The sequence below is a fragment of the Halichoeres trimaculatus genome, unplaced genomic scaffold (assembly GCF_033239565.1).
Source record: "Halichoeres trimaculatus isolate MK-OKI-2021-1 unplaced genomic scaffold, fHalTri1.1 fHalTri1_scaffold_12, whole genome shotgun sequence".
Taxonomy (NCBI): Eukaryota; Metazoa; Chordata; class Actinopteri; order Labriformes; family Labridae; genus Halichoeres; species Halichoeres trimaculatus.
Window position 1 is genome coordinate 25251574 of NW_027437190.1, and position 287638 is coordinate 25539211.

The 287638-nt window shown below is 39.4% G+C and overlaps 13 protein-coding genes across 18 annotated transcripts; 4 read left to right on the forward strand and 9 right to left on the reverse strand.

Annotated features, from left to right (window-relative positions):
• The first annotated feature begins 3148 nt into the window (after nucleotides 1–3148).
• On the forward strand, nucleotides 3149–9456 carry cyp4t8 (cytochrome P450, family 4, subfamily T, polypeptide 8). The gene is made up of 12 exons (XM_074683320.1): nucleotides 3149–3433; nucleotides 4053–4194; nucleotides 4326–4370; nucleotides 4475–4602; nucleotides 4768–4892; nucleotides 5030–5184; nucleotides 5287–5393; nucleotides 6525–6715; nucleotides 6830–6963; nucleotides 7428–7492; nucleotides 7655–7737; nucleotides 9037–9456. The coding sequence occupies exons 1-12, from the start codon at nucleotides 3248–3250 to the stop codon at nucleotides 9212–9214; spliced, it is 1539 nt and encodes a 512-aa protein (XP_074539421.1). The 5' UTR covers nucleotides 3149–3247; the 3' UTR covers nucleotides 9215–9456.
• A 441-nt stretch (nucleotides 9457–9897) lies between these two features.
• ppp1r8b (protein phosphatase 1, regulatory subunit 8b) lies at nucleotides 9898–15177 on the reverse strand. Its single transcript, XM_074683322.1, has 7 exons — nucleotides 15086–15177; nucleotides 14515–14575; nucleotides 14030–14183; nucleotides 13455–13672; nucleotides 13138–13282; nucleotides 12009–12073; nucleotides 9898–11770 (listed from the first exon to the last, which is right to left on the reverse strand). Exons 1-7 carry the CDS (start codon nucleotides 15136–15138, stop codon nucleotides 11417–11419), a joined length of 1050 nt encoding a protein of 349 aa, XP_074539423.1. The 5' UTR covers nucleotides 15139–15177; the 3' UTR covers nucleotides 9898–11416.
• Nucleotides 15178–17053: 1876 nt separating this feature from the next.
• themis2 (thymocyte selection associated family member 2) lies at nucleotides 17054–24364 on the forward strand. Its single transcript, XM_074683807.1, has 6 exons — nucleotides 17054–17406; nucleotides 17733–17873; nucleotides 17969–18394; nucleotides 19852–21050; nucleotides 21308–21425; nucleotides 23345–24364. The coding sequence occupies exons 1-6, from the start codon at nucleotides 17304–17306 to the stop codon at nucleotides 23455–23457; spliced, it is 2100 nt and encodes a 699-aa protein (XP_074539908.1). The 5' UTR covers nucleotides 17054–17303; the 3' UTR covers nucleotides 23458–24364.
• A 357-nt stretch (nucleotides 24365–24721) lies between these two features.
• rpa2 (replication protein A2) lies at nucleotides 24722–29709 on the reverse strand. Its single transcript, XM_074682703.1, has 9 exons — nucleotides 29552–29709; nucleotides 29261–29358; nucleotides 28919–29020; nucleotides 28319–28432; nucleotides 27394–27468; nucleotides 27086–27202; nucleotides 26718–26843; nucleotides 26242–26336; nucleotides 24722–25217 (listed from the first exon to the last, which is right to left on the reverse strand). The coding sequence occupies exons 1-9, from the start codon at nucleotides 29562–29564 to the stop codon at nucleotides 25130–25132; spliced, it is 828 nt and encodes a 275-aa protein (XP_074538804.1). The 5' UTR covers nucleotides 29565–29709; the 3' UTR covers nucleotides 24722–25129.
• Nucleotides 29710–30297: 588 nt separating this feature from the next.
• smpdl3b (sphingomyelin phosphodiesterase acid like 3B) lies at nucleotides 30298–33275 on the forward strand. Of its 2 annotated transcripts, XM_074682700.1 has the most exons (9): nucleotides 30298–30380; nucleotides 30728–30850; nucleotides 30956–31169; nucleotides 31363–31460; nucleotides 31550–31693; nucleotides 31780–31949; nucleotides 32119–32296; nucleotides 32465–32598; nucleotides 32736–33275. In XM_074682700.1, exons 2-9 carry the CDS (start codon nucleotides 30790–30792, stop codon nucleotides 33096–33098), a joined length of 1362 nt encoding a protein of 453 aa, XP_074538801.1. In that variant the 5' UTR covers nucleotides 30298–30380; nucleotides 30728–30789; the 3' UTR covers nucleotides 33099–33275. The 2 variants fall into 2 exon arrangements, with proteins under 2 accessions (XP_074538801.1, XP_074538800.1); XM_074682699.1 differs by lacking the exon at nucleotides 30298–30380 and having other exon boundaries at nucleotides 30575–30850.
• mecr (mitochondrial trans-2-enoyl-CoA reductase) lies at nucleotides 33244–37322 on the reverse strand. The gene is made up of 10 exons (XM_074682702.1): nucleotides 37010–37322; nucleotides 36183–36280; nucleotides 35956–36087; nucleotides 35723–35866; nucleotides 34888–34990; nucleotides 34525–34627; nucleotides 34359–34432; nucleotides 34208–34268; nucleotides 34043–34115; nucleotides 33244–33951 (listed from the first exon to the last, which is right to left on the reverse strand). Exons 1-10 carry the CDS (start codon nucleotides 37204–37206, stop codon nucleotides 33788–33790), a joined length of 1149 nt encoding a protein of 382 aa, XP_074538803.1. The 5' UTR covers nucleotides 37207–37322; the 3' UTR covers nucleotides 33244–33787.
• Nucleotides 37323–41977: 4655 nt separating this feature from the next.
• Nucleotides 41978–49702, reverse strand: lin28aa (lin-28 homolog Aa). 2 transcript variants are annotated; one of them, XM_074682707.1, is made up of 4 exons: nucleotides 49640–49702; nucleotides 48638–48810; nucleotides 44602–44786; nucleotides 41978–42197 (listed from the first exon to the last, which is right to left on the reverse strand). In XM_074682707.1, the coding sequence occupies exons 1-4, from the start codon at nucleotides 49647–49649 to the stop codon at nucleotides 41978–41980; spliced, it is 588 nt and encodes a 195-aa protein (XP_074538808.1). In that variant the 5' UTR covers nucleotides 49650–49702. The 2 variants fall into 2 exon arrangements, with proteins under 2 accessions (XP_074538808.1, XP_074538807.1); XM_074682706.1 differs by lacking the exon at nucleotides 49640–49702 and adding an exon at nucleotides 49255–49460.
• A 3531-nt stretch (nucleotides 49703–53233) lies between these two features.
• Nucleotides 53234–70355, forward strand: LOC141800274 (glycoprotein endo-alpha-1,2-mannosidase-like protein). The gene is made up of 4 exons (XM_074682701.1): nucleotides 53234–54199; nucleotides 56750–56859; nucleotides 66788–66864; nucleotides 69101–70355. Exons 1-4 carry the CDS (start codon nucleotides 53686–53688, stop codon nucleotides 69735–69737), a joined length of 1338 nt encoding a protein of 445 aa, XP_074538802.1. The 5' UTR covers nucleotides 53234–53685; the 3' UTR covers nucleotides 69738–70355.
• A 1133-nt stretch (nucleotides 70356–71488) lies between these two features.
• yrdc (yrdC N(6)-threonylcarbamoyltransferase domain containing) lies at nucleotides 71489–76922 on the reverse strand. The gene is made up of 6 exons (XM_074682705.1): nucleotides 76594–76922; nucleotides 75280–75475; nucleotides 73430–73544; nucleotides 73215–73334; nucleotides 72901–73031; nucleotides 71489–71922 (listed from the first exon to the last, which is right to left on the reverse strand). The coding sequence occupies exons 1-6, from the start codon at nucleotides 76763–76765 to the stop codon at nucleotides 71853–71855; spliced, it is 804 nt and encodes a 267-aa protein (XP_074538806.1). The 5' UTR covers nucleotides 76766–76922; the 3' UTR covers nucleotides 71489–71852.
• Nucleotides 76923–77868: 946 nt separating this feature from the next.
• mtf1 (metal-regulatory transcription factor 1) lies at nucleotides 77869–91526 on the reverse strand. 2 transcript variants are annotated; one of them, XM_074682697.1, is made up of 11 exons: nucleotides 91413–91526; nucleotides 89674–90205; nucleotides 85687–85925; nucleotides 84974–85105; nucleotides 84016–84089; nucleotides 83639–83772; nucleotides 83268–83345; nucleotides 83046–83148; nucleotides 82307–82971; nucleotides 81743–81812; nucleotides 77869–81349 (listed from the first exon to the last, which is right to left on the reverse strand). In XM_074682697.1, exons 2-11 carry the CDS (start codon nucleotides 90139–90141, stop codon nucleotides 80844–80846), a joined length of 2469 nt encoding a protein of 822 aa, XP_074538798.1. In that variant the 5' UTR covers nucleotides 90142–90205; nucleotides 91413–91526; the 3' UTR covers nucleotides 77869–80843. The 2 variants fall into 2 exon arrangements, with proteins under 2 accessions (XP_074538798.1, XP_074538799.1); XM_074682698.1 differs by lacking the exon at nucleotides 91413–91526 and adding an exon at nucleotides 91136–91371.
• A 160-nt stretch (nucleotides 91527–91686) lies between these two features.
• On the reverse strand, nucleotides 91687–110793 carry inpp5b (inositol polyphosphate-5-phosphatase B). 3 transcript variants are annotated; one of them, XM_074682694.1, is made up of 23 exons: nucleotides 110515–110793; nucleotides 109592–109670; nucleotides 109187–109284; nucleotides 109017–109046; nucleotides 108783–108893; nucleotides 107471–107611; nucleotides 103290–103380; nucleotides 101279–101449; nucleotides 98335–98436; nucleotides 98019–98133; nucleotides 97098–97214; nucleotides 95949–96136; nucleotides 95673–95784; nucleotides 95469–95578; nucleotides 95115–95250; nucleotides 94836–94946; nucleotides 94502–94667; nucleotides 94001–94236; nucleotides 93782–93889; nucleotides 93041–93125; nucleotides 92657–92784; nucleotides 92461–92572; nucleotides 91687–92113 (listed from the first exon to the last, which is right to left on the reverse strand). In XM_074682694.1, the coding sequence occupies exons 1-23, from the start codon at nucleotides 110570–110572 to the stop codon at nucleotides 92004–92006; spliced, it is 2715 nt and encodes a 904-aa protein (XP_074538795.1). In that variant the 5' UTR covers nucleotides 110573–110793; the 3' UTR covers nucleotides 91687–92003. The 3 variants fall into 3 exon arrangements, with proteins under 3 accessions (XP_074538795.1, XP_074538796.1, XP_074538797.1); XM_074682695.1 differs by lacking the exons at nucleotides 108783–108893; nucleotides 109017–109046; nucleotides 109187–109284; nucleotides 109592–109670; nucleotides 110515–110793 and adding an exon at nucleotides 107836–107896 and having other exon boundaries at nucleotides 91691–92113; XM_074682696.1 differs by lacking the exons at nucleotides 107471–107611; nucleotides 108783–108893; nucleotides 109017–109046; ... (1 more) ...; nucleotides 109592–109670; nucleotides 110515–110793 and adding an exon at nucleotides 106101–106269 and having other exon boundaries at nucleotides 91695–92113.
• Nucleotides 110794–111891: 1098 nt separating this feature from the next.
• On the reverse strand, nucleotides 111892–119268 carry LOC141801139 (uncharacterized). Its single transcript, XM_074684082.1, has 9 exons — nucleotides 119154–119268; nucleotides 117592–117672; nucleotides 114762–115265; nucleotides 114599–114648; nucleotides 114405–114500; nucleotides 113701–113857; nucleotides 113420–113499; nucleotides 113121–113216; nucleotides 111892–112949 (listed from the first exon to the last, which is right to left on the reverse strand). Exons 2-9 carry the CDS (start codon nucleotides 117659–117661, stop codon nucleotides 112701–112703), a joined length of 1302 nt encoding a protein of 433 aa, XP_074540183.1. The 5' UTR covers nucleotides 117662–117672; nucleotides 119154–119268; the 3' UTR covers nucleotides 111892–112700.
• Nucleotides 119269–130358: 11090 nt separating this feature from the next.
• Nucleotides 130359–136963, reverse strand: zc3h12aa (zinc finger CCCH-type containing 12Aa). The gene is made up of 6 exons (XM_074683902.1): nucleotides 136815–136963; nucleotides 135439–135869; nucleotides 134768–134907; nucleotides 132407–132641; nucleotides 132192–132298; nucleotides 130359–132105 (listed from the first exon to the last, which is right to left on the reverse strand). The coding sequence occupies exons 2-6, from the start codon at nucleotides 135807–135809 to the stop codon at nucleotides 131075–131077; spliced, it is 1884 nt and encodes a 627-aa protein (XP_074540003.1). The 5' UTR covers nucleotides 135810–135869; nucleotides 136815–136963; the 3' UTR covers nucleotides 130359–131074.
• Nucleotides 136964–287638: the final 150675 nt, after the last annotated feature.

A 287638-nucleotide genomic window follows, 5' to 3' on the forward strand; every position in this document is an offset into this window, starting at 1 on the left:
AACCTACCTCCCCGCCGTCTTGGTTTGAAGTAGCAAATCAAAAGGGCTGTTAGAATTAAGCAAGCAAGGACTGCTGATGCTACATAAACAACAATTAGCCCAGGCTCAGTACCTGTCAAACAAAATCAGAAAGGTTGGTCAGTTTTTATTTGGGTTATGAGTTTCTCAAAGATACAGGGCAAAAACACCCACCTGTTTTGTTGTTATCAGCATTTGATAGTCCACTGGTGCTGTTAGCGTCTCTCAATACAACAGAAATTTGTGTGGTACTGTAGTTCAAAGACACATATGAAGCTACAAGCTCTGTTGTAATCCCCGCGCTTGTGTCCACATTTGTTGTTGTTTCGATGTTACCGGATTCTGTGTATGCACAGTTAACAAAGAGATACTTACTTTGATGCACAAACATGGTAGAATAATTATTAATTGTTTTGTTTCATCTTATCAGAGTGCATTGACGAGTATATGTGTGTGTAATCACACATAAATTAATAGTGAGAAACTGCTCCCAGTGTCCAGTATGTTTAATTACCAGAATTTTCTGTTTTGAAATTCACATTTCCAGAGACTTTTTGGAGATAATCAAATATGATTGACCTTGTAATGAGTTTTGATTCAATGTTTTAAAACTGGCTTTAAAAACCCATTTCAAACTTAGGAATTTACCTGGATGTGTACGGGTAAAACTCCCCCCTAATGCGATGTGTAACTTACCTTGAGTTTTGTTCTGAATTTCTGAAAGAAAAAGAATAAATCTGAAGACCAGTCTGCAGTTTGTGAATTCAGCATCGAAGATAGCAAATGATGAATATCTGAAAAGTGCTGACCTTTCTTCATACTGATGACTATGGGCGCTTCTTTCTGAGATTTACCTTGAGAACAAACTTCGCACCAGTAAAGGCCTTGATCCTCTTCTGTTAAACAGTCAATGACCAGGGAATAGTTTTCCAGGAGCTGTATTCTGGATCGTAACAGCTCATTATATCTCTTTACTCCTGCTTTATCTTGAGTTAATATTAGTGTCCCAGGATTAGTCCATTTGTGTTTCTTGTACAACCATGTCAAAGTGCTGGGGCCACTTTTTGAGTGATGACATGGTATCATCGCCCGTTGTCCCAGTTGGTACTGCAAGGTATCGAGAGCTGTTAAAAAAAAAAGGTTGTCTATTAAACTTCAAAAGTTTTAGTAAATAATGTAAACACTATCCTGAGACAACAAAAACTTTTGAAGATGATATTGTCAAAACAATTTAATTTCAAAAATGAATTTCAAAAACTTTCAAAAACTTAATTTCAATAACTTGGAAAGTTACTTACTGTTTCCTGAGAAAAAAAGAACACTCCAGAAAATCAGTAGAAAAATAAAACCTCTCTGCATCATGTGCTTGAAGAATTACTCCTCTACATAAAAAACAGTAGCACATAGAAACTCTTGCGTCGAAACACTTAAACTGCCCTGAAAACAGTGAATACTCTTCTGCACATCAGACACTTGACAGATTGAAAGTAAGATCAAAATTCAAAATGACGTTTCAAAAGTGGCCTGTCAGCTCATGCAGAGGAAGTTTATTGTGGTTTTCCCCCTCATTGTTCTTTGGTGGTGTCACAGTTACTCACCTTTTAATGTTTGCATAGATGTTAAGATACAGTGATGGCGACAAGGTTAATATCTCATGTAAAGGTGTCAAACACTGTCTTTTCTTTCAGTACTTTCTCGTGAGTCCTTTCTTTTGAGTACTTTTCATGAGTACTTTGAAGGTTCAGAGATCACTGTAGGTCACAAAAGCTGACACTGATAAATAGGGCATTGAGTGGAAAGTTCATAAATGGAAAAATTACACCAGGCCAGAGCAAAACAAATCAGAAATGATTCACAGAAGCAAAACAAGCTCACAGGTGCTTGAGACTTCATGACTTTATCATTGTTTCATTCTGAAATTTCTCTGAAATTTGTGATGTTGACCACTTAAACAAATCTTAACATGATACCCTGTTTTGTTAACATGTTGTTTGTAATTTATTACGTTTTTTTTTTTTTTTTTTTTTTCAGTTTTTTTTTTCACTTTAAGTGGTAAGGGAAGGATAATCTTTTTTGCCAACAGTAAAAAGTTTCCTTTTCACAAATACCACTGTTTTGTTAGGCAATGGTTCCAAAATGCTTTATTAGTTTAAGTAGACTCATTTGACAAAGCCCTGAAGCAGACCTTATGCATCCTTGCATTTGGACCATTGCAGCAGTAGAACTAATTAATATTCAAATGTATGGGTGAGCCTGAGTTCATCAGTTAGTTTCAAACTAACTCAAGCCTAAGGTTTAGCTTGTGTGCAGAAGTTACTTTAACATGTGCTGCAACTGATGCTTTTTATTATCAATCATAATCACCACAAGGACAACAAAGAACAGTACATTCCTCTACTTGAAAGCTTTGATTCAAAATGTAACTACTTTTAATTTATTTCTCTTGAATAATTGAACAATTTAACTATTTTAAATAACTTTTTTCTTTTTTAGAAGGCTTGCATGCCTCTCTTTAAGTGTCAGCCGCACAGGGTCATAGGGTCTTGGTCCTCATTTTGTGAACCTGTTGACCTATACTTATAACAGACAAAGTGTTTAATGAATATTGTATTTAAACTCAACTTAAACAAAAAAGGGGGGGAGTTACTGTGCCACCATGATAAACTATGTAGTTGCAATGAGGAAATGGGCTGTACACAAACAAATTTTATAGATATATAGAATTTGTTGTATTTCTATCATTCATGCTTTTTCATTTATTATTACTTCAATCATTGAATAAGCTATTAAAAATGTGTTGAGATTTTTTTTATTTTATTTTATTTTATGTTTGTATTATAGGCCCATACAAAAACAAAGGGACAAAATTTGATAATAGTTTTAAACGTTGTGTATACTGCTATTCAAGGATTACACAAAAAGCTGGACCCTCTTTTTTATTTTATTTTTTTACTTCATTTAAAAAATGCAAGTTAAGGTAGGTAGGTTTCGCAGAATAACCACAGGTTAAATAAATGTAATAGACTGTGTGATGATAAATGAGTAGATTAAATCTGATACTTCCGTCAACAGAAGCTTCACCAGATGCTCCACCTACCGCGCATCCATCGGCAACCACGTCACACCCATCATCACTCTTCCACTTGCGCAGTTGTTTGAAGAAGGTCACCCACTTTCTCTGTGGTCAGAGTGTTTCTCCAGTGCGTGGTTCACGAGCATCGCCAGCGGAATGGAGCTGACAGCAGCTTTCGTCAAGTTTCAGTTGGCTCACTTGCACCACTTGTTTGCTTTTGTTTGCATTGTTTTCGTCGCCTACAAGCTGAGCACGGCGTTTGCAAAGAGAGCGAAGTCGTTGCGAGCTGCTGAGGTTTTCCCCGGGCCTCCTCCACACTGGCTCTTTGGAAACTTATTGGAGGTAAGGCAGTGGCGCGCGCCCATAGTTACGTTGCAACGACTGCAGGTTTGTGTAACCTGACTTCTTCATGTCACGAGCCAGCAGCATGAATTATGAACACGTAAGCATCGGTAACTACTAACAAGACTCCAGGGACCATTTCGGAGTTCCTGAACCCTAATTACTGTATTACCGATTGTTACAGTTGACTAAATGCGTTTTTAGTGTTCTTTAATAATCCGACTACTTGTACCTAGGAGTAGTGTAAATGTGTGTCGTGCTTTTAAAACATGAAGTTCTCAAAGCATTGACTAACAAAGGTTAATTTAACCTCAACGTCAACGTGTATGCTTGATAAAACTCCCATGTGAACAGTAGTAACATCTTTGAATTTGAAAAACAGAACTATTTTTCACAATAACTTTTTTTTTTTTTTTTACATTGATTCAAAACTTAAATATCTTCAGTTTTTTTCTGAGCATCTTTTTCAAAGTATAAGTTTTGTCCAACCTTTTCCCCTCACATTTTAGACAAGCATCCCTGTAAATGTTTCATAAATTAGACACAAAAACTTTAAGATTTAATGGTATTTTTCTAATGATGTGTCTTTTATTTCTTTTTCATTATTATTTTCTTGCAGTTTCAAGAAGGGAAAGAGTTTGAAAATATTCTGAAATGGTCCAAAGAATACCCGTATATGTTCCCAGTGTGGTTCGGTCCTTTAGTCTGTACCTTCAGCATTAACCATCCAGATTATGTAAAAACCATTCTGGCATCATCAGGTCAGCATTTGACTTTTAACCTGCAATGACATTTTGTTCACTATATTACTTTATTTCATTTAATGATTGATTTTGTCTCAACAATCAAAAGCCAAAGTCATTAACTTTTCTTTTTTTTTTTCCTCTTACAGAGCCAAAGGATGATTTTGCATACAAATTTATTGAATCTTGGATTGGTAAGACGGCTATGTCTGTCTCTTACATAAAGTTTTTACAGGGTGCAGAGTTTGTTCAGCTGAATGGATCAGTCACACACTTGCTGTCTGTTTTTCTTTTTAAGGGGACGGGCTGTTGGTGTCAAAGGGACAGAAATGGTTTCGGCACAGAAGACTACTAACCCCAGGTTTCCATTATGATGTCCTTAAACCATATGTCAAACTGATGTCAGACTCTGCAAAGACTATGCTGGTGCGTAAATGTCAGTTAAGTGATGTAAACCACAATGCATAATCTTTTAATGGTGAAAAGTTGTGTACAGGCATATTTGAAGACATTTTTGGCAAAGTTGGTGGAAGCAGTGAGTGGGTTGAAGTTTCCATGTCCTGCAGAGACCTCACATCTGTTCTCTCACAGGACAAGTGGAAACGTTATGAAACCACCGATGAGGTATTTGAACTATACGAACATGTGAGCCTTATGACACTGGACAGCATTTTGAAGTGTGCCTTCAGTTTCAACAGCAACTGTCAGCTTGAGAGGTGACTAGAAATGTTTTCTTGCCATTTATGATATCAATTTGTTTTCAAGTTTTTCACTGCTTCAGCTGTCTGATCCACATAGAAAAGGCATATGTGGCCTTGATGTGCATGTAATATTGCATTTTTTTTCATTCCAGTGAGAAAAACGAATACATCAAAGCAGTATACGAGCTCAGCTTTCTTATAAACAAGCGTGCACGAACGTTCCCGTACCACAACAACCTGATTTTCTATTTGAGCCCACATGGCTACAGATACAGAAAAGCATGCAAGGTGGCTCATGACCACACAGGTAAGACATTATTCAGTAAATTTCAAACATATAAAGAGGTGTCACTTTTTATTAATACGACTGAATCCTGCAAGTACTCATCTATTATCCTGTCTTTTGAAGATAAAGTCATAAAAAGAAGGAAAGAAGCAATCAAAGATGAGAAGGACTTGGAGAGCAGAAAGAAGAAAAGACACCTGGATTTTCTGGATATCCTTCTTGAAGCAAGAGTATGTCATTTGCTTGCAAGTCTATGGGTTTATGAAATTTATCCTATACTGCAGTATACCCACTTTCATAACATTAGCATTAACCTAAAATGTATGACAACTCAAAAGGGAACAGACAGGTATGAAAAAATAAGAGCTATTAAGGCTATAAACAAGTGGAAAAATAATTTTGGGAACATAAGGTTAAAAAGAAGGCTTTTCTTCTAAACTTATTTCTGCAAACAACACGTGCAAGTGGCAAAACCCTGGTAAAACAAAAGGCTGCTGTTCAGGCGCAAATGTCCAGAATAGCAATGGCCAGTGATACAAAGACATCAGTCAGGCTTTTTGTCCCTCTGTGAAGCGACCTTCATCAGTGGCCTGGAAACAAATACTGTATGCTCTGTGCAGCACTGGTGAGACTTCCTAGGACTCCTGCTTGCTGTAATTACACCAGGTCTTAACCTGTTCAGGTTTATTGTTTGTCACCAGTCAACATCATTAATGTGTTATCAAATCTAGCATCTGATTTTTACTAGAAGGAAAAACATCACTCTTTTGCCTACCATCAGCTATAGCAACTCCATTGTGGTAAAGTTAAAGTTTTTTCCCGAACTTTTTCTGTGGTGGCAGAATATCAGTCCCATCTGAGGCCATTTATGTGTTGTGTAACACTCAAAAAAAATGCCAAAGGAAAAAAACTTATCCGTTAAACAGCTCTTAACTGCCATCAAGGTAGATGTTCTCAGTATTACACATTAATTATAGAAAAATCCCTTCTTTGTCATATGTTTTAAGCAGGGTGTATCGTGTTTGCTTTCTGGTTGAGCCCATTTTCACTTTTCACAGAAAGTTGGTTCTGTTGTTTGTGCTTAATTCACCTTTAAGAAAAGAGAAAAGCAAAGAAAAATGTGGGTTACTGGGTTACTTCTAATATAAAGTTGAAAATAGAATGCTTTTATCCTTTTTATGTGTATTAAATGCTCATTTATGAGGATTTTATAGTTAATAGCAGTGCCACCTTTTAAAGTAGCTTTGAATAAAATTCGTTGTAGTCGACTTTTTGAAGTTTATGTAATGTTTGTTTCAATGGAGGAAGAGGAATTTAAGAAAATAGTGTCTTAAAATAAATGACTCCTCTTTCTCCTATAGGATGAAAACAAGCAGGGTTTGTCTGATGAAAATATGCGAGCAGAGGTGGACACCTTCATGTTTGAGGGCCATGACACCACAGCCAGTGGCCTCTCTTTCATCCTCTACTGTCTGGCCTGCCACCCAGAGCACCAGCAGCTCTGCAGAGAGGAGGTTAATCAAGTCCTAGATGGCAAAGACAGCATGGAGTGGTAGGTTTGTGTGCTGAAATGAATGCCAAAATCATGACAAGTCACATTCCAGGGGGCTGAAAGCAGATATTTTAAACATCAACATCCAACATCTTTTGTCTGTCTCATTTTAAGGGAGGATCTCAGCAAACTTCCGTACACCACAATGTGCATAAAGGAATCTCTGCGTCTCTACCCTCCTGTTCCTGGGATGGCCAGACAAATCACCAAACCTATCACCTTCTTTGATGGGAGGACTCTGCCAGCAGGTCTGCCACAAAGATCTTATCTTGCTAAATCAGTGTTATAGTAAACAAAACAATAACCTTTCCTCCCCTGGAAATCGTTGGAATATTAACTTGTGGTAGCTATTCCCCCAATCAGCTTTCTTAAGTCTTGCACTTCGGTTATTGCGTTACTTGAAATACTTCACTTATTCTCCTTTAACGTACATATTACTGTTTTGTTTCCATGGATGTTGCTGAAAGATTAGAAACACATTTCAGTCTAAAACGTCTCTAGTTAATATTCCACTTCCTTGCATCTTGCCCTACATATTTTGAAGAGATCTTTGGCAGCATGGTGAAGAGTCGAAAAACAGGTTTCTGATATGCTAGGTGTTAACTTGAGGAAGCAAATATGTGTTTAACCCCTGGTAAACTGGGCAGGTTCATACTCATACACTATTGATAAGTGCTGTCACTGTGTAACACTAAATGTGATGTTCTGGTAGGGTCTCAAGTCGGAACCAGCGTGTTTGGGATTCACAGGAATCCAGCTGTCTGGGAAAACCCTGATGTAAGTTGATGTGATTTCATTCTTTATGGACTGAAAGTTGAACTTTGCCAGCTAACTTCTTTGTTTACATTTTGAATAATCAGTGACACAAGTAAAGGGTTTGAAACCCCTCCTCTCTAAGAATTAACACCATGCTTTTGTTCCCATCATGACTGGACACAGGTGTTCGACCCCCTGCGTTTCCTGCCAGAGAATGTTTCCAAGAGGTCGCCTCATGCATTCGTGCCTTTCTCTGCAGGGCCAAGGTTTGTCCTCTGCCGACACAATGTGACTGGGTCACTAAAACATCTGATAGTGGTTTACAGCTTGTCCTGCTGTTTACCCAGTTATCTGTCTAGGTCTACATTGTGTTGACAGTTCACTCAGATACAATAAAAACCTGGGATAGGTTTTATTAGTGGAAAAATATGTATAGTTTAACCAAGGACTTATTTAGTCATGATTTTTTTTCAGGTGCTTTGGCTCATTGAGGTTTTCAAAAGAGTATTTGAAATAAAAATCAAATTTAGTGGTATTTTATTAATACAACAGGAAGTGTGAAAACAGTATTTTTTAATCTGTCTAATTATTTTAAATTTGTTAAAGCAGTGTAGCTTGTCAGTTATTGAAACAACTCTTTTTGTAAGTTTAACAGGTCTTGACCTTCTAATATTCTAACTTCTAATATTATAGTATTTTCAAAGACCGACATTAAGACAAGAAAAGGAGCCTTATCTCTTTGGCTTTCTTTTAACAGACAGAAACTTCAGTAGACCTATGTTAGGCAGACATCAGTTAAGGCTGTGTCGGGGTTAGAGATAGGGATGTTTATTACCTACCAGCACTGTAAACTCATTCTCTTGCTTTAGAAACTGTAACATATAAAGTGCCAAACTTTTGCCCACTGTTTGGGTAATACTTAAGCATTGCGCAACAAAAACATAATTTTAAGGCAAAGGCCTTATTCATCAGTACTTTTTCTCCATTTGGACAAATCTTTCAAAGGTTTAAGTGAGTAAAGTCTTTTTCAGGTGTATGAGCTCTTATGGGTTAATGCATCTTTAGAAGAGGGTGACTATAGGCCATAATAAATAAGGAGTTCATTATTACAATGCACATAATCTGAAAGAAAATGCTATTTCTGGGTAGAAAATAAGACTTAAGAATATAAATGATAAGGATTGTTCTCTGGTGTAGCATTTTTATTGTCAGGTAATTAAAAGGCGTTTTAGGGTTTGTTTATCTTCTCTTCAGTTAAATTTGGTCCCTGTGTACTTTGGCCCTTATTTTGGAAAATGGTTCAAGTTACGTCATAAACTTTACAACACAAAATTTATTCAATAGGGAACAATTCCCAAAAGCTTATGCTAACATTAATTCATGTTAAAAACAAAAAACAAAAAGTGAAAGAGTCCAGATCACACAAAGTTTTACCACAGGGCAGTTTGAGATTACTTCAGTCCACATTCCAAACTGATAACGGCCTCACTGCATGCTGATTGGTACGCGTTTTTTACATTCATTATTATATCATTTTATAGTTTTGCGTACGTCTCCCTCCTCAGAAACTGCATCGGTCAGAACTTTGCAATGAACGAGATGAAAGTGGTCACAGCACTGACACTGAAGAAATACCATCTGATGGAGGACCCCTCTCAAAAACCCAAGCTCGCCCCCAGACTGGTGCTTCGCTCTCTCAACGGCATCTACATCAAGATCAAACCTGTAGAGCCAGAAGTGTAAAAGGGAAAATGAAAGATGCTGTGCACTTTTCAGAAAGGGAAAGTATGACAAGCTGCTGTGAAGTTTAATTTTGAATAAGCTTTCGTGTAGACATAAAATCAGTAAAAGGTAACAATAGGAATAAAAAGAGAAATACACCATGTAGCTGCTCTGACAATCATTTTCTCTTGTTGTAGCAGGTTTTGATGTAGGATTATGTTTTGAGTAAATTGCACTGATAACTTTCATTTGTGTTAAATTGTTCCACTGTTTTATTAATTGTCCTATTCTCTTAATAAAGACAGAAAAGCATTGGAATTAAATCAAATACAGAGTTCAATCCACTAAATTATGTTTCTACTTGTTGCTGACATAATTGAGTGTTTCTATGGCTGCTCATCAACTTTGTACAGACTTGTAAATGGGGAGGGTGCGTCAGTTGGAGTTTTGTCCTTATACCCATCCTCTCTACTTGAATATTAACAGGACATCATATGAGCCTGTGCTGCATGGGCACATTTTAACCAGGTCTTAAGTGCAGCTGGCCATAAAGCATTCAGAGGGCTCTGTTGTATGCATCACCTTTCATTAGGCTAAAAAGCTGGATTCATTTCAGAGGCTTTTGAGTCAAAAGTAAGTCATTTTTTATTTACAGTTATATGAATACAAATCCACATGCCCACAAGGACAAAAAGTCACCAGTACAGCTTGTAAAAGTAAAACATTAGTTCTGGATCTCACTTGTATAAAACAGACACTACCTGGGAACTGTTAGTGTGCACGGATGGTTTCTTATTGCACCAACTTGACACCTTGTGGTTTAATGACCCGCTTTCATTTCAAAGTTTATGTGTTGCTGCTGTGGTGACCTTGTGGTTCACCAACACCTCCTTAACCAGAGCCCTCACAATGTCCTACGAGATTCCACCTGAAGACCTTTGATCACTGACCCACTTACTCGGTTTGTCTTCTGTCTTCCTGGGCTCACCTCAGAACAGGTAAAGCACCCCTGACCCCTCCCTCAAATAAAAAAGAACAACCTCTACACCTGGGGAACAATCTTCTACCAGTTCATAAATCTTTGACATGACCCCCATGAGTTTGCTATTGTGCAATCAGTCTAAACTTATTACAAAAACATGAAAAGTTGAATGATGAAAGCTGATCTGTACTTTGCTGCAAGTGTATAAGCTAAGAGGCTACATAGCTATGAGAATACACCAAATTTAGTCCTTTTACACTTATTTTGCAAAAAGGTTAGTATTTGTGAATTTGCCATCATTGAAATCCTGCTTTATAGCTTCCAAATAAAAGCCCAGTTAACTCCCAACATAGAAAACTGTCAGATCATTTTATTTACAGAACACTGGTGCTGGGGAAAAGGGCGGCAACCAATTTAGAATCAAACGTAAATATTGGAGGAAAAATACAGTTACAGTTAAAAATACAGTCTTCGAGACAGGGAAAATGGCTTTTGCAGGAGACTCTGAACAATTATATTTTTATTCTACCAGTATTACTTTAACTGGTCTTAATGGATTTAACTTCTGATTCTTAAGCCTCCGTGAAAACTCTTTGAGCACAAGTCACCATCTAGTGGCCTGTAAGACAAAAGCAAGATGCTACTGTAAATGTCACATTGGTCTTATACATGTATGGAAATGTTTAAGGGAGTAAAACACTCACATTTCATCATCAGGTTTGAAAATAAAAGCAGCCCTGTGTCTTGATAGAAACTGACTTGATGTCTCAAAGTTTCCTGACTTCTCACAGTTAAATCTTTTATAAAAACTATGTTTTTGTCATATTTGACAGCATTATCAAAATACTGGAGTGACAAAAGCATCTGTTAAAACATGTCTAGTACAAAAAAAAAATCCATCTTTACACAGTTCACACAGTCAACGACATAACGGCCCATCTCATCCTCGTGGCCCATCCCTCACAGATATCAATGCATACAGAAGGTTTTCTTTTTTTTCCTGTTTATTTCAAAATCAATCAGATTACTCTGTCCTGTTTCACGTATGAAGCGAGACTTTTTCATATGGATATACCTGTCAATGAACCACAGTGAAGTGATGTGGTGCCTTTTTGCGTAGACAATGAGTAACAACAAATAAAAAATAACAAGAAACTGAGAAGCATTAACTCCGCCCCGCCAGGCCACAGTCCCTGATGAATCCGCTGGTAACCTGAGAGTCAGCGGCTTGAACAAACCGGTTAGATGAGTAGTGATGGGGTGGGCTTCTTTCCCGGCCAAGCTTCTTTGGCGTACTTCTTTTTGCGTGGTTCGTTGTGGGTCTCTGGTAGGTAAGGGGCAGTGACAGGGGTGGGGTTGAGGGTGACAGGGGGCTGGGGGGCCTCTGGGGCCAGGTCCACCTCTGGTGCTGGATTGGGGAAGGGCAGAGGGAGCCCTCCCTGCATCGCGGCACCTCCTGGGGCTCCTGTGGGCTGGTTCTCATGACTGGTGGGAGGCAAGTCACCATAGAGACCACCACCCAAGCTGTATCCATGGATCCGCTTCAAACTCATGTCATCCAGACCGAGACTGTTTTGGCCCTCTGATCTGCGTTTCTGCAGCATAGATCAACATGATTAACATGAGATATTGTGCATTTTGCTATAAACTCAAACACTATCAACTCTGCTGGTCACACACCCAAGTATTCACAGTACTTCTTTTAACTGCAACCAATCTGCACTGGGAATTATGTTACCATGACCTAACTGGCAAACACAGTCCTGCTTTGTAGCTACAACGTCTGCAAAAATGAAACAAGACTGATATTTGAAAGACTAAACCAAAGCTTACCTTTATTGGGATGACAGCTGTCTGCACCATGTTCCTAAAGCGCCCCACTGAGGGGTCTATGTCCTCTGTAAGTGTCACAAATACAGGTATCATAATTACATTCAGAGTGCAAAAATGGGCTTGGTAAATAGCAAAAAAGACAAGCAGAAAAAACAGAGTCCAGTAGCAGTAGAAACTTGAACTACACAAATAAATCACCCACAAAGCTCGAGTGTAATAAATGCATCCTGCTAATAAAGACTTTGTTTTTGCAAGAATGATTAAATAAAGCACAGACTGCAAAATGTGTTTTGAATGTTCTCAGCTGGGATATTCTTAACATAAATATGTTATCTGCTTATACATATATACACACACACACATACCCTCCTCATTTGTTCTTTTTGAACACAACTATATCAAGAACTTAATGTTTTATTTTATTTCATTTATCAATAAACTACAGTGTACACATGGCTTTTGAAAATAAAATATATTTGTAGTTCTGTCTCAAAAATTCAAATTCCCCAAGTTTCATTATTCAGGAATTAAAAATTCATAACTAATGTGCAGCCCTTAAGGCCATTCTAACAGTCAACCACCTTTGTAAAAGATGTAACTAAATATGGCGCCCATCTAAAAGTGTCCTCATACTTTTGCCGTTGAAATACATCTGAGAAATTCATCAGCTAATAAGCACAAAGAACCTTACTTTTAAAATCATAGATAAAAAAACACCTAACATACTCATGGATAAGTTAAAGTACTGCAGCTCAGCTTTCAGATCTTTAAACACCCAGTTCCAGATAAGGACTCCAGGACAATGGAATCTATGAGGATCACATCCCTATGAGTGCATTAACTCTCCTAAGAAGCACATATCTGGTGAATGAAATACATTTGTATCATATTTTACATATTGAATGTTTCCAAAGGTACAAACTGGGGGAATACTTGAAAGCTGGTGTCAACACAGTTGACAATGAGAGAAGACTTACAAAGTAGCTAAAGTGAGGACTTAGTATTTTTGATCAGCCACATCTTGTAAACAAGAAATTCTTTAATAACAACAAGCAGCAAATTGTTTTCAGCTGTATCGCACTTATTTTGTTGGTAAAAATGCTTCTTAGTATATCACTTTGTTTTGTACCTGGATTGATGATTGAGTCCTCCTCATTGAACGTAACCCTGGAGTTTCTCCGTTTCCTCTTAGGCCTCTGGATTTCCAGATTGCCCTCCTCAATGGTAAGCATGGAGATCCTCTTGTTGTGGGCTGTGTTGAACTCTGTCAAGTTCTGGCAGAAGACAAGAGGTAATGGTAAAAATATCATAATGTAGCAAAGATCGATGAGAGTATTAGTTGAAAATAACATATGGGAACGTAAAACGCAGGGCAAGAAATAAATACTGGATTAATTTTCTGACTTTCTCCATGCAGATATTATCTTATCATGGTACCACATGTACCTCAAGCTCTGTCTCTTCTTCAGGAAGTCCAAGCAGTCCTTTCAGCTCCTCATCATCGCCCGTCTTATTGTCCCCTGTTCCAGCTGTGCCTTGGGTTTGGGGTTTCTCTCTGATGGTGTAAGTCCGTGTTGAAGCCCCGAAGGACATTGTGGAGTCTATGGGAATCTGTTGGGGCTTGTGTGCCTCCAGACGGATGTGTCCAAGGAAGGTACCATGTGCTGAGAAGTTGTCAATAGAATTTGCATTCATTACTTTGTTGACAAAAATGTTCCCATGGCTTTATCCCCCAGAAAACACATCAAAACCGAGAGAAATTAATAAATCATTCCAAAAGACTCTTGATCACAGAGCTGCAATGAGATCTGTTAATTATTTTTGCTCAAAAATAAAAAAGCAGGCATCATTTTTAATCAAATGATCTAGTTATTTTTGGCCAATACTGACTTATTCATAAACTAATACTGCTATATAAAGCTAAAGTGTCTACTAGTTGTACATGATTGTGACAAGAGACAATATTTTTCTTGTTCTATGTTTTTTATATTTAAGTGAATATGTTTCAAATGATGCCTTACTGCTGTTGAGGTCTATAAGAAAGACCCTCTTCAGGTGTTTGTGGTAGACCAAGGCTGCGTGGACACGTGAGCATGACTGATGGTCGATGGTGAAGTCACACCAATCTGGATTTCTTCCAAACAGGTAATACTTCTTTTCATCTATAATCAGTTTCTGGAGCGAGAGAAAGTGTCAGTCAAATATCGTCATTGGAAAAGAGGAATGAATAATAGATGATCAGTTAATTAACAAAGTGTCTGTGCCTTTGAGCCATAACTTTACAGTGCTACTCCCCACTGAAAAGCTTAAATCTCAGGGCTGATGCTGTTCTTGCACCGTTTGAAGCCATGCAGCCATTGACAATCCCAGTGTTCAAAACACTGGGACAAAGTGGACTGTCAGGCTCGTATCTGGTGCTTTTAAACTGCCCCTAACATGTAGTTTTACAACCTTAAAATGCGTGATCAACAGAGGGAAAAAATAACCTTTAAAGGGTTTCAGTTACCTCGATTAGTTTGTCTCCCTTCATCACGTCTAGATGGAGCCCTGGGGGCGGCTTGCCTGCCCTGAAAAACAAGTTGTGAAGGTTTTGGTTGTTTGAACGATCCCCAATTCAGTTGGATACAAAACCCGCTAATTTAATACCCATGCGTTAGTGATGTTATTTGTAAAGCCTTCAACAGGAAACAAAACATCCTTTATTTAAGCTAGCTTATTAAAACGCTTATGGCGGTCGTCATCTTCTGCAGGACAAATGTAATTTATCACATGGAAATTTTGTGGTACCACATTTTATCATTTATTTTTCCCAATGGATGCCTTCTGTATTTAAAATACACTCTAAAACCAATATATACGATTTATCCGATTCGAAAACACCCTCGTTTATCCCTTTATGGGGGCGTTTGAGGGGTTAGCATACTAGCTCGCTTGGCTTCCAGTGTTAGCTGTGTTCGCCCCACGCGCCACCTTCAATACACATCTGTTATATGGATGCGTGCACGTTATTCTGCTCATGTGCAGTCAGTGATGCATTTCGAACATTTTGATCAACTTTAGCATGTGTATTTACTCACCATGATGGACAATCAAAGGGAGGAGGACCCTCTTTGCTAACTTTAGTCGCCATCTTGCCTCATTTTATCAACGCCGAGATGCATGTTGGGTAAGCGTCGCTTTGGGTTATTGGGAGTTGAAGTCCTATACACCATAGTTAAAAACAAAATTAAAGATGAATAAAGAAGAAATAATTAAATTAAAAGCGCATACTAAATTTTTGAATAAATAAGCATATTTATAACGTATTGGATTAATAACGTGAGGGTTATTTCAGTGACTGAAAAAACCTTTTGGTGGCCTAATTGAACACTAGAGGTTATCAGATACAAAACATCTAACTCAAAAAGTACATGTTGCAGAGAAAAAAAAATGTGGTTGAAATGTAACCTCTTTGGCTTTTGTTATTTTAGACATCTTAAGGTTTGATTTGTGTCGCCAGGGCCTTTCCCCTGAAGAGTGTTTGTGACTTGCTTAACATCAGCCGAAGTTATGTCCACCTGCTGAGGAGACCGAGGTCATTTGGAGTGTGCATGACTCTGCTCAGGATATTTTGTGATACTGTGGTAGCATCTGCACTTTTCTATGCAGTAGGACTAGAAGAGACTAGAGACAGGCCAGGAAAGCCAGGTTTGTCCTGGACTGCTCCTTGTACTCTCTTGAAGAGGTGGGTGAGACAGGAGGATGCCAGCAAAGCGTGCATACTTAATGAATGAGCCCTCTCACCTGCTGTAATAAGTTCATTCAGCCGCAGATTGAGATACCCTGCAAGATGGAGCTTTACTGTGGGTCTTTCTTCCAGTTTGTAATAAGACTTAACAACATCAGCATCTCTGTCTGATGCCAACATTACTGTACTCACACCACCATGCCTTTCATAACACTATTGCAGATATTTTTTCATACTCACTGGTGGTGCTACAGTTTTTCTTGTGTTTAATTTGTTGCAAATTTGTACATATTGTAAGTTTCTTCTTTTAGTTTTTAGTTTCTATGACTATCTCTTGTTCTATCATTGCATTCTGTTTGTTGTTTTAGTTTTTTTTCTTTTTAATTCTTTATGACCTTTATTTAATATTTCAGGATATAAAATACAAAAAAGCACCTTTCTAGCCCAGTACAGTACACCCACATAGCAAATTCACACAAAAGCCAGTGAAACAAACAGTACAGTGAGATATAAACAGTTCAAAGGTTTAACAGGTTCTAGAGCAGAGGACTTCTTCATCTATAGAGTTTTCTTGTCCTGAGCTCAGTAAGAATGTTTTTAAAAACTGTCATCTATGATCACAGACTGATGGATTACAGCATTTGCTAAGTATTGATGATGAAACAGAAAAGTCTTTCCTTTGTGTCTTGCCTGGTCCCCTAAGAATAGCACACTCCCACTTCCTCTATAGGCGTATCATATGTGATATACCAAGGTGACATCTGGTAAAAGGTTGAATTACGAAGGTAACAAGGGTCTTGGAAAAAGTGACTGAAACTATGGACCAGGTTGATAACTGATGGGGTTGTAGGGTTAACTTGTAAAGTGCTGTGGGTTTTGTTGTGAGCTGTGAGGGGGTTCCTCCTCGTGTCATAGAGGTGGGAGGATTCTTCACAGTTCTGACCGACAGAAGGAAGTGAGGGAGTTTGGTTTTTTTTTTTTTTCTTCAACTTGATGTAGTATCTCGTAGGTAGCATGAGAGAACAAAGGTAAAATATCTTACACAAGAACCACGTTTTAAGGGGCAGCATTTTCTCGGAAGTAAAGGAGGCCAGAGTCTCTTGGTGCTTGTCCTGGCCTAGCTGGGTGAAATGTCCATCTCTCCAGTCAATTTGACCTGTCAGCCCCTGTTGGGTAAAAGAGTGGAAGGGGCCTAAAGCCTTTATAAGAGGCTTTAGGTTTCTGAAAAATGATACATTTTATCTTTAATAGAGGAGTATTTCGGTCAGTAAGCAATACTATTTTTGATTTATTAAAGGTCTTAGATGTTTTTCTTTATGTGGTGATGAATCAAAGCCTTATACAGCAATCAATTAATTACTCATCATCCCTTCAGAGCTCAGCTGTAAAAGTTTCAGTCATATCACTAGGCCTCAGTCTGTGAATGCAAGCATTGTGCAAAGGCTCCTGTGACTTCCTTATTTGCTCTTGTGGTTTCTGACTGCGAACACATCACACTCTTTTTTTTTTAATGCTTTTCACTTGCCGTCTGCCTTCATCTTTGCTCACAGCACACCCAGGCAGCAGTGATGGCAGACATTTCTGCTTTGCCACTTCAGCAGCTCATTGCTTCATTGGACAACTCTTGTCTGCCAAAGATTCTACAAGTTTGCTCTGGCGTGTATTTTCAAGGTAGGCTTTAACTGTTTTATGGACTGGAAAAAAAGAGGAAGGGATAAAAGGTTTTTTTTTTAAAACAAGACTGATGTGATTTGCACTCGTCAGCGTTTCTGATTTGGCCCTATGCAGTCATCTGGCTTAAATAGTTCATATTTCCTCCTAATCCTCAAGAAATAGAGGTTCTTTAAGCAAGGCAGGAGAACACAGTGGTTTTAGTCAAAGGCAATTTAGTACTAACTTTGAAATGGACATAAAAAGTGACAAAGACATTTTTGCTTATGCTTCTTTCATTTGCTCATTTTGATGTTTGTTTCATACCTTCTTCCCTTTTGTTTTAGGGTCTATATACGAACTCTCTGGGAGTGAGGTGTGCTTTTCTACCGGGGATCTAATCAAGGTCCTCGACATTGAACTCATATCTGTGTGCTGTGAAGACGTGAGCAACAATGAGAAGTTTGAGCTCCCTATTAACCACAAAGGTCAGTCAGAACTGAATGTAAAATTCTCCTGAGAACAGGTCTTTTTTTTGTTGTTGTTTTGTAGCTGATCACTAACACTCGTTTCTGTCTCTCAGGCTTGTTCAAAGTTGTCCCGGAGGAGATGTCGTACAGTTCGATGGAGGAGATGATGAGCCTAAGGCCCGTGGGTCTTGAATCCTGCCTCCCCTTCACTTTCACCTGTAGCTCCAAGCTGACCATTGGAGACTTCACACTGGGTGCTGGTAAAGCTCTGACGGTGCTCTCTGTCGGGCAGCGTGAGGGTGAGGAGGATCAAGTGCGCTGCCATGTTCAAGGGCAACAGGAAGCCTCTGCAGAAGTGTGTATTCCCCTCTCCACTCAAGGAGAGTTCAGAGAGTGTGAGAGCGAGGAGCGCTTTACCCTCCAGGAGATCATGTCCTCCTCCTGCCTGCGCAGCCGTAGGTTCTGTTTCGTCAACACCACCATGTGTGAACGACCCCTCGTCCTCAGTCCTGTTTACGAGGTGCACGCCATCATGAACTGTAAGAACCATGTCTTAATTTTAGTTAGTATCCTTGGGTGATTTGAGTCGTCTGCACCTTACTTACAAACATTTCAAAATAAGACTCAGAAGTAGTTGACCTTATAAACAGAATTGATGTTTGTTTGGTTTTTTCTTCTACATGTAAACGACAGCAAAATGGGACATCCTATGTATTCACTTAGTACTGCACTTAACATTGTACTACCTAAACAGAGCTGAGTTTCTCTGTTGTATTTCTTGTTATCTAAAAACTTTTAGGAGGGAAACACTTCATTTCCAGGCAAACAACAGTCATATTCCTATTACTTTATTTCTATACATGAAACCTCCTGTGGGTATGTTTTTTTTTTTTTTTTTCTTGCTGATTTTGAAACAGACTGACCACAAACCTCTACTTGGCTTACAACAGCAAACAAAAGCACCAGCAAAATTATATTATTACTTTTTCTGTGTCACTGAATTAATACCTAAAACCTCCAACCATGGGGCAGGTGTCAGAATATATGACTAACCACACACAACAAGAAATAGCCTGAGACATTGACCAATAATACCATCAGTGAAAAACTATTTGTGATGCTTTTAAACTCGAAAACATTTAGCTGGTGATCCTGTTAATATATTTTTCCTTAAAGCTCCTCTGAGAGACTTTTCAGTTGGATAGTGTTGTACCTCTCTTTTCTTTACTAATATTGTCCTGCACTTATGTCGATCATGTTTCTATCCTGATAGTTATTAACAGCCAGATGAACCACTCAATGAGTGTTATTTATGGTGGAAAAAAATGTTAATCAAGACCTTTAAAGCCTGGTGTAATTCACAACTTCATCTGGTGCCTACCCTCTGGCTGAAACTTTAAAATCGGAAACACTTTATTGATCCCTGAGGAGAAATTACATTTCAGTTTCATCCCTTCCAAGAAACATTTCAGGTTATAATAACAAGCTATCTAACAACTCCTCACAGGAGCTTTAAGTAAGATTTCTGAGCAGAGAAAGTATTTCAGAAGTGGTCTTTCCTGTTGCATGGCTTCTTTTCAGAGTGGAAATTTCACATTTCCAGTGAAAGCAAAACGAAACACATTTGTTTCTGACATCTTCTGCTTTTACTGTGTACTTTCTGTCAGCACTGAATGATTTTAAGTACTTTTTGGAGTTTAGCACACCAGCTCTTTGTCTTATTAATGCTACAGTAAAAATTACTGTATCTTCTGTGCTGCTGTGGATCAGTGGTTAAGCTTGGAAGTTGAGGAATTCAATCCCAGGTCTTGCCGTCCACTCTACCACAAACCAACACTGATGCTGGCAGCAGTTAAAACTGATCAGCGCTTATCATAACAGCCTGAAAGCCAAATGTGATGTGACGTGGAAGTGCCTTGAGTGGTCAGAAGATATTGAGAGTGCTATATAAAGAGCCACTTTGCGCTTCTATAACTGTTTCTTCTTTTTCTTGCAGTGAGAAAGAACATATTGAAATTTCCCTCCAGCTTAGAGGTGGATGTGGTTGACGTAACTGAGCTGTGTAAGAATGTGGACTTCGTAACCCCTCTCAGTCTGACAGAAGTCCAATCCCAGCCAGAAGGAGCTTTCCCAGCAGTTGTGGAGATATTGGAAAGCCCAGATAACCGCTCTCTGTTCAAGTGCAGCTGGCTGCCAGAAGTCAGCAAGGGCAAGCAGCTGATTTTCCACAAGCCAGGAACCTCAGCTATGGCTTTGTTGTCCAGTATGAAGAGCAAGAAGTTGCAGCAGTTCTTCCTGGTGTCGCAGCAATATGGGGGCCGATTGCGGAGGCGGCCCAGGGAGTTTAACTCAGCATACCAGCTTTATGTCGCCTCGATCCAGACGCCGGGGTTAAAGGTCAGTGTAACGAGGAATATTGAAGAGGTCGAGGAGGAGGGTCTGCCTGCTCTCAGTGTGGGGGAACAGTTGGAGGTCATACGGTGTGACAGGATGGAGTTGCCTTGTGACAGCAGCAACAGAGCGAAGCAGTCAGTCGAGGCTCTGTTGTGTCAGCGCCTCCAAGAACCAGATGATGGGGACGAGGATGATGAAGAAGAGCCGGAGGAGCAGGAAAGAGAGGAGATTTTCCTGCCTCTCTACATGCAAGGTCACTTTATCGAGGTGCTTGGCGACAACAAGAAGTACAGACTCAAAGACCTGGGGAAGGAGTATAGTTTGCCGCTGGATGTTAAAGTTGTGAGCCGTGATACTGAGCTTGAGACTGATCCCTTAGCTGGGTTTGCATGTCTCAGAATAGAGGCTGCTATGTTAGAGCCCATCATCCAGGCCAGCTTCTTACACACTCCAGACCGTTGTTTCGAGATTCCAATCAGGTGGCTTTCTATGTCAGTGACTTTCACCAAAGACACCCTGCCATGGCCCAAGAGCCAACCACTTGAGTGTCACGTGGAAAAAGTTACAGAGGTGACGGACTCTTTCTTTTATGAACTACAAAAACAGGGGGACTCAGGCGAGGCACCTCCACCGCGACCACCAAAGCGGAATCTATCTTCAGAGACGTCAAAAAAATCATCAAAAACCTCAAAGAAGAAGGAAGAGAAGTCTAAACATCGCTCAAACAAGAGCACCCCAACCAAAGAGATGGCTGATCTGACTTTGAACTGCAAAAAACGACCCCCAGCTCCCCTACCTCCAGTAAGTCTGCCTCCTGTATGTTCCACTCCCACAGGACAACTCAGAATCTAACTGTGGTTTGTCCTTATCATGTCTTCCATACATCATGCACCTCTTGTTTCTGTGACACACAACAAAAAATATGTACATTTCTCGCTGTCTGACTTGCAGGAAATCTGAAACGGTCAAATTCAGACAATACAAAGCTGAACGATTACTGTTTTCTAGTGGCAAAATAAGACCTAAAAAAAAACCTGACCCTCTCTTTTCCATTACAGGTTGACACAGATGATCAGCCTCCTCCAATTTTACCAAGGAAGCACTCAGGATTTGATGTGCAAACAGGAAAGGCTCTGCCAAACACTTACGTGCAAAGAGAGGAGTCAAAGAAAAAAGGTGAGACTGCACACTGGCAACATATATGAGGCATTGAAGACATTTTTTAATTCTAGTTTTTTGTAATTTTGTCATGAAAAGACCAGTGAAAGAAAAACGTCCCAAATTCTGTGCATTCACACTCGGCCAAAGGATGAAATCAATCCATTTAGCTTCATTTAAATGGCAAATTTCATACAAATCAAATGCAACTCGAAGTTCTTTACAGCACTCAGGGCGTAATGGCTGAAAGCAACACTACTTTTGATCTGCTCTTTGGAACAGCTAAAAGAGAGAAGCTAAAAGAACTGACGGGCCCTCTTGATTCATACAGAAAAGCAGAAAAGCTGAGATGTTGTCTGGTGCAATGACATGCAGTGTCATGGAAACTAATAAAACAATTAAAAACAATATGAAAACAAACAGGCAGGAATTGTAGCGAGAGTTACCGTACACTCTCCTTCTGGTTTTTATAAGAACTTCTGCCTTTTCATGAAATACTGCGGTGGCCCTGAAGGGCAATGAGAATAAATATTTCAAAAGAAGAAAATACATTTCAGAAGCACTAATACATTTTACAAACCAGTTATATTTTAAAAAAGACAAATACCTTTTACAAACCAGTTATATTCAAAAAAAGACAAACACACTTTACAGAACGTAAATAGATTTCATAGAACAAAAATATATATTTCAAAAAACAAAAATACATTTCATGGTGAAATTTATTTTGGGATTTGTGAGATTTATTTTGTGACTGGTGAAATTTATTTTGTGATCGGTAACTTTTAATTTGTGAACCGTGATTTTTATTTGCATTCTGTGAAATGTATTTGTCTTTTTTTTAAATATATTTCTGGTTTATGAAATGCATTAGTGCTTCTGAAATTTATTTTTCACTTTTGAGATATTTATCCTCATTGCCCTTCAGGGCCACCATAAAATACAGCTGGTTTGTTGTGCTCATGGCAGATCAGACAGGGAGCATTAATGCAGTATAGCTTGCTAATCTTAAAGCTTGCACTGGACTCTCTTTGTTGCTGAGAGAGAGATTGCCTCACTTTGCAAATGTCCTTAAATAATCAACACATTGCTGGTTTCTGACAAGCATCCATGTGGCTTAAAGTTAAAAGAAGAACAGATGAAACACATTGATTTCTTGCTCGTTGGGTTAAATCTGAGTACATTTAGCATGGATGCTAGCTTCTGTCTCTGCAACCGCTGAAACATATTTCTGTCTTGTCCTGTTTGAACTGTAAAAGTTTTAAGACATCCAGGTTTAAGTATCTAAAATATAGTTTAAAATTGAGTCACATTGCCTGTTTTCTGGGGATACTGTCACATAGAGGCGAGTGTCATCAGCATAGCTGTGGAAAGTGATGCTTTGTCACCTGATGACACTGCCTAGGGTTGGTATGCAAAAACTGAACGTCCTAGAATTGATTCTTGCTGTGATATTGTGATGGAATGATTATTGCATTACATGCTTAGAAGAAACTGAACTTCACAAATAAAAGACAAAACCATGTCCAAAACTGTTAAAATAAATGTTAAAATGAAAAAAAAAAGTTTGAACAAAGGAGAAATTTAAATGTTCACAAATTTTTTTTAGAAAAAAACAGCCATTTTTTTTGTTTTAAGTTCACCTAGCAAAAGGGCTATACTAGCTGTGTTGAATGCTCTACTGTGATACATCATCTCTTATTTTTGATACAGTGGAGTGGAGTACAGTGGAGTTTGACACGTTTCTTCTCAGCTGATGCAACAAACTAATACATAAAAAACTGTTTATCAGAAAAAGTTTTTGACACGAGACACCTTAATCAGGGTTCATCTCCCAGCAGTCTGAAACATGTATTGAATTCTGCTCTTTAAAACAAATTGATGACTGATAAAAATTCAGTTATTACTAACATGAAAACCTGTACCCCTCCCCACAGTGTCACTGCCTGAAGTGGAAGCAGACGTGGACAGTGATCACGACTACGAAACAGTGGACGAGACTTTGATGGACATGATGAAGACAGCACAGGAGAGTGTCATTTTTTACTAACAGAAGCCAAACATCACATCAGGACAGAATCCAAGGACCACTAAAGGGAAATGTTGTTTTCACTTTCTTTTACAGTCCCTCATGCGTTAAGTAATTTTGTGTGATGTACCAAGACATTTTCTCATTTTGTGAGACTTTAAAGGCACACCAAGCTAACTTTTCATATTATTCAAAATACTTTGGTGGATTTTTTTAAGAACTATATTTATGCCTGCAATTAATAGTCAAGGATGCACTTTGATATCTGAGATGACATTTTCAGCACAAACTGCCGACCGTGTTCTGCTTCTGTGCGCACCTTAAAGGTATTCTTAGTGAGGCTGTGCTGTGTACACTGATGGAGCTGATAGTTCCTTTGCTCTATTTGTATTATGGTAAAGTTCTTGTTTTAATTCAAACTATTCTGCAGGAAGTGGATCAAGCGTTGTGGTAGTTTTGGTGGCTGTAATATGTTGCTATGTAGTGAAATCTTTTTATTATACATGGGAGCCTAAAAAGCTAAATTTGAACCACTTCCTTGTTTTATTTCAAACTCACAGTAGGTATACAAACTCTAGAAGAGAGGGCTTCAATAAGGTTTTTCTGAAATGCAACAGCTCTCACCACAAAGACGACAAAACCACCAGTTCTCAAAATGAAATGGACCCTAATGCAGAAGTTCTCTCTGCTGTCAAGACAAACTGATGAACTGAGAATACACAAACTGCAGCACATTGTATCAGATCCTGTTTTTCATTTTTATTTTTTTACTCTGAGAAAGAATGCGCTGGACACCAGCAAGAATTTACTGATAAAATAAACGAAGGTATTAGAGCTTTTTGTGAATGATTGGTTGTTTTATTTTAGGACTGAACTTCAGAGGTGGTGGATGTATTGGTTTAATTCCATGTTTCAGTTTTTGGCTAGTTTGTTACCATTATTTAATAGAAAAGAGAAAAATAAAGATTGTTTTGGTATTAAAGTAGTTTCATTTAGTTTGTTCTTGTAAATGGCGTCACTCCAAGTAACACCTGTTTATTTTTTACAAGTCAAGACAAATGTGACAGACTTAACTTGCAATCTTCTGTTTGTGGTTTTACTGCAGGAGGCAAAAATGTCACTGATAAACAGCTGTTAATATCTTCATAAGCTTGCACACAATACTTTCCTCTTACTGGAAATATGACTGTTATGGGCATCTGAAACACATGTTTACTGAATTTATAAACCTTAGAAGGCCTGATTTTTTGAAAACTCAGTGTGACGACTGAAACGCTGAGGTCTGGTTTGAACATTTTCAACATCTTTTAATTCTGGCAGTATTAGTTACAAAGACAATAATACAGTGAGTGCTTCAGTTCCAAATCTTTAAAATTACAAATTGTTTTTGAAAGGAAAAGGTGGAAATAAAGAGTCATAGTTTTAACTACTTACAAAGTATTCTTCAACAGCAACACCTTAGGGACTTGCAAAGTAGCAGAAGCAGCATCAGGAATACAGGATGTGTAGCAGAATTAGTCGCACCAAACCTCAACCATGTGTTCTTCAAATAAACATCAACCACAGAACTTCAACCGTGACGGCTCGCAGGATTTCACACAGCATGAACATGTTCGGAGAGGTTTTGAAGTAACTGACAGCTCTGTGCCATTTAACCTGTTCTATTCAATAAAAATGGGACAGATGAAGTTTTTTAGTCGTCATTGTCAGTTGATTTGAAGTGGTCTTCATCGATGGTGGAAAAGATGTGTCCCTCGTTGCTGAGGAACTCCACTGCTTGCCTATAAGAGAGCAAAAGCATCCTGTGAGCATGTTTGAGTTCACATTTCTGATACAAATTCACTCTATAGAGTCGTAAATTCATGAAATCAGGGTGAAAGCATTATTGAAGTACTACCTAGAATTCATTTTCTTTTGCCTTGCCATTGTTAAGATTTGTTTATCTTGAAGTGCCTCATCACAAACGGATGTTAACATGTGAGCAACCGTGAGAACAGGCTAAGAGGAAGTTTGGTATTGAAATGTTTCAACTACTGATAATAAACTCTTCATTTAATCTTTCTAACTGTTATCATGAGCTGCACCTAATGAAGGTCTTTTCTTTCTTTCTTTTTTTTCATACAAAGAATATACCAATGAATTCCCCTTTTGTTCATCAGCGCATACTTAGAATTATAAAATCAAGAAAACTGATTAAATTTACATGAAATTTAGAGAAAGTAAAGCTATGACACTACAATGTAACAAATAAAACAAGAACATAAAATAATAATAAACCAAAAAAATATACAATAATTTGATGTTTCTGAAGACATTGAACCATACACACAGATTGGTTGCCTCACATAAGGTCAGTTTTAAGTCTGATCCACTCCTAAAACCTTTCCAGGAAATTACTCTGTTGCTCTCCTGTGAAACTATTTTCCACTCACAAATTCCAAAATCAACAGCAAAGCTTCTCTTTCCTATAACAGGTTAATAATAAGTCAAGTGTTTGGTGCCACTGGTTGAATAGAAACCTAGTGTTTTCACACAGAGAACTGTGATGGTGTGGAAAAGCTTCCTCATGCTATCTGTGGTCAAACTAGTGTATGACTCAAAGGTGACTAAGAGTCACATGTAAAATAAATGAAAGTGTGGTTAGAGTTTAACTTCTAAATAAGTTATCTGATAGATAAATTAAGTGAATTCAATGCTCCTCTATCCGGTGTAGAAAGAGGGTTTCATGCAGTGACTGACTCAACTGTTCAAATTAAACCATGACAAGAGTTCATCTTATTTTCCTTTTATCATCATTCAGCTTACTTGATGACAGGGAGACTTATGCCACTCAGTCTCTGCTTCAGCTCCTGGATGCTGATACCCTGTGCGTCCGGACAGCTCTTTATCAAACTCAGCACCTAGTGAGAGGAACAGAGGTTGACATGTTTCTCACAGATCACAAGATACTGCAAATACAGGATCAGCTTTTGACCAGAGGTGCCACCATCTAAAAGTTTCCTCTTCTTCTATGAAAGTTATTTTCCTGTAAATCTGAGTTCTAATTAAGGAGGTAGGAAGGAAGAAAACTTCTGCGAAAAATGTATCAGCTCTGCACGTGAGGGCTGTTGAAAATTATCGTTTTTCCAATGCATGCAATGCAGACACAATGATTCTTCTTCTTTTAAAAAGTGCAAAATAAAAAAAAAAATGCACAAGCAGGAACTGAGTTTGACAGCAAAGATTGGATTCAGGAGTGTAAGGTCAGTATCTACAGTATCTGATGATCACATGTACTTTACCTGGTTCTGGTTTGCACTTAACCCATTATTAATCATATCCATAGCGCCTGAATAGCTCCCTCCCATGTTTCCTGTGTTTGGCCGTGACATGGGTGTGACATCGCTGCTCATTCCTCCTGCAGAAGACTGAAAGACAAACAATAAAATGATGTTGCAACAAGTTTTATAGTTGCATCCTGAGAACAAATTCTCTAAGAAGTGTCACTTTAACCATCAGACCCAAATGTGTGAATGTGTGAATTTGAGGACGCTGACTACATGTACACTTTGTGTAGTGTGTCGACCAACTTATTGATGTTGTTCAAAAAATGCTTCTTGTTGTAACACCCTTGTACTAAAAGACGCATCGTATAACTGAAGGTTCTCACCATTGACTGGGATTTGTTGAGCACCATGTGAGCTTGAACGACTTCCAGCATATGCGAGGTGATTTCATTCATGTCCTCCAAGGGCCTGACGCTGAACGCCACAACAGATCTGTGGTTCTGTGAAGACAAGACGTCAAAGATATTATTTGACAATCAATTACAGAAATACAGCATATAAATAAATGTGAAACAATCTAATGTCTGACAAAAATTCAATTTTCAAAGTGACTAATGGCCTTTAATTAACATACAGCAAAGTTCTTTTTGCTTTTAGTACAGAAAAGAGGATAGGCACAAAAGTAACTTACCTGAAAAGAGCGAAGGTTTCCAGAGACTTTGACATATGTGCCTGGAGGCAGGACAGTGCTGTCTACACCTGGGTCCTTAACAAAAAAGAAAACAGTGTTACCAAGGTAGTGGATTTGTGCTACTCCATGGTGTCAAAAGACTGATATGTCTACATTTTTAAAAAGGGGTTACTAAAGCCTGGTCAAGTGTTTTTTTTTTTTTTAACGAGTAAAAATTGATATAGGGGCTGCACAATAGTGTAACAGTTAGCACTGCTGCCTCACAGCAAGAAGGTCACCGGTTCCCAGCTTGACCGGTGGGCCATTCTATGTAGAGTTTGCATATTCTCCCCATGCATGCGTGGGTTCTCTTCAGGTACCCTGGCTTCCTCCCACAGTCCAAAAACATGCCTCTCAGGTTAATTGAACACTCTAAATTGTCCATAGGTGTGAGTGTGTGTGTGAAACATTGTCTGTCTGTGTCAGCCCTGTGATTGACTGGCAACCAGTCCAGGGTGTACCCCGCCTCTCGTGCAATTACATCTGGGATAGGCTCCAGCCACCAGCGACCCTGAACAGGATAAGCCGTTCGGACAATGTATGAATGAATGAGTGAATGAGTGAATGAATGAAAATTGCTATCGATGCAAGTACTTAGTTGGAATCTCAAGTCACATGCAGACTCAATTACATAATCACACTTATTCCAGTGTTCTTATCATCAATTAACGGCAATGCGATGCATATTGGATGTTTGCCTATCATAACTTCTACAACTGATTTCTGATGTATGTGTGAGCTAAAACTACTAAGAAAGATGTGATTGACATTGGCCATAAAAGCAGGAGCTATGGGTAAATTTTGAAGAACCACACCCCTCATCTAATGATGAAAGGAAAAACTTTAACAAAATGAGTGGACAAGAGTTTGAAGCATCCTCACTGACCTCTGTGTCCACCCACTGCTTCACATCCATGGGAGCACCCGTCATGTCATCCACCTTGTACTGGATATTGGTCATGGATTTGTCTGTACTTCTGATGACACCAACAATTGTCACCTATGTCATAAAAAATAACAGTTTACACACAGTGAAATCAGCAAAGTTAGATGTCAACACATTGATTATCCCACAGTAAATATATTTTGGTGCCACAAAAGTGGTTAAGTTAAACAGCTAAATAACTAATATTGCATGGCAAAATGACACAAAGCAAAATAAAGGCTTAGCTTTAGCTTTAGGAAAAGAAGTGATAAATCACAGCAAAATAGATGATCACATGTAGTTAACTATCACTCAGTAGGGTTTCCACCAACATTTTGAGGCTGTGCTATTTATTGCTGCAAGTTTTTTTTCGATCAAATATCTCACATTTTATCATTTAAGCTCTTATTTTGCGATTTGATGCAACTTGTTGAGTTTTACAGTGTGGCAAACATTGTTGTAATGCTTTGTCAATAGATCTATCATTTGATAAGGCATATTTTTATTTGAGGCATTTTAAGCAAAATGACACAATCTATTCTCTGCTTTACTGTAACTCACCTGAGCAACTTCTACTTCTCCAACTCTGAAGGCCTCATCAGCCTGAGATGCAGACATCAGCTGAGACACAGTGCAGGGGATGATCTGGTTGGCACGAGCTCTCTGCAAAACAAATAGAAAACATGTTCCTTTCTCTCTGGTTCAGGGCCATAAAAGTTTACACAAGACAGGGCTAAATTCATGATACACTGAAACTATATCTTTTCAAATGGAAGGTGGAATTTAAGGCACGATATTCTTTATTGTTAAATGATAAGAACAATTTTCTAATCATACATTTGAACAACTTGTTGTTAAATAATTAAGATCATGTGTTGTAACGTTTTGAACTGTAACACAAACCCCTTTCTTCTCTCCTCCCTGGGAAAGGGAAGGTGATGCGAACCCTCCTGGGGACTGGGTGTACCCTCCTCCGACTGTACTCGTTGCACTGTATCCTCCTGAACGAATAAGAGAGAACAGAAAGCCTACATGAGGAAGGTCTTTTCTAAAAAGCGGTGTTAGAAAATTGGCGACACAGTACCAAGGAGGCAGTCAAACTCAGCGTTCAAGCTAACGTTAGCACCTGCCAGACAATGTAAACAAGAGGATATATCTACGTATTTAGTTAAGCAGTGTTTACATTGCACTTACCCTGATTCCACATGGTATGACCTTGCAAATAGGTTTCTAAAAACAACTTGAAACGTTTCTGTTAATGTGATAGAAGGATAGCAGCTTCCCCTAACTGTGTTGAATCTTCCTTGGATAGTCCCGCGCGCCAACTCAATGTACGACGCATGCGCGTAACAGAAGTCCCGCGAAACCCCACATGGACGCCATAATCGATATTTCTGCCCTGTTTTTTGCTTGCCAGGCAGACTAATTCTATGTCTCTGTCTCTCAGTGCGATTAGTACCCTCTGTTTTGTTGATATCTTACACTTGAACACTCATTTCCTCATTTTTTTCACTTGAGCAGAGAATTGTGGGATGTGCATTATTTTGGAAGACCGTAAAAAGTGGTAAGGAGATAGCTGAGCCTGTCAGGTAGTACTCCGGACAATCACATACACAGTGTTCAAGACGTTGCTGCCTTCGTAACCTGTTGGAAATATTAGACGTACACAAACCGTTAACGATGTTATGTGATAACGTAGGTCCATATAACACAAAAATATGACTTTTAATATTTAAATGAAGACCAATTAAGGCTTTTATTGATTAATGGCAGACATTATTTTCCCAGATAATCCAAAATTTCAAGCCACATTTTAACCTAGTTGACACATTAATGTTAACGGTCACTGTAATGGCATGAAATTCCCAGAACATTTTAGGGTTATCGCCTCTCTACAGTAATGCCTTTACTTTGGAAAACACCTAGCTTTGGAAAATACGAGCATCACCCAAAGGCAACATACGCACCTCGAATCGGGATCCCGACTTTCATCTCTCAATACATGGGGAAATATCACAACTATGTAAATAAAATTGTGCTCGATTTGTGAATGGACTTGTACAGAAAATAAATAAACTTGAACTGCAATGAAGAGAGACTCACTTTAGCCCATGCACGTAATTATAGTTAGGAAGTATTTTTGCACTGAAGCACCCGGATCAGTATTTGAGTTGTCTTAAATACACTGTCAGATTTATTGATAGAGCTGCTAGTTCTCGTTTTGCACTGATATTGAACTTTTTAATGAAGTTTATCCAATGCAGGAAAATTAACAGAAGTCGGAATATGGATTATTATCTACATAACGGACCACCTTCAGCCCCACAACGCGTCATCAAATGCTATCTTATCTTGCTTCACTCCTTATAGTCTCACCTCTCGATCCCGGACGTGATTTTTGTCGGAAGTTTGCCTTCTTCCAAGACTTTGACATGTCCACTGTTTTTCTTCTCTTGAGTTGTCTGCTGTTCAAAAATGTCTTTGCGCTGCCAGGTAAGTGAGGAAAAGTGTTTTAATCTTATTGTATATTTTACAAATAACTGAAACAAATACATAATCAGGAATTTCATGTGCGCATTTTTGCATCGCTTTATCCAGGGAGCTTCTGGCACATCACGGACCAGCACTGGGACCCAACATACAAGCTGACAGATGATCCTAACCTCGTGTGCGCATCAAGCAGCCAAAGACCAGCTGCCACTGCGGGACTGTTTGGAGACTATGTTTGTGACTCGCCATGGCATCTTATCAACTCGTCTGTGTATGCCATGAAGAATATTCTACCAGACCCGGACTTCATCTTATGGACAGGGTTTGTCACTGACTTAAATACTTTTTTAAGCATCCTGCTGCATAGGATCCTGTAAAGTCATATTTACGCAAATGTTATGTAACAGACAATATTTTGAACTGCTTGGTAACACTGACACCAGTATAACTCATGATCCAAAATTACTCATTGAACTGCCTCCAAATGTAAACCATCATTTGTTGTGTCATGTCAGAGATGACACCCCGCACGTACCAAATGAGGACCTGGGAGAAGAAGCAGTGCTTAGCATCATAGGAAATCTCACTCACATCCTAAAGCAGGTGTTTCCAAGTAAGTGTGGCACTAATGTGGAGGTGTGAAGTAACAGATATGTAAGACAAAAAAATAACAAAATAATACCGCATAACTGTTCCCCCCAGAGACTAAAGTGTATTCTGCTCTGGGTAATCATGACTACCACCCTAAGAACCAACTCCCTGGAGGCCCAAACAACATGTATGACCAAATAGCAGAAATGTGGAAGGATTGGCTGGATCCAGAGTCCCAAAGAACTTTCAAAAAAGGTTGACAGAGACTCTTACTTCTTCAAGATGTGTCCTTTTTCATAACCTGCTTTATGCAATTTACTTGTGTATTTTTCTTCCCAAAGGTGGATATTATACAGAGAAGCTTCTGAACCGAGTAGGTTTCAGGATGCTGGTCCTCAACACTAATCTTTATTATAGACAGAATGAGCTGACAACAAACATAGATGACCCAGCTGAGCAGTTTAGCTGGGCGGACAGGGTCCTTACAGAAGCCGCTAAGAACAAAGAAAAGGTAAAGCACCCTGTCTTTACATGTCTGAATTAACACACTGATGAGACGGGGAATCAGTGTCATGGAGAATATTTTAACCACCATAAGTCAACACTTCCTGAATCTGCATCCTGCCTTACTGAAAACATGAAGTGCCTGTTTGCTACATTTATACTCACATCTCTTCCAGGTGTACATCATTGGCCACATTCCCCCAGGTTTATTTGAAAAGAAGAGAAGTACAACCTGGTTCACACCTAAATTCAACAAGATGTATGTGGATCTGATTCAGAAGCATCATTCAGTCGTTCTTGGACAGTTCTTTGGCCATCATCACACTGATAGCTTCAGGATGTTCTACTCAAATGGTACTGTGAGACTTTTCAGATTGCACCCCTTCAACAAATACCTAACATTATGATCGAGTTCTCAGATTTTAACCTGTGACTACACTGCGCAATAACGCTCAAAATAAGAGTCCAGATAAATTTTGGAACATGAGGCATTTTAAGGAAATGACCCTTCTGTTTCTGCAGGCTCTCCCATAAGTGCAATGTTCCTCAGCCCAGGTGTCACACCTTGGAAAACAACACTACCTGGAGTCGTGGATGGCGCCAACAACCCTGGGATTCGTGTCTTTGAATATGACACTCAAACTCTTCTGGTCAAAGTGAGTTAAAGTGAGAATCTGCAAACTTCATATACATTTTTAAGGAACATTGTGCAAAATAATGTGTAGTCTCTAAAATAATGAGTCTAACTTTTATATTTTGGTTTCTGTTTTGAAACACATTTTTATATGCTCAGGATGTGGTCACATATTATCTGAACCTGACCCACGCCAATGCAGTCAGTGAACGCTGGGAGAAGGAGTACCGCCTCACAGAGAGCTTCAGAGTCCCAGATGCTTCCCCTTCCTCCATGCATCAGATTCTGGAGCTCATTGCCAAAGACCCCTGCTACCTACAGAAGTACTATGACTTCAACTCTGTCAGCTATGACTTGACTGAGTGTGACAGTGATTGTCGTGTCGATCACGTGTGTGCAGCGAGAGAAGTAGACTTTATGAGCTATGAAGAGTGTGTGGTAAAAGAAGGAGCGACTGCCATTTATGCTGGATTCCTGCCTCTGCTCTCTGTGGCTCTAAGTCTAATGTTGGCCAATCGATGATGAACAATGAGTTAACAGTTTGATTGCAAGTTTCTTAACCAAAACACCCCAGGAAGAAAATGGGAAGAAATATTTCATTTCTAGACAAATATGCAGCGCAAGTTTTGTCTTTTCTAATAGTGAAGTAAAAAAACAATGTTTGGCCTAAGAAATCTTTAAAATGGTCTCCTCACTTTTACCAGCTGATGATTATATGACTATGTATTTCATTTCAAGTATTTATGGTTAAGTATTTATCATTTCACTCTGATAGTTGGGACCCAGCCCAGCTAATTTACTGCACCTCTTTGATAAATAAATAAAATCAGATTTCAATAAGCCTCTTTAATTGGTTTACAAGTAGTTATTGTCACAGGAGTCAACATGATATCAAATATGTCACTATCACATCTGTGCATCTTTATAAATCCTTGAAGTGATGCAATAAGTTCTGAAAATATCAGATAAAGCTAAATGATCTGGGTTATCTGGCACTTGCAGTTACCCAACCCTTTATAAAAGTTTTATGAGTTTGCAACAACAGTCTGGGGTGCAAAAAAAATGAAATGATGTTGACTGGACTTTGAGCCCAGGAAGGACACATTTATTGAGCGTGTGTTTTAGCAGTGTATGTGGTAAAGAGAAAATCCTGCGGTAACCAGTCAGTTCACACACCTTGGTCAGGCAGGGTAGTGCTCACTTCAGCAAGTTCACATGATCAGGACCTGTTTAGCTGAAGTGAAAGGCTGCATAGCTGCATTCAAAGCCTTGCTGTAGTCTTGGAAGCCCACCTCTGTGCAGACAGGAGCTCTCAGTTTTCCCTGCACAATGAGGCTGCACAGTTCATCCAGCATGGCTCGAAATGCACTTTCATCTGCAGCAGAGAATTTTAATTATTTCCTGTTAATAAAAACCTTTAAGACTTGAGTTATCTTTTTCTGTAAAGAAATCTTATGCCAGCTTACCTTTCGAGTGATCCCTCTTCCACTGAGTGACCCAAAACCCCCGGACTTTCACATCCTTAAAAATAAGTGCGCTCTGGAAAGAAGAAGTGAAGTGGTAGTCAAACTGAAAGCAAAGTGTGAATGTGGAAATAGTTGTACCTGAGAGCATTAGAGATCTTATCTCACCACAGGGACAGTAACTGGCTGTTTGGCCATTCCTCCATATGTCACCATAGATCCTCCTAATCTAAAATATGCACAACACATTTATGTTATTGTCAGACATTTCTTTAGAGTAAGTGTTTGGTTATGTAAACACTGGATTCAGTGTCCTCACTTTAAGTGACGGAGAAGTTCTGTGGCGCTTTTTCCACCAACTCCATTCAGTGCCAGTTTAGGCCTTGGGCAGCTCTATTTATCAGATAATAACAACATAATGACTCAGAGTCCATGTTTATTAACAGACAGCCTTATCAGTGCTTTTAACTTCCCTACCCACAGACCTTGAAAAGCTCCTTAATCTCAGGACGCCTTAGTGCTTCTTCTCTGATCACATGAGTCGCTCCTATGGCCTTCAGCCTATCGCTGAGCTGTGTGAACTCTGGCCTTTGAAAAGGAGAAACACAAGTAGGAAATTTAATGCAGCAATATATTCAACACCACATAAAAAACTCTGTTACCTTCAGTCAAAATAACTCACTATTAAAATGCAAAGTGGTACATAGAGGACACAGTGATAACCTGAGCTGATTCAGAACACCTATATATGTAGATATAATTGGAAGGAAACAAAATGAAATATAACTACTGACTCAAGAACACTTTGCAAGGAAAAAAAAAACATTATCTGATATGACTGGGCTTACCTGTCCCTGATAACATTGATAGTATTTATTCCCTTCGCAGCAGCTATTTGTATTACAGCCTGTCCAACTCCACTGTTAGCTGCATTCTGAATCACAGAATCACCTGTAAGAGGCAGAATGAGAGAGAGGGGCTTTTACAGCTTGAACAGAGTGCAAAAATTACATAATGATGTTGAGTATATCTTCAAATAGAAACCATTTTGTATTGTTTTTCATAAGTTTAGTATCTATGTTGCGGCTTCCAACATTTTACCTTAGCCGCCAGAGAGTGTGAGGTTGGATCCTTAGATTCATATTTGCATGACGCGCTATAGGTTATGGTCACACATAACGCTGAGATCCAAAATGCTTTTTAGGGCATTTATTGTATAAAAAACATCAGGCTATCACAGCGCTACAAGTTGGATATATGGAAGGCACGGAAAACCAGGGGATTTAACTGAAAAAAGGGGTGATGAGTGAGTGAATGAAAATGGCAAAGCGGTCAACAAAAAGTACGGCTGCCAACCCTGACTCTCTGTCTCTCATCTGGGCCACCCGGTGAAAGCGCACTTTTACGCACACACACACACCCGCCTACTCCCGTGAGAACCACCCCCAACTCACATACACTCAAACACTGTGATCCTCAGCCTCTATCTATATGTCTCTTACAATCTATGTATGCTAACAGTTCATTGTTAATGAACTACTGCTATTCCTTTCAAGCAGGTTGCTAACCAAACAAAAAAAGCCAACTTTCTTAAAAATCAAATCACTCTTTCAATGTCAAGTCTTAAAAGGGAACACAGTTTGGAGTGCTGTATAAAAAAAAAACTCACAGCTTTTAAATTACCTGGCTTCAGATCTTCAAAGTCAGACAGCATCCTGAAGGCAGTGCAAGGGTTGACCCCCAGTGTAGCAGCAGACAACAAGGGGATGGTATTAGGTAGTGAGATGACATCATCCTCAGCTAACACTGCCTCGGTCCTCCACGTGCCTGCACAAACAAAAGAGACCAAACTCGTGAAATACACTCATAGGAACCAAATAACTTAGACTCATATTGTAAAATAAGCTGTGGCTTACCCAGACCAGCATCTTTTGGTATTACCCAGTCTCCTGTTTTAAGGGACTTCACTTGACTGCCCACTTCTACCACTTGTGCCACTCCCTCATTGCCTCCAACAGCTGGGAGGTCAGGAAGTATAGCATAAGTGCCTAAAAAACACCACAACATGATTATGACTTATGTTTAAGAAGGCCCATGCTGTGTAATACTTATTTTGTCTGATGTGGGGGGATTAAAAACTTACCTTGGATCATGTTGATGTCAGATGGGTTAATTGGAGCTGCCAGAATTTTTACCTGGACATCCTTTGCACCTAAAGCAGGCATATTTATGTCTTCCAACCTGGCAACCAAAAAGTATGTGTTATCTGTGTGTTTGATAGAGAGGTATAAAAATCTAAAGTCACGTCTGTTCATGCTACATCCTCTTTTATTTTGTGAATCTGAGCTAATTCAATCTTTGTTTATGCTGTGCCAAACCACAAAAAGTGTTATATCAAGATGCTTTCCAAAAACAGTGAAGGGTCTAGACCTGCTAACATTACAAATTCTAATTAGTCCTAAAATTATAGTAAAATATAAAGAATCTATTTCCACAATTTTCCCCTCATTTTCTGACTCTGAGCGCATTATGTCAAATTAAACCAAATTTAGATTCCTGACACACAGTTACTTGGCTGGTAACAGAGAAAACGCAATAATAATGCGCATATTATTGTGTTTTCGCTGTTAGATGGAGTAAGAATGGAATACATTTAGGGCACTAGTCCAGATGAGGACCTGAAGGGGAACATATTAACTATGTTTCTGTACCCCGAAACCAGGGGGCAGCACATTGCTCTTGTGGCTTGGTGTTCCAAAACAAAGCGAGGAAGAAACTACTTGACAACATGCTTGGTTAAGCATCACATAGGTAAGCTTGATACTTTGAGGAATAACTTCCGAATGCAACGTTTTTGTTCCGGACGACGTTCAGGTTTGTTGACAATTCCAACACAGTACAAGGTAACAGTCGTTTCACGTACAACGGGGATTGTGCATTGATTTTGTAACACTTAAACAGCACTCTTACTGAACAACTTGAGAAGGGTCTCCGTGTTTTCTGTAAAGAAGAGCCTTGCATGTTTGTGTTGCAAGTCCAGCAGACTGTGTGAAAAGAGGAACGTTGACATTACCCCTGCGCCTTGAACATTTCAAAATAGCAAAGGCGTTACTTCTTCTGCAGAATGACCTGCTTCCTGAACAGGCTGTTTGAAGTGGCAGCCACATTGCGACGCAGGAATCTTCTTAAAAACACAAATACAACAAAACTATTCCGTTATATTTTCCATTTGTAGTGAGGGGTTTGCTTAGCGTTGGTCCTACTGTGCGGCCATATTGAACTGTAAGAGTGAGGTTGTGTCATTGGAACTTCAAATAGAGAACAGCGCCCCTTGTGTAAAGATACGGTAAGACATCGCTGTGAGATAGAACTGTATAACACCACAGCAGACCTTGGCATTTATTGGGTTATTGGGTCGAGAAACAGAGGAACTCATTGTGTTAAACGGTGGCTCTGAAGCGCAAAGCACAACAGCAGAGGAAAAAAAGAAGAAACAAAACAGAAATACAGAAGAGAAAATGCAAACACTAAAGAAGAAACACAAACAAAAAGGAGAAGACAGAAAAGGTAAGGTACCTAAATTAATAGAGCATCATCTTCTGGTTTAATAGACTGACAGGTACATTCATCCAATCAGCAACTATCCCTTTCAGCACAGGTGCCTACCTTTCCTTTTTATTTTATTGTTTTCTATTTATTTGTGTTTTTTTTCTCCTTTTTTTGTTGTCCATATTCACTTGGGAAACTTATTAAATCTTTCTTCATTAAGTTTAAGCTGGGTGGCCTGAGTATTCATACACAGTTATGTGTATTGCATGGTGTAGTGAATCTTAAATGTGGCAAATTTGTTGATCCACTGTCTTACTGGCAGAAATTAAATGACAGTAACTAACTGCAGTGTTAACTATTGTTATATCTTGGGAGAAGGAAAAAAAAAACGATACAGTATATAGACAGTTTTTGATTAACTCTTCTTTAACACATTTGTCTCCCATCATTGCGAAGTATCAGTAAAAAAAATAGCTGTACCCTCTTAACACGAAACTGCTCTGCATGGTGAGCAACTTACCATCTGGTTTAATGGTATTCGTTATACAACATGGTACATGCGTATAATGCAAAAAAAAAAAAAAAAAAAAAGAAGACATTTTGTAATTGCTTTTTATCATTGTGTGAATATTTTTGTTAATAAAATAATGCAATTAAAGACACATTAATTTTGAAATATTTACTAGGAAATGGAGCAGATCTTTACATATAGAAACATAATCACAGTAATATTTTGAAAAGCCTACATGCTGCTCATCATTGATAAACTAGCCCATAAAATCAAGATAGGAAAGATCGAGATAGTTATAGTTTCTGGTAGTAAACATTGATACATTCATCAGTAATAAATGCACATTCTTTAGGAAGTGTTTAGCCATATGTCTTGGGAGATACTGCACCATGAAAAATGGCCGATGGTCTAAAACAAGAAGTATCATACGAAGCACAGATAAATCAAACTGTGATACAGAATTCTTTGATGTGCTTCAAATGCTACCCAGAGCACTTACACGTCCTTGGATTTTCAAGGAATACCTAACCCATCTAACACCCGACAAGCATATCACAATAACACATCACTGAGGGGTCCAACTGGGTTGTTTCAATTAGAATGTCTTACATGGACTCAAGTTTTCAAGTAATACTCTGAAAACATTTATAGTATCAGCAGAATATTGCAGTAAATTTCAATACAACACTTAAATCCAATCTTTATCTAAAGAGTGGGTGTCACAATCCGATACAGAATTTATTAGATTAGTAAATGACTTCAGGTGAATTAAACATTTGTCAGTAAGATTGAAAACTTTGGTTTCTTTTTAGATTAGAAAAAAGAAATTGTTCAAGCTAAGGGATTGGTGAAACTGCTGGAATATCGAACTCAAAATGAATACCACAGATATGTAAAGAGTTGTATCTAACCGGAGCACAACATTCTTTTCATCATTTCATATCCTGAGTTTAATCCACACAACAATGTTTTCTGGTGCATCTGTCAAACTTGAAACACTAACACAGACACCACCTAAAAGCATCCAATGATATGGAAGTGTGAACTTATCCAAGACACATTCTTTTTGTCACAAGCATTGATAGTCTGAAACACCAAGTATCAGCCATGTGTTGAGAAGAGACAACCCCATATTATTCTACTAGCCCCAATCCCTTTAATAATATTCAACTACATCCCCATCTACAACAATCAAAGAGGAAAAAATACATTTATAGTGGAACATTTCTTCACATCATATCACATCATGGCAAGTTATTTAAAGAAGAGGTAAATAGCAGAATCACCATCACACTGTTTGTATGATGACAACGTCTAAGAGTTGAGGTAGCTTATAAATCTCAAACTCAACTGTTTACAATCATTTGAATCTTTTTTTTGGCAATAAAAAATGCTTCCCATCCTTCAGATGAGTATTAAGTCCTTGCTTTGTCTTAGGTAAAGACTCCTTGACTCCAACCAATCAATCTGAAGCATTCCCTGAGTTTTCAGATTGGACATTCCTGAGATGAGCCTTAGAGTAATGGAAGTTTTTGTTGTCTATCAGCAACCAAGTATATGTGGCACACAAAAATATAAAAAAAATAATATACAATATGGAACATATACTCAAAAGAGGAATAACTGAATATGAAAAAAGCTAATTAATGCATCTTACACATGATTAGTGCAGAGTAACGTTGCATTGTTTTTTGGCATAGATAGAAATAATGTGACTCTCTTCTGAGAGACTCGAACAAAACTAAAGATAAAAAAAAGAAGTCAACGAAAAAAAAAAGTCACAGTTAACAACAGTCCTCATTATACCATACACCTCTACAGTATGTGTTGTTTGTAAGCTGTGTGTTGAGATATTACTGTTACACTGTCTTCATACTGCATTCAGTTACTATTGAGGACATGACAATGATTTATCAAGCACATATGTTAAAAAAAGAAAATGGCAAGTACCTTGATGATAAAAGTGTTTTCTGTGATTTTTGTAGCTTTGAATGATATTTGACAGTTTTATGATGTCTACTAGAACTTAGGTTGCAGAGAAGCTTCAACATTAGCAGGAGAAGCTGCAGCACACTTGGATGAAAAATAAATACGTAGTATGATTCTTAAAAAAGGCTTTAGAATAATTTTACATATATATTAATGGATATATAAATGGATGTCAGTCTCCTCAGCTTCTCCTGTAAAACGGGAGTAAAAAGCTGATTAGCTAGCTAGTTCTACATACTCCTCCATGCAGGCATGGTGTTCCTGAACTATTACCCTACTAAGGGTCATAGGGAGGTAATGTCTTAAATAACTACCTAGATATGGTTCACAGTGGATACAAACAAAACACCAGCCTTCCCACTGGCAACATAAAACAGATTCTGCCTCATTTTATTCAAGTATGAAGAAGAGAGCTAGCTTGACCCTCAGTAACTCAGTCCAGGTCAAGTATCTTTGTTGTAGTAATGAGGTTCTTAGTTGGGTTTGGTCTCATGCTTGGGATTCTATCAAATCAAGGTTGAGGTAAATGTTTAGCAGCAGCAGCAGTATTTTAAACAGCAGCCAATAGAATGAAAAAAACTATCTAAGAAGTTGAAGGCTAAGTTATGAGTTGTGCTGCAATCTCTGCGTGAGACTTAGCCTGGCATCCCTAGACAGATTTTCTTGATGGGAATACGTTTGCAATTTCTTAATTGGGCAATATCATGAGCCACAATGCTATAAGTGGCATTAACTGATCATAAAGTAACAACACAGTTAGACATGAGCTGGAAGCCATTTGGATTGACTTTGCCGCCACCTAGCTTTGCAGATGTTCCACTGATACCTGGTATATATTAAGAACATTGCACGTTTTTTTTTGGCACATATGGGAACTGGGATGTACTGTTCCAATGGTACCACCATATATCATATGCTGAGGCTCTACAGACCAGATTACTGAAGCAGTTTTGCTTGGTGATATCAGACCTTCATTAGGTTTGAACCTCAGACCACATCAATGATTTGTTGGCAATGTTTTGTAAATACTGTAGTGCAAAGAGAATTTGATCGAATCCCAATTCTGATCTCAATCTCCTATATTGTATTCGAGGACTTCAGGTTCATCATCCGCAGTTAGATCGATGGTTTGAATAGCAGAGCAAACATGCATCAATGAGGTAGACAGCCAGCCAAAAGCTGGATAAGGGTAATGAAATTCAGCGGAAAAATAACTGACCAAAAGCTGGAAACTACTTCTGGTCGGACATTCATTTGGCCCCAGGATTACTGGATGGTCAATTGTCATATTGGCAGGTGCCAATATATAGCCTGTAGCTATACCTTACACCCATTCCATGTGTTGGTATGACCCCCCCCCCCCCCCCCATGTGATACACAGTCTAACATTCATTGCAGAGGTTCTAATTGATACCCTCTGTCAGGTCGCAATGTGAGGTAAACAGTCTGATAGGAGACACTATGGTAAGGCAGCAAAAGTGTAACTCTATTCTTAGCAAACTGAGTGTTCTGCAATAAAAAAAGCAGTACAATGCCCATGAGAGGGTCAAAGTGGTGCATAAAAAACACAAAGATTTTAAGAAAACTCATCAAGACAATTGGTTGTATGGTATAACTAACTACAATCTCAATCCCCTGAAAAGAACAGTGGTGATTCAAACATTTAGAAAGCGTCCTGAGTGCAATAATACAGCAGTATTCCTGAGTATAACACCAAATGAAAAACAAAAATAAACAAAAAACTTTCAGCAACATTCTTCATCAGCATTTTTTTAACCTGAGGTAGTTCCAAAAGCAGCTTTGACAGGTAGATGTGGACCATCCCTCCTATGCAAGCAATCTGATTGGCCTCTGTGCTTCCCCGGCATCAATGATGCCCAACTTCTTGTTTAATCAGATGTTTCAGGAGCTGATGGCATGTGGCTGTGCTCTTCCTCCTCTTCTTTTGAGGGGGATGGTTTTCCCTGAGAACCCGGTGAGGATTGTTGTGCTTTTAGTGCGCAGTTGGCAACCATGTGGTCAATACTCTGGCAGAAATGGCACTTCTTGGGCTGCGGTGGTAACTTGCACTCTTTGGCATGGTGGTCCAGGCCTCCACAGTTGTAACATCTGAAAGAGTCCATTAAAATTAGAACCAGTGTATTTTGAGTGCAATTTGCTGCGTTTTAAAAGAAAATAGTGCAATGGTGTAAATGGCAAGAAAAATACAATGGCCTGCAAAGCGCAAAGAGAAATCTACTCTTAAACTTTTTTTTTTGTGGAAGTTCATTATCCACCTTATCTCTGTGGTATTTTGCTTAGTAAAGATATTACCTCCAAAGTACCAAAAATCCAAGGCTTTTGCCCTAGTTGACCACTAGATGGCAACACTTTCCCACGGTTTACTCAGAAGTCACTGTTGCCATCAATTTTGAAGGGCATTCCAGGTCACACCATCTTGGTGCGCGTTCGGTTAAAACATCTCAGTGCTTCAAAAATTTTCAGAGACACTATAAATCTACAACTTTAATATGTGAAATCTTCTCCTAGGCAACTCCTCTCTGACCAGTTTTTATCTTCCAATGTGTATTACTGAAATGCAGGGCCCTTGGTCCCATGGATCTGTTATGGCTACTATGGCTTATTTTTTTTCAAAGTATCCTGAACAGCTTGTCCTATTTGTCATTTGGTCACTGCCAAAAACTACCTATTTGACTCACTGGGCCCTATTGTATCAGAGCAAGACATCCGTTTCTTCAGCATTGAACTTTAGAAATGAACACCATGCCAGGGTCAAGCAGGAGCCATCAGGGGTTCCTTCATCCACCACTGTTTGGACACAATCTATAGAATGGCCACGCGTGCAGGGGCGTAAGACAGATGGATTGTGGGCGTTCAGAGCTTGGCAGTACCACAGCAGACCTCCTGCCACTATAGAAGCAGCAGAGGTTTGGTCAGGGTTGCTGCCTGGAGGTCAGTGTGGCTTTGTAGTAGTGGCCGTTGGGGTGGTGTCAAGGTCTATACCACCATATCACTGCACCTCCCTCCATCAGCACCCATCAGGAGGCAAAAGGAGGGAAGGGGAAGTGGTTCTTTTGTCTAAAAAAGCTGCAGTAATGACCTCTGAACCTTGCCCCTTCGACCCACCCCACCCTTCCCTTCGACCCCCAAGCCCATCCCAGCCCCCAGCCCACTTGCATTTACTCATGCATTGTAACCATGACAACAGTGACCTTTCACCTCCTTGCTCAAGCTCTTACATCTGTTATCAATTAAATGGACAGGATCTTTTCCTCTACCTTCGAGTCAGATACACACTCACATACTTACAAAGGTGGTCTATAAAAAGTAAAGCTGGAAACAGCTGGTGGTGAAACACAACCCTGTAACTAAGAGCTTCCTGACTGTTGGTTATAAATATGATCAATCAATCATCCATAAACTAATGGAACACCAACCAGTGCTGCATAATGAAATGTGCTAGAGGGGAACGATACCTTATCAATGGATCAGTGTGGTCCACAGAGAGTTATTGAACCACAGTGGGCCTCCCAGGACTCTTTGAGGCAGTAATGATCTCTGTTCTCACACTGACTACTCTCTGGCTCTAATCACAAGTGACAGGAGGGAGAAGTTGATACACTTCTAACCCCTTTCTATATTCAGAGAAAAACACCCAAATCAAGGCCTCCCTTGGCTTTCTTCCTTTCTTTCTTTCTTTCATTCAGAGGAACATTGATGCCTCACATGAAACACTGAGATCTAAAGACAGGCTGCAGTACTTCTGTAACCAAAACCAAGCCCAACAAAAGCATCACACTTTTAATGTCGACTGAATCAAACAGCATTTTCGAATTTACTGTACAGCAATAAAGACTGTCATGCTTAATGCTTCAGCTATCACACAGCTTTGACTTCACTGGATCCATCTGGAATATTTCACCCATTTTTGTTACAAGAGTCAGCAGCAGGATAAACTGCAGATTCCAGATTAACACTCGTTTTTAATCTACTTTTTAATGCTTGATTCTTGAATTAGCAATACCACTGGTTTTTGGAGAGAGGAAGAATCTGTGTAAATTCACCAGGGGCCAGCAGATTTAAACAGTTATTGATCCAGGTCACACGTCAAGCCTGCTGGTGTGACCCTTGCGGGGACTAGAGCTGGGGGTTGGAGAGGAGGAAGTGGAAGGAAAATGGGGACTAACACCCTTGTATGTATGGTCCAAATTACATAGAACAATGACTGTTTGTGGACTGCTGAAAAATTTAAGATCAAGGATTATCAAGTTGTCACATTTTAAAAGTAATTGAGACTATTAGAAACAGTGTTTTGTCACTGCAGTGCACAAGCTTTTACACAATACATAACCTTGTCTTGATCAACTTTTAAGCTACAAAGCTAGATTTAAATTTTCTTGTTTGATAGTGACTAGATTTGAAAGTGATTTTTAAAAATCACTGAAAGATGTTGAGCGCCCACTTCACAAAGATGAAATATTTCTCTGTTTATCCCCAGTGTATTCCTACTTACCTATCTCCTTTTGACCGTCGCTTCTGGACCTTCTTGCCTTTGGGTCTCCGTTCACTACCAACACAGTGGATGCCACCTGGTCCAGTCACTCGCTGGGACTCGAAGCCCTTTGAAGACTTCTTGAAGGTAAACTCGACTGCCTCACCTTCCTTCAGGCTGCGGAAGCCTTCCATGTGCAACTTGCTCTGAAAGGTAGCATAGGGAGAAATTCAGCTTCAGAATTACATTTTTTGGTGCAAGGAACTCATTGATTTTGTTTTCAAAAAAGAGTCTTAAATCATACAACAGGGAGAGCCCTACCACAAAGGGGTGAAGGAATTTAAGTAGTGTCAATTCAGTTTCTCAGACCTGCTTTATTCCTCAACCTGGTTCAAACCCCTTCTATTATGACCCAGTGGATACTTTGACCCTAACCTGTCTTCACATTTGATTTCATCAGAGCCAGATAGCACTTTTTAGGCATCTGCTTTTTAAGGTGATCATAATGTCTCACCTTATAAACAAGCGCCAGAGAAATCAGAGTTTCACTCTACCAATCACTCTGTAGACATTTTTCCTTCACCTTTACCTCTATTCAATCTCATCTTTTTGCTGTGTTTGAGTGGTTAATCTGATGAGAATAACCTTCAACCCATCCCCCCTCCAGAGGAACAGCATTCCACACTGCTTCCCCCACTCCAACCCTCTTCCCACCCACATCACAAAGCCCCACTAACACACTGACCACCACCACTAACCCTAAACTGCAAGATGCAGGGGTTAGTGCTACGGTTGGGGGTGGGGTGAGAAGGCAGTGGTGCTTCTTTGGGAGGTTGGGGGTCAGAGGGACATTCCTTGGATAGTTGTTTGGCAGAAAGAGGTGGAAGATAAAAGTTGAGGGAAAGCACCAATGATTGATATCTCCCTTTAATATCAGTACTTCAATAGTGACATCTTTCTTTGTCAGAGAAACATGGTGACTTAATTTGGTATTGTGCGTGAGGAAGAGAAAGATTAGAGACGCGTGTTGGCTAAAGGTATCAATAAAGGAGGGACAATGAGAGGAAAAACTGATTCAGCCACATGTGTAGCCACACATTCTGCTTACCTGATGTCACTTTCAGTAGTGGTGGATAATAGTGTTTCATGCAATACAAATCTGATTTCAGGGTAATGTATAAATTTAGAGATGAAGAAGAAGAGGATAGGGTGTGGTTTTAAGGATAAACTTATCATGGGAAACCCCTCTATAAATCCTGGGTGGAAGTGAGAGATCAACTTGTCACATCTATGGCAGACATAGGAAGAGGGATTTTTAATGTAGAACGTTTGTTATGACATACACTAATCCTTATTCTTTAATTTATTTTTCAATAAAGTCACATCTGTCTCTTAATTATAAACAACAGTAGGAAATCTGCAACTGCTAAAACCACAGGAATCAGACTGAGCTCACAAAAGCACAGTACTTTAAGCCAGACAGGAGAACCATTTCAAGCTATCATAAAGGATACAATTAGTGATGGGTTTGGGGAGAGCACCAAAGAAAGACTCATCAATAAATCACTGAAAATTTCAGTTGGATTTTTTACAGTCATTGTTACAATCTGCTGCAAACAAGTGAAAAACATAAACAAAGGCACCATCTTCTCTAAATCTGAAGTAGTTAGTCACAGCTGAGCATCTGCTGCAAAGTCCTGAGCTTACTGATTGGAGGGCCATGATGTTAGTGTGACAACATGGATGTTCACAGAGCACAACCCATCAGGCCTCACTCTAGCCTGGTGACCGTTAACCCATTTCCTCTCTCATGTGTGACCTCCCCCAAACCCCCACAACGGACCTTCATGGACCACATGCCCTTCACCAGATCCTCCACATTCATATATCCACTCAGGTATGGGCCATGATGGCGTCTTTCAGAGCCTGGCGTTAAAGTGTTAACTATTGTCAGGATCTACCATAAACTTTGTCCAGAATGTGTCTGAAAGCTGAATGAGGCAGAGAGAGACATCAGAGCAGCGAGGGACAAAAGCAGGACTGCTGCTGAGACAAAGAGGGGCTCGGTCACGGCCGAGGGGTGCTTCATTCGGATGCATGGCTCTATTGTCCACCTGCACAAAGGCCAGTGGACCCTGGGAGTTAATTTTCCTTGACACGCGGCCACTAATTTTAGGGCTGAGGCCTCTTGCGTTGCCATAACCTCTTTACATCCATCATTGACACGCGTGTGTCTAACTTTTCTTGTGACAGAGAGGGAAGTAGGTCACGAGTTACGTGAATTACAAACTCCCTCTGTCAGATTGAAATTAATTTGTAGTATCTCGTAAATGAACAACTTTTCTTTAACTTAAAGCGACACCGAGTTCATGATCACCATGCTGGATTTCTTGAAAATCTGCCTGGATCACTGCTTGTGTTGTACTTTTTACTTTAAACTGTTGCAGGGAACAAAAACAGCAGAATTCTCTATCTCTGCGTGTTTTTTCTTGTTTGCAATGTGATTAATCAGGGTATAGCTTTGACTCTGTTATCATACAATGTTTAAGTCATAAAAACCCACTCTTGAGGTATGCATTCTCATTACCAGGAAAAAAGAAAGTCCAAAAACAGACCAATTTAGGGAGATGAAAATGTTTAGAGACATGCTGATGGTAGGACCTCTGGTATGATTTTTTATGAAAAAACTCCTGCAATCTGTCTCTAGTTTGACGCTTGGTGAGTTGTAACAAGGGAAATTTAGCTTTTAGCTGAAAAAGTAATCCCTGAGGGCTCCTCTATAAAACTAGTAGAGTAACACACACACACACACACACACACACACACACACACACACACACACACACACACTAAGGGGGTAGAGCAGACAGCAAAGAGCCTTTAATCACTTTATGACAGGAACCTTGAGGTGAATGAGCAGCTAGTGGGGACTCCTCTCATTCACATGCTAAGCCTTTATCTTATCAGACAGCAATGGAGGCGCTCACTCACACGAGAAGTGGGAGGGAAACGCACCCCCGCCTCCCATCTCACCACTAGTTGTATCTGAAAAGGTGAATGGGGACTCTGGGCTAAACCTGTATGAACTCAGTTCTTTCATACCTCATGCCAGTACAAACAATATCAACCAAACAACACAACTTTGAGCAGAGGTAATGACTCATTGGATAACTCCAGAGTTACATTTATGCAAGAGTAATCACATTTTTTATAGCCGCTTGATAGAAGTACTCAAGGTGGTCTTTCATGCCAAGTGATTGTGCTGTTCAAAAACCAGTGAAAGCTAAGTACAAAAGGAAAAGCTGGCACAGCCTTTATATTTTGATAAATAAATGTTTTGAAAGGTTTTCCAATTTAAAAGGGCCTAATATATGTCCCCAAACTTTACAAATTATATCCAAAATATCATTCAAGGCAGCAAATGCACTATGATTCTTCAAGTGCTACATCCACTTATCACTTTCCACTCACAAACCAAATAGTTGTCTGTTGAGAAGCTGCAGAGAGGAATCAATCACGTTGTCTTCCTCCTTAAAAAACAGCTTCCATGCAGCTCGCACAGCACTCACTGTGATCTATTACTATTTTAAAAGCATTGTGATGTCAGACTATTAATTAAAGTGTGTGAGCTTGAACCAAACGTTGATCCAAGTGTCAAGAGAAAACCACGAGGGAGGCCCGCGCGAGACTCCTCGGGCTGCAACACGTGTTTCCCTGAAGGAGAAACACCCACCACACCGCAGCGAACAGGCATGCCAACGTAATGAATACTTTCAGTTTTCTCTCAACATAAACAGGGCATTAAAAAATGTCTGTTGATGTAGTGTTTAGGGTTAATGTAGATTTCTAAACTGTTTTGAGACGTAGCTGCCTTTCCACAAAGATGGCTGAAAAAAACTGAATTAATCAAGCTGTATTAGAAACAGGTGGTCTGACCTCGCTCCAGCGGGGTAGAGATTTCACAAGCTTGAGTGTTACAGGCGTTACTTTGAGACCGTTTCATTTGCTTTTTGTTCCATGCTTTGGTGGCTTCACTTTTAATAAACGGTCGCCCTACCTGATGGACAAAAACATCAACCGGTTCGTCCAGTGGCACTCCCTCCCGGTTGGTCATGGACAGGAACCCGAAGCCCATGCGGACGTTGAACCATTTACAAACGCCAACCCCGTGTAAAGACTGCGAGTCCTCCTCGGTGCTTGGTCCATCATCCTCCTCGGTCTTGCACACCCCTATATAGAAATAAATGTTTCATTTTTTAATCACATAAAAGTTTTTTTTGTTGCATATAAAGCCAAGGAGCAAACTTGCTACAAAGTTTAGAACCGTTCTCTCGCGTTGTATCATCATCAATCAATCAATCAATCAATCGATACAACCCAACAAACCTCGCATGCATTTTTGTCGTATATGACCGAAAGTGTCGCAAAAGTAGCCAAAGAAAATAAAGTGTTATTTTTTTTTGCGGAGCATGAACGATTTTCTGTGAATGAAAAGTGATGTCGAAGATCAGAAATTCAAAGCGCAATCGCTTCATTAAAGCCCAGGGATCACATCACGTGTTTGAACAATGCACTACATGTACTACTCCAATTTAGCACAATCCCCCCTTTAGAAAACTTTATCATGTGGGCTATTGCAAATAAAATTTAATGCAATTTTTTCTGTTACTCAACCTGGGAATTCCTGGTTAGAAACGGAGCCCATGTCTTCACTTCTGCCTTGAGTCAAAATTAGCACCCACGCTACAGTATCTTCTTTATTTTAGCCCTCAATCTGGGTAATCCTCACAGATCGCCACTTTCATGCAAAATGCTGTGAAAAGCAGAAACTGCGCAGCGAGAGGGAAAGCGGGAGAGGGAGGTAAACAAAAGGGGGCTGGCAACCTATTCCCCTAAACAATGAGGGGAGGGGGTGGGGGTCAGCGGGCAGATTTTTTTTTTTTTCCTGAAGACCCCCCTCCTTTAAAAAAAAAGTCCTTAAAACAATGCAAGGACACTCAGCCCCTCCAGAAAGCACTTTAACCATTCCTAGAGATAAGTAAGACGCATCCCAGCATACCTTCTGCCATGTTTGAGGGCCAGTTTAGTCCTGATGCTGCTGCTGCTGCAGTGTGAGTCTCTCCTGCTGTGGTCAGCTGTGTTGGTCAACACTAAATGACCATTTCTCATTCAACAATCCCCCCACACACTCTCGGTCATGTCCACGTGACTTACAATTTTATTCCCTGAGGATTGATTGCAAATGGTGTTATGGAGGAGACGAGAAGTGGAAGTGACCAATCACGTTCAACATAAATAAAGAATCCAAATAAAATTTTAGACTTCCATCCAAGCCTCTGTTGTACACCACATTTCTCTCATTACAAACCATCTTGCGTTCAAATTTATGAATTCTTACGGAGCATTTTAACCTTTTTGTAACCGTTTATTTTTATTAAACTAAGTATTTTTTCTTTCTTTTTTTTGTTTTGAATTATCTTTACCCCCTGATATCTATTGTGCATTCATAACTGAACTAAATAGGGGATGGTACAGTAGCAGAACAAAACAAGGTGTGCTCTTTACTCCCCTGTTTGAATGTCATTTAATCAATTTAGGCTCCTTTAGTTATCATTTCAATACAAATTATTCTCATCAACTTCTTAAAAGACCATTCAGTCTGCATGCATGTCTTGCAGCAGGGAGTTGGTTAGCTGCCGCCTCGACATGCCAAAGAAAAATGATTGTAATGTTAATCCAGACGAGGCATGAGGGGGAAGTGTCTGCTCATGAAGCGATCGAGTCGAAAAGAAAAAGAGTTGTGATGTAAAACCAGAGCAGACTTGGACTTAAAAGGACACAGAATAGTTGCAAGGGGAAAAAACAGATAGTGGCAGCGGGGAAACAAGCAGCGAGTTTCTCTAGAGATGGTCAAACGAATTCATGGATCGATAGTGATTGATCACATCATGCAAAGATGTTGACTCGTGTCCTTGTGGAGTGATAGATTGATCAAAGACAGAGGAAAGTGATCTTCAACAATGCAAATAGAGAAATCACTAACAACCGAAAAATAAACGGCAAAAATTGCACAATTTTTAAAATTAAGAATCAAAGAGAACTAGCAACTTTCAGCACTAAGTTTCAATGAAGTAGATGGCATGAAGATTCAGCTTCATGTAGCATCAAATTCAGTCGTTGATTATACAAAATATCGAGGTAAAAGAGAAAGGCTCGAAAACAACCGTTTTTGATAACACGAAGAATTTCAGGAGCCGTTTTTAATATCAAACTTTTAAATTAACAGTTACGCTAGTTTAAACGAGAAAGTTTCATTTTTTGTGTTTTTAAAAAATAATCCGTGCAGAATAACGTGAACCTTCGCAGAGGTATAAACTGATAAATGGATTACAGTTTTTTCTATTTGCAACAGGCCTGATGGTGAGCCTACCTGTCCTTTTAGCTATAACTACCACAACGACCCCTTGTGGACCCACAAACATACCCACCCCCGCTCTTCCATTGCATAACCAACAACATTTAGTAGGCTATTTCAAACTATCATATCACATACCATATCATTGATCACATTAGTAGTAATTTCTAGAGAAATTAACATTGTGACACCAAACCATTTGATTCAAATCGTGGAGGGGATTTTATTTTCATTTGAAACAGCATGAAAGAGAGACAGAAACCCTATTATCAATGTTTTTTAGATATAGGCCTATTCATTTGTGTAATATGAGGATTTTACAGAGGTAAGAAATTATCTTGATACTTCTACATTCCTCTTTAACAGCCTGTGTATACTAGTAACAATATTTTACATTTAAAATTGATCTTAAAAAAGTAGAACTCTGAATATTGGAAAGTCAAAAAGGGAAAGAAAGAAAGAAAGAAAGAAAGAAAGAAAGAAAGAAAGAAAGAAAGAAAGAAAGAATAATGGAAAATAGAAGGAAATATGGATAAAGATTGAGGGTAAAGGTGAGTTAAAAGAAAAAAAAAAGAATGAAAGAAGGAGAAGTGGAATTAAAGAACAAAATAAGGAACAAGGAAGAAAAGAAGAAATACAGGATGCAAGATAAATAAATAAATAAATGAATTGGAAATAAATGATAGCAAGGAAAAGGCAAGAACAGAAAGAAAGAAAGAAAGAAAGAAAAAAAGAAAGAAAGAAATGTGCTTTCCTGACTTCTACCAGCTTTAAGAGACCTTACCTCAAATCCCTGCCTTATTTAAGACTAGAAACGTGTACATAAAAGAGCAGCTCCCAAGACTAATTCATCAGAACATCCTTACACAAATATTAGACTAATTTTACAGTCCATTTGGCTCTGGCAGCATCTTTCCTCTGCTTGAAAACATTAGTAAGAAATCTCTGAAGATGTCGAAAAAAAACTATTAATCGTAGCCTTCTTCGGTTAAGAAACAAATAAATTCAAAGATGTAAATGCTTATGTCTAGACAAATGGCTTATACAAAGTAAAGTACCTAATGAAGTGTCAGCAAGTAAAATCATCTCCAGGGGAGAGTGTGTTGGCAGTAAGCCAAAGCGTCTGGACTCTGGCCAAAGCTGATACTAGCTAATTGACTGCATAAAGTCACGTCATTGTTGCTTAAAAATGATTGATTGAAATAAAATTGTGATCAATGATATCACTCTTAATATTAAAGATGAATAAATACAATAAACAAACATTATCCAGCTCTCTTCAGAGGCTGTGTCCATACTCGTGTAAATGAGGTGGTTTAAATGAGTACTGACCAAAATATGTGTGCACACACAAGAATGAGTAGCATTTCCCCTCTAAATGAATAGCTTTCACTATCTACTTAAACAACTACGATTTGGGTATTAAGTCATTATGCCACCCTGTATCTTTTTACCTTTATTTATTTATTTATTTTTAAAAAAGGGGGGAAAGACAAGCTGGTTAGTCTTGCAGGTGGAGTACATGCCCTATATGTGAAGAGGCTATAGTTCTGATTGTACCAGTTGCTGGTTCAACTCCCAGTCATGACCCTTTGCTGCAAGTTTTATCATGCCCCTTTTTCTTTTGCACCTACAACTATTATTATTATTATTATTATTATTATTATTATTATTATTATTATTATTATCAACAAATGCCAGCCTGTACTCTGTACTTTGCGGTTTTGGACTACTAATCAAAACATTTTGTCATGGATGTTTTATTTTCAGCAGTACCTGATGAATATGGCATGATGAAGTGCGCTTGTGTTATAATATATGACCACTAGATGTCACTGTAACTCTTGGCGCAAGGCAAGCCACTTTGTCAAACTGTTACTGATGATCATCGTAATGATAACTACTTTCGTTCTCAATGTCTTCAGATGTGTGATTAGATTTATGAGCGATTCTTAGGTTCTGTCTGTGACAGTGGCAACACTATTACCTGCCAAAGTCATTGGTCTTTTAACTTATAAATGATGTAGCCAAATATTCCTTTCAAGACACATTTTTTGTCTGCATGAGGTCCAGTGATTCACAAATTAGTTTAACAGCCCAGAAAACGCCAAATAATCCATGAGAAGAAGAATCCAACCAATCACAAATGCAGGGAACCCCCGAAAACCATCGCCAGAGAGCATTACGCTGCGTCATGTGTCCGGTGTCAGGTGCACAGATCAGATTATGGGCGGGACACGGCAGCCAGCTGGAGGAGTGATCCACTCAGGGAGAGAGACAGTAAAGGAGCGACTTGATTGGAATCACTCCGGGATTATCCATCCTGTAACAGCATTAAGACGAATTCTCCAGCACAAAGGTTACTTTCTTATACCTAGAACAAGAGACTTTGTTTTCTGAGTCCTTACATGCTCTATTGCGAGGCTCATCAGAATGCAGGAAGCTGGGGATGCGGGAAAAGTTAAGATCCTCATCGCTACTCGTGCCATATAATCTGCATGGTTGCTGGACTTTAATCATGTAGCCAATTTATAGTTTTAAAATCAGTTGGATATTCTCTCGATGACATGCGGGGCACTTTGAAATTTTGCTCTTAGCCAGCGAGAAGTCTGAGGAACAGGACACAGACAGGTTTATTTCGGTCCTTGTCCCGTCTGAGCCCTCTGTAGCCTCTGCTTATCCGGACGAACATGGCAAGACTTCGGAGGAAAGCTTGCATAGTTCTGCTCCTCTTCACCATATTCGTCTTCGGGACTATGATGGGACTGAGGACCCTAAAGCCCACTGACGGCTTTTCGGATCTGGCTCCAGGCTTGGAGCTTCTGCCGATGATAGGAGGGAAAATGGACCGGCGCTCCGTGTCCCGGGACATCACCTCACCCCCGGTTCAAGTCCAAGAGCCTGCCGGCAGCAACACCAAAGCAGTTTTGTCTAACTCCGGTCCCGAGGGTACTATATTTTATGATGTTCATATTTTTTACCACATTTGGTATGGTAACCCTCACATGGACGGCAAATACATTCATTGGGACCACATCCTTGTTCCACACTGGGACCCCAAAATAGCATCCAGCTACCCCAGAGGGAGACACATGCCCCCCGAAGACATCGGCTCTAGCTTTTACCCCGAGCTTGGTCCATACAGCTCCAGAGACCCAGACGTGTTGGAGTCCCACATGGAGCAGATCGGAGCGTCTGCCGCAGGTACAGTTCAGACGTGTCGCGAGAAAATAGCTCGATGCTAGTTGGGGTATCTGAAGCAGGAATCTGTCCTATCTAAGCTCAAAGCTGCCCCGTTTGTTGCCGCGCTCAACATTTTCAGCACCACTCATCCACTGGACAGCTCCCTGAAAGCTCGGCTCAGTGCTGAATTTCTTTTCTACAGCGCAGACACAAACTTGAGAGATTTGAAAACTACATTTATGTACTAAAGACAAACTTATCAGGCCTAAAGTAAGGGTATACTTTTATGAGTATCTCAATTTGAAAATTAGTTGAAAATTAAAAGTTTAACATGGTGTAATAAGCTTGTAAACACTTTTTATAGTTTAGGAAAAACAGTCTGTAGTGTCAGTATTCATAATTATCATATTTCAAAATGACATAGGCTTCATTTAAACAACAGCCGGTTTAATGAAGTTAATTGTCCCACTTGTAGACTTTTCATTGAACATTCAAAACTCCAATAGCTAAATGTGTTGGTTTTAGTTATTTATTAATTTTGTAAGCATAAATAGAGTAACATTTTCACATCATCACGAGACCACATATACCAGAGTAACATGTTGCACGGTGCACCACAATAAGGAGGTTACTAGTTCATTTCCTGGCTAAGACCCTTCTGTGTAGTTTGCATGATCTTCCCATACATGTATGAGTATCTTGCAGGTGCTTTAGCTTTTTCCCAATGTCCAAAAACCCCAAGCCAGTAACAAATGCTTGCAATAAAAACAATGAACAAAGGTTGGGTTAGGTTGTGCTCTGTGGTTTAAAATTTGAAAACTTAAATAAGTTTGCTGATTAAAAAAAAATTCTAGCAAGCTAGATAATGGCCATTTTATAAATTCTGAGGACTTAAGACTTGCAACAGTTTTTAAAGGTGTCCATTTGTGCATTGAAAGATATATTGTCGGCCTTTTACAGCCCAGTTTTACCTTTCTAAAAGACAGCAGACTCTTGTAGCCTGATATCAAATAACAGCTTGGTGAGTCCAGCTATCAGCAGCCAACACATGATAGGCCCTGATGTTTCTGCCCTGCAGCTCAGTAGGTTATTGTACACCAACCGGAATGATGACCAGACAGCACGCCCTGTCTGCACATGGCAGCGACAGATGGATCATGGGAGCGCAGGCTCTCAATCCCTAACTAAAACAATCCATTAAATTAGAGAACACAGCCAGCACAACTCCAAACAGTTCCACTTGGCTTGATGACTGATTCCCCTCCACTTTACGAGGCTCATAAATAAAATGAAGAGCTGCGGCCATATTCTTAATACACACAGTGATGGTTAGGTACTGTAATATAATAGTCCCACACAGCTCCACAGCAAGCAGCATTGAGTTTAATGAATTACCTTCAAGTGCCAGGATCCTCTGGTGCCAGGAGCTGCTGTGGCTTACATGAAGTTATCTCTCAACAAGCATTAGAGCATGAGGCTGCATTTTGCTGCTGAATTTATGAGCTGTTACGCTTCATGCTTTACAGAAAGAGAGACACTGCCACTAAAACAGGATATAAGTAATGATCCAAGGATGACATGCATATACATCAGTCAGGTGCAGGGTATGTGAGCAGGAAGGTTTTAGGATACAAAAAGGAAACTGGCCAGTGTACAGCTCTGGATGGAATAATGAGCTGGTCTATCATACACATACCCAAGGGCCCAAGGAGTCAGAGGTTATCTGGGGCACAGATGAAAGAAAGCATTTCTTCTTGACAAGAAAGTACAACAAAGAGAGATAAGCAGTGCACAAAAGGACAGAGGGACAATCTGATAGAGACCAGGAGCACAAAAAAAACTCAAAACAAATTTGTAACAACAACAGAAAGACTACAAAGTGATGCAAAAAGGATAAAACTGCTACAAAGGAATGGGAAAACTCACTAAATTACTACCTCGCCACCACAAACAGCTGCAAAACATCAAAACCCAAAGCAATTCTACTTAAAAGAGATGCAAACAGATTTAGAAAAATTAAAAAAAACAGCACAGTAATTACAAGGAGACACAAACCAACCACAAAGGTTTAAAACCAAAGAAAGACAAAAATAACTAACTTTTGTTTATGTTGGTGTGTCCACTGAGGCTTATTTCCTAGAATGCATTGTCTCATTATCCGTCCATGCATCCAACACCTTGCAACGAACCTGTCTGCCATCTGCCTGTGTTTTGTTCAACATGTGCAGTAATTACCCTAATGGATTTCCAGAACAGATACTTCAAGTGTGTTCAATGAAAGTGCAACTGGCAGTGTTCACTGGATGGTCTCAAATGAGTTTGTAAAAGTGTGTGAAGAGCTGCGTGGAAACCTTCACGGTTGATTTATGAAAGCTAAAGTTTTCAGATCAGATTCTTCCCACAGGATTGTCAGCATTTCTTACGTCCAGCATGTAATCCATAATGTGTAAGAAAGCAGTCTCAGAGGTTATATGAACTCCAGACATTTTCCTCTGTAGATGTTTTCTGAGGTGTTGAACAATGTGTTTGTCCAGGATGGATGATCAGACTCATGAGCTTTTGCCTCCCCAGGGGTTCTGGTCCTGTCCTGGTATCCTCCTGGCCTGGCTGATGATAACGGGGAACCTGCTGAGGATTTAGTACCAGTTATACTGGATACTGCTTACAGGCACAACCTCAAGGTAAGAGACACAGCACACTTTTAATTTTTGTGACACTGATACAAGAGGAAAAGACACAATTAAAAATCAAAGCACTTCTCAGAGAGTTTCGATATTGTCTTCATCAAGAGACATCAGTTTGATTTCTATTTCCAGCAGAAACAAGATGAGTTCCCTTGCCACCCTTGTTCATATAGAGGACAGAAGATATATGTCTTGTGGTCTGAGATAACCTTTGCTAGATGAGCTTGTATTCTCCAAGAATTGCTTTGAAATAAAATATAACAGTGATGCTAGCCATGGACAGATGTTGCTTGCTCGTTCGGACTCATCAAAGAAATGTTGTGGTTGCATACAGCAAAGACTAAAGGGCTGTTGTGTACAAGATTACCATTTTTGTCTCAAAAGCCTGATTAAATTGAACTTTTTAAATTTTTTTGACAATAGATATATCTGCTATGCATCCTAAAATAAAAGCTGAAACTTAAACATTTTCTTGTTTAACATTACTGAAGCCAAATAATCGTATCTTTGCAACTGTAAGATGAGTTAAAGTTTTTCCTGAGCTGTAACAATATCCTCATGCTTGGGCTCTGTTGCAGAGCATCTGAAATCCAGTTTGACAGAGTTTTCATTATAGCACGTATTTAAAAACATATTGTACAACATTATCTCCTGCACAGTGATAAGTATAAAATGAGTTTCATGCAGGCATCAGTTTATGCTTTATTTAATGAGAAATTGAAAGAGGACCAAGCACAGAGCCTCAGGGTGCTCCAGTAATTAGCCAGACTTTCATACACTACAAACCACTTAAACAAAACAGACAAGCTCAAACTGATAAGACAAAATTCTCCCTTGCTGTATTTAAGAAGGGCATTTGATCAAAACATTAATCTTCTTTAAGTTAAGTTTCCACCTTCAGAGAGAAAGACATTCTTTCTTTCTGAATAGCTGTCAGAAAGAGGCAGAAACATTCCTGTTTTTTTCTGTCTAGTCATTTCACTTAAACCGCAGTTATACAAGAGCAAGAAAAGGCTTACTGATGCTTCACAGAGCTGAGGCAGAGAGCTTAATACTTCTCAGAATAGTAATCTCAAACAAAGCCAGTGTGCTGTGGTGAGTCTAACAGAGAAGTGGCAGTTTCTTTTTGTCACAGGGGAAAAAGATTGAATGCTGTAGAAGTCGCTCCGCTGCTTCCTCTAAAGCCGTCTTTGCTGCTCAGGGATTTGACTCCAGATGTTTACAGCTGCAGTGACATCTCCAGCATCAGAGCAAAAACAGGTCAAAGAACTGCTGTTGCTGCGACTGAATCAGTTGTTCAGTGAGGCCTGAATGAGCTCGGGAGCATATCGGCAGAGTGGAGGAGTGGGGGGCTAGAAGAGTCACATGACCAATTGCCAATTAGGTTGGAAAATGGCACGTTGTTGGAAATTAACTACAGTCCATGTTGGTTTCCTTCTGGCTGTCACTGAATCAAGAGCTTAGTAATCTTTAACAGGGGAAGCACACATGTAATATGATACCATTCACCTTCAGTTGTTCTCCATATATAGAAATAACAGGGATTGATAATTCTTGAAACATCTGTCACTTTTACATCAACTCATTAACAGTGATAAGAGTGAAAAGTGTAAAATGAGCATGAGAGAAACATGCACTTTAAAGCCATTTAAAAGATAAAGTGAGCCTGCTTTCTATATGAATTTAAAATGACATGTAAGAGGGACAGGTGTGTAAGAGTTTTTTTATGTTATGGTAGGCACCATTAATAATGCACCAACAGCATTTGTGCAACACACTACATGTTTAAGTGTAAAATAAAGCAAGCTGACATTTGAGGAGTGCAGTTGCAAGAAAAAAGCATTAGCGTTGCTGTATGGTTTTGTTTGAATTCCTCTGTGTTTAGAACTGGATGGTTGGCTGAAAAAAGGATAGATATGAGTTTTTAGTTTGTAGAACATTTGAAGCAGAAATTGTGAAAGCTGTGTCCTTGAAGTAGCCTCTTAAGTGTGGAGATAAATGCTTTTTTATAATTTTTTTGTCAAACTTACTTTTATGCACTGATTTTGACTGTTTGCCAAAGAAAAGCATACTGAGATGTCACCTGCAAAGCACACTTAATTTACTTTTCATCATAAACTTCATTATTATTAATGAAAAAAATCAGACATTGTAAAATAATATTTTCATTCCACTTATGTTAAAATGGTTTGTGAAAATGTCCCAGCAGAGATGTGTTTACCTTGAGGCTTTTAAGGGCAACCTGTAAAAATGAACCCACATTTGTAATCTCTGCTGTTTAGCTGCAGGCAAAGAAATAATGCATCTCAGTGAGGTCAGAGGAAGCAAGGCTAAGATTTTATACACCATGCTTAGCTGTTGAGGTTTTACACATTATGGTATGAGGAGAAAAGCTCATACAGGGATGTAGTGCCATGTTTTATTATCACTGGTGACTCAACACGCAAGACACTTTCATCAAAAGGTTGGGGGACGCAAGTGTCACAACAGGCCGTGTTGTTGTCTATAAATCACCCTAACATGTTTCAATGAATGGAAGCTCTTATCTTTTAAAAAGCACAAGCACAATCTTTTGCAATCACAATCAAAGCAAATAACACTTTTGAATAAAATGTTTCTGTTATGCAGAATTCTAAGTGTAGTATTTCCCAGCATCCTCTTCCAGATTTGTTTTCTTCCAGGTTTTCTGTCTTTTGATGAACTCCTCCCACTCCCCTAGCACAGGAGGACATTTATCTTTGGAGTGCTTCATCTTGCATAATTTCAGTAAAGTGCTGACGACGTAAAGAGCTTTGGCTCTGATCGTTTTGGAACTCTAATGCAAATTTTCTCAAGCAAGAATCATGAAAAATGCCTTTGCTCTTTTCTACTGGGAGGAAAGAGGGACATCCAAGTGAGGAGGACAGACGGTCCCACAGGAGAAAAGGGAACAGCCAGAAAAAATGTCAGAGCTGGTCAATCTGTAATGTACTTTAGGGGCCAGTTTAAGAAATGCTTTTGAAAATTAAAAAGCAGATTTGTTTTAAAAATTACTTCCTTGTCACCCTCTGAACCAATCAGCTGACATTTAATGATGATAAATGCCTCTGTAGATAATCATTTCTTGGTTTATTAAATTGCTTAGAGTGGTGCCTATCCATCTGTTTCTGATGAGTCTCAGCTTCACTGTTGATAGTAAATTACACAGTGTTTTCAATGGCTTCCTTTGAAACCTGAACAAAGAAGCTTTTTATGATCACTTTTTAATAAACAGGCATACAGTTTCTCAAATAATGCAATTTGCTCAAGACTTTTCAAAGTAGAGTGCAAGCTATGGGAGGTTATTACAGTAGTTTGGGTTCTGCCTGCTTCTCCTTTCCGTACTGACAGTTTTTCTTGTATTTTCAGTACTACCTGACCTACACATGTACTGCAAATGGGAACAAGGACACTTCTCAGGCTGAAATCCAGCCCTCGCCCACAGATGCTCCATTATCACGTAGGATCTGAAAATGGAGATAGGCCCTCAGAGAGACCATTCTGTATGACTCCTTTAAAGTAGTGTTATAATGCTGGGGCCCAATGTTACAAAGAACAAAGACAGAAACATCTGGAAGCGTAGAATCAAAGTCTTTCAAATGATTCAAATGTATTGTTTTACTTCTCTTAATGTATTTTTTCTCAACTGTTTTTTGCCTCTCGTTCTGTTTTCTATTCCAGTCGTCACAGCAGCCTCTCCTCCTCCTCCACCCTGAGGTCGAGCACTGCAAGTTGCCCGACAGATTAAAATGAAATAGAATATGCAAATGAGTCTTTAGATTGTTTTGTGAAGCTCAATGGAGCATGAATATGGCATTAACCTCCTTAAGATTCATGGACAGATAAAACTATTAGAGGACTCTAGGGTAAAACTTTACTGTTGAACCTCATCTCAAGTAGATCTATCTAAAAAGACACCCAAATGTTACAGACAAGCAGCACAAAACTTTCCCTGCCCCCCTCTTCTAATATCTAAGGTATTTTTTTGCCTAATTGCTCATCCAAAAATTTCAAAAGCAATTAGGCAAAAAATGAGTTTGACTAAAAGCAAAAGGTATTTATCAGTAGTATTAAACTGTGAAAGTGGGGTCCCATCTTTCTTTTTTAGGTATTACTTGTCCCTTTGGTACCCTGTAATAGCTTCACGTGATTTACAGCTCCATATATTCCTACTGTCCTCTTACTGGTGTTTTAGAAAACTTGTATTTCAGCTTCTGTCTAAAATTCTTTGATTTAGCTGCTGTCTCTTTAAGGCTCCTTGTCCACAAAACCCCATCCCTCTGATTGGTCAGCCCCCTAGAGGCCTGTTTAAACTATGTGCAGACTTAGGTGTTTCAGGTCCACCTCTCTGACATAGTACAAATCAGTTAGGAGGTCCTCACATGATGACCCCATCATTTAAACAAGACGTTGTTAAGATCTCATAAAGATTTTGACTATTTTTTACATTGTTATTTTATAACTATGTGAAAATATGTAAATTATTATCTATTTTTCCCTATTTAAGGAATGTTGAGTAGAAGAAACCTTTGTACAGAAGGTTGTAAGTGCAGAAAAGTGCAAGATGAGGCTGAGTGCAACAACCCATAAATTAGATCTAGTATACAGTGCAATAGTCATAACTTGACTCCAGTTCATGTTAATATAATACAACTAGAAAAGCACTCAGAGAGCGCAGACCTCCGCCAAGCATATTGTGATTGTCATGCAACACTTCAGTCCTACTTTAATGCTATACTCCCTTTCAGCAGACTGTCTGCTACAATTGGTGTTAGTTGCAGGTTTGTACAATAATTTTTTACCTGAAAGTGTTGAAAATTATGATGACCCAGTACACATTTCATGTTCCGGATCTTAGTATCCAGAATTTTGCCAGGATCTGGATTGTAGAAATTATGGTGACCTTGCTTTGTATTGTTTTGCAAAGCAATCCAGCCATTTATCATGGAGTTGTATACACATATGGTGAAAAAGGCCCTATCTCACAATGATAAAGAATCCTGGATTCAATCAAAAAAAGTCCTGGATCCAGACGGCGATTCGGATCACCTCCAAAATGTAATCACTTCTTCCCTATCCCATTTTGAACATTTCCTGATCTCGTCATGATCCGTTTGTTGTTCACAGGCAGACAGACAGACAGACAGACAGACAGACAGACCAACTCCCAAAAACATAACCTCCTTGGTGGGGATAATAAATCTGATCAAGGAGCTCAATATCTCTGTAATGTTTGGTGTCTGTGTGTATGATTGAGGGTTTTCGTCAGGGGAAATGGTGTGGAATTTTGGTCCTGATGGGCTGAAGCCTTTTGCCTTTTGTGGGAAGAGTTTCACAGAGTTTGTCTCCAGAGTCAACGTGGTAGACCATGATCTCATCTCTTGAGAGACAACAGATAGCAGCCAATCAAATCTACTCAATGACAAACCAATCATTGCAGCTCTGCTGTTATGAAGCAAAAGTAAGTGCCTCTGTCTCCAGTAACATGCTGAACCACACTTCAGTTTCATGCGTTCCATCATCTTCTCTAAAGTTATTGGACTCTTATTTTCACAGCTCCCTCAAAAGCGGGTATAGCTGAGTGACTACAGCACGATTTTAAGTTGTTGTGAGTCATGAAGGTGTAGAGGTCTGTTGGCCTCCACCAACACTTTATTTACTCACTTTTTTTATCTGGAGGAGGATGAAAGGAAATCTTCCTTAGAATCACGCTTATTTGGAAAAGGAGCATCTCTTTGAATAGAGTGAAAGAGGTGCATGATGTTGCTTTGACAGCTGCTTCATTCCTTTGGAGGAGTATGTCTGGGATTTTGTTCAACTAATGCACAGAGTGAGTCTTCGGAAACATGAAAGATATTTCGCTGCAAGAAAATATCTTGAGGTACAACAAGAAACAAATGAGAAAATAACAAAGAGGGAAGAAAAGTGTCAATTTTAACACCAATCCCTTCTAAGTTACAGTTTGAATAGGAAGCACGCTCTTCAGTGCATGCTCACAAACCTACAATAAGATGAATGTGATAGTGAGCAGAGGTGGCTCAGCAGAAACAAATCCAACTCTCAAACTAACAATCCCACACCACACAGCTAAAAACACACTGACCCCTCTTTGGGTTAAGGTGTACAAGAAAAGCTATGTACTCTTTATTATATAAGTTGAACAGTATTTCAGCAGCGCCCACACATGGCTTGTGTATTTTGTATTTTTGTACGGCAGAGTTGGAGAGCAGATCACATGGAGCCTCCACAGCAGTGCTGCTGCTGCCGCTGCTCGACCTCAGCTTGGAGAGGAGCTGAAACAGTCCTTCTGCCCTAGGGAGGGTGGGGGATGTTTGATGGGGGAAGGGTGTGTGGGGGGGGTATTGGAAGCTGGGAGGAGAGGAGACGAAATGTGCATCATGGGTGCCATGACTCAGTTTGCCTCCCTAAACAATCAGCACCCTGAGGGGCTGTGAAAGTTCTGTCAAGCAAGGAGGCTGTGAAGCAGGATGTACACAGGGGGAATAAGACCCAGAGGTGCATCATGAGTGTCTTGTTTCTAAAGCATCACATGGCTACTTTTCCACACTTACATGATCCTGTGTTGTTTTTCCACCCAGATTCGATGCCAAAACTCCTGCACAAGAAAAATCCTCAACTTTGTTAAAATTGATCTCTTTGTTATAAAGGTCTGGACCTTTTCTCGATGCGTTGGCTCATTGTCCTCCTCTTCGTTCTGCATGACATGGCACTAAATTCCAGTCTGCTCAGCATAAATCATGCTGGAGTTGTTCCAGCCTCTCGCCGTCGATGTTTATGAGCTATTAAAATGCGTCAACTCTGTCTCATTTACCTCTAAATTACCACAGAGTAATGGGCCGGTGTGTTTGCAAAATGAGCTGAGTTTTCTGGTGGCCCGTGATCTGCTGCAGTGAGCAGGAGACAATAACAGCTTTTATTCCTCTCTATGCTTGACAAGTATTTTGCTTCATCCTCTAACACAGCCTTGGTAATTCAGGAAAGGTTCATATTGGATTTCACATAACCGGGCGAGAGTCTAGAGAGTTATTGCATCATAAACAGTTTTCAGGCCATGATATGCTTTGACTGCCAGGATATTCCTCTTTTTATCTTTCTTCCTGTTGCTGTTTTGCCAGCAATAGGCCTCTAACGCCGTCACAGTGTGTGTATTGTTGCACATAAAAGCACTCAACATAGCCATTAGTTTCACAAGTAGTGCTGTTTTTCCTGTCTTTGGTCCGGCAGCCCCTCTGTAGACATGCTCAGTTTAAAACAAATTTTCAGATTTTACTGTATTCCAAGCACCACTTGCATCCATTAGTGCACTTATAGTCAATGTCACAGTGACACTCAGTGCTGCCAAAAGTACCTTTTCCATTAAGAAAATCAAGTGTGCTGATCACCATGTGCATTTCAATGCAGCGTTCCTATTTTAAACATCATTCACACGTATCATTCATGAGATCTTATTCAGGATAGCCTTAGAGTTCTCTCTGCCAGCGATTCTTCCCTTTAGCCATGCCAACTTTAATCCTTTAGGAATGGCAAACATTTGTCTACCTGTCAACTACGTGGGTCCAGAGGGAAATCTGTGCCATGGTACCAAATGGCTGCATCCTTATTACTTAGATGATTCAATTATGTTAACTCTACTGTCACCAAAGAATAAATCTGAGGAATATAAATGGTAGACTTACGATTGATCAAAGCTGAACAACATGACACAAGGTACCAGACTGAGCTAGATAGCAAGTAGGCCTACAACTAATGAACATTTTAATGTTGGCTCATGTATTGATACTTTTTTTCGACTGGTCGATTAATCACAATTTTTGGCAAACTGTTTTGGATCCCTTTTTTGCCTGTTTCTGTATGCATGTTTCTGGTGCATTGTAGCCAATTTTGTTTTTTGATAAAATGTTCCCAAACTTTTGAAGCCCTGGGTTGGCTTTTTCAAGCATCTTCCATGCGCTCTGCCATAATTCATGTGAACTTCTTCCTCCATTTCTGAGTAATCATTGGGAGCGATACTGCCCCCACCACATCCTGTAGTGAACTGCAGGGACAGATGAGTTTTTTTACACGCTGGTATCTAATTTACCATTATCAAAAAACATTATAATATGATGCTTTAATTCCCATGTCAACAAATTTTTACAACTATCGTTTTCAGTCATGTCAACTAATAGTTGCAGCCCTAACATCAAGCTGGTTAAATATTTACTGAATGCTGTTAGAAATCCAACACAAGATTCAACCCAGGTACATACTTATACACATTAGTTCTCTTGCTGGTCAAAACCAGAATTAATAGTTGGTTACATAAATTTTGATTGGTTGAAAATGTTGTCCTGAAATACCGAACGTTGTGTTTAGCTGTAGCACATAGCGACCACGAGCTCAGCTGTAGCCCTGCAGTGTTGTTAGAATACCCTACTACCCGGATGTAAACATGCAAAGAAGTGCGGTGAAGAGTAAACAACGCATGCATGAGGACATTAACCAGCACGGGGCCATAAGGCTGGTGGTGCTAGCTCTGCTAGTGTTAGTCACAGTTGGAATTTGATTTTTTATGATTACCAGCAGATTGTGTCATCACAAAATTAGCTGCATTAAACAAATTTGGACTATCTTCAAATGTTGTTTTGTTTTTACCTTTCAACCAGTCATTTAGCTGGAATTTAAATTTCTATTTAAACAAGGACAGTAAATAACATCACTACTTCAAGTGTTTCATCCTCTCCATAAAAAACAAACAAACACATTATTTCTTTTTGCACAGAATAAATCCAAACTAACTTGAGTTACAGAGCAAATTTAACAACGCTAAAGAGCCATCAGCTCAAAAACTGTAAAATCCATGGAACATAACAGCAAAAAGACCTTGTCTACCAATAGTGTCTGATCATCATCCAGTGCAATCACCTGGTTCACATCTGATTGATCAGATACTTTTTTATGGTTTACTTTATACATTTAAACTGATGTTATTCATATAAGCTTCATCTCAGTTTTGTTCTTGGTCCTTTTTGTCCTTTGATGAATCAATATGGTAAACATAAGAAACGTTAAACCTAATTGACACTAACTCCCAATTTGTTTTGTGGCTTTGCATAAATCATCTCTACCATGGTCTCTAAAATGTTCTATAAGTTTTTGCATTACAACAGGAATTTGTATGCTAAGTCAGCCCTCTGCAGCTCACTCTGAGACATCTCACATCCATTAATTTACTGTTGACCTCCATCATATTAAAAAAAGCTCTTTTCCTCCACATTGTTTCCCTTGAGTATCTGCTGCCTGAGATGGAAAGTGTTTCTCTTTGATCATACATAATTCAAAGTTGCTGAAGTCCCTGGCCATGCCTTAAAATATTCAACTTAAGCACTTTTTGTGTACATGTCACTTCAGGTCTCTGGTTCCTCTGTGACTGTTTTCTATCAAGTGCAAATATATGTTTCAAACTGAGCTGTGGCTATGCTTGAAGATCTCTGAGACTGTATGTTACAGTCACATCCAGTACAGAGGAATCTGTTGTGACCAAAGTCAGTGTTACACTCTTTTATTCATCGCTTTTTAAAGAACTTGTACCACATTCAGGTAACTTTACTTGTTTACAAGTGTAGAGAAAAGAGAGGCCCGATGTCATGCAATCTTTCAGGCCACATGAGGTCAAAGCAGTGAGTGACAGCTGACTGGCTTGTTTTTCATAATTCTAACAACACAACTTTTAAATATGTATCATATTGAGCTGTTTTCTGTCTGAGAGGTCTCCTCTTGATTTGAAAGTTTGCTCTGGGTCAATACTTGCTATCTGTAAGTGCTCAGTGTGCTATCTTTTTTGTATTAGCAGTAACATAATCAATAAAAACTTATAGCTTGAGTATTTTTCCGTGTGTTTTCGCAGGTTGCATTTCATCTCCAGCCATATAGAGGAAGAAATGACCAGACCGTGCATGAAAACATCAAATACATCATAGACAGGTAAACAAACTTCCAGCCCTCACTCACTCACTCTAAGAGAGAGGCATTAAAATTTCATGAAGTGCTAACCTAATATTCTTTCACAGAAAAACTTTTTTGTTATATTTTTGGAATATAATGCTTTTACCCTGAGGATAGAACTGTTGATAGAGCAGGGAACAAGGAGATGGAGTGAGGAATGACATGCAGGTGAAAGTCACAGGTTAGAATCTATGTGAGGACTCTCACCTCTTTCTATGGAGTGTGCAACTTAAGCACTTGGCCAAAGCGGCACCTCTCAGAAGTTCTGATTATATAAGTCTGGTTTCCTGACTTATTAAAAAGCTTTTAAGAACGGAAACTAGCTCATGTCATGCACAAGTATATACAAACACTGGAAAACTTCTCAGAAAAAGAAAAGGTGACCTTTTGAACCATTTTGTCTACTTTGTTCTCAGTCATGCCAAAAAACTTGCACCCAAAGTGTTCAGTCATCTACAAAAGCATAGTGCAATGAGAAAAGAAAATGTGTTAAAGTTTTCATTTTTTTTCCTGAACTAACAACAGATCTCACTTACAGCAACTGTGTCTTGAATCATGCTTTAGCTGCTCTACTGATCTTGGAAAAAATGCTGCAACATTAGACAGATGATAACGCTTCAAGATGATACAACTGCAACGTCTTAAGGTGCCTGTGCAAAGCTGGCAAACGAGAATAATACCTGTTAAAGCTGGTTTAAGCAGAACAACCAGGGCCTATTTGCTTCTTTCTATAACTGTTGTTGGAATTTTATAGTCGTGGTATTTCATTAATACAGAAAAACAAGGGAGATTAACTCTCTATTTGAGATATTCAGAAACACACAGAAGTTTTTTTCGTCATGTGAGTGCAATACACTTCCATAGATTGCCAACACATGAAGCGTCTGCTACCCTGAGACTGTGTCATTAGAAACTTAACTTAGCACAAAAAGTGGGAAAATTTGTATTTGGTAAATTATCTCTTTGTCGTAAAAATACTTCTTGGAAAAAAATCTTATGCTTGTTTATTTCCGCTTTACATGGTACCACATTTGCCAGCACCAAACAGCTTACTCTGCAGTTGCTATTGACTGTTGTTTTGAGCTTCTGGCACCAAAAGGTGCTCCCACTCAGGTGCCTGATTAATATATTATTTGGTAGCACCTGTGAGCAAGGGACCAGCTCTAATGAATCAGCAAATTAATCTACTGAACATGAATTTCCTTGCTAATTGTGCTAAGCATATGTGTGCTTATAGCTTTTTTTGCGACATCATCCATTAAAATTCCTCCTCAGAGTACTGCTTAGGGTTTCAAATTGAACATTATTTTGTAGCTGTTTCTTCTTTATCATTGTAAACTGACAGCACCAAAGTGGCTTAAATGAAATGTTCACTTCCAATAAGTTTGACCTCCTTCATTACACTCCATGGCTTGCTATTCTTGCTGTATAAAATATGGGTCTAGAGACGTGATCTCAATAATAATTTGAACATTTAATGGTTGTTTCTTTAAGGTGATAAATGACATCTAGTGTAAAATATTCCCCTATTTCAAATTTTGGAAATTAAGAATTGAATTAGCCTGAGTTTTGCTCCTCAAGTTCAAAACTTTGTAGCATTTTCTTTTGGTTTCTCTATCTGTCATCACATTGAAATGCAAGAATTAGGGATGCATGATATATTGGTATTGGCCGATATTTACTCAATGGCTACTAGCCATTTTCAGAGCATCTTGAATGATTTTTTAAGACCCAAATAAAGTTGTTTTCTATGACTTTATAAACACCAAAACTACCCTAGAAGAGTGCACTCTCATCTCTTATGTCCCTCTTTCTGTTTTTGATCCAAAAAGCAAAAAAAAAGTACTTTTTTGATCACATTCATCTGGGGCGCTCCATCCTTTGATCCTCTCCATGGTTGTCTTTTCTCATGATCATGCCACTCTTTCTCTCAGAACTACCTCAACACATCATCTCAGATTGTTTTTTTTTTCAGCCAATATTGATATCAGTATATATCAGTTATTGGCCGTAACAGCAATAATAATATCAGATATCGGCTAAAATTTCCATATCTGTGCACCCCTAACAAGAATAATGTATGGGCCCAGAGAAAAGTTTTAATAGGTTTAGAGCCTCTTTATCACTACTAAGGTTTACAACATCCTCCCCATGATGCATGTTGCTATGGTGATCTATGCAGCCTCTTGAATCTGATCTTGTATTCCTCCTAAAGGTACGCAGACCATGGAGCCTTCTACAAGTTTACCACCAGCACAGGCAAAAGTCTTCCTCTCTTCTACATCTATGACTCTTACCTGACTCCACCAGAGTCCTGGTCAGAGTTCTTGACTCCCACTGGCTCCCACAGCGTGCGCGGCTCGGCTTACGACTCCATCTTCATCGCCCTGATAGTGGAGGAGCGCCACAAGCATGACATCCTCGCAGGTGGCTTCGATGGCATGTACTCTTACTTCGCCTCCAACGGTTTTTCCTTCGGCTCCTCTCACCAGAACTGGAAAGCCATCAAAGCTTTCTGTGATGGCAACAATCTGCTCTTTATCCCCAGCGTCGGCCCGGGTTACATCGACACCAGCATCCGGCCGTGGAACAACCACAACATGAGGAACAGGGTGAATGGTCGGTACTATGAGACGGCTCTGCAGGCGGCGCTGAACGTGAGGCCGGACATGGTCACCATCACGTCATTTAATGAGTGGCACGAGGGGACCCAGATAGAGAGGGCAGTGCCTAAGAAAACTGTGACCCGGGTTTACCTGGACTATCAGCCTCACGGACCAGATCACTACCTGGAACTGACCCGGCAATGGGCCGAGCAGTTCAACAAGGAAAAGGAGCAGTGGCTCATGTGAGTGCTCCCTGACCTGAAGTCGCATGTTGTAGTGCATCAGAGAGAGAAGAGTGAATGTAGAGACTGATCAGGATGGATGGAGTGTGTATGTACATGATTTTACCTTTTACTGACTTGACAAAGTAAGAGTTTCTGCAGGTGTATGAATCCACAAAAAGAATATGCCATGGTGTGGGTGTGACTTTGTTTCCAAATACGGCAGAAATAAAGGAAAATTCAGCCCAATTTGGACATTTTTATTGACAGGCGAAAAGTCTTAGGGGCTCAGAGGGCCTGGTTCTGATCTCTGTTCTCTAAATGAAACTTAATAAACTATTGTCTTAAAGTTCCTGTTTGACGTGTTAATAAAAACGTGTCAAGAGGAAAGGCTCTCATTTCTGTCTGTGAGCGGAAATTATAGAAATTACAACATCAATGATGAGCTGTTAGGGGTTACTTTTATGCACAACAGAGTAGAGCTCACTTTTCCTCTACTCTGGCACAGGAAGCTTCTACAACTGGTGAATATATTTTCAAAGTAACAAAGGCATGCAAGTGAAGGGATTGTGGAAAAATCAACATTATGATAAAACCAAAGGAAAAGAAGCATTCATCAGTGAAATAAAGAACTACAACCTGACAGCTTTGCATTAAAGCAGCTTCATTGAACTACTTTTTTTTGCCATTTTGCTTTATCCTTTTTCCAAAACTGAAACTTTATGATTAAACAGACAAAAACAACAGTGACAGTCCAAGAAAGAAAAAAGTAGATGTCCTTATTCTGCTGATGGGGTATGAAAAACTATTTTCCTAAGCTGTCTTGAAATATAAATAATATTTTAATAAAAGAAACTAAATTAGTACTTATAGATTTTTTTGTTACACTTTCAGGCATCATCCTTCATATCTTTTGATATCTTTAAATACGAAGTTTCTGGACACATCATGTGAATGTGGCTCATATTTAGTCAAAAAAGAAAATACAAAAAATAAGACATTAACATTTGATGAGATCAACGTTTTTGCAGTTTCGGTACACTGATATTAAATTTAGTTGTGCAAAGATTAAAGACAAAATCAGCCTCACTTCTTTACATTATGATAAACTTGATTCATGATTTATCTTAATGTTGGGGTGATTGCCTTCATGGAGAAAAGCTGTGCACACAGTGACCCTACCTCTTTTTTTTTTTTTAACAAAAAATAAACAAAAACAGGCTGAATCAGAGGATGATTCTGTTTTCAGAATTTTGTTCTTTATCATTTTGATTTGAAGAAATTCTGTTGTCAACTTAAGTCAAATTTAGTTACTGAGACATTTAAGACTTCAAGTGTGCTCTGATATTGATGTGGGTGTGAAGGGAGCTTCCAAATGATTTCTACTTCTTTTAAAATGCTCATTGAAGAAATCAATAATGAATAAAAACCAGATATCTAGAAATACACAAGTATTTTTTAAATGAAATCTTATTCCTTAAAAAAAACCCAACTCATCATACTGAGAAATAAAACATTTAATTATGTTTCTCTCTTTCTTAAAACAGATTTACATCAGAAGAGAAGGAATTTAAAAAATGAATTGGTTTTAAGTTGAAATTTAGCTGGTACTTTATTCATACATGTATTTCCCATCCTGTAAATATAATGCACCGGAGTTTGTGTGGCAAGAGACTATGTTAATGTGACAAAAAAAATAAATACAAGGGATTCATAATTGAATAAAACCTAGTTCTGGCTTTAATATCTATACCCACACCGTTTAATCCCATCCCTTATAATCCCAACACAATACTTCCAAATGCAAACTCCAACCGTTGTACACACAGGTAAGGTATTTAGCTCTGATGATACAAAAAATACAGTTTATGCAAAATAAACCTCATATTTAATAGCTCTGTCTAAATGTCCAGGAGAGCTGATAGTTCAAAAACCCTGTGACAGTCAAGACATTCAGAAAGAAAAAGGAAGAGAGCTTCCAACCTTGAATCAATGACCATCCACCATCAGCTGTTAAAAGCCTCAGATGTTTCCAGAGCTCCAGTTTTTCCCTGGAAAGACTCTTGCAGGAAAAAGAAGTCCTCTTTTCTGAAGCTGCTTGTGCGTCTCAGCATGTTGTGGAGTGAGCAGAGTTCAAAGGTCACGCCTCCCCCGGGTCCTCTGACAGTCCATATTTGCGCTCCAGCACTTCAACCGTAGAGGAAAGGGCGCTGAAAAAGAATTACAGTCATTTCATGTTTAATGTAGCGCAGCTCCTGCAGAGTTAGATACAGCCGTTTGTAGTGAGAAAGTGACTTTAACTGTCACTGTGTTTTAGCTCACTAATCACCGTAAACGGCCCTTATTACGCTCTACGATCATAATATTTGAATAATACGTCGGCTGTGCTTAGTCTCAGCAGGCTCTGCAGATGGATCGTCCTGAAGGTGATGGATGGCTTTTTAATGACACAGCAGAAAGCAAAAACACTGGCAGGTGCTGGATGCAGGTGGATCCTTCTAAGAAATTAACCTTTGCTGAATAAATTTCCGCCTTTCTGAGTCATGCTCTAAACAGGAAAGCTGGACAGAGAGAGAGCACTTCTGTCCTGGATGTATTTGCTTCTCCTGGATTTAGTTCATTTAAAGTCTGATGGCTGTGCAAGACTGCTGACTTTGTTCCTGAGTAATCTGGGAGCTGACCCTGTGCAAGCTCTGTTTTCTTACACTATGGGCCACATTTTTCCACCTTGTAAATTAATGAGATTAAAACTGCATTCATGAGAAAGAAGTTTCAAATTTAGGAGGATAACTAACGGCTAAAGTGCTTTTGATGTTTTCTCTTCATTATTAGGCTTGTTTATTTTCCTTAATGCATCTGTCAATTCTCCCATAAAAAAACTACTGTTCAGAATCAGTATTTATAGGGTACAAATATTTCAAACTGCAGATGTGACTTTCTACCCCAGATACAATCAGTACAACAAACATGTAACACAGATCACTCTACTCAATATTCATTGATTATTGACATCTGAACCATCACATCCTGTCAGAGTTAGGAATGCGGAGTTATTTTGTTGTATATGACCCACTTTAGTTTAAAATGTGATGAAAATGATCAAAAAGGGCCTAAATAGCAGATATTTCTCAGTGATGGTGGTGGTGATGGTGGTGGTGTGATTAAATGGATGTAGTGTCGGGACTCACCAGCCAGGTCTGATGATGCGGTATTTGCCGAGAACTGAGAGGTCGACCACTGTTGACCCGAGGCGGCTCTGGTCTTCTATTGGTCCTCCATCCACCACTACTGCTAGCTTCGACCAGAGCTCCTGAAACTCCTGCAGAGAAAAACACAGCAGCAATACAATTTGGATTACTTTAACCTTCACAGACAAATGCATCAAACCCCTCTCATTTGGAGAAAGAAGGTGGGAATGATATTGAATAACATTTTTGAACATAATGAATGTTAGACATTTATAAAAAAACTTCTCCTGTATTATTTCTCTCCACACACTTACATGTACAGCCACAGTGCTGGTGTGTGAGCTGATGTTGGCGCTGGTGAGAGCAAGTGGTTCTCCACACATCTGGCAGAGGCGTCTCATGAACGAGTGATTGGGGATACGGACGCCGACAAGCTGAAGAGCACAGAGCCGTGTAAAGAACAGATCATTTGTTTCATTCTGTCATAAAACTACGAGTTTATGTTTGATGCTTTAAGGACTGGACTCACTGAAGTGAAGGGGTTGAGATCTGTGTTCAGAGCTTCAGATCTGTCAAACACCAGAGTGACAGGACCAGGGAGCAGGTCGGCTAACAGTGGTGCCTTCACTGTCACCTTACAGTACCTGTTCCAGAAAACAAAATGTGTACTTTTAGCAGATTCTGATTTGCATGTTATTATGTGAAGATTTCAGATTCTAACATTCTATTATAACATGCAAAATAATAAAAAAAAATGTGATGCAAGTATTTTTTTATTCTTACTGGTTCAGCTCCTATTAATTTGTACTTTACTTACAGATGCCTTTATAAAGCTTGAGCTGTGACTATAAGTCAATGCTTCTTAAATGCCAGGTTTTGCTTCCTTTCTTTGTAATTTAGGTATTACATTAAAGTTCTTTTGATGTATGAATTTTATACAATGTAAGGAGGATCTGTTTTAAGTAGACTACAGCGCCACCTTTTGGCCTGGAGTCTCACACTGTTGTGAAGACATTACTCTTGACAAGGCGTGTGTTTGTTTTCGAAAAGAATGGAGATTAGATCATGGTTTTTTTTAACCAACTTTTCTTTGTTCAAGACAACTTTTAACCAGACACAACCCAATGAGGTAAGGGATTTATCAATAGTTTGGTAGTGCTGTTGCTTGAAACATGACGACAAGCAAACACTGTGAGTTTGTACCGTAGTTTAGTAGCCAGTTATGTGTAGCGCTACTGGCAGCCCAGTGCTCCAAGACATGTCCATAATGTGTGAATGTTGGTGAATCCTTGTTATTTCCTGCCAGTCATCTATCAAGCAGAGCTACCTCACTTTTCATTTTATTGAAAGACTCTCAAATTTCAACAGACCACTGCTGTGTAACTGCTGCATGTGGGTTAGAAGGAACATTATCACAGCTTAGCTTGTGTTTCAGCCTTTAGCTCATGCTCTATCACTCCCTCGTTCAGCTTTCTGCTGCTCTTCTATCCTTTTTCTTTGTCTGATAGGCCCCTGTCCACAATCACTGCAAAATGAATCACAGAAATGGTTTTCTGCATAGAAAAACACAGATCTATCTTCTCACTTGTAAACTTTGTCAGCCTGCTTGGTGTTGAGAAACATAGATGTGCCATAAATCAATCTGGTCCTGCTTTACCCAATCGGGAAGCTAAGAAGCAGCGTTTTGAAATAGCCTACAATGGTGCTGATAATCTCATTTTGAAGTAAGGATTACAATTAGGTTTATATCTAGATGGGAACCTTTTTCAAGATCACTTACAAAGACCCTTGAAGCAATTGTAAATTCAACTATGACTTTAAAAAAGGTAACTCTGACACACAGTCTAATGTGCAAAAATGCATATTTCTGTAGCAACATATCCTAACATGTCCATATGAAGATTTGGGACTGGAATGTTGCTAATAAATGCATTTTTTTTTTTTGCCAGTTTGATAGCCCGCATACCTTTGCATGCCTTTAGCATGTGTAAAATGTTTTAAAGATAAGATATCCTGCTGAAATAAAAGCAGAGTGATCTCTCATAAACCTATGTGTTAGCTGTCATTTAAAGCACAGTTACAAAACTAAGTAATTCATGCATACGGGGGAATATCTGTGACAGCAGCTGAGCTGTCACTCAAAATGTAGAATGTGTCTGATGGTGTGAAAACAGGAAATCAGCCTCTCCTCTGTACATGACTCCTCTGTGTATGACTAAGAGGTTTGTGCAGCATGATGGGTCTTTAGAAAATAAATCTCACTTCTGAGGGACTGACACCTGCACTAGTATTTTGCTCTGTTAAAAAAAGGAGTTTTTCCAGGTCAATGTTCAAACAATGGAAAAGAATCCAACAGCAGACGCCAACGCATGTGCATACTTATAGATATCCTCAATCTCTCCCACACAGATGGCCAGGGGCTTGTGTCCATTTCTGCCTTTGATTTCGTAGATTTTTTTGATTGCGTCGGAGTTCTGGGCCAGACAGGCTACGCCGTAGATGGTGTCAGTAGGGACAGCGACAACATGACCCTCCTTCAGCGCTTTTACCGTGCAACTCAGGACTTCAGCAGCATCTGTAGTTCAGAAACACAGATGATCAATCAGGCATCATGCACCACTGGATGGACATAAAGAGGAGACATTAGGCAAAAGAGCACAGACAGTCTGCCTTTTAATGAGCTGATGGAGAGGTTTGGAGTGGGAGGGTTGACAGAGGGAAACTAGCACAGTGTATGCCAAAGTTGCATACTTGGATCCGTCACAGCTCATCAAAGTCTACTAATTGGTTTTGCATTTACACTCTCCTTTTTTGTGCTACTGGTTTAGGGAAATCAACCATCCTCAGTAACTCTGAAGTCTCATTTTCATAACTTAGAGAACTTAGAGGCACAAGCTATGGTGGACTACCAAATGGCATTATATGATGACATTAATAAGAATATGGTATCTGTTGAGATTGGCATGGTACAATTTTCTTTCTTTTTAAATTTATCTGATCTAAAGGAACAAAATTGTATCATTTTCTATCCAACTTAAGTACGTAATTGTAAGGGCATGCATTTTGTTTCCTTTAAGGGATTTGGACAATCTGCACTTTGAATTTTTTTCCTCACCCCTTTGTTCTTCTTTTAGAAAGTCTACCCTTTCTTTGCCATGTTTTCTCTTATCACTCAACCAATCTTAAGTGTACTGTCTTTCATGGAAAAAAATGATGAGGGTTAAACTACAAATAGCAATCGTTTCTATTACCCGACACTACACTTCAAGTAGTTACACTGAAAAAATGCCCAAAAGATGTGTATGTATGATCCAACACTATGTAAAATGTCATTCTTCTTTACCAAAGAAATAACGTTATCTTGCCAAAGCTTGCGCAAACATCTGAAGAGATGCACTTGGGCACATTTGAGATAGAGTTTTGATGCCATGATGTTAAGTTTGTTTACTTTCCTGACCAATAACAACTGGAACCACAGTTTTCTACATGTGTTGATTCTTAGGGCAAATCGTCCCTCCAAGTCACACATGACAGGTTAAACAGGATTCTGATGTAACACGTTGCAATGTCTACCACCAGGTTACTTACAGCCAAACAGCTCATGGAAATATATTTTTCAGCTCTTAAAAACATTAATTTTCTTCCTTTATTTACAAAACAGTCTGTACCACGCACCCGCGTGTAGTTTCTGACCTGTTTGGCCCTCCTGATGAACAGACGGCCCATTGGAGGTCTGCGGTAGTAAACGCAGCACTTTAGTCTTCAGCTCTTTACACATCTCTCCTTCGAGTCTTTGAGCAGCGACTGAGCTGTAAGATCCTCTAGATTTGAGTAATTCAGCAGCAAAGTTAAAAACAGACTTCATAAACTCGAAGCAACACTGACGAAGGTGTCAATTCAGAGCCGGGGAAAGGAGCATGTTGTCGCCTGATGAAATGACAGGCGTCTTCCGGGTTACGCCCCCAAACATATGACGGCAACTTTCTTAAAGGGCCCGCAGGAGGGCGATCCGTAACGTCAGGATTGTTTTTTTTTTTTCCGTTGAAGAAATCATTGTCAAAGAATGCAAGATAAAAAAAGTAAATAAAATAAATAAATGAAAAAAAATCCAACATTTCCTTTAATTACATTCCATATTATTTATCATCTTTTGTCTTCTTTTCAAACGGTCCAGCGGATATTGCGCATTTTCTTTTTAGACGCTTTAGCCAATTGTATTTCCTTTTCACAAAATAATTAGTCAAAGTAAGCTCACCTGTTAACACCTACAGAAAAACGCAGTGGTCACGTGCACTGTGGAAACATACATTTTACTGCTAATATATGTCTCGACATGGCCTCGATTACAGGTAAAAAAAAAAAAAAAAAAAAAACAGTGTGCATTTATATTTTCGCATGTTGTCGTTTTTTTTAAAAGTAAAAAGGACACTTTTTTACACAGTTCCAGTTTATACTGAAGACACGTTGACACAGCACGTCACTGACGAGAGCGTTTCACAGACCAGACCGGTAAGCTCCAATCTAAAACTTGAACATTTTATTGCCAGACTGCTCCTACATAAAGGTGAGAAACGTGTTTTACTCTCCACAGAACCTGGAGGAGGTGGAGAGCAGACTGGTGACCCTGTCTGAGAATATAAACCTTTGTGACACCGTCCTGAATGACCTGAAGCGTCTCAGAGATGTTCTTACAGTAAGCTCTTTAAAAAATATAAAAAAGACTGTTGTGAAGTATCACTGATTTTTCAAAAGCAACTCTTTTATTTCACAGGGAAGATCTCCCCAGGATGTGTCTGTTCTGCCACAGCAGTGACCAAAGAGGCATTGGTTGCTTTCTTTTTAAATTGTCCTTTTATATGTTTGATAATTAAATACATTTTACTGAGTTCATTGACCGTCTCAATCATACTTCATAACTTTCAAGAAAAAAAGCATTATAGTGACAAGGATAAGGATTTATTAGTATATTGCTCTCAATTCAGAAAGTTATTTCTTATAATACTTTATATGAAACAAGCATAAGCAAACATTTTCACATTATACATTCTTTTGAAAAATACAAATCCTTTACAATTCCTCACTCTTTGGGTGTAAAGACATTCCTTTGGAAGCATACAGTTTTCCCCATTTATATAACTAATGCTGGCAAAATCCTGGATTGCCAACCCCCCCCCTCCCATCTGGCTGTACATTAATGATCAAACGATGTGCTTCCAAACAAACGTCACCATCAGTGATATGACTTTACCTTTCTTGGTAAAGTGCAGAAACACAAATCAGGGAAGAAGGTCCAAAAACTATTACTCTGCCATAAACCAAAAGATCAGCGACTGTGAGTGACTTGAATTCATGAAGATGAGCTGACAAATTAGCCACACGTTGAGTTGAAATATGTGAAAAGCAGAGATCAATGAGATCGGTGAGTGAGCCCCAATGATAACTGTTTAGGCATTAAAGTAAACAAAGGAAAGCTGCATTCATTTGACCAAAATAATTCTTAAAACAGAATCATTCATACATTAAAATCGCCTTCAAAAAAATCCAGTCCATTTTAAACAAAATGTAAAAGGGGTTCCTGTGATTTTCAAATCACACTAGCCCAGATGTGGAACAAGTAGTGCCAGAAATGTGCTTCACATGAATGCACAGGAAAGTTGAATTCTGCACAAAAGGTTGGAGTAGAATACAATTTAATGGGAGGAATAAATAATCTTTGTGTCCTGCAGTTAGTTTTTTAAACATGTGAATGCCACACTCAAAGTTGCATAGTTGTGTTCAATGACAGTATGCATGTTTATGTTTTTCTGATGGCATGAGCTTGACCTGTGGCAGTAGTTTACTGAATGCCTTTCCTAGATTTAAGTCACAAAATGAACCTTTTTTAAAATCATGTTGTAGCCAAATTGCATCAATCCAACACTGCATATGTGGAATGGTTTTGAGTACAAAATGGACCAGAGCCTTTTCAACAAACCGAACTACCATCTTGGCACGGTACACTATGGGAATGCTCCACCAAAGTTATGGCAAAAAGAACAAGAATTAAAAAAAACAGACATGGGTTGTTTGGTTTTGATCACATCACCTACATTATGTTATGACGCTGATAATGTTTGATGCAGCGCTGCATATCCACCTGAACAAATTCTGTTTCAAATCTTGTGTCTTACTTTATTGCCTCATGGGGATCCACTAAAGGGATTGCCTGAGACTTGATGAAGATGTGTTACCGTGTCAAAGTCAAGTCTGAAGCAGAGACATCAAGGCAAAGAGGCTCACAGAACAGGTGTGTGGTAAGGCCAAGTAGCTCTACTCTCTAGCATACAGGGCATGAAGCCTCTAACATCATTGCATTGTGTCCCTTGTGAAACAATACTGTCAAATTATACTCTGAGAGGGAGGCCATGTGTTCACACAGATTTTCTGACTATAGAGACTGTACAAAAGCCCAGCTGCTAGTAGAACTATTCAACTAAACACAGCAAAAACTCTTCTGCATAAATGTGAACAGGGGGGAGAATGCAGGGATACATTAGCTTCAAACTCTGAGAGTTAGTAATTCAAAAGTCTATACAAAAATACAAATTCTAGAATAATCTACACATTTTTCAAAGATGTTTACACTAAAATGTATTTACACTGTCGCCAGGACACCGTCTTTTTAAATGCTACTTTACAGCAGTTGTATACAAAAGTCTGTAGTGGTGCTGCACCTCAGATTACAAGATGTCAGATTACTCATGTCTGTGTGCAATTAACGGGGGAAGAGTGCAGCAGAATGCAGGGCTACTGCCAGTGTGGGGCATGCTGTGAAAACTAAAGTCTGAGTAACAAACTGAGGGAACCGGGATCAGTTATGATTTGATGCATCCCTGAGAGGGTTGAACCCTATAAAACATGGGATGATGACAGTAGCTCTTTACTGTTTCATGGTGGGCGTTACGTTCTTCACTGTGGAGTCGACCAAAGGTGCCTCATAACTCAATCATGCTTCTGTTTTTACAAAGTAAAGGCAAATTCAGTAACATGAAAACTCAACTAAAAATACAACAAGTGATTGGAATAAATTAATTACAGATCCTCTGTTACTCAATAATATTACCAGTAAAGATGAAAGAATCAAGCATAAAATAAATTAACATGTACAATTATAAATTAGTTTAAGTTATAGGCAACTTATTGATGTCTTGACTTAATTTCACTTAAAGAGACAGGCAGATCTGGTCACAGGTTATTTTTTTCAATTAACACATAACTGTCAAAAGAAGTTAAAATTGAAAAAAAAAAATCACATTTTCTGGACTACACTAGTCATCTTTGCAGAAAAAGAAAAAGACTTCATGTTGTGTGACAGACATGAGGGAACTTCCTTAAATTCCCACTGGGAACGATTCTTGTTCAAAAATTAAGCAAATTTCTCTAATGTACAGTGCAATCTGCTCATCTGCATACCAGATTGAAGCATTTGTTAGGACCTCTAGTACAGTACAAGGATATATAGACACGTTTGTTTTCCTGCCCAGGTGTGTGCGACTTTCAAGCCAGAAAAGTGGAGCTCTCATTGGATCAGTGCTTGGACAACACTCATCTGCTTCAATCATTTCTCGAGGGTTGATATATACACTTTGATTATGTTTCTAACTAAGGATCTACTGCCTTTCCTCTGCTTAACACAGCATTAACAAAGCTAAATCTCAACAAGCAAACTAATCCTGCTTTAAAAAACAAACTACTGCAATGAGACTCAACAGAAACGTTAGCCATACTTTGTGAATATGTGTTGCACAATGCGATACAGAACAGAATGCACTGCAGGTACAAGGGCTCAATACACACACTATATAGGGAGAAAGAGGAGGCGTCAGTGTGGAGAATGACTTGGTGTGGGTGGATTTGATGCCTGTGGATGCAACAGACAAACACAGGGTGCCAGCTCTCGCCGTTTAAGGATTGCCGTCAGTGGCCATGCTGAAGTCCTCGGCGACAAGCAGCAGAGCCTCGATGTTGGCAGCCGTGTCCGGGCTCTGCAGCGAGAGGAAGTCCGACACATCCATGTTGGATAACCCGTCAGATGATGGAGGGTTGGTGGCAGTGCTGCTCACTATCGTGGAAATAGTCTGAGCTGAGGAGGAGGAAGAGGAAGGAGAGGAAGAGGGAGCCTCCAGCCTCACCTCACCAACCTTGGAGGAAGACTCGGTGAGGCAGCAAGAAGAAGAAGAGGAGGTGGTGGAGGGATGGTGTGGAGGCTCTGTGGGCTCTGATATGGGGGGAGGAAGAGGTGGTTGTGGCGGAAGCTGTGCTGGGGCTGAAGCTGAAGAGGAGGAGGAGGAGGTACTCTTTGAACTCTTGTCCTTAGCAGAGTCTCTGCAGGCACATTGACACTGGCAGGACTCCTCCTGTTTGATGATAATGACAGGTAGGCTGAGGCCGATCTGCTGGACCGAGTTGCCTGAAAACCGAAATGGAGAAGATAACAGTGAATTCATTACTTTTAACTTGTCAAAAGTGTTGCAAGGAAGTAATTGAAAGAAGTGGACGAAAGTTAATACAACATGGAGTGATGGAGCACAGAATGTAACAGACTGCTCGAGTGTTCAAGCAAGACGCCTGTCACTCTGATTTCAGCTACTTATCACTTTGAGAGCTGTGACTGTGATGGTTTGCAAGTGCCATGACTGGTGTTTTTGATGAGTGTGGTGCCATGACATAAGATGTTTAAAAAAATGCTTTATATCTCTACAGTCTGTACAGAGCTTTGATAGAATTACCTGCTAACAAATTAAGTGCTTACATTGGTAATCAGTTATTATGAAAAACTATAACTAAATACTCTTTTACTTACCAGCATTTCCTCCCACTGGTATGGCTGTAGTGAAGAAAACCTTCTCCACTTTTGGAGCTCCTTGATGTGCCTGTAAACACACAATGAACGATGCACATTAAGCCCAGAGACTTTTGATTTTCCACTAAATAAAGCCATCCTTTGATGAAGAAAACTGACATCTTGCTGTGTCTATAAACAGAGTGATTAAATCATGAAAACAATTGTTTAATCAACAAGTGTAAGAAGTCACCCCCTGCTGGCTGCTGAAGAGAGTGCAGGTTTAAAGCTACTCTGGTTTGCTGTCCCAAATGGTGATCTTTCACCTTTTAAAGCAGTTATGTTGTTACAATTACACACTGATAGTTAACAGAGTTGTTTCTGGACTCTGTTTACTCTCTATATGAACTTATCAAGTTCTTGAATAACAGCTGAAGTGTAAGACACAGTGGTTTCCTAATCCTCTCACATAAGCAAACCTAAGATTAGCAGAATGAGCATGTGGTTCCCCTCATCTCGTGAATGTAGGAATGAGTTTTTAAACATACAAGCACACATGAAGAAACATCTGTATGATCTACTCACTGCCTGCTCTGGGTTCTGCTGACTGTTGGCAGCGCTGCTGAGAATCCACTGCAGGTTCTGGTCTGACATGACCAGACTGGGCTGCAGCAGGTTCTGGGTAGGAGCGATGGTGATGGTAGCCGGGGTTGTGGATAGACCGGGGCCAGAGTTGGGGACAGGGTCGTTGGCCAAAGGCACAGGTTGAGTCACAGCTGTCAGAGCATCTGTGCCGGCAGCTGCAACGACGGGCACAGGAGCAGCTCCTGGAGCTGTGGTGTTCAGTGCTGGAGCTGCTTGAGGAGGGGCAGAGATGGACTGTGGCAGAGGAGTGGTCTGGGTGACGCTGTTTGGCTGCAGGAATGTGGATGGCAGTGCGACGTATTGCTGGGGGGTGGTGTGTTTTGGTGCTTGGACAGAAGCCTGAGCAGGCATATCAGTGATCTGGGAACCAGGGAGCTGCATGAAAGGAGAAGGCTGTGTGGAGCTGACAGTAGCTGAAACTGCAGCAGGAGTGGAGGCTTGAGGAGGCGAGCTCTGACTGAGCCGGGGAGGAGCCTCCAGAACTGCAGTTGTGTGGGAACAGGGAGCTGAGGAGGTAGGATTGAGGGTAAAAGAGATGATGGATGAGGCGTCATTCACAACAGGGTGGGTAGAGGTCTCGAGGCAGAAGTGTTCAGCGAGGCTCTCTGAGAAGGGAAAAAAAATCAGTGAACAAAGGAACTTGGCAGAGCTGAAACTGACAGCTTCAAAGTATACTGACCACTGGGATGAGTGTCATCCTGGCTGACACTGTTCTCAGGACTCTGGAACATGAGCTCAAAAATTTTCACTGGGGTAACATTATTGAGGTCCAAATTTTGAGCCTGCAACAAAACCAGAACAACAAATAAAACACATTTATCTTAATTATCATATTCTCAACACATCAACTTAGGTGTAAAATATCAGCCTGTTAGTCCACATCCTCAGTTTTCACACTTACATTATTGATGTTCTCTCGTAGCTCTGAGTCTGTTGAGATGAGACTCAAGTCACTGAGGCACAGCGAGTGATTTGCATCCTGTAATTGAGAGAGAAATGTGAGCTGAGTGAGTAGCCACTGTTCTGAGATCAAGAGATGAGTCATGAAAACAAAGACTGAGGTGCAAATCTGGCACAATTTCAGAACTGCTGTACAAGTTAATTCGAGAAATGTCACCAAGGGGCACTGAGCCGTCTTTATGCACAGCACACATGTATTTGCACGTTTTTCTGAGGTGTGAATGATCTGAAGATGATAAACGTGTGACGCAGCTCTCAGCGACTGTGTTGGGCACAAACTGTGAAGTTGCTGTAACTGTCACTGTGACTCACTTCAGAGAGTGGATGGGTGAGAGTGACACTGAAGGTCTGTCCTTTGTCGTGGCCCCGGATGTGGCTCTTCAGACTGTACTGGCTGCTGAAAGTCTTCTCGCAGCCGTCACTGGGACAGTTGAATGGCTTTTCCCCTGCAGAACATAGAGTGAAGCAGAAGAGAGGACACTTGGTCTCAGGCAGCTGATAGGAAGACTTTTCAAACACAAACAGCAGACTGTTGGACTGCAGGGAAATCACTCGCATCAGACTATCCAAATGGATTTTGTGTGGGAGGCAGTGGTTAATGCAAAATAGACATGTCTGAAAATAAACAGGTGCCCTGTCAGACTGCTTTGATAAACAAATGTTATATAAAAAATGTAAGGAATGTATACCTGTGTGTGTCCGGACATGTGTTTTTAGGTGATGACTTGCAGCAAATGCTTTGCCACAACCGTCATGATCACACCTGAAAACAAAAACGAAATATAAAGCATGTGAGAAAATCTCAACAGTGGGTTTGATGATGAAATCGGTTAAAGAGGGGGTATCATGCTTTCCAATATGTCAAACATAGATATAGAGTAACAATGCTTGATATTCATACTAAATGTGCAGATTTTCTAACCACAAGAAATCCTTGAATTTGTCTGAAAACTGCTCAATGCGGTCTGTTCCCAATGTGGCCTGAGATCTTGATGAGATCTTTACAAGACTTGCTGGAATAATGAGGTCATCACATGTGGATTTCCTATCTGGTTCGTGACACTTTGGAGGCAGGGGTGTAGGGATGGCTAACGTTTGAGGTACTTTTATGGGTACCAACCACCAATTCACGTAAAATCAAACGGTACCATGTTTAGCTGCCTAGAGACATCCTTGTGACTGTGAGAGAGTGGAAGAGAGTAGGCGATTTCCGTGTTTCCCAGGAATCGGTATCGTATTGTTTCAGATGTGAAAGATACCCATCCCTCAACTTTACACACCAAAGTCTGGTCATAATTCTGCCCTGCACATGCCTCCAGAAGGCTGGCCAATCAGATGGTAGGGGATTTTTGGAGTGGGTGGCCTTACTTTTCTTTCCCTCTGTTTTTCTTTTTTCTCCTCAAATGAGGATGTGGCTAAGCCTGGGATGCTGAAGTTGGTGCTAACTGTTCAGTTATCGTGGGCCTAGCTTGACAAAAGGGGAAGGCTCCCACATGAGTTCAAAAATTCGGGGGGTCAGAGGCTACTAGGGGTCAAGCATTGGGGCAGGTAACGATATTTCAAAGCAGTAAGAAAAGAAAAAATACGCCAACATTTCCTCCTGGGAGTGAGTATCAATGTCCCTCATGTCATCACGAAAACACTTACCTGAATGGCTTCTCCCCCGTGTGAGTGCGAATGTGCTTCCTTAGGTCACTGAGTGTGGTAAAGTACTTAGTGCATCCCTCTGATTCACAGTTGAACGTCTTGCCTGTGTGGAGTCTCTGGTGTGCTTTAAGCCTGCAGAGACAGTAGAGTGTTACATTACACAACAATCAGAAAACACGCAAAGAGAAACAAACTGATATGGCTATGATATGTGTTTGGTTCTCTGCAGGCAGAGAGCAAACAGAATGCACCCATGTGTGGCATCAGCCAGGTGCTTTGAGTAACAGCTTCTGACAGGAAGTTGATGGCGGTGGCACAGCTTCACCAAAGCCCAGACAGGTTGTCATGGCAACTGGACCAATACAGGCCAGGGGGCTTTGTTGTGGACTGCTTGGGATCACAGAAACACTTTCAATGCTTGGAACAAAGAGGAAACCTGGCATTAGTCAGCAGAAACTGAACCTGTCACTGGGCTTGGTGCTGTCAGAAAGGCTGTTTTTTAATCCTTCAAGTTTGGAGTGATAAAATCAAGGTATGAGATGCTTATTTATCCTTGATTCAAACTATTTTAAAGTATCACCTTGTTTGGTGGGTTACCTACTTTGATGCAGGGTGCCAATTGAACCAAAAATGAGCTTCATCTACGAGGCTGAACTGATTTCTCTGTTTTGTTTAAAACTATTTATGTTAGTTTCTTTTAAGGGAAGCCATACCTGTATAAGGTGTTGAAGGCCTTTTCACAGCCCTGTACATCGCACTCAAATGGCTTCTCCTTGGTGTGAACTCGGACGTGGATCTTGAGGCTGTATGACGTGAGAAAGGCTTTTCCACAGCCCTGCTGATTACACACGAATGTGTACTCTCCTCGGTGAGTCTTCTGGTGCGTTCGCAGGTTGCCTGCGGTGCTGTACGTCCTTGTGCAGCCTTCGAACATGCACTGGTAGCGCTTTACCTGAAGAAGGAAGAACAGCATGTCAGCATGGTTGAGTTCAGCCTCTGTCTGAAATGCTTATTATAGCTACTGGTTCTGAGAAAGCAATTAGTTTATTAGTGCAAGTAATGACCGGCAATGTCATACGATGAAGTGACAGTCTGACTCAGTGTGACCTTTCAGACAAAGCTTGAACTAAGTGAGTACAAAGGACAGCAGAGACATGCTGCAGTGTGCCGGTCCCCTGCTCTGTTCTTTAAAAAAAAAGCCTTTGGGTATTCTGAATAAAAGCATCCATTGTCTGCTTTAAAAACACAGCTCTGATTGAGCATTAGGAGGGGAACATTTGTGGTTGTAAGCTTCACGAGTGAAATCCCATTTGTCAGCAAATGTTGCAGTGACTAACTGTTCCAGGATCTGATGAAATAAAACAATTTACTACCCTGTAATTTCCTGTAAAGATGCCACTCAAGATAAGACTGCATGTTTGTTCTGGGCTGTATCAGCTGTGGTAGTTCTTCACAGACGAATCAGCATGATGTCGTTTTGGCACCAACAAGTCAACCTTTCAAACATTTATTTCATTGAAGACTTACAGCAGGTTTGCAGTTCGTTTACACTGAGTCAGCCAAGTGCTGTAACATTTCAAAGAAAAGCCTGATCACTAATCTCAGAGATGTGGAGTCAAACTTAAATTTCAAAGAATCAGGGTTTATCAATAGTGAAGCTAACATCTGTGCAAATCCACAGCATGAAGCCTGCCAAAGCTTATAATCCAGTATTGTATTCCTCCCACACACATCGTGACTCTTCTCCACCTTCAGCTCCATTAACATGACAGAGAAGTATCCCCCAGTCTCCCACATGCAGAGTGGAGGAGACCACTTCATCACACATTAAACGGTCATGTGAGAGTATTTATGGCAGCATCACCAAGAGCTTGACTCTTCCTCTTCACGTTAACAGGAAATATCCCCCCCTCTCTTTTTTAAAATGTTGTAGAGGGCAAAAGTAGTTTTTTTCTGTGTCAAACACATGGAAGTAAAAGCACATGACATTATTCGGAGCACATCATAGGGTGGATGTACTAACAGCAGCACATGACAATGCATTGCACAATCTGTGAGGTTCTGTTGAGGTTGACATATACTTTTTTACTTGGCAGCTCTTGTGAACTGGACTTCAAAAAGTTGGAATCATCAACCAAAAATGAAATGCTACCTCTATTCCGTAGGCTTTGGACCATTTTCACAGCAGTGCCAGTTGAAGTCTTTCAGCCACTCAAGCATCACATCATCACAGCCATCACTAACTTCAGTGGTTACATTTTCCAGAACGTTGAATCACAGCCATAATCAGTCCCTTTGAGTTCCATTCATCTCCTCAGTCACTAGTGCTACTTTATACTTGTTAGCCCTCTGTCATGTGAATAAGGAGCAGTGATTGTAGGTAAATATTAACCAACCTAAAACCAGCACTGACAGTTTGGGATTTTAAGCTAAAATATATATAATTGTGTCAACTTGGGATTGAGTTGAGCAGCTTTTGATTAGTAATGCCTGCTGAGCATAGACTGTAATATATGCTCAAAGTCTTCATGATGTCACCCATTTGTTTCTGATCAAGAGTTTTTAAGCCTATAGTTGTTATAGCCTTATTGGCAATGCTGAATTTAACTTGGTTTTGTTCAAATCAAATTAAAGTGATACTCCAGGATGGAACAAGTTGGGTCCTATCACAAGGTTTAGGGCAGATATTACCCCTACAGCAGTGTTTTTGTGCAGCAGAAGCCCAGGGCACACGCACCAAACACCCCCACTCTGCTTGTCTGCCGGTTTCCTCTGCACTCAGATGGGGCCATATTTTACTTGACCAAAAACACAAATAAACGGACTCCCACCGAAAAAATCTGATATCGGTCTGCATTCACGCTTTATTTAGAGAATTTTCAGCGTGTTACTTTCACACAAAAACACCGCTAAATAGGGCTCTAGTTCTCATAGGGTAATTTCTGCCCTAAACCTTGTGATAGGACCCAACTTGTTCCATCCCGGAGTATCATTTTAAGGCAAAAAAAGCAGGGAATCTAATCTCATTGCTGGCAGCTACTGCGTCCCCCCGCCAGTCAAGCCACCCATGTCCTTATATGGACATACCAATAGTTGTATTAAGTTCTAAAATAACTACTTGTGGAAAATTAATACAGTTCGTGCTTCAAAAAATCTAATCAGACAAAAAAGTAAACCAGGCTTCAAGCATGTTGGCTTCTGCAGGAAATTTTTTTTTTTTTTTTGTTTTGCTTGGTGTGTATGTGGTTTCTGATGTTTTTTTTAGCAAGCCTCAAGTGGACTCATGAAGAACTGCAGTTTTTAACACTCCCACATAAAGTCATATGTTTGGACGGGATGTTGCTGCTCTGACCGACATCATGACATTTTGCTTCTTAACAGGCATCACTGATCAAAAATGGGGCACGGCATTCTTGAACGTTTTACAAAACAATATATTTTTTGGAGGAAAAAAAAAAAGTTTTTACAACAACTTTTGCCTCCAAATAGGCTTTCAAATACACCCTGTGGTCGCACAGATCAAATTTCAGATGTATTTATCACCAAAATGGTTGCCATTTCTAGCACATGCACTTAGGTGTCATGTTTGAACTTCCAACAATCGATAATCTAATCTAGCCATTAAGTAATGCGATAAGATAATACTATAAATTGTCCAATAGCACTGGAATTTACAGAATTACAGTAGCAAAAAATGTGGAAGGGAAAACTAAACTATAGTTTAACCAGAAGAAATGTGTAAAATCAAATTACAAGTATGTAAACATGCACAGGCTAAAAACATAAGAAGATAACTAGATCTAGAACAACAACATTGTGGTGAGGTATTGAACATGCTCATATTATACCACATCAATCAAAACATTGTCATATCTCATTAATACTGAGCCATAAATTTACAGCACTGACAAATAAAGTACAACAACGATACCAAGCAACAGTACACATTTAGAGACAACTCAAACACTGCATGCTCCTGTTAGGCATTAACACTAACAAGTCCTGACAAACCTCCAACCACAACACTTTCCTTTCATTTTCATTTCTTCATCATTCTGTTCTTTCTTTTTTACAACACTGTGTAACCTCACAGCATAAACAGATCATTTTCACCAAAAAGGGGATGTGACACATCACCAAGAACTCTTTCCTTTTCTTGTGACTCACAACCACCAGAAAAATGTCGAGAGTTGCAACACTTAGCTGTTCTGGTCTTGCTGAGTTTGTAGCATTGGAAAAAAAAGATGACCTGTAAAGGGCTCTCTGTGTTCTGTGCCACCAAGAACAAGATTTGTTGCATGCCTCTCAAGACTTTCCCAAACAAAAGCAGTCAAGTAGATCGATTAAGAATCATCCATCTATTGTTAGATTGGTTTTCTCAGACTATCTTTGAGGTACTTTCATCTCTCAACATTGTCTGTATCATCTGACATTTGCAACAACTGAATAAACACTGGCCTGCGTTGCTGACTCAGTTCTTCCCTGCAGTCTTTCAGCACCCTACCTCTTGCACAGAAAAAAAGACCCAGCTGCTTTATCATAGAACACTCGCTGTCAGGCGCTCAAATCATCCATTACTACTTATCAAGGATGGAAGTCAAGTAGGCGAACTACACTGTGAAAGCTTGTTCTGAAGACCTTTACAAATCAACATATTTGCTTTCGAATCTATACCATGTGAAATTTCTCTGCAGCCTTACCTCTCTCTGCTTGGTCTCGGGGCACTCCGAGTGTAGGGTCAGCGTTGCCCCCTCTATGTTTCGGGGCATAGGAGTGGAGCCTGGATTTATTGTGAACTGGATCTGGTCTGGAGATATGGTGTGATGAACATAACCCTGTGACATGCCATCAGGGTCATTCATAAAGGCTAGAGAGCCTTCCTCCTCGTCTCCATCACCCTCCCCTTCAGTAAGAAAGGTAACCCCATCTTCATCTCCTCCGCAGTGACCCTCCTCTTCACCCTCCTCATCTAGCCGGATAGGGTCCCTCTCAATGAGCACCGTTGTGCGGTCATAAACTCGACCAGAGGAGGATGAAGGTTCGGGGATCAGGTCATCATCTTTGTCATAGTGGATCTTATCTTCGTCTTCATCGTCATCTCGTCCCAGAGGATCCACCTCTACCTCAAAGTACATAGGCGCCTCTGTATGAGGGCCATTCTCACTCATGGTCCCTGGTGCCTCTCCTACCTCAGTAAGGAGCACAGCACTCTCACACTGGAAATGTTACAGCCTGAAATATATGAGAAAAAGCTGGAATTACTTCTCCTCTCTAGGATCTTGGTTTGTGTGATCTGTGAGGTTTTGGCAGCTTGAAACTAGTTGAAAGATGTGGGCCTATGTCAGCTGTTGACAAATGGAAAAAAAATAAAGAGCTGCATTCTACAATTATAAGAGATAATCAGCATACATATTCCTACGAAGCACTTATTCTCAAGCCTGTTTTAAAACCAACACCACAAATTATAGCGCTTAAGATAAGTATGACATTTCCACAGAATAAGTGGAACTTCAGCGAGTCAGTCAAAATAAAGTTAATCAACTCTTTACAACAAAAAACCGATCGTGTCAGATGATGATAACGTTGTGGTTATTGAGCCCTGTTTGGAGGACGTTGACGCTCCCTCACTGTCATCTAGAACTTTCCGATTTCAGCAGCCCAGAGAGCAATGAAACTGAGACATAACAGACATGCGTTTTAATTTTCAACATCTTAAGTTCACTGGGCTAGCATGCGTGAAATAGCTTTAATAACCCGACATGAGTGACTGGCAGATAATTTGTACATAACCTTACGTTGCATGATACGGCTAACGTTAGCTGACGACAGCGATAGTACTCGGTTTACAAACATAAAGTGGCCCGATTAAAACGCTGCTACTGCCAAGGGTAATGTGCAGATTTGTTAACATAGCTTACAGTCATGCTATTACACCAGTTATTTAGCTATAGACTGTAGGAAAGCTTTTCTGAAATCGACTGACCTGACGCAATCTCACAGAATACATTTGGTCACTACTGGTATAGCCTCTATGAAAAGTCGCTAGCTGGCCGATACAAACAGATATATCCTTTCTTATTTAGGCTACAATCACCATATTTATAATTTTTTAACATTTCTTAATATAAGATATTTTTATATCAAAATTAAAAATCAAAGTACCAATTGCTGACTTTACCCGCAAGCCAGCTCAGTAAGTATAAGGCTAGCTTTACTCCGTCAATGCCCACTGTCCTTATTTCTATACACATGAATAGCTTAGCGAGCTAGCAACAATTAGCTCAACAGCTAAGCTACACACGCTAGGTCGTTTACTGCCGATAGTTCACATGATCTTTAATCCATGTGAGGACAACACATTTTGTCTTAAGAACCGGTACACCAAAATTACACAGTCACACATGTTCAAATTCAGAGAAGTGACATATATTACATTTACCTGCGTTTGATTTGCAGCCTTATCCCTGTGCCTCAGATGTTTAGCACTCTATCCCCTCCCTAGGATACCAGACAACGTCACAGATTCAATACCAGTCGTAATGAATTATGGGAAATTAAATATCATTCGCATGCTAAATGAAACCCTGAATCTTCTTTACCTTATGATTTTATTACTGTGCCAAAATGATTCTAGCCTTAACGATGCTAACTACTACTGAATGAAAGATGAAACAGCAGCACACATCTGTGTCCAACATTTTTTTTATATTTATAAAAACAATATTCAGTTGTGATCAAGAAACATCAATGTACAAATTATTTTTTAAATAAAATATACATACATTAAAAACTTGTTAAGACTCTACAGATGCTTAATGATATACAATAAACTCTGTGCATCAATAGATTACAAACATTTCTTTGAAACAATCTAATCAGATAAGAATTGTCCCTTACAATAATTATATTCAATAGCTATACAAAGAGCCATCTAAGAATATATGAAATCATAACAGTTTATTTCGAATACTGGACTGTACAGTTTTTAGTGTTCAGCTTTAGCGTGAAAAAAGAAGGAGAAGTACTCCATCTAGGAGGATCCTTGGGTCAGGAAGTGCTGAAAGAACTCCTGAGTCTTCCTTTTTTCTGCAAGATCCTGCTTTGTTGGTGACCTCAGGAGCAGGGAGGCAAAAATGGTGGCTGTACAGAAAGACAATGAAATATTTCTATAAACACTTAAGCATAATAGTTATTTATCATAGTTGTGAGTCATTAGCATTTAATTTTTAGCATGCTTAAATGAAAAAGAGAGACATTCAGTGCAAAATCAAACATCTCCCCAAATGATCAGATTTAGATGTTATGTTCGGTCCAATTTACTCTGTGTAGCTGAACAGTTCAAACTGTGTGTCATAAAAAAACAGTTTTTCTTTCATCTTCTCTCATTTTATTTTTTTAGTGTCAATCCACTTACACAACATGCTGAACAAAGCACAAAGCAACAACCCATAACACACTTGTGGAGAGCAACTGCTCTCTTTTCTTACCCAGGATATTGGCATCTAACCGATTGCTTGCAGAATTCTTCAACAATTCACGAAGAAAGGCAGCTAAATAGTTGAACACATTTTGATGGCACTGAGGTAGCATTGAAATAACCTGCAGACAAAGAAATACCATAAGTAATCAGACCAAACCAGAGATGTTATCTGAACAATTTTTACACTTCAGAAAATCTCTTACTTTCTCGCACAGACTGGCACTGGAACAGCTTTCTAGGCACTGCTGGTAAAGGGAAAAGGGAACCACGGGCTCAGGTAGAGCATCCAAAAAGAGAAGCAAGGCCTCTGCCACTGAGTGGTTACTGCCCGCTGTAGGTCATCACAGAGTCAAGGACAAAATGTTTTAACAAAATCTGCATATTTTCAAATCTAGTTGACATAAATAAGTAAGAAATACAATGTTACGCACTTTGGATTACTGAATATTGTACAGTGCCTTATAATTTCAGAATGTTGCATCTATAAGAAAAGATCTTTGCCAGTAAAGTACTAGCAATCAGTTTGACAGTGTTAACATCTACATCAGCTGAACAGTGTGACTGATGTGCAGACACAATAAGGATACGGAGAGAATCTGGCATGCCAGTGTCAAGGCAATCCCTTATTTCTGCAAATTCACTCCGGAGCCCAGGTTGCTGAAATATGTCTTCCTGCAAATGAAGGGTAAACATCAAAGCAGTCGTGAGGATTTTTCATTTTGCACTGTGGACAGAGCAGTATACCTCATCTCTTTCAGACCTGATCCTGTAAATGCCTTTGTAGTATTCTAAAACTACATTTCTTACTTCCTGCACTGAAAAACATATAGCTATTAACAGTTTGTCATTTTTGATGGTGTTTTCTTTTGAAGATAAGAAAGACCCACTTACAGTAAATTTAATATTGTTGGCCAAAAAGCTACATTATATAACAAATAAACTTGAACTGAAGAAAATGCTCTTATGGTCCGGCTGTGGTTGAGCTGCAGTTCAATTAAAATAATTATTAAAATGAGCTTAATCAAGGCTTTAAAAAGTACAATTTAATTAAGTGGGCCAAGTCTCAGCAAAGCTCCTCAGAGGTATTTGCCTGGCAGTCATAGCTGCTGAGTCATGCCAATGTATTTGTTTTCTAAATCTGAATACTTTTGTTTTGTGTAATTCCTGCAGGGAATAGCAATTTTTATTTATACACGCTTTAAAAAAAATTCAGTAATTACAAAAAGAAATCACAGAATTTGAACCTGAGAAAAGGTAAACTTAATTGCAGATGGTGTCTAAAGGTATTACTGCCTAACAAAGTTTTTCAACGCGCCACATTTTCTAACCTGTTTGATTGCATTACGGAACAAGTGATCCACCATCATCCACAGCTCTTTAGGAATGTCTAGAGGCTTTTCAGTTTTTGCTGCATTCTCATCTCCTGACATGTCCGCCTAAATGTAGAAAAAAGAGAGCAAAGACATACAGTCAAAATGGTCTCTGAAACAGCACTTAGCTGTGATCATTAAAAGAGACTGTAAGTATTCTGCACATTCATCCCTCACCAGTTCACGGAGGGTTTCTTGCGGCATGTCCTGGACGGGCTCTCTCAGCTGACACAATGAACGGATGGATGTGCCATAGCAGCTGGGCAGGTAGTTCCCTGCCACGGAGATGAAGTAGTCTTTGCCGCGTTCCAAGTGAAGCACCAATATGTCTTCGATCTGCTCCTTTCCTGAGTTAAGTTCAGGCGCTGTCGAGCGGTTTACGAAAACTTCAAGATCAATGTCCACAGACCCTCCTGGATGTAGAGAGAGATGCACACACTAAGTTAAGACACGGCTAGACTGTCAAATATCATGGGGAGATGTCTCCAGCCTCAAATCTGTGTTTGTTTGTGCCAGGGTCACAACTGACGTACTGGTGTAACACTGTTAGAAGATTTGAGAAGCCGAGACATCTCTAATCTGTTCTGAAATGCTATCCAGACATTTCAAAACACAGTCATGAAGATCCAACCTCCCTGCTCTGTCATTCCTGGATGAAAGTGTGTTTGTGCTACTCACCCTGAGCGATAAAGCCTTTTGGAGGGTTGGCTGTGAGCCAAGGCTTGCAGTATGTGGGCTCATTCGGCTTCTGGATAAACTCAAACTGACATGGGACCTGCCCGTCATTAAAGAGGCTCAGTGTCTCTGCCTGGTGCTGCATGTATTTAACATCCTTGAAGTGGAACTGAGGGGAGAGGGAAAGTTTTATGAGGCAGGATGGATAATGGTCTACTTTTTAAGTTTATCTTTAAAAAGGCTGTGCAGTTTCATACATGATGCTTTCTTACTTAATTTATTATCTATCAAATCTTGTGTTAGACAGAAATAAGACTGATTGTGGACGGCAACTTACCTCTTGTTTGGACAAAGTCACGGATGGAATACACTCATTCTCCATTTTATCGATATTGCGAACAATCTCTTCAAAGGTTTTCTTATAGTCCTCAGCATTTACTCGCTTGATCTGTGGGAACAGAAAAAATGTGAATAAAGAACAGACTTCATGCCTTTTAGTAGAACAAGAGTCTGCAGATGCACCTACTGAGTTCTTTATTGATTTATCACCTTCTGCTTTCTCAAATACTTTTTAAGTTTAAGTTTATATAACTGATAGAAAGTCTGAGTTGTTTACCCCTGTGATCAGCACTGAACTGACTGGTTTATGATCACTGGTCTTCAAAGCCATGTGACTCTGATAATGCTGCTGCTTAATGTTCTTTCCTCTCCATAGGATGCGGTCACACCACGCAGGCACCCGACATTTCTCACTGAAAGCAAGAGAAAATGGGTTTATTTCCAAATGTGTCAAAATTAGCAGTATCTTACAGAATGAACATTTTGGGATGATTTTTTTTTCAGAGGGAGTTTTATATTTCTTCCCTGAAATGCACCTACTTTAACAAAGTAAAATGAATATAAAATAGCATGAAAGATCATATCCCAACCAGAAGTATGTCACAGTGAAGCAGTCATAGGATAAAGTTACCTTGTATCCCACATGTCAGAGCCGGTATCATATTTGTAGGTGGGCTGGAAATCAATATCTCCCTCGACAAAGCCGACAAACACAGCCTCCTCATCAATCTGCCGTTTAAGCTGCAGACAACATGGAGCAGGTCAGCATCACTCATAAACAAGACTGATGACTGAATATGATTTATATAGCACAGTGCAGTACAGTTGACTTTACCTGATCATAATTGTGCAGTGTTTCAAAATCCTTCTTGCTGATTAGCTCCTTCACATTGTCCACTTCAAGATCACTGATCCTATAGTTGAGGTCCCCAATCCACAAAATTACACTGGTGAAGGAAGCACAAGGGAATGAAAAGAGAAACATGGAGAGGAATGGAAAATATATGAGATTAAATCCAAACAAATCTGGGCTTTAAACAAACATTGAAGGCAAACCATATGTGTGAGAACAGTTATTCAGTTACTTTACAATATTCAATGGGTTACATACTCGTGCTTCATGATAGTGAGTGGAGGCTGGTTAGGGTCAAGTTGGCGAAACTGGAGACGGCTGCAGATATCTCTGTAGTCCTGATTACGTCTCTCATATTCTTCGATGTGGGCAGCTAAGTGAGAGTTGACCACGCAGATATCAGAGTTGTGAAAGCGAAAACGGATAGCCACAGCACCTTTGTTGCCCTGCGAATCAATGTGTGATTGAGAGAAAGGTCAGAAAAGGAAGAGCAGGAGACAAGAATGAAGTCAGAATCATGTAAGCAGCACAACTAAAAGTTGACAGTCATCCAATATTCTGCAGGTGCTTCAATTTTCTGCATATTCCAGAGGGCTGATGGTGCATTTCATGAACCAGCCTCTCTTTACAGCAGGAGAGGATGGAGCAACCTCACAAAGGCCCCCACTGGTCATCAGCCCGGCATCTGCTGTGTGCTGCAGGGACTGCTAAGTAAGCAAGGCCACAAACGAGACATGAATAACTTATTCAGAGTAGAAGGAATAAAGTTGGAGCAGCTTCACGGATGAACGCTCTCTGAAGTGAAGAGCCATTCAACAGAAGAACAAGTCAAGGATTTGAATTGTCTTAAAACCCTTTAAACGTTTTTTCCTCTCTTTTATTTCTGTAAGTCTGAAAATGACTAAAACAGTGTCACAGAGCCCAACTGTTTATTTCATTATCAAATACTGATGTGTTAAGTTGCGTGGGAGACCAGCTCTTCCTGCTTGTGTGTTAGAGGTAATGTGTTTTGTTTATTCAAATAAAGTCTTCAAATGCGGGCTCAATAACATTTCTATCAACAACAGGAGAAGAGAAGTCCTCAGAATGGGTCTCAACAACTATTCAGACAATCTGCACCCGATGCATGGAGGGTATTTTAACTTTGCAGGGACAAAAAAAATGTTGAATGAAAACATCCCAGATGGGAAGTAGGTCTTTTTAAAATGTGATCAAAAAGAGAAAGAAGACATGGATGGGTGAGACTGTGCTCTTGCCCTGAAGACACTTAAAGGGATGCTTGTTTTAAGCACAGCTGCTGATCGTAGGAGTGGATCAACAATGCACTGGGTCAGTGCCAATGGTCCCCTATATCATGCCATCAACGAAGACCAATACATGTTCGGGGCCTGTGTGATCCGTACTCACCATCCTCCCCATGATGCCAGTGCCCACAGTCTCAGCCTCCACATCAGAAATGAACTCTGCATGCTCCTTCCTCACATAGAAGATCAGCATGATGCCAACCAAACGCACCAACTTCACCTGGAAGACAGAGTGATTGGAAGAGTAAAGATACACAAATATAAACCAGCATCGACTTCTGCAGCTGTTCGACTGCAAATTCATCAGTATGAACAACACAAATATTCTAAGTTGAAGACATGGCAGCCAGGCAGTTTGAATAACAAGCTTTTGTGCAAAGGAGGGGGGAGTGAAATTCCCTGACAAGCTTTTCTGTCAATCCTACAAGAACTTACACTCAAATACAGGGATAAAAACTTTTTTTTCAGCTCTCTGAGCCTCACAGCGTCAGTTACAGATCAGCCAAGTGTGCTTTAGTCAGCAACGACAGAGGATGAAGAAGTGGCACGCCATAATATGAGCTCCTTGAATAACAGACATCTTCTAATCCTTTACAAGACTTAAAGAAAACAGCTTAGCCATGAAAAGGAGAAGCCACAGAGCTGGAGTCAGCATACGGAGAAAAGGGAAGTAAATTTAGGGTAGAAAGACAAAAATAAAGGACATAACTATGTTCACAGAAAACAAGAGATATCATGTTGGTTCCATTGATTACACTGTGTTACAAGTCATCTAACAAGATATTATAACGTGAAGTAGACAATCACTACACAGTAATAGGTAAAAACGTGAGTTGTGGATATATTGATAAAGAAAAAAATATGTGGATGTATGATTTAATTGCTCCAAAAATTACAAAGGTCAAGTTACCCACTGCTTATGACTTGACTTATTTTTGACAGCAAAGCAAAGACATTGTTCTCTTCTGAATCGTGTTGTAATCAAACACTGTAACAAGGTTTAGGACAAAAAGGACTTCCTTACTAAGGCATACTTGGCATCGGGATGCAAGGCCTCAGACACAGCTTTCGTCCACTCCGGTTCTTTTGGAGTGTCATTGAAGAAGAAAGCCTCTTTGCTGAGGTCCAACTCCTGAAAACTATGAGGAAGGAGGAAAAAGGACATTTTCTTGAGAGTTTGCCTCACATGTTTGAGCTTTTCGGGACTTCCAAGGAAACATAAAATCTTTTTCAATCCTCAATCAGTAGGAGCAAATTGGAACATAGGCTGGATTAATGAACACGTAGAGCTGAGTCTGTGGGTGGGCTTGTTGTTAAATGGCAAGGTGAGCACGACTTACCCCACACAGTAGATGTCAGGGGGGTTGAGAGTGCAGCTCAGCCAAGGTTTCAGGCTTTCCTTCGGTGTCTGTCCGTTCACATTGTAAGTACCAAGAAAAATGCTGGAATACAACAAAGACAGTGAGGAGTTAGCGTAGAGGTGAGGACAAGAAGTAGTAACTATTTAAAATTTTAGGGGTCTCTTGAAGAAAATCTGCCTTTTCTATGGTTTCCAATTTACTACAAGGGAAGATTCAAATAGCTGAAAATGATCAGGATCTCTGATCTAATGATGCCCTGTTTCGTTACAGTGTTCTTTAATTCATATGTAGAATGTGGCTACAAGTAGCCTTCTGTTAGCCGAACAAGCACACACTGTGGATAGCATTCAAGAGCTGTACTCAGGGTAAAGAGATGGTACAGATAAAAAGTCAGCCGTTCATTAAGCATTGTACAACTCCACCGAAACTAAGGAGTCCTGTTGAAAGGCACCACAGCTGTGGGTAATGATCTTCACTCCAGAGTTTCTGATGAGAAATTAGTGCTAACCCTTTCTCTCTGACCTTCATGCAGCAGCTGCTCTGCTCCTGTGCAGCAGCAGGAGCTCTTCATTTAGTGCTGACTTGCTTTCCTGACAGCCCTGCTCTCTGACTCGAAAAGATGCTGAAGCTGTTTTACCACAAAATCTTGAATCCTGTGGGGTTTTTTTCTAAATATGCAAGTCAGCATGGATATTCAGCATACTCCAGGTATCTACTGTGACGTACAGTGAAACCGGAACTGCTCTGGTTGGTCTCAGAGACAACTACTCAAGCTCATAAACAGTCATCATAGTCTACCAGGGTATATGCTAAAATCCTTGATTTCAATACCTTTTTAAGACTTTTTAAAAAACCTTTAAAAAAGTTTTAAGACTTTATCACAACTTTCAGTTGTTGTTGGCATCCACTTTTTAACAGTTGTAGTTTACATTTTTGCAGAAATGATGTAAGCTAAGGAGGAATAAAGCTTAAAAGAACAAATGAAACTAAAGGCAGGTTTATCGACACTCCCACAACAAGAAACAGCAGTTACTCGAGGCCAACTTGCTGAAGAAAATGAAAATTTATTTAATCATTTTTAAAATTTAGGACATGTGCCGGAGATTGTGTGATTTGCTTTAAAATTGTATTTAATTTCTCTTTATGAAACTAGAAATGACATTATTTATAGCTGGTGTTTATACCGCTCACAATCCTTATTGTTGTATTTTATTGTAACTAGAGTCTTTATGTATTTTTTTATTTTATTCTTTTTTTGTGTGTATTTTTCTATTGACTCCATCAATTTCTGCTGTTAACACAACATTTTTCCAGTTTGGAATCAATAAAGTAACTCTATTCTTTTCTATTCTATATTATTTTAGAACTTTATCGGCTGAATGTTTAATGTCCCAATCAGGGGACAGTTGCAAGGAGGAAAATAAATATTCATGGATATTTTTTGGGTCAAAGCTTGAATACCTATGAAACTTAATACCTCATAAAACCACAATTAAGACTTTTTAAGACTTTTTAAGGCCCTTAATTTTCCCAAAATTGATTTATCAACTTTCAATACTTTTTAAGACCCCGTGGACACCCTGCCAACATTCTACATTTAGTTACACACACAAAAAGGTGACTCAGTGCATATTTTAGATATGCTTTGGGACGCAAATACTGAATATGAAAAAACCTGTTCTTTTTGTTTTTCCTGTAGGGTTATGCTGACACAAGCCTTCCTACAATGCTTATAGCAACACTTAAGGGAAACACAAGCCAGTTAGGTTTCTAAAAAAACAAAACAAAACAAAACAGATTTAAACTCAAATGAAACTAAACTTTGAGACTTGACCATAAACTTGGGCTTTATGTCTGTTATATGTTAGGAAATAAAAATGTAATATCACATTGGCCATATCCATGCCAAAAATACTAAAAGAGAAAGGAAGGAGGATGTTTTAATACTTTTTCGTGTTTTGAAGTGTATGACATTCATAATAATATCGAAATATGTTTAAGTACATCATTTGCATGGTTAATTCCACCTTTTATCTTCCTTTTATCCCTGTGTTTACAACCATGGCACAGATCCACCAGCAGGAGGCAGTGTGGTTTGTGATACTGACTAGAGCAAATGATTTTTCTTTGCAGCAACTTGCAACAGAAACCCAGATTTTAAATTTCCTTTTAGAGACCACTGCAGTGATACTAAGCTTCTTCAATAATAGTTATTGATCAAAAGAGATGACACACAGCATGAAGCTGCAGCAGGTTCATCTCTTTCTTGATGGTGTCTGAGACAGTGGCGCTTAATTTAGCACACAGCTAAGCACACAGAAATACAAACCCACAGATATTGACTCATTCTTATTACGTAACACTTCAACAAACCAAATAGCGCAGTCACAATGTGGGCTTAGATACTCGTGTAAAAAATGTTTTTGCAACAAAGTTTAAGAGGCTGATCTATAGTTCTGACTGGCCCTCAGAGACAAAACTGTGGAGGAAATATCCTCGATTACCATTTGGTTTGAAGCTGGAAAGTTTTCTGCAAAGTAGGGCTGGCTGTAATGTGATAATATGAGGCTCAAAGGGGTTTGGGTACAATAATACTTTGTTAGGTAATGCACTTTCTTATTTCTAAATCTCTCTGTGCATTGATTTAACAATTGGGTTTCACATTTTGTTTCAGAATGACCAAAACAAATCAACAAAGGCTATACAGCAAACAACTTTCACAGCATTTGAAAACATCTCAAGCTGCAACCTGAGTATAAATCCCAAACAGAAAGTTAGTGTTCCTCAACTAAATGTTCAAGTAGGTGTTTATGATGAGTCATCATAAACACCTACTTGGACATTTAGTTTCCTCAAAAAAAATAAAAATAAAACAAAAATCTACCGGTAAAACAGTCACCACAAACATCCTGTGATAAAATACCTGAAATCCTCCAAGTAAGTGTAGAGGTCTTCATTCTTCAGTAGCTCACACCTGATGAGGTTGTCTCTCAGTCCAAACTGCGGCATGGCCAGAATCTGAGCTTTGTTAGCTGGTGTGTGGCTGGAGGAGCGCACCAGGTCATCCCGGTCCTCTCGACTGAAATTGCCTTGACTGCATGACGGGAGAGAAGAAATGACACACAGCGGTGAGTGGAGACAGACTAAGATAGAAACAGGGTCATTTTGTCATGCTGGTGTGAGTTCAGAGGGAAAGAGGTGAGCGTTGGGAGGAGTTTTCTATTTGTGTGTTCATGTGAAGTCGCCAGAATCCTTCTTATATCAATCCATAAAGCAGCTAAAAGCTAATAATAAAGTTATGGTATCTCAGAGATGCTTTACTTAGCTCCAGACTAAAAGCCTAATGTACAGCAGTAGATCACCACGGTGACGACAGAAACCATGGCTATGCAGGCCTTGATTTGTGAGACCATAGGGAGAGAAAGAAATGTAATATGCCTTGAGAAAGTAATCTTCCCAGAATAAGCTGTAACCAAACTCCATCTCACAGTATAGGCCTCATTCTAAGAGAGGCAGCAGCAAGTAGCTTCTAGGTCTAACAACTGAACAAATATACATTTCAAACACACAATCATCACCTTGCTGCTTCCAGACATGTGCACAGTGTGTTATAAAACTGGTTCAGAGAGAAAACAGTTCACATCCATTTCATTTTTAGGGTTAGGATTAGAGATATCTTCAAAAGAGCTGCTTATTAAGCAAGTTGTTGGAGCTATTTCATTAGATTCATTGTAAACACCAGGGGGCAATGAGCACGGTGCTAGGCAGTGACCTCCCAGGAAACCTATATTGGTAGGGGTGGGTCATTGGGGGTTATGCACCTGGAAGGAGATACAGGTTTTTACCAGGTCGATGAAACGTGATGAAATATTTGTAAAAGTTTGTTCTCAGTAAAAAAGGCAAATTGGATATCTGAGTGGAGCCTTTTTTTTTTACCTGCGTACGACCCAACTGGAAAGGTGCATCGTGGCTGTTTGTTAAAGTAATTCCCCAAGTTAATCCTTTTAGTTTCTCTTCCTGTTTGTTTTGACAAATAGCCACTACACAAGTAAAATTAACAAAAGTTATCTCTTGATGTTTGTGACCCTAAGACACCTAGTGGAGCAATGTCTCTGAGAATGCTTTGACATAACAGAGAGGAAGACAACTACCAAGACCAAATATGTAAATGTACATGCATGTCAAATAAAGTATGCTTGAGTCTTCAGTATTTTTGACACATTCACAAGTGTCAGCCGAAAGACTTTTCTGACTCACAACCCTTTGCACAGGTGAAAAAAGATGACACATTGTCTGAGCTGCAGAGAGGACATGCAGATGCACCACAGAATGTACAGGAGGTATGCACAGTGAAAGTTTGAAGCAACGTCCTGGTTGTCTGCTTACTGCATGCAGAGAACACAGTGTGTGTGGCCTCTGTGTGATGTGCAATAGAAGATATGAAAAACAAAACAAAACACAAAGCAGAAATCATTCTGAAGTCAGTCATAAGTGCAATCTATTTCATATAAAAATATGTTTTGTCTTGGTAATGTGGAATAAGTATGAGCACGCTCTTTAGTACACGTGTGTTTCTTAGCACTGGCCACTCAGTACTTCCTGTTGTGAGAGTCAGACAAGACAACAAACCATGAGTTTGCTTTGGGATTATGTCTCCAGATTTTGGACTGGGCGCAGCATGTATAACGGACTTTGTGTTGTATGTAAAGCTCCAAAGACTACAGCAGACTGTAAGGTAAAGCTGATTTCTATCACACATAACCACTACCTGATACTTCAGAAGTAAAACACTCTTTGATACCCATTTCTGCATAGAGTAGCACTTATGAAAACCTGGACTGTCTCTTCCATTTCAGTGCAGATCCTCAGTGTGGGAAAGGTCACATTGGATCAATTGTGAGATCCTACGTGTGAACTCATAACAAGTGTCTTACCTCTCTGAGCTGGAATTTGCCTTGGACTTCTGGGCGACACTATTGGAAGCTTTCTCCTTCTCTGTATTCCCCTTTTTGTCCGATGTTTTATCTGTTTGGGAAAAGTAAAGGAGAATAACAAGGCATCAATATCAGTCACTGAGAAGGTGAGGGGCAATGTTGTGGCAAGGATTTCAAACCGTGTCTGACAGAGCTGCCTGCACTTCAAATCACGGACATGTATCTTGTTAGAGGTATGCTAGTTCACAAAGTGGGTCACAGTGACAATCCTCCAATCAGAACTCTTGAAAAACCTGATCCTAGAAATTATATTCTAGTACAGTTCAATCCAGCAACACAGACCCAAACATTTTCAGCCAAAATATCTTGTTCTAAAAATAAATGTTGTCAAAGACAAAAAGCAAACAGGCACAGAAACACACAAATCAATCATAAGAGCTCTTTTTTTGTTCTCATGGCCAATCGACCCAGGCTGTGTTTTGCAGCTGGTTACAGTTACTGCATCCTAAGTAGCTGGATTTAATGGGTGAGTGTGAAGTATGAGACAGCATGGCCCCTGTCTCCTGCAGCTTGGCAGGCAACACAGCTGGCTCTGTGAAAGCAGGGGCTGGGTCTATGAGCAGGAAATTAAACTCCTCAAATTCATATCAGAAATTAGGATAAATTATTAAGAGTGTGACAAACCCAACACAGTGATTTATGTCCCAATAGATTATTTAATGCGAGAAAACTGTTGTATATCTGCCTTTAAATTTGATTTTGTCTCTTGAATTGTAATCCCACTTTATGAGAACTTTTCTTTGTAAACCCAAGAGGCAGAGAAACATTTGTTCTTGAACACAGTGTTAGACATGGCTGTGTAAAATCATACCTCTAGTCCTTCATAGAAACTGCTCCGCTTCTCCTCTTTAATCTGGACTGAGCTGAACTGGAGTTAGGGCTATTAAAAGGGATTTTTTTTCTCTCAATCCTTTTTTCCACACAGGGTTATAACCTCTCCTCTTTATTTCCTTTCATGTGATCTTGTTTTGGAAACTGCTGTATAATCTTACTAGTACCAGTACTTGTTATATCCATGTTTAAGTCCGCTAATGTTAGTGTATTGTAGCTTTTGGTTGACTGTGTTAAAAGCTGCCCTACGTCGAATAAATGCATCATCACTCAAATCTTACTAAAAAACTGTGTGCAAGAAACAGTCAAATGTCAGACATGCTCATGCAATCGGTGTCGCACTTAGAAACAGAAGAGTGAAACAAAAGAGTGAAAGCTGGGCAAAAACTGTTACTGTATCAATGAGGATAATAAAAGAGGACAAGAAGGTGGCTCTTTCTTTGACAGAGGAAACCAACAGCAAACTGTGAAATGCTTTTGTGTGCATGAGTGCAAAGAGAGAAAACCCCACACGCAACTGTCAAATTGACTCAAGAGTTTCTTAGCTTAACACTCACTCCTAATGGCTTTTTCAGCTACAATGCTTTAAGAAGAAATACAAGAACATGAACAAAAGATGTTGAATGCAAAATAATAGTCTGACAAAAAATAAAAGTCAAAACATTCATGGAGGCTTGAGTTTATTGCAGAAATAGTAGATGTTTTCTGAGGATAAAAATATGTTCCTGGGTTCTCAGATTACCAACTAAGTAAACATCAGCTTGTGGTGACATTTAATTAACAGGTGAGAGATGACTGATGTTTGCACCCTGCTTAGGGAAAGTCATGCCATAATATTAGTGTTAGAGGCTACATGAGAAACATCATATTTCCTTGTGTTCTTGATTGTGAAATTAGATAAATCTAACCAATAATGCACCTGTTTCTGACGCGACCACATGAGGATCCTGTGTGTGTTATTAATACACAGCATATTTTAAATTCCAACACATGCTTTAGTTTCCCTAACCAGCTAATGAGCTTAGCTTACTTGCAACCACAATGAAGGAAGTTGCACAAAGTCTTTCTAACAGCCCTACACAACTCTATCTCTCTATCTGTGGTTGATCTCAAGTCAGCAAAAATGCAAGATGTTCCATCATGTCTCTCTGACCTCAATGAATTAAACCAGCCACTGCTTCTGCACAAAGGTTAACATTGTATAACCTCCCTTCATGATATAAATCTGTAGGTAATAAACTCATGGGAGTTTTTACTGTTTGTTTGAATTCCTGATTGTAGAGTGATAAGACTAAGGTGGCTTGGCAGTTAATAACAGAGAGGTTTCTCTGAACGCAGAGGACGCACTAAGCCTTAAGAAAGTCCATAGACAACTGATTTCATGCTAACAGGCTAAGTAGGCTAAAAGGGAAAGTATGTATATGTAGAGAGAGACAGAGATAAAACAGCAGGGTGCTAAAATAGCAAAACAAAAGCCATGAATTAACAAAAGTCAGATTTAAGCTACGAAATACTTAGTGTTGGGTCATCAACCTCAACAGGTGTGTAATTTTGTCAAATAACGTCCATCAACATCTAAGGCAGTGTTTAGCCTGGACTGACGTAAGCCCGTTACAAGTGTATCAGCCGTTAGGGTGGGCTCACATTAACGGTAATTTGATTTCTAGGCGACCTACAACGACTTGGCAATACAGTTTTAAATTTCACTCAAACAGACTATGAATTCGCCAGCTAAACACCGTCCCTCTGCCTAATAAAGCTAATATTAGTCGTTTAAAGCTGGAGCACCCACTACCTTCTAGCATTAGCTTCTAAGCTAGCCAATTATACACTGAGGCTGGATTGAATGCCAACGACTGAAACCATGGCGCTCCCTTTCAGCACCCCGAAAATCAACAAATGTATGAATATTCTACATACCAGAGTCTCTCATCACCTTAGACATCTCCCTACACCGCTCCCACGCATTCCGTGCAGAAGAGCAATGTCCAGTCAAGTTTCAGACCTGCCCATGCTAACGCTGTTGTAGGAGGAGTTTACCTTTCTCTGCTGCCTGCATACAGACAGGAGGCTGAACTTCACTCTACTATGCATAAAATGCAACCGGAAAAGCTTCAGCACGTCGGTATTCAATAAGGAAATCATGCTCGCGGACTCACTCCAAGAGGAAATATTTGTTCAAAAAAATATTGCTATGAAAAAATATAACAGGCGTAGGCACATTTACACATTATACATGTTACTACGGCTATAATGCGGCATGAATAATCATGATTTTGCCTGAAATCCATATGGCACAGCTCATAAACATTTGAAATAAATTACACAGTTTTTGTGTATGTGAATGCATGAGAAACCGAACAAATTGACTTATTCCATGCATAATCTTGTTGCAAACTCTGTGCTTGCACAAAATGCAACTTTTAAGATTCTCAGTTTTTATGCCAATGATATATATATATATATATATATATATATATATATATATATATATATATATATATATATATATATATATATATATATATATATATATATATTTGGCACTTGTTCTGCAACAAGATACCGAGTACTGATGACAGACCAAATGCATTGTGTAGTGAGGTGGGACCACAGTCCAAGATAAAAAAAAAAGATGTACTTGTGTCCTGCATCAAATAAGCAAGGTCTGTACTTGTGACCTTGTGTTGTGCTGGATATTTACAACGTTTTAACTCTCTATGTTTGATAATTTTGGCATTTTATACAGATTCAGATAAGTCTATTGATCTCAGACGGGTATTTTAGTTTTATGTGCACCTTGTCAGTTCTTTAACAAATGACGCTAACACATTTACTTACTTGAAGATATTTCCATAACAGGAAAAGCACTCAAAATTGAATTATGTCAACAAAGACTGCTCTATTTAGTTAGGCCACCCTCTGCTATGCTTGCTGGCTGATTGCTGATTTACATGGAAAGCAGCCATGATCAGCTGTTACCACTAATTCTGTTCTGATATGATGGCTCCACCTGTCTCTCTGAGTTGTAAGTTGGTACAATTATACACAGGTTGGGCCAACTGCATTTGAAGGAAGTAGTTCTTGTAAAACTGCCCTGTAATGTTACGCAACTCTTTGAAGTTGATTACTATCAGTGTGAGACTGTCTCTGCATGAAGAGCAAACATTACAGAGGTAACAGGGAGCATCTCCCGTAATGCGCTACATGAACCAATTCCAATTCAGTCACGTTTGAGGATAAAGAGACGCTGACAGGGAAAGTCTTCAAACTGAAATATGATGACAAACCTGTTTTTCGATGCTGGTTGAGTTTGGTGATTGTGTTGCCAAGGGGAGCAAAAGTTTGTTTGACTCCCTGGCCTCTAGTGGCTTTGTGGTACTTGCTGATCCATCCAAATTTTGGTGGCTCAGTGGGGGACTTGCAAACATCTGAAGAAAGACAAACAGAGAGAAAGAGGGTGAGAATGAGCTCTGTCAAAAGTATGTAAAGTTGGGATCCCAACACAAGAAATACCAGCAGCATTGGTTGCTTTATTAGTATCTATAGATATACCCCTGATATTTAAACCCATCTTTATAAATTGCATTGTATAGCTTTAAATGTGATAAGGTTAAAATATTTTAGCTCTTAAACAGATCTCACGTCTGCTTACCTTTACCATTTTTCACAACCTTCTTTTTAGCAACAGCAGGTGCCATTTCTTTTAATCTTTCCATCACCAGTCAGAGGCATTTGTGGCTCATCTTAGAGTACCACAAAAAAATGTATAAACAGCATATCAGTCTTCATCCATGCTCACGTGGGGTTTCCCATGTGAAAAAAAGTGCACCAGTAGTACAAATGACGCATTTGTACTACCAAAGTCGCCAATCCATTAACCTGCCCATGTCTCAATCCATTCAGAAGAACAGGATGCAGATGGAAAAAGAGTCCAGGAGAGGAGTTAACTTGTCCTTTTTAACCTGTTTTCACTTTGTGTCTTCACTAATTCGTTCTGTGACAGAAACTGACTCAAACAGCAGGTCCAAACTCCACCCATTCTCTTTGTCCCTCCCTTTCTTGATAGTAATGTGTCATGTACAGCCAATGATTGACAGATGAATTGGCACCATCCATTTGTCTGTATTAAAAGTGATAAGACGTTTGAACCTTGACCAAAAGTAGTCTCACAAACCCACTTGAGGTTTTATCAACAACTTATAAATAATTTCCCTGAATAATCAAGATGCACTACGGTTTAACACAACTGTGATGTCACCTGGAGGCATCTTCAGACTGGCTGAGCAGGTTTCCTGCAAACAAAGGGTTAGAGCGAAATATTTTTGGCGTTCACACATACTTTTTCTCATACTTGGTTTAGAAAAGGAAATACAAAGATATGAACTACTAAACCCAAACTAAAGTGAGTTTAAAGGTGAGGTGCTGCTTTGGTTGTCTGTGCTAATGTCATATTTATTTATGCCACTTAAAGAAAACACATTTACTGAATACAAAAGCTCATCCCTCCCTCAAACTTTCTAGCACTTTTCTGCAAGGCTGCATGAATTTTCAAATAACAGCATTGACAGCTGGGTGTCAGGTCTCTGGGGGCTGACCTACCACTCCATGCTCTGTTGACCTCACTGAGGAAGAGCCGTGAATGGGACCCAAAAGGAAGCCTGAGCTCTAGCTCCTTTTCCTGGAAGCTGACCCTCACCCTGGTGTCACCACCTAGAATGAGGTAAAAAAAAAAAAAAACACACAGGAAACAGAGTGCTATTTTCATTTGTATCTGGTGAATATGGTTCAACATTAAAGTGTGGTTGAGCTGTGATGGGAGTTGAGGAAACTAACCCACAACCGCAAGCTCCTCTGGTGAAGAAACTACAAAGAAAAGAGCATGAGAAAATGTGTTAAAGCACATCAGAGGTCTTACCGTTTTGACACATAATGAATTAATTATTATTATGGCTTTTACCTTTCAGTCTATCTGCATCGATGTATAATGAAAGAAAACACCTCACCTTCGACAACAGAAAATTCAAGAGAGATGGGTACGACGTCCTCCAGTGACACATCATCAGCAGTAATGGCCATCCTCCGATGGGTGTAAATAAAGATTCTACAAAATATAACAGGGGATTTTTTTCATCAAAGGATTTATGAAAATTGTATTTTGTTGGTGTTCCTACTAAACTGTTTAATTTTTATATTATAGGGCCCATGGACAGCTGGTTACACTAAAAAGACACCTGCTGAATAATAGCCTTCTAACAATGCAGTAAATACAACTATTATGTGTCATTTTGGTTACTGTGCCAGCAGGCTGATGTAACTGTGGACAATGTCAGGTCAGTTTTTATAGTGGTGTTTTCAAAAAAAACAGAGAAGCCACATTACAGCTAATTTATATTATTCAATAAACTTACGCATGTTCTTTTGTAGACTCCACCAATCCCAGCAGTCGGCTCTCTGAAATGTCATCAAAGAGGACTTCACATTGGACAGCATGTTTACAGTTAAGTTAAGGATAAAGTGGTTATTTACTGGTATCTTTATTATTTGACCAGGAAATAAAACCTTCCTCCTAACCAAAATACATGTACTAGGCTAATATGAGGAACTTGTTGAGCAATGTTTTTTTAGTGGCATAATGTAACTAGAATTGTCAGATACACACAGGAAATGTTCCCCTTAGTTTTACAGATTCCACTACATTTCACACGAAACACTGCATCAGTGTACATAAAAAATTTTACTGAATATTTAATAAATTGTAAAAAATATGTCTGACATTTTTTTAAAAAAACTTGGCAGTATAATCAAGATAAGCTGTTTCTCAGCCCCATGCCATATAGTTAGTATCCCACCTCAGGCATTCTTAATTGGCAATGCTTTATAACTGTAAATAATAAACCGTCCCGATTACTGGACTTTTACTAAGGTCATTGCAGATATAGATTGTGGTCCTTTTATTAATGTGGAGAATAGAAACATCCTCTCCAAAACAGCATCAGTAAGCGGAACAAAGTCGCCACCTAGTGGCTGAAAAGTGTACTTACAATTGCTGTACAATATTTTTGGAAAGTCACACCCGATAATCTTGTGCACCGAACTACTACCGAAACTAGAGCTGGCTATGCAGGATGCTGTCTTGGAATTGCAGCCAAAATGAGGTTAAACTGGATATTTTTAGAGTAGAAAAACACATGTAGAGATGATAAGTCATAGGCCTTTATCTCAAGATTTTGACAGCCGTCGCTGTCACGTTAGTTCAACTCTGTTTGAGGAGGCAGTCCGTCTTTTGAGGAGGTGTTGATCCAAAGCAAATACATAAAGACCTCAAAGGATACTAAAACGCAGTTTTCTTCCCTTTCCAAAGTTTCTTGAATTGCGACGGATTGATCCATAGCCAAGACGGCTCGTTATGCTGCTAGTGTGACAACTTCAGCTCCCACACGAAAGTAGCCCGAGGAGTTTCACGCACAGCACAGTTATTTCTCTCTTGAGTACAAGCCAAATGTACAGCAGGAACTGAGACGTCCGTGCAGACCCGTGTAATCCGACATTTTATTCCCTTTAGGTCCAGATGTTCTCTTCCTCCTCCGCTACTGGCCCGACCCAGTCTGCCACGCACTGATTCTCAGCGCTGCTTGCGTGCAGCCGGAGTGACGTCAGAGCTGGGCTGTCATCACCAACTCGGTTTGGTTTGATTAGGCCTCGGGCCAGTGACCCATCGGGGATTAGCTCCTACAATAGAGACGTACGTGCCTGTTTCCGCCAGATAACAAAGAAAGAAAGAAAGAAAGAAAGAAAGAATACTACTTTTTTAGAACTTGCCCCCAAAAAACAAAATTACGAACATTTTTTTCTTTGGACTCCATTCAAAAAAAAACAAACAAACAAAAAAAACAAAACAAAAAACACATTATCCACTTATTTATTTGTCAGGTTTCCTTTTTGTTTTTGTTTTTGTTTACTTTAATAAGCAGAAATTGGTTTTCTGACATAATGTCATAGCTACTTGAATTCAGTTGACATTCTCAAAGAACATGGTTAAACTCTGAAGCAAGGTAGGGTCTTGATTGGTAGCCTTTCCCCATTGTTTTGCTTGATGAAATCCTGGCGAATTGCATTCCTTGGTCAGTTCTTTTGTAAACTTACAGTTTTAATTTGCTTCAGACAAACACAACAAAACTGGCACAGAAAGTTTATATACCTATTTTTCTTCATTATTACTTTGGATTTCAAAACTGGAGTTAAATTTAAAACAGACACTAAGGAGTTTAAAAGAATTAATTCAGTGGTGATTTGGTTGAGAGTTGTAGTAGCAGAGGTAAAAACAGACTTTTGTGTCAGGGATCTTTTTTTATAATTATTATTTACACCTGTAATGATGACTAGGAACCAAAATATAGGGATTTCTTAATCCTGAGCTACTAAAATACAGGTATGTGTAAGGTAAAGATAAATGAACAAAATAAACATGCTGACATTAGAAATTTGCCAAATTTAATGAAGCAATAAAGTTATAATTGAAGAGAAGCTATGACATTTTATGTGTATCAACTAAACTTCACATGTCCCTAATTTAAGCTAAGTTAAGCTTCTTTTAAATTATGACATCTGTTTGTCATGAGCAATTTTTAACTATGCTGGAAAAATGCAAGTGAATGTGTAACTCAACCAATACACAACCCATAACACATGTATTTTATTATAGGTACTTCATTTAAAGGCAAAATCATTATATTCACACACAAAACTAAACTAACTTGTAACAAAGCTGATTTCATCCATTTACATGACACCACTATACATCAAAATATATATTTTGTAAACCACATAATATAGACTTACATCCAACTCACTATTCACAAAATATTTGCAGATAAATGTTCTATATTTTGCTTTTATTCAGGACAACATTTAGAGAAGTTCTTCAGCAAACCTTCAAAACACCGGCTCAACATTTGTGTTTTATAAAGTGCATAAAGAGTCACGGCTGAGTCACTCTCACAATGGCTTAAACAGAGGTTCATCTATGGAGAATTTTTAGCGATAAAAACATTGTTAGTTAGATGTGTTGTTTAGGCTCACTCACCCATCAAAGATGGAAATCAATGTTAAAATCTGGTGCTAAAAGGCACAAAAAGAAACAGTTTTTGGCTTTCTTGAAAAAGAGAGTTCACAAATTCAGTCACATTCATGGGCAAGGTCATGGCTAAAACAAATGAAGTGTTGTGTAATTTAAATTAATCTTTTGAGATGTTAATATTTGAAATGATTATTTATTGTAATCCCCTAAATGCAAAATTTTGGGGAGTTTACATAAACAAGAACTGAAATAAACATTAGAAGAGATGTTTTACGTATTTCCTTATGTATATACTTTAATATCGTATTCATTTTTGGGGAATAAACTGGTTTAAATGAAGTAGTCTTAATCCTGCTATTTCCTGGCTAGACTGTGTGTTACACAAAGCTCTGGTTACCTAATGACCGACACAGCAGCTGAATAAAAGTTAACCCAATCACTTAATGTGACAAAGCGAGGGCAAGCAGGCAAAGAAAATAGGCTATCAATTCTGTGTTCATATGGGGCCCTCTTGAGGCCACAGTGAAATTCGGCGTGCCATCCAAGGATAGACAGGAGGTCGTGGTGGCGTTGCAGCACTCTTGAAGACATGGTGGTTTTGTAGTTTCCTTGCATCGAGTCTCTGTTGAACAGTCTGTGGTGCAGCCTGCTGTCCACTTGAATGAACTACCAGCAGTCTCTTTTTTCAGCTGAGAAGGCAAAGAGGTGAGAGACACAATAATCTGAAATTGGGTGTTATTTTTTAGATATGTAATGAAATAAATTTACCAAATGCACCAAAATCTTACAGGGTTAAACCATTAAACATTTCCCTTAAGTTGTGAAACATGAATTTTCTGATTATGTGGGATAGTTAATACCTGGCAATGTGTTTGTGAAGATGAGCATACTTGTGTGGTGGCAAATTTTTTGTAGCAGTCGATACCTGTACATGTCCCTTGAGTGCATTTGTTTCCCTTTAAAACAAACACAAACAAACAAAAAATGTCAGAGATATTGACATGTGCACCATCAAAACAAAATGGTAGATCATTAACAAGTAATCTTAAGCACTGAGAACTGTATTCAAGTTCATTTTGATGGACACTGACAGATGGTTACAAAGTCTGCTCATCCATTTACATGCACACAAATTCACATACATGCAGCTCTTTCTTACTGTGTTTGCTGTTGTTTGTGGTCTGGCTGTAGTGGTTGTAGCCATTGGTGTCGTCGTAGCTCTCTTGGTGGTAGGCATTGCTATAAAGAAATAAAAAAAGAACAACTGTTTGAACCTTGCAAACTTAAGATTTAACAACAAAAGCAAGAAACCTTGAAAAATTCCTTTCATGACACATTAGATAACGCAGAACTATTTATAAGGACAGTGTTCAGTAATCACATCAACAAAACCATTATGGGAGGCTCGCACACAGGGAGGTTCAAGATGGGCCTGTTCACCTGTTGTTGTCATCATCATGGATGCAAAGCTTCCATTGAGACAGCCTGTAGAGTTGCAGCAGTTCACTGAACAGTTGGTCTGAGAGGCGTTGAAACAGCTAGCAGAGCAGGAGGCGCTGCAGCCAACAGTGTAGTACATGTCTGTCTGTCTGATCAGCTGGCATATAAAAAGAACCAGAAAATTAGAATAGACCAACGTCAATATAATTATCACTGTCAAGTTGTAGATACCAAATATTCTCAACAGTGTTTTCAAGGACTAAGTAAGGGCCTGTGTCCACTAACAACAAGTTGTCATGCTATACTTCTGCCTCCTGTGATGGACACTGTTGAGTCTTCTTTTAACATGAAGTGTGTTCTTCATTATTGATGTATTGAATTAAAGTTTACAAAGAAAATAGTTTTAAAGAATGCTTTTAGTGGGCACAGGCCCTCATACATGATGCCCTCTGTTTAGTTGGAAGTATATTTCAATATATTTGTTATCTCTGTGCTGCCAGAAAGGACAAAACATATTTCTATACTGTACAAAACTCAATTCAATTAGTGGTGACAAGGGCCCGACTTTGTGCAATATGCTACCAGCAGCTTAGTAGCACAAATTGATGAGTAGTACTAGTCCAAAAATGTCATGACATGAATGGAAAAGCTGCAATGAACTGTTGTACATTTATAAAATGTTGACTTTGTCATTGGCTCCTTACCTCACAGCACGCACCAGGAGTGCATGTAGTGGTGTTCTGACTCATGTACATTGAGTAGCAGTCTGAGTAGTTGCAGGCGAATGAGGGGCAGTTTATCTATGTTGGAGAGATAAAGCTTGATTAGAGGAATTAGAGAACAGGGGCATAAGTGAAGCAAGCATCAGAGTACACTTCTTTCCTTAAGTTGAACTTGCCATGCCCATTGATGAAGTGTACATGTTGGTTGTATTCATACCAGACATGCCTGCAGCAAAAATGAGAAAAGACAAAGTTATGGCAGGAGTTTAATTTCTTTTTCATTGACAAACAAAGCCTTAAAGTTAGCTAACACATGCTATTTGTTGAACTGAGCCATACCAGTGGAGTTTGATGGCTGACTGGTAGACATCCCTGTGTTTGAGGAGGCAGACCCTGAAGTCATGGGGCTGGATGGATTAGTTGTGCCTGGGCCCTTAGCAGTGCTGGACTGAGCCATGGTCACTGAACCAACAGAAGGTGTGGTGGATGCTGAGCCTCCAGAGGATGTAGGCATCGTGGTGGCCTTTAAGGGGGTTGATGCTGAGGCCATGGAGGTCATAGACATTGTGGTGGCCTTGATGGAGGTTGATGCTGAGGCTATGGAGGTGCTTGTGATCATGTTGGACTGGGTTGTAGAGGCCATTCCACCTCCAGAGGTGGAGGACTGACTGGTAGGGGCTGTCTGCAGAGTGGTTGCACTGCCTGTGGTTTTGGTTCCAGCAGTCATGGTGCTAGAGGCAGAGGCACCAGCAGAGGCTGTGGAAGGTGTGGTACTTTGGCCTGAGACTAATACTGACGGAAGAAGTATTCCTAACAGGAGGAGGTGCAGGATGCTACAGTAGCCTGGCATTGTGGGAAAAATACAGGAAAATGTGAGTATGGAAAAAGAAAAATGTCAGTAATTAAGGTTAGCTAGACATTTTGCATTATGTACAAGAGAACTGCTTTGATCTGTTTTCCAAAGATATTAAACATGTGCGTCAAAGTAAACTAAGTAATTTAGTCTTGCAGTATGAAGTCTTGTGGGCTCCATAAGAGTGATGTCATAAGAGAATGTCACAACAAGGTTCAGGTAACCCATGCACATACAGACTGTACTCTAACAACTTCAACGGTCCCTCAAACTGTTTCCCAAATGGTTATAGACACCTGTGTGCTGCAGTATCCATGCCAGTATCCGTGTCATCTATTCAGGAGAGAGCAACGATATGACATCTTTGCTTTTGGGACCCCCCCCCCCCCCCCCCCCCAGTGTCCCAGAGTGTTGGTATCTAGCAGCACTTACTGCTCTTAAGTTTGGGTGCTCCTCTCACATTTCCTCTTCACTTTCCATACTCTGACCTAAATCATGCTAAAGATACACTAAACGATTCAGTGAATGAAGAAACACCACCAAACAGGCATGTCATGATAGGAGATTTCAGTCCCTTTGCAAAAGAAACTACTACACTGTAAAAACTCACATCTGGGGTGCCATTGGTCTAGCAGTTAAGGTGCCAACACAATATATGCTTTGATGCCTATCTTTGGCCATTTGCTGCCTGTCCAATCTCTAATCTAGACTCTCTAATCTCCACATTCCCTGTGTCTTTTATGATGTTCCATCATAAAGGTTAAAATCCCCAAAAGTATAAATTTAGAAAACAACAACAACAACAACAACAACAACAACAACAACAACAACAACAACAAAACCTTGAACACAGACCCACGTTCTAATAAGAAAAATACATCTTAGAATTAATGTAATACTAAACCAACATGTAAATTAAACGTTTGTCATACATGGCACATCTAATTTCAAGAGCAAATAATTTAGCCTGATTTGCTTTCAAAAAGTGAAAATTTCAGACAGTTCTGTCTTATTTATGTTCAGTTGACACTTTTTAGTTCAGCCTTGTCTTTTTCCTGTCCTATCCTGTTTCATTTTATAACTTCACTTCACTTTTTAACTTCACTTCCTGTTCTGATGTATTGACTCATATATATATATATATATATATATATGACTCATAACACAAAAGATAACAAGAGAATAGAGAAAATTACTTCATAGCATCTAATTAGAAGGACAGTACTGAATCTTTAATGTGAGCCAGTTGACGTATTTAAAAAAAAAGTCTCTGCAGTTTTCCAGCAAAGTTTCTGGGATGACATCAATCTGATTACAAAAAATGTCAGAAACATTTGTTTGGTGTGTTGGCAGATATGTTTATAGAAATAAGACAAATACATAGGCTAAGGTTGAAATTTTTGTAAAACTTTAATAATGTCCCTTTTACTCTGACAGTCCTTGTACTGCCTTCCTCTGTTCTTTACAATATGTGTTGTTGTTTATCACTTCACTGTCCTCTACCCTGAGATATTATTTAATTTAACTGCACTTTTACTGATTAACGGCTCCAACACAGAGAGCAGGTACTTAAACCCTTTAAACCCTAAGGTTAACCCTAAAGTCTCCAATTGAGGACTTTGAAGTTGCTCTGCAACAAAAGGCATAAAATGAAGCACTTCTCTTGTAGAAACAAAGTCATATTGAACACCAGATTAAACAGGAGAAACTCAGCTACAAATGCCCTCAAGTCATACTTCAACCACACTTCGGTTTGTTTGAGTAACACCAGAGGTTTTACTCTGAGCCTTAGTGATATAAATACGGGCACATCTGAGCAAATGTTCCTTTTATTATGACATCAGAATGTTTCAAATAGACATTGTAGATGCAAAGATATTCTCTTTTTCAAATTGGGTATGTCATTTTTCTAGCAGAGACCCAAAAAAGAAGCCATAGCTACAAGGGTGAAGGGTTCTTTCCCTGCACAAGCCTGACCAGACAAACGATTCTCATCCTGATACAGAAACTTTCCCATGAAAACATAACAAAACTGTTGAGGGACAGACTGCTGTGAGTCACCTTGTCTGACACAACTCTACAGTAGCAGAGGTAAAAGGCATTAGAAAAAACCCAGGAGCAGTCAGTCTGGTCACTGATGGACTTGTTTGCCTCAGCCGCTCATAGAAGGGCATCAGTTTTGAGTCAGTCTGTTTCGCAAGAAACTAAATTTATTCCCCCCCCCAGCAAAATAAGGGTCTAAGGAAAGAAGGGTGTCATAGTTGCATGGGTTGTTGAGCTTTATTTCATTTAAAAATAATTTGAGAATAGTGATACCTCTAGTAGAGGCCATTATGCTGCCTGTAGAAAGAGTTGGAGCTCTTTTTCCAACCCGGGATAAAGTCATTCTGTTCAGTCCTGTAAAACAAGAGTACAATGTAGAACTTACATGAATAAAATGAGCATACAGACATGCTGTTATGAATGTCTTCAAGTTTTACAAAGGCATTGTGACAAATATTCCCTTGTAGAATATACAGATGAAGTACAAACTTGAAGTGTTTTGAGTGTAACTTTATGAAGGTTGTGACAAACGATCCAAACTGTTTCCCTTTGCTTTACAGAGCGCTCACTCACTGTTACCCACCTGTGAGAGTTTTTGATCTGTGAGAGTCATCTGAGGTCTCCTATAACAATTCTCTAATTGTTCCACATGAAACTGATCTCAAAATTGTTTGGATGAGTCATGTCATAATCAGGGGGAACTTCATTTTTTTAAGCTTTAATAAAGTGTCTTTTTTCACATCTGAAAGCATCATAAAATACTTTTCATCAATGGTTATCCCCCCCATGAGCTCACCCCTGCTAAATATAGTCCCATTTTGTGACCTAGGATTATACAGTAAGGGTTTCTGTGTGCTGAGGTCTATCAGAAAACTCAATTAAAAAGTGTTTGTTCCTCGTTCAGTCCCCGCGGGAGAACCGCTAAGCTGCACGGTTTGTTTTTTCCCTTCTCCCTTGGATCCCAGCCCGGACTCCTTTGGGCTCTACACCCTGGAAACTGAGTGACAACAGTAGCCATTTTGGCTTCCAGGTCAAAATAAAGAGGTTATTCCGAAAAACAGATTCCACAGAGGAATACTTAATTTAATGTGCTTAACACCAATTTGTATGTTATGATGCTTAATCCTTATCTTCTATATCACACCTTCTTGTCGACTTTGTTTTTCACACTCACTCTGAACATTTTCATCATGTGATAATGATGAGTCATGCTCAGGGTTTAATGAAGGTGTTACTGAACAATATCCAACTGAACCACTGACCTCACCTGGTGTTAATAATTAGAAATGTAAATCAATTTAGTGTCTCCCCAAATTTTATATCAACACAATATAAATAAAAGGCATATTGTGTTAAAAAGATGTTAAAAAGATGCTCAAAAGAAGGCAAAATCATGACAGTTTTGTGGTAAGATTTTCTTTGTAATGAGGAAAAAAGGGAACACTAACACTAACTGAGTTGGGAATATTAAAATAAGCAGCTTTACGTTATTTTCAGGTGAAAAACAAAACAAAAAAAAAGATCAGTCTGTTTGGAAATTAAGTATAAAAGATACTAAATATTTCAGACTTTTTTTCTTTATTTGCCAAGACACTTTTTAGTTTTGTCAGTTAGTTATGGTTGAACTCATTTAACATAAAATGCACTGGAAACCCATAACAGATACAGGAGTGTTTCTCTGCCACATCCCGCTGGCAACAATAGTACCACTATTTCTCACCTGCATCATCCTTTGATTCTCTGTACACTAATATCAAAACTTGTTATCTAATTGTGTATCGTGATAACAAAATCCATCATTTAATTCAGAAATTTTTGAATTCAATTCGTCTTACCTGGACTGCTCTTGTGGGGTTTTTCGTCAGCTGTGGTTGAAGTGAATGAGCTCTCTCTGTCTGGCGTCCCCTTTCTCTAGTGCTCTCTGTCACCTCCCCTCCTCCACCTCCTGCCCACAGCCCTGTAGTGACAACCTAATAAGTGGAAACTCTCACCTGCACCACTTTGGAAAGGAGGAGGAGGAGGAGGAAGCTAAAACCTGCTGTTGCTGGGTGGGTCTTTAGATGCCCTTAAATGAATTTTGATTATTTAAAAAAAGAGTGTTTTTACTGTGTGGTGACACAGTTGAACTGGCATAACCTTAATATTGATAATGTAATAATCACCAGCAAAAATTTCTGATTAGAAGCTGGATCCAGTCAAAACAAAAGAGTTTAACAAATAACATGGTTAATGTAAGCACTGTGATAACATTACGCTACATGAAATGCTTAAGAAAGTTTTATCATTTTGAAATTTTTCCATATCATGTAAAATAATACACGTTTTAACTACCCTTTGTACGTCAAGCTGTCAAAAGATCCCTTAATACCACTCCAGTATGTGCCAACTCTGTGTAAAAGGATATATTACGTTACAGTTCATCATTGTGTTTGGTTGCTAACATGAAAGTAAACTCAAACTGCACCTAGCAATTACAGATTTACTTAAATAGCTCAGTGGATTAAGCTTTTGCTGGCCTATGGGAGTACAGGTAAGATTTCGAGACCTGTGGGGCTGATTGTATAGGGAAACTCCTGGTTTCTGTTCAACACAATGTGAAATCAGACCTCCTCTCTCTGCAGGCCATAAAGCCCCCCCAGACTACAATTAGCTCTTTGTGGCCAAGAGAACGTAGAATTCTTGGGCACAACACAAAAGGCAGTGGCTCAATCTAGGTGACAGAAGTCCTTCCTTGTTTTCATCCGGGCTGCCTGGAAATGAAATGAAATACATTTTATTTGCTGTGTAAAGCTTATTCAGAGTTTTGCTTCATCACATGCACAGGAGAGAAAGTTAGTCCTCAAAAATCTCCTGTTTGTGAAATCATTTCTTGCTTTGATTGATATTCTTAAAAAATTAATCACAGGTAAAACCAGCTCAGTGCAGGAAGTGTGTAAGTTAGAGCAATTTTTTGGTGTTTGGATTACAGTGAAAATGAATTAACAACATAAAAAGCTGCAATTGTTCAAAACATTTCCACAATTAACAAAAGCCAATTAAAAAAATACTGACAGATTGTTAAAGCATATCTGTAGAAAGATAGGAGGAGGTACCCAGAGAGTTTTAGGCATGGGGACAGACACCTCTCTTAAACACAACAATGTCAATTCAAAATCTAAATAATGTGATGTACAATACAGAAAAAAATACACTTCTCCTTTCAAAATGCCAGTTTTTCAATGTAGGAACACTGGCTTTTACTTCTGTAAACTGGTTCATGACATGAGCAGGAGTTTGTCCAGACTTTCTTGCTGCAGGGGCTCAACTAGGACACTGACTTGTTGGGTGATATTGAGAAGCTGTTTCCACATAAAGCTAGTCAGTATAAAATGGTTAAACCACTACCAGGTTCCAGAGTTGACTAATTTGAGAACACTAACCCTTTCTGTTCCTGTGTAAATGATCAATACTCTGATAGAAGCAAAAACAGTTACATCACAGCCCCATACGCAAATGCATAATGCATTCCTATTACAATGGCCCTGCACAAATAGAGGATAACAATAACAATGGTACACTGCTATGCTGTATTTTGTGCTGCTGACTCTAAACTGAGTTTATTTACTCTTAATTATCAGTTGGCAAGCACGTGATAGGACACATTTGTCCTTTTGCTTGTTTGTACTTAACTATGTACAGGCACCTGATGTTCTCAAGAGTTTCCAAGTTATACTGCTAACTAATGCCTGGTGTGCATACAGCTGCATCTTCATGGCCTGCATAAGTTCATATCTTTTACACAAAACATAGGTTTTCATATCCTCATGACTACAAGCTAACACTTGTTCATTCATGTGAACAACAAGGTATGGTACTTGGAGATGAGGGAAAAATTCTTGCAACATTGTGGCCTGTAACCAAACTACCAAATAACTACTGTATACTGTCATCAGGGTTGTGTGCGTGTGTGTGTGGGGCACAAAAATGATCGATAAGGACTCTGAAAGTGTCAGACCTGGATATGGTGAAACAAGTGACTGTTACCTCATGCATTTTTAGATGAATCTCCAAGTTTATAAACTCATTACTTACAAAAAAGAACTTGCTACATTGGCAGATTAACGTGTAGTTTTTTTCTTATCAAATGTCAAATGAGTGATCATGTGATTTGTTAAGAACAGAAGCATCATTGTTGCAATCTGAACTTTTTGTACCTAGTTTGACAGATGGGATGTTTGTTTGCATACTTAGGACAGTGCTCATATGAGGGTTTAACCTGGCATAAGACTATTTTTGTCTCTATGAGGGCAGAAAAACATTCACAGCAAACCTGAATGGAAAGTGCCTATATAAAGGCTGATTTTTTTCCTTTTCCACCCATTCCCACAGAACGATAAACCACATGTATATAACCTGTGGGATCACATTTCACCTTAATGCCCACCTTTACTTGCAAGACTTTTGTTAAGTTAAACAATACAAAGGTTCACGCTAACAAACAAATCTACACAATTCTGTGACCAGAAACTAGAAAACATTCATACAAGTTTCTGTTCCGTCAGTTTAATGAAGTCTGTATTTATTTGACTTGCAAAGCTTTGTTTATTCAAATCAGTAAAATACTTAGTTGACGCTGAGGAAGCAGACGTACATGTTTGTTAATGTATCCTTATCTTTCAGCTCCTCAGAGCCTCGTAATGATGTGAAAAACCGTATAATGTAAAACATACTGTAAGACTTAAAGAGTGTTGTTTGAAAGATTTGCCTTGTAAATAATGATCGCAAGACAAACAGAAAAGTACTAGATCTTTTTTTTTACTTTAAGAACAAGAAAGGAGACACAGTTTTGTAATGAACAATACAAAAACAAACAAACAAACAAACAAACAAACAAACAACCCCCCCCAAAAAAAAACAAAAACAAAAAACAAACAAACAAAAACAAACAAACAAAAAAAAACGAACAAGAACAGTCAATTTATTCAAAAACTTTTCTTTTGTGTTTTGTTATCTTACACTGGACAACAACTGTCTCTCTTTATTTCATTTTTTTTTTAAACTCTTTTTGTATCATTAATTATGTTAAAAAGTACAAAGTTTTAAGTCTTTTGGCTTTTTGAATTTAAGTCTGTGTGAACAACAAAAATAAAGAGGTAGGAATGAGGACAGAGAATCTATATTGTTGTCAATTTTTCATTAGTTTCAAAAGTTATGAATAGAAATTGTAAACAAAGTAAAGAATTTTAAATACTGTAGATTTATTATTAAACCCCCAAAACAGCAAGGGACATTATACAACAGGATCAATAATGGTCAGAAATTAAGTTTTTTTGTTTATTTGTTCTTTCTTTTAATAATAAAATGGTTTTAAGTCCCTTACAGCACACCGACAAGTCAGAAGTAATCAAAATATTACCAAGTCACCAAAAGTGTGAGCTGTACTTTCAAGCAAAGCATAAAGACACAACTAACCAGACTGATGTCAGCAAGCCACTTCACCAGTTCAGCAGTTCCAATCACCGTGGACCTAAAGATGTGACTAAATTGACATTGTTTTGAAAAACTCAGGTCTTAGGGTCATTCTCAGGTAGGCATATTGTAACCAGTCATATGCCTTACTATCACAGGTAATATGAGTTTCACGCATAGAAGATCTGTATCTCAACAACCAAACTAGACATCAGTAAGCAATGAAAGGATCTCAGAATAACTATACACTAATGACACGGATTGAACATTTCACTCTTCTGCTTTAACAATTGAAAGATGGAAGAAAACAATATTGAACCTTAAAGGTTTTCTATTAAATATGAACTCCTAAACTTTTATAAAGATAATGGGATTTTGAAAGCATGATTAGAATGTTTAGTCATGATAAACTATTATGTCATACAATTAAAAAATATGCACTTGAAAACCAAAATTATGATGCAATGGATAAATAATTATGATGGCATTTTGAGTTAAATAGCCTCTACATTAACATCATCAAGGAACATTAAGTGATTATGAATACAGCAAAATTGACATCACATTCAATTTAAAGGCTTCATCTTTGAGTTGGATAAAATTGAGCATTTACCCTTAAGCTCATTATCATTGTTCCAGAACAAAACTAATGTGGAAAAAAAAACAAAAACAAGAATAGGTCTTTTGCCCATCTTTTCTTTATCACTTCATTAGCTTAGCTCTTGAACGTGTGGGAAAACAAACAGAACAGATGTATGCTGACACTAAAGCCTTCCTTCTTTAACAAGGGTAACTGATGAAGTCCATGCATAGGCTTGTTCACATTGTTTATAGATAAGGCTCAGTCGTCCAAATTAAGTGCACTGGACGTAACTGAACTGTGTTAATACATGGCTAAGAAGATTAAATGAGATTTACCAATCCAGCATTCGTCAGCAGCGGTGCTCACTCAGACTTTGATGCGAAGCAACAAGTCAATGAGCCCTGTGCACCATGTTAGCATTCACCATGGAATAGGACATGGACTAAATGAGCTGAAATGGAAGCTATCATTGCCTCCTACCATCCTTCATCTGAGATTCTGGCGAATGTCAGAGTCCAGCTCTTTCTGTACATCCTCTAACAGTAAGCTACCATCCTTGATTCCATACATTTGTTTATGTGGCAGTGTTAGCATTTTCTTGAGCAGCTTGTGTCACCCACTGTAATGTTTGGATCTTGTGTAATAGCTAGTTGATTCAGCCCATTATATGCTGTTTTATCCCTAATGATAATAACTTATTTATGTAGATTTCCATAATGTGAAGTGAACATGCTTTAACATGACGGCATACATGCTCTGGACTGTGTTTACATGGACGTTCAAGGGGCTGCTGTGCACCTGCAGATACTTGTGGGTGAGTACATGCTTTGTGAAATTTTGCATCTAAATTTAAATAACTCACCAATATCATGCCAAGGTTTGGATTTTTACAGTGAACGTACGCCGTGTTTATTTGCATTGCAGATCTGCCCGTACAATGCAATCAAATTCTTACCAAGACAACAATTCATCACTGAAGGAACAAGTAGACGGCAGAAAAAAATTGCTGGTAAGGATCATATAACATAGGACAAACATTATGTAACAACATCTGCAGACTGGACTTGAGTCGACTTTGTTTAATTAGATTAAATGTATTTACGCAGGCTGGTGTCCTCTTGCTCTATGAACCTTTAAACATGCATTTGCCTTCTGTTTTATGGGTCAGATTATATGCCCTTCCAGTATACTTCAAACTTAAACATTATCATAGATTATACCATAGGTATTTATACTTTTAAATACTTATTTCTAATTCTAGGATGCCATCTGAAATCCAGAAAATTAGATAGCAGTTGGATAGTTTCGGTTTGAACTCCTTATTATTATATATCATCATCTTCTACAGTTTTAATATTTCTATGAACCTGTCTGGAGGTTATCAAAACTTCAGTGCCACTAAAGAGGAGAGAAACTTAATGATGATTTTGTTATTGACACTAATAACTCCCTCAATTTGTCAGTATTTAAAATTGTTGGAGTGTACCAAAACACACATGAGCTACAACATGGAATCATGTAAATCATTTTCCACTTCAGGCTGAGTACAATGCTGTGGACGGTCAGCAGATTCTGCATAAAATACAAATCCTGTGGGCATGTGTCCTGATTTTGCGAACATACCTGAGTAGTGGGACTGCCAGCATGCTTCAGCTTTATGCAGGAAAAAAAGTCTCTGTGCAGAGTAAAGGGAGCGAAACATAGTATTCACATCCTGGTACCAGTTTTTGATCATTAAATAACAATTTAGCCTTAATAACTCAATTATCTTTCAACACTTTTCTGCATATAAGGTGCTCCTTTACATTAACTCTCAACATCAACTCCATTCTAGCTAAAAGTCTTTGTTTAACACTTGCCACACTGGATGCCCATTTCACTCATTGAGTCCATTATCTAAAACATAGCTAAATGTTTGCTAACAGGGCCCAAATTTGGGGTTGATACGATAAATATGGCCTACCATTAGTGTGTAGGCTTTCAGCATCACCCAAAACCAAAGTTATGGCTTTTGTTTTTTTTTTTGCAAAAAGATGAATGAAGATTCCAATTGGAATCGTCATTTACAATTTTGACAACACATGTAAACGTATCCTTAAGACTTTTTTTCCCCCCACCTTTAGTCAGTGACTGTGTGGTAAATAGGATAATGCATGAAGAGAGACTTTTGCTTTATCCATACATTTTGTTTATTCACCACAAGAGTCAGAGTAAACCAACAAGTTGTGCTATCTCGTTGGAGCCAAATAGTCTACCTGCATCCTACTGTAAATCTACTTTACATCTCAGTATGTGTAAGCAGAGATATGCTGTCATCACCTCATGTGACTGTCTTTATCAGGTCCTGGAAGTAAAGGGATTGTATCCATACCAGGAAGCCCTGACCGTACCACAGCTCTGCATAAGCGAATAACTAAAACCGAGAAGGAGATACTGTCACTAAAGACCAGGTTTGCCTGCGAGAGAGCATCATGGGAAAGGAGGTTTTCTTATCTGCAAAAGAAACAGGAAGAGCTCCATAACCAGGTGTGTGTTTAATTAAGTTTGAAGTGTTGAAGTTGTGTCTGTGTATGAATTCAATAATAACTTCTCCTCTTGTGCTCAGCTGGCCTCTCAGGCTGGAGTGTTGGTGAAAGTGGACAGTTTTGATGACAGAGAGTCAACGGTGGATAATGGAGAACTATTTGAGGATTGTTCAAGTAAATGCCATGAAAACTGAAGAAATTTTACACTAACATGTTAAAAAAGTCCATAACATGTGCTGCGACTTTTTAATGAACAGGAGGTCTCCCAAGACTTACATATCAACGCAGAGCATCTGAATTGTCTACAAGAGGCCCCACTTATGGAGGCAGCCCCTTCTCATATCCACTGAGCCCAAGACCTTCCTCTGCGGCATCCTCACCTGCCAGGTATGGCCTTTTTGATTGAACCAAACAGTGACCATTCTTACCTCTGCACTTTAACTCAGAGCTGGTTGGCCAAGCTTTGCACCAGAGGCATGGAAACATCTAGCCTTTATGTCTCATTTATTAACACCTTTTGTCTGATACACTTAATCTAATATAAAAATCTACTATTTAGGCCGTGTGCCAGACTATTTCTCAGTATCCTCCAGGAGTCCTGGTTGCCTGTCAACAGATTCAGGCAGGAACTAGTCTGACAACTGATGTCTTGAAAAACATCTTAAGTCTTTGGTTTTCGTGCGAACGAAGGACAAAGGAGATTTGCAAATTAGTGAGCTTTGTTGTACCTTGTAGGTGGATTTTGCAACCTTTGGAGGGAGCAAAGCCATGTTGTGCAGACATAAAAGTGCAATCGATCAAAGAAATTTTCAAAAATATGAAAAGAAGTACATAGTTTACATATTTTGTTGAGATTCGTAATATTACCTTTTTTTATTCATAACTAATAGATTTTAATCAGCTACAGCTTCTTTCAAACTGGCTTTAATCCTCTGTATCTTTGTTGTATGGCTGATTTAACTCCTCTTTCTCCCCAGTGTAAGGTCTTGGAGGACATCCAAAAGCCCTCACCGTGTTTTTGTTCCACACTCCCCTATGGACCTGGAGCTGGGTCACCGTGTCAGGATCATGCTGCCTTCTGGAAGGATCAGCACAGGCACTATTCGTTTCCTAGGCCACCTGCAGGGGGAGGCAGATCTCCATCTTGGGGTGGAGCTGCAGACACCTCATCATGGTTTGAATGACGGCAGCCACAGGGGACACAGCTACTTTGAATGGTAACTGCTCTATTATTCTTACTGTGTGGACACAATCAATGTGGAACTTTGAGCTATTTACCAGGGGTACTGTTATTTGAATAAGAAAATACTGAGCAGAACTGCACAGGACGTTAACCTGTCGAGGCTGTATGAACCATATATCATTAAACTATGGCATCTGATTCCTGGGTCACATTCCTGGAAATGACAAGTGTCTCTTAGAAGGAAGGCATGACTGTGACACAGTACGGACTTCAGGTATTTAAAACCAAACAATGCCTCCAGACATACTTGTTCAAATCCTGTGCACATAGTGGTTAAGGTGAATATGCAAATCTCACAACGAGGTAAACCTGGCAGGCTACAGCAGTTTAGAAGCGGGGTGTGTGTGCACTTGAGGTATGAGGTGTGAACTGGTATGCCTGCAGCAATGACGGATATGACATTTAGAAGAACAAAGCTATTTCCTTAATTTTTAATTCTTATTTTTTTGTTTACCTTTATTTAATTATATGTATATATGTTTTGTTTCTGTTCCCTGTAGCAAACCTGGTTATGGAGCCTTTGTACCATTCCACAAACTTCTGATGGCCTGGGAATGACAAAATACAGAGCTTCACACTTGGTTGCAAAAAGCCTACCTACTGAATGCAAACAGTAGTTACAGCTACAGATCTGATACCATATGATGCAGAGATGTGTCTTCACAATAAAAAACATTCACCATTGTGTGGGCTATCTGTCTTACCTGACAATTAAAAAAAAGTACTTTCATCATACAGTGTCTTTGTTTGAGCTTTCATAAGAGTTGCAGAAAGTGATTGCTGTTCTTTTGTTGACTTAGCTGGTGTACAAGTTCCTACAACAAGCAAACACATGTCTCAGTTTCTGAGAAATGCTGAATTTCCTGCACAGGTCAGGCTTTGTTAAAACAAAAATATGCCAGAAGAATTTCAGCCATGGGACTGCAAACATGCTGCACACTGTTAAAAACATGTTTTAGTGACGTATGATGAATGCTTGAACAACAATGACTCAGATACAAAAATGTATCCGCATTGGGAGAGTATTTTGCTATTTCCTTTGTCACCCTGGATGAAAGTCACCATGATACAGCTGGACACAATGGCTAAACATACAAAAAGAAAGGAAAGGACCTCTTTCACAATACATGTAATTTTGCCCACAGCCCAATTTTTTGTTTATAACCAGCCAATCATACATCTTATGGATTTCTCAGATCCCCTTTCCCTTACTATAGTTCCAGTCCACAAGTTAAAATTGTTCAAGCCATTGCAATGCAAAAAGACACGAAGGCCATTAAACAGATTACATGTATTTATAAGTACTAGAAACAGAAATTGACAGAAGTAATGTTTATGTATTGCTGTCATTGTAGATATATACAATCTGATCACAACAATCCTAAAATGCATCGGTTTTTACTTGTATCAATGGCTCATTATTATCTCATCACAAAGGCATAATATACAGGCCCTTTGTGGCCGTTCAATATTAAAATGAATAATATTTCATGTGAAATGTTTGTTTTGAATCTTGCATCCAAATTCTTAAAGAAATTATACTTAAACGATAAATTCTGAGCAAATCTTTAAAGGTTCCCTGATATACAAGATATCTATCCTGATTCTACCACAATAACCCAACCTGTTAATTGAACAACTTTACCGGTCTAAGAATTTGATGATTTTTTTCCCCACTTTGAGAATATATATGTGGCCAAATAATTTGTAAGTATTTTAGGTGTACACCAACTGTAAGTTGGTCAGACACATCTCTAAAGAATTGAATTTGTTGAAAAAATCATGAAAAAAAACTTTTTTTTCCAGTTAAAATTCAATAACTTCTTTCAATTGTAATATTTAGCCTTACATTTGATTTCAAAAGATGCACCAGACTTCAGTGAAGGTGATTTGACCCAATTTGATGATTTATTGTTTGTGCTTGAGTAAGTTTTGGGGTAAAGTGTGCATCCTGGCTCACACCTATGGCAATGATCATAAAATAGGTCATAGTACAGGCCTTGGATGACTTTTGGATTTTCTAAAGGTATAGTCTTGGGAGTCTCTGGGTGTACTACAAATACCACACAATAAACAAAAAAGTTGGCTGTGGGCAAAATTACATGTATTGTGAAAGAGGTCCTTTGTGTCTTTTAGATTTTTTTTTGTTCTAACAATTTTTACATCTTATGCAATTACAAAGCCTGTTTTTTTCTGCCTTCCATAGTGCCATATTTGTATGACACATGCATTTGAAGGATGAACAGGGGAGCTCAGTATGTGGGTTGTACCCATGAAAAACTGGCCATATCTTGTCTTTAAATTCCAAACAGCTTATACTGCTGTTGCTATTGGCTCTTCTTTGGTATCCCGAGTTGAGTATGGGTCCTGCCACAGCGGTCTGTCAGTGGATGCTTCAAGAATCTGATATGGTCTGGACAGGGGCAACTTCAATCTGGTGTTCAGCAAAACCAAGTTGTGGCATTATTTAGAGTGAGCCCTGGTACCATCATCAAAGTGAAGTTCCATATAACAGGGGGATGTCAGAGACAGGCCTTAAAGTGGGCGTCCCAAGAAGATAGCACCTGAAGAAGACCATTTCTAATGGTTTGGAACAGACTACATGTAGCCAGTCTCCAGTCTCATAGGACTGCCAGGAGGCCTGCCATGACTGCTGTTCACCAGCACCCCTTGTGGCTATTTGTCAAATACATAGTTTGTTACATTGCCAGTATGTCTTGTTTTTTTTAAACTTTCCAAAAGTAAATGATCTATTGCCAAGAAGCATTGTTACAATAAAGAACACATTTTTTTTCCTTTTTTTGCAAAGTTTAAATTTGTCATCATTTAAAGTCTTCTACATAAATGGGATTTATAGTGACAATGGCATCTAATGTCACTAACACTTAAAAAAAAGCCTGTAAACATGAATTAAAACATCAAGGGGATTTTGAAATTCCGGAGTAGCCAAAAGGTTAACAACCACACTTACACGGAAGAACACCATATGACCTTTTCCTACTCATCGGAAAAGGTGATTTGTTTGGGCTTGCAACATGAGCAGCAGAGTACAAACTGTCATAAAGTGGAGCAACACCTCAGGCTTGCACCAGTTTTTCAGAAAAGTGGTTTTAGTAGACAGGTCTGTTAAGGGAAGACTTCTCATTAGGTTGAAACCAGAGAGGTTGCCAAAGGATTGATGTAAGCATAACAAAGACTGATACAAATCTCCACAACAAGTCCAACCAACACACATCACGTTTTAATATTTATTGACATACTGTTATTCGTCTTTTACAGTGTCAGTATGAATTTTGCAGGATACACATATGTTCAATGAATTTATAAAAGCATAAATTACAGCTGTTCATGAGAACTAACTTCCTCATACAATCGCATTTTTTTTCTTTGAACAGTAACCCATGTACACAAGGTTATAAAGACTAATACTTGATCTGAGAACATTTCAACATTTCACCCGCCTCAGATAATTTTCTTAGTTTCCTGGTCAGCTGGGGATTTACTGTAAATCCTGCCTCTTAACAATACTGAAGCTGCACCTCACAGAGATAACATCAAACAGCAGCTGTCCTGGAGAACTACAGTGAAAATGAAAGAAAAAGCAATACTTCGTACAGAGATTCATTCCTGCTGGAGAACTTTTGTATTAAAAACATATCAAATTTGACACAATATGCATCAACGCTGAAACTCTAGAAACTCAGTCATGATTACTTTTGATCTAGAGGTACTTTTTATCCGAAACACGGACAACACAGTCACAAATGACAACAATATCATTAAATGCTTGCTCAGAATGAGCAATTTACACCTCCATAATAGAACATTACAGAGTGAGAAAACATTATGTTCAGCTTTAAAGCCAATTAATAATAGACAAAGAAAAGTTATATTATTACTTTTACAATATCAACAAAAATCCTGTTAGAGCCAATTGGAAGGCTTCAGAAGAAACTTTCAGAAGATCCCTCCCTGAGCCTTCAGGTTAAGAATCTCCCGAGCCAGTTTCTCAGCATCTGTCAGATGTGGAAACATGTCCATGACTGTGTCTACTTGATGTGGGTTGAAGATGGCTTGCAGATTCTTTCGGAGTTCCAGCCTCTGCGGATCAAAAACAGCAGATGATACCTGCTGCTGGCCCCAGGATTGGTAATGAGGGTCTTTGTGAGAGCAGCAGGAGTTGTGGGAGTGTGAGGAATGAAACGACGAAGGCAAACTGCACGATGATCTGATGTGGGGCATCCCTTGAAACGGATCTGACCAGTAGTTGAGCTGATGATTTGGGGCTTTGTGGTAATGGAGATGGTTTGGGAGGCTGTGTTGATGTGGTGCACTGTGCTGGAACATGTGAGGAGGATAAGTGTTGTATTTGGTTTGCCTCTTTGATTCCAGGTTTTGATGATGTTGCTGGAGGGCTGATGATTGCGATAAATGGGGACAGCACCTGTGGGATTGGCTGTTGTTATCCTCTAAATGCACTGAGGTATGTCTGGGTCCAGGGAGGGCACTGTGCTGCTGCGGCAGGGGACTGGGGGAGTTGCTGTAGCAGTGTGAAAAGTCCGAGAACTGGCTCTCATAAGAACCAAGGCCAGAGTCCAGGTAATCCTGGGAGATACTGGCATAGTGATGAGTGGGCAGCTGGTGCTGCCCTGGCCACTCGTTCTGACACTGGCTACCTGAAAGTGGCATCTGATTTGGACTCTTTCTAGGGTCCTCCCAGTAAAGTAGTGTGTTTTCACTTACCAGACTGGGATGAGAAGAGCTACACTGGTCTCTTTGATACTCTGAGTCTTGAGGGAAGGAACAAGCCTTATGGGTCGGCTCAGGCTTAACCTGAAGCTGTCTGGGTGATGATCTGGCATTCCTCTCTTCTTTTACAGTAGAAATTTGTGCTTTTTCTCTCAGTTCATCAGCCAAGGACAGGTAAGACTGGTTGGCCCGCTCTGGATGGTAAAACTTGCATTTGATGCCATAAGTGCACTTTTTGTCTGAGGACAACAAAAAACATCTTTTTTGAGAACCACATCACTGAAGCCTCACAAAAATGAAAGAAGATTTCTTCATCATATCTTACCATAGGGACAGAGTTGTTTCTTTTGCTCTGCTGGAAGAGGCTTCTTCCTGAGAAAGTTGTCAAGGCTGGGGCCATGGCGCCCAAGAGGGTCATCTGGAGGCATGAACCTTGACAAAAATGAATACATATGAGTCCCTGATAACACCAAACAGAATTAGTACACCCTCTGGAACTATATGACAGGAAAAGGTTGTTAAAACAGAACAATTCCTCACTTGTCATTGACGAAGGAGTACATGAGGAGCCTCTCCTCGATGCATCTCTTCCACTCAGGTCGCTCCCCTTGCAGATCTCGGTAGGTGTCATTGGATACAATGACTCCTTCTGACTCGTACGCCAACTTGACAATAAAGCGGTCATCATAGCAAACCACCCGTTTACCGCCAACACGGCGCGATGGAGTGAAGACAACGATTTTACGTTTTTCAAGTTCCATGAGGATGTGTTGATCTGAAAGTTGTAAAAAAACAGGAATCAGACTTCATAACATTTTGTTGTCATATCTAAAAGATGCCACAGTTAATTCAAATGCTTATATGTAACAGTCTAAATATCAAATCAATCAAAAAATCTTATACATAAGATATATATACTATATATTTTTTTATATTAAAAAACAAACAATAAAGAAACCATGTTAGGAGAATGCTGACCATGTGTATGGCTAATCCACTTTAAACACTCAGAGGCACTCTTCTTTTAAGGGCCTGTCTCTTTGCTCTGTCTTCACCTAACCCTTCACTCTACATGTTTTCATGCTGTAGATAATTGTTGGCAGTTAACAACACACCACAAGTAAAGTAGGTGTGAAAGAAAAAAAAAACACAGCTTGACTTCCTGATGGGGCTTTCCCATGGATTACTGAAGGCTGACTTTTTACTTCCTTGTTGGCAGAATGAAAATAGAACCTTTGGATGCTCCACCCAGGCTGCACTAAAGGGTGATAATACATCAGTTTTAAATCACTAGTCCTCCCTTCTTTGTGTATTCGTTGTTGGACCTGTCAAAAGTTAGTTGAGCATGAAAAGTTCGCAAACATGACGCTGAGCAGCTTTTGTTTGTCATGAGACTGTAGTGTCTGTACATGGAAGTCTAGATCTTTTAGCTTTCCTTAAAATAGAAAATTCCTCTTTTTTACAAACATACTCTCTATTATGACTATACGCCTACACTTGGTGCTGCCATTTTCGTGACGCTGATACATATCTTAGAGGCTAGTTAGATAAACCTTTGTTTCCTAATCTTGATGTTCTTAGGTTGCCCCATGAGTCTGGCACGAGTTCAGTAGTTCTTCATCTGACAACTCATCTGAAACATGATCTCATGGCTACCATTAGAATGAATCACAGATACAGGAGTATGCAGGCCTCCAGCTACAGTGAAAGAAGTGAAAAGTCACATCACAGTTCTTAGTAAATGAGTAACTCTATAGGGGAAATAAAAAACTTAGCAGTAAGAGAAATGGAGGACAGATTTCTGGAGATTTAAATAAATAGTTCAATATTTGAGGAACTGTTTTTAAACCCTAAGACATACTAACACTCAATTTGAGTTATTAAAAATGATTTTTACCACTACATTCTGCTATTTATTTAACAGGAATAACATTTTGCTGAGTTTATGTGTGACATTTCTGCATTTTTTTTTTTTTTAGCTTATTGAACAAGTTAAATATGGTATGTTAATTAGAGAGCTTCAGAAAGTCAATAGCTTTTCAGTAGTTCACATCTAATTCAGGTCTTTTATCGACGTAAATCTCTCAAGAATAGACAGGAGTGTGACTCAAACCTCATCAAACCATTTACACTGCAGTAAGTGCTTTTTATTTCCGCAAACGATTAATATCGTGCCAGGTATGCAAATGAAAGCTGTTACTTCCTTTTCATGTCCTGTTTTGTAGTCAGTGGAATGCAGTCCCTGTTTATTTCCCGCTGTCTCACAGAGTTTTTGGGGTATGAACAAATATTCAAAGTGAGCTGGCTTTAAACTGTACTTTGTACTAAATTAAGATCTAACCATGTAAAAACTTAGTCTAGCACCCTAAACTTAATGTTTTTGTTAGCATGCCGGCGTCTAGTACAACAGCTTTCAACTCAAACATAAGCTAGGTAGCGTAGCGGACATGCTAGCTTATTCAAATACTGTTATAAACTCTCTTAAAACAGTTAGCTTTAGCTTCTTAATGCTGATGATTATATTGTGTTTGTTTTGGGCAGTAACTGAGCAGCGCTTCAAATAGCAGGTCTGTACTCTAACTACACCTTTCAGTAGCTTTTTCATTTAACTATGCCTGTTTGTCTTTTTAGAACAAAACAGTTTCTCACCAGCTTCTCCAGTTTATCATGTAGTGCAGTAGTGCTCCCACAAGCTACATTTTTCCACAATAACATTTGGGGCCTTGGGAGGTTCCTTATTTCGGTGAAGTAAAGCTGAATTTGAAGTTGATTATCCAGTAGCTTACCTTGCTACATTCTACACTGTCATTAAAATTGTTTCTGCATGACTGAAAGAGGTCTGTGGAGCTGAAAATTTTTCTTAAGCATCTCTTCTTGTTTGCTCATTTCTTGGACCCTTACCTGTGATGGGGGCATCAGGTCGGGGCTGCTCTTTGCGCCAGGAGGGAACAAACACTGTAATGGTTTTATGACCCCTGTCCAGGAAGAAATTTACTGCTAGCTGGATGCCCCGGCATGAAAACACTTCCTTGTTACCATGACTGTGAAGAGAAGCAGGTGAGGGAGGATTAGAAGTAAGCACTGGTAAGTAATTGAAGAACTATCAAATGAAAGGGAGCAGTAAAATATCAGTTGAACTGAGTAAACACCGATTTGAATGTTCCCCGCAGGCAAAGAGTCACTGAGAACTTCTTTTATAACACCTTATATATCTATTGAAAGGTGGAGATTTCAGGGTGTGTGCCTGAAATTTGCATATTGTAGCAGTGGCCTTTACGAAAACATGCACAGGCAAGGCAATGAACACCCATATATATGACAGAGTACAAGAATGTACTCTGAATGAATGCATTTTTCAGGGTCAGGGTTGAATATCATCCTGACAATGAGTGACGACAGCTTGAGAAATGTTATTTTACAGCTACTTTACCGTCACCAGGTAAACAAAGGGTGTTATGTCTGCTGTGTTGCTTTTTGTGCGGGTATATGAAAAGCTTTATAAACAATAACCATGGGCCTCAAGATGATACTTTACAATTCAATAAACTTGAGAAAAATATACAAAAATTTACCTCATGGCAACATTGCTGCCATCAACAACAACAGGTCTCAGTTCTGTGTCAGCGGTTTTCCAATCCCTGGTTTGTGAAGTGTTCCTGCAGGGTCCAAGGGCCCAGCTAGCAGGCAGCAGAGACTCCTTTTGCCCTGTACTTCTCTCATTGCTGTCACCACCAGACATGCAGGGTGCTGTGCTAGTCCTGCACCGAACCAGCTCTCCCAGCACAGAGTTTGTGTCTGCATTGAGTCCCAGCTTTGTCAGAGCTGCCTTCACCTCATCTGAGGAGTAACCCAGTTTCCTGAAGAAGTCCACTCTAAGCTGCATCTCCTCGCTGTCTGGTTCCAGCAGGTGTGAAGCTGAGCTGTGGGGGAGAATTTGATCCATCCTGGAGCATGTGGGCCTCTTTTCAAGAGGAGGTGTTACACAGCCGCAGGGTGTCACTGACTGAGGTAAAGAAAAGTGACAAATACAGGGGAAACACGTTTATTTGACATCATTTGACCTGGCAAATGCTGTTCTCACTTTTTGATTCCCTTTACACTGTGTTAAAAGTGTTAACACAAAACAAATGAAAACAAATGAAAACAGATTGCAAGAAGAATCCCAAGGTGTCCTAAAAATTCAAATTGGAGCATTTTTATATAATTAGAAACTGCAGCAGACCCACTACATTTTAAAATTGAGTCCATTCATAAGTTTGATTGCCTTCGCAGATTTAATGATCAATTGACACAAAGCAGATCATTATTTAGGAGGCATAGAACTTTCCTGTTGATGCTGGTAATTTACCAGTTTTAACAGGAAAGTGGTAAGTTTTAAAAAGTAAAATGTTAATAAGTGGATATGTTCAGTATGCTAATAAAAAGGGTCAAATATTTATGTTTTTAAATCAACATGGCATTCAGTTATTATTATTATTATTTTGTTTCTTGTTTTTTTTCTTTTTTTCTTTTTTTAAATCTCATTAATTGTTATCCCTAACAGTGTCTCTACTCAACTAAACCTTTATACAACCATTACATAATGTGCCACGGCGTCTCCAAAATTGCTGTCATTGTCAGTTGCGGTTCTCTACTTTGACATCAGTCCTACAATTCAAAAACAATTAATTAAAACGACAGAAATAACCAGTTTTCTACAGTATCACTTCTCCTTCTCTTGTTATGTAGCTTACAGTAAAGTTCTCTTGTTTACTTCGCCCAAGCCTTCCCCATTCCTCTTTAGGATTAAACACAGCAGCTAATAAACACGGCATGTATTTAAAAGTAGAGAAATAGTTACTACCTAGGCTACCCCTACGAGGCACACGCAACGACAGGTTTCAAAATGGACTTTTCCAACGCTAGCAGGTATTCTCGTCCCTTGTTCGCAAACCCAAATATTACCTACCGTCACTGTTTGTCCCTTCTCTCTTCTCTTTCCATCTGTCAGCAGAAGTCACCCACAACTCTTGTTAATGTTTCAAAGTTCTGTAACTTTGTCTCAGTTCCAACAATCAAGCACCTCCCTCCTGGGAAATAAGGTGGTTTCTTCCCTCCCTCTCTTCTCTTCCTCCTGCCTGCCTGCCGGACGCATGCCGAGCTTTGAAGAATTTGCATATACTATCAGAGATAAGATAAAGTGTTCCTTACCTTTGGCTGTCACTCAGACACGCTGCTGTGCTTGTTTTTAGCGTTTTATGTTTGTGGGTGTGCTTCGTGTTTTCTTTGTTGATGTTAGTTTCCCTCCAGGCAAGTCTTTAGATCACAAAGGCAGTAAGAGCCTCAATAAAGTTCAATGCGCATTCGCAGTTTTTTCAGGGCATCAGGTAACATCAAAAGCAGTGAAATTAATTATTTCACTTCAGATAAAAAAATAAAAACAAAACAAAACAAAACAAAAAAGATAATCCATGATTTACTCGAGAAACCAAACAATACAGTCTGTGGCAAAATAAACAGGATATGATGGAGCGGAAATCAAATTGACATTTTTAGGAAATGATTCTGTAAAGTAGTAGTCTCACTGGGTCTCCCTTTGCTTTTTTTTTCTTACAGATTTCATGAGCAGTAAAAACAGACAACAAACCAGAGAGATGGCGCCCTCTAGTGCTGGAGAGCAGAAAAAAAAAAAAACTCAACAAGATGATATTTGGATTCCTTGGGTTGGGACACGGTGGATACGAGACAAATTTTGACATATTCTTGTCAAATGCTATATCAAATGAATGGGGGATTTCCAGGAATCGTATTTATTGTGTATTTATCAGTTGACACTGTGCATTATTTGAAGGAATACAGACTGTATTTTATTAAGCCTCAAGCACATCAAACTATCTATAATAATAACAACGATGATAATAATAACGACGACAACAACAACAACAACAACAACAACAACAACAATAATAATAATAATAATAATAATAATAATAATAATAATAATAATAAAAATAATAAAAATAATAATAATAACAACACATTATATTAATAGAGCTCTTAAAAAAAAAAGCAGAAACTCTGGATTTTTTGCCTTTTTATGTAAAGATAGATCCTTTTTATTAGAGACAGTCTAGGCAGATAGTACCTAAAGCCAAACTTTTTAAAGCTGATTCTCATTAAAAAGACTGATTTCATTAATTGGTCTGCTCAACAAAAAACGGACATCCAGGAGAATCAAATGAGACCCCAACGGTTAAAACAGATTATGGGAAAAAAATCTCAATTTTTGTTTTAAAATAAGGGATAAAACCTTCAACGCACTTTCCTAAAGAGGTTTTTTTTTAGCTGGGATATCAAGGAAACATTCATGAACCCATCTCTTGTGATAACAGCCAGGAGAAACTGGCATTATCCACTAGATGTCACCCCAGCTCCACGTTGCTCCTCTGTTTATGACAGTGGGAAGATTGTGGAAGATGCTTGTTGTGGCTTCAATAAGCAGGTGGTTAAGTTGTGAAGTTCCATGAGAGTGTGTATGTGTTTGTCAGTGCACGTGTGTGCCTATGCATCAGTGCGTGTGTGTGTGTGTGTGTATGTGTGTGTGTTTGTGTGTGTGTGTGTGTGTGTGTGTGTGTGTGTGTGTGTGCGTGTGTTTGTAAACAGCCCTTTGTGTACAGGGTTAATGGCACGGTCGAGTTGGGTTCACACTGCGTGCAGCTGGTTAATGGCATATACAGGGTTGAGTTCCGGAGAGTGGAGAAAGTAATCAGGGCCAGTTGCCAGGCGGTTGCCTCCTCTGAGGGCCCACACCACTGGTCCCAGGTGTCTGCAAGTCCTGATATTACTGTGGGGCAATGAGCTGCAGCCAGCAACGATGAGTTGGAGGTGAACACACTCACACACACATACATTGCAACTTAGATTGAAAGACAGAACAAGACAAAAAAAAATCACACCTTGGACAAGTGAGTTATCCAGGGTTTTATATGTGTGAGAGTTTCTGAGTGCATTTTATTGTATCACAGGAGACGACAAAGACAGTTTTATAGTTATTTTATTGAATTTAATTTGTAAACACCCCTTTTAACTGACAGTGGCCTGCGCTGAGTGTATTTTTTTATAATTTATGGCTCGATTACAGTAGAAGACATTATTGGCATCCACTAAAGCTATTGTTTGGTAATGCAAGTTTTGAGCCCCTCTGCCAATCCAAGTACTCAGGTTTGGATGAGATTAGTGCAGATTGGCTATTGTGAACATCAAACGCTTACTTCTTTAACATCTTGCAGGGAGGCATTACTCTTCTCAAAGGCATATCTTTTTCCTCCAGGCAGGTGTAGTTTGGCAAGGCTTGTTAAACCTGCGACAGTTGATCAAATATTCAGCCAGCCTCATTGTGCTGCTGAGAGCTTTTCGGATGTGGTCGGGGTAGTGCTGTGCTGATAAAACCGGCTTTGTAGTGCCTCAGTGCTGGCCTTTCCTTTGCAGGTGATGGAGTGAGGGGAAGAAAAGAACAAAGGAAAGTGATCAGGAACACAAATAATCTGAGTTTACACAAATGAAAAAAAGTCCTTCAGTGAAATCAGAAGCTGTACACCTCTTTTTTTCCTTACATGAGTTAAGTATGATGAGTTGGAAGCTTCTTCTCACCTTCTTCACCCTCAGTGGCTGACAGGAGCTCAATGACAAAGAAAGAAAAAGGAACCATAAGAGATAGACAGACCTACAGATAACCTTTAAACGGCTTCACATATGAGACCATGTAAATTGAAAGTGTTTTATTTTAGACATTTAAACAACTGGACTAATACAAAGAATAAAAACAGTCAAATCTCTCCTACATCACTTTGTTGACAGACGCTTGTACTTACTTTCTTCAGAATCTCAGATGCTTAAACTTCAAATTTCCACTTTTCAACAGAGGTTTGCAGTCGGGCTGACAGGTGTCAAGTTTTTTTGCAAATGAAGATATAAAAATAAAAAAAATACATCTCTTTTTTCTTTTAATTTATTTTTTTCAATTAATCTGTTTTCAAATTCTATAATCTAACTTTTAAATAATCACTCAAGTTTTCTTACACTATAAAAAAATCAAAAGCTTGTTTTTTGTCACTTTATTTTCAGACTAACCATAAAACAGACCTCATACATGACTCAAAAGAAATGTGTTTGGTTCTTTTTTTGACAACCTCCTTATATGACAGTCAACCTTTCACACCATGTATCATAGATCACATTCAGGTGCTGCGACATTTTAATTATTTGTGTCACAGATTTAGTCTGCGCATAATTTATTGTTTTTTTTAAATGCCTACTTTGTATTGAACCTGTTTTTAAAATGTGATATATAAATAAACTTTACTTTTTCAGTCAACCTATATTTATACATCTCATTTTAAAAAACTGGCCTGTATAAAAAGACCATTGATAAGAAAAACATTCCTTATTCGTTTTAACCGCTAGTATTTCTGGTGATGTCTAGAAGCTGAATCACTGAATTGACTAAACACATCTAACCCTATTTACAGTTTTTTACTATTATTATTTTTTGATTTAACAAAACAGAAATTAGGAGGAGCTAACAACAACAAGATAGCACACAAGAGGTGAAGAAAACATCACAAAAACTATTGACATCGGCCTGTAAATCCATGTAAACAGAACAGAGCAGTGCAAGAATATGTATTTTAACAGATAATTTAGTAGAATAATGAAAATAAATTCAATAAATTTCTCTACGCGATAAACACAAATAATTTGATGAACCAGATGTTGGGTAACAGAAATAAAAACTAGGGTGTTTTCACTCATAGTGACTGCCGAGTCGTTGGTCAGCTGATTTAAGGAGGTTTGGTTGCATAACCTAAAATTAGTCAAAACTTTTGCACCATTAGACATTTAGACCCAAAATATATGGAACTAGGGCCAGAGTTCAGAAACACAAGATTCCTTTCCCTTTTCACTTTGACCAGGGCGTGTTTGTTTCAGTCTGATATCTCCATGTTTCTTTCTGTCTCGGTCTCAGCTTGTACGCAGGAGATTATTAAAGTCATTGGGCAGCTGATTGAGGCCATCAACAACAGAGACAGGCCTGTAGCTCAGTGCAACACCTTTATCTGGACCTCACTCTCACACTTAGCCTACCGCACATCTTTGCTCTTTGCTTCACAAGCTTGTTTTACTATTTCAGGAAGATCTGTGAATTCCCGCCTCATATCTTTTGAGCCTGAGGTGTTGTTTAGTTTCTTGATATAAGAATCATGTTACTACAGGACACTAAAGAAGTACATTATTCTTGCCCATCTTGCATATTTTTCCCACATTCACAAACAATACAGGAACCATTTTTGTCGTTTGATATCTTGAATCAAGACATATTTCTGGACTTGTCAGGTAAATGTGGCTCATATTATGTCTAATCAAACAGTTTTACTAAAAATAAGACATAAACACTTTCATAGATTTCAGTTTTTGCAGTGTATTTCTTTTCACTGACTGCCTGGGTCAACTGCCTTTCAGAGAATTTAATTTTTGTATGATTTCTTTAAAAAGAACCAACGGGGAAGAAAAGGCAGCCTTTAACTGGAGTAATCCATCTTGCACCAATGGTGTCAGAGTGATTCACGATTTCCAATTTAGCCATGGTTTGAATCTAAAGTAAATCAGGCAGGACGGCTCCACCCTTTGTGCAGCCGGACGACAAACCCTCAGTGACAAGAGCCTTCAAATGAACATATCCCCCACATTCATCTTGTTCATTTATTACTTCAGACACCCCATCGCTTGTCCTACATAGATCAGCAAGCAAAGACCTCTTGACATTGTGTGTGAGTACAGAGGAGGTAAGGCATTAAAAGTGACTAGGTGGCAAAAGCATTGATATGAGATTGGACAAAAGAGCTATAGAAGAGAGAAGGCCGAGCTTGTGAGCCTGAGTTTAATTAAATTTGCTTTGATTGGTGACAACTTAATTCTCAGAGCGAGATGTGAGAACAGCATAGCAATATAGTGACTACTCCAGCTTCCTTTTTGCTTCCAGTGATACATTGTTAGCATTTTGCATCTATCTTGGCTTTATATACAATTATTCAGTTAAATTTTAGGAGTTTGTAGACCTTTGAAACATGCATCCATTGCCTTTCTTTATATTTAGCTGTGCATATGCATCCTTCTTGCGGAACAAAAAAAGATTCAAAGGTCTCATGGGTCACTCTTTTAGTGCTTTATTTTAAGGTATGAGATAAATAAGAGATATGTTTGTGGTTTTAGGTTTTGACAACTGTCACAGTTGGGTTTTACATCTCCTCTTTATCACACCTCCCTCTGGAGGACCATGTCAAGAACAGATAGCTTTGATGTAATCAGTTGAGTCTGGGAAACAAGAGTTTTCATTTGCTTGACTGAGATGGCAGTCACAAAAAAATGAATCCTTTCCTTTTTTGTGAAGTGTTTGATGACCTATCAACAGACTGATTGCTCAGGTAACGACACAAAGTTTTAAAAAATGAATGTCTGGACATTTGGTCCATCTAACCTGAACTCAAGTCCATGTTAACAGGAGACAGAATCAGCTCCTGTGCTTCTAATGATCAAAACGTAACAATTGTAATGTTAATTTCAAACCTGTTGTAGTTAAGATGATGATCACATCAACATTTTGAATAATGATAATAGTTCACTGTTCTTCCTCAGAGGCCTCAGAAAAAAGAAAGCTAATGGGATCATGCTAATTCCCTTTATTGCATCCATGTTACAAAAGTAGTGATGCAAGGAGAGAGAAAACGAGGAAACGTCTTAGGAGGAAAGAGACGACCTTATTAGAAACAGAATGCACTTCTAATTAAATAACAATCTGCATTTATTCTGTAAGAATGTGATCATTCAATAATAAAATTTATAACTACAATGTATAAATTCCCAATTCTCAAAGAAAACTAAATAGCAGATGAAAATCTTTCAGATTCTGAAAATGCTCAAATGATAACATTTTCCATCTGTCGACTTTAGTATAAAAATGTATGGGCCCAGTCCAGTCAGATGCATTGTCCCAACAGATCACTTACATTTTTCCATTGAAGGTGTGTGTCAGTCTAATAACACAGGCAAAGATAGGCCCCGTCATCACACCTGCCTCCTTGCTCTTCACTCCCCTGAGCAAAAATAATAGCGTTGGAGCAGACTTCAGGATGGTGGAATGATTTTGCGGGACAGGCCTTGAATTATCAAATAAGAAAATTGGTCCATTCAAAATAGAACCTTTGTTTTCTCACCAAGTTTTTTTAACATTAGCCGTGCAGATACTTCGGTTTTTGTTTTAGATGATAATTAAAACTCTTAACAGGTTTATGTCTTTCTCTTTATTAGAATACATGTAAAGCTGAAGTAAGTATCACATGACATGAAACACCTCATGACACCAAACAATTCAGTACAACATGATAAGCTACAATATGACTGAATAAAGTATAAAACAATATGTAAACAAAAAATATGATACAGAAATATATACTATGAAAAGATATGATGTGGTTTGAGATGGGACGGTGTAATATAAAACAATATACTAAACTAACGTATGATAGGATATGATTGTAGTGGGCAACTTAATTCGAATAAAAAGCTCTCTTGCCACTTCATAGCAGGACGTATTACTTCTGACTCGAATGTTCTTGATCCAAAGACGAAAGTGACACAAGTTCAAGGTTTCCAAAAAAGATGAACACTTTTTATTCTTCAAAAAACAGAGGCTGAGGTTACAAAAATGATTAGTCTCCTATCCTTTTTAAACAAAAATTGACATCCTCACAGTGTCAGAAAAACGTTGCTCCTCGTCCTGCTCGAACATATCTTTACTATATCTTAACTCCTCCTCCGACACAACAGACCATCACGACATTGGTAGACACTTTACGGAGGCCGAGGCTTAAAGAGCAATACACGTACACACAAACGGAGAAATGCAACTCAAATACTAAATTTCAATATCAAATGTAAAAAACATAAAAATATTCAAAAGTTAAGAACTTATATTGTATTTTGTATTTGTGGCTTCAACAATGCTGTTGAAACCAGTGTTGGTAGTAGCGCATCACAAAGAAACACTATTATAATAATATTACATTTGTCTGTAACACACATTACTGTTGCTAACTCAGTAATCACATTATCATTACTAATCAGACAATTGCCTTGTTACTTGTGTAACAGCATCTAGGTCATTTAACTGTCTGCATAACGGTAACAGAACAACCTCAAATGTCCCTTCCCATGTGTGCTCAGGCTCTCTCACTACGTTCATCTGTCTGACCCATGTCTGACCTCACACTCATGTATAGCTATGGGGAAGTGAAGGAGAAATGTCAGAGATGGCCAAATAAAGTCATCCCTTGAGGCTTGGAAATATTCACTTTACTTCAAATTTGTTTATTGAAAGGACAAAAATGTGATAGTAAAACGCAAACTGTGCCCAGGTCAGAAGCAACTCCCAACTGCCGCCAAACTCGACATCAGATCTTTCAAAGTACCTGCAGAGGCAACATGCCAACACAAAGATAGTGGCTAAAGAAGACCCCCAGCCCCCGAGTGACAAACAAGACTAACCCTAACCCTGCTGACACCAACCAAGCAGGTGAGGCTTGATTTTCAGTAAGTGAAGACCAGAGCAGAGATAAACAGGCTCGTGGCCGCATACATCATTGAGGAAATGATGCCTGTTTCCACCATAGACTGTATATAGAGTGGACAGCATGGCTCCGCTTTTTACCATTGTACGGTTTTGAAGCCAAAATACTCCCGTCACAGGCGCAGCCATTGGCAGCAATTGCAGTCAGAAGCCAGGTGGTGAATATGATAATTATTTATTTTTCTTTTGAGAGTCTAATCACTTCTTGACTCTACTTCCTGACATATTTCACAATCCTTGAAAAAAATCCATGAGAACTGCAGCATTCAATCATCGTTAAATGTTACGTACAGCCTCGTTTTTAACCCTGTATAACTAGTTAAAACGATACTTTTTAGAAAAAAGAGGACTTGAATACAAGACAGCCAAATTATCTTCAAATCACCACAAAAATCAGATGTTAGAAACATTTCTACGAGGAGTATTAATTTTTTAAAGTTTGACCACAGCCCATCTGGAATGGCTGGAAAGCTGGATTTTTTAACCTATACTGCAGACAGCCACCAGGAGGAGCAGTTTTTGGGAAGACCTCACTTCGAGCTGAGCAAGAGGACTCCCATGTTTTTTATAGTCTGTTGTTTCGACAGTAGAATCGACTTCTTTATTAAAGATACTGAGCAAAATAAAGGCAACGGAAGGTAATGAAATGACATCACCTCTTAGTAGTATAACTAATTGTAACCAGTAATGAGTTGCTAAGTAATGTATTGCATTATTTTATTTATTTATTTATTTATTTATGTATTTATTTTAAAGAAACAAGTAATAAGTAATACATTACTTTTTTGAGTAACTACCCCAACACTGGTTGATACAAATCATACTTTACTATATGATTTTTATAATACAATTCAATAAAATATATGGAAACAATGAAATTATAGTGCATGGGCAAATTTGCCTTGAACCAAATGTGGTACATATTTATCCTCTTCCATAATTTTCAGGTAAACAATGTTTTCAGCTGGCAAACAACCAAGCAAACAGCTGCTTGAACTGACTGTAGTCTAGCCAGCCATAGATCATTCAAAAAACACTGGGTATAAAAGTACGACTCCAGCCTTTGCAGGTGTAACCTCAGCATGAAGCCCCTGACCTCAACTATGAGCAACGATGTTCTGATTAATTATTGACATCAGGCCAGGTCATTAAGGTCTAGCTGTTATTCTGCATATTACTCATACCTGCCCTAACAAAGGACACACTAATAGGGACCTAACAGGACAAACAGGTAAGATGATAAGTTACGAGTGGTCACACATAGACCCACAATATGGTCAGTATAGGACACACAAAGACACACAAACAAAAGCGCTTTCACTGCCCAGGCTCATACAATTCATGCTCGGGCGGTCAGGCAACGCTCCAAGGTGTTCATTACTATTGATGTCAGAATCCACAACAAGAGGAGAAGGCTGAACCTCCTGCAGCCTGTACTGTTTAAAGCCGAGCTCCTCTCCCCCAGCTGTTGCTCCCTGTCTTCACTTTGGAGGGGAGACTGTGATGATTAATGCACTCTCTGCTGGGATCTCTTGGAAAGAACCTCGAGTTTGTGCTGAAGTGTTTCGCTCATATGGTGAAGATTCAGTCTCACAATATCTACACTGTGGAGCAACACTGAAGAAAAAGAAAAAGCTTTAAAATTGAAAATCTTGATAGTCTCACATTGTGCTGTTGTGCATTTATGGTTTTCAATTTTCTATATTTGCTGGATGCCTGTTTGCGCTGAATAATGTCAGGAGTTTTCAGTTATATCTACCAATTTTCCAAGTTTTGATTTATCAAGCTGTCATCATGGCAAAATTAATCATGGTGTGAGAGAAGACTTTCTATTCTACTGTGTATAAAAAAGGTGAAATCGTTTGAAGGTGTGACAGCAGTGGCTGCTCTTACGGGTTGATTACTTTGATGTTACTTTCCCTCCCTCAGGACTCAAACACACACACACACACACACACACACACACACACACACACACACACACACACACACACACACACACACACACACACACACACACACACGACTGTGGTATTGAATGCTGGAGACTTATTTGATCAGTGATACCAGTGTCCAATAAGGAACTTATTGTTAATTAAGCAACACTTTGACATATATCATTATGACATTTACATTTTTGTAGTCTCATGACAAGCAGTCAGGTGCTTAAACAGTTGTGAATTTTATTTTAGCTTTTAAAAATATAAAGTTGATTGGAGAATTTAATTAGGCCAGTGGGAATAATTACTTACTTAATAAAAATAAATTGCCTTATCAATCAGAAATGTCACAGACCCTTCACTGACCCTCTAGGGGCTGCAGACCCCTGTTGAAGACCTCTGCTGTAAAGAATTGTTGAAAAATCAAAGCATAAACATGAATCAAAAAGGTAAATTAACATTACCTTTTCTAAAAAAAAAAAGACAAACAAAACATAAAGCATTGTTCTAAATAAGTAAATTAAGCATTGATTTCAATTTGTCAGCGTTCTACAGACACAAATTTTTTTCCCGTCGATAAACATGTAGATTTTGTTTGAGAACCTGCAGTATATGATAAAGTCACGTTGACTGAGATTCCCTCTCAATGTGTGTGCTTCCTCTGTCATTTCTAAAGTGACTCAGCACTTTAATTATAGTCAGATGACTGAAGAGAAAAATCTATCCTAAGTGTTAAAAGGTTCAAGTGTGCTTATGTGGTTTAGGAAAAATAAATAGCAGCCATAGAGCTGAACTGGAGGTTGATTTTTTCTTTCCGCCACGCCTCTTTTTTTCCCTCTTGTTTATGCCCATTGGGTCATGGTGGGGTGTTGACAGCTTTTGTGCTCCTCTATGCGTGTGTGTGGGCATTAGTTTGCTGTCAGTAGTGCTATCATGGGGTGATTGTTGCCATTGGCTCCTTGGTTTCTGATTCACACCCAGTGGGAGCGGGCTCTCGGGAGCCAGCTCGCCAACTGGCTCAAAGAATATGTGATATGCATTGTGTTTCTGTATCATCTACTCGGAATAAATGTGATATGTACGCTTGCTTTGTTTAAGGCGTTTGACCTTTGACTGAGAAACATGAGCCAAGGTTTCTTTGTTGATTAATCTGCTGATTACTTTCATGTAAGACTTATCTGTGGCTTTCAAATGCTGAACCTTGTTCCTATATTTTCTGGACCTAGGATGAGACCTTTAACAGAACCATAAGAAAGAAGATGTTCAATTAAGGGTGGTAATAAAGGGAAAGGCAGATGCTGCAACGACAGCTGTTACATGAAAATATTTTGAAGTCCTTACAGCGTAGTTTACGGCAAAAAATAGTTCGTAATTTTTTTCTCCACTTTTTCAGTGTTATCTCAGTATCCAAAATGTGTTGCTATGAAATACATGACTTTCTTTTAATCATTTTTTAAATTGAAAAAATGCCCATTAATTATAAATACAAAAAAAATCATGAAAAAAATAAATAAATCAGAAAATATGCTGGATTGCACAACAGCAGGATTAAAATGGCAGGTAATTGAAACTGTTGTTTTTTTTCCTTCCAAAATTTATTTTCGTTTCTATTTTTTATTATTCCTTTTTTCTACCCTTGGGGTTATTTTTCTTTTCAGAGTTAACTGTCAGCTTATTTTATTTCATTTTTTTCTGAAAAACTGGAGTCATAATGCAACATGATGAAATTTTACAGTAATTTACTGAAAGCCAAACACAACACAGAACTTACATGCCACTCAGGAACATGGAAAAAATATTATGTACTAAAAAATGATAAACAAGTCCAAAACAACACAAATTGACAACACTTCTCCACAGAAAATATTGACACAGCTTTAAGTGGAGGATAATGTATTAGCATGCAAAGTGAGCAGCACTTATGCTAATGCACTAAACTAATGCACAAAAACGAATGTTTTTGCCACAGTGTTAACAGGCAGAGGAGAAATGTGCTTGAACTCTTTTCAGCAAATTGATTTGATAAGTCAGGTTATCCAGTTTGCCCTGGTGTCTAATTTGTTGTTGAGAATGGACCACTTTTGTTATGGAGTTTTGAACAATCAGAATTCAGTAACACAGAATGGGAATATATGAGGAAGCTGGTAATAAATGGATTTACTCAATCCTAAATTCAACGAACCTTCTGTTGGAGTCATGATGAGACATTTCAGATAGTTAAAGGAAGAGAAAATTGACACTACGATCTTTTTAGTTACACAAACAGCATACCTCTGTCGTATGAAGCACTGACGATAGCACAGTGTTTCTCAATTCCGGTCCTGGGGACCCCCTGCCTTGCATGTTTTAGATGTTACCCCACTCCAGCACACCTGATTCAAATGACCAGCTCGTCATCAGGCTTGAGAAGAGCTTGATGACGAGCTGGTCATTTGAATCAGGTGTGCTGGAGTGGGGTGACATCTAAGGCCCTGTTTACATGACGCCGAAAACGGACGATTCCGCAAACATTTCGTTGCGTTTTGGCCTTCCGTTTAGACGAGACCACGTTATGTTTTCAGTGAAAACGCAAACTTTTGAAAACGCTCCCCAGAGTGGAAAGATCTGAATCCGCTCCTCCATCCAGCTTCGTGTAAACACAGAGGGGAGCGTCTCAGGGTGAAACGCTGACGTCACTTGCAGTTTCAGGTGAAGGCTCCGCGCTCAGCCACATTTCCAGTTGAGCCAGTAGGTGGCGGTAATGCGCATAATGGTTGGATTGCCGACCGTCTCACACAACAAAACAGCAGAAAAAGAAAGAACAGAAGAAGTGACTTGTCCTCCTGGAGTCGTATGAACGCGGATCGTTTTCACGCCGTCCTCATGTAAACGCGGGTGGCTTTTGAAAACGCAAAGGAAGAATCGTTGCGGGAGTCTCCGTGTAAACGGGGCCTAAAACATGCAGTGCAGGGGGTCCCCAGGACCGGAATTGAGAAACACTGCGATAGCATAATATCATATCTGCTTTGCTGCTTTATAATTTATTTTGGGAAGGTACTGGACTTATAAATATGGGGACCACAGTTTGACTGATCAAGAAGCAGAGAAATGTGTAAGACGGTCTGAACAAATAAAATATGTAAATCTTTAAATGATCTTTAACAGTTGAATTAGATCACACTGCAAACCAGAAAGTTGTACCATAAAATGAGGGTGTATTAACTCTCTTGTCTTGATTAATGAAGTTCTCTGAATGTGACAACTGGCCCTTTTATAGCTCCATTAAAAATGCCCCCAAAGTCCGACACAGTACCTTCCTCACCCTGCAAAGTAGTATCATATGTTTTACTGTGTGTATGGGGGGTGATATTGTGTGATTTTGATGAGCCTTAAATCACTAACATCTTCCTCTGAGGAAAAGCTTAAACCGCTGAGAGAGAATGATGCTTCATTTTTATTTCCTTCCCTCCCTCGGTTGGATTTCCAGCAGTTTTAGAGAGCTTTTAACCCCACACCAGGCTTTGTTTTCCTCTCCTCAGTGATGTGTAAAAATGTAATTCTTCCTTATCATGACCCAAACATGCAGCCATTCATCCAGCTGCTGCCAGGTTTTATTTGCTCGGCTTCAGTTCACTTGTCAGCCTCATGCCATGAATACCTGAGATGGAATTTTGAGTGGTTAAACACAGGTAGTAATTCACTGTTTCCTTCCCTCTAATGAAAATTATTACCATACAATACTGTGCACATGGTGTTGTTTTTAGCTGCAGGCTTAAAAGGGTGATCATTTCTTGTCATTTTGTTGCCAAGTACTTTAATAGAATTTCCGGATAATTGCAAAAATGCTAATGGAAATCAGAGCTTTCCAAATGTAAAATTACAGAAAACAGAGACTATGAAGGCGGATGAATCACTAATGGTAATGGTATCGCTAATATCAATGAGAATACATAGCGAGTAGCACATTAGCGTGTTTAAATGCAAGACGCATAAATGATCCAGAAGACGGAGGGAGTAAATCACACGAGAATCAAGATATTAGAGAGAAAACTAATAAGAAATGAAATGACATGATGCTCTGAAAAGCAACAACAAACAACAACGCAAGAGGCCCAGATTCACCGGCAACAGCGGGCTCCATCTCCAGTGTTACTGTGAGGAAGAAAATAGGGAACAGTTCAATTACAGCAAACATGGAAAGGGCATCTCTGCAGCAGGATTGATATGTCATCCTAACAATGTCCAATTAAAAAGGGAGAATGCTTCCATTATTCTTTTATTAGAATACCCTTCGCCTGGAACTGCACCCAAAGACACGCACGCCGGCGGTTAAAGGTGAGAGTCCATCAGGCGTGAAATGACTACAGCACGCATAAAATAATACACATTTTCCCATGCACCCCATAATTTTGTTTAGCAATTATTTTGATTGTGTGTATGTGTGGGTGTGTTTATGTTTTAATGCTGGTGAAACATGCAAAGGTTGACTTTAATGGTGGTTCTATTTTCAAGACTACTTACTGTAAGTCGGTGAGTAATGTGATGCTTTTAGCTCTTAGGCTCAGAAAAGTGGGCTTTAGTCTTATTTGTGGGGAGGAATGGAATTAAAATTCTACTTGTTGAAAGAAATATCCTCATGGTACCAAGATAACATCCAATATACCTCCTTTGTTGTTTCCTTAAACTCTAAACCAGCCAGTCTCAAGTTATTAGTGCATATTTTAGAAGTCTGAGACCCACTTCCACCATTTTTCTATTGGTCAAATATTTTACTTGCTAAAGGAAAGTTATTGCAACCGGCATTTCATTTTTTTTGTTATGTAGTGTTATATACTGAATATCAATCGGGACTGGATGTGTGGTTTGACAGAACAAGAGTTTGAAGTTATTGCCAGGATTTTTGGTTATTGATACTTTCCCCCCACTATCTTCCTTCTGTATAGACTGTACAAATTATTGATTAGTTGTGGTCATTAGATACAATAATGAAACTACTTAGGGCTCTCAGTATTAGTCCCAATGCATTTAATGTCACTTTTCTAATCAAATGCTATTTGTTCCCTTTGTTTCCTTTAGGCACACAATAGTGAAATAGCCACAGCATTTCCCCGCTAGCTTAAAAGAAAACAACAACAGCACAGTGCTTAAAAGTCCCAGATAACTCAGTTTATGAAATTCAAATAAGAAACTGAAGTTCTTTAAGTTAGCTAGTACCTTATAAGCATATCACACTGATGGCTAAATTCCACCAAATCCATGTCTGGTCCATCTCTGCACAGTCACCACACTAGATGTGATAAGTTTCAATTATTGTCAATGCCTGTTCTGATGTGTTAACAGCTAAAATACACAAGATGCGTCCCTTGTCCGGCTATGCTCTACTGCATGTTGACTGCGTATGTCATCTCACAGCAGCTGCTTGTTCAGTCTAGCACCTTACAGGACACTAGATAGCTGGAGTTGTGAGAATGAGAAATTTCAGTGCTTCCCCGTCTGTTAGTGAGCATCTTCTCATTCATGTTTGCGCTGTAAAACATTAAACCTGTTGACTCCTGGCCTAGCTCCACCTAGTCTGTCAGTTGTTGTTATAATTGAGTTGAATACAATCTGGTTTTGACACAATTTTTTAATTTTGAAAGTCAGTTGACCAGGAATGCAGCTAGACCGCAATGGAGCGAATCCAGTGTAAGCAGACACACTGACTTGAATAGAAACTTTTCTGATGTAGTGCTGTGACAGAGTGAAGCATGACCGGAGATGCATCTGGTGTATTTGAGCTGTAAGCTCTCCCTCGCCGTTATTCAAGACTTCTATTTTTGCTGGAGGAGGACGCATCTAACAACACAGAGTAGATTGACTGTGACAGACAGTCAAACATGGAAACAACATTAAAACATCCTGCTGATTTTCAGAATAAAACACGGTTGAGGTAAGATTATATTTTACTAAGGTGCAACAACAATGAGCCTTGGCCTTGAGTCAACAGGTTTGAGGTTTTCAGAGGCCATTAAAGACAACATAAATTAAGAAAGGCACATTACAGGGGCGGGAAAACTGTTGATTCCGTAATTACCACAGGAAAGTCATGGTCATGTGACTCCAGTGGGTATTTATAGATGAGGTAGAGAGGAGCCAAACTGCACCAGAGCGGAGATGGACAGAAAACAGATCCAGTGGAAGGTCATTGTGATGCATTTGGGCAATCTTATCATAAAAAAAAAAAATGGTTGAGGACTGTTTTTGCTTGACACGGATCTATGGGAGAAAGATAATTTGCAACTAACAATCTGAATTCTGCGATGAGTCAGTTATTAAATTAATATTTGATAGCAAGAAAATAATCCCTATAACAGGTTTAATATTTTACAATGATGCAATATTTATTTTTTCAACCTTAAAAGACAATGGATCCCTTTACGTCTTCTGTATGGAAAAATGTAGATTAATGTGGAACACTGCTGCTGGTCCACGCTGCATGTTATTGGTTGAGTCTGGTTGCGCTAGCTTTTCAATGATGGCTCTGGGTGTTGTAGTATTAATACTAGAGTATGTTCTTCCGCTATTCATGAGAGGAAAAGAGGGGCACCAGTTTATATGAAAATGAAGCATGCTCCAGTATCTGCTGTGTAACTGGCATGCAATGAAAGCAGCACTTATGCAAAGAGAAATGGCCTGCAGGGTCTTTAACCATGACCCAGTTCAAACTTTGCAGGAGGCAAGAAAGCATTTCACGGCTTCTCCTCTGCTCAAATACAGTAGAAATGATGGAATACATTACCGCCAATAGAGGACTCTGACCTGACACATAAATCAATGGCAATGAATATGTACCCGACAAATCTAAAAGAGATGGGTAGAGCATTCTGTTAGTTCCCCTGTGACTGTGGGGGAACTAACTAAGTGGGAAATTGCTCAAGTGCTTAACAATACGGTGAAAAAAAAATACAGGCTGATTGAATCTGTGCACTCCCACTCCAGCATCTACCTCCTCCAGCTCCTACTTTGGACCTAATTATCCTGTGTAAGCAGCAGCCCGGGGATAAGGCGCATCTGAGTGCTCAAAACTGTCTGTTATACCTCACAATTTAAACCCGGGTAACACTGGTTATCAGCATTTTCTCCTGCTTGAAGCCCCCCCGTCTCTTTTCTGGAGAGCATAATTGTCTTGATACGCTCATCACGTATGGCATGAAATGTTGATTCCACCTTAATTATCTTCCCCAGGGGTCATCACAGTGACTTCTTTTGCAAAGTAAATAAAGCAGCGCTGCTTCCACACAGTCTGGCCTAGCAGTGTTCAGCCTCCTCCTCCAGCCGAGCTATTTTAAAGTGAGCTGAAAATGAAATGCCTCGTTCACCATAATTAAACAAGCCACCTTGACACATTTCAACAATTAACTTTTAATCGCTTGGATCTTCCTAAATCAGAATTTCATGGCTGACGTTTATGACTCAGTCTTCTGTGTGGCAGGGGCAGAGGGTCAGTCTCATCAAATGAAATCTGGAATAAATCATGGGCTGTAATTGAGAGTGCAAGAGGGGCCCTGTCTCTTCTGGTGACCAAATACTCCAAACTGAGCCGATAGTGATTGGCTGCTGAGAGGTCAGGTGTATAAAATAGGGGTGTGTGAAGTGTTGTTTAAATTTAAAGGTTTCCAGTAATTTGATGGATGTATTCAAGATAATTGGCCAAACTGAAACAAAACCTTGAAAACAAAATTAACTGACATGCAGTAATTATATCTAGATACGTTGCAAAATGTAAGTATATGGACATCATATAAGCTAAGGGTTTTTTCCATGGTATGCCAAATAGATTTATGTCAGCAATTTCTGTGTAAAGCTCAGGAGGCAACATTTTTTAACAGCTTGTGAGTTTTGGGCCTGATTGTTACTTTTATTCCTTTATTTCAAAATCAATACTGTGCAAGGTCAGTCTAGTAAATTTGAATTTGTGTAATACCTCCCAGTTTCCTCGTGTGATACTTGAGAAATCCATCCCTATTTCTTTCTGTCGTACATGATTCCATCAAACAAAACAGGGTGCTTCTCACACCTCTCTTCACTGTTTGAAGCAAACTCCCTCGCACTCAATTCTCTCAACAAAATCGGCAATGTCACGACGCCTTTAGTGAATGATGAAAGCAAAGAGAAAGCAGAGTTCATATTGACATTCCTATCTGCATATGTCTCACTCCTTCTTTTCACTGTGGAGGAAATTAAACTTGAAGTCGAACTCAGGACATTTTTCTACACTAAAAACGTAATTACACTTCACTTACCGTCGACAGCCCAGCACACCGCGCTCCACATTTCAAAGGCAAATCTCTGCTGGCTGTGTCATAACTTAAACGTCTTAGCAAATGTAAGATGATTCACTTCTCTCTGTTTTGACTTCCAGGAGCAACAGCAGATAAATACAGTGATATCAACTTTGTGTCCCAGGAAGTCTGTATTACAGAGACGATGAGTCACACAGTTGTTTCAACGGCATTCGGAAAGGGCAAACTAGTTTGTCTCGCATTTATAATGTGAATTGATATGCGATGTAGGGTGGGGAGAGAATAAAGTGGGAGAAACACAGACTGACTTTTGTAGTTCAAGCTACAGCTGGTTCTAGTAAAAAAAAAGTGTGACATTATAAACAATGAGTCCTTTCTAAGGAGTAGTTTTGAATTAAGAGTAAGAACATAGTACACAGTAAGAACAGCGAAGTGGAGAAAAAGCAGAGAAGTATAGCAAAAGTAGTGGAAGAAGATCTAAATATGCCATGTCTAATTTGATATTCAATGTGGAGTACATTATCTTTGGTGCTCTTCTTAATGGTTGCCCTTTTTGAATTTAGCCCAAGGAGTTTGATAAAGTTAAGCAGATGAGTTTAGTGCTAAGCTACTGGAAACTGATGTTAGCATTGCAAAAGAGTGACAATAAGTACTTGAAAGCACTTCTGACATCATTGCTAAATTGTGTTGTTCTGCTGGAAACTCTTGAAGTTCCCTTGCAGCTTCACAAATAAGAGTTAGCTATAAGTGGGCCAAGATACAGTATATTGTAGCGACGAACACAACATAGTAAAATTTAATTAATTTGTAGAATGCTATGCCATCTGGTAGTAGGCCCTAGCATCACGCTTGATGCTAACCTGTGCTAGGCCTGATGTTTCCCTGGAAGCTGAGAAGGAGGTGAGGATGATGTGCTGGTACTGCAGTGAGAGCTAAGAGGAGTCAACCAATCCTTTTATCTATTGTTATGGGGAATGTAAGCTCTAACTCTAATAAGATGGACAAGCTAGCTGTGCTGACCTGGCATCAGAGGTAATACCGGCAGAGTAAAACAGGCAATCAGTGATGTATCATTATGAATAAATTATAAAAACAGCTGTTAGGGTCCCTTATCCCTTTGTTTCAGTGCATTTCTTTAAAAGCTGAACTTACAGGCCACTTTTTAGGTTGTGAGACACTAAAGCAAGGAAGTACTGATGTGCCATAGATAAATTATCAAAAAGTTAGTGAAGGAGAGCATACCACTAGGAATACAGAAGAGTCAGTATTAATTGACAATATCCATAATATAATGTAGATTTAAATTCATCTTTGCCCTGTTTGGTAAGTTTTTCAAATGCATACTTTTAATACAGGACTGTGACTTAGTTTAGAGTACAGTCATGTTGTGATATTACAACATATACTCAAGAAAGGAATTCAAGGTATTTACATCCTCACATTCTGCACTTGCAATGTTTCATTAATCTGTGATGCAAAGATTCTCACTTTAGGGTTCACAGATAACAAGTTAAAAGTTCAGAGTCTTTGAATGATCTGGTCAGCTGTCCAGAAGCTATAAAAGAAAAGGAGGAAAGACTATGGAGGCATAAAAAGCCCAGAGACTAACCCCACCTGCTGACTGGTGCTACTTCCAGAGTGAGAGGAGGGAGAGCAGGGGGCAAATATGGCCCCAAGACAGAGGGTCTGTCACAGTGTAGCCAATGCCAGGCTGATTTCACGCTTCATGTCCCCTAGAGAAGAGAAGGATGTGCCATTACTGCCTGCAAGTACATCCACCACCAACAGGGGTCACTCTGTGTTTAGCAAAGAAAGAAAAACACACCAGCTGCTGATGGGAGAAGTAGTAAGAAGAGGGAGAGATGGGTAATCAGGATGCTGCATGAATGGAGGTGAGTTTGGAGGGAAAATTACACTGGTGAGAGTGGGTGGTCAAGAGGGAAATGACACAGGAGATGAGTGTGGACATTTTGGGAGGAGAACAGATTGATCTAGGCAAATTAACCAAAGCAAAGTCAGATGGACAGGTACAGGAAGACAAAGAGACAGATCGGCAGACAGACAGCAGAAAAACGATGAGACTGAAAAAGTGGAAGCCAAGGAGAGACTCCAGTGGGGTGAACACCATTTGGCACCAACTCCTCCACTGTTTTTGCTTCTTGAAAACTGGTCAGTGAACGGACCGGAAAGTTCCAAAAATCCCTCCAGCTCAGTGATGGCTATGGCGCTATGATCCTCAGGGAGTGAAAAGGATGGATTAGTCCATTTTTATTGCTCGGCGGACGCACCCAACAGCCCTGTCTGCTCATCAATCATTCACAGTGTACTCCTATTCCCTAGTAAGCTGCCCCCTCGTCCTTTTCTTTCCCACTTCCATATTCTCTTTTTCCTTTTCCCATTCTTCTTTCCTTCTGTCTGTTCTCCATCGCCGCTCCTCAGAGCCTCCGAGCACAAGTTGAGATACATTAAAGATGAATGGTGCACGGATCCTCCCACAGGACCCTGTCTTAAGTTTTTGGGAGGGAAGTCTGTTTCGCTCTCTCCTCACTCTCCGTCTGCGTTGTTTGGACTTAATGTGAAGTGAGAGTTGAAGAGTGTTTTCAAGGTAACCCTCCCAAACAATTAGCAGCAGCTTATTGGGCATCCAGCCAAAAGATGTTACTCGCTATTCAGCAGCCGGGAAAACTCCTCGTTAGAGCTTTGCACTTTGGTGTACCTGTTTACAGTTCTGACTCAGGTAGTGTGGAGGAGAAAAGAGTAGAGCCCTGGGCATATACTGGTCTCCAGAGGCGGTGCAGGGTTTTCTGACAGAGCTGTGGCCTTGCAAATAACACTTACCAGCTCTTACGACCATGCTTCAGATTTTTAACTCTGGATTTTTCAAACTTTCAAAAGGTATTCAGTCAATTCCTATAAACAAAAATAAACTGAGATAGATACAAGACCCCCAGGAACAAACTATTGTTTGAAAAACGCTGCCTTTTTGAGCTGTACAGACAAAAAGATACAAGGTTAAACCCACCAAGGTTTCAATGAAACTATTATTTTGCCATACTGGCATCAACTGTGTTGTGTGTTACACTGCATCTTCTGTTTTCTTCTGTTTTTAATCTAACAATTATTTTCAAAACACTGTTATTCAATAATGCTGGAATCACTATAATTTGGCAAGTTGTCGCATGATTATTGCGCATTCTTGTGGAAAACAAATGAAGTAATTCTTTTTTCTTTTTCGTCTTCAGTAAACTGTATACTTTTACACTAAATACCCCCCAAAACATATTTGCTGTCGCAAATCAGTTTGATAAAAAAGCAATTTCGAGGAGACTTGGCTAGAAAAAACAACCATTAGAGAGAAAAATGGTAACTCATTTCTGGTCTAAACATTGGTTTATAGAAGTTATGTGGGAAACAGAGGCACACACAGCTCTCAAACTGGATGATGAATTAGGAGCACATTTCAGGAAAACACAAGAAGACTACTTTATCTGTAAGTGGTAAAGTTTTGTATTGTTTTTAAGTTAAAGTCTTAGCATCCTATACATTTCTGCATAAGGTTTTGGGATCAAAACCGACAAACAGAGAGCCCCTTTTTGAGTTAACTTAAAGCTCCTGTGAGGAGCGTTTAACTGGTTATAAAATTGACTGGAATGACCAGTGAGGCCTTTTCTATGATCTACCGAAGAAAATCAGACCATTCAAAAGAAGTTGAACTAAATAAACTTGGTAGGTGGGGTAGAACAGCTTGAGAGACACAGGAAATTTGGGGTGAGATCATGTTTGGACTATGAGTCTGTCTTCCAACTAGTTGGACAAGGAATGTGAGGGCAGTACATGGGAAGACCACTCTACAAACTGAACTTAAAGGGGGCTGTGAGGAGTTTGAAAGTGATCTTCAAAAAGTCTCCCTTCTAGATGTATGCCTAATCATAAAACACACTTTAAAATGAGATTATCAACGCCAATATCGCTGGTTACAGGTTACTTTAAATTGCTACTTCTTAGCTTCCAATTCGGGCCGACCAGGACGGGATTGATTAACTGCACATCTAGCTCTCTATGACAACACCACAGCAGCTGACAAAGTTTAGTAGTGAGAGAAGATAAAACACAGCGATCTGTGTTTTTCTCTGCTGAAAATGATTTCTGTGATTAATTTTGTAGTAATGGTGGACTAAAGAGCCAAACTGTCAGACAGAAGTAGGAAAGAAGAGCAGCAGAAAGCTTAACGGGAGCGTGATACAGCCTGAGCTAAAGGCTAATTAGCCACATGCAGCAGTTTTTCTTCAGTGGTCTGTTCAAACTGGAGAGTCTATCAATGAAATGAAGAGTGAGATTATGTTAGCTCTGCTTGGTAGATGTCTGGCAGGACATAGCTAACCAGAATTTACTAATGTTACACATTACAGACATGTCTTAGAGCAACTGCACTAAATATAGACGGCTACTAAACTACATACAAACTGACCGGGTTTACTTGTTGTCATGTGAGCCTACAGATACACCGGGGCACCGGGCAGCGGATGTTGCTAACATATAGCCGGCTTGATGTCACATTTCAAACCATAGCACTACGTAACTTTACTGTTAAGTCTCTTACCTCAACGTGTTGTATCCAGTAAAAAGTTGTCTTGAACAAAGATAACTTGTTTCGATCTGATCTCCATTCAATTCCAAACGAACACAAGCCTCACTAAAAGTAATTTACGACAGTGTGCAGACACTCTGGGCCACAAGGTGGTGAGGGAGTGCAATTAAAACAGATCTTCCTCATATCATCTTTAACTGGGCCCCAATAATCATGTTTTCCATATGCACAGAGTGTAGAGATATCAATGAGTCCACAGGGGGGTGCTAAAAGTGACAGAAAAGAAGCTCCTGCAGGAGCTTTAACCCACAATGACCAAGACAGAAAAAAAGCTCTTTTTCTGAAATGCCTGATAACTTTTGAACTTCTGATCTTATACACATGTCAAAAAGTCAGTTACAGTAGACATTCACATCTTTCCAGTGGTATCACATTTATGCCATTTACATCTTCAGGGTCTCCATAGTGACTGCTGTAAACCCATCACATTTTGCAGCATTGATTCATCAAGGAAATCTACCTTGTTTCTTTCTGAACTAAGTGGTAATGGTTATAGATGTTTGTACAGCAGTAGCATTGATCCTGATGAGGTCTTTAAGGGTTAATAACGTAACATGGCAAGCTAGGACTCACTAGACATTACAGAGAAGTAATTGCATCCAGTTAAGTGAAAATTAGGAACAATTTAAATGACAAAGCACATGGAAAAACTGGAATAACAAAATAGAGAGACATGAAACTTGACAAAAAGTAGACCTCTGTGGGTTCACAGTTATGTTGGATTAAGGAAAAGCTCACTTGCCCAGCATTAAGCCTCCACTTTGTATAATATCTACAACATTTGCACAGTCTATATCCTAACACAGCCGAGGTCGACCTGTGTGTTTGTTCAGCTGCATATCTTTTGAGCAGGATTTTCATCCACCCCAAATACAATTAAAATTTAAGTATGCCAATTAATTTCTCTGACGCAAATGAGTATTAAAAAGCCGACCCATTAGAAGTAATAGCTTAACATTTTTTCAAGAACAGTCCTTGCTGTTTAAAGGCGAGCAGGCTATCACAGTGCCTTTTTCTCTGTCTCTCTATTCAACATTATTTTTAGTCTGGTCAGAAAACAAATTAGTGCTTCTTCTTCACTCAGACACCGGAAAGTCATTTCACTGTTCCCCCTATTTATCCGAGGAGAAAATGAATTCTTCATGCAAGTCACCGTGCAGTCTCCTTTTTTTTTTCCCCGACAGATGTTTGAGTGTCTGCGTTGCATCCTGGGTAATTAACCCTGGATTTCATTCGACTAAATTTGGATGCTCCAGATTCTCGTCAGCGCTGTCGTGGGATCTAAGTGCGAGCACATTGTACTGAGGTGCTTCCTTATCTATTTTTGATTCCTGCCAACCACAAAAATGATGTGATCTGAAAATAATACAGAGCAAAGCAAGATAACACCATGGATACAGTCACAGTTGGTTATTTAATACAGGAAGACTTTTTTTTAGTTTGTTAAAAAACCTCCTTCACCTTGTTACCTCCAGTAAAAACACAACCATATTTTTCAAATTTTTACACACTTTCTAAATTATGATTCATGCAAATTATTTTAGGAGTGTCTACTCACAGTTTTGGGAACATCTCTCAGAATCAAACACCTCATACTCAAAAAAGCAGTGTGTACTTGTTGGACTGATGTGAGGTGTCCTTAAAATTAATATGAGTGTGTGTGTGGCTGCTTTGGCTTGTGCTCTCTAGTGCACAGTTAAGCTACAAGTGCTCCGCGTGTCAATATTAGTGTTTACATTCACACACTCAGCTGTGACTCAGTTTGGTACTTCACAGGATGGATGGTTAATCTGGCCTCATGTCACTCTTAACACTCTTTGCAACTGGCTGGATTTAAAGACTAATGACTCTGTTTGTGTCGAGTGGGACTTGCAGTGTTTTTGTGCGAAATCACTTACTCCTAGTATTTCTTCTTTCCTTTTGTTTCAACATCATTTTTCACAACTGATGCATCAAACTTGTTGCATTTAATTTTTTGCTGGCCTCATCTGGCTTTTTGTCATTTCAGTTTAATATCTTGAACAACGAATGTCATTGTTGGGATTATTTTTTTCTAGTGGCTACACTTCAAATAAATGGTAAGGACAGACAATTTTTTAAATATTATCACAGATTGTGTCTCAAACCAAACACTAAAGCCTTGTTTACGCTTCTGTGTCAAATCGATGACATAGCCTTTGTTGTAGCCTTTTATTTTGATGCAGAAGTCTACACACGTAGCCTCCTCCTAATGTAACTATACGTTGAAACAACGTAGACCAGAAGTCCTGCGATTGGTCCACTCAATGGAATCGTGTTTCCTATACAACATTTCCAGAATCCCCACACATTGCCTGTATGTTTCATCTTCTTTTACATCTCCTCTTTAATCTCCCTTGTAGTAGTTGCTATATAATAAACATCATGTATCAGCTTCAATATAACACCAAATGCTCAAATTTCTGTGATAAAGTAAACATAAAACGTAACAACATGATGATAAAAGATGATTAAACAGACAACACTTCCCTCCGCATTTTGAAAGAGTATTGCAGAGTGACAGATGTGGCTGCAGAAGTACTGTATTTGGTGATCACAACTGCTTTGGTCACCCCAGCACAGGGTCAATGCCAAAGTATAAACTAGGCCAAAAGTCAATGTTGTGGCCCGGCTGTGTCCCTCCTCTGGCAGGTTGCAGCAGATACAAAAGGGTCCTGTTTTTGCCAGATGCTGGGGGCTGTGACGCATCAATTGACTGTTGGGCTGGCCGAGTGGTACAGGAGGTTGTGCAGGGGAGCTACCCAAAAAGGGCCGGTGATTTTCAAAATAAAACAAACCTTGTCAAAACCTAATGACTTACAGGTCCCATATTATGCAAAAATAATTTTATTAAGTCTTTTAGTGAAATTTGTGGGTCTTTGGCTTTCCTCCTAGCCCACAAAATGTGATATTTAATGACAAAACCTGTATTTATTAGTGCTTGTGAATGTAAAATCCTGACCTAAAACGAGCTGTTTGAAATTTCCAGGGTTTGCCGACGTCAGCGAGTCCCTTTTTTGAATAATCAGGAGCAAGTCTGACCTGATTGGTCCACCGGAGCAAATACCCCTGAACAGAACAAGAAAAAAAAAAATTTTTTTTTTACAAAAATATTTTTTTTTCAGTTGTTCGTATACAATTTGTCATAATCAATAGATAAAAAAGTAAATTGCTGATTTGTCAATAAGAGGGAGGCTAACAGAGGGGACGGACAGCGTTTCGCGCTGGCTCCATGCTTGTAATGTGCATAAGAGGCAGAGACTCTGAGAGGGAGAGAGACCGTTACTTGAAATCACAACATTTTGCAGGTTCGCGCATGCGTACTAAGGTCGCTTCTCTGCCCCCGCAGGTTGTAGTAACGCACCCTCTTTGAGGTCTCACGATAGTTTGTTAGTGAAGACGTTTGATAGAGTATACCGGAGGTGCCTGGCCTGTGTTCTTGTGTTGTTAAGATACGAGTTATTTTTGTTCGTATTTTGCTCTTGCTCCTGTGATGTAAATCCTGTAGAAATGCAGGTGAACATATGTTTCGGGTTTTACTTGGCATTTCGTCTCGTTAACTCCGGGACTTCAGTCCGTCTCCGAACCGTAGATGGGAAAGCTGATTAACATTTATTTACTTTGCTCGTTGCTGGCAACCGGTGTCTAGGAGTCCGGACCAAAGTGAGAGAAAAGACTAAAGAGGAGGAAAAAAGGTGCACCTTGTGCACAACCGCACATTATTGAAGAAACCAAGACCAAAATAATGTACTCCTGCCCCACACACACCATGCATGTACTCAGACCGTCTCTCCTTCTGCTATGTCACACACACGCGCGCACACACACGCGCACACACACGCGCGCGCGCACACACACACACACACACACACACACACACACACACACACACACACACACACACACACACACACACACACACACACACACACACAGCACAGACTGTCACCGCTTTAAAGGGGCAGGGCTGGCCAGTAACAGTTTGTATTAGCAAATGTGAGCAGTGCACCGTATATATAACACACACATAGAAATTTCAACTTTAGCTGGCTGCCTGCCTCCCTCGTCATGGACCTCACCGCACGTTACTGCCCCTGAACCCCCTCCCCGCACCTGGAGAGAAATCTCTCCAGCAGCGGGGAGAGGAGTGTGGCTGTTTTTGGCTGTAAACAGCCACATAGTTCCATGCACAAGCTTCCCATCTCAGAAGAAGTCAAGTCTAAGAGGCTAGAGCTCATTTATCAGGAAATGTGCCAGCTACACTCTTTAAAACTGTGCATGTGTGTGCTAGTCACTTCACGACCGACTGCTTTTCCAACTTTGGACAGTACAACAGAGGGCTAGTGAATAGACTGGTCCTGAATCCAGGCGCATTACCAACCATCAGCCAGCAAACCTCGGACCCTGGAAATGTGAGTATTTTAAATGCTGTGTGCTGTGGAGCAGATGTAAGAGCTTTTCCTTATTGTCTCCCTTGTTTCTGTGTTAGCTTCAGGATGCGCTCTAGCTGCGGTTAGCCTGTTGTTTTAGCCTGTAATGCAACGGTAAACAAGCTTCGCTGTTTTCTAAACATTGTGCACTCGGAGCTCGTGGCGCTGCTCTCTCGGAAAGCGAGGCGGTATCAGCGGTGGCTCATTTACATATGAAGGTCACGCCCACTAAATCAGAGCATTCTGAACAGAGGGGCTATGAGAGCCTGGAAACAATGCTGCTGTGCTTGATTTATTGGGTTTTTGGACCAAAACATGTTACTACCATTTCATGAGGACATCAATGATGCATATGAAACTGCAGAGAAGGAGCATAATATAGGACCTTTAATGAACAGAGTCAGACCAGGAGTCAACAGGTTTAGCCTGACACAACTGAAGAGAGGATCATCATTGGGGTATGAATAGAGGGAACTCAGTCTCCTGACACCAACTGTCCTGCAGTTAGGGTGACTAGGTGTCCCGCTTTGTGCAGGACTGCACAACACTTTTCCCACATCCTGCAAATTGAGACGATGTCCTGCATTTGATTGGCTCTTACTCTCTAAAGTGCAGCAGTCTCCTTTCTGAAAGCATGACTTTTATCCAATAGCTGAAATAGGGCTATCACCATTGCCTGTGTCCGCTGTCAGTCAATATAAACGGACATGTGGTGTTAGGAGTTCATTGACCCATCACCTGCAGCCTCCTTTTCTCCGCCCACTGACACAAAAAGAAAGGTAAAAGCCATAGACACCAAAATGCACATTTTAGTGGAAAAACATGATGCTCCTTTGAGAAAAAGGAGCTGGGAACATGTTTATTTAAGATCAAAACCAGTGCAGGGCGATTCACAGCGAGTGTTTCGGGAGCTTAATCCAGTATTTCTCCACTACGTATGGAAGTGAGTATGATGAGAAGCGACACACATCATGATGTAAAGCCTACAAGAAGCGGCCCACGCAGAAAGTTAAAATGTTGTGCCTTTTTGTTTTATTGCACATGGATTAGTCGGCCTTTAAGGGTAGAGCACAGCTGAGATACTCTGAATGTATACAATCATGACATTTCACAAGCTCTGAGAAACTTGTGATTTTTTTTTTTTTAACTTTTACAAGTAGATGTTTTAAAATTTTTATGAATATTATTTTTCTATAAAAATGCATTTGCTTATCTTTTGAGTTGGAAAAATTCAGTTAAAATATGAAAAAAAAATCTAAATGTGCACACTGTGTGCAACTAAATCAAATTGTTGTTATTCATGTTATTAGAATAGAATAGAATAGAATAGAAAATACTTTATTTATCCCCGAGGGGAAATTCAGGAGTCACCGCAGCATTAAAGAAAACAAAAGTAAGAAAGAGTATAGAAAGTGCAAAAATGTCCATAAGAAATTAGATGACGACATCCCGTCCACCACTCGTCCACCACTCTCCAGCCCAGCCAGTCTCCACCTCCACAGGGTCCAGGACTGAGCCTCCCCAGAAGTCTGTTCAGTCTCTGTCTCCTGGATCCTGTCTGCTCACAGCAGGCGAAGCTCCTCCGATGTGTCCCGGCGTCCGATGTCTACTCCGTCAGCCACTTCCGTGAACAGCATGATGCCGCTGGATTAGCACGGCTAGCTCATCCATCCCCCGGAGCGAGATCCCACGTTCCCAACAACGATGGATGGAAGGACAGGTCCACGTCGTCACATCCCAGCTCATATCTGAGAACCAGCACGTCGTCCTCACCTCCTCCTCAGCTCGAGGGAAATCATCAAGCCCTACACTAGTTAGCATTGAAATGCTACAGGCTGCTAACAGCTAATTTCGCATGTAAACAATGCAGCCATGGTTACATGTAGGATCTCCAGACAAACACAGGAGAAAAGTAGTAAAAAATACCGCCGAAGCCACAAAAAGTTTGGTGTCCGTGACCGACAATGAACCATACAAAGTGATGATCCACTCCAAATACAAAGATGACGAAAAAGAGACGAAAAAATTACAAGAAACGGACAAAGACGAGAGAGCTGCTGCAACAGGCAGCTACTTGGGTAGCGCCTAGCAACCGATGCGATTATAAGCTTGGTCTTAATAAAAATATTAACGTTTCAGGGTTAGACCTTTTTTTTTTTTTTTTTAGAAATTTAGCCCATGTTTCAGCATTACAGTGACGTGTCCCACATAGTCCTGCACAAACACACTCCTCGTAAGCACCTGGTCACCCTACTTGCAGTCCTGCAACCTGCCAGTGTAAGCTAAGAGAGAGTTCCCAGTCAGCTTGCAATGGAGCAGAGTCAGACCATAGCAGCATCTGGTGTAATCCCTGTGTTAACACCTACCTACCCCACGATCTACTACATACTCAAACATGTCTTGCACAAACATGAACCTGGCAGTCAGTATGCCATTACCAGCATACAGATGCACTTCCTTTTTGCATCATATGAGTCTGAGCTTCTGTGGCTAAACTCACGAAATGGGTAACCTTTGCATGGAAGAGCTCAGCATTGATTTTTATGTTAAATAATTAATCCAGTGAATTATATACTTAATGACACCATATTTAATGTGAATGGTGGACACTTTTAGACATAGCCTGGGATTTGAATGTGTGTTTTAGCCCATTGTGGAAAAATGTCATCAGAATATTTCATGAACTGCTCAGTATTGTACAAGACTACTACTGTATGTTTATTTATTTTCTTGTCAACTCTGTCACATTTTTTTAGTTAATTGTAAATTTATGACTCTGGTAATTACTTCTGCATTATCGACATGACACCTGGGAGCTAGTTCAGAAAGCAAACTAAAGATGCACAGCTTTCACATTTGCCATGCCTCATTTTCACAATAACCTGACACAGTATCCTCCCAATTAGGCGGTCCGTTTAAGCTGCAGGATTTCCAGTCTCTGCCTCTGCTTTGCCAGTGCTGCCCTGCACCAGTGCTGTGCTCCAGCATCCACCTGAATGCTGTGACTACTTTCATCCCAATTTTCATCACGGCAGTTAACAGTGGATTATTAAATTTGAAGATCGGTCCATTAACATTAATTTGAATTTTGCTAATGTGTAAAAAAATAAAGAACAGAGGAGGATTTTGAGATGACTCTAAGGTGTAATTTTTTTTCCTTGTTACCATTTGGGTTTCTTTATAAAGCCTGGCAGAGCCCCCACATTGATATGTACTGGTTCTAAGAAACATGAATAAAATGTTGAAATTGAACTTGATTGGTCAAAATGATCCCCTTTGGTGAAAAGCTCAATTTCAATGAACTGGTGGTTGTTGGTCTCTCCAAATTGTTGCTCCAAACAGGAACATTTTCCTCAACAGTTAATGAAGGGTTAAAAGAAACAGGCCCAGGATTTGTGTGTTTCTGCTCCACATCCAGCTCAGACAAATGATGTGTGTGTCTTGCTAATCTGAGGTTTTATAGAGTCGCCTTTGGAGATAAATCGAGATGGAGCACATGCCACATCAAAGCATCAAAGCAGACTGAGATGCAGATGGACTTTGTGTCCCTTCATTACACATGCACTAAACCACTTGGCTGTGATTTTACTTGCCACTGGTGAAGGGATCCGTGGCCACTTAACCAGCTGTAGCCTGGGCTGGTTGTGACGAATGGCCGAACACATTTATTCCTCTCAATCGATAACACTGGCTATACCTCTATAGCTAAACGGTTTTATACAAGCTCATTTGATCTGTCAGACAATCCTGCCCCATTTTTGTCCCCTGTCTGCACATCTTTCCCTCCTTGTCTTGCATCCTAAAAGCACACACACACACACGCACACGCACGCACGCACGCACACACACACACACACACACACACACACACACACACACACACACATGCACAGACACACGTAGACAGCTATAAACCGGGTGGCGCATGCACATAAGTTCATATGTAAGGATGGGATCTGGGTGCCATGACAACCAGACACATCAAAATCCAATTAAATGGAACTTCCTCCCACTTCAGCAGACCGACAAATAACTTCCTCCAACTGCTTCCCCCCCCTCGCATGGAAGTAACGCTGGGATGTTAAAGTCATTCACATCTTGCACTTGTGTGGAGTCGATAAGATTAATACGTCAAATCAAACTGGCGGAGGAAATTGGGGGTTCAAATTTCTGCAGAATGAATAAGTTGTGACCTGCAGCACAAATGGAATTTCTCCGGACATGGCAGTGTAATACATGACATGAAGACAGAGTGATAAAAGTCGTATTTCTGCATTATAAGAATACTCATGCATTACACTTTGCACTTAATGCATCTAAATGTGAATAAAAACTCACCCTCCAGAGCAGTACTTAAACATACTGCATGTGTTTTCCTCTTTCAGAGTGATACAGCACTTTGAGTCATTAGTTAACCTCCTCCTGACGTCTGCCATATTGGATGCTACTTGTTTAATGTAGAAGACAGCACTTGTACAGCAGCTCAGTGACACACTGTAGCATCACTCCCTTCCTCAAGACGCAGGTTTTGTTTTGCATTACAACAAAGATGTGCATCTGCAGATCCCCATCTGCCGTCGGGTTTCCACAGTGTGTTAAACGAAGTGGGCATCATCAATCAATTCCACCCCCACACGGGCACTGCCAAGCCCCCAGAGAGAGATGCAGGAGCTGGGTGAAGACTGAGAACTGGGCTCCCTGCCTCCAAGCGAGAGGCAGCTTACACATCATGCATCCGAGAGGGCTGGCCTGCCTGGTAATGTCCCTCATGGGCCGCCCTCACGCTGTGCTCAGTGGCTTCTGGGGGAACAGACTGCCACAGGAAGACTAAACCCGAGAGACTGAACATCACATTAACGCTGTGGAGAGCCTTGGGAGGCCTTCCACTGAAAGATTGAGAGGCCAGGTCCACCACCACAATTACAAAGAAAATGATTTACAATTAGTATGGCAGAGAGAAATAAACAAGCAGTTTGCTGAGACAACTTTCCCGCTGCTGTACACCCATTTGTGTAATGGGGGGAGCATGTGTATTCTGCTGGAGATAGTGAAGTGCTCTCCATGTGCTGATGAGTGTTCGTAGCCCACAGGGCTCAGCAGGGTTTGTGCCTCCTACACCATGCCGCCCAAACCCACGCACTTCACTCGTCTGAGCCGAGAGAGGAGCGAGAGTGAGGTCATGTGTTTAGTTTGTAGCACACTGTTGGCCTCGGTACCACTCATGCTTCTTTGTTATGCACACATTGCACAATTTGCAACCCTAATTGAAATTTTCAAAATGCCAGGTTCTGTTGTTGTCCACAGTTCACTGTGTCTCTTTCCCTGGATCTGTTCTCTTCATGTGTCCTGGATAAGTTTGCTGTGTATCGGCTGCAGTGACACTTGTCGAATGCTGACTCAGAGTGACTTTTATAAATTGTAAAATAAATCAAAAGGCGCCGGAGAAAACACACTTGATAGAATCCTCTGACAATTGAATGATAAATTTGCCAGCCTGTGCCCGAGTGTGCTCTGGATCGCCTGGAGGTTATTGCTGTGTACTTTATCCACTGTTGGTCATTCATCACCTGGGCACAGTATGAGCCGCAGACTCTCACTCACTTATGCAGAGAGAAAGATGGAGAGAGGAGGATAGCCATATTATTCGGTATATGTCTTTGAGTGAAAGTCAAAGATGTATTTGGGCTTTGAATCTTTTTCTGTCAGAATACATTTTTAAGACAGAAATCCTGGCATCTTTACTATTAGCTTTGCTTAAAGTACACTGGGTAAAGTAAACACACCTGAAAAGGCACATGTAAAGCATTTTATATACAGATAACAGAGCTATCAATAACTTGACTCACTAACTGTTTAATCCCTGCTTAAACTGTTTAATTTATTTGGGCTGTGAGGAGTTTGAAAGTGATCTTGAAGAAATCTCCCCTCTAGATATATGCCCAATCATAATTCACACTTTAAAATGAGATTATCAGCCCCAATGTAGGTTATTTCGAAATACTACTTCATAGCTTCTTCATAGTTTCCTGATCGGGTTGAGCAGGACCGGTTTGGTTTATGGCAAATCCAAGTCTCTATGACAGCACCACGCCCGCTGATGAAGTTTAATAGAGAGAACAAAGACCTGTTTTTCTCTGCTGAAACTATTTCTGTGATTAATTTTGTAGTGATGGTGGACACTGAAGCATAACTGTCAGACAGAAAAAGGACAAAAGAGCAGAGGAATGCGAAATGCAAGAGTGATACAGCCCGAGCTAAAGGCTGAAAAGGCTAAAGCAAACAACTATCATATACTTATCACATACAACTTATGAGTTGTTTGTGATAGTGTCCATTCCAACCAATATTCAGCAGTTATTCTAGGTGGTCAGAGGTGACTTGAGAGTCTATCAATAAAACGAAGACTGAGGTTGTGTTAGCTGTGCTTGGTAGATGAGCACTGGCAGGACATGACCAGGATTCACTAACATTACACATTACGGATATGTTTCAGAGCATCGGGCTGTCAGCGCCATGTATGGGCGGCTACTTAAACTACTGTACAAACTGACAGTTTGCTTGTTGACACATTAGCTTATAGTGTCGTAGCACTAGTTAATAGCGCAGCGTATGGCAGGCTACTGACGTGCGATACAAACTTACATTTACTTGTTGTCACGCTAGAAACAACAGCGCCACGTAACTGTAATGATAAATACCTTACCTTGGCGCGTTGTATCTGGTAAAAAGTTGTCTTGAACAAAGAAAATTTGTTCCAAAACAAACACACGCCTAATTAAAGCTCGAGTTTACGACAGTGTGTGTGAGACTCCGGGCCAGAAGTTGGTGAAGCAGTCCCATTAAGACAGATCCTCCTCAAGTCTCAAATCAAGTAAAACTTTTTCCCCTCTCATGCAACAATGGTTTGCTGTCTCAATACAAATGAACTAGGTACTTAAAGTTTATTTTATTTATTTATTTATTTTTTTCAGAAAATGATCATTTGTAAGTGTCTTACCTCATTGTGGTTAGGTTACAAAAAGTGCCCCATGGCACATTTACTGTGAAAATGTGGGGGAAAAAAAGACAGATAACATGTCAAAGCATTAAGATTGAGGTCTAAAAACTGAAAAATGTAATTCAACAAAACTAGTGTTATCATTCTGGCCTCCATAAGGACCTCTGATGTTAGAAGCTCCACCCCTTCTAAATCTTGATTGGTCTGTGAAAGAGAAGTGACAATGAGGCTGGGTTGTACGTATGTAAGTTGGAGTATTGTCAGCTGTAAAAAGACTGGCACTGAGGAAAGTTTTGCGCTCAGGAGGCTGAAAATGCACAATGAAAATATAGATGAGAATAAAAAGAAAATGCAAAATAAAGTCAAGCTGACACCCATCCATGTCTACCCATGGGTAGACTTTTAAAAAATCCCTAAAGAGAAAAATTTAAATCTGTTACTGATGGTTTTGTTTGTGGTAAAGAAGGACTCGGAAACATTTCAGTCTGTTTCATAAATCGCTAAAAACTCCTCACACCAGCTTGTAATGATAACTGTCTTACAAATGTGAACTCATTACTTTACATGGCAGGAATCAAAACAAACAGATTAAAACTATATCTATAGATATATATATCCCTTTTATGAACCACAAACACAATCATGTATCTGTCCAGCCAAAGAAATATACACCTTATTATATAATCATATGCATCTAATAAAATTTAAAGTAGAGACATAAAGAAATGAAGAGGGAAAAAAATAGATGGCAAACGATGAGATACAGAGTTGGAAAGTAGATCCACCCATCCATTTTCTGTACCACTTTGCCAATTCAGGGTCGTGAGTTGTGAACTTATCCCAGCTGTCATTATTCGAAAGGCACACCCTGGACACACTCACATCTACGGAGAGCTCAGAGAGACAAATTAACTTGATTAGCATGTTTTTGGACTGTGGGAGGAAGCTGGAGTACCAGGAGAGAACCCACGCATGCACAGGAAAACCATGAAAACTCGACACTGAAAGGTACCTGCCCAGCTGGGGGTATGAACAAGGAACAACATTGCTGCAAGGCAACAGTGGTCACCACCGTGCCAACATCAAGCCTTGCAAAGTAATTGTTTGTTATAATTTAAAATGTTTGGCAAGCCTTCCTGCATGTGTTGTGTGACATAGATACAGTATGGTACTGGTGTGAAAAGGTGCTTTAAAAGTGTGAAACCTTAAAAAGGGAAGGGGTTGGTGGTTGCAAACAAGTTTTATCGTGCTGGAAAGATATATAGTGAAACAGCGTGATGGCAGAGCTTCATGTTATTATTTATCTCTAGCACCTTTACTTTTAGTTGTGCATCTGTGTGATTTCCAAAACAGATCATGAAATAAACAAGAAAACAACAGTGAGCTACTCTGCTACAGTATAAAGACGAGCGTCTGAACCTATAGCTGCGTGCTCATACCATCATGATTGATGTTTGCAATGACAGAAGATTGCAGATCTGTGTAATCATTACCATATCTGTGAGTTTTCTCCTCTCTGCGTGACCACCTGCTGATACTGATGACAGAAAGCCACATTTACATCAACGCCGCGCCTCAGACAATGTCTTGCTTGTTTGCTCATGAATAAATGACGAGTGTCTCTCCATCAGTTACCCACAGTAACAGCAGTGTGATGCTCGACACCCTCTGCCTGGAAATTTCCAGAAGTCTCTTGGATTTAAAGTTTGCATATTCATAAGCCATCATCATTGCTGAGACTCTGTAAAACTTCATTACATATTCATACACAGGGACTTTACTTATATACACAAGTTAAACTACTTTTTGTTGACTCGGCGCTTCGCCAGTGTGCTGAATATTTAAGGATAAGTGGAAATATCTGAAAAGAGAATTCCTGCTGTTGTTCAAGGTTGTTGCACTCTTTAAACCTGTGTGTTTAAAGATAAAATAATTACAATCAACTTGAAGTAAAATGGGTTTAAGACAAGAGGAAGCTTGGATTAAACACGTTAACCTTGTGAAAGCTTCTTACATCTCATTACTACGAGCTTAGCAAACGCTGCAGTTGTTTACTCGGCTGATAAATTGGAATTTAAGTGTGAAACAAATGCTGGTGTGCTGTAGATAGTCTGAGGGAAGAAATTCAACAAAATGCCGACCAAAGATATATTAAACACACTTCTAATAGATGCTACAGAAGGAAGAAAAGTGACAAAGCTGTGGCTGTCATTTAGGAACGCTGGACATGTTAGCAAACGTCACACTTCAGATTACAGGGAGAGCGTTTTCTTTTGAGCTGCTGCCGTTTATTTCTCATCCATCTGTCAGCAGAGAGCTGCAGCATGTCGCGGCAGTGCACTCACCGCCTTTGTCTTGTAAATTCAACTTCTGACATCCGCGAGACTGCAGAGGGTTGTCGCTCGACAGAAATAGACTCCTGTTTTTGTTTTTTGGTTCCTTTCCCCCCCGTTTCCTAACAACAAAGCACCTCCTGTATCAAAAACCGCAATGGGTGCACCTTGATGTGGGAGCCATATATAGAAACCTTGTAATGAATTAGCATGAGGTGGCTGTTGAAAGTTGCAACATTTCAAACAGCTTCTGAAAAGTGATGATGTTGGCGATGACAGAGAAAAGGTATATGAAGCAGGAGTCAAGTAAGCTGAGAACGCCCTTTGGACTGATGTGAAGCAGAAGCATTGTGGTGAAACCTGGGCTGAATTAATGGAAACAAACCCATTCATCATTATAAGTGTTGCAATTAATGTCCCTGTGGTTCTGGTATTGCTTTTGTGCTGAAATGACTCCCCTTCAAACTTAGCTTGTATGTATTTTAGAGCAAAAAATGAAAAGTTTTTGTAGATCGATACATAATAGCCTGAGATTTAAAAAATACTGTGCCGGTACACTGCGCAGTCTGATAGGGGATCAATAGAGAAATGCATCTGGTTCACAGCAGGAGAGACTGAGGATGGATCAATAATAAGCAAATTTCCAGGAATTGCAAGAGGTATTGATTACTTAATTAGCCATTTCTCTGAAAAGGTGCATGAAAGACTTGTGCTAAAGAAACCCTAATGGGCCTTTGTGAGAAACTTCAGCGTGAAGATGAGTGAACGCTTGTTGCAGGACAGAGACGATGGGACATGCTTGGAATATCAAAGTTATACCTACCGTTCTGCAAAGAAGAAAAAGAATCTTTTTCAAGCCTGAAGAAGAAGAGAGTTTATCTAAAATGTATCATGTTCTTGCTGATTTTTGATTTTCTAAAATATTAAAATGACTCATAGCTGTGGTGATATTTGTACAGTTCTTACTGCAGACAAATCCAATGTAGTGGAGAAAAACATCATCTGACAGAGTTAGTTGGTCAAAAACAATAAATTCTTCAAAAAAAGAAGATCTTGACCTGTACATGGACTGGTTGGCAAGGAAGGAGAGACTAATTGTCTCATAGGACCCTGATTCGGGCCCAAGCCCAACTCAGGTCGGTGAGGACCCTTTTGTGATCCTAAGGATTATCATCTGTTCTAGTCCATCTTCAACCCCAGATAATGTGCCCTCACTGTGGCCAATCGCTCACCAAGTTTTGCTCCCAAGTCACTCATGGTAAAAATTTTAATAAATCTAGTCGCTTTGTGTTGGTACCAAGGGGCAAGATCCAGTTAGTAAAATTGAAGCCTATGCATAAGTGCTGAAAGTTTCTGTTCATCAAGAATCTGCTTGAGGCTGGCTGCAGAAAGACCTGAAGTAATCACACATCCAGCCATAAAACTGACTTTTACGGCACTAAAAAGCATATTTACAGCCTGTTTCACAAAACGGCTTGTTTTTAAAATGCTGATTTCACTATTGGTACACACTGGACGGTGAGAATTTTTTTTCCAACTCCACGGTTCAGAAGTCATTAGGATTGTTTGATTGTCCAGTCAGTGACACAGCTCAGGCCACGTGACTGCTGGATGCGCTGTAGCTGTTTGAAAGGAAACTCACAGTCGGCGTCATATTAAATGTGGCTGCCTCCATAGATTGACTTGGTCCATGTTTTATACAGCCTATGGCTAGTACATGCTCCATGTCGCCCCCTAGTGGCTTAAAAGTACCACCTTTCCATCTACTTTAAGCTACAATTTGTGTGCAAAATTACCATGCCATGACCAACAAAAAGTCTTTTATCATCAGAATGAAGTCCCAACAGAAACTTTAGTAGTTTGAGTTAATTGTCAAAATTTGCCAATTAAGTGGTCCAGCATGAACATCAGCTTTGTTTCCACCAAGCAGTCCAGTTAGGTTCAGTATGGTTTGGCACGGGTAGGTACAGTTAAGCCTGATCCAGTGTGCGTTTCCACAGCAAACTGTGCCCTCTAGTGGTTGGCAGCGTGTAAGCTGAAAGCCGTGGCTGTTAATCAACAGGGCAACGTTGTAGCAGTGCGACACAGTTTACCCCGCTAATAAATTCAATGAAGAAGAAAACTGCAATACAGTAAACCAAGAGCACAGATGGAAGACATGCAGCATTTCGTCCTCTCTGTGATTGGCATGTAGCTCTTTGATACAAAGTGCAATCAAGCTTTGTTTCAGAGAAGACTGTGTGCAGCAAGAAGAAATACAGCTGGGGTAAGTGACGATTCTTTTGAACAATCAACGGTCAGCAGTGATGTAGCTCCACCTTCCGAGAGCAGATCAGTTCAGTCTGGCATCTGTAAGAAAGGGTCCCAAAACGTGGGACGGCTCGTCTCAATTATTTGGGGATCTGTCCTGGGATAAGTCAGTGGTAACGCCGCAAAATGCGCACCGCACCATGACGAACCAAACCTGTCTGCTTGGTGGAAACGCGGCTATTGTAGCAGTTGATCACTAGCTTAAAGTCACAGCCTTACCTACAGGTCAAAAGCAGCACTGCAACATTCTCTGTGATTTGAAAAATTCGTTGTCTGCTTATTGTAAGGCCCTGTCCCAATCAACATTCATGGTCTATTGCTAAGGTGGAACCACTTGCACCTCTGGCAGCCAGGTATAACTTTTAAAATCCACAATGGATAATCTAATCTGCCTCTAATGGCCTTTATGACTGATATCATATTTTAAATCTATATGGTTTGTATTTACTTTTTGATGGTGATACCAGTTGTGATTTAAACCACTCTCAAGTACTTAAGTGATTAGAAATTTAGTTAAAGATATAGTGATTGTCATTCAATAAATACACCTTGGTTCTCCTCAGTTTTCCCTTTCCAAAACAGTCCATCACTCTTTGATGACAGCAGCTCGCTCCTCTAGGCAAAGTGAATATTCACTCTGAGGTTTTTAATACACAGAAAACACAGGGAGATGTTAAAAAGATAGAAGCAACTGCTCACAAAGGACCGTGGATGCACCTGTACCTGATAACCTGCAACCAACATAAAGACTGGAAAAGATGAATCATGGAAAACAGTAAAAAGAGAAACCGAGAAGAAAACGCGTTAGATGCCTTTGTGAGGGAAAACAGGGAGAAGAAAAAATGCTTACACACCGAGGCTGAGTGACGCTTATGGGCATTAGAGTTTTTCTTGTGATGACTCCTCTCATGATTTATGTAGGTAGAGACGTCTCCTCTGACCTTGAGAGCCGCTTCACTTTGTGCTGATGTTAAGGTTAACCAGGGATTGTGGGAATTGGAGGTCCCTGGGAGGGATCTCTTTTTTTCTTGACCTCACACAGATTTTCCGTGTGTGCTGGTATCGTGATCAATATCCACCTCAGTTCATGCGGGTTTTGCAGAGATATAAGGTACTGATGATAGATTGAGGTTTTTTGATTTTGCTTTGAACCCACTCTGCCTGGAAAATTCATTTTTGATGTGCTGCCACAGTGCAGAACATCGAGTTTTTAGCATCAGCTTCGCTTTTGAAACGAAAAAGTAAAATGTAAAATGGTTTAGTTTTAAAAACGGCAATGAGATCACATAGATTTCACTGCAAAAATAAAACCTGCTTTTTATGACCATTAGGTTGTCTAACATAAATATTTACACCAGTTTAAATTTCATTCTCTACATATTAAATGTAATTGAACCTTAACGGACATTCTTCATATTTCCCATCACCTGCCATCTCTTCTCCGTCATTTCAGAGATTAATGATGATCCTCTGAAGCTGACTTTCATAAATTCTTGTCAGCACCCTGAGGGGGATGTTCAAAGCTCCTAAATCAGTGTATTCTCCCAAAGATTTTAAATATTCAGATGAGTCCCTGAGGCTTCGATGCAATAAAAGCTTATTTACCGGGGCATGGCAAACACACCTTGCATCTTAATACACTGACAGAGTGAGAAGATGAATAGTGTGGTTACATCTGTATCATGTTGACGGTAGATCAATCTGTCACTCTGCTGCGGTTGGTTATTCAATATTGTCCTTGGCCTTAAACTCCTGTGAGTGAGATTTATGCTGTCATTGCAAGCTTGGGGACGAACAGACAAAATCAAGACTCAAAGAGCTGCGGAGGCATTTGATTTCCCTGATTTGGATTCATCTCCTCGCTGATGGAATTTGCATCGGGGCGTCTTTCCTCTGTTTCTTTTCAGAAGTCGTTCATGACAAATTCCTTAATTGCGAGCTCATAGCTCTACCGATTGTCAATCATGTTATGCCACCAAAAAACTTAAATCCTGTGCAATCACTTCACTCACTGTCATCAGCGATGCAGACAGCTTGGTAAATCTGCAAGAAGAATAATTAACTGGAAAGCTGTCCTCTCTGAGTAAATCACAGCGTGGGCCAATGAGGAAAACACTATTTCCTCACAGTCCAAACATGACACAGCCAGAGATGACTTGAGTAACACATTAATCTGGTTACCTTTTCTCATAGCATCAAATGATAATATCCAGTAACTGTCACTTCAAAATTAACTCCTAATCTGACTTTAATAAGGAAAGTAGCAAAGGATTGTTATTCCATTAGAGGGGCTGCCTCGCCACTTTCTGGCCTGGCATCTCATGCACACTGTTGTGAAGACCTTACTTTTTAGAACACAAATGTTGGTTTTGGAACAAATTTTATTTTTTCAAGACATTTTTTTACTGGATAAAAAATGCCAAGATAAGGCATTTATCAGTACAGATATACAGAGCTGTTGTGACAACAAGAAAACGTGAGTTTGTACCGTACGTCAGTAGCTGGCTATTTGTGGAGCTACTAGCAGCCCTGTGCTACAACATATCTGTAGGCTAACATGACAACAAGCAAACTGTCAGTTTGTGCAGCAGTTTAGCACCCATCCATATATAGCTCTACTGACAGCTGATGCTGTGAGACGTGTCTGTAATGGATAACGTCAGAGAATCCTGGTCATGTCCTGCCAGCGCTCATCTACCAAGCAGAGCTAATGTGACCTCACTCTTCATTTTATTGATAGACTCTCAAGTTTGAACAGACCACTGCAGAATAACTGCTGACTGTGGGTGGGAATAAACATAATCACAAGCAGCCTAGCCCTTATGTTAGCCTTTGACTGAGGCTGTATCACTCACCCGTTAAGGTTTCTTCTGCTGCTCTGTTCTTTTTCCTCTCTGAAAGTTAGGCTCCTGTTTCCATCCATTACCACAAAACGGACTGAAGATCATTTTCAGCAGAGAAAAACACAAATCTATCTTCTCACTTTAAAATGTTTTCAAGGTCACTTAGAAACACCTGATAGCGCCTATGAAGTTCTTCTTTACAAACACGACTTTTATGTTCAAGAAAATAAAGTCTTTATTATGTACTCTCTTTTTCCACCTTTAATAACATGTTTGATGCTCATAGTGTCAAATGGTCATCACAGAGCTGTAACTATGTAATTCTACAGCACATCTGTTCATAATTAGTAAATATATAGTGGGCAGGTGATTGTGCAAATTAAAACCCCATCAGGAGGCCTCACCTTAAAGAGATTCTAAAACCATTGGGATTTGCAGTTAACAGGCCTAAAAACATAAGGCAAATTTCAAAACTTCAACAGGGGATATTGTGTTTTTATTTTTGAAGGCTCTATATGGTCACTCTGATGCACCTGTAGTATTTTTACATGATTTACAGCTCAAAGAGACAGATTTTTCTCCCACTGGTGTTTTAGAAAACCCTTCTTTAAGTGTACATCTGCTGTCTCTTTGAGGCTCTTCCGCTCCAGAAAGCCCCTTGCCTCTGATTGGACAGCCCTCTGGAAGCCTGTTGGGGGTAGACCTTGATGTTTGTGGCCTTTCCTTTTAAAGTGTCACAAAACAGTCAAGATATCCTCATTTGATGAGCTCATAATTTCAGTAAGTCTTGCAAAGATTTTGTTTGAAAGATTTTTAGTTTGAAAATCCAGCATTGCTAACTTACATCTTTAATTATTATATAAGATACCACCCCCTCCAGGAATTGTTGTTATTGGCACTATTATGCTTCAACTGACTTCTTCAATGGCCGGGCTACCAGAAGGTATGTCTACTACTTGTACACAACCCATGCCTAATCTACCTAGTAGTAAAGGGGAATAAACTGTATTATAAGGAACCAATGCATACAACAAAATAAAGTAAGCAGTTGTGTTTATCATGCACGTTGCATTTTAAACAATAGTTCATTTAGGAAAAGGCTTCTCCAACTAGCTTCCTCATTTTCCAGCCACCTTTGACCCACATTTTGACCCCCTGTGTGACCTCTAACTGCCTGCAGTCATCAACAGAAAAATGTGTGTGGGTTGTTAGTTCATGCTTGTTGTCTGTGCTCGTGCTTTTGTGTGCGTGTGCTGTTTTTGTGTGTTTTAAAAAAACAACACTAAAGGAAAGGAGCAGTTTTGGGGTTATGAACCCGCAGAGACCTCATTAACCGGGGAGCTCTCACCACTTTGTGTCATCCTGCTGCATCTGCTGACGGATGCACAGAGGGCAGAGTGAGTGGACATCCACACTGTAATTTGGGTTATTTTAACTTCAAGTTCAGTCAAAAGCTATCTTGTCAGTGAGTAGCTGTGACTAAATTTGTAGCAGTGTCTCAGCCGAAGCACAACAAAAGCCTTGAGGAGTGGCAGAGTAAACAGAGGCAAGGAGCAAAGATGTTGTCTGAGGTGTTAAAGTTATCCCAAACCTACCCAAAAGTTTTGAACAACATGAAATGAAAGTAATACCCAGGTAGCTACAGTTTGTTTCAGTTAACTCTTTTCTTTTGAATTATCTGTTTGAAACTTGTGCTTATTCTGTCGTCTTAATCCAATCAGATTACTTTTGAACAACTGGACCCTGACTTTATCCTCTGCACCTTAGTGGGTGTGAAGTCTCAATGGCTGCTGCAACTCAGAGTTTTAGGAGACATAAATGAGGAGGCAGTTTCTGTGAGCTGGCCTTATAAAGACAGATGTAACCATGTTTCAGTGTTCCTCCTCGAATAAGGGGGAAAAACCAACTTTCTCATACAAGATGCAATGATGTGTGCAAAAACCCGAACCAGAAACAAATCACAAGGCTGCATGGTTCAGTGAGTCAAACATTTTCTGTGATGATGAGGTAGCATGCATGAAAAGAATCTCAATGTAGTCATTTACTGATAAAACTTCACTTAGATTAGGTTTTTCCCTGCGCTGAGAGAAAAACAGCATTTGTTTCTTCAGAAGAAATCCAGTTTCACTCTCAGTTTCTCATGTGGTGTGTGAATATAGCGTTATTAGGTGAGCAGTGAAACTTCACAGATTTCTTCTTACTTTGTGGATCAGTTTTTATCACATTCAGCCTTTTTTCTGTCTGGGAGGCTTTTTTTTATTTCAGGATAATCTACCAGCATCAGGGTCTCATCTCAAAGAGGAGCCATTTTGGAAATATAACCCACGGGTTCTGTCATTTCCCAGCAAGAAGTGAGCACAGAGACAAAGGGGTGGTAATGTATTTTGGATTTAATTACAGCATGTGCATTATAAAGTCTGGACCCCAATTCCCAGATTAGTTACTGAAATAAAATGAAAAGTGCGCTAATTGACTGGCTTCAGTGATTAAAGGAGACAAATAATTGCCCGACCCTGAGCAGCAACTGAAAATAAATGGGATGTTCAGCGCTCAGCGTATTCCCCCCAGTGCCACCAAGGCCATCCCATGATCACTTCAAATGCGACAGACATTGCTGCATTTGTCAGGCAAATGAGCATTTTAGATTTACAGAGCTGTAATGTGACATAATCAAGTTATAATTTATCAATTAGAATAATTAGGAGGCAGATCCAATTTAATTAAAGTGTTGAAAAGGCTCAGAGGAAGCCAGCTACACATAAATGAGCCTGTTTTTTCTTTTTTTTCTGGTTGTGGCTTCTGATGCTCAGGCAAGCTTGCTGTCATTCTCATTCACTCGCCACCTAATTGATTTATGTTCTTGGTGTCACAGAATGGAGCCCATGGATTTTTAATCTTTACCTCTTACACACCAAAGTGGGAAAAAATGGAAAGATCTGGGAAAAAAAGGTAAAATGTAATGCCTGGAGGCATTATGACTTACAGTTTGGCTGTGCGTCACTGGACACTAATGAATTGGCACTGTCAGCAGAGTGAACTCCAGACCCGACAGTAGGGATGTGCTTAGTGGTCGTGCTGAAGCATGTCAGCAGTGAGGCCCAGTGAGCTTGTAAGACAGAAATGAGAGAATGAGAGCAGTAGGGGAGGGCACAGACAGAGAGAGGGAGAGAGGAGAGGAGGAGAAAAAGGCACCGACAGCAAAGGCCTCATCAGCCATGTTTGATAAAATCAGCCCGCTCTACTCCTGCTCTTAAGGATGTAGGATTCCTCTCCACCTGGCCAACTTATCACCGTGTCGCACACTCACACTAGAGATTACCTTTCATAATTTGGTGTCGTATCAGGCACGGAAAAATGCTCCCTCGCAGAGTCATTTAACGCGAAGGGAGGATTTATTTTCTCTCTTTAAATCGCCCTTCCCTTCCCACTTCCTTTCCCCCTTCATCTCCTCCTCTCCTTTCTTTCTACCACTCCTCCTTCTCCCTCCTTTCCCCTTCCCCTGTCCTTCCTGTCTCACACTTGAGGGCAAATGGCTAACGAAAGAAACTTGACGCCTCCCTCAATGACAAACGGTCATTTAAAAAAGGCCAACCTGTCAGGCAGACTGCGCGGGAGAAGGCATTGCAGAGACGGATGAAGGAAGAATATACTCAAGGTAAAGGAGACAAATGATCAGGCTGAGTGGAACAGGAAGGGAGGAAGATGAAGCAGGAGGAGATGAAGAGACTGACTCCCTGTCCTCGTGTGAAGCCTCACTATATTTTAAGTCACTTTATTTAAATCTGTGCATCCTGCTGACTTCATATCAGGGAGTCTGAGTGCATCCACTTTAGATCTGCAAAGTTTCAAGTTGAGCCCGCTGGTCCTCTGTGTATTATGCTTTTGCAATGCCACTATAAATAATCATTTCAAAGTATACATGTAAGCCCATAAATAAGCAATTGAGTATTATATTTGTAACATCAAGTGGCTGTTGATTTTCTCCGCTGAATGAAGGAGAGTGTATTTGGACGATGGCGGATTAGGGTCACATTCAGGAAGAGAAAGATGAACAGGTGAAATGAAAACATTGATTTTCTCTCTCCAGCGACACCTGTCACTGGGTGGGATATGTTAGGCAGCAGGTGGACATTTTGTCCTTAAAGTTGATGTGTTGGAGGTGTAGTGCCTCCGGTACTCAACCAATGTGGATTGGGTGGGGGGGGTGTGGGGGGGTGGTACATTTTCATCTCCCGAGGTCCAACAAGCAATTAGGAGTTAACATTGAGTTTACCTGATACAGTTTTAATGAGAACCAAAGCTGCAGGATGGCATAAAGCATATGAAAACAAACAAAAACAAACAAAAACAAAAAAGAAAAAATAAGCCCTTTCAGATAAAAAACCTCCACCAGATTCCTTAAATCCAATAGCTGTGGTCTAAAGAGTTCAGTTTCCGCTCAAGTGCAGGTACTCTGTATGAAATACAACGTTGTGGAAATACTTCTGCCTCACTTCAACCTTTAATTCTTGTAATCCAACAAATAATTTGTTATTATCTGGTATCAAATTAAACTGAGGACCTCCAATGTCCTCCATGACAGTTCCTTAATCATGGCCACATCGCCTCTTAGTGCATCCAGCTCCTCGCAGCTCATCATCACTGCATCCTCAAGATTTTATTGCTGTTCAGTAAAACAAAAGGAAAAATCTAACCCAGGTTTAATGGGTTAAAACTCGCCTCCTCTGATCATGGATTGCATGAGTCCTACAGCAAAATCAGAGCACATTACAGCACTGCTTTCTTGCTAGGCAGAGTTCCCAGCTGGACTGATCCACAGCTAACAACAGGCATTGACTGTATATGGAGTGGACAGCCATTTACCATTGTTCGGGTTTGAAGACAAAATACCCCTGTCTCAGGCGCAGCCATAGGTAGCCGTTGTGCAGCCAGAGTCTAATCACTTCTAATCACTTGAGGGTCTAATCGCTTCTTGACTCTACCTCCTGACGTATTTTACAATCCTCAAAAAAAATACACAAGAACAGCAGCTGTCAATCATCGTTTAACATGACGCAAAACCTTGTTTTTACCTCTTATAACTACTGAAAACATGAAACATTTTAGAAAAAAGAGGAATTAATTACAAGGCAGACAACTGATATCCTGAAATCACCACAACAGTCAGATGTGAGAAACACCTTTAAGGAGGTGTATTATTATTTTTTTAAGTTTGACCTCAGCCAATCTGGAATAACTGGAGAGACAGATTTTTTGCCCTAGGGGGCACTAGGGGTGGCAGTTTTTTTTTTTTTTTCCTACAGTCTATGGTAACACATAGCATTGTCTACCATAATTCCTCCTGAGTGCATGATGTGTCCCCTATTAGAAACAATAAGCAGCAACACATGGGCTTAGTAACTTAATGTTTCTTAGGAATTACACAAGCCCAGAAAATGGGCGAGGATAAGGATGTTAGCAACGCAGAGCAGGACTGAATCATGATGGTTAAATACCAGGGTCTCAAGATCTCCAAATTTTGCAGCTCTTGTGGAGTTTTCTCAGCCTGCAACCAAAAGTGGCCTGGGAATGAAAATGAAAAAAACTGGCACCAGGGTCATAGAAGACCAAGGCTCATTGGCCCGTGTGGTTGACATTAACAAAAGAGCTCCTGGAGCTCAAACGGTAAAACAAGTTGTTTGTTTTAACAGAAAGACGTCAGAGCACATTGCAATGTGTTGAGTGAGGGGCTGCTTCAGCCAAAGCCCTGCTGAGAGCACCTGCATTGGGTGTATTAGCATGAGAACAGGGCCAAAAATGCAATTAGGGACACAACACCACTCAGGGTTGGCACCCCAATATTAATCCTTAATCTGTTGGACAGGGAAGTTGGCCCATTGTCATGTCAGAAGTCCACAACACCACACCTCCAGGGTCTCTGTAATTTAGGGAGATGTTACAGAAGGAATGAGGCAATGATTTCATACACAGCTACATTTTACCTCACCTAACAACTTCTACTATTTTTTGCAAGAGCTGCTCAATGACAAGCATTTTGTGTACTTCCAGGATAACTTGTTTGAGCTTTATCTGATGTCTTTCTTTATCAAGAGGGATCTTAATTTGACTTTTTTTATTTATTTTTTTTATCCTGTGATCCGTTTACTGCTAACCATGCAAGCTGTTTTACTAGCTTTCTGAGTTGGACTAGCATCAGCAAGGATACAAATGCTCTCAAGACTTCTCTAACTTGATTGTTACTGCTGCTACCCTGAGGCTTGATGAATTTGCTTCACAGCAGACGTGAGATTGAATGTGAGAAAAAAAAAAGCTGTAAGGAAAACAGAGTGAGTTTGTGAGTTCTGGGTTCATTCAGAGGCTGAGCTGATGCACACTGGTCATACTTTGTTGGACAGTTACCGTCACTGAAACATGAACTGCTTGTGCTGCTGACATTAAGAACTGAAGCTGATGAGTCTTATTCCTGCACAGCTTTTCTTTTAAACTGTTTCAGCACAAAAAATAAATAAATAAATAAATAAATAAATCAGTATATACAATCTATATAGATTAATACTGCTTTAGCTATAAATGAGGCTGTCGGGGTTTTTTTTTTAAGTTAAAAGAAAATGAATTAGATTTTTTCTCTTTGTCCTGAAAGGGAACAGAACAAAACATGCTAATGAAATGACTGTCAATCAAACTGCTGTTTTAAAAAAGCATCTGCCAATTAAAGTGAACAAAGACAAAGAAAATAATGTTTCCTCTGATTTAAAACATTACTTTCGGCTTTTGGAGATATGGCTGTTGCAACCAAGCAGCTTTCAACCATTTGTTGCAGTTTTTCAGCCTTGAACAGCTCCTATCTTTTTGACTGATGTGAAGTGTGTTTTTGTGTCCATCAACAGCACACACATACAGACACAGACAAAAACCAACAGATCTGCCAGAAGGTTTACAGTTTTATTGTATTTGTGGCTGTGAGTCCAACACTGTCCATCTCTGTTTGAGGAGGAGAAGATGCAGGACTTCAGAGGCAGACACTGTCTGATTTTTGCTGCTGCTTTCACCTGTACTTATAAAGTGTTGGAAAGTTTCACTTGTGTGTGGAAATTTTTCACCAGATATCAACTTTGAGGAGAGAGGTCACCCTGATAGATCACTTTTATTGATCTTTAAATATTAGTATGTAGTTTAAATCTTGGAAACAGAAATAGATGGAATCAGATAAAAATGTCAAGATGTCTCCCTTTAAATTCCAGGAGCTAAATTTTCCTGACAAGCGGCAAAATAAAACGGAACTAAAACTTTCTGAAATCAGGTATTCACTTTTTAACTAAAATTTTGCACCCCCTGCAAACTTTTGAGGTCTGTTTTTTAACTTGGAATTTCTCTCTCAACTCTTAAACTGCAGAATACAGCCAGCCTCAGTGAAGGGAGGAGACCTCCACATTGCACCCGAGTCACACAATGCATGTGGGGCCCCGACATATGAATTCAATTTTCATTACCCCCCCCTGTAATAAATGCAGTGTGAATCCTGGGAGGCCATGGCAGCAAAAAATAAATCTGATACATGAATAAACGATGTCCCCGGGGAAGGCAGGCTCCTCCTTTGTGAGGAAGATTGACTCCTCCACGATGGGACACATCAGCCACAAGCAACGGAAACAGAAATAGAAACTGCCGACAGAAAAAGGCGCTGGCTCACAGACTTTCTCTTCAGCCCCCCAACCAATCTCAAAGCTGTATATAATAATAATAATAATAATAATAATAATAATACATATCCTATGCAGTGTGACTGCAAGCCATCAAATTCTCCCAGAGGTCAGCACTTTAGTAATTTCCACACTATAGGAATGCAATTAAACTTTGACGCTGAAATGTTGTGGCTATACTGCACATGTCAGTTCTTCCTCCAGACCATCTCTGTGACGCAGGATGAGCAGGGTGATTTTTGTGTATACACTTTAAAGTCATTTTTACAGACAGTGGATGATGTACTACTGAAATATATTTTGATCTCACTTCTTGGAGACAAGCATGACTTGTGCTTTCTTATTGTGTCTGTGCACTGCAGCAGTCCTAAAAACACAATAGCTTCTCTGTTTTGTTGTATTTTTAAGCCACTTCTTGTTGACAGACAAGGAACATTACTTGACAGCTCTGGCTGTTCCTCCACAGTGGTATGGACTGCAAAGTTCAAATATTTATAGCCTTTTGAAATTTGGATTTAACTGTACAAATAGAGGGATTTCATCAAAGTTGAGTCCAATTTAGTACTTACAAAACCTGGTAGAAAATGATCCATCATAACTGCTGGAATATCTAACTTTCAAACATTAAACCTTCCTCTTTTGATCAGTTTGCATGTTAGATGACGCTCTGATTGACGTCTGCTTGGCTCAGAGTGCAGAAATTCTGAACAGTTTGAGTCAGAGTCACAATCAGAGGAAGGAGAAGAAGCCCTGTACATATGAGTTCAAATGGTTGCTGAATGATGGTTGGCAATGTGAGATTAGCAACACATGCAGTGTAAGATGAGCGATCCCTAGTATTGTTCTCAAAACCATGTATGCAATGCTAAACAACAGAAAAAAATCTGCTCAAGTATAAATTTTCAACAGACTTATATCATGCAGCCAGAATTGATTGCCCCAGGGACCATCAACACAAGGTATGATTCACACCTGGATTGTTTGGTGCAGTTGTTCTGAAACAGCAAGCAACCCCCCCCAAACCCCAGTTCGTTTGGGCATATGTGAACGCAGCAATTGGGCTCGGATGCGGGACAAAACAAGCGGGTCAAGATCGCCAAAAATAGGTGGTCTCAGCTCGCTGCCATTTGAGCCCCGTCGCGGTTCCTGTTCAGTGAGAATACAAACGCCCCAGCAACCGGCACAACTGACTCATAACTGTGGCTCACACCACAGTGATGTGAGCAGTAATGAGCTCACTTGACAACTGTACAGTCAAAACAGTAGAAGAAGGGAAGACCAAATAATTGAAGAAAATGAGTCGTGGGCTCACGTGGAGCAGTTAAGAAATGAAGTTCCTCATTGAAATGCCGTAAAGCAGTCAGGACTTTAAAAACTACATATGTAGGTCATATAACGCACACCTGTACATGAGCCAGACAAATGCTAACTAGCCACACATATTGTTGATGCTTCATGGCTGTTCCACCATGGGAAAGCCGGTAAGAAAATGAATGGATGAATGATTGCATGAATTAAGATAGGGAACCCCCCGCCTTCCAGGTATGATTTCTGACCAACAAGAGAAAAAATTTGATCACATTTGTCATTTGTTGTTTGTTGGCATTTGTTAACAACTCTGGACCATAATTGACTTTTGCCTTGTGAACACAAACAAACCAAGTGACAACCGCTACAATTGTATCATTTTTTCTCCTGAATAGCATCAAAGCAAACAAGCCACAGGTGTGAATACACCCTAAAACACTGATTTAGCCTTGGTGACATTGCCAATTGATTTCTAAAGAGGCATTATGAAGCCCAAGATAGCAATGACCATTTTGGAAGTGCTCATTAGCACTAATTTCAAGCTAATTTAGGGACTAAAGAAGACGTGAGGTTCAGGCCACAGCTTTGCCGCCTGGTAAACAACACGTCCATCTATCAGTCAAATCAGCCATGCCTTCAAATATACCTAATTATGCTTCATCTTCACATAATCAAAACAGGGTTATGAGACCAAATCTGTCTCTGTCTCATGCTTAAAATAAGCTGTAAGACTGGGCATTTAAATACAGCATTTATAAAGGGTTTTGCTTTAGTTGTTACAGCTAAGTCCTAGGCTTTAAAGGTTGTGTTGTGCTTTCCATGCGAACGTGACACGCAGCAATCAGACGCACAAGATCCACCTGAGAAAACACGTGGCTTTTATGCTTCCTAACACCCCGTGTGGCGTCCACTGGTGTCCATTCCCAAACTGCAGTGACCACTTGGTTATCACCGTGATCTCTGTGTGACGAGTCATACAGATGCTTGTATTTCTGCATTTCACTAATACTAGGAGATGCTGTTCTTCCGCCATCTTGTCCCATCTCCGGGCTCCATCCGGCAGCTTAGGTACGGCATGGAAATTTTCCATGTGGAAGGGACCACGTGAGGGGGAGTAGGTGCGATAATGACATCATTCGTCCACACGAAGCTGTGCGGACCCCGTGGACGCGTGAAGCATAAACCAGCCTTAAAACTGTAAAATTACAGTAATTTACCGACAAAACTGTGCAGTTTTACTTGTTGATGTGTCACTTCTTGTTCTGCATTGTTTGTAAAACTGTAAACTTTGGTCTATTTTGACTTTCTTTGCTTGCAGGTTTTTTTTCTGTTCTGTAACATGTTCAAAACAAACTATTTCGACCATTAAGGTATTACACTATACATACCCATGTACCATACCCACTCTAAATCCAGTATTAGCTGATTAATTGCTAATATCAGTGACAATGAGTAAACCGATGATATTGGGTATAAGAAGAATATATCAAATTTAGATAGGAGTTAGTCTGGGATACTTCTTAACTTCCTACTATGATTTATATCCAGCACTTTAATATATTTTAAAATGCAGTTGTTGATCTGTGTTTTTGCAGGAGCTTCTAATATTGGCAGAGCTGGTGAGATAGGTCCGTAATTTCATCAAATGGACAAGAACTGGCAGAATGAACAAACTAATGTTTTTATTCTGCTAAACAACAACAGAGATTAAATATTTAGGAATAAATAAAGAGCAATCAGTGGATAAACCACCACCATGTAATCACTCTATGCTGGTGGTGGAGACTCAATAACAATCACAGCTCATTTCAACAGTATTTCATTAATGCCCAAATCTCTGAGGGCACCAACACTTCATTTACAAATCGCTCCATGCCACTGTGGTGAATCTCACTGAGGGCTATTAGCTCGACCACAGAATTCAACCTTCTGCAACCCCCCAATCTGGCGTCACAGCAGATGGGTGGAGGGCTGTGATCTGTTGAGGCAATTTTGTGCATGGCTGCCGTGGCCTGTCCTGGTGTGACATCTCCTGCTGCTAGCCGGGCTGTACTCTGACCTTCACACTGGGCTGGTGTACAGCTGTCTGGCTGGGAAATGCAGACACACGCTAACACCCCTGACACACACGCATTTACACTCATAGACATTACACGTTCACAATCCCTGGGGGAGAGCAAAAAGTTTAGTTGAGAGAAAGGTTTTTTTTATGTGTTATTGCAGAGGCTAGCTAGTGTAGCAGCTAGCTTACAGGCTGGAAGAACAAAGCTGTGCCTGCGAGAATTTTTCTTCAGTCACAAATTCAGATTAATTATTGGGAAAACATAACATTCTGAAGAAATTATTATGATTGCGGAATAACTAAGGCAGAGGGAAGATGGGGTTACATAGAAAAACTTACACTACATACATGAACCCAAACACACACAACCCCCAGCCCCCTGCACTTCCCATTTGTCGTGTTAGAGCAGGAGGACACATAACGTAAACCCAAAGAGACACTTCCTCCGTGGGGAGAGATCTCCTCTCATTACGAGCAGGATTGACACTGGGCCTGGCCTGTCCGGAGGGAGGTCTAAGCCAATAAGAGAGTAATTGAAAGAGGCGCTTGACTTCCCGTCTGTAACAGCTTACAGACCGGGGCTGATGTGCCTCCAGGAGCATGGCGTTTAGAAAACAGATGGGCGAAGACAAACAACATGAAAGTTGGCTCGGAATTGCAAGGGGAAGAAAAAACAACTCAGAGTGTAAAGGCATTTTCACCTCCTCCGCTCTGCGATTGCTTATCTCAAAGCGAAGCTGGAGTAGATGCAAGATAAACATCTACTCACACGTGCCTCATGTAACGCTCATGTAGGAAAATGACTGAGCTGCAGGAAGCTTGAAGAAGTACAAAAAGGCACCCCAGCAAAGAATGTGTTATAGATTTTCATTACCCCCAGAGCGGCTGTGGTCCAAAGTGTCAACTGCTGGAGCCAGAACGAACAGAGTTAGAGGCTGTGCCATAGCATCTTGTCTCACCAAGGTGTGTGTGTGTTGAGTCCCGGCGGCTAGACTTGTTACGGAGATGACAGCATGTTTTGTTTCACTACACAGCCCTCGCGCTGACAGTCTGAAAGCCTGGAGCCAAACAAACAGAGGCAGCAGCAGCAATGCCAGGTATCTCCAGATCTTTTACTCTCCCTCTATCTCTTTCTCTTCCTCGGTCTCTCTTTTGCACGCACCCTCACACACACATATACATGAATAAGGAAGCAATACAGGAGACACACACTATGGGGTGGAGAAAACACGGGCACATACACACAACCAGGCTGACACATTTTGATGTTGTACAAAACATCTGCATCACTGCAGCACTTTGGCTGCTGGAAGCTGAGAAATGATGCAATTCCTCTTCCTCATATAGCATGAGTGGAGGATTATTTTCACCTTTTTATGCTGTGATTAAACGACCTAAAATGCTTATTTTTCTCATTTACAGATCCTCCAGAGTCGATAAAACATTCAAGGTGTGTATATAACTTTCTGAATTCTTAACTCAGAGTGGATGATGCAGGTTATGCATCATTTACGGTACTGTACGCACCTGTGGGTCATCAATAATTCAAGCATACTCTCAAACCTCGGGTGTAAGAACAAGACAGGCCTTGGAACACACCTGAAGAAGCTGCAGCAGTTCTGAGATTGACGCAACACTGGGTACGATCAGGACACTGAGCAGGGAGAGAGCACACTTTACCGAGGAGAAGACTATTAGAGGTGTGGAGTTTTACCTTGTAATAGAGCAGATCTCATGAGCCTCAGGAGGAAAGAAGCAGGTTAAAACCTTTAATAGGTGTTGAAAGCAAATTAAGGGCACTTAAAATTTCTGCATTATGGAAGTTAAAACTCCCATGACTTCCACGTCTGGTATTGAGAACATGAAAGTCTGAATAACTGTACTTCTGTCAAATTCAGATTCAATATCTGCTTTTACCCTCATTACATGAGTCTGTCTGACACACTGGAAGATTTTCTCAACAGTCTGAGTTTCCCATTCTTCTAGTTTCATTTATAATCCACTTTGTTTCTGATTGGACTTTTGCATGTGGCATCAAACTATGCCATTTTTTAAACACTCTTGTCCACAAGTACCCAGTGGTTACTGTAATTTACATCTTCAGCCATAATTATCTCCTGTTGTAAAGGGGGTTGTACTGACAGGTAAGTTAAGGCGTACAAAGCCTCTATAGAGTGCTAAAGATGGAAGTAGATCACAGTGATTCACTGGAAGAATTGGCAACTGTTATTATCACTCCTGCTGATCCCTACTGTTGATTGTATAGAGACAGCATCACTTCAATTTCAACTACTGTGAGCTTTCAAGCCAGAAAATCACTCCCATGGGTGCCAGCATTCATGCAGTGGAAGCCAAGGCATGTGCACATGTGGCCTAGCTGGATGACTTAAAACACCAACCCAAATGCACATTAAATTAACTGATAAAAAGCTTAATGTCCCTCAGATGGATCCAGTCCACAGCAGAACAGATTCAAGTGTTGATCTGAAGCAGACACTCTTCACTTTGGAAAGTTAAATGACTCCTGTCTGAGTATTTTTATGTTCTTTTCTGCTATTCACCCTCTGCTCTTCTTATCTGGTACAGAACACTTGGGAGATAGACGGCATTTGTCAACAAAGCTGAAAATCATGATGTCATATTGTCTGTATATGTGTACTTGAATTTTGCAGTTCTAAAGATGTTCCTTCTGGAAAAATAGTGGAGGCAGGGTCTGTGCTCTATATAGCCGCCAGTAGGGGGAGCTCTAAATGTTTTGCATGTGTAGTGTCAATTTGAGTGTAAAGTGTATGGATTGAATTGGTTGTGATGCCATTTTAGGCCATTTAGAAGAAAGCAACTAGCTATCCTAAGATTTTGTCTATCCACTCAAGACAGAAGATATTGCTGATTGGGTAATGAACTTCTTTAATGTGAGTTTTAGTTCTAGTGATAGGCCAATGTTTGCTCTGGAATAATAGGGGCAGAGTTAGGACTGTACTGCAGCCAGCCGAGGCCATGTCATCTTGCTTGGCTCGATGTGAGGTTGCCACAAAAACTGCTCCCCCTGGTGGCTGGCTGTAGTATAGGTAAAAATAATCTGGCTCCCCAGCCATTCCAGATGAGCTGTAGTCAAACTTTAAAAAATCAATACACCTCGTAGGAATGTATCTTACCTCTGATTGTTGTGGTGATTTGAAGATATTGTTTGGCTGCCTTGAATGTAAGTCCTATTTTTCTGAAAAGTTTCACTGTCACGTTTAGTGATGCTTGACAGCTGGTGTTCTTTTGTATTTTTTCGGGGATTGTAAAATAGGTCAAGAGGGAGAGCAAAGAAGAGATTAGACTCTTGAAAGAAAAAAAAAAAAATCATTATTTTTGTCACATGGCTCCACTCAGACTCTCACTGCGCAGACTCTGGCTGCGCAACGGCTACCTGCCTGTAGCGGGGGTATTTTGGCTTCAAAACTGTACAATGGTAAATGGCAGAGCTGCACAGTCCACTCTATTTACAGTTTATGGTCCTGGCTGCTGTAAATCTCCTCAACCTGATCCAAACAGCCAACATCCATTTTAATACACAGTCTGTGGTTCTTTCACTAACTGGTTATAGTAATCCAGCTGCTGTTGTGTTTACCTAATGGTGTGACCTGTCAGCTGCTGCTATTATCAGGTTTTATTTTATACTTGCAGCATAAGCTGACTGTATATGTGAGAAACGTGTCAGTAAAGAACAAAAAAACAAAACAAAAGAAAAAACAAAACAAAAGAAAAAACAAAACAAAACAAAACAAAAAACAGTTGTTCAAAAATAAAGGGTTTACAATCAATGCAAAGCAGAACCAGCAGAGCCATATGAGGGGGACACCTTTGTTTGAGAGCACCCCATCTCATTTGTTGGAGTCATTAGCATTTACAAGTAGGACAGTTCCTTTTGGTTCTTTTCTGTTACTATTGTGGCCCCTACATACACTAAAATGCAAATTAACTTCATGTCAACACAACTACTTCTGCTGTCCACTGTTGTGAGTGACGTCATAGAGGAAACCTGGGATCAGGATTTGTCCTGTATTGTATAGCATTACCAAAGTGAGGCTTTTGACTTGATTTCTCTGTAATAAGTAAAAAAAATGTGATCCATATCATTGGATAATTTTAATCCTTACACTGAAAGCTTCTATTATCCCCCAGAAAGTCATTGAATAAGGCTTGGTGAGTCATTAAAGGTAACTCCATCCATAGTAGTTTGAACAGTTCAACACAGCAGTGCAGATAAAAGACTTTTATTCCTTTACTTGTGATCTCGTTCCTTCGACCCAGTCCTCCTCCTTCTCCTCTCCTTCTGTAATCTTCACTGTAACTAAAGCAGCTGGAGAGAATGGAGGATGAAATATTGATGGTGTGGCAGTAATGAAGTCTTAATAAGAGGGATCCAGTCCAAACAATGAAAGAGAGGGTCACTGGGTGGAACAAGGTGTGACGCCCAATGTGCCACATCAGAGTCATTCCTCTTGTTATTTCATAAGGTCAATTCAATTATGTGGCCACAACAGCTAATTTATTCCATTGGCATACTTAATAAACACTGTAACGATGCTCCCGCCAGCTTCCAATGTGGACTCTGTCACTTACAATTTAAATAATGGACCTGAACCACTCGTACAGGTTACTGAAAACAGACAACAGGTAATGATCTATTGCCTAAAAGAGGCTGCCAAAGTGAAAGAGAAAGACGTGTGAAGCTCAGAGGGGAGTTGGAAAATGGGAGGGGCCTTATTTAGCAACTTCTATTTCTACATTCCCACTGAAAAACAAAGGGAAGAACAAAAGAAAAGTACCTCTTGAATTACTGGGGGAGCTGGCACACTTGTTTTCTGCGCTCAGTGTTGGAATAAAAGATTTGTCTGCGAATAATTTATTCCAGTGCTCCCTTTGCCATTTCCCTCTCCCTCCCCCAGTGATACACAGAGGTTTTTTGTGGTTGAATTCCAAATGATAAATACTGCACATTTATAAAAAGTTGAGAGGGGATATTTAGAACACAGGAAGATACTGCATAAGGCCTTGCGCTTTATTCCAGTCCCTGTGGGAGCAGCAGTATCCAGGGATACGTTATGTAAAACTGGTCAAAGCCATGCTAATGTGATTTTGAATGCATGACTTTATCATCTGTGTAGAACAGGTATTGTGTCGCAGCACAGGTTGCCCTGACTTGTATGTCACCAAAAGCCAAAAGCCCCAGACTGAAATCAATAAATAATACTGGAATTACAGCCTACATTGCTGTGTGATATTATCCCCACATCTATAAAACAAATGACTCTACATTAGAGATTCTGAAGCAAAGAGAAAAGAGGAACTGATTTTTATTAATGTGATTAACTTCATCTGTAAATGGGTGATTAAAATGTGTGGTTATAGATTTTTTTTACTCTCTATCTTTTATCAGTCTTGCTATTTGGAGTGTAGTGTTACATTGGATCAGGCTTGTGGGAATAGACTTGTCACCAAAGGGGATGCTGTTGAAATGATGCATGTGGGTGTACACGTGGTGTATTGCTGTCTTTGCCTGCAGCAAGAGATGAGAACATCGCGGTAAGGAGATGTCTCAGAACATTTTATTTTTTGGGGTTCAACTGTGAAACATTCCGGAGAAGAAAAATGAAACACAACATGCAGAAAACCCATTTCCAACAGAATGTACAGCATGATATATTCCTCAGCTGCTTGCTGATTGATGAGTTTGACCTCTTACCCCCCTGATCTCCTTCTTTCGCGTCTATTTTTTGGACCTTGAAAGTACACAATAAGTTCAGATCTGGAAGAGGAGCTGGGCAGACAAAATAAATTTCTCATTGGAAGTTTATGAGGCATCCTGACATCCAAACCAGATATTCTGTCAGGATGAGAGGTCACTCAGTAAGACAGAGGAGGGTCTGTGCACAGGAAGCCACAAACGCTAAAAGCATAATAGTCTGTTAAACCAGCAGTGAAAAGAAATGGAGAGAGGATGAGATTAGATTAGATGTCAGACGTTGCCAATGGAGATTTGTGTGATATGCCTTGATATGACTCCATTGTCCTCTAGTGAAATACACAACAGAGATATGAGGATGTATTTATGAATGGAGGGTGTAAAATACTGTTTTTCACAACATATCACATAATGTTACAACACTGAGTGGAGTCTAGTCATTTCTCATGGCACTGTGACAGCCTAAATAGAAAATGAAGTGAGTATTTGACAAGGTTGCTAGTTTGATTTTAGAGTTCGAAAAGTATCTGGCGTTTAAAGCATAATAAGGAATGCAATTAGCTCCTTTGACAGATGCCATTTAGCTGCCCCCGATCAAAGAGAAGCTATAATTAAGACACTTATATGACGAGGTAGTAAGAGGCCAGACAGTCCTAAGGTGCAAGCTTAATCATCTGAACCTGAAACTTCACCTCATTTGACACATTTGTAAATATTTAAGTCAGTTTTAACAATTTAATGTGTGGAAGAAAGTTTTTAAGAGCTCTAAGAAGTCTTGGCTCTTGGGGTGCTGTCCATGGTGCTGAAATGTCAGGGTCATAAGAAGCCTTTAAATCAGAGTCAGACTTATGGAACGGGCTCGACACATGATTTAAAAGTCTATGGCTCAATGGAGCTGGTGCAAGGCAAGGAGTTTTCTTAGAGTAGAAGAGTGTATGATGATACCAACATTTTTATTTGACTAACAGTTAAGGCCCAGTGCCCCATCATTGACTTTCAAATAAACTAACACGGTGGATGACAGAAGAGTTGTCGAGCTAAATTCAAGCTACCTGGTACATCCACTGCTGCATTAGTTTCATCCTGGATTATTCCTCTCCTTGTCAATTTTTTTTTTTTTTTTTTTTTTTACAGGAGACTTACAACTTCTGCTTGTTTCATCAGCAAACTTACGTGCCCATTTGCCATTTTATCATGCTGATTGACAATCCTCACGGTGTGTCTGCCCCCCAACACACATGATATGCAGTCATTAATACTCAAATCTGATAAGATGTTCTATTTGATGTTATAAAACGACACCTTTGCTAACTGTTATCAGAAGTAGACAATCTACCCACAAGTCAGTGAAAGTATTTAATTGGAGTATCTCTCTTTATAACTGAAGAAAATAACTAAAGACCATTGAAGATGGTATTTAAAGGTATTATTAAAATGAATTTCAAAGATACCGTTAAAGCTTGCCCATGAGCAATCAAATTTCACTTACAAGCTAATAAGATTGTTAACCTGCTGCATGATAGTTAGCATAGTTATAAGCTAGCAAAGCAACTATTCCACGTGTTAATTGGCAACCCCCCTTATCAAAATATAATGTTTGGTATCTAGCAACACAACGCTAAAAATATAATTGGAAAAGAGGAAGTGCAGTGATTTTTTTTATTATTTTAAGTTTATTTTAAAAACTTTTGGACCTTTGATCTAAGATAAGAGTTACGTACCTAAACACGCACACACACACACACACACACACACACACACACACACACACACACACACACACACACACACACACACACACACACACACACACACACACACACACACACAAATAAATTAATCAATTAAAAGTAATGTTAGCTGTTTATCTTTGTAGTCCTGGTAAGCAACAGGGAACAGGAATCTGGACTCCTAGAGGAAAACCGCTGCCAAGGACTCCCAGCAGTTGGAGTTCATTGCACGGCCTATATTGGAGGAGACTTTATGACATCACTTTGTGCATCCTTGTAAAGCAGACTCTACCTCCTATTTCATGCAGGATTTCACTTCTAATGATCTGTACAGGTTTGACCACTCTCTTCTCTCTCTGGTGCAGCACTAGCATTCAAGCTCACAGAGATGGATGGGGGTGATGGAACAGAACAAGAGTTACAACACCTTACCTCTGTGATAGTTGATTTGTACATTATTCATGGACTGGTGTATATGGTAGGTAAAATCAAAGATCCACAAAGGATGCTCACATAGGGAATATGTAGCTACAGCTATGCAGTGATTAAAGTTTAAAGAAAATGATGGAAAAAAAAGACTTCATGGTCATTTGTGTGAGAAGCACTGAACAGTGTTATGCCTTAAACAGAAACTTTGCTTACCTTAACTTTGATGTAGCACGCCACACCTTTTCACTTTTGATCTGTTGGTGCATTTGAAATATTCATGACTCTTGTCCTTTGTAACAAACAGCAGGAAATCCCAGGTGATTCCATTCTCTGTGCTCAGCATGTGGAGATATTCATGTCCCCTGGTGTTTATGAATGACTGCATAGTTTTTGTAGCTGAACTTTCTGCTCTAAATACAGAAAACATCTTATTTTTCTGGTTTTATACTGAGACTACAGTGAACTCGCAGACATCTGAAAAACAACTCACGTGTTACCTTTTTCTTGTTTTTTATTCACAACGATTGCCGTGAGGCTTTAATTCTGCTTTAGGGGCACTAATGATGAAGCTGGAATATTATAGAATCATGGTTTTAACAACAGAGGTTGCACAGAGCAGGGAAATGTACTGTTTTTTTGAGACGTAACTAGAAAAAAAAAGACTTTACTCTTGAAATAAAAAATATATTCATTTTGATGCCAATATGTCTGATTTATTCAGTTCTTTCTCCATCTACTCCCCAGTTTGCAGGCTTTGATATCTTCTCATCCAGATACACAGGCTCTTAATCCTTTCAATCCAGATCACACCTTTTCACTGCCCTTATGCAGTCAGCTGACCCAGTCTATTAACCATGCATCCAGGCCAGTATGTCCATCTGAGAGTGGGTACAACACAAGCAAAGATGTGGACAGTTGACAACAGCTTGAGTAAGTGCCCCAAACTGCTCCAAGTGCAGTCAGACGCAGGTGCTTCAATGTAGTTCTGCAGGCAATGAACAGTGTTTGTATGTTAAAACCTACATTATCAATTACTAACCGCAGGAGAATCAATTGAAAGATTAGCTGTATAAGTTTAATCTAATGGTGAATTAAGTATTCAGGATGATTCAAAAATGAAATGTAAAAAAAGAAGTAAGCCTTGTACAGGCCCCAGGTTATTCTGCAGTCATAATAATAATGTACTATTGAAACTGGAGCTGCTAGTCTGCTGGCTGCAAAGGAAACTAAGATATTATATGAATTCCTTCCATTTCCTAATGTAACATTAATTCTTCAGTATTCAGATCCTTGGATGTTCAGGAATCCTTTCTGAAAATATAACCTCACATAATCACAACCCTTCATCGCTGTGATAAAAAACTTGAAACTTAGACTTTGTGTGATATGTTCCTGTCAATTTTCTCAACTATGCTATTTGTTTAGAACACACTGACAAAGCATATACAAACAACACCAATAAATGAATAAACAAATAAATAAATAAAAAACAGGAAAAAACAACCTAGGGTCAGGTGACACTTTAAACATTTTTTTTCTGATTTTTATGAAGATGCTGAGTAAGGGTTTATGTCCACTGATAGGATTTTTTCACGTTTGTGGCAGCTGATATCACTAGTGTTGCCAATGCACTGAATGAATGAATGAATGAATGAATGAATGAATGAATGAATGAATGCCATTAGTGGACACAGGCCCTAAATTGCAATTCTGCAATGAATATAAACTTTAAAAAAAAAAAAAGTTTTTTTTTTTACCCCTGGATTGGAGCTGTTTTCAAGATTTATTATCAATATCCATTATTAGAATAATCAGATATCATTACAACTGCCAGGAAAAACATGATAAACCTCCTCATCAAATGAACACTGCTATCAATAGACTGCATTGTCTGTTTGATGAAAAGTGCCTAACCTGTGAAGAGGGTCTCTTGTTTTTAAACTTATTAGTTTGAATACAGAAGGCCCTGTGACCTGGATTGTCAATGGACCATTTCAGTTAACTGAGAAACTAATGTCTGAATGTTAGATATGTTCAATGCATTTTAAAGGGGCTGGGAGTTGTTAAAGTGAATCTCAGCATGTGTGCTTAGCTTCATAACGTATACCTGACATTAGCGATGTATTGAGAATTGGGCTAGCAGACACCAAAAATATGTTAACTATTTATTCCAGATTAATACGTTTGCACTTTCATTACTTGAGAATACTTTGTTGTCTCCTTGAATACCTAAACTGTTTTTTTTTTTATCAGTTTTTATCAGTACTTCATTTTGATGGAAAGTGTCCCCAGCTGCAGAAAAGATTGATCACACAATTTTTCCTGCTCAGTACAAATATTGGTAGCACATGTTAAATGGAACAGGGACCCATGTCCCAAGCTTGCGCTGCCTCTTTAAAAAGTCTAATTATTTACGGGAAATAGTGGTGACAGGCACCAGCAGTGTCAGTCATTTTACATTCCAGTCCCTAATTGAGTGCTGGTGTTTGTCAGAATTCAATCAACCTCCCTATTATTCCCTCGATCATGCTGTTTAAGGACTTTTAACCAGATAATTGCCGCCTCATCTTCCATAATGTGCTTTTTTTAAAGGCTTTTGTCATCTCATCAGTTAAGTGCTGCAACCAAATTATATGAAGGTTAGTATGTCACTCTGGCTCTGTGCAAACAGTATTCAGCCTCTAATGTGAGGGGGGGCATTATGACATTTACTCATTTTGAAATGTGGGTTTGCATCGTGATTATTTTGCATATGAGCAATTTTTGTTAGGATAAATTCAACTGTTGACTCTTGTTTCTGGACAGCTTGTTGTACCACAAGCTTCATTACGATGAGTCACGAACGCAGAGCAGTCTTGGTTTCAGTGAGCTCTGGTTTCTTTACACATTTTGTTCACCCTGATGCAACACAGAATCAGTTACTCGCTCCCTCTCCCTGCTGAATCCTGACAGCTTCTTCGCTCTGTGCCTTCATTTCACAGGTAGACTCCCGTAAGGAGGGAGCTGTGTTTGTTTTATATGTACTCACCGCTGACCCTGCTGACCACAAATCACACTGGAAGAGGAGTGAGAGGGTAGAATAAACCTCCATCACAGCAAAGGAAAGCACCTTTTAAGATCCGTCAAAGCCTTTGCTAATAGGGGTGATCCATCCAGGGCTTTCAAAATGTCACATCCCGGCCTTGTTCATTTACATAACCTCTAAAGCGTCCCGGAGAGCGTGCGATGCATTGATTTAGCCGGTGGCTTGGGAGACGCTTCCCTTGTTGACACAGTCGTCTAAGTGAGTGTGACTGTGGCACTCCTTAATCCACTAAACTGTGTGGCGAGTAAGAACTCTGCCGCAGTTTTACAACCCCATCATGAGTCATTCCCACACACTCGGGCTCCATAATCTGCTGACTACTCCTGGGTAAATATCATTATTTGATCTTTGATAAATCATGCATATGTCTGCTAGTAGCACACTGAAATGCTCACTGAGCTTATAGTGTCAACTATGCACAGCTCTGGGTGGGTTTTAGATCCCAACTCAGCGACTACTAAGCCCATTAATGGATGATTTCCAAAAACATTAGAGCAGCTTTAAGTGCTTTAAACATTTTGGCTGCTTAAAAAATATGTGACACCAAGGGAAGGGGATTAAAACTAAAGTACTCCACACTGTTTCTCTATTTGTATGGGTGTAGAGGGACTAAGCCAGGAGCGGTCTGTAGGGTAAATCTGCTGCTGATTAACCTGTGTTCATGTTCGGTGTACAAACAGGCTCCAGCAAATATTTTCCTATCACACAAAAACCACATTACTGCGTGTTATCATGAAGACTTATTGGTCTGCTTTCAGGTCAGATAGATATTTTTACAGTTTAAAACATTTTATTTTTCAGAGGGCCAAGTTCATCATAAACCTCAAAAAGAGCAGCTGCAAAGACAACTTTTCTCCACTGCTATTTTCTGAAAGACATGTTAACAAACTCCATCTGCAAATAAAGATGCAGTTCTTTGATGAAAAGCACTGTGACACAATTTTATTAAGCTGACATTTAAAGTGAATTATGGAGTCGTTCACAGGCGATTATTATGCATTCATAATGCTTTATGACGAGACTCATAAACATCCATAATTCCTCTGGATGAAGTATACCTACAGTCATGAATTATTATAGTTGTGACTTAAAATGAATGAGAACTTTAAACAGTCTTGACAAGTGGACTTGAATCATAGATCTCACGATGCAGATTGACTACATGTGCATTTCAAAACAATGAGCTGTAGCTGTCTATACCACTGTGTTCAACAAATATGGTACCACTGTATGAGAGAAATAAAATGATGGACTAATGGGTTTCTGTAACATTAAGTGCACGTTTTAATAAAGTCTTGTGTTTTCCATTCATCTAAAACCTCTAAGCTGCTAAAATTTATAGATAGGAATAATACAAGACAATGTAAAGTCTACCTTGGGTCTTAACACAGTTTATGTTAAAGATGCTATGAGGAAGATCTGTTTTAATTACACTTCCCTAATCACTACCTTGTGGCCTTGAGTCCCCACACATGGTCGTAAATTACTTTTAGTGAGGCGTGTGTTTGTTTTGGAATTAAACGGAGATGGGATTGAACCAAATTTTCTTTATTCAAAACAACTTTTTACTGGATACAACACGTTGAGGTTAAGTATTTATCAGTACAGTTAGTGCTACAGTTTGAAACATGACATCAAGCAAACATTGTAGCAGCCAGCTATATGTTTATGACATCGTCAACCCAGTGCTCCGACGTATCTGTAGGCTAACGTGACAACAAGTTAACACTGTCAGTTTGTAAGTAGTTTAATAGCAGTCTATATTCAGCGCAGCTGGCAGTCCAGTGCTCTAAGACGTGTTAGTAATGTGTAACATTATTGAGTTCTGGTTAGCTATGTCCTGCTAGTCATTTACCAAGCAGAGCTAATGTAACCTCCAAGCGGGGACCTCCGGTTTAAGAATATAAGACAATGCGGAAGTGCTAAAATATGCTGTTTCTCGGGTGTCCGCTTGAGGCTGGCTGCATAATTACCGGAAGTCACATACACACCAAGCCAAAAAAAAGCCATTTACAAAGCAGAAATTAACCTATTTACAGCCTGGTTCAAACAAAGTCTCCTATCTGAGTTGCTAATTTCTCTATCAGCTCACACTGTACAAGGGGTGAATTTTTTTCAAACTCTGCAGTTCAGAGGACATTAAGTTAGCGAGCTCGCCCAATCGGAGACATAGCACAGGGTCACGTGACCGACAGGCGCCTTATAGCTGTACCCCTATTGCCACTACCAATATGGCTACAATAGCTAATATGCTTCATTTTCCGTTTCAGAAACAGACCTGTGACGTCAGGGAGACTACATCCATGTTTTTACAGTATATGGTAACCTCACTCTTCATTTTATTGATAGACTCTCAAGTTTTAACAGACTACTGCAGAACTGCTGCAAATGCGCATTTTTATAAACAGTTTAGCCCCTGTGTGATTGAGTGATACAGCCAGAGCTAAAGGCTAATTAGTCTTTAGCTCAGGCTGTATCACTCTCCCGGTTTAGCTTTCTTCTGCTCTTCTGTCCTTTTTCTGTCTGACAGTTAGGCTTCAGTGTCCACCATCACAACAAAATTAGTCATAGAAAAACACAGATCTCTGTGTTTTATCTCTTCTCACTACAAAACTTCCACAGCCGGCATGATGGTTATCATAGAGACCTAGATGTGCCATGAAACAATCCAGTCCTGGTTGACCTGGAAGCTAAGAAGTAGAAATTTAAGATAACCTGTAACCAGTAATATTGGCACTGAAAATCTCTTTTTAAAGTGCTAATTACGATCAGGCATATATCTTGAAGAGAGACTTTTTCAAGATCACTTTCAAACTCCTCACAGCCCCTTTAAGGAGTGGGTATAGTGTAGTGAGAAGGTAGTTATAGGAGCTCAAACAGAAGGGATCCTGTTACAAAAAAAGCTGCTCATGATACAAGTCTGCTCATTACATGACTATTTACTTAAAGCCCCTGCAAGGAGCATTCAGTTTGTGTTGGTTTGACGCCACTTGTGGACAAAGTTGTGCCTCCAACACAATTTTTTCCCCTAAACATGTATTCTAATGAGTCAGCTCAGAATATGAAAAAATGTACATGTGCACATCTATTCTTTTCTTGAGCTGTATTTTGGGGTTTTACTGAAGTGAAAGTCAATGATGATTAAGGGCTGCACACTCACATGTCAAATATGAAAATGGTGGGAGACAGAGAATCTGATCTTCCCTGAGATAAACCATGTCTGTATGGGTCTTAAAATCTCATCGTCTTTAAAAATCCAACTCAAGTTGACAATTTAGATGGTATTTTGAGTGGTTTATTGTCCGTCTGTAATTTGAGTCTCTCAAGAAATGAAAAACCAAAGCGGAAAAAAAACAGTAGAAGATGGAGTTTGATAATACTGTTGCCTTGACAAACACGCTTGCTTTCAAGAATGTGTTGAGCTTCACAACTTTGAAGTGCATTATATAATCATTTAGAATAAGAAAAGCCTTGTTAGTTAATTGCAGCACAGGAAGGCTTTAGGCAAAAGTGTAATTTTAGCATACCACAGATTAAGGTAACACATGTAATGGAAGGAAGAGCTGAAACCACACAGATCTCATCTGTTTACCATAATTAGATGAAAGAGTCAGGATATGTGCCTAATTTGTGTAATTTAAGAGTGAACTTCACATAGCTGAACTAAAGTTGGACATTTAATCTGAAAAGAGTGGACTGAAACCTGGATGGAAAATACCAGTAATGGATATGAGAAAAATAAAGGCATGTTCTGTTTTATTTATAGTGCTTCCACATAAACTCATGGAAAGAACCAGAGGCATGTTCTGTCAGTTTGAAGGCTCTGAATGTGGTTCAGATTTACTGCTCACTAAAGCTCCCTCCAAACTTGGATCGTAGTATAGAATCCATGTAAAGACACAACAGGCTGTTCGAGCACTGGAATTCTCCCTGTATTGAGTGGGTGTGCATGGTGCTGCAGGATGCTTTTTTCTTTTTGCCATCTCTTGCAAAAGTGTTCTGGATCAAAGGCTTTTGCAAATCCTGAGAAACTTTTGCAAGATTTTGTAGAAGCATTTAATTCAGGAAAATTTATACTTTTGATCACAGTGATGGTGGGACATCAACAGAAAGATTCACTGATTCATGAAAGCATTTGTTGAACTCATAATGTTAGTGGACGTAGAGATGAAACAAAAAGCTCTGGTTCAAAGTAAGTTCCAAGTCTCAAGTTACTTAGTGTGCAGCTTGAATGTGACTCAAGACCAAGTCTCAAGCTAGAGTCCCAATTAAGTTGCTCATTAATGCAACTTGTTACTTACAAGTAACAAAATAAATCTGAAATGTCTTGTTTGAGTGAATGCCACAATGATCAGAGAATTTCTCTCTGAAAACTGTTTGTCTACACTGCCTTTTGGTGGTGCTGGGTAATCTAACAGTTGCTTATGGTTGGAGTGAGTTAGGGGTTTGGCATAGAGACAGGTAAAAGACAGTGCTTAAGCACAGTGCTAGTTCTGGATGTTATTGGAGTTTTCCCCAATCTAAGTATCCATATCCTGCTCTCAAAGCAATAGTAAATTTTAGTTTACTGTACAACACGATACAGTATACCATACAATTTCTTCAAGTGTAACCCTGGCAACAACCTTTGTCTCAAAATATGAGAAGTGCTAGAATCTGCAGTTCGTTGGGTGTCCACTTGAGGCTGGCTCCAGAGATATTACCACAGAGACCACATACACACAAAGTCAAAAAAGCTATTTTCACAGCAGCAGGACTAAACTTGTTGAGGCCTGTTACAAAAAAACAGTCTGAACAGCTAATTTCACTAACCTCATACACATGGTACGATGTGTAATTTTTTTTCTAACTCAGCAGTTTAGAAGATATGAAGAACATAAGCTTGCCTAATTAGGGGCACAGCACAGCGAGTGCTGTGTGGTGGTGGTCACCATGTTAAGCCACCAAGCAGTCCGCGGGTCGGTTCAGTATGGTTTGGGACGGTTTGGTACAGCAAAGCCTGATCCCATTTGCGTTTCCACAGCAAACTGTGCCCTCTTGCGGTAGGCAGCGTGTAAGCTGAAGCCGCAGCTGTTAAACAAAAGCGTGACGGCCCAACCCCCGCTAATAAATCCAACAAAGAAGAAAAACAAGACACAGTTAACAAAGAGCAACGATGGAAGATATGCAGCATTTCATCCTCTCTGTGATTGGCATGTAGCTCTTTGATACAAAGTGCAATTAAGCTTTGTTTCAGAGAAGTCTGTGTGCCGCCAGGAAATTCAGCCGCTGTCGGGGTAAGTGACAATTCTTTTGACCAATCAATGGTCTGCAGTGTTGCAGCTCCACCTTCCGAGAGCGGATTGGTTCAGTCTGGCACCCATAGGGAGGGGTCCCAAAAAAGTAGGTCGGCTCGTCTCGGTTTTTGGGGAACTGTCCCGGGATAAGTAAGTGGAAAAGCCGCAAAATGCGCGCTGTACCGAGACGAACCAAACCGGTCTGCTTGGTGGAAACGTGGCTTTAGTGAGGAGGCTCAAAGTCTGCCTTATTTCCAATATGGCCCCTGCTGATGATTGGCTTTAAAACTGTTTTAGAAACAGATAGGTGATGGTGACTATGAAACCACGAAACAATAAACAAACTAAACAAAACTTAACTGTGGTGTTACCTCAAAACATTCCTTTTGCCTTTTATCAAACACGCCCTATCCTAGAAGGCCCATGTTACCTCACATCACAGGTCAAAAGTTACTATACTGACCGGAAATGTGAACAAATGTGAACAAAAGACTTATAAAACATTCTTTTTTATAAAAAGAATCCTATAACTAGCTACAAAACATATTTTATAAAACTTGAAGCAATGCCTGTATCTGTTTCTTCTGTGCAGCTCAACAACTCACCAGGGAAAAAAAAAAAAAGGGTACTCAATATTTCAGGATCTTTGCAAGGTACAAATTTAAAAATTGATCTGTGTTTAATGTTACATGAACATCTGGCAAAAATAAAAGCTAAGTTAGCCAGCTAGCCAATCTCAGCACTAGCTATTACCTTAACAAGCTAGAAGACATTATACGCAACCTTTCTTTTTTTTTTTTTTTCCACAGTGTTTAAAAGTTCCAGACGAGAAATGAGTAGCCTTCCTTAGTAACTTCTTTTTATGCTCTTTTGTCAAACACCTAACACAAACTTAACCCAGCCTACCTTTGTTAGTACTATAAATCACACATAATGCCATCCGGATACAGTAAACAGAAAGTTAAACCAAGTTAGGTGATGAATTACCGATTAGAAACGGGTCAGCCAACATAGCCCATACTCCTTCGTTTTTTTTCCTACCTTCCTTAAACCTGATGTGAGGTTTTAGCTTGACAGTCAGTCAGATAAAATCCCCTCTGGGTAACGGTGGGACTTGTTGAAATGGATATGTGCTGGTGAAGAAACAGAAAAACAGCAACGTCTGCCCGGAGGAGACACAACTAAGAGAATCTTAATAAGAAAACTTTTCTTCACTGTTCCAGATTTACTTCTACTACATAGATTGTCAACACATGTTACTGCATCTGTGAAAGACATGTCAAATAACTCAATATGTTAAAAATCTTCACTTCTTATTAAGATATTATAAAATTTCACTCTTCTGTGTCTTGAGGGGTCAGTAGTCTTTGGTTTTGGAAAGCAGCAAGTTATAGCATTGCAGAAAATGCAATGCTCTAATCCCTGGTCAGCAGGTCAGCCATTAACATGCCACAAGTTTCAGAATAGGTGTTATTTTGAAATGTGTATTGTACGACTGTAAGACTGGAGTGTTTAGGCACAGCCATGAGAATCCAAGGAAATGATGGCAAGTGAGCCAGAGTTAATTTGTACAGTTCGAGACAGGGGACCATCAAGGTATCATTCATCACAGCTTCCATCTCCAGTTATTAATCCCTTTGGGCAGTGTTTCTTCAGATAGAGATCACTGTGATACAAGAGTCTGGCAAAAGGAAATTAGAAATGACATTGTGGTGGAAAGTTCACTAAGCATATGTGACCCACTGTGACACCTGGCCACTGCAGGTAACATCAGCTTTGTTCCAGAAATAATTCAGCTAAAAACAAGGAGGCATTTCTAGGAGTAAAATAGACTTTATAAATGAAGGGTTGATAGCAATTGTGCACACCATTAGTGTGAAGCTTTTATTTGTGTTTGGTTGCTTTTGTTTTAGTGTTTTAGATCTGCAACTAATTACTAGTCAAAAAGCTGCTGCATTAGCAACTTATGGGCTGTTTACACGACAACGGTTTTAAGGTGAATCGCAAAAGTTTTGTCCCGTTTCGGCCTTGCATTTACAGAGAAACAGCATTTAAGCCGACCTAAAATGCAAACTTTTGAAAACGGCCTCCGGAGTTGGTTTTTCCTGAAACGCTGTCGCCACCATTGCGGTGTAAACATTAAGCAGGCGTTTTCAGTGAAAACGCTGACATCATGCTCTGCTCGTGCGAGTGCATATAACTGTACAACAGTACCGTTGTTTCAATAGTCACGGATAACTGTGTTGTGCATGCACTGCTGAATCTGCTGACTGTGTTTATACAAATTGTGCATCTGTTTCTCTGCTTCTGCACTTAGTTTTTACCAATACACCAGATGATCGAATCAACTCTACTTTGGTGGAAATCTCCCAAAAGCGGCTTCTGGACAAGACAGTTATAGCGCCACCTACAGGCCTGGCATGCTTACTACAGCGTTTTCAGTCCCTCAACGTTTACATATAAATGCAGATTTTTTTCACTGCGTTTTAGCATTTTTAGATGAAACGGCGTGTAAACAGGGCCTTAAGTATCGGATAGCAACACCCTCCATCCGACTCGCTGCAAGGTAAATGACTTGAAACTATTTTTGAAACCAGAAATGCTGAAAAATGTTACCGCTGGTTTTAAAAACAATTCCATAAAAGCTGACTTTGAAAAACGAATGAAGCTACCCCCTTCTGGCTGCTGAAAAAGAAAACATGTTTAAAGCATGGGTTATACTTGTGTTAAATCGATGCTGTTGCCATCACTGTGGGTTTTTGCAGTCCTTTTCTGACACCTATAGTTTTACGTGCTGTCCCAAATCCAACCACACAAGGAAAAGATGCGTATTGCAAGCCCTGTGATTGGTCTGCTGACCAGGCTTGCGTTTACGATGTTTCTGGAAGCGTCTCCTCTCTATTCTCCCTTGTAATAGTTGCTGTATGATATGCAACAACATGTATCAGATTTAGAAGAACATAAAATCATAGAATCCTTGTGAAAGAGCAAGCACACTGTACCTCAGTTTTTCTAATCTTATCAGTCTTTTACTGTAAGGTCTGAAGTGACTTACTGGGATTTTTTTTTTTTAAGTTTGTATTTAGGGGGGCTTTTTATGAATTTAATAGAAGAGATAGGAAAGTAAATAGAGCAGCTAACTGGGTAAAAGTAAGGAATGACATGCGGGAAACAGGCTATAGGCTTGATCCAAAGTGGGCCATCCTCTCAAGGGTGAACCCCATGGGGCTCGACCAAGACCGATAGGCCATCTGTACCCTGGTTAAGTCATTTTCAACATATTACTTGTAGCAATTACAGATTGTAAGAAAAAAATTAAGCATTGATACTGTAAATTATTTTACTGTAAATTGTTGGAAAGTTCCTTCAATGATTAACTGTAAAATTTACAGCAAGCTTTTAAGCTTTATGATCCTCCAGACCACACTGCCCCCATGCATTACAGAGGAGTATTGCAGAGCATTGTAGACAGATCGTCACACATGAAGTGTTCACGACTGTACACTCTATGGCGTAGGGTCAAAGTACAAACCAGGCTTGAGGCATTTGGGCTTCACTTTCAAAACAGGCTGTGTCATCTCATAGGGAATATTTTACTGCTAAAAGAAGTAGTTACACCTGTTTGCAGAGATGCATTTTACATTAAAACAAAACAAAACAAAACAGATTCAACATCTGATACTTCAGCAGAGAAGGCATATGAATATACCGACATCCTCTCCATTTCCATATTGTCTGTTTCATTTTTGTCCACCAAAACTTAGCTGTCAAACAGTAAGAGTTATCTCAGCACAGCAAACTGCAATTAATACTTTTGACAATAACACAGCTACACAATGAATTCCGTACAAGCTCACTCTGCAGAACAATAAACCATTAGCATGCATGATTGTGATGTATTATACTGAAAATAAAATAGCACCGTACTTCATATGCTCGGGGCTCTGAATCGATTGGGAGTTGCAACATCAGCTTGTGTGTGTGGAAGAGACAGAGAAAGAGGGAGACGGAGGAGAATGATTCATTGGGGAACGGGCCGGGGGGAGGTTTAGGGATGATGATGAAAATCGATAAAGAATAATAAATGAGAAACAACTGTGCAGATTATAGAGGTTATTAGGATGTAGAAAAAGACTCGCTTTGTCCTTTCAGTTCACACGGGTTACAGCAGGAGACAAAATCCTGGAAAATACCTTCATGTTTGGGTGCTGGGTTGAATTTGTGGTACCTTAAGCTGTTCTCTGCCTCTTTCCATACAATAAAGGGTGGCTGTAGCCTCAAGGTTAGCAATCGCAAGATTGTGAGCAGAAGGTCACAGGACTGAACCTCTCTGGGTGCGGGAAGGGAGCAAATAATCTCATGCCCCCAACTACTAATTAGGTGCCCTTGAGCAAGGACTTCAACTCCCAACTGTACCAGCAAAATGACTCAAGGGTGCACCATGTGGAGTGTCTGCTAGGTGTGTGATGTGTAAAAAAGCAGCGCTCAATCTTCTCTGGGTGAATGCATTTTGAGGAATCAACAGCAGCGCCACAATACTTCAGTGGAAATGTAATCATAGACACAAACAATGCTGGGAAATTAAAAAAGCAGCCGCTGCTTTTGCCTGGCTTTATCTTTAAGAAAACATACAGGAGCTGTCTGCAGATTAATTAAAACCTTATAGTGTATTGATTCGAATATGCCTGTGGAAGAAAAGTGACAAATAAACAGACTGCTGGTGTCTTTCAAGGAAATTCTCATGCTTATAAAAACAAACAAAGAAAAAAAAAAGAAAAACTCAGAGTTATTTTACAGACAGGTGAAAACAGAGATAAGCTAGAAAAAAAAGAAATATAAAAAAAAAGGAAATTAATCTTCATGTAACAGCCATAAGAGAAGCTACACCAGCATTTAGTGGATGTGTCTGCATACACACACACACACACACACACACACACACACACACACACACACACACACACACACACACACACACACACACACACACACACACACACACACACACACACACACACACACTTAAAGGGGGGAAACAATTTAAAGCTGCATATTATGATTTTGATTTTTTAAATTGCTCTCCAAGTTCTGTTTGTAACTCACAAAGTTCTCATGATATATATATATATATATATATATATATATATATATATATATATATATATATATATATATATATATATATATATATATATATATATATATATAGTAAATTTACGCCTTTATTCTCAAAATCTGAATTATCCCTCGTCCTTGATATGGCCCCGGATCCTCCATTAAAAAGTGACAATGAAGAGTGTGGATTAAAAAATAAGTTAACCAAGAGTTCCCTTCAGTTGTTTGAAATGAAAAAAAGACTTAAACAAAAGCCAAAGACTTTAATGACACTCTCCCCTCTGCAGACACCCTTTTTTTTCTCCTATTGTTTATTTGAAAATATTGATCAGGGTAGTGTTTTTGTCAACCTTTAATATACTTTCATAATTCTGAAGAATGGTAGACTAAACAATCCTGTAAGAGAAAATAAAACACGCCTGAATCAATACTGAGGAGTGAAACTGGCACTCGCTCGTTCCAAGGCCAGGCAGCTCTCATATCATTTTACAACACTCATTTAATTTAGTACAATTACAGCAGCTGTAGCAATAGGCACAGCGGGGCTGGCCAGCCACCAATATTGCATATTACTCAGAAGATCAGCCGGCTTTTATTATTTTGTATTGTATTACTTGAGGCCATACATTTCAGGAAAGCCATATTCTCCAGGGATTATTGGCTCTAGCTTTACCATAAAAAAATGACCAGGTGCTTTGATGAAATTGCAGAGGCAGAGCACAGCTGGGGTAGATGGACAGGGTGGAAGGGTGGTGGAGGTTGGGGTGGATAGAGAGGCAGGGCTGAAGCAGGGGACTCTGGACTGCGAGCACACCTCAGAGAGCTCCATCTGTTCCCTTCATCGAGTCCTGATGGGCAGGAACCCTCTGTGCCAGGATCCTGCAGGCTTCTCCTCTTACTGGAAATGCACACACACTAACAGCACATGCAGCGGCATAAGCCCAAACAAACACCGATATAAAGTAGATAAACACATTGAAACATGTTACAGCTGTAACAGAAAACTACACTAAGGGTGTGGCTTGTGAGAGAATGTAGGTGAATCATTTTTCTCCCAGTGCATCTTCATCCTGCCCTTGAGCTCGGGACGTCAGAGCTGACACCACAGCAGTTTCTTGACCATAAATGATACAAAATATGGAAAAAGTCAACAGGAATATTTTGAAGAGTACAAATTGTTTAATGCAGAGAATGTACACCTTTTGATTTTATTGGACCTTAGTGCTGCATTTGATACCATTCCTCAGCCCATTTTAGTTGATTACCTACAGAGTTCATGTTGGTGGTACAGCCCTGAATTAGTTCATATTAAACATAAAACCCCCCTAGAAAATTCACAGTTAGCAAGTCCCTTCCCCTTCTGCTACAGCTCATCAACCCCCTGGAGTCCCCCAAGGCTCCATCCTAGAGCTCTTACTTTTCCTTCTATGTGTTCACTCTTTCGTGAAAGTATTAAATGTCACATTAATATGTGACATGTACATCATGGACCTATTCAGCATAGCAGGTGGATGAAGACATAGCTAACTGTCTTTCTGCAGTGGTTGGTAGTCTAGCTTCTGTTCCTTTGCAATTGACTAGAACCTCATACAACCCTGCTTCAGAAAAACTGTGCTAACCCTGTTAGTAAACAATCTGATCACTTCTTTCACTGCTGAGCTTTTCAGCAGACAGGCGACCCACCGTCTCCTTTTGATGCAGCTTTACCACGCTGCTCAATGCTAATATACCCGAACAAGCAAGGTTGAGACTATTCAAAGATGATACGCAAAACTCTGTTTGTCATCTCTTGTGGGGGGAACAGCGTTCCAGCCTCATCTTTAGTGGCTAAGAGGATTTGTCTCAGCGAGGTGCCTCTTGCTGTGAGGTTTAAATCACTGTTGACACCAGAGTTTCTCTCTGGATTAGATCTCCAGTTTCATTACGAGGGGCCCTGATAGGATCTCCTGCACAACTGATAGAAGGTGGCTTATTATTTTACACTAAAATGTTTCCCTCCCCGCCAGACTGAAATTAATTTCAAGTTAAAAGAGATGTGCGCCGCCTGAATGTAGGACAGAGCCACATATTGCTGTTTGAAGCTAAGTGATAAAATGCTCCTTTTGAACTTGCTTGTCAATCAGTGTAACTTCTCTGCAGATTTGATCTCTTGTATTTCAAAAAGCACTGCCTGTGTGGGTGGATACCTTTGTGTTTAGCTGCATGTGAAAAATGAAGAAACACGTACACTGCCGACTGCTCGGTGGTGTCACTTCAGCACAGGTACAATTAATATGAGAGCTATGAGGACAGCAGAGCAGCAGATATTTTTTTGCTTTTCATACTCACACGGCTAATGTGTTGTTGTCAGATAGAGCAAGTATGTGTGGAGAAAAGGGGTGAGTGCAGTCCAACTCAAAATAGATTTTCCTGTGTTATATGCATACAAAAATATAACACACAGTATATGCATTCAACATTTATTGATAATTTAATGTGTGTCATGTTATTTAAATAAAGTCCTCTTATATAAAGCTGGAGCTTGATGAAACAACAGCTGGAAATCATCTGCAAGAATTCTTGCTCTCAATTCATCATTTTTTTCACTCACATAAATTGACTTCTTCCAAATCAAGGATGTCATAACAGACATTTCTGTAAGCCAGATGATTTATTAGCTATTTAAGAAACACAATGAGCAGATTAATAGCTTCTGAAATTGCTTTTCCAGTCCAAACACAATCCTTTGTACAATGTCCAGTATGCAGAGGAAACAATTAATTCTTATCATTCTTCATTCTCACAAGGTAGTTTAACCTTATTTTAATGAAATAAATGATATTTATCATCAAGTAATGCAGGTTTTAAATTGACAGACAGCAGCTCGTCAATGTGCCAGTCAGTTCACAGCCAAAGCACAAAAACTGGTGAAACAGTAAACATCAAAACACTGAAACATCACACAAGTCCTCAGAACCATAGAGTTTTATCACAAGCAGACACATTTGGAAAGACATTAGCTCTTTAGCTGGTAACTTTTTAATCTGGCAAGACACTCAAGGAAAGATAACATTACAAGTACTACTCTAGATGCTCAATGGTAAACCTTGATTCAAACTAGAAGACAGGAACTAGATCTGAACTTTTAAGATTAGACTTCCCGGTCTATGAACTTAGACAAGTGTCTTAACTAATGTGTAAACTTTTCACACTTTGCTTTGAGTGTCAGACAAACCAGATGACTCAACATCTGCTTTATAGTATAAGACAGCAAAGCTGTCAAGTGTGTGGGAAAATATGTAGGATTTGTGCTTTTGATATATTTGAAACATATATAGGTACAATCGTTTAACAGTCTTAAATGTTGTACTGAGAACAGAAAAGTAAACGGACCCACAAGCTATCATACATCCTCATGGTGTGCTGGTAAAATGCTGTCTGTATAACACGCCACAGGGTCAAAGGGTCAGTAGTGTAACTGTCAGGGGAAACCATAGGCTGTGAAGAATTAATAACGACAGCCGTCCACCCCTTTAACCACTCTGAAAACCGCAGATTCAAATCTCATTTGTGGACAGTAATAGCAGGGATATCCTGTCATAACACAAGTGTGACAGGGTAGTGCCCGCCTCACTTGGACCGACTCATGCTTGATAGTGCATTATCATTAGCGGGAAGCCACAGATTAATATTTCATTAGGACCGTGGCTTTGCCGGGGCTTCCAGGCATACCAAGTGATATGTTATTCCCTGCTTCACTGCGATTACTCTCTTACAGGCAGGCCTGGGATACAAGAGCTCTTATTATGATGGACAGAGCACTGGAGCAAGGTGTTCAGGAGCGAAATAAAAGAAGTATCCCTATTTTACGGTGAGTAAGCATGGTCGGCTAAAGAGGTGGATCATCACTTTTCAGGGCACGGCCGTATCAAACCATTATTAGGGTTGCGATGGGAGGTGGATGGGGTGGGGTGAGGGATCTCTACAAGGCCGCTTGTCTTAGACTGACGAGAAAGATAACTCCTTTGGATTAAAACTTGTGGAAAGTAAATTAATAAATAACATAAAGGAGAAAGTCTTGAAGTTGAAAAGCATGACGTGCAGCACAAAAACTCAACAAGGTCAGCCTTAGAATTTAATAATCCAACTTCCGTTCTATCAGAAGCTGCTTTGCCATTCAAGGTTGCTCAACTAATGCCAAATCTGTTACATAAAAGAAGTTTCTGGGATGATATAAAACTTCAGAGAGAATTCCATTAACTGAAAAGGAAAAAAAAAATCTTTAAAGCTACTGGGAGGAGTTAAGCATTGATAGACATGAAACAAACTACAAAAAATTCTGATGTGTCTATATGCCCCCCAAAAATAAAGAAATGACAAGAAAAGACAACAGATTATGCGGTTAGGTTTCTGATAAGGTAATTTTTAGTATAAAGTAATATATATATATATATATATATATATATATATATACGTAATGTACTGTTTGACTACTTAAGGTACACACAATGAGCTACCGTTTCAGAAAACGCTCTCTACACATGAATAGGACTAAAGTTTTTCACTGGAGCTTTAAATCAGGCATAACAGCAATATTTTTTTTGTCTTTTTATTGGGGCTAAATAATCAGAGTTAGCTGGTAGCTACCTTGAGCTTTTCTGGCTTCATTAGATGTCATCAAAGTCTCAATTTGAACCATAGACTGTTTATTCAAATGGACACCATAAGTGTTCACAGATATGGAAGGCAAAATGTTTAGAGCTCCTCCTGCTGACTGTTTGGAGTATAAGTCCTAAGCCCTGCCTCTTCAAGTGAAACAGACATGTCCATGTCCATGTCCATAAAAATCAATTTCATGAATCAAATACATTATTTGCAAACACACTGTCTGTCATTTTGATCACAAGTGTTCATTTTTCAGATACATTTATTCTTAATTTTTTATCTGATGTAAGAAAGATGATGCTCTGGAAGCGCTCTCTGCTAGATTAGTGCAACAAAGGAGGAAAAATGAAAACACAACAGATACATACAAGAAAGTTATTCAACTCTCACTCAGCTCCAAACTAGCCCAGGATTCTGTTCTACCATTGGTTGTTCCGATCTTTGAGATTTTTAACATTTTATCAATAGGTTAGGTTTTGTGTTTTGGTTAGTATTACACTACAGTGAGGTTAGAACACTGCATGCTGTCTACATTTGAATGGTAATGATATAACATTTATCAATCGTCCTACAAATTCAAAATAGGCTTTTATTTATTCATCGTTTGTTTATTTATTTTAATCATGCTACCAAAGCTAATGTACAAATAAAAAGGTAAAAAAAAAAAACCAACAACAATCAAACACATATTAAAACAAGAAAAGTTTATCAAACATAAATCAAATAATGAAATAAAAACAAAAACATAAACTAACAATGATCTATATTTACATGCTTATGGATGATTTTGGTCACCTAATAACAACTTATTATTTCTTTTACAGAAGCCTGTCTAACTTTGTGACAAGCTGTCACATATTTTGCTGACAGCTGAACAGTAGCGATCTCTTCATGCATCCATCATACATCAAATATTGATATTTTTCAAATGGAGGATTGTGAATTACCCCAAACTTTTGACTGAAAGTTACTCTAGTTAAAGTTATCACAGAGCACGTACAAAACACAGTTCACACCTAAAACCAGAATGAAATTGGTATCTGTAACTTAGTGTTATTTACTTTTTTTGAAAAATGATTTGGAGCCTTCTTATGTTTGAGTACAAAAATCATATCGAGCTGAAGTAGTGCATCAATCTGAACACAATTAGCAATTATGTGCTTTAAATTTGTGGGAATATACGTAGTAAGCTATTTTACTGGCAGGGTTTTAGAACTCACCTCTACACACGCACACACACACACACTTATCACTGCATGCTTTTGACACATACATACACAGGAGGAAGAAAACTGAACAGTCTTCCTTGATCTTTTGCTTGCTTGTACTGTGTATGTTGGGCAGGATTGGATCTCATTTAGAAAACTGTTTGATGAAACTTAAGCAAATCCACCCCTCTGCAAAGTGTCTGTATTATTTTTGACATTCTCCAGAAACTGGGAGCCTTCAAAGATGGCATGTTTAAACCTGGAACTGTTTGAAATATCAAAGCAGTAAGTATGGCAACTTTCTAAATGTCACCGTGGGGGATCTTCCTCTCTTTTGATGCTCATTTCATGAGGAACAGTAATGACAGGTCTGAAGGTGTTTCAGCAGCCCTATCAGTGCTGAGCTGCTGCTCTTACTTCATTCCTACCTCTGTTTGAATACTCACTTTGAGGATGCGAACATGAATCACTTTTTCATTCTCTAAACCTGCTCATTTCTCATCTTTTGAATGATGTAAATTCTTGGCTTACAGAGTAATTGCAGTTGTCACTTTCCTGGATTTCCAAGGCTTCTATCAGAGGTGTCTATTACAGTCTGAAGCATTATGATTATAAAGCCAGAGGATTTCCTTCATACCTAAAGGAAACACTGACTTATAACCTCGTTTATTAGGCAGATATTGGAGCAAAGAAATTCAATGAGGAATCAAGTCCTCTCTATCTTTCTATTGCTTCAAGTAATGCTGCATGCTCCAAGGCTGCTCCTGACAGACTAATGATAGTTATATACAAGCCAGTAGACTGAGCAGCAGGGTTTTTATGCAGAAATGTAAGCTCTGCTAATGGCTGGAATGACCCAACAGGGTGTATGCACACACAAGGCAATCCATGGCTGAGTAATGCCTCTATTTCATCATTTAGAGCTGTGGCAACATGATTGTTTTCTCCGTTTGATGGTTATCCTGCTCATGCAAACCCTTTTGCTCTGTTTGTACACTGGCTCTCATATATCAGTGTCTGCCCCATTCATCTCTATTCTACACCAAGCTGATCCAATCCACCTCACAGAATGTCTAATAGACTTTAATTAAGTTGATAAACCTCACCCTCCTCTCAACCCCCCCCCCATTCCTGGCATTGGTTTGGGATGAGGACGGCTCCAGCTATAAATATAGAGGTGATTGTTATGCACATAATGTGCACAATGACTGCATGACCAGCTAATCAGATCATCAATGGTGTTAATGAGTGGTTGCAGTGGTAATTCATGTCCAACTGTTTACAATTCAGACAGAAAGGTGGAAAAGTTCACCTTCAAGGAGTGAGGGTTTCCACTTCAGAACAGGTGCGTTCAATGATTGAAAACAAGGAACTGTTTTAAGGTAACCATACACTTCAGTTAACATAGTTTTTTTTTTTTCTTTGGCATCCGGACGCAAAACAGTTCTATTTTTTTTTAACATCTCAGTCTGACAAACATCCACACATCTATTATCCATCCTCCTTATCCTTGGGGTCCAGGGCTGCTTAGGTTAATCTGAGCTGTCACCGGGTGAAATGCAGGGTACACCGTGAACAAGTCGTCAGTCTACCTCAGGCCTGACATGTAGAGGAAAACAACCATTCATGCACACGTTCACACCTACCGGCAGTTCAAAATCACCAGTCAACCTCGCGAGCATGTCTTTGAACTCTGGGAGGAAGCCAGATTATCCTGAAAGAACCTCAGACTCTATAAAACACAGACAGGGTCTCGGTGATGTCACTCATTGGTTCCTGGAGAGAGGTGTGGGAGGTGGGAGCTAAGGTGGGCTATAAGCCACCTAGCCTAGAGTTGTACTGAGTGTTTCTATAAAGCTGCGTTTCCACCAAGCAGTACGGGTCGGTTCTGTACGGTTTGGGACGGTTTGGGACGGTTAAGTCTCATCCAGTTTGCGTTTCCACAGCAAACTGTTCCCTCTCGTGGTAGGCGGCGTGTAAGCCAGATGCCGGAAGCCACAGCTGGTAAACAATAGCGCGACGCCGTAGCAGCTTACCCCGCTATTAAATCCAACAAAGAAGAAAACGCGACACAGTAAACAAAGAGCACGGATGGAAGACATGCAGCATTTCGTCCTCTCTGTGAATTTCATGTAACTCTCTGTTACAAAGTGCAATCAAGCTTCGTTTCAGAGAAGTCTGTGAGCCGCCAGGAGCAGCTGTTGGGGTAAGTGACGATTCTTTTGACCAATCAACGGTCTGCAGTGTGTTGCTCCACCTCCCAAGAGCGGATCGGTTCAGTCTGGCACCCATACGAAAGGGTCCCAAAAAAGTGGGACGGCTCGTCTCGGACTGCTTGGTGGAAATGTGGCTTAAGTCACCTCAGCCACACTTTTTATTATACAAACATTAACAGCTCTCATTCTATGTATTTTAAAAACTAAAGTTACAATAAATTTTCATACTCAAACCATTTTTCAAAAACAGTCTGTAAACACGTTAAGTATTGCTGTTAAATTTTGCATTTTAACAGAGGTGTTAATGGAGTTTCACCAAATATGCAGCCAGCCTCAAGTGGACACTGATGCTTTTTACACTACTACATTGGCCTCATTGCTCAACACTGGAGGATACAGCTTACAAAGAACACACATAAACATGGAGACATAGAAAGACCCCTTAGTCATCTGCCCAGTAGCACTCTTATCAGGAGACAACAGCGCTAACTGCTATTCCACCATGCAGCTAAACTGAAAAAAATTCAAATGTATATGTACTTTGTTGAGGTTGGAAATTAAATATAAATAAATAAAGGAAAGGAAAGGAAATTATAACATCTAGTTATAACACTGAATTGAATGCTAAAAGATGAATCCTCTCATACATGGAATCAAACACATAAGATTGTGTGTTGGGTTTGTGATGAAGTTGCCTGACAAACTACAGTAGATTTCAGAGAGATGGTTCAATAGAATAAATCATATCATATCATCTCATCTCATCTCATATCATATCATATCATATCATATCATATCATATCATATCATATCATATCATATCATATCATATCATATCATATCATATCATATCATATTGAAAAAAGAAAGAAAAAGATATGACCAGCTATTAAAGGCTAAAAATTGTTTATAATCTGCAAACTACAGATATTAACTCAATGTGGCACAAATTGACATTTATAACTCATCATTTCAAATGTGACATTCTGATAAGTTGCAGACAAATGAAATTTTAATGCCTGTCACCCATTACATTTATCATGCCATGCAACAAAAACATTAATCAAAACACCTGTATGGCAAGATTAAAAAAATGATGTCTGTTATAGTCTGAAAAAAATTAACTGTACCTGCAGGTGTATTTCATGCAGAGCATGTGAGCAGTTTGTAGTGGGGAGAATTTTCACTCCTCGCTCACTCGCGGTCCACTCACATGCTCTATGGGCTCCGGAAATCAAGTGGTATCATCTAAGTATTAAAAAGAAAGCAATGTATCACAATTAGCTATTTCTGGGATCCATTGTTTTAAATATGAGGACTAGGTCACACCCCTGTAGACAAAATCTTTCATTTTGTCATCAAATTATCTGATAAAAACTTGTTTTAGTAGGACATGAGTTAACTTATAACAAATGACTTTGGGGTTTTCTTATGTGTGTGTTCTTAAACATAATATTCCTTAGTCAAGCAAAGTCAGCAATGTCCTTGATTATCACATTGGATGTTTCCAGCAGAGTAAAGTTGCCGTGTGCTGTTGTCCACAGAGCCCCTCAGAACAACTGAATGCACTTCTGTTATTACTCTTCATCTGGTACCACTGACCTTTACCTCTATTATTGCTCACCATAAGACTCCTGCTGATTTCACATGTGATAAATTGACAGCTCTGTGCTCAAACACTGACATCCAGTCACCACACACCATCAGCACTCTGGGTACATTTACCTCTGTGTAGTTCATCATCACCGCTGTCATTATGAAAATCACTTCTGCTCTTCAGTGGGTGAAGGAAGGATCAGTTACTAAATGACTCAATGTTTGTTTGAAGTTAAAAGACTCCATTAATGCACTGTTGGAAACTATTGTGTAGAAGTGATTCCAAACAATACAGATGGTCTTGAGGGTGCCCCCTTACATGTGTGCAGATTTTTTTTCTACACACCATGTGTAATAAGTAACCTTATCATACTTCCTTCCAACAGTCAAATACAGAAATGGATTTAAGGGCTGTTTCATGTAGTCATAAAGGTGGTTTCTACAGGTTCCAAACCCTTTCCTAAAAATACTCAGTCTTTGATATGAGTTTTTAATACTAAATTGGCAACAATGTGAAATTCAACACCCCCCTAACACTCATGAAACTAAAAAAATAAAAAATAAAACAAAAAAATCCCTACAGCTGCTTTAATTATGAGTGTTAATTTGCACATTAATAAAGTGTTGCTGTAAACCAAAAATGCAAGAAAGTGAAAAGTAAAATGTATCCCTGCCTGCAATGGCATTCAGGTAAGAACAAGTCAAAGGAGAACTTCTGGAGTGAAGTAAAATACTTTAAACTGCCTTATTAAGTGCTAAAGTGAATGCACACATTTACTCTCCCCATCTGATGATCAGAAGCTGCCTAGACAGACAAAAACTGCTCTTACTGCTGTTTAAGTAACCTTCACAGTATACGGTCTGTGATGTTCTGGCATTTTGCTCCTGCATGTTGTGTGAGTCAGTGCCTGTCTGATCTGTTTTGGACTTTGTGTGAATTACTATAGTCGCTGGAAAAAGAGCAAAGCTCTCTGGTCCACAGGCCTGTGCAGATGCTGAGTGCTGAGCTGCGCCGCAGCCTCCGCTGGCCTTATGCGTCTTCCCCTCAGTTTGACATTCAGCATGATTTCCCCCACTGCTCGCGACCCTTTGACCCCTTCACATCTTCCTCCCAGCCGCTGGTGACTCAGTTCAACCTTGACTTGTGGGCTCTGCAGACCTCCATAGGTAGAATTTGAGAGCATCCTCCCCCAACAACATCAATATTTCATCTTCCAGGTGGGCACATACAGGGGGATGTGTGAGGCCTTCTCAAGTTCATTTTATTTATTCATTCATTTCTGCCCTCGGTTTTGATTTAAGAACAACAAGGTACAAAGAAAAAAAAAACTGCAGAGCTTTTGTTGCCAGTTTGGATTAGTTTGGCTTGAGCTTTAGTTGGATTTTCACTTCCTAACTACTCTTTACTGCACAATTGGTCAATTATTTATTATTTCAGATGAATCATTCTGGTCTGTAAAACATAAAGAATATATTCAACTGTTTGATAGTACAATGCATCTTCAGCTTGACTCCAAATTGGAGCAATACCATGCATTTAAAAAAATCAAAACAGCATTGAATATTATGTGCCCGTTCTCCCAGCTGGTTGATGATAAAGTTTTACCTCCTTGTTGCCATACTTCCTGCTTCTTTTATATACTGGTCTTATAGAACAGACTTGGAGGTGACACGTGGCGTATTTCTCCAGCGACTTTTTCCTAAGTTAACACACTCTTTCGACTTATTATCCTGAAAACAGTCATATTCCCAGGAGACTTCTGTAACACTTTCTGTGTTACTCTCTGCATGGTTGATGTTCTGGCTTCAAGAGGCTCCTCTGAAGTCCCCAGCTCCTCAGAGCTGATGCAGCGTAGAGTTAGAACCATCAGGAAACAAAGGACAGAGGGAGCATAAGCTCCTATTTTCCAGAGCAAGTTAAAAGCTGCACAGCTCCTTCTAATGCTCAGAGGCCTATTTTAGATATAGGGAACTTTTAATGTCTAATGCACACTGCCTGGCTCACTGACAATGTCGATGGTAGAAGGACTTCAAAAAAGCAACAAACATAGAGAGTTCCACACTTTCAGGAAGAGAGCTGAGCTGCCTGAGTGAAGGGGGTGCAAATGATGTAATTTAAGGAAAAGTATCAGTCAATTTACATAGTTAAGTCACTGATTTTCATAGAAATATTGCTGAAATTAATGGTATACTGTAGTCTCATGTGATAAACTGTGTGTTTGAGCTGGGAGAACATCCATCCATTATCTAAACCCTCTCATCCTGTTGAGGGTCATAGGAGGGTTAGAGTATAATCAACATTCACTGTATGAGTGTGTGTACATGGAGGAGAGGAAATGTAAAGTGCTTTGATCTGCTCTCGGGTCAAAAGCACTGCAGAAGAGGTATGCCTCCATAAGGAGCTCTATTATGTATATTTGTGCTTTTTATGCCGTCATTAGGCAGTTATAATGGGGACATAACAGGGAACTATGGGACCCAAAATTGCACAACATCAAAGTTTAACTTCACCTCCAGGTCTGAGCCAGACTCTGCCAAACGCATCATTTTGAAAATATGCTTGAAAGTTGGCTCGGGGCAAAGAGAGGCGATGGTGGGTTAGTGTAAGGTCACATAGAATTTGCGAAGCATCTATACCATCCATACCATCAACACCATTTGGAGCCAGATAACTTTCTGTCAAGAATCCCACAAACTATAAAGTAAAGGGCCACAGTGATCTCATCAGCATCCTCTTGTGCAAAATGTTACACTTGCTGTAGAAAAGCACTACTGCAAAATCTTACATAATATCAATGGGTAATGTTTAACAAATGTTTACTTTATTTTTCAAAAGGTCATTTTTTTTCTCAAGGAGAGCTAAAGAGACACAAATCCACATGAGTCAAACTGAAGACCAGTGCAATGACAAACATAGCCTTTGTACACAAGGACCTGCTGCACCAACTGCCCTAAACCACTCCCTCGAAACACTACAAATACTGGTTAAGATTTCTACAAGTTTCAGATTTTTGAGGTCGATGGAGTTTGACAAGAATTCAAATTAACATTTTTTTTGTTGTTGGAACAAAAAGCTGATCACCTCCTGTGTTTGAGCTGCAGCTATAGCTAGCTGGGCCTGAAGTCTAGTTAGCGGTTACTGGCACAATGCTGTAATGGCACTCTGAGATGATAATGATATTGTTTTGGTGATGTTAACCTGCAATAAGTAGCAAAGGCAGTTGGTGCTAGCTTTGCTAATGTTTGCAAAACTAGGATAAGAAATTTGACGCATTTGCTGCAAAATCCTGTACTCATGGTGGATTAAGATAAAACTCCTTATTTTGTCTTGATGTTGGGTTTCTGCTAATAAAATTTTTGTTCACATTTACGGGTCTAGACCTGTAAATGTTTTTGTAAAGTGTCTTGAGATTGTGATTTGGTGCTATACAAATAAAGATTGATTGATTGATTGATTGATTGATTGATTGATTGATTGATTGATTGATTGATTGACGTGTACACAAATTGAAATTGTGCCATTTGTCTTTGTTTTTTTTTTTTTTTTTTTTAACAATTGTCTTACTTCAAGACTAGTTGGTGAGAAAAGATTAGAATTTCTATCCAAAAGACAATAAAGTCAGTTGTTTACAAACAAGCCTGGTTTAGAGGGTTTAAACTCACTAGGATTTGAGATCAAAGCAGATTTTAAGCAAGACGTATAAGACAAAAACAAACCAGCCACGATATAGTTGTAAGCCTTTTGTGAAACATATATTTGACTACCAATGAAAGTTGTGTCAGTGTTGACTGACTGAATTTGCCTGTTAGCTAAAACTGTTTAAAGGCTAAAAGGACTTCTTGTCAACTGAAACATTTCTTTACGAAACCAAAGCAGACTTGTGCACATTTTAAATTAAAAATGTGTTTAATAAAACAATAAAGAAGTTCTATTTAAACTTATGGTGATTCTATAAAAACAAATCAAGATTTTGTTATTTCTCAGCTTGTTGAAAAAAAAAAAAAAAAAGAAAATAAATAAATTAAAATTATGTCCTTATTTTCTACATTTTTCACCCCTCACATGATTGGTGCTATGTATTCCCTTGGCTGAATAAAACAGGGACATTAATGTTTGGTATCTTCTCCCCCTTGAACTGGGTCACCCATAAACACAAAGTTTCAAAGATAAATTCATTCAGTAGAATAGAAGCTAGTTTGGTTCTCTTTGGTACTGGGTTTTTATGACAAAGCCAAAACTCTAATACAGTAAGTCTGATTTGTGATGGTAATCCCACATTTTCCTTGGTGCTGCTGCCACTGCTCTTCTGATGGCCATTAAAAAAGCTTGGTATCATAAATGAAATACTCAACTGTACACAACAAATTAGTTCTTATGAATCTAAAAGTAAAGAGAGGAACCAAAATAAGAGCAGACGGGAATATGTCTTTTCTGGTGAAACTTCCCTAAAATACTGCTGGCAACCTGAAGGTATGGTTGGGCATTTGTTTTTCCCTCTCTGTATTTCTCTGTAATTCTCTCAAATGACGTCAAGAAAAAAAAAGGAGCCTTTTTGATGTGAGCACATTATTCAGCTGTATGCTGTGCACCATGTTCCAGCTGCAGTAACAGGGCAGGGTGATTATGTGCTTATTTACTCTGGCAGTATGTCAGACCTGTGCTCTCATCCTTATGAATTAGTTACTTTTTTCCAGTGTGATAAGTTTCAAGCTTCTCATCTACCCTGAAAATAAAAAGCAAATCCTGTATAAAATTTCAAGCTCTTTGAGTTTCACATCTTTGATTCTTTTATTTTTCTTACTGTCAGAACAATCCAGTCAAACTCCAGCTAAGTTGTAGTCTGCTGTGGTTCAAGTGGATGTCTGCAGTTTTCCCTTAATCTTACAAAAGCACAATGGGACACAGTGAGAGGCTGGGTTGCACACTCACATTTGACTCAGTAGCATCCATGCTACAGCTTCATAGTGTGTAGGGAGCCCTGTTACAACAATCATTACTCTTGATGCGTAATGACAGGGCAGGGGGAGTAAGGGTCTGCTGGAGCAGATCTGATGAATGAGCGGAAAAGGAGCCAAAACATCAAACAGGGAATGCGTGTGGCCAGGAGAGGGCTCTGGATGTCAGGAAACTAACAAGGATTGTGCTTAGTGAGAAATGTCAGGCTTTAGAAAGCTGATTAGTTAGGCCTGCCATCATCTTCATCTGCCTCTTTTCTCGCCTTCCATTTCTCCTTTTCCCCCATCTTCCACCCGCTTCAAGACACCAGGCATTAACACCCTGGACTGGTCTCAGACTGCTGTTGAATATTTCAATATAGCTCTGCTTATCTGGCAGCCCCTATGACCTGCCTGGATGAGCCAGGGAGAGGCAGAAATGCGCATGGCGAGCTGTGGAATGGATACTATACACAGTCATATATAAGTGAAGAACTTGCCTCGAGGTGAGCAAGCGTTTCAATACGAGATCTCTCTGCACTCTCATTTGTGTGAATGAGGCACAGAATTCCATAACCAATACCGAATTCAAGCCTTCATCTGGGATTTCATTTTTTTCTGGATTCTGTTCAAATAGCCGGGGCAGAGGATTTTTTATTTATTATCTTTTGTAAATGTAAGTCAAATAGCCATGAGAGTAAAAAGTTTGTTGGTTCATTTTTTTCTTTATGAATTTCATTAAAGCAGACTCAAGAGAACAAAATATTAGACCAGAGTATTGCAGAGTCCTCTTGTGCATCTTCCAGGGTGTTCTGTTCAGCATGAATCATTTCACTCCTGGTTCATGATGAGGGTTTCTTGAGAGGAGGCTTGAGGTGGTTTGACTGAGATGAGTTCATCCTGAGAAAAAGAGTTATCAGAGGAATCTGTGTTTGACTTTCTTCTTTACACAAAATATTCAGATTACATGGCTGTGAATAGCAAATTTACTATATTAACCTTTAATCTGATGATTATTTGGTTTGTAGAAAGTCTGCAAAAAACAAATTCAGGTTTCAAAAAGCTGCAAATATTGTATTCAATTTTTATTTTAAAAAACATACTTTCAGGGCTGCTGGATTTAGGTAGGTTTATGATGCTACTTAAGTTTTATTTATTTATTTATTTATTCATGTTTTTCTTTTTGTTGTTGGTGTTGCTGTTGTTTTCATTGTTAACAAGAGAATTAAATCATGTCTGAGAATCCAAGATCAATATATATTTTTAAACCCTCTGAAATGTTTATGCTGTAGTGTAATCTTACATGTTTTTGTCCTGAAAGGAAGGTGAATGTAACAAACTTCTTTTCATACAAAATATTTAAAACAGCTAGTTTTGGGCAGCAGGAAGGTTCAGTGACAACCTCAAGGACAGCACTTTTTAAGAACCCCCACAGATGAGGAGGAAAACACTATGTGCTGGAACTTTGTCTGACTACAAAGGTGCAAAACCTCAGGGCGCTGAGGTAACTAATAAATACCTCACAGACTAGGCTCCAAGCAAAAGCTAGACTGAAAATGGTGATGATGATAACTGAATAAAAAAGCTGATGGACTAGTATAAAATAGCTTTTTCAAAAATGTATACAAGATGATGTTGGCACTGTAACATCACAGTTTTGTGACAGTAGCAGAATTCCAAAGGATAACATAAATATTTAATCAACATTTAAAAAACATTTACTTTTCATTCCATTTTTAATTCATCTTCGAGGCTCGCTATAAGATGCTCGCTGCTTTGACCATTGGCCATCAGATCCCAGCCTCTGCGATTTTCTTGTGCTGCAGGAAATCTTAGGCCAGATGTGGCAGTGACCCAGGTCAGAGGTTTGCCATAGAGGAGCATGGCTAAATCCCAAACTCAACACTAAGGACTCAATCGCACTCAATTCCAAAGCCTGTAACAGGGAAGTGCGAGTCCTCCGTCACATCATCAGGTGTGTGAGAGCTCTGATTTGGACTTAAGAGTGTTCAAATTCGGTAGCATCTGTGTGTCTGTATTTCTATGAACTTGAAAGACATCAATGCCCAAATCCAACATGTTAACAGATATTTGTAAACTGAAGTAGACTGCATTTGGTTTCATCACTTTTGTGACACATTTCATGTTTGTAGTTTCAGGACCTTTTTCAGACAAGTGTCTATAAAGAGAAGACATAACATAACATCTTTATGACAGCATTAACTGTATAAAAGACCCCGAACCACATGGTGATTAGCATTTAAAAAAAAATTACTGCCTCCCCAGGCAACATGTGATGTCATGATTGTGTGTTCCCATTTCTTTTTTATACTACCTCAAGCCCTCTCAGACTCAAACACTGCCTGCCGCCTGCCTGACGTCATTGAAGTCCTTGAGGGTTAAGTGTTTATATTCTAGAGTAGGCATTGAGATTGGGCACATGGCATGTTGTAATCTTTTTTTTTTGAGTACTTTTCTTTAAAAAGAAAAGAAAAATGTTTAAAACAACAACAACAAACAAACAGCATCATCTCTAACACAGCTTAAATGTAGCAATCATCTTTAAACTTATGGTTTGTAGATTGTAGCACTTTTTCTGAGACGGTACAGAGACCTCAGCAACTGATCTTTAGGCAGTAATGAACTGCAAACACCATCAAACCAGACTGCCATCTTGTCAATATCTATTACCATTAGAGTGGTGATTTCATATATGTCATCCCTGCATCTTAAGCATGCTGCCTCGTCTGTCCTTGAGCCGCTGACTGACGCGTTTCCAGAATGCACAATGAAACGGGGAACTCACTGACCATCTAATCCTCTGGAATCCCCTCTCTTCATTCTTGTTAAAGCATTTGACTCGATAGTTTAAGGTCTGGAGACATGTGGGTTTGTTTATGGCTCCAGACAACAAACAGTGTGGTCTCCCTGTCGACTAGCAAACTGTCAATCTAGGGGTTATGGGACTGACTGTTGGGGGTCTTGACGATGAACCACAGAGAAAAGGAAGGAGAGCCTGGACTTGAGATCAAGAATAGAGGCTGGACATTAAGAGGGCACCGCTCAGGGAAAGATTTGACTCCGACCAATGGAGAGGAGTTAAAGGATCATGGGATAGCAGTGAGGGGGAGAACAAGGAGGGTAGAGGACACCATGCTGCCCCTAATTGGTTTCTCTTTCTGGAACAACCATTGCTCCCTTTCTCTTGGAGAGCTGCTGTGCTCAGAGAGCCACAACTGAGCGCCCGGCAAAGCCTATTGGATTTAAAGGGAATCTGTATCTTAAAGGGTTGCTGGGCTGCTGGAGGGGGGGTCTTTACAATCAATAATTCATAAGGCCTTTCCTTATTAGGAGCTTCTCCTGACTGGGCGAGTGCTTCTTATGCCCAGCTCTGTGTCGGATGAGAAGCTTCTTGGAAAGCAAAGCCGCACACGAACTGCCAGTTCTTCACTGTTGCTGCCTACTCTGCCATCCCTACTCTACACCCTCAGCCTTTCTTCTCATCGTGCATCCCTTTGTTACTCATGATTTCTCAGACCCTTCAAATATGAATCCAGGCCTTTTAGCATGACAATGGGGATGCTATAGGGCACTTGGTATGCAAGGACAAAACATGCACTTTCTAATCTACTATTCACTCGTTCAAGGAAGAAAAAAAAAAGCTTTTATAATCTGCAGATTGAAGTGGAGAGATTCTGTTTCATGATGCTAAAGCTTTACAGGTTATGATAGCAAGGACATGCTTGTAGAAGTAAGTTTAAGTACTGTAAGTTTGAATGGATGTATTTATTCTTTATGGTGCAATCAAATTTAAATTGCAAAGTTGTATTACTATTACTTTATTTATGCTTTAATAAAAAAACAAAAAACAACAACAACAAAAAAAAACATGATAGCAATAATAGTTCACCAAACTCATCTTATTTTTCAGGATATTTGATGCAACCTAAGATAATTTCATAAAGAGGATAGTGAACACTGCAACAGTGGGTTTATGAAATAGGCACAAAGTCAATAGGACCTTTTTGAGTATCTGAAAGGATATTTTTTAGTAAAACTGTTTACAAAAAGTGCTGGACAACATAACAATACGCTAAAAAAAATCTTACAGAAACCAATTTTTTTTTTTCATTTATGGGGTTACTGGTGGGATAAATTCATAGCAACATTCCTCCCACTCTGTGCTGAATGCATGTTGATGATGCGTCAAATCAGCCATTATGCAAATTGATTCATTTTGTATCAAGGCAGTTTGGATGTGACCTAAGCTTTTTATCACATTTTTTTTCATCAGGGGAACATCAATAAGAATAAAATAACTGCTGAGGTACATAAATTTCTGAATTTAAAAAGTTAGTCACTGTTTCTCATAGTGTTTTATCTTTTTAATTTGAGCAAGCTATTGACCTGAGTTAGCTAGCTTTGAAAATAGTCTAGAGTGTGTAGCCTTCCATTGAAGGAACACATTTAATTCTCTGTCTGTGTATCATTTATTCAACGCAGTAGGAAGTCATCTGATCTGGAATTTCTTTGTTGGCTACATAAAACAGACCAATTCATATTAAAGCTTGCTAGCTTGACAAATCTAGGCTAAGATGTTAGCAGCAGCACTATTTATTATTCATTACTATTAAATGAAAAAAAGAGGCTCCACAAACTATCTTGTATGCATACAAGAAGGATTAAACATCATTGTATGCGGTGTTTGGTGTAAGGCATGTATGATCACAATTTGACACTAACTGTCAGGAAACTCATAGAGAAATGTTTCCATTTTTAAATATATATTGCCTAGAAATACATCAACAATGGGGAGAGATCAGAAAGAATTAAGTTCCACATTTAGAGGATGAAATACAGAATAAAGCAGTTAATAAATATCACATATTTGTGGACTCATAAAACACAGATTTTACACAGATTTATCAGAGCAGCTTAAACCCAACACAATGACGACGACCAAAGAGAGGGACCTTGCATTAAAAAAAAAATCTCTTTACAAAGTTACAAGAGGATATTTTTATTTTTAAATAGATCCAAAATAAAGTTGTCAATAATACAACAAGTCACACATTCAGGGAGAGAAAGCTCATGTTGAGTCAAAAAAGATAAAAATCACATTTAATGTCATTGTACAGACCAGCCCTGTTAATATAGAATAAGTTAATGAATTATAAATCTAGTTTGTACATTTAGTGGATGGACTGGTATCAAACTTTCCACCAATTCTCAAGTCAGACAGCTCAGTAGCAGATGGTATACCTTACTCATTTTTCATTTTAAAAACTGTTAAAAGCAGAATTTAAGAAATAATTTATCAATTGAATAACCCAACGGCTTAAGCTATATTTGGATTTAATGTTAAACTAATTAAAGCACAAAACTTTGATAAAGCCTATAATGCACCTGACAAAAGTATCAATTAATGCTGGAGAAATTCCTCAAATATTTATACAAGGGATCAAAATTAAAATTTAAAACTGGAGAACTGGACAAAGCCTTTGACTAATGTCTCAGAATATTCTCTTTGCAGAAAACAGCTTCTTCACAATTTTGGAAAGCATGAGTCAAATTAGTAGTTCAGTGTCATTCCATAAAAACTAATTTGGTGTGCCACATGGCTTTCTTAGACTGCAGCTCTTTAGCCTAAACATTAATGAGCTACAAGATAGCTGAATACAAATTTGTTGTAAGATGTATGCTGATAAGGCAATCTACCAAGTATCAATGAAGACCCCACTAATAGCTACAGCATCTTTAAATAGGCAGTTTGTAGGTGTCTCACAGCAGCTAATAAATAACTTATTTTTTCTTTATTTCCTAAAACCTCAACCAAGGACAAGAACTGTATATGAGCCATAGCTGGAGGCCCTATATACACTGCATTGGTTTGCACTTTAAATAGATGTAACAATGCCTGCATGAATTGTCCCTGACAAAAAATCTAATAAAAAATGAATAAATGAGTGGGTAGCTTATTAGCCCGATTATCCTGACCAAATTGTTCTATTATGGTAGACACAACTAACCTCAGGCTGAAAAATTTGTACATGCGGGTTTGCAGATACAATTTCTAGTCTAGCTGTCACCAACACCTGCTGTTTAACAAACACAACATAGACTCTCATGCAAAATACATTTGAAGATTTTATTCCTCGACAGGCTTACAGGGGTAAAATAAGTCAGACTATTTCTGAGACTTGGAATAGTCCCTCCACTTGTCAAAGGCTTTCAACACTTTCAGAGTCGTGGGGAGCTAGTGGCCACAATTCCTCTTTAGGCCTCTCTCATTAGACTGCAGCTGCAGCACATTAAGAGCAGATGAATTACTCATCCGCCATGTGGTGAGATCTAATCAAGACCACACAGCTCTTGTGGATGCCTTTCTATCATTAGCCCCCTCCAGGTTTTTTCTCACACCTTGTTTGGCTCATCATCCCAACCCATAAATTTGCTTACATTTATTATCCTCAGTACCACTTAGAGAAGTTACTGAACCTTTAACCTGGCTGAGTTTAAAATCTTGTCTTTTATTTCTCATCAGTCTGTTACTCAAAGTTAGTATTACTTTGTGGTGATGAATGGGATTCTGAATAAATTACTATTGGGGTCCATGAAGGAAGGAGCCAAAGGTGATATTCCCAGTTGTAGTGAATTCCACATGTTCACTTTAAGTCACTAAAAGTGACTGCTGTGCAGGTAGGAGCCATGATGCGAAACAGATAAACAGTGATTACGCTCAATGTGATAAATGAAAGGGCAGCTCGCCAATGTGAGGAGTTTTTACTTGCCATAGATCACAATTTGTAAGTGCTGCCTGCTTGAGATGCCAGAGTGGAGAGGAAGCCAGCTCTTTTTCATTCAATCAATACGGTTTTATGCAGCTGTGCACTACATTAAAAGAAAGGTGGCTGCAGAGCAAAAACACTTAAGTGCAAATAAAGAATATTCAAGGGACGTGTGCATTGACTGAGCAGTGAAACCTCTCCTTGTTGAAAGGGAACAGGATGATCACACAAATGATTGTTTCAACAGTTGGTTGTGCTAGCTCTGCTACTGTTAGGAACTAATTTGACTGTGACCCCGTGTTAAGCTGAATTAAAAACTAGCTTGATTTCTAAGGTTTTTTTTTTTTTGTTAACACTTAACTTTGGAGGTCTGCTATTTCCAGAGAAGCAGGTGATAAATAGCTGCTTGGAAGTTAGGTTTATTGTTTCCTCTGAAAATTACCTTTGAAATGTTAAGTGAATAATTCAATTTCCCAATAAGCAGTTGATAGTTAGCTATTTGCTATCTAATTAGTACCAAGTTTGTTGATATGCATAATTAAGATCCCATGCAAAATGATAAACCTTTATGATTAGGCGTATAATGTTTTACATGATACAACTGAAGGCTACAGATGTGATATTCACAGAGAGTAGTGCTGTACATTGGTCTTACCTGATTGTTATAGACACTACGAGTTCAGGTGCACTTGCAAAACAGACTTTGGCCAGAAGTTATGTGCTAGTTTTCACCAAATTCTCATGAAATTTCGGGGGTAATTTAAAAGAAATAAGAAAAACCCTTGTCTAATTATTACCTAAGTGCGATGAAATTTGCGGACCTCTAAAGTAGAGTGTTACCTCGTTTTCTCTTTAGTGTTTCCATACCTCTCTGGTTCAACCACAAGGAAATCCATTGCAATCGTACATCCCTCGATGAGTCAATTGCCTAACTGCCTGGCATGCAGGCAAAGCAACAACATACCATGTCTAATTATTTAAAGTTATCCACTCACAAACATTAAACTGCTAATCAGACAACAAAAAAAATCAATGCTTTTGACATTTAATATTATGACAGCACTACAAAGCAACTTTTACGTCAGTGCAAGATCTAAATATGTCCTCCACATCATCTGTTTAATTGCTACAACTTATCTGGAGCACCATGATCATTTTCATTATAACATTGTCAGTGTCTTTGACTCATCCTTTTAATATTATACATCATGTGTCTTGTCATGTAACACGTCAAAACATGCCACAGTGACAAGACATCACAGCATGATACATGTTACTCATCCTGCTTAATTCCATATGTGACTCAAAGTTCTGTGTAAAGATAAGTAACTAAGCTGGATGTGACCTGAATGATGAATTCTTATCTGGAGCAGAAGAAGCACTGAACTGTGTGCATTGACAGGAGTTGAAGTCAGAATTTTAAGTAATTCCAGCTAATCTTCGCTGACGTGTCTGTTGTAAGTGGTAGCTTGGAACACACAGACTGTCACTTCAGTAAAAATCAGTTGAAATGGAGCATCATTCCTGTAAAACATCCTTATGAGATAATTCAACGGAGTGTGTCTTTCTCATTTAGAATCATGGTCATGAAGGCATGGATTACGCAAATTTTACTTTGCTTAGCATTGCTTGACGTGTGAAACTCCAATGTGCTGTTCTGAGACTTTTGTTTCAAGGGTCTAGAGGTGCTATTGTGTGCGTTTTTTTTTTTTTTTTTCGTATCTTTTCTTTTTTTGCTCTCCCCGTTATTCTCATTTAACTGAGCTAAGCTAACTGGCTGCTCAGGGGTAGATCCAGTCATTTTTGACTGTGGTTGAGAAACCAGGGCACTGGCTTATGCAGAGGAAGCACATAGGGCAGGCAACATTTAAATCTTTTGAAAGATTGATAAAATAAACAACCGATAACTTCAACTCAGACTGATTAAACAACAAAGACCAGAGTAGAGCCGACACAAAAACATATTTTCCTCAACATTTTATGACCCAACAACAGCCATTGGCGAGTGTCCTCACCTTTGAGATAATATTTATGGTTTAACACAAAAAAATATTTGGCTTGGCACTGGCACAGGTTTTCCTGGAGCACTCGCCAAATTTGTTTTGGTGCTTTTCCAGCAGCCCTGTATTATCATATCATCTTCACTTATATTATACTACATGTATAATAGGGTTTGAAACCATGAAGCTGCAAATCCTCCCCAGAGTCTGAATTGTTGATGGTTTTGGCAGCTGGGTTCAAAACCTTGCTTATAAAACATGTAAATAATTCTAAAGAGGACTTCTGTCCAAATTAACATTTTGAAGTATCAACAAATAGAATTGTATCCCAATGAAATGCAAAGAAAACATATAGTATCCTATTTTTGCACAGGCAAAATAGCTACTTTTCAAAAGTCCTACCTCAAACAAAGCAAAAAGCTAACCATAGTTAGGGATTTCAATCAACCTTTCATCTAATCCCTGAAAGGAAGGCCAGTGGGCAGTTATTGAACATCTGACAAACCAACAATCAAAAAGGCAGATCACCCAGGAGCCAAATAAAAAGTGAGACAAAAGCCCACCTCTCCTTTGATCTATCTAATAATAACATTTATTTCATTACAGTGAAGTGTTCTGGCTGAGTAATGAGATCCTCTGAAAAGATTTGACGTGCTGAGGTTAATGCCACATAAATGCCTCATTTGTATCAATTTAGTGGGAGGGTTCAGGCGTCACAGAGTTCGTACCTGTCTTATCTGATAGTCATCAGTAGAATGCAAAGTCAACGTCTTTGCTATTCCACCTGGAATCACGATTTAATTTATTCTCTTTTTCATAAACCTTAAAGGTGTGCATGAAAGGAAGAAGTAAGTGTAGAGGCCGGTGATGATCAGAGAGAAATCCCCACCAGTACAGTACTGTTTATTTTGCCCGGCCAGAACCAGAGCCTCTCTCTGCAGAAATGGAAAGAGGTTGTGAATCCTCTTTGATGTCGCTGACAACTCAGAGTCAGTAATGAGGCTGATTTTGTCCTTCTGGGAACACCACCTGTTTGAATTCAGTCAGCATGGGTCAGATGTACCTTGACATGCAAATGCCTCTGTCAGGATTCAAAATATTTACTTTGGTAATTATTAATAGCTTACAGAGGAAGGGGAATCTGACAAAGATGTGTTCTTTTATCGAAACGACATTTTGAAGTTTAACTAGGTTTTCAGCTGACAGACAATCTTTCATCGGACTTCCACTTCAAATAAACACTTTGTACTTCATCTCTTCCCGCTTCCAGGATTCTTTGTTCCTGACGTTCGGTGTCATTTGTTGTTTTATTTCATTAATTGTCAGGTTGGGATGGAAAATGCTGCATGAAAGGCTTCTTTGTGTGTTGTGAAGATATTCCAAAATAATCCCAAACAAGACAGAAACCATTAGACGTTTGCTGCAGATATTAATCAGGCTTTGTTTATCCAAAGAGCATCTTAATGTCTTATTCTCTTTGAAATAATGAACTGCAGCAAGATGAAAACAAGTTAATTTCTTATCCATTCCCCATTACGCATTGCCCTATTACCCTGGAGTATTAACAAGTTTTTTTGTACTTGTAATTCCAGAAAACAACAAAACTGTTTTTGTGACTTGCTAATATTTATGTGCTGATTTTAACTTTGTTTATGCACTCTCACTTCCATAACAGTGTACCTATGTAAACAGATCAAGTAAAATACTGATTTGTGACTCTAACGTGATGCAGTCCCGACTTCTGTGTTATTTTTTTAAGACACAAACAGAGACTTAACTGACAAACTACATTTGTATCTTTGTTTTCTCCCAAAGCACCAAAATATCACTCATGAGAAAAACTACATTCACCTCTTCTGATACTTTTAAATGTCCATGTGAGGAGTTTTTAACAGGTTCTTACACAGACTGATAGTACGATAAATGTGTCTTTCTGATTTACAACAGCAAACAAGACCATCAACAACAACAATGACATTTTCTACATCATAGTTTCGATAGTATGTTGTGTAAATTTGAATGCATGGAACAACTGCAGGGGTCAGCTGCTAATGCAGTTTATATACAACCATAGAAGATCATTATCTTTGATCCTCCTACGTGAGATTCATTCTCTAAGACAACAAAGTTATGAGTCAAGCTGTCACTATTTTCCAGTTGCTAAATATCTTACAATCGATCATTTTCCTTTTTGGTTGTATGTTGTTCTGTTTGGAGTTGTGAACTCAAACATGATGCTGCACAGTCTAGTCACACTGTCTTCCGCTACTTCCTCCTCAGTTTGAGAAACTCCTTATGGCTAAATTTCACTAGGTCCATGTCCAGTTTGTCTGATCTGATAGGTTTCGATTCTAGACAGATACATTTACTTCCACAGGCCCCACTCTGTTGTATTCTGCCTGCATTGGAACTCTCTGGAGCAAATAAACAAGACTTCTGTTTTTTCTGAATGCTGGAGCAGCAACGCATCATTTTGCACAGACCAGGCCAAGCAGGACAGGAAGTCAGGCACTGAAACAACTTAAAAATATCTGGTTGATTTTTAGAGTATATGTTGGTGCCAGGAGTGGAGCCAGGGTGGAAAGCATGGAAAATCTTTGGTTACATGACTCCAGATGTCCTGCAGTCCAAGTGATAATGAGGCCAGAGTTTGACGTTTGAGGGAGAAGGGAGTCAAACTGCAACAGAGCTGAGACAGATTAGACACAAATCTGGTGGAAGTCTTCAATCAGCTTTTCACCATCTGAGTGTTCTTAATGGCAAAGTTGCATTGTGAATAACTTTGAAAATCCAGTCTCAACTTTGAAAAAAAAAAAAGATAGAAAAAAACATCATAATTCCGGGAAGTTTCTATGAATACCATCAGCAAAAACAGCTCTTTGTACTGGGACACTTGGAAATATGCCCACTAATACCTAGGCAGAGCCTACAGGAAAGCACAAGTTTCATTTTACAGCTTGAGAAGAAGCTTAATTCCTAGAGAAGCTCACTTGTTTTTTAAGTAATTCTTTGAAGAGAATCAAACTCAAAATGTGACCTGTGTGCAGAGGATCTTGTGTCAGCACTTCTGCTGGTGTTTTGCCAAACTGTTGAGCTGCCACTGACTGCTCTCCCCTAAAATGTCCCTTCATAAAAGGACACTTGGCATTATCAGTTAAATCCAATCTGCAGGTATATGCCTGTCCATTCACCTTTCATTAACCTTCCATCATTGTTTTATGGCAGAGGCTTTCAGCATGCAGGCCTGACATAAGGAAGGAGATGAAGTGACATCCAGGCAGTATAAAGGTGTTCGTGTTAAATGAGAGTTGACTGCTCATACTCACTTATTGTGTTGTCAGAAAGAGGTTTGTTTTGTTTCCTTTTTCATGTCAGTGCCTTTGCTTTCCTGCATGCTTCATCTCTGCTCTGTCACCTGGTTGTTGGGGGGGTTTCAGTCGATATAAATAGCTCCACTTTCTGCAGCTGTGTGTATTGTTAGTCAGTGTTGCTGTCACAGCCTGTTTACGCCACAAACAGCTTCCTCCTAAGGTCTGTGGTCCTCATACTGTCACATGTGATTGGCCGTCTGCTGCTCGATGGCCCATTCTGCCAACTTGCTGCTGAGGGAGGAAAGCAGGGAAGGAGGGAGGGAGTGGTGCGGACCCAGAAGCACCAGCAGTCACTGTCATCTCCAGGCCTGACTCTGGGCCTAATGAATAAGCGAAGGTAAAGATTGATAGATGACATGAACAGAATGTTGTAGGGGAGATGGGGGTTGCTGACAGAATATGCTTCAGATTGGAAAGGTCCTAAGAGGGCTAGCTTGACTTCAACCACACATGACTAACTGCCCTGGAGGCAGGTAGAGAAAAGGCCCTGTCATAGTCTATTACTGTATCTCAGCTCTCCGGGCAACGTTACAGCTACACAGCAAATGCATCTGCTCTATCTGTATTGGGCTGAGGAGAGATAGTTTGAAGTATCTGTGCCAGTTGAACTAAAATATGAGGAGTACTACTTGTTAAATCACAGACACAACATTCACCTGTATCCCATGGGTGATGTTGGAGGCTGTGGTTTGCGCAGGACATGTTCACCATGAAAATCAATATGGTGCTTTCCCTAAACATAAAATGACCTGACATGTTATCACCTGAAAGTATTTAAGTAAACAATGCTAACAATACACGGAAAAAGAACACTGTAACTGAGAGTTCCAATGTTAACAGTATAATGTTTGAAATAACTAAGCGGGAAAAGTCTTTTTGGCGTATTACTATGAAAAAAAAAATTGATCACGATACTGAAAATGCAGATATACTGACAATACTGTAAACACTTTTACAGCCAGTAATTTGCCATAAAATTTAGAGCAACCTTTTCACAATGAACCATTCAGTAAGGGTCAGACTGAGTTTAAGTCATTAACTAACCTATTTTGGGAACCAGTGCTGAAACACAAAAGCCTTTTCAGAGGGACTTTGTTCCAATGAGCCAATCTGCTTCAAGGTTCACAGCCTACGACGCTGTGAGCTGCACTTCTTCAAGCTGGAGCCCAACACAAACAGGCTGACAGCAGTTTAGTGTTCATTTTGCTGCGAGGTGCATGTGTAATCCTTGTTCAGCGACAGCATTTGTCCCATTTTAATCTGTGCTGTATGAATGAGGAAGACAGTGTTTGTGTGTCTCTTACTAATCCCCCTCTTTGACTCTGAATATTTACACTAATTGAAAAAATGTTTACAAAATGATTTGACTCTTTAATTCAGGAAGACAATAATAACGGATTTTTGGTGGTGTGGGAACAGAAATTATTTCATTCAGGTTGTTTATCAAAATCTGTTTTCAGCAATGGATGAAATAAATCCTCTAGCGATTAAATCGTGCTTCACTTTGAGTAATACTTTAATAAATTTGTCCATCAAAGACAATTAAGTTAAAATACTCCACATGGATGTTGAAACGGGGCCAATCAGCCGTCCGCCTGGGGGTGTGCCTCAGGTGAAACTCTCTATGAAAATCACTTTAGTCACTTCTAATTGTCATGATCTGGTCACAAATCAGAGCATGTTGATTCAATCCCAGTGATGGGACAGGGGGTCTCCTCAAACTTTGATCTGCTGTCTTGTCAAGCAAGAAGCTGGCATCAGCATGAATCTCTGTATTTGCTGATTGTCAGCATTAATGCAGCTCAGCCTCATACACAGTTGCTGTTACATGCAGATTCTTAAACCTATGAATTGCTCACATTAGGATCCACTTTATTCTTACTTTAAGGCATTTTATAAATACTTATCATTCTGTAATGAAAACTGAGAGTCAGTGAAGAACTCATAATACACTGGATTATTATTGACAGGATGTGTGAATAAATTGGATCTTAAATCTGTGATAAGCATTATACTTGTAGAGTAATGAGACATTTGTGTTTATTCTTTAAACAGACGTGTTCATATCTGCAAGAAAATCACTTTCTTGACCTAAAACAGCAAATCATTGAACATAAATGATTTAAATTTGACCTGCAGTGTATAAAGAGCATGAATAATCTTCCTTGAAAAGTCTTCTGACCATATAATTACCGTTAATGATGACTGTTTTAAATTTTGTATGCTTTATTTGAAGACATCAGATGTTTAAATCAAAAGTTTCAACGCTGTTGAACCTGAAAAAGGAGACTTTGATCTAAGTTTTACTTTTGCCGAACTGATGCACTGAACAAGGCTTAAAGTTCTTAAAAGGTTTCCTATTTATATGTAATATTAATATCATTCAGATTGACAGCAATTATGGTAAGTCAGGCTGACAGAAAATTAGTTAGAATACTTCAGTGAGCACTTGTTGAACCACTAATTCATCATGACGGCTAATGCTGCTGTAGTACAGATGTGACGTTCATTTGATGGTACCCAAAACTAATGTCAGGGTGACACAAGTAACTCTAGACACACTGCTACACATTGATAACACAGTTTTTCTTTCAAATCTTACAGAATCCAGGCAATGACCGTATCCAGAAACACCCACTATTACTACCAAACAGTGCAGAATCTTTGTACCATAGCAGACTCATTGCATCCCATAATGTAGGAACAAAAGTAGAGTACAACTAGGCTGTGGTTACCTCCAGTGGTAAAAAAATGAGGCCAGTGCAGATGTGCATAAAACTGCAGTTCCTCAAATGTCTGCTTAGGGCCAACTGCAAAATCCAGCCATTAGTCCTATGTTCAATTAAACATGTTTACAGCCTGGTAGTAAAGAAGTCCTGGGGTATGTAGATAATTTGTTTATTTATGCACACTGTATAGTGTGTGTGTGAGTGTGTGTGTGTGTGTGTGTGTGTGTGTGTGTGTGTGTGTGTGTGTGTGTGTGTGTGTGTGTGTGTGTGTGTGTGTGTGTGTGTGTGTGTGTGTGTGTGTAATTTTATGATATATCCATCAGGATCAAAGTGGAGGAGTCATTGCTTGAATAAATTTGCATAATAAGCTTCATGCTGAGTTGATAGTCAGTTATGTGTGTGGTAGCTGTTAGCTAAAAGAATTATAGCCCACCTCACCTGTGTCTGGCGTGATGGAAATATAAGCTGAGTAAGCATTTCCAGTGTGACGCTTGTCATTGTAAGGCTTTTCTCCAGAAATCAACAGGTGACACAATGGAGACAAGGTGTACTTCATGAGTACAACTGATGGTTATTTATCGAACAAATACCACATGCCTTGCAAGGGAAGTAAGTAAACATAATAAGATTAAAAACCTATGTCTGTTGATTGAGTCATGAATTTTGCTGTTGGTGGATTAGTTTTATTTGTTGTAACAAAGGCTCTTGGCAGTAAATCTCATACCCTAAGAAGGCATGTTGGTTTCCCCTTTAAAGATGCTATGAGAGGATCACTGTTTTCATTGGACTGCCTTGCCACCTTCTGGCCCGGAGTCTCATGCACACTGCTGTAAATGGAGATCGGAAGAAAACACATTTTCTTTGTTCAAGCCAACTTTTTGAACAGACTGCTGGGGAGGCTCAGTCCTGGACCCTGTGGAGGTGGAGACTGGCTGGGCTGGAGAGTGGTAGACGGGCTATCGTTATCTATTTTCTTGTGGACCTTTTTGCACTTTTTATACACTTTCTTACTTTTGTTTTCTTGATTGCTGCTGTGACTTCAATTTCGTTGTACTTATTGCAATGACAATAAAGTTCAATTCAATTCTATTCTATTCTTTTTTTCTGGATACAACTCACCAAGGTAAGGTATTTATCATTACAGTTACGTGGCAAAACAGTTTGAAAAGTAACTTTAAGCAGATATTGGCCAACGTGACAACAGGCAAACACTGTCACTTTATAAGTTGTTTAGTGGCTGTCTATATTTAGTGCAAGATATGTCCATAATGTATAACATTAGTAAACCCTGGTTAGCTATGTTGTGCTAGTCCTCTTTCAAGCAGAGCTAACATAATCTCATTCTTCATTTTATTGATAGAGTCTCAAGTTTAAACAGACCACTGCAGAATAACTGCTGCATGTGGGTTGGAACAAACATTATCACAAACAGTTTAGCACCTGTGCTAGCCTTTAGCTTGGGCTGTATCACTCCCTAGTTCAGCTTTCTTCTGCTCTTCTGTCCTTTTTCTGTCTAACAGTTAGGATCCTGTGTCCACCATCACTACAAAAATAATGACAGAAATCGTTTTGAGCAGAGAAAAACACAGATCTCTTTTCTCACTGCTAAACTCCATCAGCCAGTGTGGTGTTGTCATAGAGACCTAGACATGCTGCGAATCAATCCAATTGAGAAGCTAAGAAGTAGCTATTTAAAATAACCTGTAATCTGTAATATTGACACTGATGATCTCATTTTACAGTGTGGATTACAATCAGGCATATATTTAGAAGGAAGACTTTTTCAAGATCACTCAAAAACTCCTCACAGCCTCTGTGAGACAGGCAGCAGTGTGGAGCATGTGGGTTGTGCCCATTGAGCCAAATTTTCTCTGCCAATGCCGCAAACAGCAAAACCCAACACGTCCAGTCCAGTCCAAACTGAGATACAGCCGGAATATCTCAGTAATGTTTTGTTGCATCTGTACAGGTACACAATATACTGAGCAGGCTTGTTGAAAACATCTTTCAAAATTCCTATTTGGTTCATCATCTAATAATAGCTCTACCAGAAAAGCACCGTTGTTGTTCGTCCTTGAGTACATGGTGGCCTTACATGTGCATCAGTGAGTGCATCACGTTTCTGTTCATCAGTCATCACAAATATTTTGAAAACAACTTTCAGGCCTGGGGAAAAGAGAAGAAAATCAAACTTTTTCATGAGAGTTTAAAGTAATCAATGTTCCTGTGATCATTATTATTACACCTTGTATTTTTTCTTTTCATCCACATGGGTGCGTTTCACTGATCCATGAAGTGGTCATTCAAGTGTCACTCAATGAATAGGAGGCTGATCAAGCGGAGGCTGTTGTCATAGCAACTGCCAGGGGAACACAGGTAGGGGCATGGATGATTGCCTGAACTGAAGAGTGCTTGATGAGAGGTAGGGGCCACTGTACAATCATGGCTTCGCGAGTCAGCTTCCATGTGACATAAAAGGGAGAGAAAAAACATTTTGGATGGTGCTACAGTAATTCCCAAATGTGGACAAACCACCGGTGAATTGTCTGATTGATGAACCAGATCTGTTGGTCTTCACTCCTCTTGACTGCTCCATCAGAAATCTCACAGGATTTGAACCCTGGTGATGCGATATTGAGGTCTCCCTGGACCCTGAAACTGTTAAAAACACAGTTTGAATGTGTGAATGTATAACAGAGCCTCCCTTTTACAGGACACAATATTCTCATTCTTCCAGTCCCCATTTCAAGGTGTTAGGTTTTTTCCAGTCTTGACATTAACCTTGTAAAAGGTGTTCTTCCAGACTTTGTGTGAATCATGAGGATGCTGCCTCATGTAAGATTATGGCTCTAATAGTCCTCTACAGATGCCCCATTATTGATTCTCACATCGAGCAAATAGTCGGCTTAATGTACCAAGCCAGTGGAGCAAAACTGACATCATCCAGCCGTGGCCCCTTCTTCCAGCATGGCACATAGAGATAAATGTGCCTCTAAACAAAGCAGCTTATTTTTTAAGCCCCAGCCCTGCCTGATGGAGTCATTTTGGTAAATAAAACTCTCTTTTTTGTCTTCTTATTGATTTCACAGGGTTAGTAAAGAAGCTGTGGGTATGGGGGCAGTATATGTGAGGATCTACACGCACCAATGGCATGATATTGAGCTTCTATCTTTCAGTGCACTGCTCTGCATGATGTCCTGTGACCATGCTGTGATGTCAGGTGTTTGTGGGTTAAAACTGTGCACAACAGGCACTTAAAGTCAAAGGCAGCCTTGTGCAAATAAAAAAACTGTTAGGGGATAAAACAAAGAGGACGGCAGCTGGGCTTGTCACAAGTGATGCGAAGGATGTGGAGTGTCCATGCAAGCCGAGTTTACACACTTTGATGTAATTAGTTAGTTACAAGCACACATGAAGTGCCCATTATGTGTCTTTTTAACCATTCATCCATCATTCTATCCAACAATCTGCTATATATATATATATTTCTTTTTTGCACATAAACTGGTTTACATAAGGGTCATTCAGATCTGAGTGATTCAATCACAGCTGAACAACTCTAAGTGTTTGTGTCAACACTTCATAATGTCTCTGAATTTGTCTCCAGTGGCCACTCGTGAATCAATCTCACCTTTCCAATCTGTATGTTAATAATCTCATTCCCCTTTGTTAGACTTTAAAAAACATCAAATAACGAAGTGTAATCCAGGACAAGGGCAACAGCTGATATGTAGATTGGAGAAGGAAGGACGGGGATAAAACAATATAAAATTTGGATGGATCATGAAGTCTGATGATCCTCTACAGCTTTAAAGACAATCATTACTAAACTGCACAGCAAGCTGGAGACTCAACAACAGTGAAAAAGCATGCACATTTGCATGGTTAATATACAGAATCACATCATAAAGCATCTGTGACCTCACTGTGCTGTGTTATTGTGATGATGAACTGCTTGCAGATCCCATTTCCTGATCATGTTGATCAAAGCATGCAGAGACACAGATCATGTGCTGTAGTGGGCTTGATGTGAACATACAGAACAGATCACTTGCTTTATTTAGCAGGTGACAAGGCATGGTGAATGAGATGATGATAAACACATAAACAGATCCATGTTATGGCTGCTCGACTCCTCAAGATCATCCATATTTGAAAGAGGTTCATTTAAAATTGTAGAAGATGTTTTATTATTTACAGCAGGGCTATTCAACTATAATGTTCAGGGGGCCAAATTTTCAGAAAGCTTAAGACCTGGGGGCCATACTTTTCTCTAAGCCATCATTCTTAATATGTACCGTATGTTAATTTCACACAACGCTCTTCTACATTCATAAAACTTTTATTGTGCTACAAGGAAAAATTCAATAAAACTTGGTCAAATCTGACATCTCAACCTACAGCAGTGCATTTCCTTTAAAAAAAAAAACTACAGTAACAACAGATTTTATACAATGGGCTAACTGTACTTGCCAGTGGATTTCATGCCACTCAATAAGTTACAGTAGCTGAACATTTGGAAAAAAAATTGCCAAGCAGATCTTTACAGATCAATTCTAGAACATGACATTAAACAAATAAAGACATTTATAAATGAACAAACTTTGATTTCCTGCTTTTGTCCACCAAGAGGTCAACAAAAAAACTGCAATAAGAGTCTGCATGGATGATCCATAAAACAGAAGCAAACACTGTCTTGCTTCACTTCCAAGCTACTAATGGGAGAGATTGCATTTTTTTGAATGGACAATGGCAGAGAAGGATGGTTTATATGAGGTCAGGGCTATGCGCAAACAGTGATGCAATCTCTCGTTTGTCAATGAGGAGCGAGCATTTGTTTTTATGGCGTTCATGTGAGAGAAGCTGGATTCACAGGTATATGTAGATCCAAACATCGTTAACACATAGATGGCCAGTTTTTTTGTGTTTGGAAATATTTCCACATCAGTAAATACTGTCCAAAACTTTGTAAAGCCCTCTCTCTCATGTGTACGCTTCATGTCAGAAGATGCCTGCATGTCAATGATCTCCAGTTGCAAGGCACCTTCATCAATGTCAAGTGTTGCAAGAAATTCTTGCACTTTTGGGGAAATTTGGGTGTTGGCAAATGGGTCCCTTATGAAATGCAGCAACTCTTTGGGCATGTCAAAGTCATTGAGTCTGGATGCAAAGTTGTCTCTCAACTTGTTTAAAAAGTCAAACATTGCTTGAGTTACTGTGGTCTGTGTTGACAACTTAATAAAGTCACGGAGTGAGGGAAAATGGAGCATCCTGTCTGTGAGGTCGGATAAAAACAGTTCCAGTTTTTTTTGAAATGCAGTTAGTTTTTCAACAAGATCAACCACAGTTTTGTCTTTCCCTTGAAGTCCCAGATTAAGTGCATTCAAATGATGAAAGATATCACTCAAAAAGCTCATATTTGCCACAAATCCATCATCCAGCATTTGAGAAAGAAACGTAGCTGCTTTCTTCTGCTTGCTGTTGCGGAGAAAACTGACAATTTCCTCCCTGAGCTCACAGACCCTTCTGAGAGCATTGCCCTTGCTCAGCCATCTCACATCATTATGCAAAAGCAGGTCATAATGTTCAGCTGACATGTCGACAAGTAGTTGACGAAACAGTCTGTGTTGAAGACTGGATGTTGATCTGATGAAGTTAATCATAGACATAACCGTGTCCATTGTATTTTTCAACTCACCGCTAAGTCGAGCGCATAGCACGCTCTGGTGGAGGAGGCAGTGGAGTGACTTCATCTTCGGTGCAACGGTAGACAGTCGCGCCGCAAGTCCTTTGACTCTACCGGCCATAGATGGTGCGCCGTCTGTAACCAGCATGTTAACGCACTCCAAATCAAGTCCATTGTCATTGAAAAAAGCAACAATCCTCTGGAAAATTATTTCACCAGTTGTGTGCCCTTCGAGTGGTATTAAGCCCAGGATGTCCTCTCTGAAACATTCGCCATCAAAAAAACGTACAAATAAACAAAGTTGTGCTGTGTCTGAGCTGTCAGTGGATTCGTCCACAGCCAGGGACATAACCTCAGCCTTCTTTAATTCAGCCAAAAGAGTTTCAAAAACGTCTCTGGCTAAAACATCTATCCTTCTTCCAGTTGATGTATCGGACATGGGAATTGTCTTGATGCATGATATCACCTGTTCTCTCGCTTCGTTGTCCGTAACCACCTCCTCGATAGCAGCGAGCATGCACTCTTTTACCGTTTCAGCGTCGGTGAACGGCCGCTTCTTTTTACCGAGGATCCAGGCTATGCGGAGAGAAGCTGCAGTTGCCTTCTGTTGAGCTGAACATGATCGACTGAAGACGACACGGCTTCGCTCGTAGTTTGCAGCGAGGGCTTTGATTTTCCGCTGGCGAACATCCGAACCCAGGGGATAAGTTTCATCAAAGCCAGGGTGTTTAGTTTTGAAGTGCCTCCGCAGGTTATAGTCCTTCGCGACCGCAGTGCACTCATTGCAGAGCAAACACATCGGCTTACCCTCTGCAGTTTCGGTGTACACATATTTCTCAGTCCAGTCGTTGTTGAATTTGCGATTTTCTGCATCCACTTTCCGTTTCTTTAGTGTTGACAGCGACATTTTTGACAAATCCGTTGTATGAATACTCCTGCTCCTGCTAGCTAGCCACAACTCCACCAGCGCGCAAAGGCGTTTTTTTTTTCATTAACACGCGCTGTGATAGGCTGTGAGCACAGGACCAAAGATGTTCTATTAAACAAGAGCGCTCTGCTGGTTTTTTAGGAGTTTCAACAATGACAGCCGCTCTCCGTTAGGTTAGATGGATATTTTTTATTTTATTTATAACTGATCCGCGGGCCAGTCTGAATTTTACCGCGGGCCGGAGTTGGCCCGAGGGCCGCCAGTTGAATAGCCCTGATTTACAGCATTGGATGAGATTGTTGCAACACAACGACAGCATAAAAAAATATCTTTCACGATCCAATTTGGTGCTATTTTTTTCATTACCCATGCATTATTTTGCCAAATACATGCACTTTTCAAAACAGCCAATCCGAAACCATCTTACCCCAGTAAATCCTGAAAATTGTTCTTCTCCAGGAGAAAAAAAAACAAACAAAAAAAAAAATAGTGCTGTGGGATTTAGATTTCTGCGTTCTCATTGCCATTATTCTGACAATGTTAGAGAAGGTTTCTTGTTTACAAGCTGTTAAGCTCACATGAAATTTCAACCATAACACAGTTGCTTATAGGTCAGCGAACTAAATAAATCCACAGATCCTTTCATTCAACCCTCCAGTTTTTCTTTCAGTTTTCCCTGTCTGATGTTCCTCATTACAAATTCTCCTTTCCTGCTAAATCCATCTCCATCTCGCCTTCTCTTTCTGTCTAAATGAGTGTAGGCAGTAGATGTCTAGCATACATTATTCAATAATTCCCACTGTAAATGATCTTTCAGCAGTATACAATATTCATGTATTTGTTATACTATCTGCCTTGGGACATGTGCTTGGCCCTCACAAATGGAGCTTTTCCACCTTTTGCTGCCTACCCAGTAGAGCAGAGAATCTAATTATTGGTCCCCATACTGGGAGACTTTTCCATTAAACTATTGGCAAAACTATCATCCAATTAGTACCTGCATTTAATTATTGATTTCGCATTGCAAATACCCTAACCACCCATTTACATGTAAACAAATGGGGCACACTGATTATTTTTCATCACTGCTAGAGATGCAGATCATTTAAGTAACATAAATATTAACTCTACAGCTTCTATTTTGAGCACAGAAAGAACATGCTAAATGCATGTAATGATAAATACACATCCAGGAGTGGTCATACATATTCACATCCCCCCGCTGGGCATTCATTACTGCTCCTGCTAGAGCAAAATATGCGTTTATACCCAGGAGATATGCCAAGATTTGTGTTTGTATATGAGAAACTGAGTGTTTTTGTGTATGTGCTACACATGATGTTAAGTATAGGTTGTGTGTAAAACTGAATGAAATATTGTATTTAAGAAATGGTTATGATAAATAAATAAATTTCACATCCTGCAGTCCTCACCACTCTGCACTGCAGAGATAGAAACCTCGAGAAAATTCCAGCCGGTCCAACGAGTGAAAACCTATTACTGGACTGATGCATTCAGTGCATATAGAGGTTGTGAATGAGCATCCATTATATTTTCAACAAAAAAAGACTGACTCAACACTCAATCTACTTGAACTTCAAAGCACCAGAAACCCTTCTCCTTTAGGGCCTATGTCCATTAACTGCATATTTTGTGGCAATGCTATTTTTGTATAGAAAATTAATGCAGGGGAGCATCTTCAACACTCAGCAGCCCAAGCACAAAATGCCCTCAGCCTCAGCTTTGTTTTGTTGCACAACAGAGCTTGTCAATGTCACTCCGTCCACTGGACAGCTATGATCGCAAGGACAGAGACTTCCAATCAAAAGTAAATGAAGCACTTCAATATTGAGGGCCGTGACTGCTGCCATTAGGGGGAAAAAGAAAAAAAATACATACATTTTAGTGGACATAGACCACTAATATTGAGATTCAATGTGAGTTTGAGATAATTACTTAGCTTCCTCACTTGCATTTATTTTGTGCCTTTTGAATTTTCAACTTCATTTTCAGCTACATATCAAAATTGTTAAAATAAGGTCACTTTACCTTAAAAATATTTCAACAAATAAATAAACTACTGTAAACCATGTGCCCCACACCACATGGCAGGACGCAGTTAATGACTATAAGAACAGGTTGGAACCACAGAAATGGATATTTCCCTGAGAGGAGCGAAAGGAAAGTGAAATCCAGCTCAGACAAAGACTAAAGACATCTCCCATTAAAAGAAAGGACCTAATTCAACTAAACTCAACTTAACTCAAACTTTATTTTTAGAGCACATTTAAAACAGCCAAAGTTGACGAAAGTGCTGTTCAGGTTAAAAGCAGAAAATGTGGTCCTGCATGCGTTTTCCGGTGAGGAGATGGGCAGCTGCATTATGAATCAGTTGCAGAGGGTGTTTAAGTGAGTTCTCAAGTCCAAAATACAAAGAGTTACAATGATCCAATCTAGTATTGGTTTGTCCAAGATACATGAAAGTCTTTGGCAAGGGTTTGTATTCATTTACTTGACAAAGGAGCTTCTAATGCCAATGGGCCTATCTCCTCACCTGGTCAACTCATGTCAATTGATTATGAACTGAACATGTCCCACCCAGTGACTTGATTCAAACATGTTGGTCAGCTAAGCCTGTCTTGTTTGCTCTGTTAAAGTTTGGTCAACATATGGGTTTTTATTTCAAATATTTTCTACTGCATGACCTCTTTTCCGTAGAAGAATACCGTTCAGCTCCTCTCACTTGTTTTCACACACCCATACATATAAGAACCATCAACAGCAAAAAGCATACACTGAGATGTGTTTTTTTGTTGTTTCAGCAACAATCTCTGGTGCTGATGTCAGCACATGAATCTCACTGGACATTTTCAGCATGGGCAACTGCAACTTGGATAGGCTGACACCAGGGACTGCGTTTTACTCTGCTCTCACTGTTTCTGCATTTACTTTCATTGGATTGCTGGGTCCCACTGTGTTCACAGTCCGACCATGACAATCTCATAGACTTTGGGCACAATGCAGTGAGGACTAACTGTGTAGAGTTGTTTTGTATTATTGCCCAAATGACTGAAGAGATTTATCTCCTGTTGTCCACTCTTTGAGGGTTAAGATTTATTTAACGTTGTGTGGGTTTCAATTTTAAACCATAAGATCAGAGTGGTAGCATTCACTGACCTCATTTTGCGACAGTGTGTGTCACCTCAGGAGAAATATCAGGTGGTTTAACAGTCAGTTTTAGTTCAACCCTAAGGGCCCTAAAACTAAGGTGATGAAAAAAAAAGATTCAAAATTAAACTCTTGTTCTTATCTATAGGATTTTTTCTATTTTTTTTTTTTTTTTTTTTCAAAACATATGAATTATAATGGTATCAGTCCATCAGAAGGTATTTGCTGGCTGCCAAAAATATTTGTATTTTTCCAAATTCTGAGCATTAACATTTCAATTTAACACAGACCTCTGTTATGATTGGTCAGGTCAAAACGCACCATGACAAGTCGATGGTGCCTTTTTCCCAGGTAAACAAATATAGGATGAAGTGAAATGAACATATTTTGATTATGAGTCTTGAACATTGAATATGTTTAATTTACATATTTATTTATTCCTGTACAAAGGATATTCATTGCACTGAATACTGTTATTTGAAACACAATAAGTGCAATCTGTGTACCTTCACTGCTGACCGCTGATTTTTTAAGTGTGCAGAGGAAAAGAAAAAGCAGAGAGAAATAGAAGAGTTGTGTTTGAATGTGAGAGCAGGAGCAGATCGCTGGACTCTTCTTTTCTTATCATTTGTAAGTCCGGTTTAATGAAAGTGGTAGTAATCCTGTAGTTATGCTCAGAGCTAATGCATCCCTATTGCCCTCCTTTCTCTCCAGGCAAACCCGGAGGTGTCAGACTTCATCCTCTCCCGTCCTGCCGGAGGGGATATCACCCGGTTTGATAAATGATGAATTCCTGAAGGATGGCCTGCAGTCAGTCAGCAGACAGAAAATAGCTCACAGCTCACATGACGAATGTTACCCTCCCCACACACTCCATTTGACCCTAGGAAAGATGGACAGCCTGCCTCGCTGTTATTTTTCCACTATCTTTTTTAAACAACAGGCTTGACTGTCAGTAATGCCAACAATTACCACGTCCACCCACCAAATGGGTACATTTTCAAGGGACAGATTTAATTCCTTTAACATACGCGTGAATTGATTGTTGGCTTCAGAATCATTAATTAAGGCACGGGACATTTCCTGGCAAGCTGCGCATTGATGGAGAGCAGATCATTAGTGGCCCTTTGGGTCCTTTTAATACACTCTTCCGACAGTGGGCAATTCAGCAGTGACTTGAGTAGGAGGACATAGCCCGCAAATCAACCTTGTTGACCTGTAATTTGCTGTGGGCTGGATATCAGCTTCACTAAATATAAGAAGACACCCCTTGGTGTTTCCCAGCTAATGCCTTAACATTAGCTGGCTTGGGAATTGCAGTGGAATTGTTTGTAGGGGAGCCATTACTTTATTATTTATTTATTTATTTTCAGAACCAAAATATACACTTTGCATAACTTCAGCCAGATGTTACCCAACACCCCAACGTGTTCACATGAGCACATATTAACTCTACTAATACTGTAGGTGAAATAAAGTCACATGACTTTGTTGGTACAACAGGAGTTGCCTTTTTTTCAAACAGGCATATTTTCTCAGTATTTCATCACGTGTCGGTATTGACCTAAGGTGATTTTGTCCAATGTAAACCTTGTTGAAACTTCAGACAAAGACTGTTTGTTGCACCACTTTGTAAACATGTTTTTTGATGGTATTTTGGAAACAGTGCACTTCCGAAGTACTGCAGTTTTTAGCTGCTCTGCATTGGCTTCTTTTATTACAAAGTTTTTGATTGATTTTGGCTTTACTTTTGAGGAGTTGTCTTTTTGCCCATTATTATAAAGTCAATAACGAGAACTGTTTATTTATCCAGAGGAGTCAACATATAAAAAAGTGATGCTGATTTGGAACTAATGCTTAAATGAGCAGGATTGCCTGGAGTTATGGGAATCACAAAACTGATCTTTGTGCACTTGAACCACCGTTGCTCTTTGCCATTTATTTCTTCTGTCTATATCTCATTATCTGCCTGTATTTCTTCAGTAAGTTGTGTGGATCTATATTAACTGGTGAGTCACATAGAGGACGATGTCGGTTCAATAGCAATGATCACCAATCCTGAAATCAATTGTGTCCTTATTTCCCCACTTGTAAGTATTGGCAGTTTGATAGATCTCATAACTTCAGGGTATTGCATGTAATTAAAAGGAGTGAAAGGACCCTGGCGGTGACAAAGCTTTGCATTTCAAATGACCTCACCTCTTCAGAGCTCACATTCTGCTGGAAAAAAAGGAAACAGAAAAAAAAGAAAAAAAAAATCTCCTGCAGCAGCATTGACCTCACCTTGAGCAACATAAAACAACAGACTGGTAAGACGCCACATTAAAGTGAGTGTCCCCACTCATAGCACACTGTAAAAGGCTAGTGACCTTTACGAGACGGAAGCGCTCACAGTCCATTGACTATGTACTAAGAGTGATGGTGAAAATGACATGCTTTCTGAGAGCTCTATCTTTGGACACACATTAAAGAGAGAAACGATGAATCAATAGGTTGCTTAGTCTCAAAGGGATGTCTCTATGGGGTAAACATTTTGTGAGGGTGGTGGCAGGTCTCTTGTGGCCTCAGAAGTGGTGGACGAGCCAGACTTTGGGTCACAAATCAAATGAAGCTCTCGATTGCATCTTCAACCAACATTGATTTCCTAGCTGGATGGATGACCACAATTCAATGTCTGCTCCCTGATTAAACATCTGCAGCACGTTTGACAGAGCAGTGGAGGTTATCTCCTGATCGTAACTAGTACCACTGGGAATCCATTGTTGATTATCAAGTGATTAGAGCACTGAGCAACTTCTTACTAAACATGAATTCTCTGATACACTGTAGAGGTGGACTTCTGCCAGTTTAATTGAGATGATTTTGGGGGCCCTAACCCTTATGGGTAACTAATTTGTGCATCAAGGATAACGAAAGTGAAACTGTCTTTGTATCATTAAAGGAAAAAAGACAGCACTCCAGTCAGAAACATCTCCTGATCAAATTAAAAAAGTCCTTGGTCATTCATTCTTTGCCTGCCCATATCATGCCAAATCATAATAGCATTTAGAGCCAGCACCAGATCACAAAATGCTATGATTGCCTTTTCAAATGATTTCTGTGAAACTCCATTACCGTCCATTCCTTTGAAGCATTTAAAGGTGAGGCCAAAACAGCAGGTCACTCTGGCTTTTGGCCCCTTCTGTCTGAGACAAAAAGAGCCATTTGCTCTTTGAAGCTGAATTAAACACCAGTTAAAAGTAAAGAGAAATATTTGAGAACGGCTTCAGTTGATAGAATTATTGTTCCCATCACTGTCAAGTGACCATGAAAGAAGCATCTGATCCTGTATATTTGAATCCAAATGTTAAGGTGAACAATGGTGCAGGGGTTGAAATGTGGTGCCATGTTGCCTCCGGTAAAAAAGGTTTAAAAAACACAAAGAGCAGCTCTACCAAGAACAGAGGAAGCTTCAATTTTCACAGCCAGACCACTGCCCAGTTTTATTCGATATCTTGCTGAACACCTAAATAAAATGTGCAGTAAGGAGTTTTCCCCTTCAAGGAGGATGTAAACGGATAGGGTGCTCTGCTAGAGTGGATTTGGGGGGCGCAGCCGAGGCTGACTAATCAGAGGGTGCTTGGGAGAGCATTAAGACAGACGTGTGGAGGGGAAATGTGACACCTGGAAATTACACAATGTAATGGAATCAGCCAAGTGGTAAATGTAGCTTTTAAATAGGTTTTGTGTTCTCCATTAACTTGCCAGACACTGATTGGTCCTGACAGCAAGGGAAAGTGACGGTCAGCGTGTTGCCCCCTCCCTCCAGTACAGCCTGTACACTCGCTCTGTCTCACACACACACACATAGAAGCCTTGGCACACTCAGATGTACACACAACTCTCACTGTGGGACACAAAGTTCTTTGTAGTTAGGTGGGGGGGTTCTTGGAGCCAAATGAGAGTCTGGCTGGATCTGGGTACAGGTGATAACAGCACAGTGGCTGCAGTTATGCTCAATTGCATCCTTTTGTAGTTGGAGGTGTACATGCAGGCTTAGCCAGGCCAGTTCCATCTCCATAGCATACACATTCAATAATCTCTTAAGTCTGAAATAATGTTCTTTGATAATAATTAGAATAGTGTTTTATTAATATATTTGAAACAAACTGTAGGGGAAATGATTCATGTGTTTTGGTTGTTTTGGAACTATTCTGTTTACTTATTTCAATGCTCAGACGGAGAGGTAATGCTCTTCAGAGTTGTTTTCAATCAGTTCTGCACAACTCTAATTTCTCTGTGAGTTTTCTGATTTAATTTCCTGCTGAGAGTGGATTGGATTTTTATTTTATTAGCAAGATAGGATTAACAGGCTCATTGGTTTGATCATATTTCATAGTAAGAACATAAAAAAAGCAATGACTCATTGTGCTTTATATTCAGCCATGACAAAATTGCAATCTTTTTACCGACTTAGTGAGAAAATGTCTAAGTTTAAGTGTCTTTTTATATATCTGGGACACGACTCCTTTTAAACACAATACAGAACATTTTCACTCTAGACCAAGAGGATGGTTAGATGGCATTGAGATGGCCTCTTGGATAGGCATCCTAGATAAACATTAGTTAAAAAAACAAACAGCCAAAATTGACTTTCTTTTACAAGGTTGTATCTACTGGTTGATGTTATGGTGGCTCTGCCCCCTTTCATTTAGTCAGTGCAGGCGGGTGCAGCCAGCAAAATTTTGCTCTTTAAGCTGGGATGGTGGCAAAAAAAAAAAAAAAAAAAAAATACAGAATACCTCAATAAATAGGCTACTTTTGTACTTCTGTAAGTGCCACATCCTGCAATATTGGTTTGCGAAAGAGGGCCTTATGATATACATATAAACAACTTACTCTTGGGAATCTGCTCAAGAAAAATCATGCTTTTAACTCGTTCTGTCTATCCCATCCTGGGAAATATTAGACATCTGAACAATTTATTTTGCTTCCCAGCATATTGCAAAGCAGGTGATGGAGATAAATAAATGCTTTTTTGCAAATTTCCCCTGTGCTATCTTTGAGAAAAAGGGAGTAGTATGTGTTTCAAGACTACATTTTTTGGGACTGTGATTTTAAGACTGGTTATTGTTTGAGATGGCTCCACCCTGTGCATTAGATCACTGATGACCTAAGTTTAACTGTCTATTGTTACCGATTACCACATGTAGGTGTGTCAGTTTTTGATTCAAGCCATACCTGAAGTAATGAATTTTGCAAGAGTCATGGGAATTCTGAAAGTGCAGCCTCCAGCTCAGCAGACACATAATACTGGTGGTAGTTGTGAATTCTCCTGGATAAAATGTCATTTTGACCACTCGGTTGCTAGGCGCTACCCAAGTAGCTGCCTGTTGCAGCAGCTCTCTCGTCTTTGTCCGTTTCTTGTAATTTTTTCGTCTCTTTTTCGTAATCTTTGTATTTGGAGTGGATCATCACTTTGTATGGTTCATTGTCGGTCACGGACACCAAACTTTTTGTGGCTTCGGCGGTATTTTTTACTACTTTTCTCCTGTGTTTGTCTGGAGATCCTACATGTAACCATGGCTGCATTGTTTACATGCGAAATTAGCTGTTAGCAGCCTGTAGCATGTCAATGCTAACTAGTGTAGGGCTTGATGATTTCCCTCGAGCTGAGGAGGAGGAGGTGAGGATGACGTGCTGGTTCTCGGATGTGAGCTGGGAGGTGACGATGTGGACCTGTCCTTCCATCCATCGTTGTTGGGAACGTGGGATCCAGCTCCGGGGGATGGATGAGCTAGCTGTGCTAACCCAGCGGCATCGTGCTGTTCACGGACGTGGCTGACGGAGCTGACATCGGACGCCGCGACACATCGGAGGAGCTTCACCTGCTGTGAGCAGACAGGATCCAGGAGACAGAGACTGAACAGACTGCTGGGGAGGCTCAGTCCTGGACCCTGTGGAGGTGGAGACTGGATGGGCTGGAGAGTGGTGGACGGGATGTCGTCATCTAATTTCTTATGGACCTTTTTGCACTTTCTATACTCTTTCTTACTTTTGTTTTCTTAAATGCTGCGGTGACTCCTGAATTTCCCCTCGGGGATAAATAAAGTATTTTCTATTCTATTCTATTCTATTTTCATTTATATAGCTATGTAAAATATTCTCTGAATTGATTGCCAGTATTATAAAGTACTAATTTAATAATTACCATTTCCCAAAAGTATAACCAATATTTATCTGAGTGCTTTTTTACATGCTATTGTGTTTTTTCGTACTGGAGAAGAAGCATGGTTCAACTTGAAATTGAAACTGCAACTTTATTGCAGAATACAGTCATTTCCTATTATGTTCTGGGCTATACAAGTTCATGTAACCCAGGCATGCAGTAAAACACTTAGCATGTCAAACAGCATGCAGCACATTAACTCACTCTATGCTCGGGTATGTACCCAAGTTTCGATGTCTACATTGCTGCCAAAAATGTGAGTGGGGGTAGTGAGTGCTGTTTGCCTTGCCTTAGCTCAGAGCTGTTACATGCTCACCAACATGTGGGAGTATGAACTGGCTCAAGGGGGCCCACACAGTGCCATGAAGCTCATAAGCCTCAGCCTTCATACGAACCCTGCAGTCCTTTCAATGCAAATGAGAGAGGAAAAGAGAGGAGGGCTTAGTTGGGTATGTTCAGTATCTGCCTCCCTGCTTTTGCATTTCAAATGAATAAATGATAAAAGCACACTTTTTAGTCAGTTGGTGACTGTCCTCTCTCGCGCTTTCTCACCTCTTTCATTCACTGAGCTCTCCCTCCCGCTCTTTCCACCCTCTAACCACCCTTCCTCTCATTCTGAGTTTACTCTGACTTTGCCTCAGCTGCCTGGTTATTCTATTTCTAAAGTTGCTTTTGCATAATATCTGAAGCTCATATTAAGAGGCTAATTCAGTCAGTTATTCCAGTCATTATTCTAGCTATTAACTGCATTTGTTTAAGGGCTTTTGGACCAACTTTCAAAGAAATAATAAAAAAAAAAATCAATCAATTAATACAATTAAAATAGATTCTCAGAATTTATCGTTTCGCTCAGACCTGAAAACGGCGAGGTTTTCTTGTTTTGTTTACAGGATGGGCTCCCCCTCCTGACAACTGTTTCCTGCTCTGCACTAGTGCCTTACAGGCCCCTGTGGTAAATGCTATTTTGGTGTGCATGGAATTAATGGGCCATTACCATTTCTCTTACAGGAAAATACAGGTGACCGTGATGTTAAAATGGTGGGAGGGTGTGATTGAAATCATGCCCTACCTCAGAGACTGTGGGGGTGGGAGAGAGTATGTTAGAGTCAAACACCTATTGCTGTAGGCACTAAACTTTGAACAATTCAAGGTAAGAGAGATCCTCATACTAAATACAGCACATTTATAACATGTGGTAGTGTCAGAATTGTTTTGAAACAATGTAGATTATCATTAAAAAAAATTACTCAAGGGCTTATCTGTGCATCTAAAACTTAGAGCCTACACGTTAGCAAGCAGTTAGCATTCGTTTGGGATCAACCAGAATTTATTTTGTGCGAAAGGGCTGCGCATCCTTTGGATTCAATTTTATAACAGGCAATAAAAAGGATTGCCTTCAGACAAGACAACAATGTACGTGATCCAGTGTCTAACAGTACAAAATTTAAAATCAGTAAAACTAAAATGTGCCCTTACAAACACGTTTATTTCTTTTTTTAAATCTCAGCTGAAAGTTGAGCCCTTGTTGCAAAGTTGACAATGAAAGGAAAGTGTGTCACTATGAATCTGAGATGATACTTCATTCTCAGACTTTTCATCCCTGACGCAGTGAAGAGTTACGGTTTTAAATTCATCTCTGTACATTTTGTGTTCTTATAACCTGACATGTTGTGTAGAAAAAAGTTTGTTTTTTTTCCCCCTTTAAGGCTTCTTTAATTCAAGGCACCACATTAATGTATGACTGAGAACATATCCAGCTGTATGCCCTTTAAGTACGAAAAGAAAATATTAATTATTCAGAAAAAAATGTCTTTTAAAAATTATACAAAAAGGCCATTATAGTATTAATAAAGGAGGAGACAACTTCTAATCTTGGTTTTTGAACTATGCAATGCAAAGAAGTCTTTGGATCTGATCTTTTTTCTCTACGCTAATTTCAACAATTTGAAATAAAAAAGTTAGGATTCTGAACTACTTGTAACATAAACAATGATGAAATTCAAACTTTAACTATTTTTCTGACACAGGGTATTTAATCTCAGCAGCAAAGGCCTCTGCAAGCAGAAAAAAAATCTGGGACAAATTCATTCATTATTAATCCTGCTTTATTTCTACACTTTCTCATTTGGTTATCCACTTTCTGAAATGGCAGCGCTCATTTGCCTCCAAACATTAATGATTCAGGATTTATGCTGGTGTTCAGACAGATACTTTCACACTTGTGGTGTTGTGCATCAGCAATGCTTTGTTTCATTGTTGGATTCAGAGAGTCCTTAACTTATTGGCTCCATATAAGTATGCATGTTTCTGTCAGAGTTTTTTATTTTTTCCAACAGACTCCAAGATATATTTTCATACGTTTGTTGTGAAGTGTTCATGACTGGAACATTTTGAACTACTATGAGCATGTGAGCCAGAAAGGGTTTGACTCATCTTTGGTGGAGATCACTCTACAGAAGGAACAAAACAACCATGAATATGTCAAAGGGAGTCTTGCTTTAGCACAACAGCAACCTTTTATTCTGTACTTGAAAATTTAACTGCACCTTTGGGTTTGTACAAAAACAACTGTGCACTGAAATGTGTCTGCCTGTGTTTTCTCCCCTCACTTTGCTTTTTGATTAGAGTTTTTATTGGGCTCAGAATTTGCCACATTTAGTCTTTAATAAAACCAGTCTAAATTTTATCACATTTCCTTTTTGCCAAGCATCAGTTGGAACCGTACACGCCTTGTGAAAACTCTGAAGGCATGATGCGAGACGAGTCTTATCGGCAAAGACAGATGGGATTGTTGATAGTTGACAGACATGCTGATATCGGATTTTGGTTTTATCTCCAATCACTTCAGAGGGAGAGGAAATCCTGACAGCCTGCATCTTCAAAGCGACAAAAGGCCAGAAACACACCGTGCTCAGACAGATGGAGAGGATGTGTTTTTAATAACCTCAGTGCCACTGCGGCCCAGCAATGATGCCAGACGCAGGGGGTGCCGGCGATGGATGCAGCGCTGTTGTGCCTTCTTTGCTCTCACATCTGTAAGGTGGCAGAGGTGATAACATCTTTTCTCGGATTATAAGAATGGCAGTATGGTAGGAGGGGCACTTGTGATGTGGTACTTGCTCTTTTTGTTTGCTTTGAAATGTTAATATCTCCTTTAGATGTTGTGAGATTGAAAGGCTTCAGCCAGATGTCAGGAAATGTGAGTTTCTTTGAGGTTTCTAATTTGATCGCTGTGTAAATCCCCATTCCTGTGGGCTACATGTTGAGGTTCATATAGTAAGACAGGCTTTTTTGTTTGTTCATTATTTACTCACAAGTAAATGCAACCAAAGTCAGGTCACAGCCATTTATCTTAAGTAGCAGAGAGTAATCTATGTGACGTCCCTGCAGCTGGACTGACATCTCACAAGCTTCAGCAAAGCTGCTTTAACTGTCTTGCTGACAGTTACAGTGAGAGCCGCGGCTGACCGCAGAGCGTTAATGTGAACTGATCTTGTCTTTGAACAGCTCACTGAATACTAATGTCAACAGTCATGCTCGCTTTTCATTAGCATTATGAATCACTGCTTTGGTTCGTTTCACTGTTGCTCTTGTGACTCAGGACTGTGTAGGTTAGCCTATGTTAGCATAACCATGCATCAAAACCTGGAAGACTCGAGTGCACTTTGAATCCATGTAAAGTTCACAATTGACCATCAGAAGGGAAAGAGTTTCAAATGATCACTCACACATACTGTGACATCAGAATTTTGTTTTACAGTTAAGCAGTAAAACACAGAACCATGTAGGAAAAAAGACCTGTTCATTTGTAAATAATAAAGAAAAAACATAATTACTTTATTTGAATGGTAGAATTATGGTATTCAATATTCAATGGTAACAACAAGACACTGTAGCTAAAAAAGCTGTAGCGTGGTAACTATTTTCAGCCACTGGCACAGAGCTCTGCATTCATTTAAGACAAACTAAGAGTGTAAGTCAGTAGGAGAAAACATATACACAAAAGTTTAGAATTCAGGGCTGAGTGCTGATCTCTATTAATAAGCAAGAAGAGCAGAATCCAGACAACTGTAAATTTCTGTAAGCTTAATAATATTATTAACATGCTAATGATAAGCATATTTGTTGGTAACTGTGGTAATCTTATTACAAGTTTAGGCTAGCAAATATTTAAGAAGCTTGGGATGTTATTGGCTTTACCAGAGTTGAGCTTGCAACTGATCATGGTGGTTATCTTTACAGAGATGTTCTTCATATTCTTACAATAAAAATATGATATTTAGATTTAGGTGTCAGCCAAGTATTACTTTGAAACTATTGTCTGCTCTCATTAATTCCACCTTTTACTTTATCTAATTGTTCAGGTTAGCTTATCAAATTGTGTTTTGTTTTGTATCTTAATGCACTTATTTTACTGTTCACTTGCTGTATGCTACAACATAAAAAATTTTTCACCTGGCCCTCTGAGCAAGGAGTTGTTGGTGGGATGTCCTTTCACAGTCATCTCTGGATGTCTCTATGTAATCTCCCGAAGATGTAGACTGTTACTCCAAATGACCTCTTTTTCAAAACATCTAGTGAACATCCATTTAAAAAGTCCACAGTGCCTCTATGTACCCCTTTGTAAAAAATGTTTGCAAACTTTTAAAATCTAGAAAAAGGAATTTGTACAAACATTTTTTGTTTTTTTAAGTTTTTTTTAATTTGTATTTTTTTTTAACTTCTGTCATTTTTAAAAAATGTAGCATTTTTTTTTAAATTCAAAATTATTTGAAACTTTTACAAATTGTTTGAACACCATTTTTTGAATGTTATGAATTTTAAAGTTTTTGAAATCATTGAAAATTTTGAAATAGAATTTTTTTTTCAAAATTCTGGAAATTTTTTATTTTTAAAACATTTTGGTATTTTTGGACATTTTGAACATTTCATTGAAAATGAAAGATAAGACAACATACTATATCATAAATATACATATAAAAAAAACCTCTTGGTTTAGATAATTAATCACGAGATTTTATCTATGAATAGAGTTTTAAACACTTTTTAGTCTTTATTGTGAAGATTAAGTTGATTTTGTGGCTTTGGAATTACTTTAATCCAGGTGATCTTGGGAAAAAGGACTCCTATGAAAGTAAAGGTAGCTGACCCCTAGGTTAGAGGAATTTCAAAGCTTTTAAAATTGATCCTGACGGGGACATGTTTGACCCACATTTCTTGTCAAATGTCCAAGAAATTTCCAAGATATTTCATGTTCTCTATTTCATAAACTCAGATGTCTTAAGTCATCTTCTGCTTGCCAACTGCTACCTGAATTCCCAGCGCAATGGAGGAAATGACAAATCTGTCCCCTTCATTGTCTTTACTGACTCAGCTATACCTAAAATACCGTGTACAACCATTGAACTACCTATCCCTAAAAATAACAGCAGACTGTTGACAAGCAGCGGGGAACCTCAGGCTCAATCTATGCACATCTGTCAGGCAGGTTTGAGCAAAAGCATGCTGCATTATTAATGACGTGCCGCTTAGGGAGACGCTGGAGGCCAAGCCTAGGGAGGACATCTGTCAAAGAGCAGCATATCTCTTTCGAGGCTTGCGTACTTCAGTCCAGACTGGCTTGAGGGAATTTGGAGTGTGTGAGTGTGTGTGAGAGGGGGTTCTTCTTAGTTGACCTTCAATTTCCTTAACCTTTATTCACCACCCATTCTTCCCAGCTCATTTTCTTACATTACTATTCTCTCTCGCAGTGTGGTTTTTAGCAGCTTTGTCAGACAACACACTTGAGGCTATTTTAGAACTCATTGGTTTAATTGGCAATAAACTGCAATTATTTCTGCAGCTGCAGACTGCATTTCTAAGCTGCTACAAACTGAGGCACATTGAAAAGAATGTTGAACCAGGGAATGAAAAGAATGCCAGCGCCAGCTTCTCTGGGATCTCTCCCTATCCGTCCTGCACGGCTGCATGGAGAGATAATAATTACTGCTGAGGGGGGAGCCAAGTTCACCTTAAAATTTCCTCTGCACCAAAGGAGTCAATTTCTTCTCCCCTGCTTTAATAATAATACATTGGTGGGCTTGTCCAAGGCTTTCCATGACTCAATAAAAAATAGATGAATAAATAATAAGCTCAATTGGAGGCACTTGGTAGACATCCATGCTCCAGCTTCTTCTCTCTTACACTGAAACCTCCCTATTCCCTTTTCACATGCAATATTCAAACTCTCAGGAATGCAAGTGTTTGGTTGGAAACCCAACCTGTACACACACACACACACACACACACACACACACACACACACACACACACACACGCACACACACGCACGCAAATATGGCACTAAGCATGCTTTTTCTGAAGACCTTTGTGTTCATTGCATTTATCTTACTACTGCAACCACTTGAAAAAAACGAAAGTATTAGCTGATAAATGTATGTTTGCATCTGTAAAAGCAGTGTCTGGAGAGAGAAAAATGATGTTAGCAGCTCTTGAAACACTGCAAGAAAGGACTCTTGTGTCAGTAATTGAAAATGTATTGGAATAACATGAAAAGTCTTGTTCTCTTTTGGCCTGGCGTGGATAGGTAATGCTTTTCTGAGGTGAAATATCAAGCTTCTCCCTTGCTACCAATTCTTTTTTATATACCACATGATCAAGATGAGATTGTTACAGGTCACTTGTGATTTAAAATACGCAGAAACATACGAGTGGCGTAAAGTTGCTCCACCAGTGAGCTTGCATTATGTGGGACCCCCACCAGCTCTGTGTACAGTCCGTCTCTTCTTTCTTGCAGCTGGGCTCCATGCCTAGACAGCTAAAGCCACAAGATGGTAGACCTCCCAGTGTTCTAACCCTATCAATGGTTTACAACCTACACAACAAGCCTCACCTCATCCATGATTTAGTGAGTGGCATCCAAAAACCTTTTACCTGTTGACTCCAACCTTGGCTTGGTTCATTTTGAAGGTTTGTTGTTGTAGTTAGGTGAAAACAATCTGGCATTAACACTCAGTATGTTTACATGCAGCAGTCTGACTGATGCCATTGCTCAATTATAAAGTCACAGCAGATCAGACTTCTGGCTAAAATCGCCTCCCTCTGTTTCCATAGGTGGCGCTGTGTTCTTTTTGGAGAGGGAAGCTACATTACTGAACTAGCTCAGGTTAACCCAAAAAGGAAGTAACGTTCCAATAATGATGGCCTAGATGGATGTCGCTGTAGCTCTTGGTGTTTTTTTTTTACACACTATGCATGGCAATTTCATTACATTTAATTTTTTTATTTTTTTTTTGCATCTTAGTACAGAGACCCTATTTATCATGGTCATCTACTTCCTCTGTCTGGTGTAATTTGCTTGTGCTGAACGTGTATCAAGACCTGCCAAATCCAGCCACAGTCAGATAGCAACCACATTATCTACATGCGTACATTTTCAATCTGACTAAGCTGTTTACATGCATTTTAATAGTCTGATCTTGTGCTCATAGTATGATTTCTTAAGCTACATGTAACTGTGAGCTGGAATCCTGCAAAAAAAGTAGTCTAGCATATTTGCTGTGGAGGGATACATGTAGTTTCGCAGTTGTAATATGACCACTGTTGATTGTTCAATGATGCTGTTTCCTACAAACTAAGTGCAGTTCTTGGCTGGGCTTTGCAGTCTATAAAGTGCTGATATCACACTCAGTCACTCATTATCTTTTTGTGGTAAATGTAAAGAGTGACTCTTAGTGATTGTAGTTTTTGTCTTTTGTACATTGCTTTATCAAAATCAACCTAGTTACAGCAACTACAGACATCAAATAGGCCTTTTCCTGACGCCCTTTGTTTTTGAAGGTCATATAAAAGCATCTGTATCAGGCTCAATTTGTTTCATAACCACAAACCTCTCAGGGAAGTTTAATTGGCACTCTACCAGACACAAAAAAAAGAAAATGAATTGCAGAATACTTTCCCTTTTTAAAAATGAAGTTGAAAAGAGACTATCCTATATGAGGAGAAGACGTGTTAACTAAAAAAAAGCACACCTTGTTTCAGCAGGTAATAGCCACCTATCAGCCGTGTAATGTACCATTAAGAGGTACAAGGTCTGGTTGAAGAGGGGTGTTGAAAGGTTGTGCAATTAACCCCTGAGAATTGAAGTGTTTACTACTGAGACATGAATCTGTTGTGTTTGTGTTTATGTGAGCGCATTTTTCTCTGCATTTGTTTCCCACCATGTGCATGTATAGGCCTGCGCATGTGCATGTGTGAGTATATCTCTCCGGCAATGGGACCTTGGACAGGAGAGTAATTGATTCAGAGAATCTTCAAATCAATTCTTGGACAGCTGGGGCCGAGGAGATTAGAAGTGAAGCACAGGCGGCCCGGAGTGCAGTCAGACAGGCCCCAGAGCAAACAGTAATCTCAGGTTTATAGACCTGGGGGAGATGTACCTGTTTTCTCTCATTTCGTTCCCTCTTGCTCTCCAAGCAGTGACAGTCTATATTCGCTACTAACCACTTTTCCTTCTCTAAAACGCTACTCTCCCCCTCCTTCCATCTGTAGAGCGTCACAATAAAAAGGGGCTAAAAGCTCTTGCTGACATCAAGTTAAGATTTCTATGTTAATCTACTGTGTGACTGAAAGCATATGGGGGAGGATGGAGACTGGCTGATAGATGCTGTCAGGTGACTTTTGACCTTTTTATTCACTGCGTTTTCTTCAAATCGAGCTCATTGCAAAAGTAGCCAAGTCAGAGGAGATTATGTGGCCCAGCAGCTCAGAGGAAACCACTTAACCTAATGAAGTAAATAAGGTAATGTGTTCAAAGGTCATTTGTATAATTGTTTTGCTTGGACCGAGTGCAGACGAATGATGCAGACCTTTGTCCCACGTCTGAAATATATCTTACTGCTCTTTCCAATTGATTGAATTAAATCACAAGAGTAAATCCGTCAGCTTAATGGTGGAAAAATTGGCCTTAGAAGGAGGTAAGAAGGAGTAATTTTAAAGAAAGCTCAGGAACAGACAGCCCCACAGGCTGCAGCTGACACAAAATAAACCCTCACGACTTACGCTGTGTGCCATATCTGCTGTTGGACTCCTGACTGCTTTTGTAATTCTGCCTCTGAGCAGCCAAGAAAAGTACAGTATATAAACCCCTAATTAACAGGAGCTCACATGGTCCAGTGAATGCACCTTTGCATTCACACAGCCAATCTTGACATAAGATGAAAACATGCCCCAAATCTGTGATAAAATCTCCAGTGTTTTAAATTTTTTGACAGCTGAACATAGTGAAGTCAGGCAGTGTAGATACATAAATCCCACACACGGGATATTCTCTGGCTGAAATGAAACAGACAGGCTTATTTTCCCCTCATTACCAAGTTTAATATCCAGGGAAGCCAAACTGTCTGAATGAAAGTATTTTAAAAAAAATGTAGATTTGGCTTAATATCATCCACAAATGAGGAATGAATACACTCCACAATGACTCACAGCGTATTTTCCTCATGACCATTTTAATAAGCTGTAGGACAACTGTTTACTTCTGCGACATAGCGGCGACTCTGGAATAAAGAGATAACATGTTTGCAAAGAAAAACAACAGAATGCAAAGCAGTACAATTGAGCTGACACTACCAAATGAGCAGTTACCATAATGCTGTATAGTCTTCTGGGACAAATGAGTCACTCATGCTTGATTTATCAGTCTGCTCATCAAACTACCTCATGTTCCCTGTCCATTTGGCACTGCAGCACTGAAAAAAAAGCTTTTATTTGAAATGCTAGTTGTTAAATCAGAGGAAAGCTTTGAGATCTGTCACAGAATGAAGACTGACTGCAAATTTCAGGATTAAGCAGGATTATGTGGAAACACCAGTTTTAGTATTTTAATCAAAATGAGTTACAAATTCTCTCTGTTTTACCTTGGATTTGTGCAAAGATTGCAAGTTTTTAATTTTTGTTAAGACCAAACAAGTTACTTGAAGCTGATTCCTTGGGCTCGAGGACAACATTGAAAAACTATCTAATAATCACTACACACAGCCCTCATCTGCATATGTCTGATACAGCTTTTTCTTTGAGAAATGTGAGATCAGACCTGTGGGTCCTCACAGAAACAGCTCAGTGAGAAGCTCAAATTGAAAATGTTCTGAGCACAGAGATTAAAAGAGGAACAATAGCTAGAGGTGGGATATCTCAGTCAGCATATTCCTGCAGGAGGGAGCTCAAATGAGGCCCCGTAACAGGATGAGACTAGTGTCAGCTGTGTGGTCACATTGATGAGAACAGTGGATCGTGCTCACTCTATCAAAGAGATGACAGGCTCTTAAGGTGATTACAGGCTGATTAGCTTTACAGTAATCACAGGATGATTCCTAATACGGAAGTGATTGTTGCTCCACAGTTCGTGGCCTCATTCGTGGATGATGAGTAAGATGTGGCCCGGCAGATGAGAAATTGTCTGACCGTGTTCAGTGCACGTTGGAACATGATGAATTCAACTTCCATTGAAATACTGTCATAACGCATTGTGCTGCCTGTCCCTCAGTCTGAAAATAGAGCCATTACTTTCCCTGCAAATAAACTGATGCTTTCCGGGCAGGATGCAGACCTTGGGATATAATTGATACCAGTGGTGTTTTACCCAAGACTTCATTACCTACGTAAACAGACATCCAGGGTTGATTGATAATATATGAACAAGAATTAGAGTGTAAAGTGAAATGAAGGTTCAATTGAGGATTCGGTCGCCCGTTGTTTTGAGCACACTCCCTGATCAGCATTCCAATGATGAGGAATCTTGTAAGATAAGTATTCACATTTTAAATATATTTTATTCAAAATGTTCATTCACTATGTTATCATAGTGTGTAGGCATACAAATATGAATCATCCCTCAATGCTGGTGAGAACCTCTAAAGTTTTGCTTGCATTTGATCAGAAAATCAAGCATTTGGCAAATTCAAATTTTAAAATGATGACAGTTGTCTTTCTGAAATCTAGAAAGAACTGTTTTTAAAGAAAGTAAGAATAAGAAAAAAAAATATAGACATTTAAAAGTGCAAGTATAAGGAAATAACATAAAATGAAATACCCAGGAAGACAAGAAAATAACCTGTATGTATAGTGCAGATAGTCCAGCGTTGTAACAGTCTAAGATATAGGAAAGAGAGGTGCATCTGTGTCCATGCTTGTTGTCACCATTATTTTTCATGTTCAAAATTTAGAGGTCTACCAAAGTCACGAGAATACTCCTTCTGGGGGAGCTGATTAAGCAGCAAAATCTGGTCTAAAAATACGAAGCTAATAAGGATCCATCCAGAAACCATGTACACAACCAAAAAAAAAAAAAGAACAATTTTTGGCTAAATAGTTAAGTTCTCTATTGGCACACACTGTATGTTGGGAAAACTTTTCCATAAGTTGGCTCAACTCCACCTCTTTACCTCTGGCTGGGGTGATCAAAAGTAAGATTGAGTTGGCATTTCTAGTATGGCAACCACCAAGTTAATGCTTTAGAACTCCTCTTTAGAGACAGAAAGTTGAGATCACAGATACTATGTCCATGCATTATACATACCATGGGGACAATAACAAAACATTTAAGTAAAAGTCTTTCTGTTGTGTCAATAATTTTTAAGTATGGACAATAAAGGTGGACAATCCAGTTAACATACATGGGTATCAGGAGAGCCATGTGACAATACCTGACTGAGATCCCCATTTAGTGTCAATTGATCCAGCTGGATGCTATCAGTACACTTTGCTAATCTGGTCGTTGTTTTCAAAAACCATGCTACTAGCATGATTAAGAAATCAGATGGTGTTTCAGCATTAATTTAGGAACTACATTTTAGATGCTCACTGCATCTCATTATATGCAAATATCCTTGATGATGGTGCCGTAAAAATTAGAGGTGGCTGATTAGGAATTTTGGTGTCGATCCGATACCAAGTAAATACAGGGCCATTATCACCAACCACTGACCTTTTTTTTTTTTGTTATTTTTCTTTTGTTTATGTTGTTAAACCTAGGACAGAATTTGGTTAAAGTTTAAGAGTGACAACAAAATACTTTACTGTCATAATAAACATTTATGTTCAGAAACAATGGTACAGTAACAAAACAGCTTTTCTCCAAACCATTTTTTTATGTGTGCAATTCTTTTCTTGAGATAATAATGTGTAAAAAATCATCACTTAAAGGTAAAATTAAAACAAAGTATTTATTTGTATTTATCTTTTTACACTGGCATGATTCGATATTGATACCAACGTTTGTATTGATATTATCAATATTTGGATCGATATGCCCACCTCTTGTAGAAAAGGTAAATTCAGAGGACAGGTAAGCCCTTTAATTGGCATTTACCTCTGGTGTGAAGGTGAAAAAATGTATGATGGTGTAATGCTTGAGTTAGGAGGGGTATTTGCTTGGATCATTCCAGAAATCAGATGTAGAAAAATAGGAAAAGAAAATAAAATCATCATGGGGGGTCTTGTGAGTGGGAGCTGGTTGTAATGCACCACTGTATGTGTGCAGTGATCCAAAACTAGAAGAGATCAGATCAGGAAGAGAAATTAGAAGCGCCCTTCGCCAAGCTTAGCACTGGAAGCCTGGGGTTTGACTGAAGCATGCAATTTTTATACTCCGTCAGACTGTGTACCAGATGCATGACATGTAAATTAAGCTGGCAACAAAACACAGCCATTGGGGCAATGAATGCAGCTGGAGTTAGCTGGAAAAGTATTCTTACAGAGTAGATTTAAAAATGAGTGTGTCTTTGCTGCTGGAGGAGCTCTATTACTCTCTGATTGGGGGGGTTGAAATTCCTGCCTCACTTGTCTAACATTGCCAGGGGCAGTCAAAAAAATCAATAACTCCAAAATAAGACTGCTGTTCCTCCAAATCCTCTATGATTACTCCCACGTCACCAATAACTACTGCAAACACTGTCCTTAGCCACCCTGCCTCACACAGTCTGATGTGAAGTCCAAAATGAACCTCAAGTGAGCATGCACTTCTTTAACACACAGGGAGGTGTCCATTTTGGCAAAACACTGTAATCTGCAGTACATCTACGTCTCTTCACTTCCTTGATACCATGCTGAAACACAAATAGAACAAAAGTACAGTAAATCAAGCCATTGACTGCTGCAGAGTGTTCTCTGGCTGACATTTGGCTTCTTTAATCAGCGTCCTGTAGCAAAGCAACTGCTTGGCTACAACCTTACTGTTTTTTTCCATCACAGCACATTGTGCTGGATTGTGGCGGGTGTGGTTTTCATCATGCATATGCTAGCTGGCAAAGCCTCTGAAGTGGGATTCTGGATGGATTTCTGCTGGCAGGGAGAGATGGCAGGAATTCAAATGAAAGAAAATAAAAATACTCAGCACCTTCCGTGATCAATGCAACTTCATCCTCTTCAAAACTATAACTTAAAAGAAAACAACACAAACATCCCATGTAAAGGATCAAATACTGGGGCTCTGACTATTATTTTGTGCCAGATCTTTGGATTAATCTTCCCACATAGTTTCTGCATCTTTTCCTTTTCTTTTTTTTCCTTTTTTTTAGATTTATTTATTTTTTTTATCAACACAGTTTATGTCCAAATATTTCTCTCCACCAACCCATAGTAAAACCATGAAGTTGTATTTAATTCATGGCGTTGAAAAGAGTGATAGCAAAATAGTGCAAGCAATAATACAGGGATTTTGCAGGTCACAGAAAGGTGAGCTGGACCCATTACTCAAATGGATTTCTTCATGAATAGCTGCTGAATACAGGAGCAACAAGCTATACTGGAAATGGGCTTTCACTCTCTGATCTCAGGAACTGACAAAAAAATCCTGATGTTTACATTTATGTTGTGGAAAGTTGAATGAGTCCATGTCCATACAGCTGTACTGGGTAGAAAACCGGACCTGCAATCCAGGCCTGTTTTGACTGCGTTACAGAAAATGGATTTTTGGACTGATAGGGAAACAAATGCACAATGTAGCAAAACATGTCTTCTGTTTTGGTCACACAAATATCCATTGTTCGTGTTACCAATCCCCCAACAAATTAGCCTTTCACACACTTCAGAAAGTCTGTACACTCACCACCACATTTGATTTCAGGAATTCCTTATGCGTTCATGCAGCCTCCTTTTCCAATTTCCAGGATGTGGAGCACATTAGCATGATTAGCAGGTGGCCCCAAATGTTGATTAATGCGATTTGATACAGGGAGATAATTCTGCCTGATGCCTAATATTTGGCTAATTTAAAAGATTCAAAAGACAATGGACATTAATTATCATTGTTACTAATGCTGCTGGCATGAAATGTTCTCATTACCTTTTCCCATCTAATTTAACACCAGGAGAGACAGGAGGGAATAGAGAGAGCTAGGAGGAGAGAAGGGAGAGAAATCAAGAGACAGAGAAAGAAAGGACAAAGTGGCCATGATAGATAGATAGATAGATAGATAGATAGATAGATAGATAGATAGATAGATAGATAGATAGATAGAGAGATAGATAGATAGAGAGATAGAGAGATAGATTTGAAATGTGTTAAGTGTACTCTTCAGTTAAAGGATTGAAAGCGTGATCTCCAATGGGCTGAACGTATTAGCCCAAATTAATATACATTTTTCCCTAAAGTCACATTTAAAAAGTTTTAATTTGCTATTTTGTAATCAATGTGCTAATGTTAAGCAAGGGACCCAAGATGCCTCACTTTTTTTTTTTTACTTACGCCACTGGCAAAAGTGTTCAGAATGGCAGAATAAGTTTGAATGCTTCCTCTGGTATTGAAATAAAAACTATAATACATGCATAATATAATACATGCACTCCAGCTGCTATGGCTTTGGATTGTTGCTGGGAATGACCTTCTGCTGTGGACCCATAGTTTCACCTTAAACCAGGTGCAATATGTTAAATTGTTTGGCTCAGCTCCATCAAAAACTGCACAACTAGATCGCCGAGTTCAAAAGTTCACTGCCCACGAATCACATTCTCCCACTATATGACCCGATGCGCTGATGCAACTTCACACTATAACTCCATGTGTTGGACTCTGCATCCTTCTTCTATGATGTTTGGGAGCTAGACTCTTGTATCCAGCTCTGCAACATCAAAAGGAGGAGAAGAAAAAACCCAGAAGTGGGAAACGCACACCTGAGATGCTCAACAAAGACAAGCTCACTGCCTTGGTAATTTGTGCTGATCTAGGACAACCCCCCCACCCCACCCCCCAGTAAGAACAGGAGGCTTCCAACTTTAGACGTCACTTCAGAGATTGAGCATGCTCTGTGCAATGGGTTGAGGCAAGCCGGCTTGTGGCACTGCTCGTACTGTGCGCTACCTTCAGGAGGAGTGATCAGGTTTTCAAACATATTTGATTTTCTTGCGACCAACGGATTTGTGACTGGGAGCACGTTGTAAGGTGTCACACTTTGGCCCGATCCAAAAAATAGTCGCACGAGTGGCGAACCGGCTTAAATCGAGCTGACAATTGTACAGTGTATGCCCCAGTGTATGACCATTGCCAGTAGGCCCAGTGTATGACCATTGCCACGACGCCGAACTACGGATTTTGTGTGTGTGTGTGTGTGTGTGTGTGTGTGTGTGTGTGTGTGTGTGTGTGTGTGTGTGTGTGTGTGTGTGTGTGTTGATGTGTGTGTCTCCCGCGACTCCTTCTCTCTACATTTCTCTCTCTCCTCTATCTCTCTCTAACCCCAACACAGCCTCCTCAGATGTCTGTCTAACATGAGTCTGGTTCTGTCTGAGGTTTCTGCCAGCTAAAGAGAAGTTTTTCCTTGCCATTGCAAGGTGCTATACTCATGATGGGTTACAATGAGACAAGACTCTTCATCTTGTCTTGATGTCGGGTTTCTTCTAATATAATTTATTTATATTAACAGGTCCAGACTGCAGAAGCAGTGTTTAGCTCCATTAATCTAGATGAGTTAGCGTTTTTAAACAGTAAATTGACCCTGCTAGTAGCATCAGAATGTACAGTTGTTCTGTGGTCAGTTGTCAGATATGATACTTTACAAGAGAGGCAACGTTGATCAAGTTTTGACCATCACAGAGCAACCGGTGTTTTAGAGCTAATAGCAATCATCCTAACTGGTAACTCTCAGCGGACAGCATCAGTGATTAATGTCAGAGAGTCACCAGTTAACAGGGCCACACTGAAACAACAGCGACTTCTGTGGGTGAATAGTCAAATATGCCGTCTTTATCTGATTTGGTGCTGTTCTCTGGACATAGCCTCTGGTTCTTTTATTATGAACCGTATCTCAGACTCAACAGTCTTTGTGCTTTTTTTGGTCTGGGAGGGTTCCTGATTTATTGACACACGTTTACATCCTGGTATGTCACAGTCTGGTAAGTGTCAACGGATAATGCAGTCATGAACATCGAGTCACAGTTGTGTGTCTAAATTTCCTTCTGGGTTCACACTGGATTTCTCAGCTAAAAATGTCTTTCCACCTAATATCTGTCCACTTGCTGATCTCTTCTGTCCACTCACTGCTATTTCACAAACCAGGAAGCTGTTTACCATCTGAATAAGTGATATTTAGTTTAAAATTGTGTTTTTGGTGGTTAACTCCTCTATGCCAGTTGAAAAATCTGTGCCCAATCACTTGAATGCTTCTGCACACATCTGACATAGTTGATAAACAAATAATGCCTCTATATAAATAAAGATTGATTAATTTATTGATTGATCGTTGCAACAGAGAGTTATGGTGCTCATGGGAAATGTACTCCTTATCCTGCAAAAACACGTCTGACTCCAGAAAGTAGAGACCAGAATCAACTTAACATGAAAACTCTTCACTAGCCTTTCATATATTGCAATTATTGTAAGTCCAATGCAGCTGCTTATTTGAACTAAAACCAAGATCTTTGAACAATCCACTGCCCTTAGACGACCACAAATGGGCCTTTTGTTGCTGCTCTACAGAGAACCTGACCCACACTTGTCCACTGTGACGTTTATAAAATACTTTAAAACGGAAGGCTTCAGGTGACATTGTTCATCTTCTTTTCACAGGCTTGTTTCTCATCTCAGTCACAAAGCATAGATATTTTTTATTGTCACACTGCTAAAAGAAGTTTCAGCTACACCTCTCTCTCTCTATGAAGGTTCAATTTAGTGATCGAGGACATATTTTGAGCCTGTAATACAAGATCTTTTGTTCTGTCGAAGTGAGATAACCGATCCTTAGGCAGAGCTCAGAAACTCTCCCCTTGAAATGATAGAAGACCTGCTCAATGCCTCCCTATCCAGCATTCAATGGGAAAACAATAAACAAGCCTGGAGGGGGGAGACGGGGAGATTGATGGGTGTGCAGTTCTGATCACTCAACCAGCAGAAGCTCACTTTACCGGTTCTGTGCTTTATGCACATTTGTGTTTATGAAATTGCAATCGATTGTTTCAATTACATGCGCGGTTAGACCATGGCGTTGTCACGATTGATGTGCGTCTCTAAGTCAACCTTTGTAAAAATCATTCAAGTTGGAAGCTGTGTAAAAACTTCTTTTGCAGACTATTTTTCCTCAGCAGGAGCTACAGTAACTCTGAAACACTGCAGGAATACAGGCTTTGGATAAGACTGTGGCTACAATACTGGGACCTACTAGGCAGACAACAAAGCCCTTGGTCTACTATACAGCCAAAGCAGTCATTATAAGTGACATGATTGTTGACATATGGCTGACAGCATTATTTACATAAAGCCTCTAGTGTATACATGGATGTCATCTCAGGGATGTCATCTACTGGTTTCTGGTTCAGACAACTGATTGTATGTAGAGTGGGCAGCGCGTCTCTGCCATTAATCATTGTACGGTTTTGAAGCCAAAGTATCCCTGTTGCAGGTGCCGCCATTGGTAGCTGTTGTGCAGCCAGAGTCTGCGCAGTAGAGGATATGAGGGACTCAGAAAGAATTGGAGTGGAGCCAGTAGACCAAACATAATATATATATATATTTTCTTTTGAGGCAGCCCAATAAAATGTACAAATCATCACAACAATCGGAAATGGAAAACATTTCTACAATGTGTATTTTTTTTTTCAATTTGACCACAGCCTGTCTGGAATGACTGCAGAGCAGGAGTTTTTTAACTCTACTGCAGCCAGCCAACCTCACTTGGAGCCGAGGATGATGTCGTCGATTTTTTTTACAGTCTTATGGTACAGTATCTTGAAGCTTTCAAATAGCAGTCACCTTACTGGAAGCACTGAATCACCCTTACTTTGGGATATCACAACCAAGCATCTGAAGCTGGATGTCTTTTTTTTGTTTAGGACTACAGCTGGTATGCAGAAAAAATAACTTTCATTGTCACCAATGTTTTTTTTTTTTTCTGGGGATTGAGTTGACATTTTAATTTGAACACTTTCAAGAAAACTACACATCTAAGTAGTATTTTACAAGTTTTATGAGAAACATACATTTCCCCCGACATCGGAAACAGAGGACATTTACTGCAGAAAGGTCGATGTATTTTACTTTTCTGCTATGGATGATTTAAATCAAGTGTAATGTGGCTTTGAAGTCCCCCCAGTGAGTGCTCTCCTGAATAATGTTGTTGCCATGTTATTACTCTCCACACAGTAGTTGATGCAGCGTGGGTAGAGCAGTGTCATCCCTCCTGAAATTAAGCATTAAGAGGCAAATGTCTGTCCGGGGTTGTTTCCTCCTACAGTGCTAAACTGAGTGCTGCTGCTTTTTATGGGATTAGATTTAGTCGATGTATCCTGCAAAATGGCTGCATAACTTCATGCATTTCCAATGATGGGTAGGGCGAGGAGAATCTTGTGCACGCACAACAGAAGTAACACATGTTGTCAAGTATATGTAATGGGATTAATTTACAAGTTGTGTGGTTTAAATTAATCCCATTGCATCTTGTTTGCTGCTTTTTGTGTGGTTTTGCCATTATTCAGAAAAAGATTAAATCTGTGCTTTCATGTCTTTCATGATTCAAGAGCCGTACAGACCTTTGAGACTTTACCTGTAATTAAGGGCACTAAATTGAACTTGACTTAACAAAAAAGAACATCTGAGCCACTTAAAATTTCAGAATACTGTGATGTCTTGCCTGTTTTTTTTTATTTTTCCGTTCTTTTAAAATGACTTTGGTGCATAGGGAAAATGAAACCTCTGTGAAAAAAAAAAAAAAAAAAAAAAAAACTTGTTGCTTACACAGTGACCTTTTCTGCTAGATATTCCCTGCCCTCCCTCCGCCTTAGACTTTCAATTTACTGAGATAGCACTAAGGTGTTGATTGAACTTGAGCATTGACTGTACAGTGCACAAATCCCTGGCCTCTAATCCTTATAATTCCACCATATTGTATTGTCATTAACTACTCGCTGGCTGGTAAATACAAACCCTTTCACCTTTCACTCCTCAGCCCATGGATAATTGCTGTATCCTCTCCTTTGAAGTGTTCCCATGGGGAGAACCAAGCAGAACATGCACTTGAAACACTCGTGCTTTACTCTGTTTTATGGAGCTACAATAAACTGGTGCTCACTTGGCAGCTGAAGGAAAGGCCCTGTACAGGTCTGCCGTCGCTGACAGAGCACACACAGTGGCTAATTAGACCTTTGCAACCTCCCACTGGTGAAACACTTAAATGTGTGGTCTTTGAGCTAAAGCGCCGATCTTAAAGACTGCTCTCTGGTGGAGCAGAGCCTCTGCGCTCTGTAGTTATTCCACAGATGGTGACGGGAAGCTGAAGCTTCTCCTCCTCCCTGACCGTAAAAAACTATGCAAGAAGAAATAAATACGCACTAGAAACTGAAGGATTGTAAGACGCTTTGTTTGAAGAGCAGCACAAGTCATCCAAAACAGACCCAGGCATGTGTCAATAGTAATAAACTGTGTAATGTGTCATGTTAAAGGATGTTTAGCTGCTGCCACAACGTGAATAAAATTTATATTCTCGTCAGGTCACACCTTCTTATTGATTATGCACATAAAGGAGGAGCACTCACTTACATTATTTCCCATAAGGCCTTCAAGGGATGTACCCATGAACAATACAGGTTAATTAATTCTCATGAGACTTGTGCTGGTCTGTGATGACTGTGTTCTGAGGGATAAAAGGCACAACTGAGTACACCATGTAATAAAAAGGTTGGGAAGTCTGCAGAAATGGGACAGTAACACCATCTTCTTCCTGATGAGACATGAATCTTCTTCAGTACCATATGTGATAATCTCATTAATCAAAGTTCAGTTAACATCGCTATTGTAATTTCTCTAACAACATTTTTGTCACAGTGTTTTGTCCCAACTCTTTGGGCCCCTGTTTGTTTTGATTATTTCAAGCAGCACAAGCTTTCCAGATGGTTTGCTGTAACACTTTGTATAGCGTCCTGAAGTCATTTATCTGTGGGCATATTGATCTGTTGTGGCAGTAAGATTTGGACTGGATTCAGACAGGCTTGTCTAGAATTAAAAAAAAAAAAAAAACACTAGTTCAAATGCAGTTTTCAACAGCAGGTTTTGAACAAAGTGAGTTAGTTTTCGCCCTGCTGTGCTGTCATTAGTATTGATTGTTTGTTCTATTTATTCCTGTATACAGTACATTTGTAGGACTTGTGTCATGGGTTGTTATGATCTTCTCTTATTTTACATTTTTATTTTCGGTGAAGCACTTTGTGACTTCATTGTGTGAAAGGTGCTTTACTGAATAAAATTTACCTTACTTTCTTCCTTACTTACTTTCTTACTTCCTGCAGTAGATTGTTGAATTATTGAATTATTAATGACTTAATGCAGTCACATTATTTCTCTGATCATATGCTCTCAAGATGTGATTTGCAGTGTTGCAAGCCCATAATTAAAGATTTTACTCATAAATGTAAGGTAAGCGTAACTGTTTTGCCATGGTTTGATTGCCTCAACTACAAATGCACAGCACATGTAAATAGAAGAGGCAGATACATTTTTTTATATGATACAATAGATTCTCATAAACTTATTATTTCTTTCACGATACCTCCCTCAGTGCCCCCAAAAAGCAGTGATCTGTTGGTGATGCCTCAGGGATCCACTCAGGGGGATCATGCTCTGCTTCCTGACTCAGTACAGATGAGTACAGACAAGCATTCATCTTACTGTTATTTCTCCATTCAACAGTGTACTGTTATTGCAGTGTAGAAAAAAAAAGCAAAAATAATTTTTCTACTTGTTAGAAGTGGAAAGAATTTTGTCAGATTCCGATGATGTCCATGCTAAGCAACCAGATCCAGGCCTAGTAGCTGATCTGATTTAATGGTTTAGCATGTGGTTATGTTTGCTAAAGCTAGTCGCTGTAACATTTGTTAACTTTTAATGTAAGGTTGATGTGTTTGTTTTGTCCTTGGATGGTTTATATTGAAGCAGTAATATAAAAGTAAATCAATAACTTGATAAAGCCCTAGTGAGTTAAAAGGGAAGTCTCAGCATGTCTCAAAATTTGTTTAATGAAATACACAAAGTTTGACATATCTTTCAACATAGTGATGTGAACAAGTGAGTTGCATTCAATCGGTTTTTCTCATCCTTATCCTACTACCAGGGTACATCTCTGATGTATGACCCTCTAATTTTTAACTAAACCCCATTGTTTGGGTCTTGAACCAAAGATTTGGCAACATTGGCTTGGATAACAGCTATGATGTCCTTCACTGAAGGCAAACAGGTGAAGAATATGCAAGAGTTTTTTTTTTCCTTAATGGTATTTACAGCTTGGATATAATCCCCATTTTTCTCACATTGGTGTTAAAAGAAAAGAAAAAACTCAGCTTCTGTCCAAAAAGCTTTATTTTAGCTGCTGTCTCGCCCTCCAGAGGCCTGTCGAGGGCAGAGCTGTGGGCAGACCCTCCTGTTTGAGTCCTGACCCTCCAGTGTGTCATGAACCATTTAGGAGAGCTTTATACTTCACACTGTTCAATGTTGGACTAAAATATGAATAGGAAACTGTTTTCATTGAACAATCATTTTTCAAGATGAAGTGAAAAATCCCATCCTCATCAAACTTAAACCACACTGAAGTGTGAGAAATGATTTGAAAAATATGTTTTTGATGTTTCCAAACAGATAACATCACACACACTGATCCAGCAGATAGAGTCAGACTGAGACTGACTCCTGTAACTCAATATATGCAAATGTCAGCCAGGCAAGGTTCACTTGTAGCGATTATCCACGTACAAGATCTGTGATTAAGCCAGCACGGTGCAGTGTACATTGATTGTAAGAGCACGCTTCCAAACGACCCCTGTCTCCAGCTCTGGGTCTTTTCAAAAACCCACTCAGTGATTACTCTGGTTAGTGTGGTGGTGATTTTCTCACTGTGCTTAATGTATTCAGTCATAATCAGTCAGGCGTTAAAGAGGTGTTTAATGCCAACGCAAGGGCATGCCTTGTAATCATTTACATTTAAATATCTGATAAATCTTCAACAAATAATTTCTGGATGGGAACCAAAAAGTGGAAATCAAATCCTCAAACTTAGAACATCCTTCGTGAGTTTCAATTCCGAACATGTTTCCCAAAGGTGTCTTTAATCCTCCCTGGAAAATTAGTCTCATATCTCTCGGGATATTGAGAAATTCTGCAGGGAAGAAAATGTTCAAATAGGATACTTGTAGGTATAATTCTGCTGATTTTCTGGCAAGTTTTATGCCTTATCCTCCCTCGTAGGTATCTGATAAAAGAGAAAAAAGCAAGTTTCCTTTGCAGCATTTCTAATTGAACTGAACTGGGTGTCCACCTGAGCTGCATTACAAACTAATCCAGATTGGTTGAAAGCAAACTTGTTTTTCGTCTTCATAGAAAATAAAGATATTTAGAGAATACTGCTTTCTTTTAAAGATGTATGTGTATGTTGCAGTTTTTTTGTGTGTTGGTCAAACTGAGAGGGAAGAAATCACACCTCAACATGTTTCCTGACTCAAGTGTGACAAGAGGGACTTGCTTGACATGAAACTGTGAGTGACATGCTGCCGGTTGATATGTGCTTGACTTCACACTCATCTGCTGCTCTGCTGATGGACAGCACACACACACATTCATCTCCACTGGGAGAGATGTTGCAGGCATAGGCCATACAAGCCATAAGTGATCCACAGAGCCTGAGGAATACGTTACGCTGGGTTTATTCATTCACGTTGTCAGCCTATCATCACTGCTATTCTTTTCCTTTAAAGAAAAACACTTCAGCTCCCCTGCTGCCACTCCACATCTGTATACATTGCACAGCTTCAGTGCACATTATCTCTGAATGCCTTATCATACATACACACAAGGACTAATCTTTGATGCACATCAACAAATGGCATGGTGTAAGTTTATTGCACAAGATTAATAAACATGTTTTCAGGATTTGGGGAAGTTACAGTGCTTGTACAACACCAGAGTGAATGTAATCGCTCAAGACTCCAGCAGAGACATTAATGCAGGAGAGCGAGTGCACTTTGTAACATAATTAAAAGTTGTCCAGAAGAAGGGACTGCTGCAGGGTGCAATTACTCATAACTGCCGATGTGATAACATGAAAGTCTGCAGATCACTGTATTGTGCTGGATTGGAAACACGTTTCAAATTATTGGGACACTGCCATTGTTTGATCATCTGTGCACGTAGTGCATGTGTGTCTGTGTATGTGTGTGCACGCACGTGTGTAATATAAGAGCCTATCTACTTGAACACGTGCATAAAAGAAAAAGAGATGTATAGTTGTATGAAAGCTGAAATTTTTACACAACATATCTGTCACCAACTTGCACACTGTTATGGCAAAAAAAAAGAACAGAAAAGTCAGAAGGAGAAAAAAGCGAGTTCTGATTTTTCAAGCATCAACCTCTGCTGTTGAGCAGAGAAGTCAATGCAGAAGTAAAAAAAAAAAAACCAAAAAAAAACTAGTTCCTCAAAAGTCATCTTGAGGTTAGCTACAAAAGCAAAGGAGGAGGGGCCTTGTCTAACCCTCTGTTTGGTTTATATTACTGTAAATAGAGCTGCATGACAGGGGCAAAGCTACACTGTAAAAAGACTCTTGTAATTTTCCTGTTACAGCATGGTGTCTATAATTTACTGTTCAGTTCAGTTCAGTCTAGACAACTTTATCCATCCCACAAGGGCGAATTCATTTGTAGCTTCTCAGTGTACATTCACAGCTGCTGTCAGTCAACAACTAAATAAATGATCAATCAACCTGTTAAGGAAACATATTCAAGCACGGACAGAGGGAGATGTTTGAATATCATAAAAGGCCTATGTATACAAATTGAAAAGCAAGATAACCAAGATATAATGAGATTAAAGCAAATGAGGTAAAAGCAAGACAATGTAAAAACAGTAAGGGAACAAAAAACTAGTTTGAAGTAATTTAAAATGGGTGTGGTCAGTGTTTAGGAGCTTAAAAGCAGAGGGAATAAGGACTTGGAGTGGTTATTAGTTTTTCTTTTGAGGCACAGTATAGTGTCTGCCTGAAGGCATAAGAGATAATTCATATGGCAGGACGTGATCTGGTTGGCCGATAACTGTTTTTGCTTTTTTAGCTACATGTTCCTCCATTTACAGTAATGCTACCAAATTTTATTTACACATTTGTACTTTTCTGCTTTGCAATAAATTTTCAGTAATTGCATACTTAGTGTATTTCCAATTCCAGTATCAACATTCAATGGCAATATTATTATTTTATTTCATAAACAGCAATAACTTATATTTTTTATTAAATTTATTAGATAGAGCAACATTTTCTTATCCATTTTTAAAAATTGAATCATTAAAAAAATCCTTAGATATGCAAACTTCAAAAGTCAGATGATCATCAAAATATCTGCACTCCTCCTCAGAGAGCCATACATTTGTTAACCCCATGTCTTTCAGGTAATGCAACAGACAGTTGTATCAGCATATCAAGTTGGACTGAAGTTATAGAACAACTTGTGTCTGACAGAATATTACATGACTTTTACAGAATATTACTGAAGGTATGACAGTAAAATAAAGTTCAGTTTCATCATTCAAAATTTAGCATGACTGAATGGTCACCAGCAACCGAGTTTCATCTGGCACTCACCAGCGCTTCCTCTTTTCTGTTACTAGCTTAGCTATATTCAAAATTACCATCACGGCAACCATTATTATCTAGTAATGTTGAAAAATAAAGTCATTGAGAAAGTAAAAAAAACTGCAGTTTCTCCTGACTTCTTCTAGGTGGCTGCAAAAATCCAAGAATCAAGGTTAGGTCCCATGTTAGTCTATTTAGGCCTCAGACTGAACATGATTAAAGCCTGCAGTTTGGGGAATTGCCCATTCGTTGATTAATACTAATGTAAATAAATTTGATAATTAGAGGCACGACATCATTGTTGCTGTTTTCAAGGAGGACAAATCCAGCCAAAGATTCACTTATTTGCCCTCTTCTAGCTGGATTGAAAGTTAGGTTGAGTCAGCATTTTAACTATGACAGAGCTTTGCTTCAAAACTGTCTCTTCAGAAACCACTGGGTCCATCTGCATTCAATACAGTCTGTTCAGTCTCGACACAAATGTAAATCGCTCTGAAATATATCATGTTCTTTCTGGTTCCAAAATAAATAACAAGCTTATGTCCATCTAAACTGACTGGAAGCTCATTGAAGTGCCCACTAGAGGATAATCACACAAAAGAAAAACATAAATTAACAATGCTGATTCTCCGAGCTCGCATGCCCTGCCAACACCTGTGCTTTCATGATATCCATTTTATGTTGCTGCAGATTTTTTAATGGCCCATTGATTTGGCAGACGCAGACAGAAACAAGGCAGAAATGTAGTCTAAAGCATTTATAATGTAGTTTTGAAGCCACTAAGCTTGTCTGGGTTAGATGCTGCATATAATTAATTTCTCATTGTTTGTGTTGGACGGGGTCATCGAGGTTAATTGAGTCTTACTTCAAAATTCTGGCTTGGAGCCACACGTGACATCTGTACTGTATATTCGTTTTAATTAATATAAAAGAAGGAAGCAGCCAGCCTTGCCAAGTCTAATGACGAGCAATCGCTGTGTAAACAACAACAAAGGCTGGCCTTGTTCAACTACCCGCGCAGTTTTAGCTGACATAGCTTCTGATCGTGCACTGGCTGTCACCGCTGCTCCCTCTCTGTCACTGACAGATCAGTTGCAACAGTGAACTGAGTGGAGAGTGAAGATAACCTCAGAAACAAAGCCTTGTGGGTACACTGGCTGCTGGTGGAGTAACCAAAAGTATGTTGTGGTGTTGGTCTCACTTTGAAGCACCTAATGAACCTGCTGGTTCAAGCACCTAATGAACCTGTGGTAAACACACTGAGAGGATACTATCCAATGGCCTTTCCATGAATCTAAACAACAAAACCAATAGTCATGTTTTTACTAAGATTTGTGCCTTACACATTTTCGGAACCCTTATTTTGCATTCAGCTTAGCCATGAGTCCCAGTTTCAGAAAAAGTCTGGATTACAGCAGGGGCGTGTGGACTTTCTTAACTGGGGTGAATTTAAATATGGCAGTCCATTAAGCAGTTAAATTCTGAACTTGTTTACATCCATTATAGAGGACTTTCTAAGTTATCTTGGTAAAAAACAACAACAAACACTTAACTCATCCTTTTAACTCTTTGTGTGTTTGACTGATACTTTCAAAGTGAAAGCAGAGAGAAACTGACAGTTGTAGCATTTGAAGGAAAGAATGTCAAAGAAAAAAACAAAAAAAATAAAATAAAATACAAATTTGAAATAAAATCTGAGGATTGTGTATCTCCAAAACCTACACTCACCATTCAAATCCTCTAACCCCTCTCTGTCCTGATGACAGCCTGAGCGGAGGTCAGGACCAGTGATGCACACAGTGCACGCAGGGTCAAGAATAATCACAGTTTGCTCAGAGAATGAATCACTCGTTGATTGCTCTCTATACACCCTCTAACAGAGGTGTTCAAGTATGATTTTAATTACCCAGCATTCCTTGTTGACCTCAGAGCTCTGCTTAAAGATCGAGGGCCCAACTACATAGCTCTAAATGACTTTGAATTGCTCTTTTCTTTAACAGATTCACATAAGCATCATTGTGACTGGTACATTTATTTTGATACCAGTGTCTGTGTGAACTCCAAATAAAGACATGCTGATTTAAAGGTCACACAGCTGTGGATGGAAATGTGGTTTTCTTTATGTGTTCTTCTCAATTTGTCACCCACATACTGACAAAGATGATGGGAGGCTGATAAGGAAGATAACTCTAATAATTCAATTGATAAATCAAGCTAGTCAGGAATCTATTATAACTCTGTACCTTTCTCATCTATAACCAGTAGCTGAACCCCGCTAGCAGTCATTTCCCATCTCACAGACTGTCTGGATGACTGATCAGGGTTGTGATTGTCTAGCCGCTCACCAACACACCACCGCCACATACGTCAGCAGCAGCACATACATCTTTAGCAGTCTGTAACTCCGAGCCGGAGCTCTATAGTGCCCCAGTAAACGTTGCAATCAGCGGCAGAATTGGCCCAATTCCTCATAACCTTGTCTGCACGTGGCACCTTGCCTTGAATCATAAGAGCGTGAGGCCAGAGCAAGTGTTCAATCTGTCAGCAGAAGCAGCTATATCGCCCCAGTATAGCTGAAGAGGGTAAATCGACATTTAATTATCTGTGTCTGCCCACAGAAGCTGCATGGGCATTGTAGACCTGGTGTAATGGAGTTGCCACAAACCCTGTCACGGCAGTGATATGTGCAAACAACAGATATATGACACTGCAGCTTGTTTCATAAGGTATTCTGTGCTCTGCCTGACAGGTATTTGAACTTTCAGGGGATGCTTTAATTCCCTCAAGTCATACCGTCTTGAAAAAACAGCTGAATTATACAAAGAATACTTCTCAGGTGTACTTTTTTGCTCTCAAATGACAACTCAAATGTGACATATTTATTCCCAAACATCAAGCTTCTATGCCTTCAAACCTCAAACCTTGTTTTTCTTTCTCTCTTTTCTTCTCAGCGATCAATAAAACTCCCTCCTAGTTTGAAAAGTTGACTCCGTGGCCTTTTGATAAAACAATCATCTTTCATTTTAACAAAGCAAAAGCCTCACCCTCAAAAACAGAGAATCCCATCAAAAAGATGTGAAAAACGCATCTAATTCATAAGAACGGAGTTAGACTCAGAGATGAGTTCCTATTGACCCATTGTTGAGAGGAGATGTTCGATCTTCAGCATTATGTGCAGTCTGGTGGCAGACTTCTTTATGTTTCTCCTGAAGAGGAGAGCAAAATCAATGGTGAAAATGTTTCACATGATTCATTTTTTAAAGCTCAATCGAAGCGCTGCAATTTTTCCCAAATAATTATGAACAATCTAGCATCTTGGATTGCACATCTTCTCCAGCCAATCATAGGTGTATAAGCAAGCAGTGAAAGGCACCATGTGGAAATTGATTGTCTTCTTTCTCCTCTTTCACAATCTTCCAAAAAAAAAAAAAAAAAAAGAAGACGAAGAAAAAAAAAGAAGAAAGAAAAAAAGTGCTGATCAATCCAGTCAACTAAGTACACCTCCTGTCAATGTCTCGAGCTTCACAAAGGAGGCTCGGTGTTTCTGGAGCCATTAGTTATGACCAACTTGCCAGACAAGGCATTGATCGCCTGCCTGGTTGTAAATGCAACAGCAATCATTTCACAGAGAGAAGAATAGAGCTGACTGTGCTGTGCGAATGTGTGACCTGCTTTGATAGTGTGTACTCAAATGACTTTTTAATTCACTCAAAGTAAGAAAAAAGTTATTTTAACAGTGGTCTGATGTTGTTTTTTATAAACTGCACTGTGTGGAGAAAATATTACAACTTTATCCAAAACAATGGGCAGTTTTAATACTAGCAGGGACTCAATACGAACAGTACAGGAACCTTTTTACTCCATGTCAAAGTTAGAGTGGCTGTTTCACAGTATTCTGGACTTTGTATTGAGAAATAATCCCCAACTGCTGGTGACAGAGAGAGTTTGAGTGTTAACACTTCAAATTATCTTTATTTTTCTAGGTCCACTCTTTTTATGTAGAATATGTCGTGCTTGTGTATTTATTTGGCAGCTAGTTGGAGTAAAAAATAACTGCGCTAGTTAGTAATTGGTATTAAATATTGAAGAAGCAAACCTATACTCTACAAACTATTAGGAAATAAAAATATGTTCCTCAGCTTTTAAGTTGTCACCATGTAGTAAGGACCCTTGAATTGATGAAAAAAAAAAAAAAAAAAAAACTTTATTATGCTTTGAAATAAAAAGGTTGAATTATTTATCCCTGGAGAAGTCAAAGCTAGAAAAATAAATAAATAAAGGAATTATAGAGCAGGGCATTGTTTTTATGTTTTCATAACTGGGTGCTTTGTAGAACATTGTAAGTTATAGGTAAAAACTGTTAGTCTGAAAGAAGTAGAACATATATCCAAAAACATACATACATCTTCATATCTACATTATTTACATGTAAACTATTCTTTTTAGACCAATACTGATGTAGGTTTGAAAGTGCAACATTTTGGTTTATGAAGCACTGAAACATCTAATACAACTGTAAGTTATGATGATGACAACAACATTACTAGAAAACGTTAAAACACTGCATAATATGATACAAAGGGGAATTAAAAATAGATAGTATTACACACAACACCACCTCATTGATATAAAAAAAGGACATATTCAGGCACACAGGCTGATGTGGAGATGCAGAGTAGTGGGTGTAGAAAATTCTCAGTCTCTTTTAGTGTTTGTCATGTGGAGGGTTTGTTATTTTATGCTCCTTAGGTGGGTAAGAAAGACCTCCTGCTCCTATCCAAGTACAGATTTGAGAAAGGGAACATGATTACAGAACAAGAACAGACTGATTAAAGGATAACGAGCTGCGAAGATAACTGCAAGTAGAAGGGAGAATCTGAAAATGGAAAGAAAGTGGGACACACCAATCAGCAACAAGTCTCTCATTACTCCAGTCACCAGAAGTGGGCGACAAAAGTTCTGCTCTCACATTTCAAGCATAACTTCATCTTAACAGCTAAAAACAGTGAAATCAGCCATTCAAATGATAGCCTCTGCAATTATCAGCTAATAATAAAACAACATATGATACAGTTTAATAAATATGTTGGTCATCTTTCCTTGATACTTTTTGTGAATTACTTATACTCAAGTACATCTCTGAATGCAGGAATTTTAGATTAGGTCAATTCCTTTTACAGCCAGCAGTGCATGGACAACAGAAAGTGATAACATCACACTGACAGAAAGATTAATGAATAATTTAATAATAAATTAATATCACAAATTGACTACATGTCTTTGAACAGCATGTGTTGTGGATCATTTAAGACTGACCAGCTTTTTTTTGTGCTCAAAGAAGAAAAAGTGCTGGCACAATCTGACAAAGCCCACTAACCTAATATCATGGGTTTTTTTTTTAAGTACAAACAATATACAAAGGCTGTGTGCTCTTGCTCAAGGTGCCTTCTTAAAATGTAGGAGCAGGGTTTGAATTCTTTCTGTTTCTTGATTAAACAACCTTCGGGTAGAAGCCCTTAGCTTGTTTAAGTAGACAGGCTCTTTAAGGCTTTTTTGGCTTATAGGAAGATGGCTCTGAGGACGTGGTCACACTCGTCATCTGCACCACGCCCAAGCACGCTTCAGTCTTAAAGTCTGATTCATCGGGACAGTGTGATCACTCAGTACACTTCCCGGCCTTTCGCACACTTCAGGGAGGTGTGCTTTGTCGTGGTACACTTCATGCACAAGTATAAGCATGCGTATGCAACAGGGACATGCCATATAATCTATAACATATCAATGGTGAAAATCCTTATGGTTTTCTTATGCATGCAGAACAGTTAATTGAAAAATGCTGCCTTGCATAAACAATCAGTTCAGGGGTGTAAGAGGCCTGTGTTGGACCATTACAACTTAACATAAACCAAAAAGTAACTAAAGTTGTAGCAGTGTCCACTGTGTTCTCCATTGTGCTGACTCTGATGAGACCACACATCTTGTAAACAGATACTTTATGAAGATTTAGGCAGGTCATGTGTGTGCTGTATTACGAAGTGATGACATATGTACAAGAGGAATCGTGCTTAAGTCTGGTTCATGTTGGAGTGGTGTGACCGCTGGCTATACCAGGCAGCAGAGGAATGGTGCTGACCAGTGTGACCACGCCTTTAGAGCGCAGTCATTTGTGACCGCCACTTCCTCCTTTCCTCAGCTTAGCAGTATCAGTTGCCACCAGTCACGCAGAGAAGTCAGGTAAATAACATCATGGAAGCTGGATTTATCCTAAGATGAGTGTTTTTTGAATGACCATCTTTGTTTGAAAAAGTAATTAATGATCAAGTAATTATT

What these genes read in the sequence shown, in the direction of transcription:
- smpdl3b (XM_074682699.1), top strand. Translation starts at nt 30,697, where the DNA reads ATGCTATCTTATCTTGCTTCACTCCTTATAGTCTCACCTCTCGATCCC. An exon ending in CCAAAGAACTTTCAAAAAAG is followed by an intron (nt 31,694 to 31,779) that starts GTTGACAGAGAC and finishes TTCTTCCCAAAG; the next exon opens with GTGGATATTATACAGAGAAG. An exon ending in CAGGATGTTCTACTCAAATG is followed by an intron (nt 32,297 to 32,464) that starts GTACTGTGAGAC and finishes CTGTTTCTGCAG; the next exon opens with GCTCTCCCATAAGTGCAATG.
- LOC141800274 (XM_074682701.1), top strand. Translation starts at nt 53,686, where the DNA reads ATGGCAAGACTTCGGAGGAAAGCTTGCATAGTTCTGCTCCTCTTCACC. An exon ending in GATCGGAGCGTCTGCCGCAG is followed by an intron (nt 54,200 to 56,749) that starts GTACAGTTCAGA and finishes TTGCCTCCCCAG; the next exon opens with GGGTTCTGGTCCTGTCCTGG. An exon ending in CTTACAGGCACAACCTCAAG is followed by an intron (nt 56,860 to 66,787) that starts GTAAGAGACACA and finishes GTGTTTTCGCAG; the next exon opens with GTTGCATTTCATCTCCAGCC.
- cyp4t8 (XM_074683320.1), top strand. Translation starts at nt 3,248, where the DNA reads ATGGAGCTGACAGCAGCTTTCGTCAAGTTTCAGTTGGCTCACTTGCAC. An exon ending in ATTTATTGAATCTTGGATTG is followed by an intron (nt 4,371 to 4,474) that starts GTAAGACGGCTA and finishes TTTCTTTTTAAG; the next exon opens with GGGACGGGCTGTTGGTGTCA. An exon ending in TGGGAGGACTCTGCCAGCAG is followed by an intron (nt 6,964 to 7,427) that starts GTCTGCCACAAA and finishes ATGTTCTGGTAG; the next exon opens with GGTCTCAAGTCGGAACCAGC.
- themis2 (XM_074683807.1), top strand. Translation starts at nt 17,304, where the DNA reads ATGGCAGACATTTCTGCTTTGCCACTTCAGCAGCTCATTGCTTCATTG. An exon ending in CTCTGGCGTGTATTTTCAAG is followed by an intron (nt 17,407 to 17,732) that starts GTAGGCTTTAAC and finishes CTTTTGTTTTAG; the next exon opens with GGTCTATATACGAACTCTCT. An exon ending in GGTGCACGCCATCATGAACT is followed by an intron (nt 18,395 to 19,851) that starts GTAAGAACCATG and finishes TTTTTCTTGCAG; the next exon opens with TGAGAAAGAACATATTGAAA.
- lin28aa (XM_074682706.1), bottom strand. Translation starts at nt 49,285, where the DNA reads ATGGGCTCCGTTTCTAACCAGGAATTCCCAG. An exon ending in TTCTAACCAGGAATTCCCAG is followed by an intron (nt 48,811 to 49,254) that starts GTTGAGTAACAG and finishes ATTTCTATATAG; the next exon opens with GGGTGTGCAAGACCGAGGAG. An exon ending in CGACGGTCAAAAGGAGATAG is followed by an intron (nt 42,198 to 44,601) that starts GTAAGTAGGAAT and finishes GGACTCTTTCAG; the next exon opens with ATGTTACAACTGTGGAGGCC.
- rpa2 (XM_074682703.1), bottom strand. An exon ending in GAGAAGTAGAAGTTGCTCAG is followed by an intron (nt 28,433 to 28,918) that starts GTGAGTTACAGT and finishes TTTATGACATAG; the next exon opens with GTGACAATTGTTGGTGTCAT. An exon ending in ATAAGTCTCCCTGTCATCAA is followed by an intron (nt 25,218 to 26,241) that starts GTAAGCTGAATG and finishes GCTCTCTTATAG; the next exon opens with GCAAGCAGTGGAGTTCCTCA.
- ppp1r8b (XM_074683322.1), bottom strand. Translation starts at nt 15,138, where the DNA reads ATGGCGACTAAAGTTAGCAAAGAGGGTCCTCCTCCCTTTGATTGTCCA. An exon ending in TCTTATAGACCTCAACAGCA is followed by an intron (nt 13,673 to 14,029) that starts GTAAGGCATCAT and finishes ACAACTTCTCAG; the next exon opens with CACATGGTACCTTCCTTGGA. An exon ending in GGACTCAATCATCAATCCAG is followed by an intron (nt 12,074 to 13,137) that starts GTACAAAACAAA and finishes TGACACTTACAG; the next exon opens with AGGACATAGACCCCTCAGTG.
- mecr (XM_074682702.1), bottom strand. Translation starts at nt 37,206, where the DNA reads ATGTGGCTGCCACTTCAAACAGCCTGTTCAGGAAGCAGGTCATTCTGC. An exon ending in GAACTTCTCCGTCACTTAAA is followed by an intron (nt 34,269 to 34,358) that starts GTGAGGACACTG and finishes TGCATATTTTAG; the next exon opens with ATTAGGAGGATCTATGGTGA. An exon ending in GAAGAGGGATCACTCGAAAG is followed by an intron (nt 33,952 to 34,042) that starts GTAAGCTGGCAT and finishes TCTCTGCTGCAG; the next exon opens with ATGAAAGTGCATTTCGAGCC.
- LOC141801139 (XM_074684082.1), bottom strand. Translation starts at nt 117,661, where the DNA reads ATGACTTTATCCCGGGTTGGAAAAAGAGCTCCAACTCTTTCTACAGGC. An exon ending in ACACTTCATCAATGGGCATG is followed by an intron (nt 114,501 to 114,598) that starts GCAAGTTCAACT and finishes TCTCCAACATAG; the next exon opens with ATAAACTGCCCCTCATTCGC. An exon ending in CTTCACAAACACATTGCCAG is followed by an intron (nt 112,950 to 113,120) that starts GTATTAACTATC and finishes TTGCCTTCTCAG; the next exon opens with CTGAAAAAAGAGACTGCTGG.
- mtf1 (XM_074682697.1), bottom strand. Translation starts at nt 90,141, where the DNA reads ATGAGTGAGAATGGCCCTCATACAGAGGCGCCTATGTACTTTGAGGTA. An exon ending in GCCTTCAACACCTTATACAG is followed by an intron (nt 85,106 to 85,686) that starts GTATGGCTTCCC and finishes CTGTCTCTGCAG; the next exon opens with GCTTAAAGCACACCAGAGAC. An exon ending in ACCAGTGGGAGGAAATGCTG is followed by an intron (nt 81,350 to 81,742) that starts GTAAGTAAAAGA and finishes TTCGGTTTTCAG; the next exon opens with GCAACTCGGTCCAGCAGATC.
- zc3h12aa (XM_074683902.1), bottom strand. Translation starts at nt 135,809, where the DNA reads ATGGATCAAATTCTCCCCCACAGCTCAGCTTCACACCTGCTGGAACCA. An exon ending in ACCTGATGCCCCCATCACAG is followed by an intron (nt 132,642 to 134,767) that starts GTAAGGGTCCAA and finishes TACAACTTTCAG; the next exon opens with ATCAACACATCCTCATGGAA. An exon ending in GAAACAACTCTGTCCCTATG is followed by an intron (nt 132,106 to 132,191) that starts GTAAGATATGAT and finishes TGTTGTCCTCAG; the next exon opens with ACAAAAAGTGCACTTATGGC.
- inpp5b (XM_074682694.1), bottom strand. Translation starts at nt 110,572, where the DNA reads ATGGATCAATCCGTCGCAATTCAAGAAACTTTGGAAAGGGAAGAAAAC. An exon ending in AAGAAACCCTCCGTGAACTG is followed by an intron (nt 93,890 to 94,000) that starts GTGAGGGATGAA and finishes TTCTACATTTAG; the next exon opens with GCGGACATGTCAGGAGATGA. An exon ending in TGGCATGCCAGATTCTCTCC is followed by an intron (nt 92,785 to 93,040) that starts GTATCCTTATTG and finishes GATGACCTACAG; the next exon opens with CGGGCAGTAACCACTCAGTG.
- yrdc (XM_074682705.1), bottom strand. Translation starts at nt 76,765, where the DNA reads ATGAAGTCTGTTTTTAACTTTGCTGCTGAATTACTCAAATCTAGAGGA. An exon ending in ATCTCAACCCCTTCACTTCA is followed by an intron (nt 73,335 to 73,429) that starts GTGAGTCCAGTC and finishes TGTGCTCTTCAG; the next exon opens with CTTGTCGGCGTCCGTATCCC. An exon ending in CCAGCACTGTGGCTGTACAT is followed by an intron (nt 73,032 to 73,214) that starts GTAAGTGTGTGG and finishes TTTTCTCTGCAG; the next exon opens with GAGTTTCAGGAGCTCTGGTC.